General features: G+C 39.2%; 2 protein-coding genes across 5 annotated transcripts; both read right to left on the reverse strand.

Annotated features, from left to right (window-relative positions):
* Positions 1–46,416: 46,416 nt before the first annotated feature.
* TMEM171 (transmembrane protein 171) lies at positions 46,417–57,023 on the reverse strand. 4 transcript variants are annotated; one of them, XM_082620665.1, is made up of 4 exons: positions 56,829–57,023; positions 53,189–53,693; positions 48,905–49,046; positions 46,417–46,688 (listed from the first exon to the last, which is right to left on the reverse strand). In XM_082620665.1, exons 1-4 carry the CDS (start codon positions 56,841–56,843, stop codon positions 46,493–46,495), a joined length of 858 nt encoding a protein of 285 aa, XP_082476791.1. In that variant the 5' UTR covers positions 56,844–57,023; the 3' UTR covers positions 46,417–46,492. The 4 variants fall into 4 exon arrangements, with proteins under 4 accessions (XP_082476791.1, XP_082476790.1, XP_082476788.1 ...); XM_082620664.1 differs by having other exon boundaries at positions 53,189–53,895; positions 56,829–57,021; XM_082620662.1 differs by lacking the exon at positions 56,829–57,023 and adding an exon at positions 56,039–56,737 and having other exon boundaries at positions 53,189–53,895.
* A 28,843-nt stretch (positions 57,024–85,866) lies between these two features.
* Positions 85,867–201,024, reverse strand: FCHO2 (FCH and mu domain containing endocytic adaptor 2). Its single transcript, XM_082620477.1, has 26 exons — positions 200,908–201,024; positions 185,031–185,122; positions 172,018–172,092; positions 168,940–169,081; positions 168,702–168,854; positions 161,022–161,126; positions 155,918–156,016; positions 155,094–155,190; positions 140,777–140,821; positions 139,002–139,074; positions 135,888–135,912; positions 128,843–128,903; positions 128,384–128,556; positions 126,924–126,935; positions 126,566–126,590; positions 124,530–124,572; positions 122,210–122,304; positions 116,553–116,656; positions 113,672–113,798; positions 109,286–109,397; positions 105,621–105,776; positions 104,956–105,088; positions 93,154–93,353; positions 92,348–92,412; positions 88,550–88,714; positions 85,867–88,232 (listed from the first exon to the last, which is right to left on the reverse strand). Exons 1-26 carry the CDS (start codon positions 200,938–200,940, stop codon positions 88,210–88,212), a joined length of 2,433 nt encoding a protein of 810 aa, XP_082476603.1. The 5' UTR covers positions 200,941–201,024; the 3' UTR covers positions 85,867–88,209.
* Positions 201,025–239,039: the final 38,015 nt, after the last annotated feature.

Below are 239,039 nucleotides of genomic sequence, written 5' to 3' on the forward strand. Positions count from 1 at the left end.
TGTGAACTCCAGGAGGTCCCAGGGCTAGTTTTGGTTCACTGGTGGGCAGAGCCAGGTTCTGGGGTGGGTAATTGTGGTGCCAGGATTTCCAGATCTAGTGTCAGCCTGTTGGTGGGTGGGGTCAGTTCCTGACACAGCTGGCTGTGGGTTCCAGGGTGTCCCAAAGCTGATAATGACCCACTTGTGAGTGGGGCTAGATCTCAGGATGGCTGGATGAGGAGTCTAATGTATCTCAGAGCTGGTGTTGGCCTACTGGTGGGTGGGACAGGGACCTGAGTTGTCCTAGAGCTGGAATTGGCCTGCTGGTGGACAGAGCCAGGGCTGAAGGGGTGCTGGGGCTGGTGTTGGCCTGCTGATATGTTGGCTGAGTCCTGCAGCTGTCCTGAAGCTAGTGTCCACTTGCTGGTAGGTGGGGTTGGGGTCCAGGTGTTCCTGGGCCTGGTGCCTACCCACCAGTGGGTGAAGCCTGGGCTAGTGGCAGCCCACTGGCAGATTCAGACCCTAGAATCTCTGGTTGCTGGGCCCAGGAGTCTCAGAGATGGTGTCAGACCACTGGTGGGTGAGGCTGATTCCTGACACAGCTGGCTGTGGGGTCCATGGTGTCCTGAAGCTTGTGTCAACCCACTGGTGAGTGGGGCCAGATCCCAGGGCAGCTGGCTGAGGGGTCCAAGGTGTCTTGAGCTTGTGTAGGGTGGCTGATGGGCAGGGTTGGGGCTCAGAAGGTCCTGGTCCTGGTTCTGGCTTGCTGGTGGGTAGGCTGGGTCCTGCCATGGCAGGCTGCAGGGCTGTTGTTATCCTGGAGCTGGTTCCTGCCCACTGTTGGGTGAGGCTGATCCCAAGTTAGATCCAGCTCACAGATGGGCAGGACTGGGGCCCAAGGGGTCCTGGGATTGGTGCCTGCCCACTGGGTCCTGGGGTCACTGGGTGTAGGACCCTGGGGGTCCCGGGTCTAGTGCCTGTGCAGTGATATGTGAGGCCAAGCTGTGGGTCCTCCAGTAGACAGGGCTGTGTCCAGGGGTGGCTGTGTGTTCAGAGAGTCTTAAGGCTGCCTGCCTGCTGGCAGGTGGGGCTGTGCTTGGCCTGAGGCATCCCAGTACTGGTGCCTACAAGTTGGTAGGCAGTGGTGGGACTGGGTCCTGAGTCTAACAAGCTAGAGGGAGGATTACAAAATGGAACTTGCCAGTGTCCACAAGCTCCCCAAAATAGCTCCTCTCAGTGTCTATGTCCCCAGGGTGAGCTTCAGTTGCTTCCTGCCTCTCTAGGAGACTCTCCAAGGTCAGCAGGTGGATTTGACCTAGATTCATTTCAAAGTACTGCTTCTGCCCTGGGTCTCAGATTGTGTGAAATTTTGTGTGTGCCCTGTAAGAGTGGAGTCTCTACACAGCCCTCTGGGTCTCCCAATAGTAAAGCCCCCCTGGTCTTCAAAGCCAAATGTTCTGAGGACTTGTCTTCCCCAGGCAGGACTCCCAGGCTGAGGAGGCCAGTGTGGAGTTTAGACCCCTCACTCCTTGGGGAGAACCTCTGCAATCGTAATTATTCTCTCATTTGTGGATCACCAACCTGGGGGCATATGTCTTGACTATACCGCGACTCTGCCCCTCCACGTCTCGTTGTGGTTTTTTTGTTTGTTTGTTTTGCGGTACGCGGGCCTCTCACTGCTGTGGCCTCTCCCATTGCGGAGCGCAGGCTCCGGACATGCAGGCTCAGTGGCCATGGCTCACGGGCCCAGCCGCTCCGCGGCATGTGGGATCTTCCCGGACCAGGGCATGAACCCGTGTCCCCTGCATCGGCAAGCGGACTCTCAACCACTGCGCCACCAGGGAAGCCCTGTGGTTCTTTCTTTATACCTTTAGTTGTAGAAGATCTTTTCTGGTAGATTCCAGTCTTTCTCACCAATACTTGCTCTGTAAATAGCTGTGACTTTGGTGTGTAGGTAAGCTGAGTGTCTTCCTATTCTACCATCTTGTCTAAGCTCTCAATTCAGATCCCTCCACTTACACTTTCAAGGTCACCTTGACTCTGCCTCTCTCCCTAAAAACTCAAATTCTGTATATATATAGTAAATACCAATTTTTAAAAAAGCTAACAAGCTGAATTCAGTAACATATTAAAAGAATTATACACCATGACCAACTGGGATTTATTCCTGGAATGCAAAGATGGTTCAGCATATGAAAACCAATCAGTGTAATACACTACATTGAAGGGAAAAGACCCCATAGGCTCATCTCAGTGCACACCAGGAAAAAAAAAAGTGTTAAGATTTACTGAACACTTACAATGCATCAGGCAGAATTCTAGATATTTAATGTACATGGTTTCATTTCATCCTTTTAACAACCAGGTTACAATCGAGAGAGCTAGGCTGATTATTAAGCTGTTGTGACTCTGCTCCAAACCCACCCCTTGATACTTTGCTTTGGTTGAGACTCTGCCAAGGACAAATATTTCCCTTTGCCAGATGGTTCCATACTAGACTCTGCCAGTAGGAGGCACTAGAGGGAGACTGCAAGGTGGAAGGAAGGAGAAAGCAATTACAACTGATCCTTGAACCACAGGGGTTTGAACTGCATGGGTCTACTTATACTGGGGTTTTTTTCAATAGTAAATACTACAGTACTGCACAATCTGTGGTTGGTTGAATCTGCAGATGCAGAACCACAGATACAGGGAAACCACAGACACCACGGGCTGACTGTAAGTGATGCATGGGTTTTCAACTGCATGGAAGGTTGACATCCCTAACCACCCCACCACATGGTACAAGGTCAGCTGTACTATTTCATCTTTTGCTTGCTGCTACTGTCAGCGTCACTCCAGCAGCAGCTCTTCATCCTGGTAGGAACAGTTCCAATTTCCAGTTTCCCTCCACACATACACCCAGAGCCAGCCTCACTGTGCCCCTTCAAAAATACCACCACCTGCCAAACAATGCTCTCTCCTCAGAGGTTCTTTTTTTTTTTTTTTTTTAATAGATTAGTGGTTTATTTTAAAAGGATATGACTCAGGAACAGCCAGACAGAAGAGATGCACTGGGCAATGTATGAGGAAAGGTGCACAGAGCTCCCATCGTCTCTCAGAGTGCACCACTCTCCCCCAATCTCCACGTGTTCACCAACCTAGAAGCTCTCTGGACCCTGACCTTTTGGGCTTTTATGGCGGCTCCCCAGAGGTTCTTTATCCCAACTCCTGAGATGCCAGCACAAGCTGAATGGCATCCTTTATTCAGAAAGCAAGGTGCCAGCTCCATGGGGTCCCTTCTCTAAGCTTCTATATTCTAATGTAACTCCAGCTCCTTCCCTCTGTTCCCCCAACCTATTTTTACTATCTCTGAGTTACCTCGGTGTTCATTTTTTGCGTTTTCAGTCCTCCAATACCTGTTTAACTAGTTTCCTAAATTAAATCCTCTCTATTAAAATAACTAGTATGGTTTGTGTTTCCCTAACTGGATCCTGACTGATATGTAGTACCAACAGTGGGTTTAGGAAACATACCTACAAAGGTGGGATTCTGGAGTTGGTTTGGTCATATTCTTGGCCTCAAATACAGTGCTAAGCTCAATGAAAAATGGGACATTAGTAACCCAAGTCACGTAGTAACATCAAAATTAATCAAAATATCACCTGTGGTAGGCTGCAAAAAAAGTGCCTAGTGAAGGAGGAGCCTTAGGAACCAAGTGGCTGCTACAGTTAACTAGTATGATAGTTATGATAGGCTATGAGAATTGTGAGATGGAGATGGCCACTTCTGAGTGCCCTAGAGTACTTAATAAAAAGAAAAATAGCAATCTCAAGTCTTTAAAATATCAGCTCAAGTAATGGTCAGAAAACCAAAGAGCTTCTACAGGGGCCCTAAAAGAATCTCTTCTTTCTAGTATCTTCAGGGCTGACCTCAGTGAAAATCAAACACAAAATTTAAAATTTCAGATTACATAATTACAACAAAAGTTTAATTCACAGCCTTATCAAGTATCTAATATGAAAGTTAGGGGGTTGATTTTGAAGGATTGGGATCCTCAGACTTGGAATGAGGATACCCATGTAGGCTCAGATGAAGTTGAGAATCTTGAGCCCCTGAGTCATTCTGAGCCATCCTTGTTAGCAGAAGCAACTCTCCCCACTTATTTCACCTGAATATACTATAATAACCTCACCTTAAGCAGCAAAGGGTGCCTATTCTTAAAATTCACGCCAAGTACCTCTTGTCACCTCTAAACATAATTTATCAAATTTCAGCACACTCTATGGGTGTAGTACACTCTATTCTGACTCAGGAGAAAATGGATTACTCTCCAAAAGAATTATAAAATTTAAAAAATTTATATCAGCAGAAATGTGGAGAATATGGGTAGAAATTAATCCTAAGGATTAATAGAATATAATATTGGACTGGTAAATTTTTATATGGGTGCACTTAACAGATATTCTAGATTTAATGTTAGTGTTATTAATTTATTGTTGTTTAATTTAATGTTAATGTATTCTAGATTTAATGTTAATGTTAATGTGAATAGCTGGAAGTGACCTTACTAGTGGACTTGGTTGGTTGATTGATACTTGGACTCTACAGTGGCTTGTATTCAATGAGGTTGAGATACCAGAAATCCTCTGGTATAATGTAGAGGAATTCAAAGACTTTGAGAGATAGAGATGTTGGAGTAGACTTTTTATGACTGACCTTTACACTTATTTTCTACCCCTTGATCCCTTCACCAAAGTGTTGAGAAATACATTAGTGCAGAAAGCATCAATATCCTTGAAAAGTTTACTGATGGCTCTAGGCCAGGTATGATATCAACAAATGTTGCCAATAAGGTGGGCCAGCTGATTTTAACGGGGCTGATATGGGAATTTCAGACTAGTAGAGGCCAAGAGAAAGCACTTAATAGCCAAAGACAAGAGGAGTGCATTTATCATAATGGGTATCAAGGATGAAGGATAGTAGTCAGAATATTTTGACCCATCATAACCTTTGGTTATGGCTAATCGATCATCATGTCCCTAGGAATGAAATAGATGAGCATCCTACTAAAATGTTACTTGGTGTGCATAACAGGTAAAACTCCAGATCTGATGACCAAAAACCTGACTCGTATTATCACAATAGAAAGTCAAGGCTTCTTATTCAGTTTTTGAACCTAAGCCATTCACAGACCTGGAGCTCCGTGACTGGAGGAGAGGCTGGTTCCCCTTCAAAAAGAACCCTGCCACACTGCTACAAGTATATATACTTTAAATCTTCCTCTAAGTATTTTTCAAAGGACATAGAGCCATTTGCCCAAACCTCTGGGAACTGATACACCCTGACTCTGAACTGACACTATTTCTAGGGACCCAAAATGCCACTGTGGTCCATAAGTCAAAGTGGGGGGCTTAGGGTGGTTGGGTGCTAAATGGAATTTTGTCTTGTTGAATACAGTGGGGCCAGTAGTTCTGTGGAACTACCCTGTGCTTATTTCCCTAGTTCCTGAATGTAAAATTAGAATAGACATACGTGGCAACTGGCAAATCCCCACATTAATTCTCTAACCTGTGGAACATGGCTATTATGGTAGGAAGAGCCAAGTAGAAGTCCTTCCCTATCAGGATAGAAAAATAAAAGCAATGACACTTTCCTGGAGGAAATTGCAGAGATCAGTGTCGTCATGAAAGACTTGAAAGATATAGGGGTGGTGATACCTATCACATCCCTATTTAATTCACCCCTTTGGCTTAAGAAAATTATAAATTTATCAAGTCGTGATTCCAATTGTAGTTGATGTTCCAAATATAGATCTTAACTCAAGAAAATCATCATAGCCCCTGGCGCCTGATATGTAGTGATTGATCTGGCAAATGCTTTTTTTTCTATATCAGTTTATAAGAACGAATTCTTTCTCTATTCTCTCTTCAAAATTTTTATCAGTGTAAATAGGGCTTTTAGCACATCAATATATATCTTTTGTTATGAGCACCCTTTTGAGTTTGGCTCCCTCTTTCCACCTAAATTTTTTTTCAGCCATATCTAAAGAATAGAGCCTCTTCCTTCTGAAGCAATCATGACATTGACCTTGCAGGAAATTTCAGGCAGTTTTATTGCTAGTTTGATTGTGGTTTATAATTTGGATAGACTTTGCTTCTTGTTAACACACTTTGTACCTATACTTCCAGACTTATTTTTTCCTTACAACAAGTTTACACATTTCATAGAAATGGAATCACATGAAACTATGTCATTCATTAACTCTCTTTTTACCTAATAGCTCATGTCATCTTTCCCAATCCATACAATTTACTTTTTAATATTCTGACAAAAATAATTGTTTGATGCAATTATAGCTAGGAGTTTCTCAAACAAGATGTATCAAGATATCAAATAGAAATCAATGATTAAGTTCATTTTTTGCTACTATAATAAAATCTATCATCTGAATAGGAATCCAGGGTAAACAATTTTTAAACTTTGGTAATATACTGTTGGGGCAAGAGTATAGGAAAATAGTCATTTTTAAATCTAACTGGTGAGAGTAGAACTTGAAACAGCTTTTTTGGAAGGGAACAATTTGACAATATCTATTAAAATTTAAAATGCACGTACAATAGAATAGAATTGAATTATAGGAATGTAACCCAAGTATATCCTTTAGACACCTGCATAAAAGAGTATTTTAGCAGAATAAACAATGAATCACTGTCTTTGGGGGAAAAAAAAGACTAAATATCCGTCAATAGTGGACTGGATAAATAAGTTACAGTGATAAACAATGGGGTATCCTGCCACTGTTTAAGAGGGGATACAGCCTCAAGCCCTGCGTTTCCGTTTCTTTTTTCTTTTCTTTCTCTCTTTCTTTTTTTTTTTTTTTTTTACTTTGGAAGAGAGAAGAACAGAGTGTTCGATTCTGCCCTATTTATGTTTCTATTTGGGAACAAACAATTGGTTGTGTGAGTGTGTGTGTGTGTGTGTGTGTGTGTGTGTTTTCTGCCACTGTTTAAAAGCAAGCCATGTCTATGTGAACAAGTATGGGATAATCTCGAGGATGTGTTGTTGACTGAAAAAAAAGTAAAATGAATAGTGTATTTACTATGCTACCATTTGCAAGGGGAGTGAGGTATACTTGTTATTGAAAGTACGTGCATAAATATCACTGAAAGGATGCATAATCAATTGAGAAAGAGAATTGGGAGAAGTTCCAGTTATATAACAAAATACCCCCAAATTTTGTGGCTTAAAACATAATTCTGTAACTTGACTGAGTTTTGCTGGACAGTTGGCTAGGGTTACAGTCATCCATAAGCCCAACTGAATTGGACGTCCAAGATGCTTCACTCACACGGCTGAGAGTTATTCTGGCCATTGCTGGGAGTTGAATGGGTGTTGTCTACCAGAGCTCCTACCTGTGGCTTTTCCATGTGATTTCTCCAAGCATGGCAACTGGGTTTCAAGAGGGAATGTCCTAAGAGTGAGTGTTCCAAGAGTCCCAGGTGGCAGCTGCAAGGCGTCTTGTGACCTAGCTTTGGAAGTCCCAGAATATCACTTGCATTTCATTCTATTGCTCAAGGAAGTCACTAAATCAACCCAGATACAAAAGAAAGAGAATTAGATTCTTCCTCTCTAGGGGAAGACTGTCAAGGTCACAGTGCAGAAGAACATGTGGCATAGGAGATATTACTGCCACTCTCTGGAAAATACAGTCTTCCACAGAGGGATATTGGCTTTTCACTGTTTCGTCTGTGCTACTGCTTGAACGTTTGTCTATGTGGACATCCAAGTATGCCCCAAGATTTCAGATCAAGCATGTTTGTCTACTCATTCTCTTATCGGTGGTTAGTAACCTCATCCTTCTTTACCAGCAAATTCTGGATCGGACCTACTCAGGCAACTCTGTAGCAGTTGTCAGTAACGCCGAGTTCTGATTTGTCCTGAGTTTCTTGCATATTCCCACTGTTTTTCAGACTTAAACATCAAACTTCCAACTTTTAACCACCAATCCACACTCCTAGTTAACAACTGTAATTTTGAAATGATTACAGTACAAAGAGATGAATGAAAAGTGACGCTAAAACCACAAAAACAGAGTTTTCCGAGCTTATCAGAGAACTCTTGTGGGAAGTGAAACAAAACACAGTCACATATTTGTTAACAAAACATTTGACTGAACACATTGTGGTGGGAGTAAATTGCTTTGTGGAATTTTGTGTGTGTGTGTGTGTGTGTGTGTGTGTGTGTGTGTGTTATGTGTGTGATCAAATGGCTTTTTTTAAAAGTTTGGTAGGCCCGTCTGTGAGCCATGGCCCCTGGGCCTGCACGTCTGGAGCCTGTGCTCCGCAACGGGAGAGGCCACAACAGTGAGAGGCCCGCGTACAGCAAAAAAAAAAAAAAAGTTTGGTAAAGTGACCAATTCATCTTTCAACAGTCTAGCTGCTCAGGCCATGCTCCTGCAGCATAACCTGTGTCTGCTACAGTGCAGGCCATATTCACTTTGATTTGATTACAGATGAAATACCACCAGTTCTCTAATAGCAAAAAAAGTACCAAATATTTCAACCACTCAAAGCACATAAAAGGCAAAATAGAATAAAACAAAACCATGAGCTTGGACAACATGGGAAAATAGCAATCTACTAGTTTTGCTTTCAAATATGTGTCTCAAAACCCTTCAAGATTTCCAGAATTCAGAGAGAATTTATTCCCAAACATTTAGGTAGAAATGACACCATGTGGCTTCCCCTACCCCTAGCACACTGTCGGAGAGGGAGGGAGAGTCGAAGGGGGTGGGGGAAAACAGAGAAGCAGCAGGAAGGGGGCTGGATGCTCTGCTCTGCACAGTAGGCCAATGTCAAAATGGCCTGTCATCTGTCAATGGCCACCATCATCCCCAACGGTGAGAAGATCAACAAAATCAGAAGAGGTTTGGAGGGCATGATTGGGTTCTCAAGGAACCTGGTCCATGGGCTCAACTCTGCATTCAGCTGCTGTGAGAGGAAAAGAGGGTCAGAACGCACAGCTCCTGACCCTGCTCAGAAGTCCAGGGCCTAGACTGGTCCTGGTGTCCCACACAAGGCAGGTACTTCCACCAGGACATGCCTGTCATGAGGGCTAGAGCAGGGAAAACAGGCAGCTGTCATGGAGGGGGTGGCTAGGGTCCAAAAGCCATGCTCCGACCAGCTCTGTGCCTTCAGAGGGCCAAGGGTGCAGACTTCAGGGAACATGAGCAAGGCCGCATATGGTTCTCAGCAGCACCTGGACAAGCACTTGTAGCAGGAGGATCAATGCACAGTACAGGTGGAACAGATGTGGAACCTCAGCCCTGAGAAGTGAATCTGCACTTATACGAATGTCAGGTGTCTGTAAGTCAGTTGGAGGTATCTGGCAGTATCTCAATAACAGGAATTATCTGCTGCTAACCTGTTTTATTTACTTGAATTGCGTCTGACTGTGACATCAGAGAGCTACATTCACCTTTTACAATAAAAAGACACAGTGGGGCTTCCCTGGTGGCGCAGTGGTTGAGAGTCTGCCTGCCGACGCAGGGGATGCGGGTTTGTGCCCCGGTCCAGGAGGATCCCACATGCCACGGAGCGGCTGGGCCCGTGAGCCATGGCCGCTGAGCCTGCACGTCCGGAGCCTGTGCTCCGCAACGGGAGAGGCCACAACAGTGAGAGGCCCGTGTACTGCAAAAAAAAAAAAAAAAAAAAAGACACAGTGGTTGAATCCGAGCTGTACTATAGTCATGTTGAAAATCAAAACGGTCTCCATGAATTTTACTTTGTTACAAGAATAACAAGAATCTTGGGGAGGAGTGGGTGGGCAGGGATCACTGCTGTACAGATTCTGTGCATTTATCCCATCCTCTTGCTTGAGCTTCCTAATATCCTGGTGAGGGACATCTTTACAGATGATTAATCTCAGAAACAGGGAAGTATGTTATCTGACCAAGTAGCGACACAGGAGGACAATCTGTTTTCCTAAACTGTTTTTAAACTGCTCCTCTGTGAAGGACAGGCACATGCTGACAAGCTCTCTGCCGAGTTCTTGAGCCAGGCTGTCTGTGAGGGGCGCTGGGGCAGGCGGTCTTCAGGCTGTTCTCTCCGACAACCTTTTTTCAGACTGAACTGAATGCTACCTTGCTGGGACTGGAATTTAGGTCACAGCCCCTGACATTTTCGTCAGACCATAAGGTAAGCCTCCCAGAGGCTCAGCTCTTCTGAGGATCTTCTGATGGGGTAGGTCTGCACTGGGCAGTAGCTCCCTTCTGGACCCAGGAATCTGTGTACTTGTGTATTCGCTTTCTATTGTGGTCACAACCGCAAACTTAGAGGCTTACAAAGACCCTCATATTATATTGATAGTGAGTCGGGCATCGTCTTATCTGGAGGTTCTGGGAAGAATCTGTTCACACATTCCTTGAAGTTGTTGGCAAATTGGACCCTGTACAGATGTAGGAGTGAGGGCCTGGTTCCTTGCTGAAGGTCACTTTCTGCTTCCATGTCCCTCCTCTTGTGGCCCTCTCCATCGTCACAGCAGCTATGGCACTTTGCCTCATTCTCAGGCTTCAAATCTCTCTGACTTCTGTTTTACCTCCTCCTCCTGCCTTATTCTTCTGCTGCGACGGTTACAGAAAGTTCTCTGCTTCTCTGAAAGCCCTGTGTGATTAAATTATACCCACTCAGATAATTCCTCTTTAGATGGATTGTGCCGTATAACATAACACAGGCACAGGAATGCTATCACGTTCACAGGTTCGGGGAACAACGGGTATGGAATCCCTTGGTGGGGAAGGCTTTTTTAGAATACTTCCTACCACATTCTGCTTCTGTTGCTGAGAGGTGGAGAGTTATTTAGGAACAAGTGACTCAGCTAAGAGTGACCATGTGTAGGTTTTGTCGACATTGCTAAGAAAGTGTAAGTAACAACACTGCGGCAGGTCTTACGGTCCTTACCAGGTCCAATTCACTCTCACGCAGTTGTTCGCACAGTGCCGTCCCAGGACCAGTAGCATCAGCATCACCCGGGACCTTGTCAGAAATGCAAATTTGGGGCCTCACCCCAGACCTACTGAATTAGACGCTCTGGGGTTGGGGTCCAGAGCAACCAGGTGACTCTGATTCTTGCTCAATTAAGAACTATTTCTTTTAGGCAAGTCCCCACTTTGGTTTTTTGTGGAAATCAAAAGTCAGGGAGGGGCCAGATAGGTGATCTCTAAGGTGACTTCCAACAACCTATGATTCTGTGAATATTATTAAAATGATCACACTTCATAAACCAAAGTGCACATGTATACACCATCGCGCGTGTACATGTGTGTGTGTGTGTGTGTGAGCTTACACACGCATAATGGTTAAGAGTGAGCTTAGGCTCTGGAGTCTTTTCTGTGATCAAATCCTGGCTCCACCAATCACTAGATATGCAGCTGGATCAGCTGCTTAGATTCTCTGAGCCTCGGCTTCCACGCCTATAAAAGAGGCTAATAACAGTACCTACTTCATAAGGGTATGAGGAGCAAGTGAGATGACACAGAAAGAGAATGTAGCATAGTAAGCTCAGCGCCGATCAGGTGCCTTTACTTTATCTTGCTACATTTCTTTAAACTTCCCCCTTGGGTACTTGAGGAGCTGGGTCCCTGGTAGGGCTGGAGCACCCAGGCCCTTGCCAGGAGGCCCTGAAGCCATTCCCTGAGTATGAAGGATCAGCTGCTACTAGGTCTGAAGGCCAAGGTGAATCTTCTCTGATTCTAAGAGTCAGCTTAAGTCCTATTACTGCAAAGGAAGACATACAGGTGAAGTGTGTATGTACTCCTAGGACTGCACTTATCTCCTCCTCTGGGAAGCTGAAAAACACAAGGTGGAAACCGTGTATCTTAATGTGGAATCAGCCGAAATTTGGAGAGGGCTGGGAACAATAGGTCTTTGCTGTCTGTGTGTGTGCCTGTTAATACGTTTGTTTATTTTTGGTTTTGTATTTTGTTGTTTTTGTATCTTCAAAGGAGCAGTAATCGTTAAGCCTGGAATAGAGTCCAGATGTGCCTCTGTATGAAGTTTTGGTGATAAAGTGTGTCACTTGGGGGAACATAAGGCACCCTCCACCCCACGTCCCACCCTGACCTCCCGGCCCTCACCAGCCAAGCCTGGCGAGATCTTGCCAAGCTTGCTGAGGGGCCAGAGGGTGAAGGCCTTGTGGAGCCAGAAGCCTGGGAGAGAGGAGAGGCCCTCTTTCCTCCGAGGGGATCTCTGCTTTTGTCAGTCTTCTGGGTAGTTCTCCATGGCGCTGACGTAGAAGACAAGCCAGAGGCCACCCAGTGTGAATTGCTGCTGCCCGAAATGGAATCTGGCGTCCAGGCGTCGGCAGGCAGTGACACGAGGGGCTGATACCCACAGCTGCTCCCCACCTGCAGCCTCTTCCCAGGCAACACATGGCACCCGGAGCCTCACTGCCACCAAGAGAGAGGCTCAGCCTGCGAGTCACTGATCTGCTAATAGCCTCTAATAGCCACAGGAACTCTCCGGGCAGGACGCCATCCGGGTCCTAGCCCGGGAAGAAGGAGCGAGAGCTTGCAGGTATCTGCGCTCTTTGAGGTGGATCTCTGGCCGAGGTCTTTTTTTTTTTTTAATAATTTTTAAAACATTCCTTTAATGAGCTTGGAAGGGCTTGCTTTTTGCTTGTTACTTTACATTTTATTTATTTATTTATTTATTTATTTATTTATTTATTTATGGCTGTGTTGGGTCTTCGTTTCTGTGCAAGGGCTTTCTCTAATTGCAGCGAGCGGGGGCTACTCTTCATCGCGGTGCACGGCCTCTCTTGTTGCGGAGCACAGGCTCCAGGCGCACAGGCTCCAGGCGCACAGGCTCAGTAGTTGTGGCTCACAGGCCTAGTTGCTCTGTGGGATGTGGGATCTTCCCAGACCAGGGCTCGAACCCGTGTCCCCTGCATTGGCAGGCAGATTCTCAACCACTGCGCCACCAGGGAAGCCCCTGGCCGAGGTCTTAAGCAGCTGCCTTCCTTTTCTGCGCCTGGTGAAGCATGAGCCAGAGCCAGGGAACTCCTCCGCCACTTCCCCTAGGAAAATGCCCACCAGCCTCAGGGAGAGGTGAGCTCTCCCAGTGAGAGTTCAGAGGATCTGGGAGGTTTGGGGAAGCCCTCATAGTCCAGAGAGTCAGAAGCCCAGAGGTGCATTCATAACTGCTCTTGCCCTCTAACACTTCCTCTGTTCCCCAACAATGTTCTCTGCATATTCATCCATTTGGTTCCCTTCATGCAGACCAAGTGGTACAATTGTCAGGGGGTGGGGTTGGGGGGGATTAAAGATACTTTGTTCTCTTTTCTGTCACTCTAGAACGCTCGCTGATAATTTGGTTCCAGTTAGGTAGAATTCTGGATAACAGCATTCTGCGATATTAAACAAGGTTCATAAAATGTCACTGTGGAAGGAGCCTTAGAGACTAGCAAATGGTGCTGAGTACAAAAAATGTTAGGAATAAAATGAAGTCTACAGCACAATATAGCATATGAAAATTAAAAATCCATACATGAAACAATACTCATATGTTATAAAACTACATACCTACTCAAAGATAAATAGCTTTCATATTGATGTGGTTGCCTCTTGGGGGAAAAAGGATCAGTGCTGGAATGAAGAAAGCAGGAAGGGAAGAGGGGCGGGGCAGGGGGAGAGGGGAAGGGGAAAGGGGAGGAGAGGGGAAGGGGAAAGGGGAGGAGAGGGGAAGGGAGGGGAGGAGAGAAACTTGCTGGAACGATGATGGTACCAGACCATGTCTTGAAGAGAATGAGTAATTCTACCCTCTAGAATGAAGTTCTAGAACAAAAGTAAAAAAGAAAAAAAGGAAGCAAGCCTTAGTCTAATCTTTTCATTTTACAGATGGAGAAACTGAGGCTCATAAAGATGAATTCTTTGGCTCTGGAGTTTTATTGCCACTCAATGGCAGAAACCAGGTTTTTTGGGGTTTTTTTTGTGGTACGCAGGCCTCTCACTGCTGTGGCCTCTCCCGTCGCAGAGCACAGGCTCCAGAACCGCAGGCTCAGCGGCCATGGCTCACGGGCCCAGGCGCTCCGCGGCATGTGGGATCTTCCCGGACCGGAGCACGAACCCGTGTCCCCTGCATCGGCAGGCGGACTCTCAACCACTGTACCACCAGAGAAGCCCAGAAACCAGCTATTTTGATGCCTATTTCACTGCTCTCCCTACTACATTCAAACTACTGCACATGTACTTACAAAACCTCCATTCCTCCCCTTCTAATGAGTGATTCATGCAGTTACAGTTTTAACTAGAAATGTTGATCATTGCTGGCCCAAATCATACCCCCTCCTCAGAGAAGCTACCCCACACTGCTGAAAGACTGTGGCCCTGCTGGACACCAGATGACCCAGGTCTCCTTCTCTTAAGGTGAACATTTGATCCAAGGGCAACCCTTCCCTAGATAGAGGGAAGGGCGGCCAACCACCATGTTTTGCCTGGTCTGAAGGGGTTCCCAGGACACAAAACTTTCAGTGCTAAAACCAGAAAATTCCTAGGCCAACTAGGACAAGTTGGTCATCCTAGCAGGAAGGGACTTACAACCTGTGTAGCCAAGTTCAAAACAATAGCATGGGAAATCAGATTCTCAGTTAGAAACCGGGAAACTAAAACTTGATGCCAGTGGCTGAAATAGAAGCGCCATGACATAGAGAGAGGGCAAGGAGAGTCGGAGAGCTGCATATTGGTCACGTGTAAACAGAACTTAAGAGCAGAAACTGAGTAAGTAGAGGACACTGATTATATTTTAGGAAAACTGACTTTCAGTAGCTTTTTCCTTGAAAACCACCATGGCCAATTTCAGATCCTTGCAGAGTCTTTCCAGATGCTTCTGTTTGCTGCTGCTGCTGCTGCGTCTGCTTTCACTGCCAAGCAGAAGACTACAGCAGATGACTCTTCTGTATAAAAGCCAATCCTCTCCAGACCAGTGCTGCTTATCTTCCACATTAAAAGGAGACAAGCAGGGTTTCCCTGGTGGCGCAGTGGTTGAGAGTCCGCCTGCCGATGCAGGGGACACGGATTCATGCTCCGGTCTGGGAAGATCCCACGTGCCGCGGAGCGGCTAGGCCCGTGAGCCATGGCCGCTGAGCCTGCGCGTCCGGAGCCTGTGCTCCGCAACAGGAGAGGCCACAACAGTGAGAGGCCCACGTACCGCAAAAAAAAAAAAAAAGAGAGAGAGAGACAAGCAAAATCCAGCACACTTAGAAATGTCAACTTGGGAAACCCAAGTGACTTCCTGATTCCTGCCTCATATCTTATGGAGCTCACAAAGCTCTTAATTAGCCAAAGCTGGCGCAACAGATTGTTTTTCCCAAAGATAGCTACGATAGCATTTCCCATTTCTCGTTCTCTTCTTACATTGTTACTTGGACACTACTCTTATGAAGAGATGGAGTCTATGTCCCCTGCCCTTGACACTGATGGGCTTTTGTGACCGTCTTATAGCGTACAGTAGAAGCAACACCATGTGACCTCCAAGGCTAGGTCATCGGACACAACTTCCACCTTGTTCACTGGTGCTTTCGCTCTGGAAGCCTTTAGTCGCCATGGGAGCTGTCTGATTGCCCAGTGGCAGCAATGCCGTGAGGAAGCCTAAGTTGTTTCACGTAGAGAAACCACACACAGAGGTCCTGAGACTACATGAGGAGAGCGACCAATGCCCGGTCAGCCCCCAGCTGCTTCATCCCTTCTCTCTTCCAGCTCCAGCTAGCATGTAATTACAACATGAGACACCCTGAGCTGGAAGTGACAGGCCAACCCACTACTTCATTTCTGACCCAGAGACCCATAGTTTATAAGAGATAATAAAGTGACTGTTGTTACTTTAAGCCCCTAAGTTTGGGGATGATTTGTATACAGCAATAGATACCAGGATCAGCTGACCTTGAAGAAGTAATAAAACCTGTGGCCTGATCTCTCCTCAGAACCACACCTGCCACAGCAGGACCAGAAGAACCTAACTAAATGCAGTAGGTAGCCCCATACCAAGCTAGGAATCTGACTCCACATTTACATGAACGACAGAACAGGTAGTGGCCGATCTTTTAGAAATAATTATTCATTTTACCAAATGATTCACAAAAACATCCTTTATATGTGCAAGTATTTCAAATAAAGACCATTTTCTTTACAAAAATTGATCTAGACTCAACTTTTTGGGAACATGTCGGTATGTGCTGAATTCTCACACATGGCCCGCCACCAGCAGTTTAAAGCAGCTGTGTCTTCTAGGCACCAGACCCCAGGCAGCCAGCCCTGAGGCTGGCAGACACATAAAGAGCATACAGACAGGAGACAAAACCCAGGACTGTAAGAACAGGCAAAGGATCAGAGCCTCTTGGAGGATGAGATAGTGGGGTTGGTAGGGCTGCACATGTTTCCTTTAACCAAGGAAGTTTCAAGTTTCAGCTGAGCACATAATCGTCTGGTTAGAGAATACATTCAGTTCCCTCTCCCTCCCAGCAGGTGTAGCCATGTGACTAATTTCTGGCTAAAGGAGGTGAGTGGAAGTGATCTACGCCAAGTTAGGATCATGCCCGTGAAAGAAACAGGCAAAGTTCTGGAGCTGGATAGCGGTGATGGTTGCACAACAGTGTGAATGTACTTCATGCCACTGAACTGTGCACTTAATGCCACTGAACTGTGTACTCAATGCCACTGAGCTGTGCACTTAAAAATGATCATTTCTATGTTACGTGTATTTTACCACAATGAATAAATGAAGGAATGAACAAACAAATAAAAGCAAGGGACCCCTCTGGCCCTTTCCGCCTCCCCTGGCTGCAGTGCAGACATGACAGCAAGAGCTGGGGCAGCCACTGCAGACTGTGCAGTGAAGCTGCGTATCAGGGATGGCAATGCAACTCTCATTCCTGATCCCGGGTCCCTAGACAGCCTCACGGGGCAGAGCCACCTCTCCAGCCCTCAGCTTCCTCCAGGCTGTTTTGTGAGAGAAAAATACACATCTGTCTTGCTCAACAACCTTGGGGTCTGCTTATTATAGCAGCTTAGATTGAACCCTGACTTGGGTCGCAAAGTTGCAGGAACGATATCCCTTTTACCAAGTAGGGGAAATTCTAAGGTGGTGTCTTTACATGGGTGGCAGTAAGAGGTGGTTGATCTCCTGTGTCCCCTGCATTCCCCCTCCTCCTCACCACTAGTGGGAAGAGATCTTTCAGCTGAAGGACAGTTCAAGGTTAAACTTTGAAAGGTGAACGGTATTAGTGGATGAAATGTTTGTTTCTCTGTGGGCGTGCCTCTCCACAGAACTTGACCTGAGCCATAAGGGACCATCAGCTGCATGAATTCCCTGTTGCCCTTTCAGTGTCATCAGTCATGGTAGCAGCCAGTTGAAACCAGGACCCTGGAGGGCTAGTGAAGAAAGAGAAAAGGAAAGAGACAGGAAGACTGGGGGAGGGGAGCTCCTGGAGACCACCAGAGATTCACTGTAAATGGCTTGAAAATTCTGGCCCAGATTTCCTTAGCCGAGCCTGGGCACCCACCCTCTGGCTGCTGTGAATGTGGCTGCTGACAGCTCACAGCTGTTCCCAATCTAGAGAACTGCCCCCGGCCAATGGCAGCCTTCTCTCCCAGAGGATTACACCCACCCCCAAGGGAACCCCCAGCCAAAGTCAAGCTGACATGGGGGTACAAAAGGCCAGTCTCCTTACTTCATGGAAGGCCAGCTCAGTGGGACAGTTAATGCTCCTGTGCTTCGTGGGATCGGGCTGACGCTGGTCTCCAGCTGAGACTGCACCCTTGCTTAGTGTCCCCGCACCACCTCCCATCTCCTTCTTTCCTCACACCTTTTCTCCTGAGAGCACGTCCTCAACATATCACAAGGACGAGAATCCCCCTCTAAGGCTGTTTCTGGGTATCCCAACCTAGGACAGACCTTTCCTCGGGCAAGTAAGTAACAGTAGCATATTATGGATTGAAATCAATGTGTGATTTTTCTGTGATTGGCTAGTAGTAGGAATGCATTCTTTCTAGGAATGTGCAGTACTGGGACTGGCCTCCAGACCTTTCAATGCATAGTGAGGGGTCATCCCATATTCGCTCAGTTTCTCATTTAACAACGTTTATTGACCACCCATGATATGCAGAGTGTGGAGTAAGACCTGTTTCCTATGGTCAAGGAGTTTGTACTCTAGTAAGGAAGACGTACATGTAACCACAAACTCTACTCCAAGATAGAATAAAATAGGGACTACAACAAAGTCAAACACATACTTCTAGAGGGTAGAGAGTGCTACATGGGGTGGTAGTATTTTGGTAGCTAGAGATGCAGGGAAGGGCATTCCAGCAAAGGGAACAACATGTAAAAGGCACACACTCTTGGGATGCATGCAGTGTTCTCTGGCACACCTCCTCTGGTAAATGTGCTTCTCTCGGTTCCATCCTGTATGTGTTGAGTGGATTTGAGGGGGTTTTAACTCCAAGAGGGCAATATTATTTCCCTCATTTGTGTATTTCTGGAAGGAAGTGGATAATAACCCTAAATATGGATAACACAACCATTGTTACCTACGGCAGTCACCACAGGACCGCTAATGGTAAATGGCTGTAAGGATGACAAGAGCCCCTGCAGGCCTCTTTAGCCTTAAGTTGGCCCCATCTTTAGGCAGGAAAAGCTCAGTCCAGTGTGTACTATAAAGAACCTCCCTCCAGGTCATCACTACCTCTGAGCCCCAGACCTGCCTCCAAGCCTACCGGCCATGACCCTTCTGAGAGCAGGCTCACTGCTGCATCCCACTTCACAGCCTGAGGCCCGAACTGTTTTGCTGCAGGAACAGAGCCTCTTTTATTCATTTTTCTATCTGTATGGGCACTAAGATGATGCTTTGCAATCCATGTTTGTAAAATGAAATTTGACCTACCTGTTTTTCCAGTCTCTTTCCAGAGAGAATGGATTCAAGCCAAGTGAGAAACATTTTTAAAGCAGATGGACAGAATACCTGAGTCAACTGCAGGCCATGTGACTTCCCCCTAGAGATGCGAAAAAGCAACACCAATTCACTTAGAGGGACACTCCTAGTGGGCTTCCTTCAGAGGGGTCTGTGTGCCTGACCTGACTATCCACCTCTTGGTGCGTTTTTATGTGATGTTTCCTTGTATCGTTTTCTGCTTTGCTACTTTTTCCATGCCTTTCAATCACTTCCTGACTTGACTTTCCTCATTGTCTCAAACTCCCAATCATCTGTTTCTTTATTCCCCCCTCCCTTCTGACTTTCTTCCTGATTTAACTATAATTAACTAGATCTACATCTATACATAAAATATGTTTATAAAGTTCATGTTTTCTGTTCTTTTTTTTCTCTTTTTAAATTGAGGTGTAACTGACACAGAACATTATATTAGTTTCAGGTGTACAACATAATTTGATATTTGCATGTATTGCAAAATGATCACCACATTAAGTCTAGTTAACGTCTGTTGCCAGACATAGTTAAAATGTTTTTCTTGTGAATTTTAAGATCTACTCTCTTAGCAACTTCCAAATGTGCAGTACAGTATTAGTAACCATCGTCACTCTTCTTTCTTTCTTTTTCTTAGGCATCTTTATTGGAGTATAATTGCTTTACAATGGTGTGTTAGTTTCTGCTTTATAACAAAGTGAATCAGTTATACATATACATATGTTCCAATATCCCCTCCCTCTTGTGTCTCCCTCCCACCCTCCCTATCCCACCCCTCCAGGCAGTCACAAAGCACCGAGCTGATCTCCCTGTGCTATGTGGCTGCTTCCCACTAGCTAGCCATTTTACATTTGGTAGTGTATATATGTCCACGGCACTCTCTCACTTCGTCCCAGCTTACCCTTCCCCCTTCCTGTGTCCTCAAGTCCATTCTCTATGTCTGCATCTTTATTCCTGTCCTGCACCTAGGTTCTTCAGAACCTTTTTTTTTTTGATTCCATATATATGTGTTACCATACAGTATTTGTTTTTCTCTTTCTGACATACTTCACTCTGTATGACAGACTCTAGGTCCATCCACGTCACTACAAATAACTCAGTTTCATTTCTTTTTATGGCTGAGTAATATTCCATTGTATATATGTGCCACATCTTCTTTATCCATTCATCTGTTGATGGACACTTAGGTTGCTTCCATGTCCTGGCTATTGTAAATAGAGCTGCAATGAACATTGTGGTATATGTCTCTTTTTGAATTATGGTTTTCTCAGGGTATATGCCCAGTAGTGGGATTGCTGGGTCGTATGGTAGTTCTATTTTTAGTTTTTTAAGGAACCTCCATACTGTTCTCCATAGTGGCTGTATCAATTTACATTCCCACCAACAGTGCAAGAGGGTTCCCTTTTCTCCACACCCTCTCCAGCATTTATTGTTTGTAGATTTTTTAATGATGGCCATTCTGATTCGTGTGAGGTGATACCTCATTGTAGTTTTGATTTGCATGTCTCTAATGGTTAGTGATGTTGAGCATCCTTTCATGTGTTTGTTGGCAATCTGTATATCTTCTTTGGAGAAATGTCTATTTAGGTCTTCTGTCCATTTTTGGATTGGGTTGTTTGTTTTTTTGATATTGAGGTGCATGAGCTGCTTGTCAATTTTGGAGATTAATCCTTTGTCAGTTGCTTCATTTGCAAATATTCTCTCCCATTCTGAGGGTTGTCTTTTTGTCTTGTTTATGGTTTCCTTTGCTGTGCAAAAGCTTTTCAGTTTCATTAAGTCCCATTTGTTTATTTTTGTTTTTATTTCCATTTCTCTAGGAGGTGGGTCAAAAAGGATCTTGCTGTCATTTATATCATGTCACTCTTATTTCTAAAGATATGAAAGTAGAATGTGTAGTGGGTAAACTGGCTGGGTGGCCTTGGTATCTACCCAGGACTTCAAAACACCTGCATGTCTTTGCCCCCCTCTTTCTCTCCCTCCATCTCAGAGAAGTCTCTTCTTGCTAAACTGCCCTCCACGTGGGTTATGATCTCATCCCTAACTGTTCGCTCTCTTAACTATCCCACTTCCTCTGTCCCAGTCTCTCCACTCGGTCTCTGGGCAGACTCAGGTCTCCAGACACTGAAACCCTCTCCTCCTTTCCCCGACCTCACGCCCTCTACCACAACCAGCATGGTGTTGCACCCACCTTCTTGAAGAATCCTTTGCACCTTGTGCCCCCATTTCCCTCCTTCCTGGGCAATCTCTAAGCCCTTCTACTTACCCCTAGCCCTTATCTAAGGAAATTACTAAGGCCCTGAGCCCCAAGCCCACCCAGCAGCCCCAGTCCAGTGAACTATTTTCAGCCCTTAACCTCAGAAATGCTCATGTAACATTTCCCACGTTTATCACACGTTCCCCCCATCAGACTCCTCCCTTCCCTGGCTCCGCCTCCTACTTGCTGAAGGTGGACCTTCCTAAGGAAGAACTTCCAGATTTCATACCCTTCCCTCACCAGCTCCAAGACCTCACCTGCCCAAGGCTCTGGGCACTGTCTCAGGCTACTGGTGATTTTGAGGTCTGAAGAGAGACATTTTAATGCCAAAATGTAACCTTTTGTAAGGGGTGTGTAGCCTTTTGTACAGTGCCTGCATAAACCTGCTTTCCACTGTTTAGAAAACAGGGCCACCTGCGTCTTGTTTTCCCTGAGACTTGGTTTGGCTGGCAGGATTCAGCTGGGGAATGCCTGTGCAGGCTCAGAGAAGGGTTCAACAGTGCTGGGGTAAGGAGGGTAACTAGTTATCCATTCACCTCCCTTCTACCAAGGGCAGCAGAGAAGTGGCCCCTGCCTGGGTGTCCCTGACACAACATGTTTCGAGACCCTCCCTGCCCCAGCAAGCTACCAAGAGAGCCAGAAAGCCACCAGAGCTGCAATCAGGTATTTGTAATGCTCTTAGTTTCTGGGATTCTGTTCAAAAACAAGCACTTAGAAGAACTTGGAGAAAATTATGACTCTAGCCATGTCTTCATAAGTGTCCTCTAAAGAAGAATTTGTAGACTTTGGGGCAAGCCATAACACCTCAACATTAACTTTTCTTCCCACAGTAGTAATAATAGCTATTACTATTATTATTATTATTGAAACTTGGTGGGAAATGTAGAAAAGTCATAAAAGTTAAAAGTGCAATGAAACTCTATATGCCCTTTGTCTTTTCAACATGTATTAACATCTGCCAGATTTGTTTCCTCTCTCTGTGTGTATTTGTGTGCATATTTTTGTTCTTATTGAACCATTTGAAATAAGTTGCAGACATCATGACATTTCAATCCTAAATACTTCAGCATGCATCTCCTAAGAGTAAGGACATGCTTCTACCCAGCCAAACTAACATTATCACACCTGAGACTATCAACAATCGTTCTGTAGTATTATCTAATAGCCAGACCATATTCAAAATTTCCCAGTCATCTTAAAAATCTTTTATAGGTGTGTTTTCACCAAATCAGGATCCAGTTGGAATTCACACAGTGCATTTGGTTATTATTTCTCTTTAGTCTATTAGACTTTTTTTTTTTCTTTTTTTGTGGTATGTGGGCCTCTCACTGTTATGGCCTCTCCCGTTGCGGAGCACAGGCTCCAGACGTGCAGGCCCAGCAGTCATGGCTCACGGGCCCAGCCGCTCCGCGGCATGCGGGATCTTCCCGGACCGGGGCACGAACCCGTGTCCCCTGCATCGGCAGGCGGACTCTCAACCACTGCGCCACCAGGGAAGCCCTATTGGACATTTTTTTAACTGAAGTAAAATTAACATTCATTTTAATGCATGCATTTTAAAGGTACAGTTTCAGTTTAATATACATGTGTGTATATACATATATATATATATGTACTCTTATAACAAACACCACAATAAAAATATAGAAAATGTTCCCTCATGCCACCTTTGCAACCAATCACCCCTTCAACACCTGCCCCAGGCAACCACTGGTCTGATTTTTATCACAATGGATAGTTTTGTCTGGTCAAGAACATCATAAATCCAAGAATACGGATTATTACTTTGGGGTCTGGTTTCTTTTGATCAGTATATTTTTTTTATGAATGGATTTATTTTATTTATTCATTTTTGGCCGTGTTGGGTCTTCGTTGCTGTGCGCAGGCCCTCTCCAGTTATGTTGATCGGGGGCCACTCTTCACTGTGGTGTGCGGGCCTCTCACTGCAGTGGCCTCTCCTGCTGCAGAGAATGGGCTCCAGGCGCGCGGGCCTCAGTAGTGGTGGCACGTGCACTCAGTAGTTGTGGCTCGCGGGCTCCAGAGCGCAGGCTCAGCTGCTGCGGCACACCTGTCCAGTTGCTCCACGGCATGTGGGATCCTCCTGGACCAGGGCCCAAACCCGTTTCCCCCACACTGGCAGGCAGACTCCCAACCACTGGGCCACCAGGGAAGCCCTGACCAGCATTTTTTTTTTTAAACATCTTTATCGGAGTATAATTGCTTTACAATTGTGTGTTAGTTTCTGCTTTATAACAAAGTGAATCAGCTATGCATATACATATATCCCCATATCTCCTCCCTCTTGCGTCTCCCTCCCACCCCCCCATCCCACCCCTCTAGGTGGTCACAAAGCACTGAGCTGATCTCCCTGTGCTATGTGGCTGCTTCCCACTAGCTAGCTATTTTACATTTGGTAGTGTATATATGTCCACACCACTCTCTCACTTCATCCCAGCTTACCCTTCCCCCTTCCCATGTCCTCAAGTCCATTCTCTATGTCTGCATCTTTATTCCTGTCCTGCACCTAGGTTCTTCAGAACCTTTTTTTTTTTTTGATTCCATATATATGTGTTACCGTACGGTATTTGTTTTTCTCTTTCTGACTTACTTCACTCTGTATGACAGACTCTAGGTCCATCCACCATACTACAAATAACTCAGTTTCATTTCTTTTTATGGCTGAGTAATATTCCATTGTATATATGTGCCACATCTTCTTTATCCATTCATCTGTTGATGGACACTTAGGTTGCTTCCATGTCCTGGCTATTGTAAATAGAACTGCAATGAACATTGTGGTACATGACTTTTTTGAATTATGGTTTTCTTAGGGTATATGCCCAGTAGTGGGATTGCTGGGTCATATGGTAATTCTACTTTTAGTTTTTTAAGGAACCTCCATACTGTTCTCCATAGTGGTTGTATCAATTTACATTCCCACCAACAGTGCAAGAGGGTTCCCTTTTCTCCACACCCTCTCCAGCATTTATTGTTTCTAGATTTTTTGATGATGGCCATTCTGACTCGTGTGAGGTGATACCTCATTGTAGTTTTGATTTGCATGTCTCTAATGGTTAGTGATGTTGAGCATTCTTTCATGTGTTTGTTGGCAATCTGTATGTCTTCTTTCGAGAAATGTCAATTTAGGTCTTCTGCCCACTTTTGGATTGGGTTGTTTGTTTTTTGATATTGAGCTGCATGAGCTGCTTGTATATTTTGGAGACTAATCCTTTGTCAGTTGCTTCATTTGCAAATATTCTCTCCCATTCTGTGGGTTGTCTTTTCGTCTTGTTTATGGTTTCCTTTGCTGTGCAAAAGCTTTTCAGTTTCATTAGGTCCCATTTGTTTATTTTTATTTCCATTTCTCTAGGAGGTGGGTCAAAAAAGATATTGCTGTGATTTGTCAAAGAGTGTTCTGCCTATGTTTTCCTCTAAGAGTTTTATAGTGTCTGGTCTTACATTTAGATCTTTAATCCATTTTGAGTTTCTTTTTGTGTATGGTGTTAGAGAGTGTTCTAATTTCATTCTTTTACATGTAGCTGTCCAGTTTTCCCAGCACCACTTATTGAAGATGCTGTCTTTTCTTCATTGTTTATTCTTGCCTCCTTTATCAAAAATAAGGTGACCATATGTGCATGGGTTTATCTCTGGGCTTTCTATCCTGTTCCATTGATCTATGTTTCTGTTTTTGTGCCAGTACCATACTGTCTTGATTACTGTAGCTTTGTAATATAGTCTGAAGTCTGGGAGCCTGATTCCTCCAGCTCCGTTTTTCTTTCTCAAGTTTGCTTTGGCTATTCGGGTTCTTTTGTGTTTCTATACAAACTGTGGAGTTTTTTATTCTAGTTCTGTGAAAAATGCCATTGGTAGTTTGATAGGGATTGCACTGAATCTGTAGATTGCTTTGGGTCATATAGACATTTTCACAATGTTGATTCTTCCAATCCAAGAACATGGTATATCTCTCCATCTGTTTTTATCATCTTTAATTTCTTTCATCAGTGTCTTATAATTTTCTGCATACAGGTCTTTTGTCTCATGAGGTAGGTTTGTTCCTAGGTATTTTATTCTTTTTGTTGCAATGGTAAATGGGAGTGTTTCCTTAATTTCTCTTTCAGATTTTACATCATTAGTCATTAGGAATGCAAGAGATTTCTGTGCATTAATTCTGTATCCTGCTACTTTACCAAATTCATTGATTAGCTCTAGTAGTTTTCTCATAGAGTCTTTAGGATTCTCTACGTATAGTATCATGTCATCTTCAAACAGTGACAGCTTTACTTCTTTTCTGATTTGGATTCCTTTTATTTCTTTTTCTCCCCTGATTGCTGTGGCTAAAATTTCCAAAACTATGTTGAATAATAGTGGTGAGAGTGGGCAACTTTGTCTTGTTCCTGATCTTAGTGGAAATGGTTTCAGTTTTTCACCATTGAGAATGATGTTGGCTATGGGTTAATCATATATGGCCTTTATTATGTTGAGGTAAGTTACCTCTATGCCTACTTTCTGGAGAGTTTTTATCATAAATCGGTGTTGAATTTTGTTGAAAGCTTTTTCTGCATCTATTGAGATGATCATATGGTTTTTATTCTTCAATTTGTTAATTTGGTGTATCACATTGATTGCTTTGCATATATTGAAGAATCCTTGCATTCCTGGGATAAACCCCACTTGATCATGGTGTATAATCCTTTTAATGTGCTGTTGGATTCTATTTGCTGGTATTTTGTTGAGGATATTTGCATCTATGTTCATCAATGATATTGTCCTGTAGTTTTCTTTCTTTGTGAACATCTTTGGTTTTGGTATGAGGGTGATGGTGGCCTCGTAGAATGAGTTTGGGAATATTCCTCCCTCTGCTATATTTTGGAAGAGTTTGAGAAGGATAGGTGTTAGCTCTTCTCTAAATGTTTGACAGAATTCGCCTGTGGAGCCATCTGGTCTTGGGCTTTTATTTGTTGGAAAATTTTAAATCTCAGTCTGAATTTCAGTGCTTGTGATTGGTCTGTTTATATTTTCTATTTCTTCCTGGTTCAGTCTCAGAAGGCTGTGCTTTTCTAAGAATTGGTCCATTTCTTCCAGGTTGTCCATTTTATTGGCATAAAGTTGCTTGTAGCAATCTCTCATGATCCTTTGTATTTCTGCAGTGTCAGTTGTTACTTCCGCTTTTTCATTTCTAACTCTCTTGATTTGAGTCTTCTCCCTTTTTTTCTTGTTGAGTCTGGCTAATGGTTTATCAATTTTGTTTATCTTCTCAAAGAACCAGCTTTTAGTTTTATTGATCTTTGCTACTGTTTCCTTTATTTCTTTTTCATTTATTTCTGATCTGATCTTTATGATTTCTTTCCTTCTCCTAACTTTGGGGTTTTTTTGTTCTTCTTTCTCGAATTGCTTTAGGTGTAAGGTTAGGTTGTTTATTTGAGAAGTTTCTTGTTTCTTGAGGTAGGATTGTATTGCTATAAACTTCCATCTTAGTCCTGCTTTTGCTACATCCCATAGGCTTTGGGTCATTGTGTTTTCATTGTCATTTGTTTTTAGGTATTTTTTGATTTCCTCTTTGATTTCTTCAGTGATCTCTTGGTTATTAAGTAGTGTATTGTTTAGCCTCCATGTATTTGTATTTTTTACAGATTTTTCCTCTAATTGATATTTAGTCTCATAGCATTGTGGTTGGAAAAGATACTTGATATGATTTCAGTTTTCTTAAATTCACCAAGGCTTGATTTGTGACCCAAGATATGATCTATCCTGGACAACGTTCCATGAGCACTTGAGAAGAAAGTGTATTCTGTTGTTTTTGGATGGAATGTCCTATAAATATCAATTAAGGCCATCTTGTTTAATGCGTCATTTAAAGCTTGTGTTTCCTTATTTATTTTCATTTTGGATGATCTGTCCATTGATGAAAGTGGGATGTTAAAGTCCCTCACTATTATTGTGCTTCTGTCATTTTCCCCTTATGGCTGTCAGCATTTGCCTTAGGTATTGAGGTGCTCCTATGTTGGGTGCATAAATATTTACAATTGTTATATCTTCTTCTTGGATTGATCCCTTGATCATTATGTAGTGTCCTTCTTTGGCTCTTGTAATAGTCTTTATTTTAAAGTCTATTTTGTCTGATATGAGAATTGCTACTCCAGCTTTCTTTTGATTTCCGTTTGCATGGAATATCTTTTTCCATCCCCTCACTTTCAATCTGTATGTGTCCCTAGGTCTGAAGTGGGTCTCTTGTAGACAGCGTATATACGGTCTTGTTTTTGTATCCATTCAGCCAATCTATGTCTTTTGGTTGGAGCACTTAATCCATTTACATTTAAGGTAATTATCGATATGTATGTTCCTATTACCATTTTCTTAATTGTTTTGGGTTTGTTATTGTAGGTCTTTTCCTTCTCTTGTGTTTCTAGAGGAGTTCCTTTAGCATTTGTTGTACAGCTGGTTTGGTGGTGCTGAATTCTCTTAGCTTTTGCTTGTCTGTAAATGTTTTAATTTCTCTGTCGAATCTGAATGAGATTCTTGCTGGGTAGAGTAATCTTGGCTGTAGGTTCTTCCCTTTCATCACTTTAAATATGTCCTGCCACTCCCTTCTGGCTTGCAGAGTTTCTGCCGAAAGATCAGCTGTTAACCTTATGGGGATTCCCTTGTATGTTATTTGTTGTTTTTCCCTTGCTGCTTTTAATACTTTTTCTTTGTATTTAATTTTTGATAGTTTGATTAATATGTGTCTTGGTGTGTTTCTCCTTGGATTTATCCTGTATGGGACTCTCTGTGCTTCCTGGACTTGACTAACTATTTCCTTTCCCATATTAAGGAAGTTTCCAACTATAATCTCTTCAAATATTTTCTCAGTCCCTTTCTTTTTCTCTTCTTCTTCTGGAACCCCTATAATTCAAATGTTGGTGCGTTTAATGTGGCCCCAGAGGTCTCTGAGACTGTCCTCAATTCTTTTCATTCTTTTTTCTTATTGTGCTCTGCAGTAGTCATTTCCAGTATTTTATCTTCCATGTCACTTATCCGTTCTTCTGCCTCAGTTATTCTGCTATTGATTCCTTCTAGAGAAGTTTTAATTTCATTTACTGTGTTGTTCATCATTGCTTGTTGGCTCTTTTGTTCTTCTAGGTCCTTGTTAAATGTTTCATGAATTTTCTCCATTCAATTTCCAGGATTTGGGATCATCTTTATTATCATTACTCTGAATTCTTATTCAGGCCTATTTTCTCTTCATTTGCTTGGTCTGGTGGGTTTTTATCATGCTCCTTCATCTGCTGTGTGTTTCTCTGCCTTCTCATTTTGCTTAACTTACTGTGTTTGGGTTCTCCTTTTCACAGGCTACAGGTTTGTAGTTCCTGTTGTTTTTGATGTCTGCCCCCAGTGGCTAAGGTTGGTTCAGTGGGTTGTGTAGGCTTCCTCGTGGAGGGGACTAGTGCCTGTGTTTCGGTGGATGAGGCTGGATCTTGTCTTTCTGGTGGGCATGACCGTGTCCAGTGGTGTGTTTTGTGGTGTCTGTGACCTTATGATGATTTTAGGCAGCCTCTCTGCTAATGGGTGGGGTTGTGTTCCTGTCTTGCTAGTTGTTTGGCATAGGGTGTCCAGCACTGTAGCTTGCTGGTCATTGAGTGGAGCTGGGTCTTAGCGTTGAGATGGAGATGTCTGGGAGAGCTTTTGCCTTTTGATATTACATGGAGCTGGGAGGTCTCTGGTGGACCAATGTCCTGAACTCAGCTCTCCCTCCTCAGAGACACAGACCTGACATCCAGCTGGAGCACCAAGACCTTGTTAGCCACACGGCTTAGAAAAAAAGGGAGAAAGAAAGAAGAAAGAAAGAAAAAATAAAATAAAGTTATTAAAATAAAAAATAATTATTAAAAATATAAAGTTATAAAAAAAGAAAGAAGAGAGCAACCAAACCAAAAAGCAAATCCACCAATGATAACAAGTGCTAAAAAGTATACTAAAAAAAACCCCAAAAAAACAAACAAAAAAGGAAAGACAGAACACTAGGACAAATGGTAAAAGCAAAGGTATAAAGACAAAATCACACACAGGGGCTTCCCTGGAGGCACAGTGGTTAAGAATCCACCTGCCAACGCAGGAGACACGGGTGCGAACCCTGGTCCGGGAAGATCCCACATGCCATGGAGCAACTAAGCCTGTGTGCCACAACTACTGAGCCTGCACTCTAGATCCCGCAAGCCACAACTACTGAGCCCATGTGCCACAACTACTGAAGCCCATGTGCCTAGAGCCCACGCTCTGCAACAAGAGAAGCCACCGCAACGAGAAGCCCGCACACTGCAACGAAGAGTAGCCCTTGCTCACCGCAACTAGAAAAAAGCCCGTGCGCAGCAAAGAAGACCCAACGCAGCCAAAAATAAATTAAAAAAAAAATCACACGCAGAAGCATACACATACACAGTCACAAAAAGAGAAAAAGGAAAAATATATACATCATTGCTCCCAAAGTCCACCACCTCAATTTGGGATGATTAGTTGTCTATTCAGGTATTCCACAGATGCAGGGTACATGAAGTTGATTGTGCAGATTTAATCCGCTGCTCCTGAGGCTGCTGGGAGAGATTTCCCTTTCTCTTCTTTGTTCGCACAGCTCCCGGTGTTCAGCTTTGGATTTGGCCCCGCCTCCGCGTGTAGGTCGCCTGAGGGTGTCTGTTCCCGCTCAGACAGGACGGGGTTAAAGGAGCAGCTGATTCGGGGGCTCTGGCTCACTCAAGCCGGGGGGAGGGAGGGGTACGGATGTGGGGCGAGCCTGCAGCGGCAGAGGCCAGCGTGACGTTGCACCAGCCTGAGGCGCGCCGTGTGTTCTCCCGGGGAAGCTGTCCCTGGATCCCGGGACCCTGGCAGTGGCGGGCTGCACAGGCTCCTGGGAGGGGAGGTGTCAAGAGTGACCTGTGCTCACACACAGGCTTCTTGGTGGCTGCAGTAGCAGCCTTAGCGTCTCATGCCCGTCTCTGGGGTCCGCGCTGATAGCCGCAGCTCGCACCAGTCTCTGGAGCTCGTTTAGGCAGTGCTCTGAATCCCCTCAGCTCGTGCCCCCCGAAACAATGGTCTCTTGCCTCTTCGGCAGGTCCAGACTTTTTCCCAGACTCCCTCCCGGCCAGCTGTGGTGCACTAACCCCTTCAGGCTGTGTTCACGCCACCAACCCCAGTCCTCTCCCTGGGGTCCAACCTAAGCCCGAGCCTCAGCTCCCAGCCCCGCCCGCCCTGGCGGGTGAGCAGACAAGCCTCGGATTGGTGAGTGCTGGTCGGCACCGATCCTCTGTGCGGAAATCTCTCCGCTTTGCCCTCCACAGCCCTGTTGCTGTGCTCTCCTCCGCGGCTCCGAAGCTTTCCCCCTCTGCCACCTGCAGTCTCCGCCCATGAAGGGGCTTCCTAGTGTGTGGAGACCTTTCCTCCTTCACGACTCCCTCCCACTGGTGCGGGTCCTGTCCCTATTCTTTTGTCTCTGTTTTTTCTTTTTTCTTTTGCCCTACCCAGGTACGCGGGGAGTTTCTTGCCTTTTGGGAGGTCTGAGGTCTTCTGACTGTGTTCAGTAGGTGTTCTGTAGGAGTTGTTCCACGTGTAGATGTATTTCTGATGTATTTGTGGGAAGGAAGGTGATCTCCACATCTTACTCTTCCGACATCTTGAAGGTCTCCCCCTGATCAGCATATTTTTGATTCATTTGTCTTGTTGCATATATGAGTAATTTGTTCCTTTTTATCGATGAGTAATATTCCATTGTATGAATATACCAGTTTGTTTATCCATTCACCCACTGATGAACTGGATTGTTTCCAGTTTTAAGCTATTGTGATTCAAGCTACTATGAACATTCATATACAACTCTTTTTGTGGACATATGTTTTCATTTTTGTTGGGTAAAAATCTAGATGTAAAATTGCTGGGTCATACAGTAAGTATACATTTAACTTTGGAAAACAGTTTGGCAGTTTCTTATAAAGTGTTTGTAACATTTTACATTCTTACGAGGAATATATGAGTAGTTTCTCCATATCCTCACGAGTGCTTAATATTATCAATCTTTTTACTTTTTTCCATTTTACTGGGTGTGTAGTGATAGTAAAAATGGTGTTTACTGGGTGTATATCAGTGTGATTTTAATTTGCATGTCCCTCATAACTAGAGATGTTGTACATCTTTTCATGCGCTTATTGCTTTTATATATATATATATATATATATATATATACACATATATACTTTTTGTGATGTGTCTGTTCAAATATTTGCCCTTTTAAAAATTGGGTTATCTTTTTATTTATTTATTGCACTTATGAGTCCTTTGCCAGGTTTATGTATTACAAATATTTTCTTCTAGTCAGTGACTTGACTTTTCATTTTTTGATGGTCTTTTGAAGAGCAGAAGTTTTAAATTTTGGTGAAATCCAGTTTATCAGTATTTTCTTTTAAGATTGGTGCTTTTTTGTATCCTAACAAATCTTTGACTATCCCAAGGTTGTTCTGTGTTTTATTCTAGAAGTTTTATAGTTTTAGCTTTTATATGTAGGCCTAGAATCCATTTAGAGTTAATTTTTATATGTAGTGTGAGATAGGGGTTAAGTTTTTTTTTGGGGGGGGGTTAAGTTTTTTTAATACATATATTCAGTTGTTCTAGCACCATTTGTTGAAAAGACTGTTTTTTTCCCATTCTGTTACCTTGACACTTTTGCAAAAAGAAAAGAATCAATTGACCATGTATATACAGGTCTACTTCTAGATTCTATGCTAGTCCATTGTCTATCCTATGTCAATATCACAGTGTCTTCATTACTATAGCTTTATAGTAGGTCTTGAATTCAGTGTGTAAGTCTTTCAGATTTGTTCTTCTTTTCTGAAATTATTTTGAGTCTTCTGGTCCTTTATATTTTCATATAAATTTTATAATAAACTTCCCATTTTCTATTTTTAAAAATGCTTGTTGAGATTTTGATTGGGATTGTATTGAATCTATTAATCTGTTGGGGAGAACTGACATTTTAACAATACTGATTCTTCCAATCCATGAACATGGTAAATCTGTCCATTCATTTGAAGATAGTTTAGTTTCATGGAGATTGTTTAATTTTGTTAAACAATCTATTGTAGTTTTCAGTACACAGTTCATATATTCATATATAAGTTTATTTGAAAACAATTTTTTGATATTATAAATAGTATTTCATTTTCCAGTTGTTTTTGCTGAATATGGGTATACTTTTGATTTCTGTATATTGACCTTGTGTTCTGCATCCTTGCTAGATTCGCTTTTGGGTTTTACTAGTTTTTTTGTGGAATCCTTAGGATTTTCTATGGTCACAATCATGTTTTACTTCTTCAATATTTACCCTTTTTTTTTTTTTTGCCTTTTTGCTCTAACTAGGACCACAGCAAAATGTTGAATGGAAATTGTAAAAGAACACTTCCTTCCTTGTCTCTGATCTTAGGGGGAAATAGTCTTTTACCAAAATATATGATGCTAGCTAAAGGTTAATAGGAGAAAGCATTTTACAAATTTCAAAACCCATTCATGATTAAAACTCTCAGTAAAGTTGGAATCAAAAGTCAAAGGCATCTATGTGGTCTTCCTTTAAAGATTGTTGAGTTTTGTTTTCACAGGCAATTAATTTATATGTGGATTGACTTGATTCTTTGAAGACTTATTTTTAAACTTTGTTGAGGCAGCTTAGCTAGAGTAGGTTTGCCCTAATCCTGAGGCGTGGCCTTTCTGTCAGTCTACTCCTAAAACCCTCCATGCTCAGTGAGGCCTTTCCATTCTGGTTGGTCAAAACTCTAGCATCTCCCAACTCTGTGGGCTCTAGGAATTGTTATGTTTACAGCTCCCTCATAACCTTTCTTTCTGGATAGTTGTTTTTTTTTAACAAAACTTGTGGTGTCTCCCCTACACATGCACAACCTAGTATTTAGCCAAAGACTCAAAGAGAACCCCAGGGCCTAGAATTCCTTCTCTGTGTAGTTTTTTCCTCTAAAATGTTCTACCCTGCAAATTCCAGCTGCCTCAGCCTCCCTCCCTGCCGTTCAGTGTCTGTCTTGTCAGCTCAGTGAGAATGCTGTATACTGTTTGCATCCCCCTGCCTGGGTTGGGAATCCAGCAAATGCCTCTGGTAGAAAACCTAGATGATTGTAGGGTTCACCTTGTTTGTTTCCTTTCACTCTGTGCTGCCATTTACTTCATGTCTAAAAACAATTATTTCATAGATCCAGTGTTCTAGTGTATGGCAGAATGGCTGGCCAGTACTACTTATTCTGTCATCAGTGGAAGCAGAGGGGTCATTGGTCTCGTTTAATTTAGAACAGGGGTCTAAACTTTTTCTGAAGGGCAGGATAGAAAATATTTCAGATTGCTGGGCCACACTGTTTCTGTTGCAATCACTCAGCTGTGACACTGTAGCACAAAAACAGCCATAGACAATCCATAAGCTAATAAACGTGACTATGTTCCAATAAAATTATATTTACAAAAATAGGCAAGTGACCTGCTGGTCATAGTTTGGCAACCTTTGATCTAGAACAGTGCTTCTGCCCCCTTTCCCCCCATGACATAGACTTTTTCAAGAGTCCAAGCCAGTCATCTTATTGAATTCCCCAAATTCTAGATTCATCTAGTTATTTTCTCAAGGTACTGTGTAATGCATTCCTTCATCCTCTATATTTTCTCTAAACTGTTAATTAGGTCAAGGGGCTTCATGAGACTCAGGTTAAATTTTTTGGGGCAAGAATTATTTCATAGGTAATGTTGGGAATATTAACTTTTGAAAAAGCATCATCTAAGTTGGTGCAACTTCACTTCAGTCATTGATGAATTCCTTCACTCACCCATCCAACATCCATCCATCCTCCATCCATCAAGGAGGTTCTACAGTGCACTAACCCTCTGCCATGTGTGATGCTGAGTGCTATGAGGGATATAGTGATGCGGTCCAGTCTTCCCTCAATGATTAGGTGACAGAAAAGCACAGTGCTAGAAAAGCCAGTGCCTCACTCTGTCTTTCTGGGTCAGAGCCAAAGGGCTCACTTTCCTGAAATAGTTGTAAAAATACAGATTCACCAACCCCTAAGACCCAGTGAAATAAAATCTCTCAGCAAGGTCCAGAAATCTGCATGTTAATCAATTCCATTGTTAAAAGAGGTCAAAGGAAAGCAGGTTGTGATGAAAGTTAATTCCTAAGGGGAGAAGCCATCCACCTGGGACGAGGCTGCATTTTCCTCTGATTTACCAGAAAGGTAGACATACTGGAGAGCCCAGGGGTCTGGTAGTCCTTCAGTTACAAAAGGAAAAGCATCCAAGCCTTGGGGACTATGATGATTTTAAAATATGCCACAAATTCTATGGGGTACCTCTCTTCAAAAGGTAAAAATTAATTTCTCTCCCCTTGAGAGTGAGCCAGACTTAATGACTCGCTTCTAACAAATAGGTTATGGTGGAAATGATAATGTATGACTTCAAGACTAAATTCTGAAAAGCACTGCAGCTTCCCCCTTGCTTTCTCTTAAACCTCTTGCTCCAAGGGAAGCCAGCCATCATGTTGTGAAGACACTCCAGAAGCCCTATGGCTGTCCCCAAGGAGAGCAACTGAGCCAGCATCAACTTGCCAGCCCTGTGAGGGACCATCCTGGAAGCGGGCTGTCCAGCTCCCAAGTCAGGTCAGAGGACTGTGACCCTGGCTAACATTTTGACCACATCCTCCTAAGAGACTATAAGCCAGAACAATCCAGCTGAACTGCTCCTAAATTTCTGACTCACAGAAACATGTGAGATAGTATATGTTTGTTTATTTGGGGATAGTTTCTTATGCAGCAATAGGTAATTAATAATTTAGAGACATCACACATAGTTTTAGAACTACTGCTGGGATGGTGCTGGTGAGCCCCATCTGCCATTCCATTTGAGGCAGCCAGCTTGAGAACATCACCATGTGGGGCTCTGCATGCTTTCCTGTTAGACACATGTATCTTCTCAACTGGCTGCTGACATCACAGTGAAACTCCCAGGCAGAAACCTATACCTGACCTCCAAAGAATCAGGAGTTGGAGCATCCACCCCCTGGGTGAACTGTGTTTGGAGATGATGCCATTCCCCCTTCCTTACCCACAGAGTATTCATTTGAGACTTCTGTTTGAATGGAATGCAGCTGGGAAGCCCCACTCCTGACTGGGGAACAGCTTTTCTCAATGTAGAGCCAACAGCACATGTGGGGATCAAAACTGCCATCTTTGTTGCGTTAACACCGTGTTCTAACAAAACCAGCTGACTGGCCATGAGTTTGAAAAATAATGAAACATTGCTTTGGTGCCACAGTTCTCTAGTCAATTTGATAGGACCTATGAAGAAAGGTTAAATTTTAAGGGATCACCAACATTTTTTGGTTTAGAGTGAGTTTTGGGGTGAGGGAGCAAGGGACAGTATTGCGATGTTTCCTTGTTGGTTTGATTTTGTGTTTTATTGGGTTGGCCAGAGGTTTGTTTGTTTGTTTCCGTAAGATGGCTCTAGTAGCACTTAGTTGTCTTTAACTTCATTCAAAACAATTTTGTTAGATTGTATGTGACAGCTGTCATATCAGTGTGCATTTAAAAAATGACTTATCAAATTTGGTGAATTTTTGTGTAGCCATTTTAATAGTGAAGATGGAAGAAAAAAGCAACATTTTGGCATATTATGCATTATTATTTCAAGAAAGGTAAAAATGCAACTGAAATGCAAAAAAAGAGTTGTGCAGTGTATGGAAAAGGTTCTGTGAGTGATCGAATGTGTCAAAAGTGGGTTACGAAGTTTCGTGCTGGAGAATTCTTGCTGGACAATGCTCCACGGTCAGGTAGACCTGTTGAAGTTGATAGCGATCAACTCGAAACATTAATTGAGAATAAGCAACGTTATACCACACGGGAGATAGCCAACATACTCAAAATATCCTAATCAAGCGTTGAAAACCATTTGCTCCATCTTGGTTATGTTAATCGCTTTGATGTTTGGGATCCACATAAGTTAAGTGAAAAAAAACTTCTTGACCATATTTCTGCATACGATTCTCTACTTAAACGTAATTAAAACGTTCCATTTTTGAAGCAAATTGTGACAGGCAATGAAAAGTGGATGCTGTACAATAATGTGGAACGGAAGAGATGGTGGGGCAAGCGAAATGAATCACCAAAAGCCACACCAAAAGCCGGTCTTCATCCAAAGAAAATGATGTGTATATGGTGGGATTGGAAGGGAGTCCTCTATTATGAGCTCCTTCTGGAAAACCAAACGATTAATTCCAACAAGTACTGCTCCCAATTAGACTAACTGAAAGCAGCACTCGACGAGAAGCGTCCAGAATTAGTCAACAGAAGATGCATAATCTTCCATCAGGATAATGCAAAATCGCATGTTTCTTTGATGACCAGGCAAAAACTGTTACAGCTTGGCTGGGAAGTTTTGATTCATCTGCCATATTCACCAGACATTGCACCTTCGCATTTGCATTTATTTAGTTCTTTACAAAATTCTCTTAATGGAAAACATTTCAATTCCCTGGAAGACTGTAAGAGGCACCTGGAACTGTCCTTTGCTCAAAAAGAAAGTTTTGGGAAGATGGAATTATGAAGTTGCCTAAAAAATGGCAGAACGTAATGGAACAAAAGGGTGAGTACGTTCTTCAATAAAGTTCTTGGTGAAAATGAAAAATGTGTCTTTTATTTTTACTTAAAAACCTAAGGCACTTTTTGGCCAACCCAATATATCTCTCTAATAGGTACAAGTGAAAAGTTACTTTGCTTGCCTCAAGAAAGAATTGAGTTAAATTAAAAAAAAAAAAACCAAACTAGACTACAACTCAATAAATAATGAGCAAAGAATATAAACAGATCACAGAATAGTCAAAAAACTCTTTGAAAAGATTCTCAGTCTCACTCATAGGTAGAGAAATGTAAATTAAAACTGCCCTGAGGGCTTCCCTGGTGGCGCAGTGGTTGAGAGTCCGCCTGCCCATGCAGGGCACACGGGTTCGTGCCCTGGTCCGGGAGGATCCCACATGCCGTGGAGCGGCTGGGCCCGTGAGCCATGGCCCCTGAGCCTGCACGTCCGGAGCCTGTGCTCCGCAATGGGAGAGGCCACAACAGTGAGAGGCCCGCGTACCGCAAAAAAAAAAAAAAAAAAAAAAAAAAAAAAAAACTGCCCTGAAATATGATATCTTGCCTAGCAGATTGGCAAAAATCCAAAAGTTGGATTTGGGTAACACACTCTATTGATGAAGCTGTTAGGAAATAGGCACTTTTACGTATTGTTAATGAGACTGCAAAATGACAGACACCTTATGGAGGAAATTTTGGCAATATCTAACAAAATTACGTATGCATTTACCTCTCAAAATAGCTCATTTCTAGAAGTTTGCGCTGAAGATGCACCTACTCAAATAAAAAACAACATAAGCACAAGGTTATTTATTGTGACATTATTTGTAATATTAAAAGATTAGGGGACTTCCCTGGTGGCACAATGGATAAGAATCCGTCTGCCAATGCAAGGGACACGGGTTCGAGCCCTGGTCTGGGAAGATCCCACATGCCGCAAAGCAACGAAGTCCGTGCACCACAACTACTGAGCCTGAGCTCTAGAGCCGGTGAGCCACAACTACTGAGCCCAGGCGCCACAACTACTGCCGCCCACACATGTAGGACCCGTGCTCTGCAACAAGAGAAGCCACCGCAATGAGAAGCCAACGCACCGCAATGAAGAGTAGCCCCCGCTCATCACAACTAGAGAAAGCCCACGCACAGCAACAAAGACCCAACGTAGCCAAAAAAAATAAAATAAAATTTAGGAACAACCTAAATGTCCATAATAGTTGAACAAACTATGGTATAGTCACATAACAGGGTACTATGTAGTTAATACCAAAAAAAAAAATGAGGAAGACCTCTCTATATGGAATGATTGCTAGGAGGTATTTATTAGATGAAAAAAGCCAGATGTACAATGTAAAATGGATGGCTAGTGGGAAGCTGCTGCATAGCACAAGGAGATCAGCCCGATGCTTTGTGACCACCTAGAGGGGTGTGATAGGGAGGGTGGGAGGGAGGCTCAAGAGGGAGAGGATATGGGGATATATGTTATACATATAACTGATTCACTTTGTTGTACAGCAGAGACTAACACAACATTGTAAAGCAATTATACTCCAATAAAGATGTAAAAAAAAAAAAGCAAGGTGCTTAGCAGCATATATTAGTATATAAATAAATAAATATATATATAAAATACTATATATTACACACTATATATTAGTATAAATAATATATAATATGCTATATATTAGTATATATTGTAATATATTAGCATATTATATACTATATATTAGCACATATATTGCAATATGTATTATTATATGTAAATATAGATTGTATATATGTACATATATAGATATAGATATATATGTAGATATATATAGATATATATGTGTATATATGTATATATGTGTGTATATATATAGGTGTATGTATATATACATATACATATATACACACATATATACATATATATATATATATATATATATATACACATATATATCAACAAGGAAACACTGGAAGTATATACCTGAACCTAATCAAAATAATGATGACCTAGAAGAGGGGGATGGAACAAGGTAGATAAGAAAGGGCTAGAACCAAGACTTTTTTTTTTTTTTTTTATAAATTTATTTATTTATTTATTTATGTTTGGCTGTGTTGGGTCTTCGTTTCTGTGCGAGGGCTTTCTCCAGTTGTGACAAACGGGGGCCACTCTTCATCGTGGTGCGCGGGCCTCTCACTGTCGCGGCCTCTCTTGTTGCAGAGCACAGGCTCCAGTCGCGCAGGCTCAGTAGTTGTGGCTCACGGGCCTAGTTGCTCCGTGGCATGTGGGATCCTCCCAGACCAGGACTCGAACCCGTGTCCCCTGCATTGGCAGGCAGATTCTCAACCACTGCGCCACCAGGGAAGCCCCGAACCAAGACTTTTTTTAGCACATTGTTTCAAATAGTATATGTTTTATGTGTTCAAAAATTAAATTAAAATTAATCTTAATGATATTAACAGGAATAAATGACCCTAATTGTATATCAAATCAGTAATATAAAAGCAAAGAAAAATAATTATCTAAATGACTTTCAACACAGTACTCTAAGTTTACATATGTGCTTAAGTGAGATATATTTTAAGGATCTAAAAACTTCAAAAAATCTTTTACTTTACTTAGTAGTTTTAATGGTAGTAATATTGAATTGTAATTCAAACAGAGAAAGAATTCCAAAGCCAGCAACCTACTATGGAAAGAGGAGACCCTTATAGAAGCTGGACCACAATTCTGGCTTTTTTCCAGAGCAAAAGGGCACCCCAGAGATGGGCTAGGATGGGAGCAGTGCAGCGACCTGCCCAAAGCCACACACATCTAACCAGGTGTGAAGTTCCCGCCCCAGCACACAGCCATGAAGGACACAGACCCTTTGAAGGATATCAGGCTCTGCCAGATTCCACCCGCGGATTGCAAGCAACTGTTAGTGCTCATGGGGTGGCAGCGGGAAAGCAGCTCAGCCTGGTCTGGCACCTGCAGAGCTGTGCTCTGGCTCCCACCCTGCAGACTCCTATGGGAAAACTCCAGCTGGACAAAAGGGGCTGAGAGAGCAGAGCTTCAGGGCCTGAGGAAGGAAATCTTGGAGCAACTTAGCACCTAAAGGCCTGAAGGAAGGCAGGAGCACCAGAGAGTGTCTGGGGGTGCCTGGGAGACTTGACAGATGGGGAAGTGATTACTTCCTACATGGGGTCTGGGCCACCAGGAGGACCCTGAGCTTGAGGAAGAACCATAGCCCTTGTAGAGACCAGGACCTCCCCAAGCCTCTCCATCCTGTGGAAGAGACAGGCCTCTGCCTTTGTGAAAACTCCTAATAAATAAGCCATTTGGCCACCCAGCACCTGTAGGCAGGACTCACTCACTCATTCAGAGGCCTTTAAGGAACTGTCTTATGAGTGATTTGGCACATGACAGCAGTGGTGGCTCATCCACGCCTACCAAACTGCCGTGCCCAACTACCGCACCTTCAGGCCTGAGCAGGCTCCAGGAGAACACGCAGAGCAGTTAAATCACCACCTGACTAACTCCCTTCCTCATCAGGTTGCTGTCTGCCACTCTGCCCCATCTGGGAGTGAGGGCATGAAGTCACCCTGTACTCCCAGCATTGGCCACACCCAACCAGAGGGCTGCGCACCCTGCTGAGCGAAGCAAGACACAGATAGCCTATCCAAGCAGTCACATGCTTTGCTCAGCAGGAATCTCTGCCCACCCCCCCACCAAAGCATTCCTTACTAGCAAAAGCTGCATCCATATCCTCCCCTTTGTTCCTGTTGGGGTACTCAGATTGGTGGCAGCATGCATGATACTCCAGGAATTCCAGGTATGCAATACCCCAGGAGGGCTCATGGCATGAAGCAGCCCAACCATGCATGGTTGCCCACTAACAGTGAGAGGACATTTCACCCCTCCAGCCCACTCACCACCCCCTCAGTGTGCTTCCTGACCTCTCTTTCCTTTGGAGAAGCTTCTACACCACAGGCTCAGGAATCTGCGTTTCCTGTGTCCAGGGTGGCAGCTGGCAGAGCCCAGGCCACCACACTGACTGGTCCATCAGGGGCTGGAAGGCACTGAGAGGAAGGGGCCCTGCCTGAGGCAGTTTTCAAACTTCTGCCCATTTGGACAATCTCAAGCATTTTCCATTTCAACCCAGCTAGTGTTTTGCTCTACTCTGCCTTATCCTGATAAATGTCTTTGATGCTTCCAGTTGTAGACATGTAGCCATTGACCTCTTCCAACACAAAACCATGCCTTCCTTAAAAAATGAGTCCAAATTTCCCCAGTCTGGAAATAGAGGAGGAAAGGGCAGGTGACACGACCCTGCCTTTGTTTCTTCACTCCCTTGGGGCTCTCTCATGAATCACGTGCAGAGTTGCCTAGAAGGCTAGGACTGGGCAGCTGTGTGAAGCCCCCATTGGCACTGGGGTCTAACTGGGGACCCACATCCTACCCCTCAAAGACCTTTAGCACAGGCTGGGATGTGTAAACAGGACCCTCCCGAAGGCCTTGAAGTCACAAACAAGGAGCTCATAATCCCAGATAATCTAGCCCACAGGGTGCTGCCTCCACACTTTCCCTCTGTTGTCCTCACAGGAAGTGTTTCCCAGATTCCCAGTCAATAAACTTTACCCCCCTGGAGATTTGGATGCATTAGGCCAGTCTGAAATGGGACTCAGGAATTTAACTTTTTCAACAATCATCTTGATTCTTATCATCATGGATCCTTGCAGTTCCAACCAAACTACCATCTCTCTTCTGCCCACCTAAGGCTGCCTTCTGAGGTCTACTTCCTATCTCTGGATGCATTCCTTTCCTGTGACCTGCCCTGGAATAATGACCCCCTTCAGGAGAAACCCACCGCTCTCATGGCCTCAGTCCTCTACATATTAACCAGAAGGCCAACAGTCACATCACACAAGGTTGTCACAGAGCCCACCTTAAGTTTTTTTAAAATTTTTTAAAAATTGAAGTACAGTTGATTTATAATGTGTTAATGACTGCTGTATAGCAAAATGATTCAGTTATACATATGTGCACATTCTTTCTTTAATATTCTTTTCCATTATGGTTTATCATAGGATATTGAATATAGTTCTCTGCTATACAGTAGGACCTTGTTGTATATCCATTCTATACATAAAAGCTTACATCTGCTAACACCAACCTCCCACTTCATCCCTCCCCCAACCCCCTCCCCCTTGGCAACCACCAGTGTGTTCTCTACGTCCATGATTCTGTTTCTGTTGCATAGATAGGTTCATTTGTGTCATATTTTAGATTCCACATATAAGTGATATCATATGGTATTTGTCTTTCTCTTTCTGACTTATTTCACTTAGTATGATCTCTAGTTGCATCCATTTTGCTGCAAATGGCATTATTTCATTCTTTTTTATGGCTGAGTAGTATTCCATTGTATATATGTACCACATCTTCTTTATTCAGTCATCTGTTGATGGACATTTAGGTTGTTTCCATGTCTTGGCTATGGTGAATAGTGCTGCTGTGAACACAGGGGTGCGTGTATCTTTTTGAATTATAGTTTTGTCTGGATATATGCCCAGGAGTGGGATTGCTGGATCATATGGTAATTCTATTTTTAGTTTTCTGAGGAACCTCCATACTGTTTTCCACAGTGAGAGCACCAACTTACATTCCCACCAATAGTGTAGGAGAGTTCCCTTTTCTCCACACCCTCTCCAGCATTTGTTATTTGTAGACTTCTTGATGATGGCCATCCTGACTGGTGTGAAGAGGTACCTCATTGTAGTTTTGATTTGCATTTCTCTAATAATTAGCAATGTTGAGCATCTTTTCATGTGCCTACTGGCCATCTGTATTTCTTCTTTGGAGAAATGTCTATTTAGGTGTTCTGCCCATTTTGGGGTTGGGTTGTTTGTTTTTTTGTTGTTGAGTTGTATGAGCTGTTTGTATGTTTTGGAAATTAAGCCCTTGTCTGTCTCATTGTTTGTAAATATTTTCTCCCGTTCTGCAGGTCGTGTTTTCATTTTGTTTATGGTTTCCTTTGCTGTGTAAAAGCTTGTAAGTTTGATTAGGTCCCATTTGTTTATTTTTGTTTTTATTTCTGTTTCCTTGGGAGACTGACCTAAGAAAACATTGCTATGATTTATGTCAGATAATATTTTGCCTATGTTCTCTTCTAGGAGTTTTATGGTGTCATGTCTTATGTTTAAGTCTTTAAGCCATTTTGAGTTTATTTTTGTGTATGGCCTGAGGGAGTGTTCTAACTTCATTGATTTACAGGCAGCTGTCCAGCTTTCCCAACACCATTACTGAAGAGACTATCTTTTTTCCATTGTATAATCTTGTGTATGGGTTTATTTCTGGGCTCTCTATTCTGTTCCATTGATCCATATGTCTTTTTTTGTGCCAATACCATACTGTTTTGATTACTGTAGCTTCGTAGTATTGTCTGGAGCCTGGGAGGGTTATGCATCCTGCTTTGTTCTTTTTCTTCAGGATTGCTTTGGCAATTCTGGGTCTTTTATGGTTCCATATGAATTTTAGGATTATATGTTCTAGTTCTGTGAAAAATGTCATGGGTAATTTGATAGGGATAGTGTTAAAAAGACCAACTTTAAATGCCCTTCTCCTCACCCCACTCCAACTTTTCAGATGGAAATTGGATGAACACATACTTACTTTCCCCCTCAGCTTTCAACTGTTCATTGGCCTGCCCATTCCTCCATAGCTCATAGAAATACCAAAGGGACCTTACCTCGTTCCTTCAGTTTCTTTAGAATTTGTTGATTGAGTTAGTCCACTTAACTGATCTCCAGAGGAGGACAAAGACATCACAAGAAGGGGTTTTCATAGTGTAGAGGCAGCATGGTAGCACCTGGCGTGGGTAGTTCCACCTGAAGTTACTGACCTCATCACTATTTTCATACCTCCCAATGCCATAGGAGGAAAATCTGGAGTAAGATTTCTTATGCTCCTGATAATGTTTGGTGTTCAAAACAGTACTTGAAAAGATGCTCAACATTGTCAGTTATTAGGGAAATTGAAATCAAAACCATAATGAGATACCACTTTGTACTCAGATGACAATAATAATAACAGAAAATAAGTGGTGGTGAGGATGTGGAAGAATTGAACTTTTGTACAGGGCTGCTGGGGATATAAAAAGGTGGAGCCTCTGTGGAAAACAGTGTTCAGCTCCTCAAAAACTTAAAGTTCATGTACGATCCAGCAATTCCGTTTCTAGGTATGTACCCAAAAGAGTTGAAAACAGGTACTCCAACAAATACTTGTACATGAATGTTAATAGCTACACTATTCACTACAGCCAGAAGGCTGACACAACCCAAATGTCCCTCATGAATACACTGTGGCACATACATACATGGAATATTATTCAGCTCCAGAAAGGAATGAAGTACTGATACACATTACAACGTGGATGAATCTCTAAAACAGCATGCTAAATGAAAGAAGCAGACACAAAAATTCACATATTGTATGATACGACTTATATGAAATACCCAGAAAAGGGAAATCTACAGAGACAGAAGCAGATTGGTGGTTGCCAGGAGGTAGGGAGGAGGGAGGGAGTGGGGAGTGACTACTTACTAGGTATAGGCTTTTATTTGGGGTGATGAAAATATTTTGGAGTTTGATAGAGGTGGTGGCTGTACAACGTTGTGAATTTAACAAATGCCACTGAATTGTTCGCCTTAAAATGGTTTATCTTATACGATTAATTTCACATCAAAAAAAAAGTTAACACGTATAAAGAAAATGAGCAGCAGACCACCAGATGGGTTTTCAGAAGCTATCATCTTTTTTTTTGTTTTGTTTTGTTTTGTTTTTTGCGGTATGTGGGCCTCTCATTGTTGTGGCCTCTCCCGTTGCGAAGCACAGGCTCCGGACGCGCAGGCTCAGCAGCCATGGCTCACGGGCCCAGCCGCTCTGCGGCATGTGGGATCTTCCCAGACCAGGGAACGAACCCGTGTCCCCTGCATCGGCAAGCGGACTCTCAACCACTGCGCCACCAGGGAAGCCCCAGAAGCTATCATCTTTTGCCAGAACCTTGATAGGCAAAGAATGCATCTTCATATGACTAAATGATTCGTCCCAGCTCAGCTGCCCACGATTCAGTCCCGCAATAAACATCTCATGCTTGGGGACCCCTTTCATTGTTGTGGCTTCGTCTGTTCCCACTTGGCTGAATACTGCGGAGACTGATGGAGGTAAGGCAGACTACCCCAACCAGAAGGTCCAACTTACACCTAAGCATTGCTAACAACTGCCATTTAAGTTTACTAGCATATAAAAGTAAAATGCCCAGTTACAAACCCTAACTTTGAGCCATTAAAAATGCTCTTGATTTTATATGAGAATTTGTAAGTGTTTAATTCTACCTAGAAGTTTCAGCTTATTCACTTTAAGCAAATAACAGCAGAAGGAAGTGGTGATAATCTACCCTTTGTTCTAATTTTAAAATGTGAATAATTAACCTTCCAGGAAAAAAAAGCAGAATTTAAAGAGCAGTTCAGTCCAATAAACATCCAGTTTAGAAATAGATCAGTCCTGCTGGTACAGACTGTTACCCCTGATTTACTGCAGTGGCAATTCCCATGAAATCAGTCATTACTTCAGTTAAACTATTGGAGCATTAACGCCTTTAAATTCTGCTTTCAGGCACTTAAATGCTGGATAATACTGATTTTTATGGGGATGATGGCTTGTGGTAAAAGGCCTAAAAAGTTCATTTTTGCTACATCAAATTTCGTTAACAAAAATGCTAAGTTCCTACAGACTTTAGATTCTAAAAATCAGTTTTTCCTGGGTAGAACTGATAATACTTAGTGATTATTTTTTAAGGTTTATATCTAGAAGTAAATACATATTTATTATTGCACCCAACTATACAAATGCTTTTGTTCAGCAGTAGCTTTATAAGAATAAAAGTTGGTGGTCCAGACAGTCGGGCACCTTATAGTACAGAAAGACTCATCCCTCATGAAACTCTCCAGGGGAAATCTAGTTACCAAAGTGCCCCAAGAAATTTCTTCTCCAAAAATGTCACATCACTATAAGAAGGCTTTAGGATATCAGTATGCTGGTAAGTGTTCCAGTGAAAATTACCTAGTTACCCTAACTACCTTCTTTCAGAATGAAAAAAAAAAAAGGAATAGGGAAAGGAGAACGAGGGAGGAGAGGGAGAAGAAAGGGAAGAGGAGCAAGAAATAATAAAGAAATGAGGAAAGTAATCTGGTTTCTCTGCCCCAGAAGCAATGAACACTGGAAACCCAATGGGCCAAGCTAAACATTAACCAGTACTTTTGGTTGGCCTTTGACAGCACAGGGTAGAGATATGCACCTGGCTTTCGGAAACTAGCTAGATGGGTTCAAAGCCCAACCTCACCATTTAGAAGCAATGTGACCTTGAATAAGTTAATGAGCCTTTCTGAGCCGCTGCTTTTTCATCCACCAATACGAACGATCCCACCCACCTCCCAGAGTAGGAGGCCTCAATGAGAGAAGCATCTTAGATTTTCCCAGCCAGAGGCACGCTGCCTCTCCTGTGGTCTGAAGCGTTGACAGCTTAATCTGGAAGGTTTGTTATTGATGTTGATACTACACCAGGAAGTCAGGACATAGCCGATTCTATTGTATTTTTTTATTAGAAAAACAAATTAAATAGTGATTGATTCTATAAAACATTGAACTGGAGTCCATGGCTCATGGTGGGGAAGGCTCAGAAGATGGAGACAAGGATGTGGTAGCAGCAGTTTCTTTTTCTTCGTATCTGGGAGGCAATTCGGATGAGAGACAGGGAGTGTGTGAGGTCTCAGAGGATGAAGCGGTCCCAGAAATAGTATATATAGATTCACAATCTCTCTCAGAGGCTGCGCCTTGGCCCTCAGGAGTTGGGATCCTATGAAGAAGGAGAGAGAACATGAAAGGGAGGAGAGGGACTCAGTCACATGCCTTAACTCCCAGGTTCTTGTCACATGTTTAATTAGATGCCTTTGGAAACATCTGCAAGGGTCTCCAGAGTAATTTCTTCCATATTCTATTCTGCATAGATATGTTTTGATTTCTTACCCCTTCCTGTCCTTAGAGCTCATGGTTACTTTAAGACTGTCTCACTCCTGTTGTCATTTCCCTTGTCACTGAAAAGACGTAGAGTACAAACACATAGCTGCCTTCCGAAAAGAACATGCACACACACAGTTACTCTTGTCTGCTATTTCATCTTCTGAGACAGCTCATGGAAGGTAGACAAACTTATGCAAAGAGACAATTAAATCATTAAGCCAAAAACTTGAAGGAAGGAAGATGTACTGGTTAATGGAGTGGGGTCTAGCAAAGGGCAGACCTGCATCTGAATTTCCACTCTGCTGCTTTCTAGCTGTCTGATCTCAGGCAAGTTACTTAACCTCTCTAAGCCTCAGTTTCCTCATCTGTAAAATGGGTATGATGACAGTGCCTACCTTCTAAGTAACTATGAGAATGACCTGAGGTAATGTAAGAAAAGGCAGACTCTGGCATAGCAACAGCAGTAGGAGTAGTTTTTAGTAGCAGTAGAAACAGACATTTATTTTAGGGCTCTGGGAAGTTCATCATTGGAAAAAAGAATACAAAAATTCACTAAGAGAATTCTACAAATGTCCAGAACCTAACCTCCCTTTCACCCACACAGGGGAACTCCTGCATTCATCCCTGGTCAGATCTCCAGCTCATCACCTGGTTTGAAGTACAAGAACACGTGCCGTGAAACATGAATGACCAGGTATGGCAGCCCCTGTCCCTAACACACTCATGACATCTCTCAGGTCCTGCTTCTCACTGCTTTCAAAAATGCACGTGTCTCAGTGTCTCAAAAGCCACTTTTCACTGAGGCCTGCTTAGCCCTGTGAGATTTTCCAGTGATCCTGCCTTCACTTCCTTCACCCTGGTTTCCCACGTGGGAAGGTACGGAGCCTCCTCCAGCCCTGCTCGTTCCTGACGCTTCCCAGAACTCCTTCCTTTCATGCTTTCCCCGCCCGTGGATTCTCCACAGGTCTCTGTCGCCCTGCCCTCTTGGTTTCAGCAACCTCTTTGCCATTTCATCTCCAGTACCCCATCTCTCTCCCAAGACCTGGCCCATCCAGTCTGGCTCAAAGGCCCACACCTCGCTCTCCCTCTACTGCAAGCCAGCTCACCATCTTCTCCCACTTACACAGGCCCCGTCTCTGTCTTCCTCAGTCAGGGACATTCCCTGTCCCTGTCACTCACCCTTGACATCATGTCGTCCTCCACAGCAGACATCCTCACACACTCCTCCCTTTCTGACCACCCCAGTCCCAGGCTCCTGTTACCTTCAGCCTGTCCGTGAGAGAAGCCTTCCTCACCGGTCTGGTCACCCCCAGCCTTTCCCCATCACGAGCTGTGCTAACCACTGCTCGGATCCTGTTGCCATGACTCCACAACCTTCAATGGCATCCCTCTGCCTCAAGGAAAAACACTTATATTTACACTGTTTAATCTGACCCCAGGTACGCCTCCAAATTTGTGGCATGTGGAAAGCGTGGGAGATGGGGATGGGAATCTCATATTTCTCTTCGGTCAATCAGAGAAGACTCTGAGGCCCAGGGAACAACTTAATTTTGAGGGGAGAAGCCTGGCGTGGCCAAGTGAGGATGCAGGTTGATTTTAGCCGGCCACTCAAGTATCCATTAGATACTGAAATGCTCTGTACCTGCTGGAGGTCCCCTGGGACCCTCACCCCTCCCACAATCTAAAGCAGCAAAGCCTCACTTAGCAGGGGCCTCCTGAGTTCTGCTCCAGCGCTTGGGATGGCTGATGGGTTTGTGCAGCATTTTGAGGATCAACCCTGCTAGGACCACATAAAGATGCCTGGAGAAGGCTTCATAGTAACCCGGCATAACCACTTTTATAATTTTTAACTTATGATGTGCCGCCCAAAGTTTCCTGAAAAGTACTAGGAATATTAAGGCAATAATTCTGGCATAATGTCAGTCAAAAAGATACTCATACTTGGATGGCTACATCTCTACCATAGCCTTAAAGCTGATTTGGCCTGAATGTAGACATAGGCCTGAAAAGGTTAAACTTTCCTACTCTTGACGTTCAAATGGAAAGTCTTACCTATAGTTAAAAATACTGTAATATGAAGGTGGATTTTCACTTGGGAGCAAACTGTCAGCCCCAGGACTCCGAGTAGCTGCAGAAACTGAAGACTCAGGAAAGTAAGGTGGTGGAGGAGGTGGGAATATGATCACGGCATCACCTAAGGAAACACAACATTTCATTGACGACAGATGAGTACTAAATGCAAGCAAATGAGCAAGAGCCATAGAAATTAATAATATATTTGGCCCATCTATAGAAAAGGTCAAAACACCAGAATTTAAAAGTGAGCCTATCCAATTTACAGAGACTGAGAGCAGAGGCTGCCAGGGGCTGGAGGCTAGGGTGACTGGACTTAGTGTTTAATGCAGGCAGGGTTTCTGTTCAGGATAATGAAAAACTTCCGGGAATTGATCATGGTGGTGGCTGTACAACATGGTGACTGTACTTAATACCACTCTACACTTTAAAATGATTAAACTGGTAAATTGTATGTTATGTCTATTTTGCCACATTAAAAAAAAGAATAGTGGGCCTATATTTCATAGCAAGTCTGAGCTAAAGCATTTCTGTGAAGCATTTGTTAACAATGTTCCTTACCTCCCCTGGATGTCTGCTGCTACAAAGCTTTTCTCGTTTTCTACTTACAATTTTAATTCTTCAAAAGTTAGCTGTTGGATAAAGTGCCTCCATTCCTCAAATGCAGGTTCAACCTCTGAACAAATGATAGTACAGCCACGATACAGCCCACCATCCCTATTTCCATAGTTGTGGTTTATGCACTTGAAGAGTTTTTTTTAATCTACCAACGTTTCTTCCAAGCTTTACAAAAGAAAGTCAAACTCAAAGAAAAGCTAGGTTTTTTTTTTTTGCATTTCTGTTGGTACTGTTCACTCCAGAAGACATCCCTGTGTTTGGGTGAGGAGAACTGGGGACCAGATGCAAGCTCTAATTTGATTCCAACACAAAATGTACCAGATGAGTTGCCCAGAACCTTCTAGACATGTGGGCACCCCTACAAAGGGGTCTGAGGGTGGCCTCTGATAAGCTGGTAGCACCAAATGACAGCTCAGGAAGAATGAAAGAGGAAAGAGGACTTTACTTCCCTGCAGGGAGGAGACGGTTTGTACTGGTAGCAGAGCTGATGCTCACCTAGGGAGCTGCAGGGTTCTCTAGAGTTACCGGGGTTCCACTTGCCAGTTCCCACCAAGCGTGGCCCTGAACAAGTTATGTGCCCTCCCTAGGCCTCCCTCAGCCACCACATCTGTAAACGGCAGGCTGTAACTGTAGCTGCCTCAGAGGACAGGTAGGAGGACTGGATTTGTGTGCAGGGTTAAAACGGTGCTGGGCACGGAGCAAGCTCTCTCAACTGTAACGCATCCTCAAAGGGACTTTCTTCACAACCACCAGCAAGTGGCACCTATTTGCATGTCTGAAGAAACATTCCCAACTGGCAGTCTGGCCAGTGTTTCCACTCTCCACCTTGATGCCTCAGTCGCCTCCCCAGAGGTAACTTAGCCCTGCAGAAAATGCATTAACTCCATCTCTCCTTCTGCAAGGAGATGGCGGTTCAAGCTTCTAATATATGTCGCTAACCGAAGCTGGAAAAAGCATAGTGGTTGTCTTGGGATTCTCATTTAATTTTTTCAGAAGGTCTTGGTAGGTCAGAGGAAGGTAGGTTGAATGTTCACTTTAATTACACATTGTAGGACAAAGGATCTGGAAACAAGCCTCTAAAGCAGGCTGATCACCTATCAAACACAGACAAGGAAGTACTCAGAGTCTCCAGTTATCTCGGAGGCTCATCCACCCCTCTGCCAGGTCAGCTCCCAGCCCTCTTGCTCTCCCCGGAAAGTCCCATGCCCCTGGGGTTTCCCTTCCACTATGTCCTGAAAGACTTCATGTCCTCTGTGAGTTGACCACACACCTGCTTGTGCATCCAGGGTCCAGCACTCGGTGTGCCCACAATGCAGATATCATGCATCTTGGTTTATCTCTTCCGTCTTCCATTCTGGGAAGAGCTGCATCCTGGCACTTAGCCAAGAACTGCCTCTGATCACCCCAATTTCCCTCACAAGGCAGAACTGACCATTGACAGACAATGCCTGGAGTCTTAACAACTGTGCTAAAAGGCATGATTTCTAAAAACGTAAATCCTATTCCATAATACCAAAGGAGAGAAAGACAATGTGCCAGATTTTCACAAGTTTGATAGGACTTAAACGGTTATGTGGAAAAGATTTTAAACTATGCAGTGCCAACATCAGGACAGAACCACCCAGGAGTCACTCCAGCACAAGCCCTGCTCCCCGCCGCCCCCCATTCCAAGCACCAGGAACAAGGCTGGGCCCCAAAACTCCCGGATAGTAAACTCAAAGGGCACACCTTGAAATGCTCGCAACTAAGTGGAAGACCATGAGTGTCTCACGAGTGTATTTACTTGGACTCCACTGTGTCCCCTGAAAGAACTAAGAACATCTACAATATTGGGTGAGCCCTTTCGTCATGTAACAACAACCCAGGACACCTGGTGAAGGATGAAGCCTGCAGAAACAGAATTACAGCAAGTGCCTGGGGAGGGCGCTATGCAAGGGCCACAGCATACACATGCCCACCGCCTCGGTTAGGATCCTGGCTCTGCCACTTGCTAGTTCGTGACTTGGGATCCCTGACCCTTGGTTTCTTTAACATGGAGACACTAAGAGCATCTGCCTCAGTGGATTGTTGTAGGTGTGAATGAATTTCACACAACAGGCTCTTGACGAGTACATGCTAAAACACCTAGATGGGTGTTTGGCCCAAGAATAAGCCCTATATATTTGTTTGCTATTATTAACATATAACTAATATTGATGTTGTCACCGTAATTATATAAACGCACAAATAAGTAAGTTGGGAGCTTCAACCCTGGCTGAACACAAGGATCGTCTGTAAATCCATCTGTCCTTCCTTTCTGAGGCCAATACCTTGCAAGGCCCACAGCCCAGAGAATCCCCACAGTGAGTACCGCCAGCTCGACAGACAGCCCCACCCGCGGGAAACATCTCACTCGCCACCTTCCTTCCCTGTTCCTTCCACGGTTTCTGCTCTGTAATCCTCTTTGCCCACCCAGCCTTTTACATGTTAAGGCTGTGGCTTCAGAGTGGGAGACTGAAATAAAACAGTGATTTGCAAAAATGAGCAGCAATGGGGTGTTTTCTTTGTCTGTGTGAACGTGAGGCCAAAGCTACTTGTATGGTTCTGTGGGGACCTGACTCTAGGAAATGGTGATGCAGCGCTTCTGCAGATCCCTGGGGACCCAAAGGGACACTCTGTAGGCACTCCATGGAGGAAAGAAGCGACAGGTGCTGTTATATTTCATCCTTGTCTATGCCGCTGCTTCCAAACCTTGCTCTGACCCTGAAGCCAAGGATGAAATTACAGAAAATGAAGAAGAATGATGCAGAAAACAGTACAGAAGACTCCCTCAAAACATGGAAGACCAATGGACTTGTGACAGATTCAGAATCCTAGATATTAGTGCTGACAGGAATCTTAGAAATGCAGTGCTCATTTTATAAATTCATAAAGTAAGGCCAGGAGAGGTTAAGGACTTGCAATGACAGCCAGTCAGGGATGACCAGGGATGAGAAACCACATTTCCAACAACCAGAAGTGACATAAGTCTTTGGTGTGAGAATAACAGGGGAAACAGGGTCACTTGGCAGGTACCTTAGGTTTTAGAAGGCTCCCAGGCTTTCCTCAAGGATCCTCTCACTTTCGTCTTTATTTGCTCTGTGACCTTAGTTAAGGTCACAAGTTAATGTCCCAATGCTTTTGCTAGATAACAAGGAATTGCTGCAAGGAAATGATGTGCTCAAGGATTCTTATGGGGATAAGTACAGCAGCAGAACTGTGTCTGTGTGCATCTGTGTGCGTGTATGTGTGTGCGTGTGTGTGTGTGAGAGAGACACACACACAGGGACAGGGACAAAGAGAGAGAAGGAGAAAGAGAATCTAGGCCAGACCCGGCAGCAGCTCAGTGAAGCCTTGATGCTACAGCCATGGTGATATGAACAAGAACAGGAAGGAGAGGGGCTTCCCTGGTGGCGCAGTGGTTGAGAGTCCGCCTGCACGATGCAGGGGACACGGGTTCGTGCCCCGGTCCAGGAAGATCCCACATGCCGCGGAGCGGCTGGGCCCGTGAGCCATGGCCGTTGAGCCTGCGCCTCCGGAGCCTGTGCTCCGCAACGGGAGAGGCCACAACAGTGAGAGGCCCGCGTACCGCAAAAAAAAAAAAGAACAGGAAGGACAGCCACCCACCTACAGTGACCTGGACGGGCTCCATGTTCTGGGTCTGTCTCTCTTCACTTTCAGAAGCATCCTGGCCCACATTCAAGTTGTTTCTCTTCTTAACATGGGCAACCACGAAGAAACACAATCCCACAAGCACAATCAAGGGTCCCAAGATCTGCAGGGACAGGAATCCACAGATCTGGGGCTCTGAGTCATCAGTGTCTGTCTCATTCAGCGGTTCCTGCACCCAGTCTGAGTCACACCCGGGGACCCAAATGCCCAGTACACTGATGAGCATACCACTCGCCAGGAACAGAAACCCAAAGATGAGACACTGGACAAACTGGCGGCTCTCTCCACAGAGGAAGGCTCGGTCGGAGGCCCCCTGGTTGCCTCGCAGGCGCTCCTCACTTCGCTGATGTCGTGCCCGGAAGCGGGCCAGGATCACAGCCCCCAGCCCAATCACAGCACACGCGGGCCCGGAGATCTTCAGCACCATGCTGCAGTCTGGGAGGGTTTCGTATTGGCATGCCTGGAACCCAAAGATGGAGAGCAGGACTCCCACACACAGCAGGATGGCACCGATGACAAAAAGGAAGAAAATGAGCTTGGTGACATGCCTGTCTCCCTGGGCCCCATCTGGCTCGGCAGCAGCTGCAGGAGACATGGCCAGAAGAGGCCACTTCCCCGAGGTGGGTGGAATATGTTCCTTCCCTTCAATGGTTTCAACAACTCTGCAGACATAACCAAATACCAAATTAAAGTGCGCGCAGGTGTTTCTGACCCGCCCTGTTCTTTTTCCCAGATCACACTAGGATGAAATCATAGGGAATAGAACTTTGTGCAACGGATACACTGTAGCACAATGAACTGGTTCATGAGTCAGAGGAACTGGCATTCAGAAACTCCTGAACGTGTAATTTTATAAAGATATGCAAGAAGGGCAAATGCAATTACCATGCACCTAAGAGTATCTTGAAAAATCAAAACCCATGCAACAAAAGTAACTGGGTGTGGCTTTTCCTGTTATGAGTCTTAACAGACTCACTTCTCCAGGCCCCAAAAAACCAAAACCAAAAACATAAAAACAATGGTGAGTGAAGGAAGAACCACAGGGATTGTTTCTGATTTACAAACATCCCACATTTCATCACAGCTGCTATGAGTATTTCCAAGTCGGTAAATTTTCGTTCAGTAACTAACTTTCCATTTCCTATTTTAGGCTGCAGCAACTTTCCATTCTGTGCTTTATCCTAAGGCTACATCTACGGGAGATCCAAGTTTCAACTGAATGGGAAGGCGGTTCAGGAACACAGTGAGTTTGGTGGATTTTAAGTTAATTCTGTCAAAATGTGACTCTTGAGTTCTCAAACAGGCACACATTGGGGCTGCCCTGAAATCTGGTGGCCTGGCTACTTGGCTCTGGGATAACCCAGGGGGGTCTGGTAGCACCTTGTCCCTCAGGTGGGCAGGTGGCCTCTTGCTCACCCTCTTCCGTGGTGCCACCCACTTCCACAAAAAGGTTTAGACCCAGTTAAAAAAAAGCAGCCAATAAAATCACCAGTTACAAAACACTAAACAGCAATAGAACTTGACTTTGAAAGAAGAGTATACATGAAATCAAGTGGCAAAGCACCTTCCATAAGACCACCCAAGCCCGGTACTTCAAGGCTCTCATATATTAAATGTATCCCGAGCAGTGGGTAAAGAATTGTCTACCTTACACACCCTGACTTTATTATCCAGTTATCTTGTCTTACTCTAATGAATGGAATATTTTTCCAGGACCCTTCAAGTTGGGGCACTCAAAAAGACAACCCAAGTGTAAAGAACATTTTCACTTGCTCAAGGAAAGAAAACTTTAAAATACTTTGTGCCACTTGCATCCATGGTCACATGAAGGAGCTCAAGATTGAGTCACTAAAGCCAAGACCGTCTTGACAAACCCAAATCATGTCCAAGTAGGGTCAGGTTAGGTAAAGAAAGAAAACAACTGGTCTTATGCTAGGAAGTGCTTTTCCTGGAAAAAGTAAGATACAATCAGAAGGAAGTTGGAGAAAGAAGGAAATAGAGGTGGGAAACAAGCTTCCGCGTTAAGCTTGGACAAACTATACTTATGAAGATGTAATTAAGCTGAAACAAACATTTAAAGTATTGCACTAATTAAAAAAAATTCTGAGTCCTGTAATATCTTTTGCTGGTCTGAAGACATGAGTGAGGGGTGACTCTCTGCCACAAAGTCCTATCAATTCATTGTACCTTGGATTGATACCTTGACTTTGTCGTGAGTCACACGGCTTTAACTGCCTTAAGGCAAATTCCCCAATACTAGTAAAGCCTAAAACTGGATTTGTAGCTTCCTTTCCATGGACTAGTGGACTAAGCACCTGGCATAGGTGTTAATCCCCCATCCAAAATAGTACTTGGGTAGTTCGTTCTCTCTCCCCTCCCCACCCCCATAGATGCGCTCACAAACTGACTCAGAGACATCTGCACTAATAGGAGATTAAACCTTTTCCAAATACCAACCTACATTTCATTTCCCCAAAGCCAAATTCACCTCCCCAACGCTGTTTCCCAAAGGACATTTCCAAATCAGCAGCATGTCACCACGTCCAAAGCTCTCTGTGTTTGGGTACTGACGCGAAGAGAGGAAAAGTCCTTTACGGGAAAGAGCTTGGTGGGTTTCGAGAGCCGGAGCGCAACACCAGCCTGGAGAGCTTGGCGCGCGGCCCCCGCGGGCGCAGGTGCAGTGCGGCTCCTCCGCGCTGCGCCGCTCCTCGCTCCCAGCCTGGACCCCAAAGCTCAGCGCCCGCCCCGCGGCCACAGAGCGCGGGCTCCCGGAGTGCAGAGGAGCGCAGGGCCAGGAGCGCTTACCTGAGACTGCGTCCTGCGAGGGCGCTGTCTGCGCCCGCAGTCGGCGGGCAGCGCGGCGCCCGCCTCCACCCGCGGCCTCCCGGGCGGCGGGCCGCACCGCACACTCCCACCTGCGTGTCCCAGCGCAGAGGGCGGGCCGCGCGGTGTTTACGGAGGAGGTGGTGCCGGCGCGGGCAGGGCAGGGCGGACTGGCGGGAGCTGGCCGCCGCTGGGTGCTGCCCTATGGGGGCCAGAGGCGCGCCCGGCTCCGGGGTGGGGAGCGAGGGGCGGCGGACCGGGCGGCTTCCGCGTCCGTGACCGTGCGCGCGAGTAATCCGGGAAAACGCCCCCCTCTCCGCCTCCTCCTCCTCCTCCTTGGCCCGTGGCCCTGCGGGCACGGGACGGCAAGTTGGGGTTCTCCTGGCTGTCCCAACTCGCGAGGCGACGGTCGAGGTCCGGGCGGCGTGAAGGGAGCCGGTTCCCTTCCGGGCCGAGAGCCCAGAATTTGGGCCGGGGGTGGGGAAGAAAGGGTAGCGCCTGCCCCCCTCTTCGGTGTGATCGCCGCCCAGGCAGGGGTCCCCGCGTTCCCGCCGCCGCGCCCTCTGGGACGGGTGCACCCGGGGGCCTGTGGCTCTCCTGCCGCTCCGGAGACCTTGGCTGGGGTCACTGGGGCTAGACCCTCGCCGCGAGCTCCCCGACGAAGAGGTTATAGAGACACCAGGTCACAGAAAAGTGCGCTCCATTAGCGTGTGAGACAAGGGTCCTCCATGCCCGAAGCGTACAGGCATCCGGTCCTAGCTCCGAGACTCACACGTATGGTCGTCATGGTCGTCGCAGTCCCGCTTTGCCATCGAACCCCCTTCCTGGTTCTCAGTCGCTAATGATTTGCCGGACTTAAACTGCTCACTTTCTCTGCCCTTGAACCGGGCGTTTGGGGATGGGTTTGCTAATCCCTGTGCTATTTGTAACCTGCCCCGTGACACGTGACATGGAATCAGCTGTGCCAGTTGCCACACCAGAGGTCAGGGCGCTGTGAAAGGTGAGTCAAGAGCTCAGCCCAAAGAGGGGAGCGCCATGAGCCCTGCGGCCTTTCCCATCCCTGCCACTTCTCCCTGGAGTCCTATCCACTTTGCCTGAGATCAGCCCAGTCAAGAGTTAACGCCAACTGCCTTAACCTTTTGGAAGTGCGAACACCTTGCATACCTGATACAGCAAGTTGTTCCCAGTCGTTTTTCACTGCAGTAAAGAATGAGTCGGCTTAGCTGATTACAGAAGGGAGGAGACTCAGAAAAGGGCTCAGAGGGAGGCCAACAGGGAAGGGTGTCCACCTGGGTTCTGCAGGTTGGCAGGCTGGGTGGGTAAGACAGGGCTTCATAAGGGAAGCAGACTGGGCAGGGTCTAGCGGGAGGGATTTGCTGGGCCACTTGCCCCAGTGGCCAAAGATTATTACTATCTTGAATATCAACACCCCTTGCTCTGGGCCAGGTTCTGTGTTGCCTGCTTTACCTACATACAGCCTGTGGTTCTTCACTGTGCGTCTCCAGCTACTCAGAGAAGGTTGCAGGAAGAAGGCAATAGGGGAGCTAAAAAGGTCATTTTTCAGCTGAGGAAACCACAGCCCAAAGATGTAAAGCGACCTCCACAGATGGTTAATGTGGAGCAAGGGCCTGAACCCGGCTGACTGTTCCTCCCGGGTACATCTGTCACCCAAAGGACACACAATGCCACAAACTCAGAAAATGTCTTTTTATCATGTGGCATTTTTATCCCTACAACAGAACAGACGCTGTATCCCAAGGACATTGTGGCAGTCTGTGTCCGGGTGGAGCTATCCTGGTCAAAGTGTCAGGTTATACCACCTGCTGGAAGGGCCTCAGAGCACGCCCAGCTAACGAGCAAATAACCAGCAGTGGCGATCACACAACAGCAGCGGGCGCGCAGCTTTCCAAGAACGCAGCCCTGACTATAGGATTTGCCTCCCTACACAGGCCTGCTAGCAATTCCTTTCTGTACAAGGGGGTTTCCTTTTCCTTTTTTCCCTAATCATTCTTTCCTTCTCCCCTATTTGAAACTCCGTCTCTGGCCACGTCGTGTGTGGACCTGCAAGGGCCCTTGATACAGCTGCCCTGGACCTGTTGATACAGCTGCCCCTCTGGTGCCACATGACTGCAGGCTGGCCACACATGACAGATTTGAGTGTACTGGCACCAAGGACAATCAGATTAGCCTCCACTTGGGATGTCTGCCACTTGGACTGTTTGTGTCTTTTGGAGCCTGTTTGACTAAACTAAACTCCTTGGAAACCAATCATCGGTCATGTATGAAAGACATACCCACCAGCATTCAAGGTGCTTGTCTTTGTAGCAGACCTGTTCTTAAGAAAGAGACTGACTGACCTTGTCACTATCTAAAACCTGGTGGCCTCTTCCAGCCCATGTGGTAGTGAAAAAAGATCAGCCCAGGCCAAGTCCTTAGAAAAATAGCATCAGAACAAGCTTAAAAAATGGATGAATCTTGAATTCAGGAAGTGAATGTGGAGGGTAAAGCTGAGGAATGCAGCAAAAGCTTGAGAGGAATAAGAAAGCAAGCATATTGATTATCTATCATTGCATAAGAAATTATCCCAAAATGTAGAGCTTTTTAAAATTTTATTTATTTTATTTATTTATTTTTGGCTGCGTTGGGCCTTCGTTGCTGTGCGTGGACTTTCTCTAGTTGCGGCGAGCGGGGGCTACTCTTTGTTGTGGTGCACGGGCTTCTCACTGCGGTGGCTTCTCTAGTTGTGGAGCACGGGCTGTAGGCACACGGGCTGCAGTAGTTGTGGTGTGCAGGTTCAGTAGTTGTGGCTCGCGGGCTCTAGAGCACAGGCTTGGTAGTTGTGGCTCACGGGCTTAGTTGCTCTGCGGCATGTGGGATCTTCCCGGACCAGGGTCTGAACCCATGTCCCCTGCATTGGCAGGCAGATTCTTAACCACTGTGCCACCAGGAAAGCCCCCGAAATGTAGAGCTATAAACAACAAAGATTTATTCTCTCACAGCTTCTGAGGGTCAGGAGTCTGGGAACAGCTTAGTGGGGTTGTTCCGGCTTGGGATCTCTCATGAGGCTGCGGTCAAGCAGTTTGCTGGGGCTGCATCGTCTGAAGGCCTGACTGGGGCTGGAGGACCTGTTTCCAAGGTGGCTCTCTCCCATGGCTGTTGGCAGGAGGCCTCAGTTTTTCACAATGTGAACCTCTCCACAGAGCCGCTTGAGTGTTCTCATGACATGGCAGCTGGCTTCCTCTAGGGTGAGTAATCCAAGAGAGAGCAAATGAGGAGGAAGCTGTAGTGCTTTTTACAACAGCCTCTGAAGTCCCACACCATTGCTTCTGCTTTATTCTAGTCCTTAGAATTGAGTCACTAAGTCAAGGAGAGAGGGATTAGGCTCCACCTCTTGAAGGGGAGAGTAGCAAAGAATTTGTGAACATATTTTAGAACTGTCACAGAGAACTGTGGTGATATTTGGGGGAAGAGTGGAAGAGCACTTCAGGCAGAGAAAACAGCAAGTGCAAAGGCCCTGAGACAGGAGCAGGCATAGCATATTCAAGGAAGAACAAGAAGCCAGGGTTGCTGGAGTAGGTAAGCAAGGGAGAGTGGAATAGGAGGAGGTCAGTAGGGCTTGGTGGGCCACTGTAAGTCCTTTTTTTTTTTTTTTCTGGCTGTGCTGCGCCGCTTATAGGATCTTAGTTCCCCGACCAAGGATTGAACCTGGGCCCTCAGCAGTGAAAGTGCAGAGTCCTAACCACTGAACTGTCAGGGAGTTCCCTGTTGCAAGTACTTTGAGTAAGATGAGAAGCCTTTGGAGGGTTTTTTAGCTGAATGTGATGTGATCTGACTTATTTTAAAAAAGAAAACAGAGGCTTCTGGGTGAGCATAGCCAGAGGAGGAGGAAGTAGAGATGAAGAGACCATTTAGGAGGCTATTATAAATAACCTGGGAGAGAGATGACCGTGGCTTGTGTTTGGAGGTGATAAACACAGTTGGATTCTGTATATATCTCATATAACACATCTCGAAGATCGAGTCAACGGGGTTTTCCATGGACTGAATGTGGGTTTTGACTCCAAGGTTTTTGACCTGAAGAAATGGAAACATGGTTCTGGCATTGACCGAGACTAAAGGCAGGACAAGTTTGAGGGGGAAGCTTCACAGTTCGGTTTGGGACACGTTAACTTTGAGATGTCTACTAGACACCTGAGTGGAGAAGTTGAGTAGGCAATGGGACATATAGGCCTGGAGCTCAGGAATTCTGGAAGGAACAATTTCCTGTGGTCTGCCAGTGACGTTTATTACAAAATCAAGGGGGCTGGGCCCATCGTCTGGAAGAGTTTACACATGCATATGTGGCTACTGAGGGCTCCAAGCAGGCATAAAGCAAGGGGCAGACTGATGCCTGACACTCCCCAGGGCACCGCCAACCTGGAGAAGCAGCTCAGGACAAGTGATTGGCTCAGGGTTCTAGAATTCAGTGTGGCCATTTTTCAGGATTCACAAGATTGCAGAAAGACAGTTCACCAGTTGAGTCTGCCAGCTTCTGGTTTCTCGTTTCTCTTTTGGTTGTTCTCTGGTCCTGTCCCCAATTAACCTTGGCACCCAGAGGCATGCATTCCTCTCTTCCAATTCCTGACATTTCTTGAGCCTCCCCTGGGGCTGGTGTACAGGAACTTGCTCCCAAGTGCTTGGTCTTGGATCCACGTTTCAGCTAATATTCCCAGGACTCCCAGTGATGCCTTTGAACCGTGCTGGGCCCCCTCCAGCTGCCTAACCCTGCAGAGGGTGCTGCAGTCGGGGGAGGCCGAGGTTCCTGGGGCATTTTCATCTGCCCCACGCTGATGTTAGATGTAGACCTGGGGCCTGAGAGCTATGTCTGGGGTGGGATTGACTGATTTAGCAAGCTTGAGTTGAGAGTTTCGATTTGGCCCCTTAGCTGACCTCAAGTGCAAAGATGAATTTTTTGCAGTCATTTTATTGCCTGGATTGCTGCTGTTGACTTTGTGTGGCTGATAACAGCTCAGCTTGAGTGTGGCTAGTCAGAGCCAAGGGTGTGGAGCACAAGGAGTTGTTTGAGACAGATTGAAAGTGAGGAGTTGCCACTTGGTCTTATCAGCGGAGGCCTCCACACTGTTGAGGGAGGGAGGCCCCTTCAACAGAGGTGGCAGCATGTGGGCAGCAGACTAGAGGAGACCAGTGTGTTGACAGTACGAAGCCTATGGAAATGGAGTGCTCTCCTGTCTCCTGGCATCTACTGTTGGTTCCATCAAACACCTACAGCTCACTGGGTCCCAAAGAATGAAGCATTCCTCCTGGCGCTTATAAAAAGGGGATGAGTCGGACCTCAGTTTAGATCTTGGCTTTGCCATTTACTAGCTGTGTGACCTCAGGCAAGTAAACAACTTTCGTGTGACCTCAGGCAAGTAAACAACTTTTCTGTGCCTCAGTGTCCTCCTCTGTAATAAGGGAATAAACCGACCTACCTCAAAGGATGCCTGGAGGAGTAAGTTTCTGGCACATGGCGGGCCATCAGTGGACGTATTGCGGCTAGTCACCTCGTCTCCCATCTGCGGTTCCTCCCCCATAAGCTTCAGGAAGGTTGATCTGATGATGAATCCACAGAGGAGGTATAGAGATAGAAGAGGCGGGAGGTCAGCATGCCCAGGGAGAGCAAAGTGAGTTGTGTTGACTTCGAATGCTCAGTTTGCAATGGTTTGAGTCACTGCCAGCTCAGCTCACTTCTTCCTGAAGCCTGTCTCCTAGTTATTTCTCAGCCTCTTGCGGGTGTGTGTCACGTGATCTCAAAAACTAGCCGTCGGGGGGGTCACCCTGTGTTATCTGCCCTGTCGTTCTGCCTCTCCTCCACGGCTGTCTGCAGCCACCCAAGCTTCTGGAAGGCGTCTTTGGGGCTGCTGTCCCTGGAGGGATATGGGGACCCTGCCAGGTGCTCCCCCAGCCAGCCCGTGGCCGGAGTTTGGGGTTCTAACTGCCTAACCTCTCCCAGGTCCATCTGCACGTCTCAGCCCCATCACTGCGCCCTTGGTTCCGCCCTCCACTCCCTGGCTGCCACTTATGATTCCAAAAAGGATTCAAATCAGTTTACAGTGTTTTGAAAATATAACCAGATGGAATAAATATGAAAATTAATGAGAAAAAGAAGAGTGAAAGAAAAGGTTAAGTGTATTTCCTGCCTCGTTCAAACAGCTCGCTGCTAATGTGCAGGGCGGGCTGGAAGCCTTTCGATGTTATGCATTCGAGTCATTTACCCATTTTAGGATGAGATCTGGAAACTTGTCTGAGACACTTAGAGACGGCTCTCCAAATGGCCCAACCCAGACCCCTGGGAGCGGGCCATCTGACCACTGAGGGTCCAGCAGGCAGGGTGCAGCCTCCCTGGGTGGCACTGGTCATCGCCTCACAGTCACACACCTGAGCCCTGGCTTCTCCTGCAGCCACTGCTGGCCCAGAAAGTGAAGCAATAAGAATCTGGACACCTGAGAGCCAGGCATCTAAAAAATTCAAGGTGGTTTGGCAGGAAGCCACCCTCCTGAGTGCCCCGGTCCCTTGTCAGTCACAGCCACAGAGTGCAGGTAAAGCTACTGTTGATTCCAAAAGAAGGAAAAGAAAACTGCTCTTTGGGTTTTTTTCTTGTTAACCTACCTCACAGGGTTATTGAAGGGATTAAATGAATACAGAAAGACCTACTGTAATTTGTGCTTGGATGCAATTCGGGGAGAAATATTTCCTCCTGAACAGTGATAACAGCGAACCCCTCCATAAAACCTGCTCTGTATTTTCAGTGATGTCCATGTCTTACCCACTTGCCTTTCATGATAAGCCAATGAGGTAGGTATTGCCGTGCCCCATCTTACAGACTCACAAAGAGGTGAGCAGCTCCTGCCTTGCCAGGAAATGGTTGAGCTGGGCTTGACGCATCAAGCTTCTCCCCTCTCATGGATGAGCCTAGGAGCTGCCACAGCATCCTTCCTCGCTGTGCACGGGAGGTAAAATGGCTATTTTTCAATGTCAGTTTAGAGTCATTCAAGGGCAAGCTAACAAACTCCCATTCATTCTTTAAGTCTCCAATTAAAGGTCATTTCCCCAGAGAGACCTCCTCATCTGAAGCAGCGCTGGTTCCCCACACTGTCTGTTATTTTCCTAGTACCTGGTATTTTTCATTCAGGGCACTAATCACAAGCATAGTTATTTACTATCCCTTTGAAACCACTTCTCCCCCACCCTTTGCTGTTTAAACCACTGTGTCACCTTCCGTCCTTCCTGTCCCTGTCATCGCTAATCTCCCAAATCTCCTGTCATCTAGCTAGGGTCTTGGCACCTGGCACTCAGTTCCCCTCCATTTCAAATCCTGCCTTAATCCTGGATGCTTTTACCCTCGCATGGATGACACCTGGCCTTCTCCTCTCCAGTTCTTTCTGTCCATCCACCTCAGGGGATGCCTCCCGCCAGCTCACACTGGACCACGGTTGACCTGAAACAGCTCCTCCTGCAAATGCAGGCACTGGACCATTCCTGCTACTACCGTCCTGCACGCGCGCCCGGACCCTGCGCCTGCTCCAGCGGACCCCTCTCCTTTCTTCATGTCTTTCTTGTGTAGTTAGATTCCAAGGCCTGTGAGGTCAGTGGCGCTCTTTCTGTTGCCCAACATTTCCAGGCCTGCATCTTTTCATACACCGTCTGCCAGCACGGCCTTTGCTCACTTGTGTGCTTTGCTCAGAGCCTGCACCTCTGCAGATGAGTGCTGCTGGTGAAAGAATAGCTCTGGACTCGATTGCTATCGGTGTCCCCAAACCCAAGGGCCCTCAGCAGTGCCTGGCGACCCAACCGCATTTTGCTCCTAGACTCACTTTCCGACGACGGTTTCAGCAGGTGGCGCAAGACCCAGGGAGCCTTTTCCTCCCGTCCAGTGACGCCTCTGATGGTCCAAATCCCTGCCTGGCCAGCACGGTTCTTCAAGAGAAGACAACCACGGGTAAACCCTTGGCCAAACGGGCTCCACCTACGACACCCCTGGCGTGGGGTCCCAGGGTTATAGCTCTTGAATTTGTTCTCAAGTGCTTGGTTCCTAAAGTAGGATGGCTTCTAGGTCGAGTCAGGGGCTTCCAGCCCTAGCCTCCTGCTGTGCCAATGCCAGTTCTCCCTTCACAGTGACTTTGCCCTGATCCTGGACCCACGTCACCATTCTAGGCTCCCCTCACTTGGATGAGTTCTTCCTTGAGGGCTCTAGATATTTCCTGTCGAGGCCTAAGTCAGAAGCACCTCCATCCAACAGCAAGATGTAAGAGAGGAAAGATAATTTTCACTCTACTCTCCTGAGTTCTTGGCTGAAACCCTGTAATAAAAGAATATTAACAAGAGAAAAACAAACAGACGTTTACTATCATGGATACCTCACGGATACATGGGAGATACCCAGGGGAAAATGAGTAAGTCCCCAAGGTGGCCTAGAATTCAGGCTTAAATGCCATCTTAGTAGGGAAAAGGGAGGGGGAACGGTGGCTTCTTTGGGGAGAGTAAATGGTTTTTAGGGGGGGTGAATGGGCCCTTAGAGGAATAGATGGGAGGTGTGATAGTTTGTGACAAAGCTTGTTGGGTTGTGGTGTTGACTTCTGGAACTTCTCTTCTATGGTAAGAGTCAGTCTTCCCTGACTGATGAAACTCCTGGAAAGGGGATTTATGACAACTGAGTTCCGTTTGGAAGATCTGTCTTCAGGTAGACCAGGGAAGTTCAGAGAAAGCCTCTTTCTGCATTTGCTGTTTTTCAAGTGCCTACAGCACTAAGAATGCTTTTTACACTTTAAGTGGTTGAAAAAATGTTTGAAATGAGAATATTTTGTGATGTGGAAAAATATATACATATGGTGTATATTTTTGCAAAGCAAAATATATTTATTTCAAATAAATATAGTACGGTGATTAATAAGAAATGATCTTGTATAAAAATATTACATTAGGATAAAATTCTGTGGGGAGGAAGTATATGGAAATAAAAGTTTACAATAACAAAAAGCATGTAAAATGTATTACTATTAAAGAAAAACTGGGACTTCCCGGTGGTGCAGTGGTTAAAGAATCTGCCTGCCAAGGCAGGGGACATGGGTTCAATCCCTGGTCCGGGAAGATCTCACATGCCACGGAGCAATTAAGCCCGTGCGCCACAACTACTGAGCCCATGTGCTGCAACTACTGAAGCCCGCGTGCCTAGAGCCCACGCTCTGCAACAACAGAAGCCACCGCAATGAGAAGCCTGTGCACCGCAGCGAAGAGTAGCCCCCACTCGCCGCAACTAGAGAAAGCCCGCAAGCAGCAATGCAGGCCCAACACGGCCAAAAAAAATAAAAATTTAAGAAAAGAAACCTGGATAATTTTTACTAAGAGATTATGATCATGTCATGAACTAATAAGCTAAACCAACTTAATCATATACGCCTCTCAGGTTTAGCTACCAAAGATGTCTGAGGTACCCGAAGGCTAGCTACTCCCTCACAATCCCACTAACAGGTGAAAGCAAAGGTCTCAAACATGTCGGATCGAGTTCTATGAGACATACAGATGCTTATTAAACACTTAACAATCAGGCACAAAGCAGCTTATGCAGCTGCCCACCCATGAGCGTGAGGACACTGACCTCTGGAGGTGGCACCCCAGAGCCAGGATTTTCTGTGCTCAATGAGCATCAGGCCATCAGCCATCCTCGTCCATCGGCCGCTGGCTGACTTGTCAGGGGATGAGCCTCTGGTGCCTTCCCTCTGGGCACATCGACCTTGCCCGGGTTCACTCTAGGGTAAGGGGTACCTCTAAAATCATAGCCACCCACAGTCCTGCATACCTCTAATTCCCCAAAGAAAAAGCCCATCATCAACATTCATTGTGCCAGTTAACAGGCCACTACTTTCACCAATAAAACCACACTTCGGACCTTTATGCTAATTAGCTGAGTCCAGGTGTCGATTGAGATGAGGATGCAGATACACTCATGGAAGCCTCCTGGCCTGTGGCCTTTCTGATCTTAGCTGTCTTTCTGGTACTCTAGCTGACCTGTTGGAGTTTAACCTGAGTAGCACATACACAGTATCACACTTAACTGCAGAATTTTAAAATAAATCACAGACATTTATCAGTGAGTGTCAAACTACTGATATGTGTATCTTCTTAGGCATCTTTAAAAATGAGGTTTTTGTTTTTGTTTTTGCAGTACACGGGCCTCTCACTGTTGTGGCCTCTCCCGTTGTGGAGCACAGGCTCCAGACTCGCAGGCTCAGCGGCCATGGCTCACGGGCCCAGCTGCTCCGCGGCATGTGGGATCCCCCCGGACTGGGGCACGAACCCACATCCCCTGCATCGGCAGGCGGACCCTCAACCACTGTGCCACCAAGGAAGCCCAAAAATGAGGTATATTTTTATGTTTAAATGTCAATAATTTACAACATGACATAAGTAGAAATCCTGTCTATTTAAATTTATGATGAAAATTTTGCATGAGCCGGGGGTACATAGTTTTAAAAATGACTTCACGGTGACCCTAGGCAGGGCTCTCTTTGGTGGTGGCAAAGATGTCTCCTTGGCCTTCTTGTCCTTTGTTTACCCTCTTCCTGGAGTGCTCAGAGCTCTGCGCTCCAAAAATCAGGTGGAGCAGGCTTTACAACACAGCCAAGCTCCTGGGGCACCTTCTCCCAGCAGAGGGGGCCTTCTGGCCTTACAGTTCACACCTGAGAGAGGCTCCTTGGCAGATTCTTCCAGAGTGAAGATCTGTCCTATGTGGTGTGCTTCCTCCTCTTAAACTGAGTGGCACCAGTCACTTAAATAGCAGCTTTTCTCTTAAAGAAAAAAAAAAAGTTTTACTTTACCAGTGCCCCCTTCACAACGCAATTCTACATGTATTTGTTTTGTTTTAAAGATATGTGTGCCTTATTAGACTATAAGCACCGTGAGAGCAGGGATGTGTCCAAATTGCTTCCCACCATATTCCCAGGGTAGAACCATGGTAGGTGCTCAATGAATATTTGCTGAATGAAGAATGAGACGAGGTGAGATGAGATGATGAGATGAGATGGAAATGAAACAGAACCAGGAGATGCCCTGTGTCAAACCTGACAATGGAGGAGGAGCTAGGCCAGCAGTCAGCCAACCAGATCTGGTGGTTCTAAGGAAACTGGATAAGAAGCCTCTGAGGATGGAAGACAGAAGACAGGCCAGCCAGTCCTGGACCCAAGCAGAGCAGATCAAGAATCCTGGGAATTCATGAGGCTGAGTCTAGATATGAATTTACGTGAATGGCTGAATGGCTTGTGACATAAATAATAATTCCTTCTTACTGGTCCCTCATTGCCAGGCTTCCGTGTTCCTCCACTGCTGTCTTTAGCTGCGACAGTTCATCTTTCATTTCCTGCTTTCTTAGCCTTACCATGAGCTTCTGCTTGTCTTCATTTTGCTCTTGTTTTATGGAGGTCATAGCTTCATCAAATTTTTTAATTCATAATTTTATATTTGGTCTGATTTTTCATGTTTCTCAAATGTGCTTCATGGAAACCTATTTCAGGTGACTATACTTCACCTGCTATTTGTTTTTCCTGTCATGCTTCTCAATATTTTGTTCTCTCTCCTTTTTGTTTAACTATCACTACAGAGACATTTTATCTATTTTTATTTTTATTTTTTAAAATTAATTTATTTAATTTTAACTGCATTGGGTCTTCATTGCTGTGCACGGGCTTTCTCTAGTTGCGGTGAGAAGGGGCTACTCTTCCTTACGGTGCACAAGCTCTGATTGTGGTGTCTTCTCTTGTTGTGGAGCATGGGCTCTAGGCGCACGGACTTCAGTAGTTGTGGCACGTGGGCTCAGTAGTTGTGGCTCAAGGGCTGTAGAGCACAGGCTCAGTACTTGTGGCACACGGGCTTAGTTGCTCCACAGCATGTGGGATCTTCCTGGACCAGGGCTCAAACCCGTGTCCCCTGCATTGGCAGGTGGATTCTTAACCACTGTGCCACCAGGGAAGTCCCAACATAGACATTTTAAATCATTACTCTCATTTGGATAAGGTGAGTGTTTCATGGGCAAGATATTTTTAGGAGTTATGTATGGAGAGAGGACAGGCCTGCGCTCCAGACTGTAACAAGTATTCTCCTATGACGTGATGTGAGGGGTATGAGTTCATTCTTTTATACTTTACTCCCCCCAAACCAACCACATTGCAACTATAGAGCTCAGATGGAGCCTTCTGTGCAAATACGGCTTGTACATGTGATTCTACATATGACCCTTCTTGGAGACAAATCAGGTCAGAGAAACTCCTGCTGCCAAGGTACTGACTTGTTCTCATTGCTAAAGAGTTCTTTAGTTTTGTCCTCCGAATGGTCGTCACCTGCTTTTGGAGAAGCACGTGTGATCAATTTTATTTGGGAGTTGCCCTTACAATCCAAAAAGCACCCTTCCCACTTGAGATATTTGCTTTCACCTGCTAATGAGGTGATGGGGGAGGAGCTCGCCTTCCCTCACTTCAGAGGCAGGACTATCCAGGATATCCTCATTCTCTGTTTGGCTGTAATTGTACTGATAGCTCTTTATTATGTTTTGTGATTTTTGAGTTATACGTGTCCTCTAGCTTTGTCAAGGGCGTAATTTGCATTTCTGTTTCTCACTGTCATCACTGTCTGGGGACAGTTTTGAAAGGGAGAAGAGGGCAGCATTTGTTGTAAAGTAGGCATCTCCTTGGGTGGGTAGGGTTTTGAATGTCTGCGATGGAGGTGGGGAGGGAGGGGGGCAGGCATCACAGGTGGAGCAAGAGACCGTGATGGACAAAGTTCAGGGGTTTGAAGAGCGCTTTGGAGTCAATGACCAGATTGGTTTAGGCTAAAGTATTGCACGAGGTCAGGGGAAATGTGAGAGAAATTTGCTTGGAGAAAGTCAGAGGGATGATACTTTGGAAATCCTTCCCTGCCAGATGTGATTTTTTTTACTCAATTCTGTAGGCAAAGGAGAACAATTGAAAGTTTATAAATAGTGCGTTAGCAGGTGATAGCTTGTAAGACAGATTGAAAGTGGAGGGGGCACCTGGCAGCAGAGACCAGTGATGAGTTGTCACTGACACTTGGAAGAGAGGCGCTGCGGAACCAACCTCCTGTCCGCCACACACACACACACTCTTAAGAGTTTAACTGATTTATTCACACTATATAGTTCAACAAAGATTTAAGCTGGTTTACAAAAGACATATAATCCAACCATATAAAGTGAAATGACAGATGCCACGCTGTAGTATAGAATCCTGTCCACCCTATCCCCCTCCACCTGACTTGAGTTCTTGAAGACCAGACCAATGTGTCTTGTATGTCTTTCTCCTCCCTTGTGGGAGGAGGATGCGTAAGAATGAACCGAGGAAGGGGAGAGGCTAGCCTGACAGAAAGCTGCCTGCCGTCTCTCTCCTGCATGGACCTTAGCGGACTTAGCAGGTCAAACAAGGGCCACCGAAGGAGTCACTGAGGGAGGCAGTGGACTCCCTTTCCTGGGAGGGACTTAAAAATGGGGCAGTGGAGTCCTCACGGCATCTCCAGGTGCCGTTCCATGAGGATGTCTCTTGGACTCATGGAGGCTGCTCTCGGGTGTTTGAGTTTAGGGGGAGGTGGGCTTAGGGACACTGAAACTCATGCTCAGCCGGGAGTAGCACACACTGAAGGTGATGGGGTGGAAAACACCTCTCTTCTTGGCCCTGGCCTGCAGAAGGAGCCATTTCTGTGTCTTTTATGCAAACAGATAAATTTCATTTCAGACGTTATCTCTCCACCCCGGCTGGTAGATACTTATCCAGTGGGGCCTGCTTGCCTCAGCTGTATCTTAGCCTGCTTAGCTCTTTCTGGCCTTTTCAATTTAGGAGCCATTGTCTTTTCCCATGTGAAAACCCTTAGGGGAGATACCAGCTGGGGAGCATCAACCAAACTTGTAAAACTTGTTTCTCTTTGGAGCTAATAAAAGGAACATTGGCTGGGCCCCAGAAGCCCCAGGTCTCATCCTGGCTCTGAGCAGGAGCCAGGGAGTTTGTTTCATTTTTCTGTGCCTTACTTTCCTCGTCTGTAGAGTGCGGAGAGATGATCACTTTCCTTGTCGGCCTCTACCCTGAGGCTGTGGAAGAGAAGAACGCTTGCTGGCGTGGGAGGCCCACCCAGCAGAGAAACCCTCACTGGTCCGGAGACTTTGAAAGGTGGGCCAGGTATGATCCAGGCTTGGGCCTCAGTCCCGTCTGCTGACAATTTGAACTCGTATCAGGAAAGAAACAGACGGCACCAGTCATGCAGACAATGAACAGAAAGGCGCAGAGGCTCAGGAGGACTCCTAATCCCAACTCTGCTGCCGGCTCACAGGGCGGAGGGTTAGGAAGGGCCCTGGAGCTCAGGAGTGGAAAGTCTCTTTTCAGCCCCAAACCATTTACTCAAGCTCAATCTTGAGTATGGACTACCAGGAAGGCCCAATGTGTAAAACAGATCTTGGGCTGGACTCTGTTGGAACACAGCTTGGTCCTATCTGCCCTGCCCTTTATTCCTACACACAAGGACACTGGGACCCAGAGAAGGCAATGCTTCCCTAAGATCACACAGCTGGTTCATGACAAAGAACAAAAGAGAAACAGTCCAGAGGTCTCCATGTTGATGAAGACAGATCTCAGGACGAGCCAGGAGAAGTGGGAAGACGAACTGAAGAGGCAGCTAGAGGTGAGTAAGAAAGAGTGAGGGAAACCTTGCCCTGAGGGAGAGAGGTGACTTGACGGGTCCCTCAGGAAAAGGGGGCCCTGGTAATGGGGTCAAGTCCTTTGAAAGGGGGTGGTGGCAGGAAACAACTTTTGCCATCAAGGCAGCTCTGTACTGGGGAAAAAGCTCCAGGACTCTTCCAACTGAGGGTTCCTTTAAGTGCGGGGCTCTTGGAAATTGCAGGGACTGGAGTTTACTATACGATATGCATGAGTTTGGTGGGTCATTAAGTATTATCATGCAAGTAAAGGCTTCCTAGTAGTTAAATACATAAACTTGAATTAAAGCTATTGAGAATTCAAGAAAAGTAAACAAGATCAAAATAATAAATGTGATAAAAGCCGTAGTGGGGCTAACACTTATTGAGGCTTGCTCCTCCAATTAAATGAATTAAGAGGTGCCCAGCAGTAGTGCTGGCTGTTAGGTATACAGCTAAGGCTGTTGGTTGAATAAACAGCCTAATGGTTCAGATAGTTATATAGGACTGAGTGGGCTGGTTGTCCCTTGGGGCAGGAAATGGGCTATAAGGATGCTTCTGTTTTGTGGGGGGAGCCGGTAATTACTGTTCCTGCTCATAAGGGAATAGCGATTCCTAGATTTATTGAGAGCTGTGTAGCAGGTGTAAATGAATGTGGTAGAAGGCTTAGTAGATTTTTTGAGCCAATAAATAAAATATTGGTAAGTGATGTATTGGGGATCACCTTTACTTGCATGATAGTGCAGAGTGACCCACCAAACTCATGCTTATCGTGTAGTGAGTGAATCGCAGTCCCTGCCCACTTAGAGGAGCCCTGCGTTTACAAGAACCTTCATTTGGAAGGGTCCCGGCGCTTTTTTCCCAGTGGCAGAGCTGCCTCGATGGCGAAAGTTGTGCTGCTTCAGATGGCCATTATTTGTTTTGATGTAAGTTGAACTCGTCATTGTTGGATAGAAATTATGCGGTTATTAATTAGTTGGTGAGGTATGGGAAATAAAACACTTGGGAAACTATTGGAATAACAATAGGTAATCCTGTTATTGTTTGGGTAGTGAAAGAGGTGAATAAATCTTTATTCATTTTGTTTCTCAAGGCGTGTAATGTTTTGATGTTTTGTTTTCAATTCTGAGTTGAAAGATAAGAATGTTTTGAAAGTTTTAACTGAAATATAATAAATAGTACTATAATTATAATAGTGATGAATCATGTTAATGTATCTAGTTGTGGAATATCCTTAAGGGAAGGTTAAAATTCTCAGTCTTTAACTTAAAAGGTTTATGCTCTTTAGCTTCTTAATGATTTTATAATTTGATGCCGATCATTTTTGAAATATTTTAGTGGAATTAATTAGAGGTCAATAGGCATGAGGCTATGACATAACCCCCAAATTTCTGAATGTTGTTCACAGTATGAGCCTGGTCATGTAGAATTAGGGTTGTTTAAGGTGCCCTGCAATAGCATCTGTCTTGAGGCCTACGGAGGGAATAGCTCATGAGTGTAGGATGTTTTCGGGTGAAATTAGTATTTGGACTGTTATTTCTGTAGGTGAGACTGCTCCATTATATATTTGTAGTAGTTGTAGTTCTCCTGGTTTTAGATCTGTTGTAGGAATCAAACTTTAGAACTTCGTATTTTGGGTATTCACAGCTTCATTATCATTGGTCACCTAAAGTTTTTACAGTTAGGGAAGGATTATTAATTTCAACTATGATATAAAGAATTTGTACTGATGGTATAGCACTTAAAATTAGAATAATAGTAGCTAGAATAGTTCCAAACTGTTTCTACCTCTTGTGCGTCTATTGTACTTGTGTGAGTCAGTTTAGTTGTTAGTAGTGATGAAATGATGTAAATAACCAAAGAACTAACTGGGAAAGCAATTATAAGTGTATAATCATGAAAATGTACAAGTTCTTCTATAATAGGCAATGTTGAGTCTTGTAAGCTTAGTTGGAATGGATATGGCATAGAGATGTAAAAGGTTTGAATCCATAGTTTAATTTGACAAAGTTATGTAATTTTTACTAATATCTCACTTATTGAGAAAGACAGTGGTTATGAAGTTGGCTTGAAACCAGTTGGAGAAGTTTCGATTCCTTCCTTTCTTAAATTTATGTAAGTAGGTTCTTCAAATGTATGATACGGTGGGAAATATCCGTGCAATCATTTAAGATTGGAAGTTGTTAACTCCACTACTGATACTTCTTGTTTAGATGCGAAAGCTTTTGTCGTATTATAAAAATTACTAGTATTGCTGCTGTCAATGATGAGATGGTCTTAATGGATGAGATGGTATTTCATGTTGTGTATGCATCTGTATATTCAGAGTAACATCTCGGTAGTCCTGAAAGGCCAAGAAAATGTTGTGGAAAGAGATTTATATGAATGCTTACAAATTTAATTGTAAAATGAAGCTTTGCTCAGGTTGAGTTGAGTCTATAGCCTAAAAATAACGAAAATCAGTGGACAAAGCCTCTTATAATGGTGAATACTGCTTCTATTGATAAGATGTAGTGAAAGTGTCCTGCTGCATAGCATGTATCATGAAAAACACTGTCTAAGGATGAATTAGCTAGGACAATTTCTGTTAAACCTCCTACTGTAAATAAGAAAATAAAACCTAAGGCTCATAATATGGCTGGTGATCATTTTATTATCACCTCCATTAGTTGCTAATCAACTACATACTTTTACTCTTATGGGGATGGCAGTAATTAGAGTAGCTGATGTAATACATGCTCATATCAACATCTATTCCTACTCTGAACATGTGTTGAGCTCATACGAGAAAGCCTGGGGAGACATTATGGCTCAGACTATTCCTATATACCCCAAAGGTTGTTTTCTTCCCAAATAATATTTGATGGTATGTGATATTATCCTGAAGTCAGGTAAAAGAAGGATGTAAAAATCTGGGTGGCCAAAGAAATCAGAATAAATGTTGATATAAAATTGGATCACCTCCACCTTCAGGGTCAAAGAAAGATTGATAGATTGTGGTTATTAACAATAAAGTGATTCTGGATGCTAGAACTGGGAGTGACAATAGTAATAGTGTGGCCAGAAGTAGGCTGGATCAAACAAACAGTGGTGTTTGGTAATGAGATATAGCTGGAGTTTTCATACTAATAATTGAGGTAATAAAACTTATAGCACCTAGAATTGAGTATACACCTGCTAAATGTAGGGGAAAAAATGGTTAGGTCAACAGAAGCTCCCATGTAGGCTAGACTGCCAGCTAAACATAGATATACTGTTCAGCCTGTTAGCCTGTTCTAAAAATGGTGGTGGAAGAGGTAAAAAACTTATTTATTGGGAGAAATGCTATATCAGGTGCTCCAGTTATTCGTGGAACTAGTCAGTTTCTGAATCCTCCAATTATAGTAGGTATAACTATGAAATTAGGTATAACTATGAAATTATTACAAATGCATGGGTGGTACAGCTACATTGTAGATTTGATCATCTCCTAGTAAAGCTTCGGGCTTGGTTTGGCATGATTAAAAGGCTTAAGACTACTTCTATTCTGGCACAGGCACCAAGAAACAGATGCTCAGTGACTATAACTTTATGGTTTGTTGAGAATAATCAGCAGTTTATGAACATAGTGAAATGGCTGAGCAAGCGTTAGACTGTAAATCTAAAGACAGGTTGGGGCCTCTTTTTGCCAAGCCCTGTGGTGAATGACATATTGAATTGCAAATTCAAAGAAGCAGCTTTAATTCTGCCTGGCTTCTCCCCTATTTCTCCCCTGAATGGAGAGAGTAGATTGAAACCAACTGACTAAAGTATTTAGCTGTTAAATAAAATTCTGTGGGATGAAAGCTCATCAAATCCAGTAAGAATTTAGTTTAATAAAAGAGTGTGATTTGCATCCAGTTGATGTAAGATAAAGTCTTGCAATCCTTATTTTCAGGAATTCAGTAAATAATACTCGCTTAGGACTTTGAAGGCTCTTGGTCTGTGCTAACCTAAATTCCTAACCCAGTACTGATAATATTGATGATAAGGGAAGAAACACTGTTGATATTATGATTAGTGGTGGTAAAAGTATTATTCATTTCATGTTTTCGTATTGTCATTTTTTTTTTTTTTTTTTTGCGGTACGCGGGCCTCTCACTGTTGTGGCCTCTCCCGTTGCGGAGCGCAGGCTCCGGACGCGCAGGCTCCGGACGCGCAGGCTCAACGGCCATGGCTCACGGGCCCAGCCGCTCCGCGGCATGTGGGATCCTCCCGGACCGGGGCACAAACCCGCGTCCCCTGCATCGGCAGGCGGACTCTCAACCACTGCGCCACCAGGGAAGCCCCAGATTGTCATTTTGTTTCATGTTATTTATTGACGGGGATGTGGTTAGTGATGTAGAGCAGATTAATCATATATAGATTGAGTAGTGCTATGATAGCTGTTAATGTTGGTAAAATATTATTGTTTGTTATTTCTTGAGTAATCATTCATATAGGTAAAAACCCTGAAAAGTGGTGGGAGGCCTCCTAATGATAATATAATAGTGAGAATAATTGTAGCAATTAAGGGTGTTTAATAAATTAGGAGAAAGATAGCATTGTGTTGGATGAATTATATATAAATAATGTAATGAGTGTTATTATATAAGTATAGGATTGTTATAGTTGGATTATAAACTATAACAGCTGTTATTCAACCTATGTAACCAATTGATGAGTAGGCTATGATTTTTTGTAGTGGGGTTTGGTTAAGACTTCTTCATCCTCCTACTATGATTGATTAAAAAAATAGAGCTCTAAAGAAGATGTGGCACATGTATACAATGGAATATTACTCAGCCATAAAAAGAAATGAAATTGAGTTATTTGTAGTGAGGTGGATGGACCTAGAGTCTGTCATACAGAGTGAAGTAAGTCAGAAAGAGAAAAACAAATACTGTATGCTAACACATATATATGGAATCTAAGAAAAAAAATTCATGAAGAACCTAGGGGCAAGATGGGAATAAAGACACAGACCTACTAGAGAAGGGACTTGAGGATATGCGGAGGGGGAAGGGTAAGCTGTGACAAAGTGAGAGAGTGGCATGGACATATATATATACCCTACCAAACGTAAAATAGCTAGTGGGAAGCAGCCGCATAGCACAGGGAGATGAGCTCGGTGCTGTGTGACCACCTAGAGGGGTGGGATAGGGAGGGTGGGAGGGAGGGAGACACAAGAGGGAAGAGATATGGGAACATATGTATCTGTATAACTGATTCACTTTGTTATAAAACAGAAACTAACACACCATTGTAAAGCAATTATACTCCAATAAAGATGTTAAAAATATATATATAGCTCTAATTAGTAACATGTTTAGATTAATGGATATGAAACTCGATATAAAATTGATAGTGGTACAAGTTTCTGTAATGTTAATAAAATTAGGACAGATATTAGTGGAGCTTCGGGCATTCAAAAGTGGAATGGGGAAAAGTCCAAGTTTTATGACAAGGGCTGTTGTGATAAAGGATGCTGTTGGATTAAACACTTTTATAATTGTTCATTGGCCAGAATATATTAGATTAACAAGTATAGATGTGATGGCTTGTGTCAAAAAATATTTAGTGGATGCTTCTTTGACACGTGGGTTGAATTTTTTAATTAAAACTAGAATAATAGCTAATATGTTTATTTCAAAGCCAATTCAGATTATTAATCCATGTGAGCTTATCATAACAACTGTAGTTCCTGACATGATAGTGAAATGATAATAAAAATAGGGAATTTATTAGTATGGGAAGGATATAAACCAACATTTTCAGGGTATGGGCCTGATAGCTTACTTAACTGACCTTACTATAGAATATGGTGTAATACGGGTTCGATCCCTGGTGTGGGAAGATCCCACATGCCCTGGAGCAACTAAGCCCGTGCACCACAACTACTGAGCTTGCGTGCCACAACTACTGAAGCCTGCGCACCTAGAGCCCGTGCTCTTCAACAAGAGAAGCCACCGCGACGAGAAGCACGTGTACTGCATCAAAGAGTAGCCCCCGCTCAACGCAACTAGAGAAAGTCCGCGTGCAGCAACGAAGACCCAAAGCAGCCAAAAATAAAAATAAATAAATAAATTTATTAAAAAACGATAATATGGAGCTGAAATAGAGCTTTGAAAGAAATGGCACATTTTCTTTGATATCTCAGGTTGATTCCCCTGAAAATATATAAATATAAGAATTAGTTTTTCCCTTATTATATAAAGTACATTATATATATTGTACATATGAATACATATATACTTGTCCTTTATTATTCAAGTAATATTTATGAATTTATTGTTAGTCTCATTGTAGGAAAGTTAAGGAATGAGAGCAGAGTGTTTTGTTAGAAAATAATTGAAAAGAATAAAAGAATATATAGAAAACAAACAAACAAAAAAAAAAAAAAAAAAAGAATATGGTGTAATATGGTGGCATGGAAATTTTTGAATTCTTAGGAGTAGGTTCAATTCCTTAATACTAGAAATAAGAGGATTTAAACCTCTATGATTTACTCCATCAAAGTAACTGTTTTGTCAGACATATTATGTTCAGTGGGATGCTTGATATAACGATCAGTAATGATATATTTCATATTCAAAGAGCTAGCGTTAGTAGTAGGAAGTTTTTCATAGAAGATGTATAAGTTGGTCTATTGGAATCGTGGATAGGATGCTTGTATTCATAGGGAAAAAAGGATAGGAAGATGATTTTGATAATAAAATTGAGTATAGTTCTGGTACATAGGAATAGAATTGTTGTAAAAATATATTTATTATAATAATGTTGGCATATTCTCCTAGGAAGAATAGGGCAAATGTGCCTGCTGCATACTCAACATTGAAGCCAGAGACAAGTTCTGATTCTCTTTCTGTTAGGTCGAATGGAGCTTGGTTGGTTTCTGCTAGGATTGAGAGAAATCATATCATGGTCAGTGGCCAAGATGGAAAAATTAGACATAAGTATTCTTGAGTAGTGATTAACGTTGAGAGGGTAAATGATCCATTAATTAATACAACTGATGATAGAATGATTGCTAGTGTTACTTCATATGAAATTGTTTGCGCTATTGCTCATAGGGTCCCAATTACTGCATATTTTGAACTTGAGGTTCAACCTGATGAGAGACTATAATACAGCTAATATAAATAGTATGCCTAGGTTTCTATTGATTAATGGATATGGTGTGGGTAATGGAATTCATATTGTTAGGGCCAATGTAGAGGCTAGGACTGATGCAATAATATAGATATTGATGATGTTAATGGTTCTTTAATGAATAGCTGGCCAGCATTGGCAATGGGTTGGAGCAGGCCATCACATCCAACAATGTTTGGTCCTTCATAGATTTGTATATAGCCCAGTACTTTTCACTGGATTAGGATAAGGAATGCTGTAGCAAGTAGAATGGGAATAATTAATAAAAGAATGTTGATTATAACCAAATTGTTAAGGAAAGAAGTTAAATCTCTGGTTATAAAGGTTTAAGTTTTATGCAATTACCAGGCTCTGCCACCTAATAAACCCTGTTCTTGGGCAGGGCTGGTGTAAATTAATTAAGATTAAGATTATGTCATCCATTAGTTTTGTAAAGTAGGCCTGATTTCTCTTGTCCTTTCATACTGGGAGAAATATGAAATATATAGAAATTGATCTGAATTACTTCGGTCTGAACTCAGATCACATAGGACTTTAATCATTGAACAAATGACCCATTAATAGCGGTTACACCATTGGGATGTCCTGATTTAATGAGGTTGTAAACCCTACTGTTGATATGAACTCCAGAATAGGATTATGCTGTTATCCCTAGGGTAACTCGTTCCATCGATGAAGCTTTTGGACCAATAAATGATAAAATATTTTGATTAGTTGGTTTAGGTTTTAATCACTTGTTTTACTCTCCAAGGTCACCCCAACCAAAATTTTAGTCCATTTAAAGTTTTGTTATCCCTTGATTTCATTAATTTTGGGGGAGGGGGTGTTGGACTAAATTAGAGCTCCATAGGGTCTTATCGTCTTATTCTGTCATTACGCTTCTTCACAGGAAAGTCAATTTCTCTAATTAAAAAGTAAAATACATTGCAACTCCCGCTTTCTTTTCATTTCTGTTTGAATGGATAAACAAGGTCTTACTGTATAGCACAGGGAAATATCTCCAATCTCCTGGGATAAACCATAATGGAAAAGAATATTTAAAAAAATGTGTATATGTGAAAAACTTGAGTCCCTTTGTTCTACAGCAAAGATTGGCACAATATTGTAAATCAACTATACTTCAATTAAAAAAAAAAGTAAGAGACAGTAAAACCCTCGTGTGGCCGTTCATTCAAGTCCGTATTTAAAGAACAAATGATTAAGTTACCTTCGCGTGGTCTGGATACCATAGTGGCTATTAAACATTTGTCACAGAGCAGTCAGTGCCTCTCATACTAGAAATGCTAGAGGTGATAGTTTTGGTAAACAGGCAAGGTTTGTGTTTGCGAGTTCCTTTTACTTTTAAAAATCTTTCCTTAAGCGCATACCTGTGTTGGGTTAACAACCGATTTAATAAATAATTATTAGGTTAAATTTATATTTAACTATCAGTGATTATCCATTCTGATATAATCTTATGTGAGGAGAAATAATTCTTGTCATTCATATTAACAGTATTGCTTCTGTTGATACATTGATCCAGTATTACGTTAGGAGTTAGTTTTTATTAGTGGAATTAAGATAAGTAAACTGTTGGACTTGAATGCTTTCTTATTTGGTGGCTGCTTTTAGGCCAACTATGATATTATTATGACAATAACTATGATATTAGTAATGATAACAATATTATTAATATAATAGTAACTTCCTTCTGAGGAAGTCTATATCCTGTATGTAAAGGGCTCTACCTATTTAGATTAATATTTAAATTTATGTTAGAATTGTTTCTTAAGGAAACCTAAAGTTGAACCAAAATTCTGTACTGGATAACTAACTATCACCAGGCTCATTAGGCTCTTCGCCCCTGTCTACAAATCTCATAATTCTGCTACATAGATGAGTTTGTTCTTTAAAAACTGTTCATAGGTTTCATCTTACTTCGGGGCATTTGACTTCTTTTTCTTAAATTGTTCTAGTTAAATCATTATGCAAAAAGTAGAAGGTGTAAACTTTGCTATTTAATCATTTAAATGCTTCTTTCCCCATTCCCTTATGGTACTTTGTCTGTAGCACTAGTTAAAATCTCTATCGCTATACTTTTGTTCATAAATAAATGTTTAATTTATATACTATAATTGAACTTGATTAGTTTGGGCTAGTTTTGGTTCAAAGTGGTCATTTAAGATGAAAATCTAGTGGGTGTAAACTACATGATTTTAAGCTACACTTAGATCTGTCCAAGCACTTTCCAGTATGCTTACCTCTGACTGACCTGTCTCCTCTTAGATGTTAAATGGTTATAAATAAGTTGTATACATAGGTTTCGGTATTTGAGGAGGGTGACCATCTATGTGTGCATGCTTCATGGCCTAACTCAATTAAGCTTATTTTTAAATTTACTGCTAAATCCTCCTTTAGTTTTTAATTTTATAAACACTTTTGTGTAAAATTTAATGTTCTTAAAGTAGAAAATGTAGCCCATTTCTTTCTACCCCATAGGCTGCCTACACCTTGAACTAATAGTTTTATGTTGATGTTTGTGCTTACTATGCCTCCTTTTTAGGCATAGTTTGCTGAAGATGGCGATAGTCTGTATTAGCAAGGAATGGTGAGGTTTATCAGGATTTACATCGATAGATTATAGAAAAGGCTCCTCTAGAGGGATAAAAAACACCACCAAGTCCTTTGAGTTTTACGCTATTGCAAGTAGTACTCTGGCATATAATTTTGTTCTAATTGTTTGGGTTTAGGACTAAGCATAATGGAGTATTAGATCCCAGTATGAGTCTTAGCTATCGTGTAATCAGGAATATTAAAGTCATTTTTGTAGTTTATTTTAGCTGCAGCTTTTTACAGCCTAATTAAAATTTAACTTCATTATAAGAATATCTTTAACATACTTTATACTGAAAATTTTATTAATTTGAGTTAATCATATGACCTTGGTGGCTGGCATGAAATTTCCCAACTCTAGTGAGTTAGTATAAATTAGTCAAATTTTTGTTTCTGGCTTAATTTTTATCACTGCTGTTTCCTGCAGGGTGTGGTTAATCTAGGTGTCATGAGCTACCTTTTAATGTGCCTGATGCCCACTTCTTTTAATCATTGTTGATCCAGAGGGCTTTCTCACTTGGATGTGGAATACTTGCATGTGTAATTTTATTAAGAATTAATAGAAAGACTGGGACCAAACCCATGTGTTTATGGACTTAGTAAACTCATCTAGGCATTTTTAGTGCCTTGCTTTATTAAGTTACAGTAACAAGCTAGATGTAAGGGGATCCCTGTCCATCAAAATTTTGTGAACTTAAGTAGCATGCTAGTGTTTAGTGGAAGTATTTTAAACTACTGGAGAGGGAGTAAGTTTTTCTAGTCCATAGGTTTAAAGTCAGAATTTTTGGTGTTTGAAATTTTCATTTTGTTAAAAATCTTGGCTAAAATATGTCTTAATTTGTGATTTAGATATTTCTTATAGAATGAGGGAAAGTAGGCTTTTGTGTACTGTTATATTTTAATCTTGTTTTGGAAATGTCAAGATTGGTATTAAATATATACACTTTGAGGTCTACAGGGGCTAAGGGGAGTTTGCTAATTTTTATTTGGACATGTGAATGTACACGTGTTTTATCAATTTTCTTATGTATTTTAAGCACTAATACCTTAAGGTTGTTGATGCTGTAAAATAATATTCAGTATAGGCTCAGCTAGATGTTGACTGACTGTGCTAAGGCCTCAGATGGCCATAGCTGGGTCACAGCATGCCCCCAAATTTAAAAATATCAAATGGATGACACCACAGTTATGTGTGCACATGGGATGATTAGTCATTAGTCCATCAAGATGTCTTATTTAAGAGGAAACCTTGAGAGATTTTAGATGAGATGGTCCTGAAGTTAAGAACCAGATGCCACATACAGTTCAGTTCTAGAAACCCCCATGTTATGGGCCCAGAGCAGGAAGAGGGGCATGTTTGTGGGATAAGCTGCCTACTTCTCAAAGCTTGGGATTAAGGAAAGTCGTTGGTTGTGATAAGTATGGTGATTAGAGTTGATTTGACTTAATGGAATTTGTACAATATTTTATTCTACATAATCATATAATATTCATAGTTTGTACTCATACACATGGAGTAAACAGTGTATGATTATATATACAATGTATCATACAATCAAGTATGTATGTACTAATACATTGTAATGGGGCAGGTCATTTAATATACAAAGTACACAGCAATGGGATCCTCTAGAATTTGTTTTTCATACTGACATAGTACCTAACAATAATATTTTACTGTTTATGTGCAACTTTCAGGGAATAGTTTATGTAGAATTTCTGATGGCGGAGTTGGAGCTTCTTCCTTGATGTTGGAGGGAGGTTTTTCTCCTTTTCTGGTTTATAAGACCAGAGTGATAAACTACAAACACTCTTCATTTTAGAAGATTATTTCCAGTTAAGGTTGTGAGTAGCGTAAGTAAAGAATAAGGAAATAAAAGATTGATGCTAGTTGACCAATGATAAATGGGTGTTTAAATGGTTGTCCTCCAACTCATGCTAATGTTAGTAGGTCTGCTACTAGTAGTCAGAATAAGCATTGGCTGAGGGGTCAGAATACTATGCTTTGATATATGAACTACTGAGATAATTGCTAGAATTAGGATAGAAAATACTAGAGCTTATACGCCACCTTATTTATTGGGATGATATTGAGGCAATAACATCCAAGTTTCTGAAATTTAAAAGGCTCTTAATTTTGCCAAAAGCTACCCTGAAGACAGCCTTAACCACATCATACTTACATATTTCCTCTGTCCCTTTTCTGGATCATACTTTTTAAAAGAGATTAATTTGGGCAGAAAAAAGAATTGATACTATATTCACTTAGGAGAAAGAAATCAGGGCATTGAGCTTTGAGCCCCCCAAAAAAGGAAAAAAGTAGAGCAGAAATCTACTTCCATACATTAATAAGCAATACAAAACAAAGTAGTTACATTGGTAGAACAAAGTAGTTATATTGGTAGAACCAAGTGGAAGGCTAAGGCAGTGATCAAAATGGGAAGACCCTCATGTAAAGAGATCCTTGTACATTTTTTACATCAACATAAAGTTCATCTTGCACTCTATTTCTAAAACTACTTTTCAAAATAGAAAGTTTTTATTGTAAATGTAATACCTAGCCATTATAAAAAATAAAGTGAAATTTGGACATTAAACATCCTGTGGAAAGTAAAAACCCCATCACCCAGGAATTACAACTTGGTGCATATTTTTTCAAAGGTTTTTGCATTAGGTGTATGCACTTTAAAACAAAAAAGAATTACCTTTTATCATCTAACAATGTCATGGCAATATTCCGTATCAATGACTATAAACCTTCATGATTATTTTAATTAACTGAAGTTGACTTACAATGTTGTTAGTTTCTCATGTACAGCAAAGTGATTCAGTTATACATATACATATACTTTTTCATATTCTTTTCCATTATGGTTAATTACAGGTATTCCCTGTGCTGTACAGTAGGACCTTGTTGTTTATTCATGATTATTTTAAATACCTACATAGTATATCACTATATGGGAGCTATCAACTCATTTAATCCTTCCAATTTTTTCATATAATAAACACATCTTTGCTTTCTTATTATTTTCTTATGACAAATTCCCAACAGTGATGAATTATAGTTTAAATGATAAATAAGGTTTTTAAAGATTTTGAATTCAAATTGCTCTCTAGGAAAGTTACACTGATTCACTCTTCTAAAGATGGAGAAGATTTAGAATACTTTCTCAAGTTCACCCTGCTCATTGCTGGGTTAAAATTGTCAAATAAATTGATTGGGCTAAGTGCAGAGATTTAATTGGAAATATGCTATAAGGAAATACACCTGTACTAGTCAGAAATCTGGTGGCTGACCTGCTGGCCAATTCACCTTCAGCCATTCCCAGCCCCCTCTCCTTTACTCACTTAAAAATAAAGGCTACTTGCTTTCTCTGCCTCTTAACACAATTCTGGCCAATAGGAAGTAAGCAGAAATGTGCTGGAAAAGCTTTAAATCTCCTGACAAAAAGGACAGATATACCTGGAACTGCCCCCCTCCCAGCTTTGGATGTAAATATGTAGTTGGAAGCTGTGGCAGCCATATTGCAACCATAAGGAAAAAGCCAAATCACTTGTTCTGTCCAATACCAGCAACAGATAAACTTGCAGACTTCGTGATGTGGAAAAAAACTTGTTTTTATCTGTTTAAACCATTCTTAGTTTTGTTTTCTGTTACCTGCAGTTAAAAAATTACTGGCAGATGAAACACTGCATGCTAAAGATAAGCAGTGGTTTCTGAGTTATCATAAATAATCATAAATATCATATATGATTAGAAGAAATATGGAAATAATCAGATATATTTTTAAATAGGGGTAAAATATGTACATATAGCAAGAGAGGATGGAATGAACCTTTAGTACTGAAAGCCACAGACACCATTAAATGCACATTTAGGAGAAGGAATAACGAAAGATGACCAAATGGAGAAAGGGCAGGATGCATGCCAGAGGATTACTGTGTTTGTCAAAATATGCTTTCTTCTCCTCCTAGGCACACAAGTACACTATGTATTTCCCATCTTTCCTTGCAGTTAGTTAGTTGGAAGCACAGATCAAGTTCTGGCTAGAAGAATGTGAACAAAGGTCATGACGCCAGCTCTGCACCTGGCCCATAAACTCCCAGTTTCCTTCCTTCCCCATCCACCGGCCAAATGGAGAGGATTTTGAGCAGAGTCACAAAAATGGAGGGAGCCTGTGTCCTTGAATTACTGTATGGAGCAGGGCTCCTCCTCCAACCTCCTTAGAACCATGACGTGAGCAACATACTAGTTTACAGTGTTAAGTTCCCGGGATCTTATTTATCACAGCAGCTAGCATCATTCACTCTGAACAGGTGGGAGCAGTGCAAGTGGAAAAAGAGAATAATTAAGAAAAAAGATAAGCCTATGGTATGAATGGTAAGAGTGCTACCTGTTTGGTACACAGGTTCCCCAACCTGACCTAGATGAACTAAACTGCTCCTTTTCATGACATAGATTTAGCAAAATTTTCAATATTTAGGATGAAATTTTTTTCCAATTCCTTTTTTTTTTTTTTGCTGTACGTGGGTCCCTCACTGCCATGGCCTCTCCTGTTGTGGAGCACAGCCTCCGGACACGCAGGCTCAGCGGCCATGGCTCACGGGCCCAGCCGCTCCGCGGCATGCGGGATCCTCCCAGACCGGGGCACGAACTCGTGTCCCCCGCATCGGCAGGCGGACTCCCAACCACTGCGCCACCAGGGAAGCCCTCCAATTCCTTTTTTTTGCTCCTTTCTAAATGCGCTGGTTTCTGAGAGGCTTGATGTTCCTGATTACCTCCTTGAAAGAGTATGGTTTTAAAACTGAGTAACGCTGTGTTCCTAAGCAACTTGTCAGGAGGAAAGTCTTTGCTAAAGCTTAACATCAATTTAAGTATATTTAGAAACAAATAAAAATAATCCTTATTAAACAATTTCTATACTTTTGGGTTATAGTCCAAATGAAGTTTTCCTATATGATCAGTTAAAACTAAATAAGAGGGCCTCCCTGGTGGCGCAGTGGTTGAGAGTCCGCCTGCCGATGCAGGGGACGCGGGTTCGTGCCCCGGTCTGGGAGGATCCCATATGCCGCGGAGCGGCTGGGCCCGTGAGCCATGGCCGCTGGGCCTGCGCATCCGGAGCCTGTGCTCCGCAACGGGAGAGGCCACAACAGTGAGAGGCCCGCATACCGCAAAAAAAAAAACAAAAAAACTAAATAAGAGACCAATCTATATGCCTGTCTAAATGGTGATACAAAGTTCAACACCAATTATTCATTGCTTACCTAGCTTGCCTTGTCCTAAAGTCTATGATATAGCTATTATTACTATAAACAAGAGTACAAGAACACACAAACCAACTGATAAATTATATATTACATGTTTATTAAGGGCACAACTTTTATGTAAAATTTACATTTTTATGAAAAAATCAAAAATATTTACAAAATTTTGTAAGATTTGCCTTGTTCTAATTACAACTCAAAGTAGTAAATAACAATTCGTAAAAACTCACATTTGTTAGAGTTCTGTGTTTACAAGTTCTTGGTTAAAGAGGCAGCTACAAAGTTTATCCTATACATAAGCAAGAACCAGCTTGCTAAATACATTTCCGATTGAAAATCTATTGGTCTTTTTTACACCATTAGTGGATTTTTAAATGAAAAAATCAATATAAACTCATATGGCTTCAAAATTGTAACCTGCACCCAATACAAATTTATGTATCAGCACTTGGTATGAAGACTGTGGTAATTAGGAAAGTGCAGAAGTTTAACCATTTCACTAGTTTGTACATTGTAAGGTAATACTTGATTAAGAACAAACATGGTGAGTATAATGGTGTCTAAGTTCCAACAATAAAACATTAACTGCCCAATAAAAGCAGTTTGACTGCAAAGCAGTTACAGTTAAGATTCCAGTAAGGGACTGTAATTGGCATTTAAAAGAGTACAATATAAGTTAGAAATTCTAATTTTGTCCACTATTTAGTAAAGATGAAAATTTGAGCAAATTCTCTTATGTACTGCTTTAGTCAAATCTAAATTTAGAATTGGGCTAACATGGATATATTAAAAAGCACATATTGTGTTACATATATTACTAATGAGTAGATTTTCTGCTGTATTTAATATAGCAAGATGTTACATAAATGTCTAGTAGGAGGGGTTTTATTTTCTGTAAAGCTTAACAGAACAATTAGTGGTTTTATATAAATTATCATATATAACACATTTTATTACTTCTATGCAAAATGCAGGACACTGGTACTTACAAATAAATTTCCCATTTGTAAATTATGAAACTGTGTCCAAAATATTTAATTCCTTCAATTAATCAGGATTTGCTATAAAGTTAGGATTTTTACTATTTAATATTAGTAATATTAAGAAATGCTTAACCCAATCCATCATTTCAAATAATTTCCCTATTTTTAGCAGGTGGCAATTAAATAAGAACAAGAACATACAAATCGGTAATTTTTCCAATTGTTGAAAATGCCAAAACTAATCTTTTCTAAAGTGTTCCTCACAAACTACTACAAAATTCATGCTCACAACACATTCAGGAAATAAATGTACAGATTTCCAATAACAGAGTGAAGGGAAATGTTAAATGGAGAGTTAAAATACCAGTTACCAATTTATCATTACAGCTTTGCAGAACTTTCTGATGAGGTTAAGGTGGAATATCTGAAGGTAATTTTTTCCCCTGTAAACATATGCCATTAGTTATTTCTCTAGTGGCTACAGTGTATCACTAAAGAAGCGAGCCAGGGTTCTTAAGTATAAATTGTCCTTTAGTTATTCTGAACTCCCTTCCCAATTGCGGCCAAAGGTATTTATGAAAATTGCAATTATCTTGTAAAAATCCTTGACTACTTTAAGATTCCGAATAGAAGATCCAGACTGTTAGGAAAAAAGTGAGGCACATTAATGAACACAAACTAGATAGGCACATTTCTGGGTTTTGTTATTGTTTTACAAGGCACACATTATGCAATCCATATAAAAATAAATTAAATCTACAGCATTAATTCATCAAAACAATCACAACTTCTATAAAGTTAACTGCAGAAGTAAATTTCTCTGCTGTCTTTTGCAAGCTTATTTTAAAACACATTGCACTTGAGGATTAAAAAAAATCATATAAAACACCATTTACACTTTATTAATATGTTTATATGAGAATCAAATTATAGATTTTGCAAACACCTTGGACTCTGGTCTGATTATGGCACAAAACTCAATTTGATTGAGTGTTATAAATGAACATTATCCAAAACTTAGAATTCACGTTCTGTCTGTATCCATTCAATATCAAAACTTATAAAATTTCAAAATTATCTCTGACTCTAAAAACTTATGGAAAGCTAAATTATTTTGTGCTTGCTCTCCTGAAATTTCAGGCCTGGTATTACACTATAACCACAGACACTGAAGATAATTTAAAATTTCAGCCTATAAAAACTTCATTTTACTGACAATCTGAATAAATGTGTTTCCTGAATATTGCAGTTTATCATTTACAGCGTTGAAAATCATTTCAGTGCTATTTCTTTCGATGACTCACTTCAAAAGTGCAATTTAATGTTTGTCGTCAGCTCTTAAAGACATAATACAAGTTAGAATAGTGTTTGGAAAGAACAGATAATGCAGAATGGCAGGTTTGTACTACTCCCTTGAGCCAACCACCTTCCCAGGTCCATCAACAATCTGCCAAGTATCGTCCTGAAAAACACCAAGCAGACCTTTGCAATTATAATTTCAAATGAACTCGAAGGAGAATATTTTCACTGTGGTTACAGATACAAACCCCAGTTCCCATCTGCTGCTTACAATACGTTAGAATCAGATCACAGGTGTTCAGCTAAACTGACCGTGAGTACTCTCTCTCCCAGGTGTGTCTCTATCTGGCACCTTGTACCAAAGGTCAAAGAAAACATTTCCATGCCTTTAGACTATAAACTCCTTGACAGTCATTTAGTAAATGTTAGGGTACAAATGTTCCCCATGTACATTATAAAGCTTGAAATCTCCCAACTTACCAGTGGCAAACCGCTTCTTCACTAAGGAAAGCCTGTAGCCAGTGCCTGCAAGTTCAACATCTACTCCTGAGAGGGTACTTCCCTCGCTGAGGAACTGCATTGCAAGTGTCGTGGGTGTGCTGGGCCCTTCGGAAAGATCAAATTTCGCTCTGAGGGACCCAGAACCTACAAGGAAGAGAACAAAGAACTTATACAGGATAATATATTTCACACCGAAAAAGGCAAATGAGCAAGTAAGCTGAACTGTGTCTGTCCTGTGCCAGATTCGTGAAATGTGCACAGCAAACAAATCAATGTCCTGTTTCCAAATCAGACTTTATTCAGTGAATCTGAATTTTCGTTAAGTAATCTTCATCCGTGCTTCTCTTTGACTTAATTAATAATAATCTTCAGAGGCATTTACTATTGAGATTCCTATGCTATATGCATGTTGAAATGAGTCAAAAGACAAGTCTGAGGGCCGCTCAGAAGGAAGCCCTAGAAGGGATGAGTGGGAATAAAGTCAAAAGAAAAGGACTGCTGACTACCATATCATGGGCGGGAGAGGTAAAGAAGCTAAGACAGCTAAGACTGGGAAGAGCTGTATCAACATTACTATTTTGTATTCACCCTTCTTTTTTTTCCCCCGCATATATATATATATATATATATATGTTAACATCTTTATTGGAGTATAATTGCTTTACAGTGGTGTGTTAGTTTCTGCTTTATAACAAAGTGAATCAGCTATACATATACATATATCCCCATATCTCCTTCTTCTTGCGTCTCCCTCCCACCCTCCCTATCTCACCCCTCTAGGTGGACACAAAGCACGGAGCTGATCTCCCTGTTCTATGCAGCTGCTTCCCACTAGCTCTCTATTTTACGTTTGGTAGTGTATAAATGGATAAAGAAGATGTGGCACATATATACAATGGAATATTACTCAGTCATAAAAAGAAACGAAATTGAGTTATTTGTAGTGAGGTGGATGGACCTAGAGTCTGTCATACAGAGTGAAGTAAGTCAGAAAGAGAAAAACAAATACCATATGCTAACACCCTTTGTTTTAAAATTTAACTGGTCTAACATCATGCCAATTATGTCTGAGGGGCTTTCTTTTCAATATAACCATTTATTCAGCATAACTCAGTCTAACTGTGGCATAAATAGTAAATAATTATGAATATTATAAATGCTAAGAAAACGCTATTTTCTTAACATGCTAAATGTTAAGAAAAAAAAAAAGCTATGGGCACATAAAATGGTGTGGGGATGACCGGCCTGTATCTCAGGCAAAGGTGACTACAGGTAGAGATGGGAGACCTGACAGAGCATGACGCATTTAAGAGAGCTACACCTACATCAGAAGAGCTGGAGAAGAGGGTACAGGTGGAAGAGAGTGGCAGAAGAGGAGACTAGACTGGCAGCAAGGAACGAGCTCTAAATATCTTTACAAATCACCAGAATAAATAACCATAAGGAACCACCTAAGATATGGAAGACAAACATTTCAGGTAAGTCTCTTAGAAGGGCAGAAAGGTACAAGATGCAATGTAGGGAAACCACCTGAAGGTCAACAAAATAGTCTAGGATTCTAGGTGACAGGAAAAGGGGATCTGAACTAGGCTAAGGGAAAGGAAAGAAAGGAGTGAATTTGAACGATATTTAAGAGTTGAAATCAAGGGGTGAAAAGGAGGAGGAGCCTAGGAGGATTCCCGGGTTTCTGGCTGGGGAAAGAACTGCTGGACAGTAGGAGTGACATTCTGTGATTCCCCGCATAGAAGCTGAACACTACAGAGAGAAATCTGGAAGAAAATATAACTATGACCCATCCTATACTATTGTACCTGGTGGCACAGATCAATTGGGAAGATGAACTGCTGTATAATTCTTAACGCTTGCCCAAGCCCTCCTTAAACTTTTACAGTTCTTGATATGCAAAATTCAATTCTGTGAAAGTTCCACCACAGGCCAAGAGCAGCCACTTTGGCAATCCTTAAACTTTAGAATTATTTCCTGTCCCTCTTCTGGGCATAAAGGCAAAATAGAAATAGATTTCTGTTTTACAGTATTCTAATTTGGAGATTTTTATTTAAAGGCTGACTAACCAACTCAGAACCACATTTATAAGATGTTTCCATTTCCTCACATAGACACTCTGATACCTGAACAGCAGAGGGAAACTATTAATATATCTGGTTAGAAAATTTGTGTCTTATTTTTAAGAGAACAAACTCCCTTCTTGGTAAATATTTACAGTAATACTGTTTCATTAAATATGGGGAAAATATACCCTTTCTTCCTGGCTAACTGGTTGTAAACTCTCAATTCAAGTAGCATTTCTGGTTTACTTCCAGTTTCAACTAGGAATTTCAGTTTTGTCTCCCATAGCCATACAGTTAGAGTAAAAAATCAGTACAGTTTACCCTTGAAAATAGGCAACCTTTAAGTACCAAACAGGAACAAAGGAACTAGAGATTAGCTAGGTTATTTCATACAATGTGTTGTTCTCTAGTAGTAAAAGTCTGGTTCAGCACAGCAGGTCTGAATGAACAGACAATACGAGGTATGTTCCTGGACTTTTATGCAGAAATACCTATGAGAAAAACTACTGATGATATGTTTTACATTTTGATCACATTATGCTTAAAATGTTTAGAAGGAAAAAGCTGAGCAAAACTTGAAATGCCAAAAAACGCTACTGAATAGGAAAAGTAACTGGAGATTAATTAGGCATTCAAAAGAGGGCAGGAGAACTCTCCTTTGATTAAGAGAAACTACAAATAAAATGTTAAAGACTTGGGCTTCCCCGGTGGCACACTGGTTAAGAATCTGCCTGCCAATGCAGGGGACAAGCCCTGGTCCGGGGAGATCCCACATGCTGTGGAGCAACTAAGCCCGTGTGCCACAACTACTGAGCCTGTGCTCTAGAGCCCACAAGCCACAACTACTAAGCCCGCATGCTGCAACTACTGAAGCCTGCGCGCCTAGAGCCCGTGCTCCACAACAAGAGAAGCCACCGCAATGAGAAGCCCGCGCACCGCAATGAAGAGTAGCCCCCTCTCGCCACAACCAGAGAAAGCCCGTGCGCAGCAACAAAGACCCAACACAGCCAAAAATAAATAAATTTTTAAAAAAAAGTTAGTCTTGACTGTCCTGGGAATTGTATTCTAAATTGAGTTAGGGGATATACTAGGAGTGATCAACTAACTCGCAGAGACTTTTTCTTTGCATTGGGAACACAGATGCGGACATGGTGGGAGGAGGCAATTAACTTGCTTCTCCTTAAAATAATGGTCACAGAATTAAAGGCTGTTGATGGTTAGTTTTAATAAGGGGAAATGACCAAGGTAAGGTTCTCCCGACAGAGAAAAGACAGAGGGGCTTTTTAAGGCCGGGAAGCTTCTGCATGATTTCTGGGAGGCCAGGAGGACCCCAAGAATGAGCTAAAGAGTGTGTTAATTAGTATCAATTAGTTTTCAGTTTCAATTATCAGGTTACCTAGACTTCTATAAATTTACTTTATTAGGTATCTTCTATTAATGGTAGCATGTGAACATAAGCATTTATATAATATTTATAAAGCTATAGCAAAATATTATTTTTCTCAGAGAAAGCATATTCAATCTAGAAGAAAAAAATGTGTTCTGAATCTCAACTGGTCCACTCTTATTATAAGGTATTAACTTCCACCTAGTGGTCAGTTTTAGAATTGAAGGCATGAAATTCCAGGAGAAAATTTTCCATAAACATGCCGAAAAAATCCATGTGACATCACATTATAAACAACGAAAAAAACATGCACACACTTACCTCTATTTTCTGATTTTTCTGAAATACCAGAGAGTTTCCAAAAGGCTTTCATCTGTTCTGCATTCCTGTAAGAACAAACGTTTTCAGATAATGTGTCTAGAATAGTACCTTGTACGTAAGTTAACACTCAATAAATACATTTTAAATATTTCACTAGAACTATGGTGCTAGATTTACTTTGAATAGTATCACCTGGTGAAAATGTGTTTATGAGTAATATAAATATAATACTATTATCTTTATAAATGGATATTTACCAAATTATGTAAATTCTTTTCATTTCTACTGATCAGAGAAAGGAAAACAATGCATAGGTGACCCAGTATCTTCATTACTCAAGGAAAACACGGTTTTATTACTAAACGGTGAAGCAAATATAAACGAAGAGTGGTTAGAGTCTATACTAATATTAATGGAGGGAACAAGAGAGGTAGTTAAGAGATGTAAAAACTAATACTAAAGACTAACCAGATAGGTATTCCTATAGATATGCTAGATGCTATATTTAATCCTATAAAATAATATCTTTATTTTTAAAACGAAAAAAAAGAAAGTTTAGAGAAATGACATACTTTGCCTAAGGGTAAAGTTGTATTGAATCATTCGAGTCTGGGTGGGGACAGCAAGACTAGTTTATTTTGGGTTGCGGCTACTGTAGCTTGACTAGTAAAATGTACAGTACCTTTTATAGCATGGTTTCTTTGGGAAAATACACTACCTTGTAAGACAACTTTCAGAACTTAGGTTCTCAGACTCAGGGATTGCAACAGAAACTTAGTGGGAATTCAGAAATCTACTTAATTTACCATATTGCAGGGGGAAGGGACTGCATGTTTGTGACTCCTCCATCCACTGGTACGACCACCTGTACATTGGAAAGCACACTTGGTACCACCATAGCTTCTGGGTTGTACTTATAATCCACTCTAAGATCTGTGGTGCCGGCACTACATTTCCAGTATGTTGCAAGATTTAGAGGAGTGGACTGGATACCATTTGATGATACCTTTAAAGAGAGAAAAAAACAAACAATTGCCTTTGACCTAAAAAAGTAAACAAGTCATGTTAACGACATATACTTGAACACAAGAGCTCACACATTCAAAAATAATAATGAGGGAGCTGTCTTTTGCTAGGCGGAGTGAAGCAGGCTCATCTCAAAGGCGTAAGTGTGGACCTGGGACTATTTACATCAAAATTTCTGTGGTGCTTGTTTAAAATGCACATTCCACTGGCTCCAAATGCAGAAAATCTGGAGGCACTGGTGGTATAGGGATTAGTATAGCTGCCTTCCAAATGCAGAAGATCTGATTCAACTGCTTAGGTACAGGGCACAGAAATCAGCGTGTTACGTGATTCTTATTTATGCATGTAATGTTTGAGAACCTCTCAACATTCAACATAGAATTCTGAGATTCTTTTTAAGAATTCAGACTTAAAACAGTTAGAAAAACTGGATCGCCACGCAGTTCTGCAAGCCTGGAGTTAGAATACTTCCATCTTGAAATGTTTAATTTTAATCACATGAACTACAGTAAATGGTGCAATTCCTTCCAATTCTTCCGTTCCTTGCTCAAATGACTTACTCCTTTTCAATGAGATCTATTACATTGAAAACTGTATTTTCACTCTTCCTTACCTTACTCTACAGACTTTCCTTTCTCCATAGCACAACATACATTATTTACTTACTATGTTTACTGTCTATTTCCCTGTGCTACTCACAGCAATTAGCAAGCACTGAATAATAAATATTTGCTGAATGAATGATAAATACTTGGGATAAACTTTAAGCCAACGTTAAGTGGCAGCACTTTTTTATTCTTTAAAGTATTTATTTACTAGAAACATAAGCCATTTTAATACAATTATCCTATTAAAAATTCAAATAAGACACAAATATATGAAATAGGAAATTTATCTCTTGGCATTCTTACTCCCCACTTTTTTTAATTAAAAAAATTTTTTTTTATACAGCAGGTTCTTATTAGTCATCCATTTTATGCACATCAGTGTATACATGTCAATCCCAATCTCCCAATTCATCCCACCACCACCCACCACCACCACTTCTCCCCCTTGGTGTCCATACGTTTGTTCTCTACATCTGTGTCTCAATTTCTGCCCTGCAAACTGGTTCATCTGTACCATTTTTCTAGGTTCCACATATGTGTGTTAATATACGGTATTTTTCTCTTTCTGACTTACTTCACTCTGTATGACAGTCTCTAGATCCATCCATGTCTCAACAAATGACTCAATTTCGTTCCTTTTTATGGCTGACTAATATTCCATTGTATATATGTACCACATCTTCTTTATCCATTTGTCTGTTGATGGGCATTTAGGTTGCTTCCATGACCTGGCTATTGTAAATAGTGCTGCAATGAACATTGGGGTACATGTGTCTTTTTGAATTATGGTTTCTCTGGGTATACGCCCAGTAGTGGGATTGCTGGGTCATATGGTAATTCTATTTTTAGATTTTTAAGGAACCTCCATACTGTTCTCCATAGTGGCTGTATCAATTTACATTCCCACCAACAGTGCAAGAGGGTTCCCTTTTCTCCACACCCTCTCCAGCATTGGTTATTTGTAGATTTTCTGATGTTGCCCATTCTAACTGGTGTGAGGTGATATCTTATTGTACTTTTGGTTTGCATTTCTCTAATAATTAGTGATGTTGAGCAGCTTTTCATGTGCTTCTTGGCCAGCTGTATGTCTTCTTTGGAGAAATGTCTATTGAGGTCTTCTGCCCATTTTTGGATTGGGTTGTTTGTTTTTTTAATATTGAGCTGCATGAGCTATTTATATATTTTGGAGATTAATCCTTTGTCTGTTGATTCATTTGCAAATGTTTTCTCCCATTTTGAGCGTTGTCTTTTCACCTTGTTTATGGTTTCCTTTGCTGTGCAAAAGCTTTTAAGTTTCATTAGGTCCCATTTGTTTATTTTTGTTTTTATTTCCATTACTCTAGGAGGTGAATCAAAAAAGATCTTGCTGTGATTTATGTCAGAGTGTTCTTCCTATGTTTTCCTCTAAGAGTTTTATAGTGTCTGGTCTTACATTTAGGTCTCGAATCCATTTTGAGTTAATTTTTGTGTGTGGTGTTAGTTTTACTCCCCACTGTTAACATCATGGTACATATACTTCCAAATTTTCTAGGGATGCAAACGTAGATCTGTCTCATTCTTTTAAATGGCCACAATAATTAATTTAATCAATCTCTTCCTCTGTGGATGTGTACTTAGGTGGTTTCCAAGCAATGCTGCAGTGAATATCCTTTCTACCTTCCCCCCACCACCCCCACCCTCTAATTTGTGTGATTTCCAAAGAACAGATTTCTGGAACTGGAATTGTTAAGTTAAAGGTTACATATACTCAATGATCTAACAGAGTTACCTTCTAAGAGGTTCTATTAATTTGTACTCCTATCAACAAGTGGTCACGCCTCTCCTAATAGAGCAGTCTTTTTCATTTTTGTCAATCTAATGAGGACTAAAACTGGTATCTCACTGTTGTCTTAATATTCATTGTTCTGATTACTACTGAGATGGAGCATCTTTCCATAAGTTAGCTACTGAGTTATTCATCTTTTATTTCTAATTTATAAGGGCTCTTTGGAGTAAACCTTTTGGTCTGTCTTACAATATTACACATGCTTTTCCTTCAGATTAAATACTGATTCTGTTTAAGGGTTTGTGTGTTTTAACCAAACATCTTATAAACACACGTATTTCTTTTTGTCTCAAGTATCTCATTCTCTTATTGCATGACTTCTGGGTTTTGTATTGTATTCAGAAAGGTATTCCACACTTCAAGATTAAAATATGTAATAAACATTTACAACACATACACAACACACGTGCATACATACCCACATACATACATACATATTCATCCATGCTTTCATATCTTTATGGCTTCATTTATTATTAAACCTTTGATACATGCAGATTTTATTCTGGTTAAAGGTATGAGCTAGGGATTCAGCTGAATTTTTTTCCCCAAATCTCCAGCCTGCTGCCCCAGTATCATTTACTGAAAAATTCATCATTTCCACATTGTCTTGAAATGCTACTTTGTCATAGAAAGAATTTTCCATTTATTCTTAGATCTATTTCTGGATACTCTAATCTGTTTCATTCATCTGGCCATCTATTGTTGTGCCAGTTCCAAACTATTTTAAATACTGCTGGCTTACAAAGTTTTCCCATTAAAACTAAAACATTACTCCACATTGCTGTTTAAAACGTTTCTTAACTTAATTTTCTGAGCTTTATTCTTCTGAGAACTTGAAAATACTGTCAAGTCTCCAGACACAAATATATAAACACCTCCACTGAGTTTCTGATCAGGATCACATTAAATTTATAAGCTAAGTTAGAACAGCTAAGCTTTCTAGAATACGAGTCTTCCTTTAAGTAAAGTATACCATTCTAACTATATTCAAGGCAGCAGAGATGATGTTATGTTTCTTAACTAGTTAAAAAAATTTTTTGTCTTCATTGTAGCTACAGGAAAGGATGCTGTAACAGATCTTTAAAAAATTTTTTTAATTGAAGTATAATTGACATGTAACACTATATTAGTTTCAGGTGTACAGTGTAGTAATTTGATATTTATATACATTGTGAAATGATCACCACAGTAAGTCTAGTTACCCTCTGTCACCATACATACAAAGTATTTTTTTTTCCTGTGGTGAGAACTTTTAAAATATACTCTTAGCAACTTTGAAATATGCAATACAGTATTATTAACTTTGGACACCATGCTGTACATTACATCCCCATTACTTATTTATTTTATAACCAATAGTCTGTAACTTTTGACCCCCTTCATCCATTTCACCCACTCCTAACCCCCTGCGCCTCTAGCAACCACCAATCTGTTCTCTGTACCTATGAACTTGGTCTGGTTTGTTTGTTTTTTAGATTCCACACATAAGTGAGATCATACGATCTCTGTCTTCCCTTTCTGACTCATTTCATTTAGCATAATGCCCTCAAGGTCCATTCATGTGGTTGCAAATGGCAAGGTTTCCTTCGCTGAATAGTATTCCATTGTATATATGCAGCAAATCTTCTTTATCCATTCATTTATTGGTGAACATTTGGGTTTTTCCATATCTTGGCTACTGTAAATAACACTGCAATGAACACTGGGGTCCAAAAATCTTTTCAAGTTAGTATTTTCATTTTCCTCGGATAAATACCCAGAAGCGGAATTGCTGGATCATATGGTAGTTCTATTTTTAATTTTTTGAGGAACCTCCAAAGTGTCTTCCATAGTGGCTACATCAATTTACATTCCCACCAACAGTGCACAAGGGCTCCCTTTTCTCTACATCCTTGTCTTTTTGATGACAGCCATTCTCACAGGTGTGAGATGACAGCTTATTGTGGTTTTGGTTTGCATTTCCTGATCATCAGTGATGGTGAGCAACTTTTCATGTATCTTTTGGCCATCTGTATGTCTTCTTTGGAAAAATGTCTATAAAGATCCTCTGTCCACTTTTAAAATCAGATTGTTTGTTTTGCTATTGAGTTGTATGTTCTTTATATATTTTGGATATTAACCCCTTGTCAGATATATTGTTTGCAAATAATCTTCTCCCATTCAGTACATTGCCTTTCCATTTTGTTGATGTTCTTTGTCGTGCAGAAGCTTTTTAGTTTAATGTAGTCCTGCTTGTTTAATTTTGCTTTTGTTGCCTTTGCTTCTGAAGTCAAATCCAGAAAATGATCACCAAGGCTGATGTTAAGAACCTTACCACCTATGTTTTCTTCTATGAGTTTCAGGGTTTCAGGTCTTGCATTCAAGTCTTTAATCCACTTTGAGTCAATTTTTGTGTAATACAGTAGTCTAGTTTCATTCTTTTGCATGTGGCTATTTAGTTTTCCCAATACTATTTTTTTTAACATCTTCCCAATACTGTTTATTGAAGAGACTGTCCTTTCCCCAATGTTTATTTATTCTTGGCTCCTTTTGTCATAAATTAATTGAGCATGTATGTGTGGGTTTATTTCTGAACTCTCTATTCTGTTCCATTGATCTATGTGTCTATTTTTTTGCCAATACCATCTTTTGATTACTATACCTATGTCATATGGTTTGAAATCAGGGAGCGTGATGCCTCTAGCTTTTTGTTCTTTCTCAAGATTGCTTTGGCTATTTGGGGTCTTTTGTGATTCCATACAAATTTTAGGATAGTTTATTCTATTCCTGTGAAAAACTGCCAGTGGAATTTTAACAGTTTTTGCATTAAACCTGTGATTGCTTTGGGTGGTATGGATATCTTAACAATTTTAATTCTATCGATGAGCATGGAGTATCTTTTCATTTAGTTTTGTCTTTAATTTCTTTCATCACTGTCTTATAGTTTTCAGTGTACAGGTCTTTCACCTCTGTGGTTGAATTTATTCCTAAGTATTTTATTCTTTTTGATGCAATTGTAAATGGGATCATTTTCCTAATTTCCTCTGCTAGTTCATTATTAGTATATAGAAACACAACAGATTTTTATATATTTTGTATTTTGCAACATTACTGAATTCATTTATTATTCAGTTTATTCATTTATTATTCAGTATTCTGAGTTTTTTTTCTTATGGAGTCTAAAGGTATTCTACATATGTCATCTGCAAAGAGTGACAATTTTACTTCTTCCTTTCTAATTTGGATGTCTTTTCTTTTTCTTGCCTAACTTATCTGGCTAGAACTTTAATACTATGTTGAATAAAAGTGGTGAGAGTAGGCATCCTTGTCTTGTTCCTGATCTTAGAAGAAAATCTTTCAGATTTTCACCACTGAGCATATCAGCTATAGGCTTGTCATATATGGCATTTATTATGTGGAGGTATGTTCCCTCTATACCCACTGTGTTGGGAATTTTCATCATAAATGGATGTTTAAATTTTGTCAAATGTTTTTTCTGTAATCCACTGAGATGATCATACGATTTTCATCTTCATTTGTTAATGTGGTGTATCACATTGCTTGATTTCTGGATGTCAAACCATCCTTTCATCCCTGGACTAAATCCCACTTGATCATGGTGTATGACCCTTTTAATGTATTGTTGCAGTTTGTTTGCTAATATTTTGTTGAGGATTTTTGCATCTATGTTCATCAGGGATATCAGCCCGTAATTTTTTCTTGTAGTGTCCTTGTCTGGTTTTGGTATCAGGGTAATGCTGGCCTCATAAAACGAGTTTGGAAGTGTTCCCTCCTTTTCTATTTTTTGGGAAGAGTTTGAGAAGAATTGCTATAATTCTTTTAGTGTCTGGTAGCCTCTGGTAGTGAAACCATTTGATCCCGGACTTTTGTTTGTTGGAAGGTTTCTGATTACGGATTCATATCTCCTTACTAGTAATCTATTCATATTTTCTACTTCTTCATGATTCAGTATTGGAAAGCCGACTGTATGTTCCTAGAAATGTATCCATTTCTTGTAGGTTGTTGGCAATTTGTTGGCATATAATTGTTCATAGTAGTATCTTATGAATCTCTGTATTTCAGTGGTATCAGTTATAACAGCTCCTCCTTCATTTCTGGTTTTATTTGAGCCCTCCCCTTTTTTCTTGGTGAGTCTAGATAAAGGTTTGTCAATTTTGTTTACCTTTTCAAAGAACCAGCTCTTAGTTTCATTGATCTTTTTAGTCTCTATTTCTGCTCTGATCTTTGTTATTACTTTCCTTCAACTAACTTTGGGCTCCGTTTGCTCTTCTTTTTCTAGTTACTTGAGGTGTAAAGTTAAGTTGTTTGAGATTATTCTTGTTTCTTGAGGTAGGCATGTATCACTATGAACTTCCCTCTTAGAAATGCTTCTGCTGCATCCCATGAATTTTTGGTATGTTGTATTTCCATTTTCATTTTTTTCAAAGTATTTTTTGATTTCTCCTTTGATTTCTTCATTGACCCGTTGGTTACTCAGTAGCATACTGTTTAATCTATCCATATTTGTGATTTTTCCAGTCTTCTTCTTGTAACTGATATCTAGTTTCATACCACTGTGGTCCTAAAAGAGATGCTTGATATGACTCCAATGTTAAATTTATTATGACTTGTTTTTTAACCTAATATATGATCAGGGAAAATGTTCCATACGCAGTTGAGAAGAATGTGCACTCTGCTGCTTTTGAATGGAATGTTTTCTGTATATCTGTTAAGTCCATCTGGTCTAACATGTCATATAAGGTTGATGTTTCCTTATTGATTTCTGTTGGGATAACTTATCTATTAATAAAAGTGGGTATTAAGGTCCCCAACTATTACTGTATTGCTGTCTATTTCTCCCTTTAGGTAGGTCTCTTAATATTTGCTCTATGTATTTAGGTGCTCCTATGTTGGGTGCATAATTATTATTATTTTTTGGGTGCATAATTATTAACAAATGTTAAACATCTTCTTGTTGGATTGACACCTTTATCAATATGTAATGCCCTTCTTTGTCTCTTATTACAGTCTCTGTTTTAGTCTATGTTTTTCTTATATAAGTATAGCTACCCAAGCTTTCATTTAGTTTGTTTGCACAGAACATCTTTTTCCATCCCTTCAACTTTCATTCTGTGTGTGTCCTTACATCTGAAGGGAGCATCTTATAGGCAGCATATAAATAGGTCTTATTTTTTTAATCCATTTAGCCACTCTATTGATTGAAGAATTTGGTCCATTTACAATTAAAATAATTATTGACAGGTATGTATTCACTGCATATTGTTAATTATTTTCTGGCTGTTCTGTTCTCTTACTCTCTTTCTTTGTGGTTTGATAACTTTCTTTAGTGGAATGGTTAATTTCTTTGTCATTATCTTTTGTGTATCTGCTATAGGTTTTTGCTTGGTTGTTACCATGAGGCTTACATATAACAACCTACATAACAGTCCATTTTAAGCTGCAAACAACGTAAGTTTGAATGCATTCTAAAGGTCTGTATTTTTACTCCCCCTCTATTTTCTGTTTTTGATGTCACATTTTACACCTTTTTATCTTGTGTATCCCTTCACTAATTATTGGAGTTATTTTTACTATTTTTGTCTTTTATCCTTTTACTATTTTCACTCTGTGATTAATCCACTACCTCTACTATATATTTACCTTTACCAGTGAGATTTATACTTTCATACTTTTGTTACTAATTGGCACCCTTTTCAGCAAAGAAGTCCCTTTAACATTTCTTGTAAGGCTGGTTTATTGGTGATGAACTCCTTTAGGTTTTGCTTGCCTGGGAAACTCCTTATCTTTCTTTCAATTCTGAGCAATAACTCTGCCAGGTAGAGTATCCTTGGTTAGAAGTTTACTTTGAATATATCCCTTCTGGCTTGCAAAGTTTCTGCTGAAAAGTCTGCTGATGGTCTTATGAGAGCTCCCTTGGTTTTTCTCTTGCTGCTTTTAAGATTCTTTTTTTAAACGTTTGACATTTTAATTATAATGTGTCTTTGTGCGGGTCTCTCTGGGCTTCCTGGATCTGGATGTCTGTTTCCTTCCCCAGGTTAGGGAAGTTCTCAGCCATTATTTCTTCAAGTAAGTTTTCAGTCCCTTTACCTCTATTCTCCTTCTGGGACCATTATAATGTGTATGTTAGTTTGCTTGATGTTGTCCCATTAAGTCCTGTAAGCTATCTCCGCTTTTTAAAATTCTTTTTTCTTTTTGCTGTTCTGATTAGGTGAGTTCCACTGCCCTGTCTTTGAGTTCACTGATCCTTTCTTTGCTTCATCTAGTCTGCTGTTGAACCCCTCCAGTATATATTTCAGATCAGTTATTGTATTCTTCAGCCCAGTGACTTCTATTTGTTACTTTCTTATGTTTTCTATTTCTTTGTTGATGTTCTCACTGTGTTTATCCATCCTTCTCCCAAGTGAGGTGAGCATTTTATGACCATTACTTAGAACTCTTTATAAGGTAAATTACTTATCTCTGTTTCGTTAAGGTGCTTTTCTAAGGTTTTATCTTGTTCTTTTAGAATATATTCGTTTCCTCGTTTTACTTGATTTTCTGCGCTTCTTTGTATTAGATGAAATAGCCACCCCTTCCAGTCTTGAAAGAGTAACCTCGTGTAGGAGATGAACCTTATTGTTCAACCTCGCCTTAGCTCTTGGTTGCCTCTCAAACCTCTCTGATTGTCCAAGCAGCCTATTTTATATTTAATAGCTCCTAATTGTCAAGGGTGTGCCAAGACCTGTCAGTTTTTCAAAGCAGGAAATCTGCCAGCACATAGATTCAGACTGACTAGGAAGCTAGACCCTCAGGCAGCAGCTTTTTTTTCTTTTTTTTTTGCGGTATGCGGGCCTCTCACTGCTGTGGCCTCTTCCATTGCGGAGCACAGGCTCCGGACGCGCAGGCTCAGCGGCCATGGCTCACGGGCCCAGCCGCTCCGCAGCATGTGGGATCTTCCCGGACCGGGGCACGAGCCTGTGTCCCCTGCATCGGCAGGCGGACTGTCAACTACTGCGCCACCAGGGAAGCCCAGCAGCAGCTTTTAAAGTATGCAAATATATATAGTTCTGTGGGATTGAATACAAATGTTAGCCCTGCTGGCCACCAGATCAGATGATCTGGAGGTGTCCCCTGGGTGACAGTCATAAAAATCAGGGCTCTAGACGAGTGTATAAGTTCCTTTCTGGGAGATACTGGTGAGCTGTAGCAAGGCAGAGGGAGAGTGAATTGACTGCATTCCCCTAGCCTATGTTCCCTAAAGCATATCTGTAGACCCCTAGATGTGTGTCAGACCTGAAGCCTGCCCCTTAGGCTGCTGCTCCAGGCCAAGCACATGGGTCTCTTTCACAGAAACACTATGGGTGTTTTTCAGTCTGCTTTCTGTGCATTGCCCTGGGGGCAGGAGCCTGCCAAAAACTGTCTCACTGATTGTTATAGTCCTGTGGGACCCAGAAATACAAGCTCCCCTGGCCTCCAGAGCCAGGAGATCAAGGGTGTCCCCTGGGCTGCAGCTTCAAAAACTGGGGCACCAAACATCTACAAAAACTCCCTTCTTGGAGATACTGGTGTCACAGAAGAGAGTGCAAAGATGACACCCACTGAGGAAGGGGGAAAGAGGTCTTGAATAAAAAGCCAGCTTTAGCATGAGAGAGGGAGAGCCCACTGGTTGGAGTGTAAAGATGGCACCCACCAAGAGAAAAAGTCTATAGTAAAAAAAATAAATAAATAAAGTGGTGCCTGTTGGCTTTAGCAAAGTAGATGGAGCAAGTAAAAGAGGTGCCCTCCAGCACCTCATTCCCTGGAGAGTATCTCAACACGCCCTGGCCCCTCAAGCCAATGCTTTAAGATCAGCAAATGAATCTCTTTCACATATAGTCTGTGCACTTCTCAAATGGCCGCTTGAATGCTAGGACCTAGGGTGCTTGAGTTTGCATGCAAGCCCTTTAAAGCCGTTTCTCAGATCCCTACAGCCCTTTGGTTCTTGTGGATACGAGCTCCACTGGTTTTCAAAGCCAGATGTTTTAGGGACTCGTCTATCAAGTGTAGGTCTCAAAAGCTGGGGTGTCCATGCGGGTTACAAACTCTTTGTTCCTCAGGGAGAAGCTCCAGATTTGTGAGTTCCATCCAGATGGTGGGTTGCCATGATGGGGTTGAGGCTTATGGTGAGACCGTGTCTCAGCCTCCTACTCGCCTCAGTGTGGCCCTTTTCTCATTGGCTGATGTGAAGGAGCTGTTTAGCTATCTTTTTTTTTTTTTTTTTTTTTGCGGTATGCGGGCCTCTCACTGTTGTGGCCTCCCCCGTTGCGGAGCACAGGCTCCGGACGCGCAGGCCCAGCGGCCATGGCTCACGGGCCCAGCCGCTCCGCGGCATATGGGATCCTCCCAGACCGGGGCACGAACCCGTATCCCCTGCATCGGCAGGCGGACTCTCAACCACTGCGCCACCAGGGAGGCCCTGTTTAGCTATCTTTCAGGTCCCTTTCAGAGGGAATTGTTCCACATGTATCTGTATATACGCCATGTTGGTGTATCCATGGGAGAAGGTGAGATCAGGATCTTCCTATACCATCTTGGACTACCTCTCCAGCTCTAATTAGTTTTTTTATTGTGAATATCTTTCTCCATTAGTTTTCCTAACTGGTTGTTTTGAAAGCCATTAATTTTTGTATTAATTTTTTAAATGACCACTTTGCTAAATTCTCCTGCATCAGTTTTTCAGTTGATTCTCTTGAGTTTTCCAAAAATGTCACCTGTAATTAATATTATTTTTATATCTTCCTTTCCAATACTTATCACCACTTATTTTATTCTCCTGTCTAACTGTACTAACACATCCAGAAAAACCTTATACACTAACAGGAATAATGACTTTCCTGACTTTCGATGCTTTAGGTATTTCATTATTAAGACTGATATGCTGGTCTTTTCAGGTGAAGGACATTCATATATTTATATTTGCTCAGTATTTTAATTGGTAATAGATAGATGGTGGATTTGATCACATTGGCCAAAATCTCCATAGGCTTATTAACAGATTTTTTGATTCTGAAACATCCTTGCATTGCTCGAATGAACTTCATTTGGCCATGACATATTATTCATTTAATGATATGCAAGATTCTGTTTGTTAATATTTTAATTAAGGATTTTTATAATATGACACTCACCTGATACTTTAATACATCTACATTATAATAAGAAGCAGCTGGATTTTGCTCTGATAGCTTCTTGAGGTAGATAGTAAGAGCTTGCATGTTCATCCAAAAATCTTTTGTGTTAGAATCACATTGTGATGGATCACTGTATGTATAAGAAATATTTTCATTATTATTTATTATTTCATATTTATTTATTTATCTTTATCCTATGCCTCTCTGTAGTAATTTGGTGACCTGGCAAAGACCAGTAGAAATGAACCAAAAGATGGGATGAAGTAAAACTAAACTTAGGGGATAAAGAATGCAGCATAGCAGAAAGCTGCCTAAAAGATGAGAAGATGTACAGTAGAGAAGGATTTAACAATGGCTACTGCCACCGCTAGCACAAACCACAAAGACAGCGGAATCCTATTTAATCATAATAAACAATTGTGATGTTGTCTTCAAACTGAATTTCTGTTGCTTTGAAGAAGAAAGAAAGAATTTCTTAAAAAGAAATTTCACCTTCAAAACAAAAGTATACCAACCTGGGGATTTCCCTGGTGGTGCAACGGTTAAGACTGTGAACTTCCACCACAGGGGTACAGGTTCGATCCCTAGTCAGGGAACTACGACTCCATATTGCCCCCCAGTGTGGCCAAAAAATTTAAAAAAAAACTGAAAAGTACACAAACCTGAACACAAGTTGTGCATTTGGAAGAATTTGTTCTAGTCTGTTGATATTTTTCACCCTGAAGCAGAGCACAGCTGGGGATGGATTACTAGTGAAGACTTTAATAACTCCACTTGGAAATGATATTGTCATGTCACCAGTGATCTTCACAATACACCTGAAAGTAGGCATTTTGAAAAATTTAAATAGTTTAAATAAGGCATTTTAACCTCCACTTAAAGCATATTTAGTTTTAAAAGGGCTTTATTTATATATATAACCTTTTATCATAATTACCATGAATTATTTTTTCAATTATAAAAAATGATTCTATGTGAAATGATATATTCATCTAACACTAGTTTTCCCTAGAATTAAATTCCAAACACAAATGGAAGCACACTGATAATACTCCTTCACTTGTTTGCCAAAGCCATCCCTGGCTGTCTCATAAGGACATTGTTTCCCTGGTAACACTGACCCCAGCTGTAGCTATTTTTCCTCCAAACACCACAAAGCACTGGGCCTGATGGTGGCAGTGGTAGATGTCCTCCTTGCTTCTCATTGCCTCTTACAACTCTATATTCCTTCTTCCTTCTGAAAAACCACCAGCTTCATCTGAAACTCACACCATCAGATTATGCTACTCGCTATCCCAACCCTCCAAGTCATCTTCAACATTCCCTTTCATTTTCTGAAAATTAGAGCTCCTGGCCCACTGTCAGTTTGTCTCTGCCCAACTACTCCTATCATAAATTTGTAGTGATTTCAATATCCACACAGATAATCCTTTCAACACCTTGGTCACCTAGTTCTTCAGCCCCTTGCCTTCAATGATCCTGCCTTCCAGCCTACCTCAGCCATACTTCAGTCCCTCCATCATCTCAGATTCCCCACTCATCGGATAGTCTCTTCTTACTTCTCCAACTCATTCTGTCTAGTACTGCATCTCCAATCTCATCAAAAACCTCCATAATCCATTGTTCCTACCACCTTTTTCACTAATCTTCACTCTTCCTTCATATCCTCATTTCCCCCTATCTTGGGACTTCATGGTCCATCAATATACATACTCCTTTGCATAAACCCTCCCCTTGGTTCTCTCTCACTTGACTATGCTTCTTTGGCAAAACAAAGTCTTAGCTAAATCCAGCTCCTCACCTACATCTATATGGCTGAACATGACTAGAGAAAAACATATAATGATATAGCCAAAACTCTCAGTTGGGCCCCCTTAGTATTACCTGGAAATTCTACTACATTCCCTAGCTCTTTTCATACCTTCTCCTTTCTCCTCTAACTCTAACCTGCAAAATTCCCTCCCCCACCTGAAGTCAACGACTTTCCTTTAAATTTTACAGATGAAATGAAATCAGAAAAGAACTTCCTCATACTCTCACTACTAAAATCCTAATCTCCCTGACTCTAAAGGCATCCATACCTTCTGCCTTCCCTCCTGTTTCAACAGATAACCAGTCTATGCCCCTAAGGTTAACTGTACTGAAGCACATCTCCTCTTACATACTGAAGGACTTCACTCATGCAATTGTCCCCTTTCCTGCACATTCAGTTTTTTCCATAAATATTGTATTTTTCCCATTAGCGTATTGAAATGTATATCATCTTTAAAAAACCCAAAAACTAAAATTAATAAAGGCCTCCTCTGATTCTCCCATCTCTCTCCTGCTACCACCCTGTTTCTCTGCTTCTACTTAGAGCAAAATACCCTAAAAGAATTGCCTAACATTTGCGCTCTCCAAATACAGTTGTCTATATTTGCATCATCTCCTGCTCCTGAGCGCCCTCGAAGCAGTCTACTAGAGCTACTCTTGTGAAGGTCATTAATGACCTTCATGTGGTTAACGATCCATTTTTCTTGACCTGATGATAGCATCAGATACAGCTTCACACCTTCTTTCATGAAAGGGTTTATTCACTTAGTTTCTGGGACTCTGCTCTACTGGCTCTCTTCTCACCTCTCTTGTTGCTTGCTGTCCCAAACTCCATTGCTGGATGATTCTCATCCTCCTGTTTTTAAACACTGAAGGGGGCCAGGACTTAAGTTCTCATCAGATCTCTTCTCTACACCCTAATGCCCCAGGCTTTAAGTATCATGTACAAATTAATGACTACCAAATATTTTAGCCTGGACCTATCTATCTATCTCTGAACTCCAGAATCATGTATTCAACTATCATCAACTCAACATCCCCACTAAGTTGTCTTAATAAGTACTTCAAATTTAACAATCTACTCCCTCAACAAATCTTGACAACTCTGTTTTCAAAATACATTCAGAATCTCATTACTACTCACGATCTCTTCTGCTAATACCCTTATACAAGTCACCATCAGCTCTCACCTGGACTTCAGTGGTTAACCCTTTCTCTCTGCATCTACTCTGGCTCCTTCTAGTTTATTCTCCATATAGCAGGCAGAGTGCTACTTCAAAAACATAAGTAACCTCATCACTCCTCTACTCAAAAGCCTCTACTTGCTTCCCACCTCACCCACAATAAATTCCAAACTCCTTATCATGGTCCACAATGCCCAGACTGATCTGTTCCCTCTGTGGACTTATCTTTGACTACTTTCTTCCTTGTTTACTCCTACTCAGTGACATGGTTCTCTTTGCTGTTTCTTGACTATGCCAAGCATGCTTCTACCTCAGTCCCTTACACTTACTGGAATGCTCTTCACTCACCTATCTGCATGGCTTGCTCCTCCCACAATGTCTTTCAAAAACAACCTCAAAAAGGCTTTCACTGATCATTCTATCTAAAATAGTAGCCCTCTGTTGTAACTGTCTATCCCCTTACCCTGGTTTATTTTTCTTCATAGCATGTATCAATACCTCTCCTTTTCCTAAGTAACATTATTCATTCATCAAATATTTGAGCGCTTTTTACTATGTGTAAGACTCTGTTGTAAGTGCTGAAGGTACTTTAGTAAACAGAAGTTCTTCTCTACAGAGCTTGCATTACCTCAAGTGAAAACTAAGAAACTTTCACAACAATGCAAGCTTATAACAGTCTTACACATATTAAGCACTCAAATATTTAATGAATGAATAATGTTATACATGAAAAGTAAGGGTGGGGTGGTGGTGGTGGGATGAATTGGGAGATTGGGATTGACATATATACACTAATATGTATAAGATAAATAACTAATAAGAACCTGCTGTATGAAAAAATAAAATAAAATTCAAAAAAAAGTAAGAAAAATAAGGGTGGTCATTCACCCAAAGATCATCTTCTTAATAGAAGGAGGTTAAACCAACCCTTCAAGAGTCTCCTGTAATAGACATGCACTCTAGGTCTCTCTTGCAAACATCACACTTTCACCAAAGATAAACATTAGGCCAAGATTCAGAGTTCTATCCCCATCAGATCAGCTGCCACAATCCTGTTCTACGGACATGTCAAACAACAGATGTGTCATATTGGTCATAAAGCCTGGGCAAAAACGTACATAAACTTAGAAAAAAGCCATCACTACTGATAATAGTGACTTCTTAAAATTTGAAAGACAATATCTAAATGACTATAATTGATAGCAAAAAGCAGGTAAACAAGTAATAGAAAACTCTAATAGAGAATCAAAATGTAACTCTTAAAATTTACCACCAAGCCCCCTGCCTCTGAAACACACACACACATACACACGTATCTTTTAAAAACTAACTTGGTGGGATCTGCCCCTTTAAAGTAGGCATTAACAGATTCTGTAAGGGCGACTGCCACAGGTAAGGTGTCCTGATTTCCAAGGCTGACAGGACTGGGACCTCGTGACACACCTAGAATAAATACAATTCATTTGTTAAATCCTATAGAAAGATATTTATTAAATACCAAGACAGAGTAGACTCAAAATATTAGCTTGTCACAAGTGACTCTATTACTGGTTTCAAAGATGCCCCAAGTATAAATCTGGTTTAAAAATGGAGCATAAAACAAGTTGGACAAATAAAAACAAATCAGGAAAATATGTCACAGTGACTTCAATTTTAAACAGAATGACAAAGAAGGGTTGGGTTAAGGAATGTCAGAAGGAAAAAGCCCTTCACCTGAAGAGCTAAAATTACTAAAATATGGCTTCAAAACCATTCAGATATTAAATTCTTTCAGGTTCTGCTAATTCACATACGTAAGGTCATTAAACTGGATTTTTCTATTTAAGGTATTTCTATACATTAGCTATTTCTAAATGACCAGTGTAATGTAATCATGCACTACTCATTATTACTGTAATTCTCCTTTACCTCTTCTTTGTCTTATGCTTGTATTATATTCCCATATTACCCTTCCTAGATAAATATGACTAATAACATCATTTTGAGGTAACATTCCTGACATAAAGTTAACTCAGTATGATACCTTTAGAATTAAATCATAGAAAGAGCAGTGTTTTAAAAGCGTAATAAAATGTTAACAAATTTACTGTATATGTTCAGGTGTTTTTTAAAACCTAAAAGTATCTGGTTTATTTCATAACAGACAAATCCCTTAAAATAGTGCATTGCCTTTTTTTTCTTTACAAATGTACTCTCTCCATTTATGCCTTACCATTATTGTTATCGATTGGAAAGTGGAGCATTTCATTTAACATACAATATATGATGAAATTTTGTAAAAATAAATCAATTGGGTAGTTATGATTATTCATTCTTATTTAAAGAAAAATATGTTGACCTAGGTTATTCATTTATCTCTGAAATTTGAATGTATGTTTTTTGTTACATAAATGTTACACCATGTTCATAGCCATCAGATATTTTTATTTCAGATGTGAGTTACTTTTGAGATACCTAGAGTATTATTAATTCTAACAAAAATCAGTACTAGCTTTCTTTGCCTCACAACTAAACCTGGGCTCCTACAAATAGTGAGAAAGAGCCTTTGTTACATTTAGAGGCCAGGAGATTCTGTACTGTTCAAGATTTTGAAGAATTCTGATTTAGAAGGTTCTTCATAGTTAAAAAAAAAAATGACTCAGTGATTAAAAATACACGGAAACAGGAACTGCTGTTTCTAGGCCACTGGGAAAAGTAAACTCTCCCAAACAAGACAACTTAAAATTTCATATGAAAATAAACTCAATAATAAAATGTATTCACAAAATCACAACAGCTAGTATCTACTAACCACCAATATATGCCAGACACTTTGCCAAAGAGGCATGAAAGAAATGGTGCCTTTTTGAACCACAAGTAGTTTTTTCTGCAAAGCGGGAACATACTTTGTGGGTGATGGGCTGCAACAATGAAAGGACATGAAAATGTGTCTGGAGAAGTGTTTATAACCCAGATCAGGACACGGAAGACCTTTAATTTTATCCTATTGGCACTAAAAGCCACTGAAAATGTTTAAAAGAAACATGATTGTGTTTTTCATTTTGTAAGATCACTGAACACAGAGTGAATCCTGGATTGAAAAGAAAAATGACTTGGCAGGGATTCAAGTTTGGATCAGGTGAGAGATAATTAAATGAAAGCTAAGGGCTTGATCAAGAGGCAGTAGTTTCTAGGATATGTGATTACAACTATGCAAATACATGTTTGTGCAGTGGGAAATTTTCACTGTAAATCTAAATTAGTTCAATTTTTTAAAAAATATATTCTATACTAGGGTCACTAGAAATTCAGGAAAGCATATTTTCAGAGAAAGATGAAGGCTATAATAATCTTTTATTAGAGAAAATTCTATGCTCTTAAATCTGAAATTAATCTTTTCCCTTAGGTAACCTACACAAGTGGATATCTACACACAGTCATGGGTAACATTAATGTCTGCTAGTACTTTGACATTAAAAATCAAAAGAAACCTACAAAGTTATTCTTTTCAATTATCCAATTTGGGCATATAAAATGAGAATTCTTGTAATAGTTTCCCTGTAAATTGTTAAGCCTGTTACTGAAATATTGGCAAGAAGAAAAAAGTATTGGAGAGTTAGGAAAAAAACTCAAAATCCACTTAACATTTTGGCATATCCCCTTTTGTATATTCCATTTTTGTTTCCAAGATCATATTGTATATGCATCCTTCAAAAAAATGTTTGACACAGGAAATATGTGCTTAAGTCCCTAAAACAGTCTAAATGTATACTATATTATTCAGAATAACTCATTTTTTGGAAATAATAAATTCCTTGGATGTTCTTCTTTATAAGGATAGTATGCACTCTAATTTTGGTTTAATTGTTGCATATTTACAATTGTGTATGTTTTGAAAATGCAGAGACATAAAGCTGAAATAAAGGGTACCTACCTTTGTAACAATCAGTGAATATTTTTGTGGAATTCCTTTCAGCTCAGGAGTAAAAAACAGGGACTCACTCCCAGCTATTTCCTACCTCTTTGCTTCTAACTTCAGCTCACTGTATGAATGGTTTTCGTATGATTGACAGCCTTTGCTTTGTGGTTTTTATATTATAGTTTCTTTTTTTTTTAACTGACATATTCTTTCTGGTTCTTTCCTAATCACTTTTTCTCTGCTTCTAATAGCTTTAGACGTAAGATTTGTTGATATTTCTTAATGTTAAGGAGAGAAGAGCAGGAGGGAGATGGAAGATAATGCAAAAATAATGTATGTTTTTATAATTTATCCACTGCTATCAATGGATCCTGTATAGAAACTGGACATAATTAGTACAAAATTGAGATAGTTAAACCTTAGAGTTATTCTTGATTTCTGAGACACCATAAATTGCTGGAAAAGGAAAAATTAGATAACAGACTATTTTAGATACACTTTAGGGTCATTAGTTAACACATACATCTGCTTTCGATACAATACCTTGTGAAGTCTCACAGTGCTTTTCAATTTCAGAGAGTGTCCCAATCAAATTATCATCTTCTATCATATTTAAATAAAACAAAATATTGCAGGAAAAGAAAATACTTTCAAGAACAAGAAGAATCAAAAACTTAAATCTAAACAGGGAACTGAATAAACATCACAATAAAGAAAGAAATTTTTAGGAAGATTTAAAGAAACTTTGTCGTATAAAATCCACATTACATCACATCCTGCCTGCATCATCACTGTCACCTACTTGTCATTCTCCTATTGCCAGCACTGGCCCAAACTACAAACAAATATGTACTAACTTAATCAAAATTAAAGTTTCCATCACAAATAGAAAACGTTCTGAATAATCTGGAGATAATGGGAAACAACTAAAGCAATTTTGGTTACCCAGACCTGCCGGATTTCTAACAGGACCCATCTATGTTCTTTATGATTAAAATACAGATTCTGTGGAAACAAAAGGTAACAAAACCACATATACAAACAAAATGTAAGAATAAGGTGCTTGTTACAGCAAACAAAAAGACTTATTGAATATATTGTTTACATAAAGTCAGAAGATGGAAAAAACAGTATGTTCACAAAAGTATATAAAATAAGATGGTAACATCATGTTCAGACATTTAGAAATCAAATCATTTATCTCATTTTAGCCTATACCACTCATGCCGTTTTTACAATGGCTACATACAAAAGACCCATTTCTCCGTGAGTTTTGACAAATCAAATTTGGTATAATTAAATCAGCTTAATTAGGGCTGGGATTCTTAAACTCAACATGCATCAGAATTGCCTAGAAAGCCTGTTCAAAGATTGCTAGCCCCACTCCAGAGTTTCTGATTTAAAAGGTCTGCATTTCTAGTAAGTTCCCAGGTGATACAGACAGATGCTGCAGTTCCCAGGACCACACTGCAAGCACAAAACCCCTTCCTTTCACTGAATCAGTTGTTTTTAAAAGAAATTTTCTTAGGAATGTAAGTACCAATTCACAGTAGAAAGTACTGCATCATATTCTGCCTTCAACTATTTATATTGGTCAGTAGTTTATACATTTGATGCATTCTTAACAGTGCTAATCATGGTTAAAATTCTCTATTCAGATCATATAGAATGTGAAAGAGAAAAGGAAAATGTGGCTAGTTTGATAATGCCAGGTGTGTTTCCAGAAAACCAAAATGTCTAATGCTTAATTCTTCACTACCCTCAGCCTGATCATATTCTGGATGTTAAATTTTGCATGTAATTTATGATAATCACTTACCTACTGGAGTATTGGCAGCACTCAGTGACGCAGAAGATGAGATAGAGGAAGAACTTTCTGCCCGGGCTAACGGAGCAGCAGGAGGTGGGCTGGTATTTGAAGTTATAGGTGGGCTGAATGGCCTGGGCTTAAAAACAAAATGTCATTTACCAAAATGCTAAAACAATTCCCCAGTTATCAGAAAAGATTTTTAGGTATCAGGAACATTAATTTTAAAATACTAAACCAAATTTATTGTGTTTCTTAAAACTCACAGTTAGAGATGCCTAGGTCAAATCATTTTCAAGAATATATTAAAAGCTGAAAAGGCTATTTTAAAATAATGCCGTCAAGAGAATCTTTGTATATAAAACTTTTTCTGTATTTCAAAAAGTATGCTTAAGATAGATTCTCAGAAGTTAAACTGTTAAACATTATGAAGGCTTTTCATACATAGCGCCAAACTGCTTCCCATTTGGGTAATTCACTTTACCCTACTGCCTATAAATATATGAGAATATTTCTCTGCACTCTTGCCAGCAATGAATAGATGAGCCTTAGAAGAAGGAAAAATAATAAAATTTAAAAACTTTTAGCTAATTCCGTAGATAAAAATAAAATTGGCATTTCTCTTTTATGAGTTGTCTGTTAGCTTTGCCTGATTTAGTTTGGGGAGGTCTTAGTATTATCTGAGCTTTCCCTAACCCTTTTCTTTATTTGATGCAAATATTTTCTTCCTACATATTGCTTTACTTTTGGCATTTACAAATCTGTGCACATTTTCCTTATAATTCATTGTAATGCTTCCTCACTGAGAAAGTTTACCCCATTCAGAGGTTTGAGAAAATCTTAATTCTACTGTCTTCCCACTTTTCTGGTTAAAAATAAAAACAAATATGAAAAATATGATTCCAATTCATTTATCTTTTACTTTGGTGAATGGTTTTTTCCTTCCAAATTCCTAATTGTTCCAATAATACATTAGCAACATTTCCTGAGGTGTTTCATTTTTAAAATATGGAATATTGAGCCTAATTAAAGACAACCTTTTCCAAGAGTTATAAGTAAATGCAATATTTATTTAGTGCCTATACTGTGTCAGGTCATGGGTACTAGATACAAAGCAGTGAATTAGACACTGTTTCTGTCCCCATCTATTTGAGGAACATGAAAAACAGAAGGTGAAAAACAACCAACAAAACCCTATAAGCATTCATACACTAAAATTATTCAACTCTACATCGCATGAATATAAATTTATAGATATACACTTTTATAAAAAAGTTAGATTATACTGCCCCAAATATTTTACACTTAGTAAACCCTTGTGCCCCCAATTAATTATTTTTAAAGTATTAGTTCCAGAGAATGGCTTTTGGATGACTCATTATTATGGACAGCAGGTTGAAAAACACAGCAAGGTGTAAAATGTGGCTGTGGAAATATACAGATGGAGGTGGTAAAGGACATGAGGTGACAGGCATTATGTAAAGTATTAAGGCATTAGCAAAGTAGTAAGGATATGAAATTGGCTAAAGCATAGTCCAGTGAAGGAAGCACACACAAAAAAGGTACAGTCGTTAAAAAAAAAAAAAAAGTACAGTCATCCCTTACACTTTAAATCATCTCTAGATTACTTACAATACCTAATACAACGTAAATTCTATGTAAAAAGTTGTACATGCAATGCAAATGCTATGTAAACAGTTGCTAGTGTGTGGCAAATTCAAGTTTTGCTTTTTGGAACTTTCTGGATGTCACCTCCCCAATATTTTTAATCTGTGGATGTGGAACCCACAGATACGGAAAACTGACTGTGGGTCAACTTTATATACAATGTGATCGATGTACTAAAAGAAACATGAGCAAGTGTACGGGTAAAGGAAGAGAATGACAGAGGATGATTAAGTCCACTGTGGGGTGGAGAGGAGGAGTAACCATCACAGAGGGCTTCACCTAGGTGGTGATATGTAGCAGGGGCTTAAAGAGAGCAGTTTCCTACATAGAAAATTGAGGGGCATTTCAGACAAGAGGGAGTACGAAAGAGACATGGACACATAAAAGAGCATGATGTGTTTGGGGAACAGTGGAAAGTTTCAAGTGGCTGGAACCTAGGTTGCAAAGAGGAGAAAACTGGACAGTTAGTATGGTAATGCAGGTTGTTGAGTCAACTTTATGAAGAGTCTTGTAGATTCAGCTAAAACATTCAACCACGTGGATTATAGGTGTACCACTGTAGATGTATATCAGGGGAAAAAGATTAAGCTTGACATTTAGAATTTTAATTCTGGCAATTAAACTGGCAAGTGAAAGACAAAAGTAAACCAGAACAGATTGAAGGAAAGAAGACTGGTTTGGGAGAGCCTGACTCTGAATAGAACCCATATATTTTCTTTCATTATCTGACAACTTTCGAAGACCAATGCCTTTTTCTTTTTTTAAGCAATGTGTACTTTTACAAGTCAATTAAGTGATGTGAACTCCAGATTGCTTATGTATAAAATAAAGAAAGCTGGACTAGATGCCCACCAGGACTCCCCTGGCATTATACTTCTAGGTCTAAGAACAGGCCACCATTTTTTCCTTAATATTTGACTTTAAGCAAAATTATATGAAAATTGCTTCTTAATTATGAAACAATGGGTACTGAATTGTATTTTTATAATGTGCTAACTTTCTCAGGAAATCTCTTTCCTCCTGAACAACCGTCTTGCTCCACAGGTATGATCACTGAGATAATATGGGGAAGTGAAGGAAGTATCAGCAGGGAAAACTCTTCTGTACTTTGAAGACTTGAGTAGAAAATTCCAAGCATTTAGCAGTAAAGGGACATACAGAGAAATATCATTTGCATCTTAAATCAAAACAGTTATAATTTTAAAAAAAACACCTGAGTACATACTATTTCATTAATCCCACTGAGTTTTCCTGAAGTAAGCTTTGGTCTGGAAGCAGGCCTTGGAGGTGGGACAATGGTGCCTACAGAAAGAGGAGTTGTGGGCCTGGCTGGTGGGTGGAAAAAGAGAATTTGAAGAAAATCATTAGTATGTACCAATCCCTAGATAAAAACATTCTATTACAGAGAAACTATTAGGATTCAAAGCTCATTTTTCAGAAGTTCTTTTTCTTTAAAATGTAATTATAGCTATTTGTGAAATGCTATGAATGTATCAAGCATGCTTTTTTCGAAGCTACCAATAATATTCCTGAAAAAAATATTAACTTTTCAATAAAACTGACATAATATAAATTGTATTCCTGTTTCAATTATTTATACATATAAAAATTAAATCTAATAAGTAAGCTGGTGAAAATAAACCAGTTTAAGGCCTAAGGTCTTTAGTTTATTGCCAATACTTCTACTTTACAGTTATTTACAAGACCAAGCCTTTGAAGCAACATCTTCAAAATAATAACATGAACTCTAAATAAAAACATTTACCTTAATTAAACTTGTAATCTCACTGTTAAGTTGAAACACACTGTGCCATTTTTTAGTGACAATCAAACATATTTTTATAGCTTACAAAAAAAATTTCCACAAATCACTATAATTAATTTTTGGTAAATATAGAAAATCATATATTGACTTTGTAATTCCTACATAAATTTAGTGTTCAATGTTTTTTAACACTATTTGCAAATGTTGCAATTTTAAAAACCAGAAATACTAACCTCAGTATTCCTAATTAAAAATAACTCTCCAGGGACTTCCCTGGTGGTGCAGTGGTTAGGAATCCGCCTGCCAATACAGGGGACACAGGTTCAAGCCCTGGTCCAGGAAGAGCCCACATGCCACGGTGCAACAAGGCCTGCGAGCCACAACTACTGAGCCCGCATGCCACAACTACTGAAGCCCACGCGCCTAGGGCCCATGCTCCGCAACAAGAGAAGCCACTGCAATGAGAAGCCCGCACGCTGCAACGAAGAGTAGCCCCTGCCTGCCACAACTAGAGAAAGCCCACGCGCAGCAACAAATACCCAACGCCGCCAAAAATAAATAAAAACAAACAAAAAAAACCTCTCAGCATGGTAGAAATTAATGAGTGAAATTCAAGTGTATATCATGAAAAGTCACACATGTATTAACATAATCAAAGCAAGAGTGTAGAAGCAAATACATTTAAATGATCTTTAAATTAATTAAAATGATCCTCAAATTCTTTTGGTCCATTCTAAAAGATGTCTATAATTCAGATTGAAGAATATAATATGGGTGTGAAGAAATATGTTTCAGTAAGTTCTGTAAGTTTACAGATGTGCAAAGTTAAAAATATAAGAATGGGCCTAAGTATGTACATGGGGAAACAAACAGTAAAGCTGAGGATCCTTGGTCAGCAATGGAGGAGTGAAAGGAAGGAGCATGGAGGTGGTAGGAAGAGACCTAAAGTAAAAGGTAGTCACACCGGAGTGAAAGCAAATGCATGGGGGTATGGAATCATCTAGAAAGCAGATCATATGAAGAGATAAAAGATGCAAGCACCGTTCAGGTTGCTTGAAGAAAACAGTAAAAACCTGATAAGAAATCAGGTTTAGATTCTAAGGCTGCTGCCTTCTTCCAGTCAGCACCAGTTCTTTCATGCTGCACCCCTACTTTAAGCTGTACATTGGAAGAAATGCACACTAACCTGAAGACTGTTACACTTCCCTGTGCTATGACATATTTACTTTAACAATAGTTCATTATCAATGAAACCAGCACTGACCAATACTCAAGTTATTTCAAGCTTGTGAGGGGGCTTAACATGGTAGAGACTTACACCTGAAGCTTCATTACTAATCAAGTGGCCTGTCCAAATGGCATTTAGATTGACTCAATCCAAGCCTGGTAGAAGTGTTAAGTTCACCTTCTTCAAATAATCAGAATTTGCTTTTTGAGAAAAAGTAATAACAATGCTCATTAATATCACTGTTTATAAATGAATCCATTAATTACAGTAATAAATTTATAAATTATAAACAAATCTATCTCCACATGCCAATTAGATACTGCTTCTAGAAGCCTCTGAAGGAGATGACTACAACTGTTCACAGGTTTAAGTATCTTAATTGTGTTTTGTGGTGGTGGTGGTGCTCACTTCAAATAGATGTCCACTAGATGCAGTATTTCAAGACCATGAAGTGACCTGTAAAGTATAAAACACAGGCAAAAAGAGCTAACCTACATCTGCTCTCTGACACTACCTAAGGGGAACAGATAAAGCATGTTTCCCATACCACCCTTCATCTGAATAAAGGCACAGACTAATCTAGGATACAGTAGCAATGATGAGGATGCAGAAGAAAAACCAGCAGCATTGCTAGCTTCTTCTGTCAGTAGCTTTTCAGAACATTTAACATGGCAAAGGTCACGCTGATCCTCAGAGATGCAGCTGTTGGAAAAATCTCTCATCCAAAGCACCAGGGAACCCAAAGGTATTTTCAGCTTTATAATGCAATCTCTGGAATGCCGTCTGAGCTCCACTGGAGTCAGTAATTTTAACAAGTTCATCAGTAAAGGAAACCCACTGACTCTGCAACCATGAAGAAAAAGGAAACTTATTGTGCTCGCTGGTGGTGTCGTTACAGCAGGATAGCAGAGAGGGTTGGTGGAAAAGCCTGGTAATGGGTTTTCTAGACCCCAAATCTGACCTGGTTTCAAGTAAAGAACCAATTATCACACCCTCAGACAAATCAGTTTGGGAGAGAAAAGCAGAGTTCCTATTCTGTTCACTAAGGTCAGCGGAAGAAGGAGAAAGAAACTGAAAACTAGAAGCAACAGGAAAATTCTAAAACTAAAATATCAATCTGCAGAGCCAAATAGTTCTTATTTCAGGTTAATATTATTTTAATTACTCAAAACTAGAAAGATTTAATAATACATGGAACAAGAGCATGAGCTCAAACTTATATTAACTGAGGAAAATAATTATGAGAATAAGAAACTTAAAATATGTATGAGTAAAATTTAAGGTCCAAAAATATATAAAGCCAGAATTATTCCTGATTTTCAGAGTAGCAAAAGGTAATGCTAACAGTCAGTAAAAGTCTAAAGAGGTTTGACAAGGTGTCAAAGTGATGCCGCTGGGTACATGTGTTCCTCAACAAAGTGCCTGACTAGTGATAAAACTTAAAACTGTCATAGGAAGATAGACTAAATCAGTGTTGGAGTTAATATAAAAAACCAGCCTAATATTTTTCAACAGATAATTTTGAGCACAAGTGCTCAATTAACCCATGGGTAGAGAAGAAATGGTCTATACTAGCACTTCTCGAAGGGAAGGAAGATATGAGCTATTTACATTAAATTTTACATACACATACTTTATCATATATAATTTATGTATATGTAAATTGTACATATATGTTTATTTGAAGAAGCAACTGAAAATACTTCTGTACCAAACTTTAAGCATGCTTCTTAAACATATAACAACACTGAAAGGTTTAACATATTAGTTACTGATAGGAATTATTTTCTTAGACTGGTTTAGCTGAGATGGAGTGATTAATGAATTAAGATTCTGAAAGGGACAAAGGAGAGCAGGGAATAATCTGACAACCTGGCCATTTCTAAAATGTGAAAATGGTACCAGTGTAGATGATGTTAAGGGAGACATGCACTGTAAAAAGCGGTGAAAATTTAAGAAAATTAAAGAAAATTTAAGAGAAAATGACTATTTCACAATTTCACTTAGGGTCAGTCTTACAAAACAGGAGAATCATCTTAATGTATTCATCATTTTTATCAATAATTATATTCTGTCCAAGTGAAGACTTAATAATAATTACCACACAGCAGAATGTCTCTTTTCAACGTCACTAACATTCTTTGAAGGGCAAAATAATCTGACATTTTTTAGACTTAATAGGAAGTTTTTAAAAGGCATACCAAAATAAATTTTAAAGTAAGCAAAAAACAAAAAAGTTTTATCACTCCCTACCTACTAAACATCAAATGACAACTAAATGAAACTATCATTTTTTTACCTGAAGTTGAAAGTGATATGGGCAAAACATTCTTTAGATAGGTAGCAAGAGGAAAAGAGAGCACTTTTTTGAAAAGAAGGAGATTGTGCTGAAGAAAATAGAAACAAAGGGTGGAGTTATGAAGAAATTTCTATGTAACTAAAACCTCTGTGATAACAATGTGAAAATTTTTATTAAAGATTAATAAAACCAATTCATAAAATATTAACAAAATTAAAATTAGGACCTTCTCCATTCTAAAAACAGAACAAAACAGTATTCTGACATTTTTACTAAACAAAAAAAGAGACCTTAATATGACTTCAGTTTTTCCTATACAATTATTTTACTTATAAAATCTATTAGTAAGATTAGTTTCCTAAAACTAAATAGTAAACAAATGCCAACTGAAAAAGGCTATAATGCCACTTCAGAATACGTGCAATTACCTAATGACTGCTTCTTGCTGTTCAAAACTCCCAATTGTTTCAGTTTAAGGTTGCCTAAAATCCATTTATAATTTCTTTTTAAAACATTAGTTTCTAAACAGTCCAATTTTAAATACTAGTGTTTATTTTATTGTTAACAGTAAAATGTTTCAACATGGCTTATTGTTTTGTTAATCTGCCAGAGTATGATGAATTGAACAAAGATTTTGGAATTAGTAAGATCCAGGTTTGAATCCATGCTTCATTTCCTAGTTATGTGGTGTTAGAGAAGTTCCTGATCTCTCTCAGCTTTACTTTTTCCATTTATAAAACAGGGACAATAAAAAGGACTTCATGCAGCAGTTAATGAGATGAAATCAAACAGAACGTGCATAGATCCCAGCAAAGACACAGCAAGAACTCAATTCAAGTTCTCTCCCCACCATTCCAGCATTCCCTTAACCCCAAGTACTGCACGGCATTTCTGAAATCCCCAAGAAGGCTGAAGATCAACTTAAAGTGATTTTATTTTCCTTTTTTGAACAAGCAGTTTTATTAAACATGCTTTGATGGTTGACTAGTGGGATTTCATATTTTGAAGAAAAGAAAAATTTAATATATTCTTGCCAAAAGAACAACTAAAACAGATTCATAAAGTTCTTTCATGTTGGGAAGTGCTAAAGCCTTTCTGGAAAGCAGTTTGGCAAAAAGTAACAATGGGCATATCTTGTGACTCATAAATCTTGTATTAATAAATTATTATAAGGATATGAGATGTGCATAAAATCTGCTGTATTTATGGATGTCCATAATACTAAAAACTAGATGCAACCTGAATGTCCATCAAGAATGGACTGGTTGTATTAATGCACATCTATGAAGTTGAATAATAAAAGTTATTATTTGGGCATTGACATAGGAATGATGCCTAGAAATAAATATATTAAGGGAAAAAAAGTTGGTGTTTGATGAATTTTTATTGTTAAAGCCGTATGGTCTTTAAGGTAAGTTAACAACATCAGTATAAAATCACTTTTATATGGCAATATGATCAGAGGACAAGTTAAATTTTTGATCATTAAGTACAACATACAAGTAATGGATAAATCAATTAGAAAAAAGTAACTACTGCATTCCTTTACAGTTACAAAAAAAAATAATATATATCTATATATATGTTTACCTGATGATGATGATGAAGTTAGTGAAGTTGAAGAAGATGAATCAAGAGATGGTCCAAACAGGGGGTCCCAAGCAAGTAAATCACTGGTCCCTTTCCTACCATAACATTTTAAAAATAAGGATTTTAGCAAATGAGTATTTTATTAGTATAAAATATAGTAACTTATCTTTATTTCATAGAAAGCTCAATATATATGATTAAAGAGTTGGACATTGTGCTTCACATATGATTGAATATGTGAAGAACTTAATTAGCAGGTTTAATAAACTGATATTTGTCAACTGCTATAAGCAGAACCCACAATAACATTAAGTTTGCAAAGGAGAGTAGATTAATCCCCACTGATTAAATCTTGTTATATTCTAATAAACATAGGGGCTGTCAGAATAGAAATAATTTCAGTTTTACAAATGAAAAGCAGCATGGAGAGTCTATATGAGCTGCCTAAGGACACATAGCTAATTAGTTCTATGGCACCATCAGATGTGCTAATTCACATCTGGAGCCCAGTCTTGGACAGAAAATTTCTTAAGTGATATGAAATCAGACAGAATTTTTATAAGGCCATACTTATTATCAAAGATGAAGAAAAAGGGTAAAGGATTTTTTTCAAAGTACTTTTTAAGTACTTTGGATGGTGGCTTAAGCTCCATGTATATAAACGACTCTATACAAACTTTCAAAGGTCTGATCACTGCAGTAGATCATGCATAGGAGGAATTCTCCCTAGGTAATCCACTACCTGGGCCACTAAGGTGGTCTAGCAAAATGTATGGGTCATACATGTCTCTTTATGAGAGGTTACCAAGACTATGGACAATATCAAGAGCATGAACATTCTCATTTCAAAAAACTCAATGTGCTGCATAACCAAAGATTTTCTTCCACTGACCTCTTGGAATCCTTCAAACTAGTTACTCTCAGGATTCAACTCTTGGCTCTTTACTTTAATACAAACATAAATGTTTCTCTTTTTCATTTGAGTCATACCCTTTTAAGATGCTTAATCTCTAGGATCTTGAGCACCTGAACTTTGCCACCCCATCTTTTTTCAAATTAATTTCCCCAACTTTATTGAGGTATGTTTGACAAATAAAAATTGTATATATTTATGGTATAAAAAAAGAAAATCCCCATTTAAAAATAATCTAATGTATCAAACTACCATTATTTAAAATATTTTTTAGAAATCCTAGAAAACAGGCCCACTATAATGAAAATATTACAATTACCTATAAGCACATATCTAGTATCTCAACATGCACCCACATGGAAGCACACTTATGATAAAGTATAGAATCACAACTGTATAAATGATTCCTAAAAACAAAGTCTTAAAACACTAAGCTTATCTCTAAAAATGATAAATCAAATGAATACCTCCCCTCTGCTCAATTAGTGCTTAGCTTTGAAACTTTCCATTTTAAACTATTCATTTAGTTAAGCCTACTTTTACTCATACAAAAAACATTAAAAGAAGGTATTCTTGTTGATAAATACAGAAGTGAAAAAGGACCCATGCAACACTGGCTTAAAATATTTTTCTCTTTTTAAGAAGAACTGGCAACATGTCTTCTAGACCTCTCCTTTTTCAACTTAATTGAGACACTTCTTCATTTTGAGGTTCATAAAGTATACAGTCTATTTTACAAGGTCACAGACAAAATTGAAGGAAAACAGTGAGAGAATTTCTACGTGAATAACTAGTTGAAATATAGACATGTATGAATTTGGGATACTATCATTTATTTAGAAGCAGTGAGGACACCAAGGCCAAATACAGTTGAATGGATTTTTTACAAATTATCATAGAAAGAAATACTGTCAAATGAGAAAATAATTTAAAACTTCTAAAAACTCTATATGACGTTTCACAGCTTAGGAAACAGGATGATTAAAAACAGTCTACTGGAATTAAAACTACAGAGATAATAAAATGAAGGATACTTAAAATTTAAATGTAGTGGGGAGGGAATAATAAATAGGTGGAGGACACAGGATTTTTAGGGCAGTGAAATTATTCTGTATGATACTATAATGGTGAACACATATCAATATCTGTTTGTCAAAACTCATAGGATATACAACAACAATTAGGAGTTAATCCTAATGTAAACCATGGACTTTGGGTGACAATGATGTGTCAGTGTAGCAAATGTGCTACTCTGGTGGAGGATTCTGATTGTGGGGAAGGTTTGGCATATGTAGAGGCAAAATGTATATGTAAAAATCTCCATACCTTCCACTCAGTTTTGCTGTGAACTTAAATTTCTCTAAAAAATAAAGTCTATTTAAAAAAATTTTTTAACGTGGAACTTACTCATTGGATGCAGCAGATGGCTTTGATTTTGTTAACTCTTCACCTAATTAAAAAGTTGAAATATTATGAAAAAATTAAAAATCTGAGTAATAAAATATTTTAATGTAAAGAGAACTACTACACATACATCAATTTTGAAATTCTGGCATTAATAACATATATAAACAATTATGAAGAAAAGGAAAATAAGCCTTTAACAGGTTTTCTACCATGCTTAAAAATATAAAAATAATAGCTGAATTTCTGCTAAATATTCATTTCTTCTAATATCTTTGATAAGAAACAACTTAAGTCAACTAAACTAATGAATAGTCAACTATTCATTAAACTGCTGTTCATAAAAAAAAGGGCTACAACTTTAAAAATCAGAACAAATGTTTAAATACTTATGTATTTAAATAATGTATGTAATAACTCAAGAATTTTAACTGATGAACCATGAAAGCATTTTTCAAGTTCTGATGATATTATTAATGATTATTTTATTGACCAAAAGTAGTTATTATTAATTCTTGAAGAACACCCTATTTTGAAAAATAAAATTCTTATAAAACAATAGTCTCTTTATAAGGTAGTCTATTTTGCTACCTTCTGCATTTATAACATGAATCATTTCATAAGCAATTGGTACATGGAGGAACAGCATCAGTAGTACAGAAGTCCTGCTGGTTCGTAAGCAATTTTCATTGCACCTTAATGTTTTGCATCACCAAGCAATAGCTGATGAATGCAAAATACATCAACACGGGTAATTACAGCAAACTATGAGTAATACAACAGTGTACATAATGCCCATTCATACCACATTCTCCCATTTGGCTCATTTCAGCTGTTTGTTTTGCCTCATGGTGCTTACTGTGGTGTTTGTCATCTTTTTGCATTTTGTCCTCATCTTTTTTTTTTTTTTTTTTTTTAAATGGTACGCGGGCCTCTCACTGTTGTGGCCTCTCCCGTTGCGGAGCACAGACTCCGGACGCGCAGGCTCAGTGGCCATGGCTCACGGGCCCAGCCACTCCACAGCATGTGGGATCTTCCTGGACCAGGGCACGAACCCGTGTCCCCTGCATCGGCAGGCGGACTCTCAACCACTGCGCCACCAGGGAAGCCCTGCCCTCATCTTGATAACTCAGTAGCCCCCTTTTATACTCATTTTCCTCACATCCCCTTATCATCAAGCTACTTACCATTTATGTTTTGAAAGTAAAAGCCTACTTTTAGTTTGGTATTTATTATGAATTTAATAGGTCTTTTAAATTGTGCTAGAATTTTTAATTACAATTGATGTCATGGTTTTTATTAAGCACCGTGTTCACAATATTGCATAGCTTTTGTGTGGGCTGCCTCAACTCTATTTTCCCCACAACTCTTGTTATGTTTAATACATGATTCTGCAAATGGTGTTAACACCCCCAAAACATTTTTAGTGTAATTTGAGTTACTGTACTAAAAATCTTATGTTAGAAGTTGCAATTGTGATACGACTTAAAAATAGATCAAGCTAAAACTCATCTTTCTGGGGACTTCTCTGGTGGTCCAGTGGCTAAGACTCTGTGCTCCCAATGTGGGGGGCCCGGGGTCAATCCCTGGTCAGGGAACTATATCCCACATGCCGCAACTAAGGGTTTGTATGCCACAACTAAAGATCCCGCACAACACAACGAAGACACTGCATGCCGCAACTAAGACCTGGCGCAGCCAAATAAATAAATTTTTTTTTTAAAGTGCCTTCTGGCTCATGAGGATGAGTTATGCTAGTTAAACAGTTTTATATGCTTATACAGAAGGTGCTCTTTGGCTTTGTTGATTTCTGAAAAACGTTGTAGCCACGTATTCAAGTTTAAAGCATATCACAAAACTAAAAGAAATTGTATAGATAAGTTGCCTTCTGTTGCAAAACAAGTATCCTTCTAATCTGTAATTATGGCTCATGATGAAAAAGGACCATTTCTACAACTACATATGTTAGGCTACAAGCTTAGCAAATTCCCTGATAAATTTTAATAGACTTAAATAGCCAACTTAAATGTCAAACTTACTAGATGAATTCCGATTCATCTGCACCTAAAATAGAAATGCAAAAACTAAGTACCATTAAACAAATAATGTAATGCAGTAATAAAATATTTGATAAAATGTTAATACTGGGAACATAATTTTAAGTTGTTTTTAATACACCTGCTCAATTATAAACTGTATTTACAGAAAAAACTTTTTTGTAGTCAAAAAATAACACGTGTACCTTTAAATCATTCAATAAAATGCTTTAAAATACAAGTATCTTCAGCAACATACTATGACTTGCTAATTTAAAAACACAAATATTTTGAAAATCAACGTTCAAATATACACTTTCTTTTTAAGTCAATAGGTAAAAATATAAAATCTTGCACTTACTGGGCTGTGTCTCTAGTAGTACATGGAAGGAAAAAGAAAAACATAGTGTTTATAAAAAAGGAAAAAGAAAAACATAGTATTTGCTTTAGAATTTAAAATATATTTCCTTGCTCTAATAATCTGTCTATTCTCTTCTTAATCATGTGTACTGATAAAATCTATATACCTTAAAACACATACAATGTTGAAGGGAATAACAACTTAAGCTAGATAAGCAAACTGGGCAATAAAATATACTCTCAAGACCCCTCTTTTTAAATATTAACAATTAAAAATTTTCTGATTATTATTTATTTTCTGAGTATGAAGGTAACACGTTTACTTTTTTTAAAAAAATAGAAAAGAGCACAGAGCATCAATTACCTTACTACCCAAAGACAGATGCTTAACATTTTGATATATATATATCCTCTAGGCTTTTATTTATTTATATATATATTTAAAATTAGTTATGCTCTTACACAAAAATGTTTAATGGCTTCACAACTTCCTACTTCAAATATAAACCATAATTTAATGTTGGCATTAATGTTAAACAGTAAGGGTAGAATAAAACCTCACTTCAGAAATTTGGTGGAAAAAAGTTCTCAAATTCTAGAAGTGTATGACTGGGAGAAAAACACTTTTTCTAAACAAATATATAAAGTCTACTTAAAATATGTAATTAAATAAATAATGTAATTAATGTAATTAAATAAAATACAAAATGGTGAGAACTTTTATTCTCCATCAGCTACAATAAGTATGTGCAGATAAACTAAACTGACATTCTAAGACATGCTTTTTTCCCATAATTTAACATTTCTAAATTTAAGAGTATGACATCGATAGAAAGATTACGGTGATTTTTTTTCTCCCTCAAAAGCTATCAAGTTTAGTATCTCAGAATTGAGGAATTAACCACTATCACTAAGAATTCTTATTTGCCTTTTCCTGTATGAAAAGTATGGAAAAACAACCATTAATTACAGCGACAGAAGAAAAAAAAGCAAAGATATAATTTAATTTCATTTGAAATTGATTTTTATGGAATTCCTTTTACATAAAGTTCACCAAAAAAAATGGATGAAAAACTTTAATATTAGATGAGGAAAAGGTTAATACTGTAGTTCACAAAACTCTGCCTGAGACATATAGCACTATTTATAAAATACATCAAATGGCAGAAATAGTGCATTTTCCACATTTTTGTTTAAAATACATTCAAAAGAAAGCAAAACTAAACCAAACTCAAAAGTTCATTTGCCTGTATAAAAATTATAAACTGTATACCTCAATAAAGCTGAAAAAATTATAAATATTTCCTCATCCAACATGCTTAACTATTTACTATGTGATGTTTTAATTTTCGTTAGTCCTAAAACTAATCAGATGCAGGTAGATGAGCTTAAAAAAAACCAAAAAACCAACCCCAAAAGCTTCTGTATAATGAGTGCAAACTTGCTTATTTTCTTACTTACAGATATTGCTGGGGAGAGCGTTATATTTCCTATAGATACTTTTAATTCATCCAAGGAAGCCATTGTGTGATGTGAGTTATTCGGATGCATAGGTTTGATTTCTATCCGATACTTCTTTGGTTCTTCATCTTCAGAATCAGAATCACTAGATGAGTAGAAATGGTTCTCTTTGGTATGTGAGTATCAGTTAAAGAATTGAGTTTTTAAATTATCTTAATGCACAACCAGTTTTTCACACATTTATAAAAAGGAACAAAAAAACTGAGATAAGATGGACTTTATCAGAAATGTAACTACTAACTTTTATTCACAGCATGTCAAATAAAGATCATAGAGGCACATTTTATTACAATTAATTAAAAATTTGAAGAGTCTGTATTAAATAATAGATTATTTTGTTTTAACTGTCTACTTATATATGCCAACATAATCCATAAGAATATCCAGATGATGAAAGGATATCATTCTGATTTGCTTCTGGTTTTATACTATAGCCTTCTTCATCCACATCAGGAATGTTCTATGGGGAAAAGAAAAAGAAAAACTTTACTGTAACAATGCCTCCAACTGCAAAAACATTAAAGGTTAGCAAAACAGCCTTAACTATTACCGAGGAGCTTTATCATTTATCAAATATCACAGATTTACAAAATTATTAAGACTGGGAAATTATGTGTTTTTAGATAATTAGCTTCAAATGACACTCCACGCTTCAGACGTCTGAAAGAGAAAAGCACTGCAAAACAAACAGGATAAACACTGAAAGGAAGAGAATAGGTGTTTGGCTAGGCATGCCAGCAGTTTTGTGAATAACCAAATTTTCACCCAAATCTTCAAAGTGAAGAAATAAAAGCAAAAGATTGTATGCATCCATGGAAGAGAGGTGGTAAAATCAGGGGACTGACAGCTTAAGTAAATGGAAATACATATCAAAAATATAGAACAGGGACTTCCCTGGTGATGCAATGGTTAAGAATCCGCCTGCCAATGCAGGGGACATAGGTTCAAGCCCTGGTCCTGGAAGATCCCACATGCTGTGGAGCAACTAAGCTCGTGCGCCATAACTATTAAGCCTGCGCTCTAGAGCCTGCATGCCACAACTACTGAGCCCACATGCTGCAACTACTGAAGCCCACACGCCTAGAGCCTGTGCTCCGCAGCAAGAGAAGCCACCGCAGTGAGAAAGGGTAGCCCTGCTTGCCGCAACTAGAGAAAGCCCACATGCAGGAACAAAGACCCAACACAGCCAAAAATAAATAAATAAAATTAAAAATATACATATATAGGGAGAACAAAAAAAACAAAAAAAAGACTGCCAAGAAAATTTACACTAAAATACCACCTCTTTTCCATGAGACTGGCAAACACTCAAGTTAAAAAATAAACTCTGTTGGCAAAGCTGTGAGGAAATGTACTCTTATACTTTGTTGGCATACATACAAAATAGTACAATTCCTACAGAGAGAAATTTAGCAATATCTAACAAAAAATTTACGTGTTTACCCTTCTACCCAGTAAATTCCTGGAATTTACTCTGAAGATATACCCCCAAGAATTAAAAAATACATATTCAACAAGGTTATTCACCAGAGATTATTTGTAACTCAAAATTATTGGAAAGTACTAAATGTCCAAGCATAGCTGAATAAACTATGGTGCATAAACAAAGTGAAGTACTATGCAGCTATTTAAAGAAAAAAATGAGAAAAGTTTCCATGAACTGATATGGAGTGACTTCCAGGAAATACTGCTAACTGAAAAAAGCCAAGTACAAAAGAACATATATAGTATACTACCTTTTAAGTAAGAAAGAAGGGGAAATTTAAAAACCATATAGATATCTGCTATCTTTATGAAAAAAATTAAAAAACAAAAAAACACTGCAAAGATAAATCAGAACACAATAAAGCTGGATACCTAAGAAGGAAGGGTGGTGGAGCAGAAGGGATACAGAAGGGACACTTCTCTAAAAATGCTTTTGTGGTTAAGTAAGAGAATAAAAAATTTATGCTCAAATGGATCAGAAAAAAATATACACACATAAACACACACACATATGTAGGGAGATTGCTGTTAAAGCAAATGTAGTAAAAAGTGAAAGGTATACAAGTATCCTTTATACTATTTTATTCTTGTATTTGTTTGTAGGTTACAATATATTTCTAAATAAAAACTTTTTTTTAATGGGGGAAAAAAAGAACTGCCAAGAAATGCCAGGGTGTACCAGTTGGATATAACTGGGCAGCTGGTATCATTCTACTGGTAGAGTTTCCCATTCTTCCTACAATCACTTGCTAAAGCTCAGCAAGAGAAATATGAAGGATTGCTAACCTGACAGGCACAGCACAAGGTTTATATAGTTACAGTTTCCAAGCTGAATAAACAGTCTAACGTAGCTAGCAGTGAGTTAATAGACTGGGTTAAAGTTTAGAAGTGAAATATCTAATATAGGGTAAAGAGCAGATTCCATAGATAAAAAGATGACAAGTGATGTAGTTATGACCCTAGAAGTAGAGCACTTTCTTTGAGTTCTATATGCTGCTTACTAATATGCAAAGAACACTTTAAAATACTTAAAAAATAAAGAAACTGGGGACTTCCCTGGTGGTGCAGTGCTTAAGTATCTGCCTGCCAATGCTGGGGACACGGGTTTGAGCCCTGGTCTGGGAAGAGCCCACATGCTGCGGAGCAACCTAGCCCGTGTGCCACAACTACTGAGCCTGTGCTCTAGAGCCCGTGAGCCACAACTACTGAGCCCACGTGCCACAACTACTGAGCCCATGCTCCTAGAGCCCGTGCTGCACAACAAGAGAAGCCACCTCAGTGAGAAGCCCTCGCACCGCAACAAAGAGTAGCCCCTGCTCACCACAACTAGAGAAAGCCTGCGCACAGCAACGAAGACCCAATGCAGACAAAAATTAATTAATTAATTAATTATAAAATAAAATAAACCATTAGAAATCAGAATAAAAAAAGTTTTTTTCAAAATACTTTCTTCCTATTCCTGGTACCCTAGAACATACCAGATATTTAATCTCCTAGAGGTTCTTTTTATTTTGGCCACGCTGAGCAGCATGCAGGATATTAGTTCCCTGACCAGGGATCGAACCCATGCCCCGTGCAGTGGAAGCATGGTGTCTTAACCACTGGACCTCTAGGGAAGTCCCTCTCCTAGAGATTCTATCTGGGATCTGCTACTGACACTATTTTTAAATTTGTTTACAGTACACTATACTATATGATGTACTAATTTAAAATAATACTGAGCTGCTTTCTGTAAGACCAAATAAACTGCTTTTGAATCAACCTCCTGCAGATTACATCTATAAACTCTGGTCAAAATAAACAAACAACTATCTGAAGTTACTGGAGAATGACCCACAGCGACTATCTAAAAAGATATACAAAGTTATATCAAGTTATATCAAAATAACAAAAAAAAACCTATAAATAAATCAAATTCTAAAAAAGGTTCAAATAACCCACAGAAAGGCAGGAAAAATAAAACAATATTCTGAGACGGAAAGAGAAAGACGAACAAATAGAGAACAAAAAATTAAATGGCAGACAAACCCCAACATGTCAATAATTACATTAAATATAAATGGTCTATGTATAACAAAAGACAGATTGGCAGAATGAATTAAAAAAACATAACCTGGCCATATGCTACCCATGAGAAACTCATTTCAAACATAAAAACATAGGTAGGTTGAAAGGAAAATGATAGAAAAAATACACCATGCAAACATTAATTTAAAAAACAAAAAAGACAGTGACTACCTTACTATTAGATAAAACAGACTTCAGAAAGAAAGTGACCAGTGTTGAGAGTGACATTATGCCCACACAAAAACCTGTACACAACTGTTCAAAGTAACTTATTTCTAACAGCCAAAAATTGGAAACAACTAAACATCCCACAATAGGTGAACAAACTTTGGTATACCTACATCATGGAATACTATTCAGCAATAAAAAGGAATGAACTATTCATGGATGCAACAACCTGGAATAATCTCTAGAAAAGGGTGCTGAGCGAAAAAAGCCAATCTCAAAAGGTTACATACAGTATGATTCCACTTAAATAACATTCCTGAAATGACAAATATATAGAAATCGAGAAAAGATTAGTGGTTGCCAGAGGTGTGTGTGGGGGGGGGGGGACAGAACAAAATTGAAAAGGAGCAATCAAAATGAAAGATCCTTCCAGCAATCACAGTCCTAGGTATTTACCCAGTTGATCTGAAAACTTATTTTCGCACAAAAACCTGCACACAGATGTTATTAAGCTGCTTTATTCATAATCACCTAAAAGAAGAAGCAACCAACATCCTTCAATAAGTGAATGGATAAGTAAACTATGATACATCTATACAATGGGATACTCTTCAGTGATAAAAAAAGGAATGAACAATCAAGTCATGCAACAATATGAATAAATCTTAAATGCATATTTAATATTCTTGCTAAAGGAATCCAGTCTGAAAAGACTATATCCTGTATGATCCCATTCATATGACATTCTGGAAAGGGCAAAAATATAGAGGTGATAAACAGATCAGTGACTTCCAGGGATTTGAGCACTGGGAGAGGGTTAAATAGGTGAAAGGAAAAAAAAAAAGATCCTTGGTTAATGGAAATGTTCTATTTTGACTGTATGAGTATCAGTATTCTAGTTACAATACAGTACTAAAGTTTTAGTACAATACAGTACTAAAGTTTTGCAAGATGTTACCATCAAGAGAAACAAGATGAAAGGTATACGGGACTGCTCTGTACTATCTCTGCAATGTTCTGTAAATTGACAATTATTTCAAAATAAAACGCTTTTTTGTTGTGTGTGTTTAAAAAAAAGGGCAATGATTCTCACTGTACCAGGTTTTCAACGCTAGAACTATTCATGATATTAATAAAAACTTACACATTACCTGTTTACATCTTTGTCCATTCAATCCATGGTTTCTATATTAGGGCCCCATACTGCTGGAGCAAAGCATTAAGTCAAAAGCAGTACAAGAAGAAGAAAAGAGCAAGTAACTTCAGCCAACAATCTTAAAGGCAGTTTTGGTGGATAGTGGTGGTAGTAACTTTAACAAAATATTGGGATAGAGCTTGCAAACCAGTGGTATGTTTCTCAATCTCAGTTTGGAGAGAGGAAATTGGTTAAAACTAAGAGAGCGATTTACACTTCCTTGGTCAACTTTCAAAAGATGTAGTCACTCAAAATAAATTTTTTTAAATTACATACATAGACCTTTTAAAAAAGGAACAGAAAATGATGGATAATTTCCCTACCAAAGTAGCCTGTTGATGTTTAAGTAATAGTAAGACTAGCCATAAACAGGCCATAAATAAAAGGAAACAACAAAAAATGAAAGCCTCCTTTCCCTGTGGACCACCACTGTAATCCTTCTCCTCAAAGGTAACCACAATTCAGTGTCTTGTAACTCATTCTTTTAAAAAAAGAGAACACATATAAGACACACATTTATCTTAAAAAACAACTAATTAAAAGATCACACTTGCTTTTATTTAGTAAGTTCTTCCCATTTCAACAGACATGAACAACCTAGATCTATAACATCTGACTATTTCTTCATCAAGTGAATGTTTAATAATTTAACCAATTCCCATTTTAATGGATGCTTTAGTGTTTCCAATTTTTTGCTAACATAGACAATGTTGAAATGAACATCTATCCCTATCCACCTTTTCTCTCTCCCCCTCTATATAAGCATATATCTTGGTCAAGCATACACACACACACATAAAGTTTGTGAATATAGCAGTAACAGTAAAGCCCTAGCAGCAGGATTGCAGAATCAAAAAGAATATACATTTCTTGTTTGGGAGATACTGCCAACTATCCACAAGACAGATTATACCAACTTACATTCCTACCAACAGTATGAGTGTATCAAAACTTTTGCCAATATGATAGGTGAATATAGTAATTTCATTCTAATCTGCATCAGAATTAGGCTACTATTTTGAACAACATTTATGATTATTCACTACAACCTTTTATTTCTTCTTATGAAAATTGCCTGTTTTTGTCCTAATGCCCTTTTCCTACTGGGACGCTTGCTTACCTTTTAAACTAATTTGTATCAAAACTTTACAAAGGAAAATAATTAGCCCCTTGTTAAACATCTTGCAAATACACTCTGCCCAACTATCTTTAGTGATTCAACTCCTTCTATGCTGTATTTTTTCTAATTCTGTAAGTTTTTCATTTCTATACAGTCAAATTTATCAATCATTTCTTATATAGCAGTAGAATTTCATGTCCTCTTTAAAAGTCCTTTTCTAGTTCCAGATAAATACTGGCTGAAGTTCAAAACTGTTTAATATTGATCATTATAGAACAGTATCAATTAACAGAAAATTTTAAGTATTTTATTTAAAGGAGTGCATATAAAACATGAAGTATTAAAATTTTTATTCAATGTTGCAATCAAATGCTATAAATAATTCAGAAATAAAATGCATGATGAACACTAAAGTAAATGCCAAACACATCTGCTGACTTTTTCATTAATTAGTAAACCGAGGGTATCAAAACATGCAAGTGGTAAGGTAAACGTTACAACTACAAAAACACTGATGATTTTAAGCCTAGAACTCATCAGAAGTCTATTTCCTTATTTTCACTATAAATTTATTAATGAATAGTAATTTTCTTACTTTAAAGCTGAAATATGAAAGAAATACTAGTTTTATCTTAATTAACATAAAACATAATGTTTTACAAAATATGTAGTTCTTTATTTTGGTACACCAATATGCTGTAAAAGACCATAATGTTTTGGAGCCAAAAGAAACAACAGTTACACAAGCAAGAACAATAGAAGAGACAGCCTGACTCTACTACACTTACCAACATGATCAGTGTTTAATGACCAATCTGTAAAACCTATCTGTCTACACACTACTTCCATCATTTGGTAAATCTACTCTCCCACTGTAACCACAGGGAGCTCCATTTGATGTCTTCTTTAATTATATATGAAGAAATATATTTAAACAAGAAATATAAACAAACTTTCTTTAAAACAAAATAAAAAGCACAGAAAAGTACTAACCATGGTTGTTGCTACTTTTTCTAAAATGACAGACCCCTAAACAAACCTTAAACACATGAACAGTTACAGTAGTATTTTAATAGATCTAAGAATCAATTAGTAAGAGCACATTTTAAAATAAAGTAGGCAGGTTTGAAATCTGACATATTTCCCAAGAAAAAGCAATGGCTCCACTCCAATTTTAAAAGTAAAATGTCCACTTTTCAAAAGTAGTTAGAAATACCTTCTATTTAATAGGAAAGCATCTGGCAATGTAAAGCCAAAAATACATTTGTAAAATAATTTTAATAGGGAATTTCTAATAACATGGTTAGTATGTTTCTTGGAAACATTTGTAAACAAACTCAACCCAAATATGCTGGGTATTTCCTAATGAAAATAGCTAAATTGTTTATACCAAAGTAAAATCTACTTACAAGTGAATCTGCATCAGGGCATTCCCTATTAAAACAAACAAAATATCAGACATATTCAACTATTAGAACTACGTGATAAGTATACTATATCGAAAGTGTCTGCCTTGGTATTTAAACATAACTTTCACTTAAACTCTATAAAAATATTTAGAGAAATCAAATCATGAATATTAAAATATACCAAATGATTTAAAAATTCAAACAAAGACATTCCCCTATACTGATACTGCAAGACAAAATAAAACAGCTTATAAATATCTGTAAAACTACTTTCAAAAATAGTTCTTTTCCATGAATATACACGTGTCATGTCAAGGAAGCTGTCAGTCCTACAACGATTTCTAGTGGCTTTTAATCCTTCAGGTAGAGAAAGTTAAAAAAAATTTTTAACGTATTTCCTTTGAGGTACTCTCCATAAGCTAGTATATATAGAAGTGAAACCACTTTTTTCCAAATATGTTAGGTGAGTAGCTAGACTTCCAGCTGGAATAGTTTCTAGTCTAATGTAATATGCAGTTGAGCACTGATATTTTATCATTTAACTGATAAGCAAATATAAATTTGGACATAATCTATTGAAAACTATTATTTTAAATGTAAAACTAAAACATAAAGAAGACCAACCTTCTGAACTAACCAAATAAAGCACTAGATATATAAAATTAAAGGCATTGAAGCCATGAGGAACAAGCTTAGAAGAATATATATGTATACATTCTAAAACAAGTTCACAAACAAAAATGAGAGAGCATATTTAAAAGGCATTGGATTAGGTATACTCTTTGGCTTGAGACAGTTATTGCATATAGTATCAGATTCTGCCACTTTAATAACAGTCTGAAAACACATATTAGGTACACCTTAAGAGCCAAATGAACAAAATAAAAAATACTAAATTAATATATAAGATAAACAGGTAATCTGTATCAATCCAAAGACTAAGCACAAACCAGGGAAATCTATAAATTAAAGAACTTTGTTAAATATAGGATGGAATAGACTGAAAAAATGAAAAAAGAGGGAGATGACTATTCTGCCCTTAATTCAAATGGGAGCACCAGGGTAAATGCAAACCCCACATGTCTTTATATCTACTTAAAATTGCAAATTTTGAAAAAGAGCTTCCTTATAAGGAATATTATATCAAAAAACCTATGCATACTCTGAGGAAATGATCCAGAAAAGCTACTGTAATAATATTCAATCCCTGTACAGAATCAAATCAATTAAGATGTTTGAACATTTCTTTCTTCTTTTTTAAAAAGATAAAGTTTAAATATAAAAGTAAGTATAAGAGTTCCAAACCATTTATTCTCTGGCTTTAAGCCAGAACTCTCCAGTCTTTGTGGTAAAGCACTCATCTGTTTGCCTTCACAGTGCGCAGTATGAGACCTGCAGATGAAGCCCCAAGAAGACCAAGCTCTGAGCAGGACCCCTTGTCCACAACTGCTGGCATTTCAAAAACCTTCAGGCTATGAGAAGAAGCATGGCAAGAGCCTGGGACATTTCAAGCAAAGTGAACTCTAACATTTTTCCTGCCAGGGAGTGTTGAAAGAAGGCAATAATGATGCAGTGATTTAGGCATTAGTTTTCTGACCTAGTATTCTTATTGGTTAAAATATTCCAATATCCAAGTGCCCTAATGATCATACTGGGAAATTACTGATCATGAAAAACTATTTTAAAAACATGGAATATACAAAAATATTATAAGCTCCCTAAATGAACAGCTGTGAAAACCATCAATTATAAAAACATCTTAACTCTTTATAATGTAGCCACTAACAGATAAACTGGCTACATTTTAAAAATTTACTTACAAATCAATTGTTCAGACTTCAATTTCCAATGTTATAAAAGAGATTAGGTTCCATTCCCTTAGCAAAATACCTCCCTTCACAATGCTCAAAAAAGACATCTGCAGAAGAGACAGTAGCTATAGGCATAAATCACTTTGCAAATAGTCTTAATTTGTTAAACCAAGTATCAATACAAATAGGGAGGAGGAAAGAAACAGACATTCAGAATGGCAGAAACTCCAAGAAACTCAGATGATAAGCGTATAACCAGGGAGGAGGCAAGACCACCCAAAGCACAAATTGTTCTCTTATATTGAAAATATGAATGGCCATCAAAATATTAAACCTCATGAGAGTTCTGATGATTATGATAGAGAAGTAGGGATTTGAAACAAATTTTCAGTCAATGTTACTGGGTCAACAAATCACTCAAGACTTCTGATTAGTGTCTCTTCAGTCTAAATGGGTTGAATAATTAAGCAAAGAAAAGTTCCTTTATTTCCAATTTGTCTCCAGTTAATCAGAGTTCAGTGATTCTCAACCCCAGGTGTATATTAAGAATCACACAGGCTGCTTAGAACAAAACAAAAACTATGCTGGGGCCTCATGCCCCAAGAATCTGATTTAATGGGTCTGAAGCAGGGTCTGGCATAGATATATTTAATTTCTCAGGTAGTTCTAATGATAGCCAAGGCAGAAAACTTGACTTAGCTAATACTAGTTTAATTTCTTATATGCTAATTATATTTCTTTGTATACCAATTTATTTTTTAAAAAAGGTAAATGACATTTATACTCCATCTTCCATCTAAAAATGATGAATTAGTATAAATGTTTAAAATATGTTAGGACTTTTTTCTCCCCCATTTAACATTTTCCATTTATGTACACATATATCACTAATTTACTATATGGTTAGAGTTGTCTTGAAAGATTTTCATCAAATTGCTGACCATGGCATTTTTCTTAGGTTATTAAGACTTAGAACAATTTTTAGTTCTGTCTGTACTTTTGTTTGATTTTTTAAAATATGCATGTATCACTTTATAAAATAAGAATATCTTTAAAGTTTCAATTTCAAAACGCTAAAGCGTTCATCCTGAAATTTTAAAATAATAAGAAAAGTTAACACTTTTAACTAAAACTAGAGGAGCTGGCAAATGTTCTTAGAAAAGTTTGTGTTTTTCACATCTTAGCCATATGTGCTTTGGGTTATTTCCAAAATAATTTTTTTCTTTTCAAATTCATAACAATAGTCTTATTCTTAATTATTTATAAGCATAGAAAGGGTTTTGACAATATTTAATATACTTACACAGACTCTGCATCCTTTTCCTTTTTAATTATTCCTGGTAAACCGAAAGTCTTTCTTTTCCTTGGTCTTATACCTTAAAATAAATGTATATTGTTAGAGAAACATAACTGTTCCTGATAAATATATTAAACTTATGAATGCATCTTGTATCTTGACACACAATTTGCTCATAACTGTTGATACTAAATTTGGATTAAAGAAATGAAAGTATCAACTGCTAAACCCTAATATTTAAATCAGTCATAGTCTGTTTAAATTTTTCTTATGTTGATATAATATAGCATTTTATTCACCAAAAGGTTATACATAGAACATTCATTTGATCAGTGAAATTCTCTCTTCCCCTAAATCACCTCAGGCAAAATAAGCATTTGCAGATATCTTAAGACTTCAAAGAAAGTACATTATTCACTGTATTAGATTTTGTTATAAATGCAGGTCAAATCATGTTCCCAGTATAAAGGGTCACAAAATATAAATGTGTTGTTTTAAATGAAAAGTTGACAACAGATCCATTAACAGTACGACATGGGAAACTTATAATATGGCATTCTTTTGTCCATATATTATCTCTAATACAAATAATGTTATAAATGGATCCAACCATAAATGAGGAACAAATACCATCTCTATTTTGCCAAATATGGCAGTTCTTCCTCTTCTTCTTGCGTGACAAATTGTTTTTTAAATGTCAGTCATGCTATCAATCGTTAACAGAATTCAGCACTTAAAGCTTAGCTACTTAACTCTTTGAGAACTAGAGTACACCTAAGCTAACTTCTCACCTTATAGATGAGGAAACTCAGAGTATTATTTTTGTTTTTTTAACTCAGTGTTATACAACTAGTTAACACTACAGCCAGGATTATTATCCAGGTGTCTTAGAATAATGTACTTGCTTTCATGCAAAACTAACTCCCTGAACCATTTATTTGCATAGCGTGTTATAATATTTTAAAAATAAATACATATTTATTCTCACAGAGTAGGTATTATTTATTATAAACATTTTTAAAGAACTTTAAAAATTCTTTTAAACTTCTGAAGAACTTTTAAAGTTTAAGTACAGAGAACTTAAATAAGTACTGCTCTTAGTCAAACAGATGGTAACTATAAAAAGTCTAGGCCCCAGAGCTCATTGACTGCTCAGTTAATAACCTTACACACAACAGCAAACCATTTCTCCATATTCTCACACAGGTCTTGGAAAAAAAATAGAAGACTGCTTTCAAATTACTTCTAGCAGCTCACAAAGTGAGATTATAAAACATGACAAAAATTGCAGACATCTCTTGGGTTTCATACTATGAAAAACATCAATTTAAATAGGAAGGGTTGTGGATCCTTTCTCCAAGTCAAATCATCACCTATTTTGAATGACAGTAACATGAGCATTAATACATAACCTTAGTAATTACTGAAATGTTACCCATTGTAGAATAAGCAGTATACATCAATATGTAGTGATGAGTTTCATATTTATGACCTTAGAATGTTTAAAGATGGATATCAGTGGAGAAAACAATCTCAATGTATATCTGAAAACAAATACATGTTATCTTTAATCTTTTAAAAACTCTATATTCTAACACACTAATATTCCTTTGGGCAAACCTATTTTTATTAAGTAAACGTTAATATCCGCAGGCCTTCAAACCACATTCACATTTTTTACATCACTCCATAGACATGCTAACACCAATGGGGAGCAGCCCCTCTCGTCAGTAAACAGAAGCTATTAGCTAGCTGTCACACACTACAACTAGTCAACTTACCTTCAACTGCACTAGCAGGGTCACATTCTTCAAATTCAATAAGGCCTAAAAAGAAAAAAACATGAACAAGTACTGGTAAAAAAAAAAAAAAAAAAGCTGGTAGAAAACAATCACATCAGATCCCACTACATCTTTTTAATTGTTCTGAAACGTGTTCCAGTGTTACCTGATAGTGTTAATTAAAATATCAGCAATAACTTAAAAGTCGAATAAGCCTAACACTGAAAGAAACTGAGACTAGCCTATATCATGAACACAATTTACTGACAACCCTTTATATATGATACCACAGAACTGGAGACACAGAGATTTAACATGTAGTTTCTGTTTTCAATAAATATCAGACTAAAAATTTATGTTCCACTAAATGGTCACTTTAGCCCTGCCTTATTAATGGTAGCTGGTACAACCTGCTACATCAAGGAATTTTAAAATAGAGCCTGAAGTAACGAGTGGATAATAGGGACTTCCCTGGTGGTGCAGTGGTTAAGAATCCACCTGCCAACGCAGGGGACACGGGTTTGAGCCCTGGTCCGGGAAGATCCCACGTGCTGCGGAGCAACTAAGCCCGTGCGCCACAACTACTGCGCCTGCGCTCTAGAGCCCACGAGCCAAAACTACTGAAGCCTGCGTGCCTAGAGCCTGTGCTCCGCAGCAAGAGAAGCCACCGCGATGAGAAGACCGTTCACAGCAACAAAGAGTAGCCCCCGCTCGCCACAACTAGAGAAAATCTGCGCACAGCAACGAAGACCCAGTGCAGCCAAAAATAATAAATAAATAAATTTATTTAAAAAAAAAACCACCAAACAGTGGATAATAGAGGATTTCACTACTGGTCCTTCTGAGATGTTAAGCTTAACTATAACTATGTGCAAATTCATGATCAGAGTTCTCATTGATCATTCCATTATGAAAGAAAACCACTAATGAACATGAAAAATTTCTCTATAAGTAGGAGCATTTAAAGTATTGGCTAAAATGTCCTGCTTCTTACCCCCAAATCAAAGATTTACTTCCTCAGTTCCAGTTTTTATTGAAAAAGAGTAGATTAACATTTAGTGATAAACAGAATAAAACAGTCATAAATGTGAGTTGATAAACAAGGTCTTAATCAATTAAGTGGCAATACCTTCCCTACTGGGGCATTCTTATGACATATATCATATGACTAAAAAAAAAAAAAAAAACTCACTACTTCCATCCAAATAATTCTTAGAGTCAGAAAACAGCCAATTAAAATTTCAAGGACTTCAAGTCCACTCTGTAAATCTGCAAGCTAAGAATTCATTAAATGAAAGGGTAATGAGCTTGTTCTTAGAATCCTTTAAAGGCCTATATTAACAGTTTACAAAGAGATGAGAACTGAAAGATCAATAAAGATAAAGAATTTTAGTAGTATGTGCATCCGATAAACAGCAACTTTTTGCTTGGTGTAAGAATGATTAAGAATGAAAAATTTCTACCTAAATTACCAACAGCTTATTATGTGTTATTCGTTTTATCACTTACTAATAAAGCTTGAGAGACTATAACCTTACCCATCAAAAAAATATATAGTATATATGAAGATCTTTGGATGTCATCATATATATGAAAATAGTAAAGGCATCCATTAATTCTATAAACATCAGTCCCTTCAAACAAAATTCTACATTTTTTCTTCACAAAACATCTCTCCTATACCAGATATCTTGATCACTGTTCTCTTTATCTTTTAAAAACATCCTCTTAAAATCCATTTGAAATAGAAAAATATCCAATAAAAATAAGCTATTCAGGGCTTCCCTGGTGGCGCAGTGGTTGAGAGTCCGCCTGCAGATGCAGGGGACACGGGTTCGTGCCCTGGTTCGGGAAGATCCCACATGCTGCGGAGCGGCTGGGCCTGTGAGCCATAGCCGCTGAGCCTGCGCGTCCGGAGCCTGTGCTCCGCAATGGGAGAGGCCGCAACAGTGAGAGGCCCGCGTACCGCAAAAAAAAAAAAAAAAATAAATAAATAAAAATAAACATAAGCTATTCAAAATGACATTTTTGAAATATAAGATGCCAAATCCTTTCAAATTGTAAAATATATATTAAAAAATTTTAACTGAGTTCCATCCACACATAAGCTTTTCTATTAAAAACAGAAACACTAAGTTTCTAGAATAATATAAAACTAAATATATACTCTTAAAAAAACCATTAAATCATGCATGAAAAAGATTTTGTTTTTCAAATGGCATACACTCCACATGCTGCTTCACATGGCAAAGCTTTGCGTGCCTGGCTCAGTGCCAGTTGACAGCTCAGCTGGATATCAATGCACATTCTGACCCCCCTTGTAGCATGTCACTTCTGAACTGTTTCACAAGTAGAAAGTTTATTCACCATCTCCCCCAAATGCAGTCCACTGCCCATCATTCTGCTATTTAATCGTAAGACAAGTTACTTTTTTGACAGTACCAAAGCCAGAGTGAGAGTCAGAAAGAACAGTTTGCTACCACTGGAATTTCAACTGTTTTAGGCTCAATTAATCCTGTTGTCAAAATAAATAAGTGCTCTTAGTGCTTAGATTTTATGCTGGGCTGCAAGGGCAATTTAGTTTGTACAAAAGCAAATAAGACCATTTTGGCTCTGTCTCCTGATGCTCTTTTATACATTATCTAAAAATGTAGGGCTTCCCTGGTGGCGCAGTGGTTGAGGGTCCACCTGCTGATGCGGGGGACACGGGTTCGTGCCCCAGTCCGGGAAGATCCCACATGCCGCGGAGCAGCTGGGCCCGTGAGCCATGGCCGCTGAGCCTGCGCATCCGGAGCCTGTGCTCTGCGGCGGGAGAGGCCATGGCAGTGAGAGGCCCGCGTACCGCAAAACAACAACAACAAAAAAAGCCATGATGAGTTCAATTAGAAGCAGAAGAAATTAAAAGCAGACCTCAAAGAGGGCAACGATCCAAAGCAAGACAATTCTTACATATGATGCTTTAATCATATGTAGGAATAAAATATTGCTAGCAAAAGAAAAAGAGAAAGTCAATAACCTAAACAATTCATCCAAACCTAATTTGGATCAAAACTTTTAAGAAATGTTACAGAAGGAAAGAATTTATTTAACAGTAATCTTTAATCACTACATGTATTTTGTGGAATGAGGTAGAGTATTAAAAAATGTTAAATATTTAATTAATAGTTTCCATTGTTTTGGAATCAATTCCAAATCTCAGGTCATCAATAAAATCTGCAACTTTGTCTAGCTATAAACTGGCCTCAGAACTCAAATAAGAAGTCTGAGCTACCCAAATCAAGTATATTTCTGCATATACCTAACTAAAACCACAGAACACCGGTTCTAATTAAAAGCCAAAGTAAAACATACAAACATGGCCAGATCCCAAAGTCTAACAAAAAGTGATGATAATGGGGGAGGGGGGGGAGAGAGGAAGGGACAAAGAGAAAGAGGGTGGGGGGAGGGTGACTCAAACAATGAGAGTCAGTGACATTTTCAAGCTTGCTCCTGGGCCTATGGAGCACAACACAGGCACATTGCTAGGTACCTGGGATGATGAACCGGGCAAGCTAACACAAAAAAGAACATCAAAGTCTAACTTGTGGTGGTGTGCAAAGGGCACGGAAGCTCAAGTCCTGGTTTTGCCACTTGCTTTTTAGCTGATTACCTTGGACTAGTTACTTACCCTTTTGAACCTAGGTCTTATCATTTTTATGAATGATATGGGGGGTGATAATAATACCTTTTGTTATATTTGCTTTCTCTTTCTCCCTCTACACATACTCATACATGTAGTATTTTTTTTTTCCTTCACTTGTTAAATCATTTGAAAGTAAGCTGCAACATCAATGCTACTTCATTTCAGGAGTATTTATTTTAATAGCGGGCTTGTAACAACAATTTCCTCAATCCAGTGGTTCCAAATCCCAAGTCCTAGCTGAATCTTCTAGAGCAATGCTTCCTGTATCAGAAACACCAGGAGGGCTTGTTAAACCATGAATTGTTGGGCCCCACCTGCAGAGTGTCCTATACAGAAGGTCTAGGTTGGTGCTCAGGAATTTGCATTTTAAACAAACTCCCAGGTGATGCGGATGGTCCTAGGATCACACTTCGAGAACTACAGTCCTAGGGATTCCCTGGGTCCACTGCCAGATATTCAGTAAGTCTAGACAGTGCTTTTCCAATTTTACTGCACATACAAACTGCCTAGGGATCTCACTGAAGTGCAGCTTCTATTTCAGTAGGTCTGGGGTAGGGCTTGAGAGTCTACATTTATAACAAGCATCCAGTGATGTAATGCTGCAGGTTCTCAACAATGGCTGCATGTTAGAATCAGAGTTTTAAAATATAGTGATACCAAGGATCCACCCTACACTAATGACATCAAAATTTCTGGGATAGTGCACTGGCTGTTCGTTTTTTAATTTTTATTATTATTTTTTTATAAAGCATTTTAAATATTTATTTATTTATTTATTATATTGGCTGTGTTGGGTCTTCATTGCTGTGCGTGGGCTTTCTCTAGTTGCTGTAAGCGGGGGCTACTCTTCGTTGCGGTGCGCGGGCTTCTCACTGCGGTGGCTTCACTTGTTGCGGAGCACGGGCTCTAGGCACACGGGCTTCAGTAGTTGTGGCACACGGCCTCAGCAGTTGTGGCTCATGGGCTCTAGAGCGCAGGCTCAGTAGTTGTGGCACACAGGCTTAGTTGCTCCGTGGCATGTGGGATCTTCCCAGACCAGGGCTCGAACCCATGTCCCCTGCTTTGGCAGGAGGATTCTTAACCACTGCGCCACCAGGGAATTCCCTTTCCTTTTAATTTCTCTAAAAAAGAGAAATTAAAAGGAAAGGGAAAAAACATAGGTAGAACACTCTATGACATAAATCACAGCAAGATCCTTTTGGACCCACCTCCTAGAGAAATGGAAATAAAAACACAGATAAACAAATGGGACCTAATGAAACTTCAAAGCTTTTGCACAGCAAAGGAAACCATAAACAAGACCAAAAGACAACCCTCAGAATGGGAGAAAATATTTGCAAATGAAGCAACTGACAAAGGATTAATCTCCAAAATTTATAAGCAGCTCATGCAGCTCAATAGCAAAAAAACAAACAACCCAATCCAAAAATGGGCAGAAGACTTAAATAGGCATTTCTCCAAAGAAGATATACAGACTGCCAACAAACACATGAAAGAATGCTCAACATCATTAATCATTAGAGAAATGCAAATCAAAACTACAATGAGATATCATCTCACACCAGTCAGAATGGCCATCATCAAGAAATCTAGAAACAATAAATGCTGGAGAGGGTGTGGAGAAAAGGGAACACTCTTGCACTGCTGGTGGGAATGTGAATTGGTACAGCCGCTATGGAGAACAGTATGGAGGTTCCTTAAAAAACTACAAATAGAACTACCATATGACCCAGCAATCCCACTACTAGGCATATACTCTGAGAAAACCATAATTCAAAAAGAGACATGTACCAAAATGTTCATTGCAGCTCTATTCACAATAGCCCGGAGCTGGAAACAACCTAAGTGTCCATCAGCGGATGAATGGATAAAGAAGATGTGGCACATATATACAATGGAATATTACTCAGCCATAAAAAGAAACGAAACTGAGCTATTTGTAATGAGGTGGATAGACCTAGAGTCTGTCATACAGAGTGAAGTAAGTCAGAAAGAGAAAGACAAATACCGTATGCTAACACACATATACGGAATTTAAAAAAAAAAATGTCATGAAGAACCTAGGGGTAAAACGGGAATAAAGACACAGACCTACTTGAGAATGGACCTGAGGATATGGGGATGGGGAAGGGTAAGCTGTGACAAAGCGAAAGAGTGGCATGGACATATATACACTACCAAACGTAAGGTAGATAGATAGTGGGAAGCAGCCGCATAGCACAGGGAGATCAGCTCGGTGCTTTGTCAGCGCCTGGAGGGGTGGGATGGGGAGGGTGGGAGGGAGGGAGATGCATGAGGGAAGGGATGTGGGAACAGATGTATATGTATGACTGATTCACTTTGTTATAAAGCAGAAACTAATAAAATAAAATAAAATAAAATAATATAAATATCAAAAAAAAAAAAGAAAAAAAAAGGAAAGGGAAAATATTTTCAACGAATGATTCTCACAGGTACCCAAGGCTTGAGAAGCAGTGATGAGGCAAACTTAGGAACCATGGTCTTAAATCAAAGGAATGGGTTTTTAACCATGGAATTTCAGTCACTGTAAAACCTTCTAAATTTTCATCTAGTTCTCCAAACACAGCATCCTGGCAGTGAAATATAATCTCCTCCTACATCCAAAATCTGACACTGCCTCCATAACCCCAGACTGAGTCATGTTTTCACTTTCTGTGATCCTGATGAAACCTTTAAGGCTTATACTCTGCTCACTATAATCTCTTTTCTCTGGGAACTTCCCCCTTCTTCACGAGTGGTACAGAAGCCACGATCTAGTCAGAACTGACTGGACTAGAAAGAAGGTTACCCCAATCCAAGAATACCTAGACCAGATTCTTTCTGGTCTAGAAAAGGGATAAAAACCTGGGTTAATTCTGAGCCGTGGCTACAATTAAGGAACAAGTGAAAATACCTAGAAATTACTAGGAGATCACCTTACATCATGTACCTGGAGAAGCAAAGAAAGCTATTCTGCAAAGAAAAAAAATAAAGCAGTAAAATGCAGAGACTCAATAAAGGAAAAATGATACCTAGTCTTCCTACTGGTTTGGGTTTCCTTCTGCAGCCTGGCTATATCCCTGATTTTGAATCCTTGGCATACCTCAGTTTCTTTCCCATAAACTTCCTTTTAAGTTCAGATTGATTTAACTTCTTTTACATACTGCAAAAAACTAAAACTCTGTCCTAATTCTTATGCATATGTAAAAACTGTAATCAGCTTACTTTTTTACTTCTATTTTTTTGTCAGTGTTTATACTTCAAATTAATGAACTAAGCTTTCCTTAAGAACTAAGCTTTCCTTAAAGCCTGCTCAAAACAGTTTAATCTTTACTTCACAATTTAGGATTCTTATTATGATGATCAGTTACTGTGCTGTGACACAACTGCAGATGTAGTTAGTGCAGGATATCAGATTAAATGATTTCTGAATCCAAGAAGAACAGCAGAATCAACTTTTGAAAAAAGATTACATATTGTTATGAGCTACACAATTCTAATGTATTATGACATACCTGCTACTATACTACACAAGAAGTACATTCCCTAACAAAGAGTTAGGCAAAGGTCTTCTGTAAAAAGTCAAGATGGTAAATATTTTAGACATTGTAGGTCATCAAGTCTGTCACTAGTGACCTCTGCTGTTGTAGTGTGAAAGCAGTCACAGACAGTACATAAACAAGTGTGACTGTGTTCAAAAAAACTTTCATGGACACTGATATCTGAATTTTACCATTTTATGTATCACAAAATACTGTCCCGTCCCCGCCGCACCCCCCCCCCAACCCCGGCCAATCATTCTTTGCTGTAGGCCTCAAAAAAGAGGGAAAGCTCAATGTGGCTCAGTGGCCACAGTCTGCAGACTCCTGCTCTAAAAGATAATCGCTATCAGGAGGCATATGCGTCCCACAGGGCAGAGTCCTATGCCTCTGTCCTAGGTGGTTAGGACACAACAGGTGAAGGTGTACTCCTTCATAAAGTGAAGCTTCTCTGTGTTCTTTTCTTTGGGAGTTCTCCTCTTTTACTCTCCTATTTGTGCTAATCTACCTTATCCTCTTCACTAATCATCATCCATTCTTCTTTTCTCTTTCTCTAGTCATCCCCACTTGCTATCAAATAGAAAAACCAAGTAATCACAAAATATCTGGTGTGGTTTGTGCGTCTTTGGTCTTCTTGGCTATTTTTAATTTTGCTTTCTACGAAAGGGTTTCTACTTCTCTGAATTAAAAAAAAAAAACTTTCATGGAGGGAGTGGAAGGAGGTTCCATTTATAGGTTTGGCATTATTCTTAATCCTTGAGGGGTCTGGAAAGATCACTAGTTTTTTTTTTTTTTTTTTTAATCTATATACTTGTACCCTATACTTTATTGTTTTTCTTTTATTTCCCATTTTTATTGAGATGTAATTGACATACAGCTCTGTATAAGTCTGTTATATACCACATAATGACCTGACATACGTATACTGTGAAATGACTGCCACGATAAATTTAGTTAACATTCATCTCCTCATACAGTTAATCCCAATTGTTTCCCTTGTGGTGAGACCTTTTAGGGATTACTCCCTTAGCAACTTTCAGATACACCATGCTGCAGTGTTAGCCAGTCATCATCTTGTGCATTACATCCCCAAGACTTATTTATCTTATAACTGAAAGTTCGTACCTTTTGACCACTTTCATTCAGTTCCCCAGTCCCACACCCCGTATCCCCATGACACTGGTAACCACTGATCTAATCTCTTTTCACTTTTTTTGAATTTTATTTTTTTTATATAGCAGGTTCTTATTGGTTATCTATTTTATACATATTAGTGTATATATGCCAACCCCAATCTCCCAATTCATCCCACTGCCACCACCACCCCCATACTTTAAAATAATATACCTAATGTAGAAGCTAGAATATTCCAAATATCTAAACTAATAAATTAATTTCACATTTAGCCAGTCTGACCACAATAATCTCATTTTTCCCTTTCTCTTTGTGGCTTGCTGTTTCAATATTTTATGTCTACCTTTCTGGGGCTTTTTCTATTTGTATCTTTAAACACATTATAGTCCCTGGAAGTCCTCAAATGGAAGCTATAAACCTATATTATCATATAATGAAAATATAAATAAACTCTGCAAAAAAAATCTTTTATTTAAACATATTAGACAATGGCCTACCAACTTTTTAAGTTATCTATCCTTGTTTCTTATAAATGGAAACTTGCTTAACTTTTCTGAAAAGTATAGTGAAATTAGCAGAATGACTGTAAAACAGGAAATTTCAAAAATATGGATTTTAATCTCCTTTTACAACTAAAACATATGAGAATGGGTAGAAATCCTAGGATAATGTCGTTAGAACATAACAAGACATTCAAAATTAGAAAACACCTGTTTATTCATGACTCTTTCAGACCACAGGTGCTTTGATACTCAAAGCATACACTTAAAGTGACTCAAATTCCAGAAGGCAAGGCACTACAACACTGAAAAAGTAATGACAAAAACAGTCTGGAGGTTCCTCAAAAAATTAAAAATAGAGCTACCATATGTTCTAGCAACTCCACTTCTGCATATTTATCTGAAGAAAATTAAATCACCATCTCAAAAAAATATCTGCACTACCATGTTCAGTGTGGCATTATTTATAATAGCAAAGGCATGGAAACAACCTGTCTACTGACAGATGAATGGATAAAGAAAATATGGTGTGTGTGTATCTATATATACATATATATATGTGTGTGTGTATATATATACACACACAAATACAAACTAAATATTCAGCCATAAAAAGGAAGGAAATCCTGCCGTTTGTGACAACACATTATGCTAAGTGAAATAAGTCAGAGAAAGACAAATACTGTATGATCTCACTTACATGTGGAATCTAAAAAAAACCTGGACTTATAGATACAGAGAACAGATGGGGGTGTCCCCCCCTAGGCAAAATGGGTAAAGGTGGTCAAAACATACACACTTCCAGTTATAAGACAAAGTAAGTCCTGCAGATGTAATGCACAGCATGGTGACTTTAGTTAACAATACTATATTATGTATTTGAAAGCCGCTAAAAGAGTACAGTCATCCCTCAGTATCCAAAGGCAATTGGTTCTAGGATCCCTGCAGATACTAAGTTTCCAAGATGCTCAAGTCCCTTACATGGCATAATGCAGTTAGCCCTCCATATCCGTGGATGTGGAATCCTTGGACAGACAGGGCCAACTGTAGTCCTTAAAAGTTCTTATCACAAGAAAAAAAAATTTTTAACTATGTGTGGGAATAGATGTTAATAACTAAACTTACTTTGGCAATCATTTTGCATTACATACATATATCAAATCATTATGTTACATACCTTAAAGCTAATACAATGTTATACGTCACTTATATCTCAATAAAAAAAAGTAATGACAAAAATGACACTACACATAATTAGTATAAAATAGTCTCAATGAATAGGAAAAAAATTTAATGCTCTCAAAGTGTTTGATTTACATAGGAGAATTGGAGACATAAAGTTAGAGGTTATATAGCTCAACAGATAACTGACTGAAGAAATTTTTCAGTGCAAGAGAAATAGGTTAACTTTCAGTTATACAAAGTTTTTAAAGAACTGGGCCTCTTGTTTTCTTTTTAAAATGTGTATCCCGTAGGCCTAAAACCAGTTTACAGAGGAACTCATCCAGAAGAGGGAGCCCTTACAAAACAGGAGAAAAAAATGTTAACAGTAAAATAGTATATACAACTCAAGGTTAGAATACTTCTTACAAAACAAAATCCACAATCACGTGTTATTTTTCTGAGAAACACAAAATTTCCATCACTGTAATGGACTCCCTCTAGAGACATAAATAGAACAAATATGTACGAAAGAGCTGTAACTCTTCACCCACAGCAAGTCAACAGGAGAAGTAGTACTTACTCTTTCCATTCCACACCCACACCACTCCCTTTTTTCCCCTTAAATTAGTTCTAGGATCACTTATTTTGAAAATCAGTCACCTATATACACAATGTCAACAGTCAGCCTGAAACAGTCACGTAATTCTGGGTTCAGTAATTCTAGGAAAGCCCACATCACCACCAATCTTGGCTTCCCTCTTACCATTTAGTTACAGAAATTTTCTACATGCCATATATCTTGAGGCCATTAAAATTTTTTAATTTTTATTTATTTATTTATTTTTTGTGGTACGCGGGCCTCTCACTGTTGTGGCCTCTCCCGTTGCGGAGCACAGGCTCCGGATGTGCAGGCTCAGCAGCCATGGCTCACAGGCCCAGCCGCTCCGCGGCATGTGGGATCCTCCTGGACCGCGGCATGAACCCGTGTCCCCTGCATCGGCAGGCGGACTCTCAACCACTGTGCCACCAGGGAAGCCAGAGGCCATTAAATTTAAATTTATAAACAATAACCAATAGTAGTTAACTATTAATCAGGTATGTATTAATTTTTAGAAAATACCATTTATTAAGTACTCAATAAAAACCTCACAACCACCCCATGAAGTAGGTACTATTATTATCCTCACTTTATAGATGAGGGCACTGAGGCTTATAGGTCTCACTGGTAGTAAAGTATAGACCACAAACCACAGGACTAAGTAGTGTGCTATACCACAGATAAGAAAGTAACTGAACTTTTTCTTGAGATAATTGTAGATTCATGGTACAGTTCTAAAAAAAGAAAAAAGAAAAGAAATACAGCAAGATTGCTTGTATACTTTGCCCAGTTTCCTGCAATGATAACATTTTGCAAAACTACAATACAGTATCACAAACAGGATACTGATAATGATACAATCTATCAACCTTATTCAGTTCTGTCTAAGGCATTTTTAACCAGCCAATACACATTTGCTTTTATTCTATCAATACTTCTAAATGCTCTATATAAAAATTCTTCAATTGTTTTTACCTCTCTTAACTGGTTTTCACTTACATTTTAATCTTTACAATGAGTTTTAGGGTTTCACACTATTTTGTAGTTATGTATCTCAGCATCCTCATTCTCCTACATATGTAAACTTAGGTAGTTCTACTCTAATTTCTCCAAAGCATGGGCCTTGAGGTCAAGGATCCTGAAATTTAATCCCAGTATTCTGGCATGTACTTAGCTTTGGCAAGTAATTTAACCTCTCAATATTTCCATCATCTGTAAAATGGGAATAACAGTACCTACTTCAAAGAGTTCCTGAAGATCAAAGTTTGCCTGCAAAGCAGTTGACATAGTACATGGCACAAAGTAAGTATTCACTAAATTTAACCATAATTATTTACTATTCCTTCACCAAGACTTATCTAATAGCAAATCCATCCATTCCAACCTCTTTAACATCCTAACCTTACCATATATGCTCATCTGTTCATTCATTCAACACAAATGTACTGTTTACACATAATAAAGATAAACAGATGAATCAAAAACAGAACTTTTCTTCATAAAAGCACAATTACTAAAATTTAAGGTAGACAACAACAATGCAAAAAAAAAGTACAAAGTTCTCTGTTTGATGGTGGAAGTAACACATAACCCGGCTTTTTAAGAGTTTATTCATTTGAAAAATGAGTGGGATATAGCATTTTCTAGAGTAGACATAAGGGCAACTAAGGTACCAAGGGCAAAAGCGGGGTATGGATAGGAAACAGCAAGCAATTCAGGTTGGCTGCAATGGAGGGTGCCAGAAAAGAAAAATGGAAAGTAAGACTAAAGATTGGACAAGGGCAGGGGCTTCCCTGGTGGCGCAGTGGTTAAAAATCCGCCTGCCAATGCAGGAGACATGGGTTCGAGCCCTGGTCCAGGAAGATCCCACATGCCACAGAGCAACTAAGCCTGTGTGCCACAACTACTAAGGCTGCGCTCTAGAGCCTTTGAGCCACAGCAACTAAAGCATGCACGCCTAGAGTCCGTGCTCTGCAACAAGAGAAGCCACTGCAATGAGAAGCCCATGCACTGCAACCAGGAGTAGCCCCGGCTCGCCACAACTAGAGAAAGCCTGTGTGCAGCAATGAAGACCCAACACAGCCAAAAATAAATAGATAAATAAATAAATAAATCTATTAAAAAAAAAAAAAAAGATTGGGCAAGGGCAGATCCCGAAAAGCTTTGAATCTAAGTCCAGAATCTAAATTTCATTCTGTCTATAATGAAAAGTCAAAGATTTATGAGTAATGCAGTATGAGTTCATAATTATATACCCAAAACATTAATGTGCTACAACATGTAAAATAGACTAGAGAAATCTCTATTGTGCCAGTATTTAGAAACCTGCTGCTGTATTCAATGAGGTAGGTAAGAAGGAAGGTCTGAAGGGAAAAATACTAATGGAATTGAATCAATACAATTTGAAACTTGACGAAACATGGGAAAAAGGAAGTGCAGATGATTTAGGTTTCAAGCCTTAGCTGTGAACTGCGCTGAAGAAAAATGGCTCCCAGGCTTCTCTACAAATCACTTATTCATCTTCCTGAATTCTAAACTATACTTTAACTTCTTTACTGGACTGAATAGTTTTTACCTGTGGCGTGAAAACAAGTATCTTGCAAGAATATGGTAGAGTAACTAATAGATTCAAGAAATCTATAAGACTTGGGACTTCCCTGGTGGCACAGTGGTTGAGAACCCACCTGCTAATACAGAGAACCTGGGTTCGATCCCTGGTCTGGGAAAATCCCACATGCCGTGGAGTAACTAAGCCTGTGCGCCACAACTACTGAGCCCACGTACCACAACTACTGAAGCCTGCACACCCTAGAGCCTGCGCGCTGCAACTACTGAGCCCATGTGCCACAACTACTGAAGCCCGTGCGCTCTACGGCCCGTGTGTTGTAACTACTGAGCCCGCGTGCTGCAACTACTGAAGCCCACACGCCTAGAGTCCATGTTCAGCAACGAGAAGCCACCGCAGTGAGAAGCCCACGCACCACAAAGAGTAGACCTCACTCGCCGCAACTAGAGAAAAGCCTGTGCGCAGCAATGAAGACCCAGCACAGCCAGAAATAAATAAAACAAAACAAAACAAAACAAAAGAAATCTAGAAGACTGTAAGTATGCTGAGCAGGAGAAGAGAATGGTGCTTATTATATTTGATATAATATAACATGCTTATTAAAAGTAAGATTAAGGAAACCCGTAATCATTTGTTCATAAAATAGGAACCAGGATGCCTGTACTCACTGGTATATTCCCCAGTGTCTAAAACAGTACCCAGAATACTATTAGCACCCAATAAATAAATCTGTTGAATATATATGTGAATGAGGAAAGAAAAAAGTTATTAAATTTTAAGAAATGTTCTCCACTGGCCTCAATGCTCTGAGGGCTTAATATTCTCTCCCACTCTTTGTCTCATTAAAATGGCCTTCTGTTGCTAACTCTACTTTTGAAAATATAAATAAACTGTAATATATTAATTTAGTAAAGGTATGATAACCACTTTAAGTAGTACTAAATTATTAACTACTGAAGGTCAAAACAAAAACCTAACATACCATCAGACACAAAGTAAATGATATCTGAGATTTCACACAGATTTTTAGGTATCTCCCAAGCTCCATTTTGCAATTTTGGAATTTAAAGGCAAACACATTTGTTACTGGATGGGAAATGTGAATATGTTTCCTTGCAAAGTTTGTCATCTTACCAGGTCTTTCCTTCCCAGTGCCTTTTGACTCAGCAAATTTTTGTATCAAGCTTTCAACTGTAGTGTTAGCCATGTTATTTATAAATTCTTCATGGACCTATTAAAATGAAATAAAGATAAGTTTTTTTTCACTTTCCATAAATATTCTTACTGTATTTCAGACAAAACTTCCACAAAACAATTAAAATTCATTATACCAAAATATATATTTTTGGACCCAGAGCCTTTGAGAACTTTGATTTGCCTAACATGCTCTGTTACCTCACTAACACTGTTAGTAGATCTATGGATACAAACCACTTTTTACGTGAACCCCTTAACATATGGTCTCACAGCCTTAGAAGTCAAGGCAGTGTCCTGTTCCTATCTTTGAGTGTTTCAGGGACATAAATCCTACGATAAATAAAACTTATACAGCAATGAAAATAGTATTAGAACTTTAGTAACCAAGAATAATACTTCATCTTTCTCTACTATATTTCAATGCACCCCAAATGTCATCATTAAGGCACTTTTATATTTTTTGAAAATTTCTAAGCACAAGCTCTATAACTTACTGAAGTTGCTATTCTAAGTTTTAAAATAGTAAAACTTTGTAATAAAGAAATATTCAAAAATTGTTAACTTCAGAATTTTAACTCCATAATTAATTTAAATTATCATCCTTGAGAGGATGGTAAAATCCAGGTTATTTTGTATTTAATACATGTAAATACATATTCTTTACCTGAAATAATTCAGTATCATGTTATGAGTTATGATTTTTAGAGTCAGAAGTGAACATAAAATTCTCATGAATCAGTTCAATAAAAGTAAAAACGTACCTGGCCTATTTGTAAATGAATTTCCTTTATAGCATTTGACAAGGATCCTATAATTTCTTTTATATGAATGAGATGAGTTTCTTCAATATCTTGAAATTTCTGGGTAACGAATATAAAAAATTACACACACATAGATATATTCTGAAATCAAAACACTTTTTAGAAGTCATCTTAATACAGCTAACCAAATTTATCAAGTTATCATTATTATTTAATATTTAACAATGCATCAAAAAATACAGCATCGAAAAAAAGTTAACTTTTTGTTACATCATTTCTCGGGCAAATATGACTTTTTCAGAATTAGAAGATACCACAAATTAAAATCTATAATCATGGTCAGAAAATTAGAAGGAGACCCAGAAGAGAATAGTGTCAAAAAACCAAGGGAGAGGGCTTCCCTGGTGGCGCAATGGTTGAGAGTCCGCCTGCCGATGCAGGGGACACGGGTTCGTGCCCCGGTCCGGGAAGATCCCACATGCCACAGAGCGGCTAGGCCCGTGAGCCACGGCCGCTGAGCCTGCGCGTCTGGAGCCTGTGCTCCGCAACGGGAGAGGCCACAACAGTGAGAGGCCCACATACCGCAAAAACAAAAAAAAAAAAACAAGGGAGAAGTATTTCAAAAACTGAAAAACAATTAGTTTGCAGAGCTAAAACTACAGTTTACTTCTTAAGACTTTACAATCTAGCCCATAGACTTTCAAAAAGGTCTAACTCTTGAAATGTTAATACATAGTCTCCAAAAGAGACAGTCTATGGTCAAAGAAATCTGGGATATCCTGTATGTATATATACTCTGTCTCAGCAGTTCTCAACTGAAGGTAGAGATGATTCAGATGACCTGGAGAATGTTTTCAAACTATAAGGCAAATAGATCCTCCACGACTCCTTAGGCAATGGGCTGGAAAGAGGTAAGAATGTTGTTTGGAAAAAAAATCCCAGGTTATTCTGATATTTACTCCCTAGGAAGAAAACCACTGCTAGACTTGGCTTCACAATAAACGTATTAAAAACTGAAGTAACTGAGAAATACTAAAGTAACAAAACTTGTTTCACTCTGCTTAACCCGGTGTCTTCCAAATTTCTTTGACCATACAACCCTTTTTTTCTTCTTCTCTGAATATCTATTAATATCTCACAGAACAATAATATTCCTCATAATAGGATTTGGGAAATGCTGAACTAGTCATTTTCAAACAAAAATACATTTGTCATTTCCAGTGCACAAACCTGATTACCCACTTTCTTGACAAATTACATCAGTTCTAAGGAGCAGGCCTAAATGTTTGCTATTTTTCCCTAATTTATCAAATTAAATTCCCTCACCCCATATTTAATGTCCAATTTTCTTCAGCACTGAGTTACGTGATCAGAAATCACTAAGCCAAATAATCATGTCTATATTTGTGTAAAGGGTCTGAACTTCTAAAAAAATCAATTATGGTGAAATTAGTTTTGGCAGTAATGCAACGAAGTCCAAAAACTTAAATGCATTTTATTCATGAGAAATGACAAGAGTTAAAATAGAGTGCTTGTGTTGACTAATTTTGACCAAGTCCAATGAGAATACCAATACTGCGAGATCCTGAATTACTCTTAAGAACTGAGGAACATTCAGGAGGAGCATGATCCTATTTTACGTTCATGTTATAAGAATTCACCCTCTGCTTAAATTTCTGCAATTTAATGAACAAGATATTTTCTCATAGACAGGTAGTCCCAAATCCAGGAAAGCTTGGTCAAACAGGCACTAATTTCAAATGGATGATCCCTAATTCCAAGGAAACTTGTGCCTTCTTCTCATTCTCTTGAAACACCTACATTGAATAAGTCAGATCCTCAATAATTTAGAAGTATCTTGAAGCATGAAGCCAAACAGGAACTAAAAGCAGGATTCAGCTACAATCTTGAAACTGTTCTTTATTTTTGGTGGGAGGACTGCTAAATATCAGAATTCCTCAAAATTAGTGACTACGAAATAAGCTCAGAGTTTATTCAGCAATGGGAATATAGTATCAAGTGTGTGAATATAAATGAATAAATCTTCTTGAACAAATCAGAGTTTTTCCTCCTTGCAATTTCCTATTCACTGTGTTCACATGTATTGTTATATTAGTTTTTTTTTAAAGTACAATTTTGTCAGCCATGAGAGATATAGAAAAGCACTCTAATACTAAAACTCCTTAATCTGAGGGTGTTGCTCAAGCAAATCTCAAATTTCCTTGAACTAGTCATCTAACTGTTCAAAGTAAACAAAATCTCCCTACTGTTTCAAGTTTTTTAAGTGTCATTAACCGACAGTGGTGAAAAGCATAAGCACAGAGTCACAATTTTAATCATGCTTATTCTCAACTCAAATGCAAAAACTTACATCACAAGTACTCCAAGTAAATTCTAACTTCTTTCACCCCAGGTAAATATATGTCCTGCCACCCAAATTTCATTCTCACTAGATTGACAGGCCCCTTCCCACTAGGATTAAGTCAACCCGCTTGGCCTGGAACAAAAGGAAAGTAGAGAAGCAAAAGAATTCTTTTCCCTTCTAAATAACCCAAAATAAAGTCTACTGTCTATTAAGAAACAAAAGTTAACCTGTCCTGCAGTTGTGCGTGTGTGACAGAGACAGAGAGAGACAAAGAGGGAACACGAGAGAGAACACATATACACATCAGCACAGTATACCATCATCTTTATTTAAAAGAACCATGGTTAAACATCTGCTCAAACAAATTAATGTTTCCATCTTGGAATTGGCAAGATAAACAGTTAAAATGCAAGTTGAAAAAATGTAATGAGGAAGCAGAAAGAGATAAGGAGAGGGAAAGATGAGTGCTGAAGGTTCTTTATAAGGTAATATATACAAACAAAAAACACTGACTCTAGGCTTCCCTGGTGGCGCAGTGGTTGAGAGTCTGCCTGCCGATGCAGGGGACACAGGTTCAGGCCCTGGTCCGGGAAGATCCCACATGCCGCGGAGCGGCTGGGCCCGTGAGCCATGGCCGCTGAGCCTGCGCGTCTGGAGCCTGTGCTCCGCAACGGGAGAGGCCACAACAGTGAGAGGCCCGCGTACCACAGAAAGAAAGAAAAAAAACACTGACTCTAACAAATTCTAATTTGTTTTTTCAAATTAAATAACTGAAAGGCAAACATTTTCACTGATAGAAACTAATCATTTTGATAGGAAATTAACAAATCAAGAATAACTGCCTTATAAATGAGTGTTCCTAATGATTTAAAAGATAAAAGAGAACTTGATGAAGTCTACAATGACCTCAGTTGCTATAGAAGTTGAAACTTTTTATCTCACTAGAGATGGAGCCTCATTTAACACAAGTAAACCCTTCTTGAAACATTATCATTTCCCAGCTGCCATGACATTCCATTTCCCAGTTTTCTTCCTTCTCTGGCTTCTCCTACTTGGGTTTCAGCATCTCTTCCTCTCCCAAACTGACAATGATGAACCTCTCAGAGCTTGGCCATTATTTCCCCACACTCTATCCAAAGGTGATGTCATTATGGCTGTGTGTACTGTCCAGCCCCTATTTTATAAAGGCCCAATCCTTTATTCAAAACCTTTGGGACCAGTTGTTTTGGAATTTAAATATTTTGGATTTTTAAAAATAAAGATAACATGGTGTTACCATGTATCTCATAATACTACCAACAGGATCTGCAGTGGCATCTGTTTATCAAACACTAAAGGAAAACATGTATATTCAGTCTAAGTAGGATAAAGAGACTACAAATCAGCCTCACATTGGTTCAAGTTTTGCTGCCAAATGAGTTCCAGGAAAAAATTTTTGGTTTTCAGAGCTTTTGGAATTCAGAATTGTGGATAAGGGATGTGAATATTATGTCCAGGCAAGATTACTTACAGCCTCCAAAACTGCCCATTTGATGTCTCCACTTAGGTATATGCAGCTCAAAATTACATGTTCAAAACTGAGCATCTCATGCTCTTCCGACCCCTCAAACTAACCACTCTTCATCTAGCCTTTGTCATTCATCTCTATACACATAGGCTTACAAGCCAAAACCTGGAAGAGATCTTGAATCCCTTTAGAATTCTCCCATTCTCCCTACCCCTGTCATCTCCAAATGCATTCACTTGTCTCCTTCTCCAAGGCCACCACACTGACCCTCATCCTTCTCACTGGTCTATGATACTGCCTTCCAAATTGGACTGTTGTTTTTTTTTTGTTTTTTTTTTTGCGGTACGCGGGCCTCTCACTGCTGAGGCCTCTCCCGTTGCGGAGTACAGGCTCCGGACGCACAGGCTCAGCGGCCATGGCTCACGGGCCCAGCCGCTCCGCGGCATGTGGGATCTTCCCGGACCGGGGCACAAACCCGTGTCCCCTGCATCGGCAAGTGGACTCTCAACCACTGTGCCACCAGGGAAGCCCGAGACAGACTGTTTTTAACTGATTGTCTGTCTTCCCTTACTAAAATGGAAGTTCTATGAGAGCAGGGATTCTTTTTTTTTTTTTTTTTTTTTTTTGCTGTACGCGGGCCTCTCACTGTTGTGGCCTCTCCCGTTGCGGAGCACAGGCTCCGGACGCACAGGCTCAGCGGCCATGGCTCACGGGCCCAGCCGCTCCGCGGCATATGGGATCCTCCCAGACCGGGGCACGAACCCGTATCCCCTGCATCGGCAGGCGGACTCTCAACCACTGCGCCACCAGGGAGGCCCGAGAGCAGGGATTCTTGACGGTTTTGTTAACCACTATATCCTCAGCACTGAGTCATTTCCAGTTTTCTTCTTAAGTATAAGTCAATTTTAAAACCCATACATAATCATTACTGTCTTCATCATCTACCAATGTCCTCATTTTCTCCAATGCTCTTTAAACATTCTAGTCAATCTGAATAATCCCTTATGATATTGTAACTATTGATTCTTGGTCTTCAATCTCCAAAACAAGATGTATATTTTAAAAACAGCATTATTAAAACACTGAGATTGTGCATTTTAACATTTTCTAATACTAAAAAATTTTATGACAGAAAAATTGTATTATTTTTTATCACTAATATAATTTATTATAATTTATAAACAATAAACACAAATATCCTGTTTTAGATTTAAAGCCTTAAAAATACCAACCTGAGCTGTTTCTGTCATTTTCTGTTCAAAATCAGCTTTTGCTAATGCATATTTTTCCACATAGAGTTTATAGGTATCTGTAGCTTTCTTAGATTTAACAGCTGCCTGTAACAAAACAGAAACATTTTGAACTATACAAAATATTTTTTATTTCCTGATATAAGTTTATATGAAATAATAATTTAAGTGCATTTTAAGAAATGAGGCCTATGTTGAGTTCAAGATGACAAAAACTAATACCTTTTTTTCAAGCCCTCCTTAGTAGTATTTTTTGTTACAGTCACACAGTAATGCAGAAATTAAATGCTAATTCTCTTGTCTGATGGAACGTGCTTTAAAAAGTTAAAATACTCTCATTTTATAACCCAGAGTAAGATCACACAACCACAAAATAGTACAATGTTACTAAAAATTCAACAAACAAAACTGTGACAATACCCTCAGAATGTGCTTGACACTCCTTTACACACCTATGAGTCTTCCTTCCCTCCACAACAGATATTCCATTTAATGTCTGATCAGTGGCTATAAAGCTAGCTCAAAAGTTGAAAAAAAAAATCAATTTTCCTTGAGGTTTCTCAGTTTCCATTGTGCTCCGGAAAATCTATAAACTTGTTTTTAATCATTGCCTATTTTTCAAGTAATTGTTACTGCATTATTATAGTTCTAATTTTATCAAAGTTACTTATTCAATAAAAAATAATATACGTTAAATATTAGGCAGTGACGAAAATGAATACAAATTATATAGGGATCTTTTCTTCAGGGACTTCATAGAAGAAGTATAACCCATATACATAAACAGCTAGAAATTGGTGGAAAGTAACAAAGAAGTAAAAACAAATTTTAAGGAAGATGGACATTAAGGAAGAAGAAAAACTACGTGTCACCTGTAGGTTGGGGCAGACATGTGGCTATCAAGAAATTTGATTATTCTCAAAGGATTGATCAATTTGGATACAGGAAGTTTGAAGGGAAGGGGTGTTGAAGTAAATAAGAGTTTAAAGAAGATCAAAAAAAGAAAAGCTATAGGATTTCAAGATAAAAGATCTCCACTTTCTTGATGAGGTAAGAGGGGGTCTGCTACGAGTGAAGAAGAGTAGTGTAGGGTTGGGAACTTCAGGAGAATAAAGAGTTTCAAACCATGGTTGTAGAGGATGCAACTGGTAATAACTACAGGAGTAAAAGTCTTGCAAAGAGCCACTGAGGGCTAAGCTGCAAAACTTGGAATTTGTGCAGAGCCAATCAGAGCCAGTAGGTAATTATCTCCAGCTATGTTCAGGAGTCTAAGAATAAGTATTAGAAACAGAAAGTTGGGTTTATCTGGAGGTTTGGGGTTGGCAAGAGATGCATACAGTCTTATTCTCTAAAAAGGCAACTCTGTACTCTCTCTAAAATATAATTGCATATATTATATTAAACATATATGCTTTATGCTTGTGGGCCTTCTTAAATAAATACAGGATGCCACTTTATCTTGTAGTGTATCAGAACGGTATCTTGTATCAGAACTGGTTTCGGATCCAAAAGAAACTGGATTCAACTTCTAGCTCTACCATTTACTACCCAGTTGACTTTGAGTTTTATACAGTTCTCTCATTCCTAAAATGGAAATACCACATATTTTTTTTAGAGCTTTGGCACAGATGAAATGTAATTTATGTAAATGCTTGGGACAGGGACTACAAAATAAATAGTATCTACTATTAAACATCAACAGGAACATACATCATTATATTTTGGTGTTACATTTTGCTGTTATTATATCTAAGAGTTGTTCTAAGCTCTACCCCTAGAGTAAGTGTCTAAAACCTACAATGATTTTCTAGTTTGCTCCTATGGACCTTTTTTAAACTCTCTTCCCATTGTCTAGCCGTATGACATTATTTTATACTACCGTTAATATACTTCCTCTAACATCCTTGCCCTTTCAAACAGTTAACAATTAGATGAGATGGATATTTAGAGTTTACAAACTACCTTCATGGGAAGTCCAGATAACCAAGTTTGCTAGAATTTATTTTAAAAACAATTTTAATGCCATGGTTATCTGGGTTTCCTTTTGGATTTTGTTATGCCAAGAGTCTTGGAAGAAGAGAATTTCTTCCAGCTACCTAAATTTTCAGTCTATACAAGAGTAACAAGCAACCCACAGTCCATGGAGTGATTTTTAATGACACAGTCTAGCAAAATGATATATTCCCACTGGGAGCCCCTTCTTTGCTTCTTCTTCATCCTAACACTACTCTTTTTTCTCTGCTGCCTATTAAGTTATTGCCTTATAATTTATGTGTTGGCTACTGATAAATACATGAGCTGTGATCACTCTTAGAAGTATTTGAAATTTGAAAGGAAATTCATAAACAATGGAAAAGTCCCTCAAAATGTAACTATAATGATTGTGTCCATACTTTTTAAAGTAATTTATTCCATTACAGGTTCTACACAAAATAAGACACGTCCCTTTCTAAACTTACCATTAAAACCTTTCTCTAGTAGCCTCTTGTTCTGTACTATTCAATAAGTCTTAGCTCCTCAAAAAGAAGGAAGCTTCTTGAAGACAGAGGGGATAATATGTACTCAGCCTTTAAGAACCTTATAACATCTAGCATGATGACAGGCACATGGTAGAAACTAAAACACTTATTTACTATGGCATACAAATTCATAATCCAACAATCAGAAAATATGTGAATGAACCATTTAAAAGGGGAAGAATTGAGTCTATAGCCTATATTTAAAGTAAACTCTTAATTTTTATTATATTAATAAACAGGAAAAGTTCAAATAATATTTTGCTATAATGATTATTTTTCCTAGTAGACACATATGTTGCACTGTAGACAACATAATGGTTTCTCACTTACAAAAAAAGAAAGAAGATACCCTTTATAAGTTCTAATATATTTTTTACATCAGCTTTCACTCTTCAAAGGTAAACATCATATGTCAGAATAAGGAAATTACATACCAACTTAAAGAAGCATCTTAGAAAACTGGCAAAAGCAGTACTTAGTAATGAATACATTTTTTAAAAGAGTTTATTGATTAACAAGGTATTTTAAGTAATGACAAAAAAATTTAAAGAAAACTAAGGGTATCCTATAAAAGAATATAGAGGCCACTTTAGAATGCAATCGTATTCTGGACTTCCCTGGTGGCAGAGCAGTTAAGAATCCGCCTGCCAATGCAGGAGACATGGGTTCGAGCCCTGGTCCAGGAAGATCCCACATGCCGCGGAGCAACTAAGCCCGTGTGCCACAACTACTGAGCCTGTGCTCTAGAGTCCACGAGCCACAACTACTGAGCCTGCGTGCTGCAACTACTGAAGCTCACGAGCCTAGAGCCCGTGCTCCCCAACAAGAGAAGCCACTGCAATGAGAAGCCCACGCACCGCAACGAAGAGTAGACCCCGCTCGCTGCAAACAGAGAAAGCCCGTGCACGGCAACAAAGACCCAACGCAGCCAAAAATTAAATTAAAAATTTTATTTATTTATTTTTTAAAAGAATGTAATTGTGGGCTTCCCTGGTAGCGCAGTGGTTGAGGGTCCGCCTGCTGATGCAGGGGTGACGGGTTCGTGCCCCGGTCTGGGAGGATCCCACATGCCGCGGAGCAGCTGGACCCGTGAGCCATGGCCGCTGGGCCTGTGTGTCCGGAGCCTGTGCTCCGCAACGGGAGAGGCCACAACAGTGAGAGGCCCGTGTACCGGAAAAAAAAAAAAAAAAAAAAAAGAATGTAATCTTATTGGGAATATATATATTTTTTGAAAGCAAGAAACATCTCTCATAGGAAATGACTATACAGCAACACTCAGTTAAGTCAAAATGACTTTCTAAATAGTATCTTTGCTTAGTAAAACTGTAAATTCTTAGGGTAGACTCATTGAAACTAAATGTCCCAGTAGGAACAAACTTGACCACTTTTGTAAAGTGATTATTAAAAGGGATGTTGGAGCATAGCAACTTATGCTTTAAAAGCAATAGCTACATTTCTTCTCATAAACAAAAGATTGGCCTTAGTAGATTACCTACTGATAATGAAATAAATCCTATATTTTATTCATTTCCTTAGCATTATAAATAAATTTACTGATGTACTACCAGAAATATTTCTGTTTAAGTGTCTATAATCTTTATAGTAAACTCCTATGAATTAAATATATTCATATAAAATAAGTACTTTGTCATAGTCCACAAATATGAGTAACTTCTAAATGGTGCTTTATAAAAATAAAGGTTTGTGAATGAAGATGAGAAGCATACTATGTCATAATAGCCAATAAGTGTTTATGTTTTCAAGTTCACCAAAGGAAAAACAGTTCAAAGATCTATGTCTTAAAAAAATCTACATTCATGTTAATAAAGAGCTTATTTATTACAGGCCAAAATAAATTTACTTAGGCTTGGATTTGAATATATATAAATCAGAGACCCATTAACGCATCTAGTATCACAAGCAAAGATATCACCTCTGAGCAGAACAATTAAAAAAAAGCACCCCTTCCTCTTCTTTTCTTTTTGCTGATTTAGAAGATTTAGACTATACTTCTATTCTCTCAGTAGTTATGCTTAATGTTCATGCTTGACTACTACTAATTCTAATATACCATTAATTGTAACACACACCATTATCTTGTGTACCACTAAAACAGAAAAATACTGTCAAACCATGAAATAATGCTTTCTTATCACTTAAAATTTTTATTTTAGATTTATTAAAAGAGCTCTTCTAGACTTACTTAGAAGTAGATTTTTACTCTTGTGTGATACAGAATTAAAAAGAAAGCAAAATGAACTTTCGAGATATTCCTGAATCTTTTTTCACAGTCAGGTTCTGACCCTTCTCAGTTACTTCCAATTCAGGGACTGCTGAGGTCTGTTTTTTTCCCCACATAGTGTTATCTTCAATGTCACCAAAAGCATTACTGACAGAGCATTTCTTAAAAGTGTTCCACTATCATCTCCAGGTTTTCTTCCAAACATTGGTGCTCACATTTTCTTGATCTTACCAGGTCTCAACAAAAGGTTTTCAGACAACAGTCAGAACTAATCCTTCCTCAATGCTCTTAAAGTGGTGTGTTAACTGAAACATCAACGTGTTGCAGTTGTCCAATCATGCCACCAGGTATATAACAACCAAGTTCACAGAGGCAGTGAAACTACACCACAAATGCCACCATGCCAACAGTGATTATATGATACTATCATTTGACGATGCACTCTGATTTCAGAGATGTGAGGAAAAAGATATACCCGGTAGCTTTTAATATTCTCTTTTTCTCTGGTGGCTCGTTCTGAATTTATCTTTATTTAACCTGCTTAATACCAGAATGTACTTTTGATCTAAGAACTCTTGAGTTTTTTTAATTCTGAAATATTCTGATCTGTTAACTCTTCAAATATTACCTGTCTACCATCCTCTCCATTTTTTTTTCTTCTGAAATCCATATCAGATGAATGTTGGTAACCTTTATTCTCTGTACTATGTTATGGGTGAGTGCCCAAATTCAATCTTTCACTATATTAGCTCTAAAGTTTGTCTTCTCTGTTGCTTTTTTTAAAATTTCAATAACCACATATTTCATTGCCAAATTTTCTAGTTAGCTGTTTTCCCATCTACTAGATCTTATTTCATTATCTCTCTTAATTTCTTTAATATAAATTTATATTCATTTGCATATCTGAACATCCTCAACATACACGAACATTTCTGATCATCTATTTTATAAATCTAAATTTTATTTGGAGTGAATTCTTATTCTAATTGTTAAATTTATTGCCATCTGTCTTAGCAGAGGTATCCCCCGCTTTTCAAAAGTTTGTCTTACAAGTTTGTTTACTTTGCTTTTACAAAAGAATTATATTAGTTCCTGTTATCACGAACTGAAAAACATTCAAAGAGGATTTTCACTTTTACAAAAACAGGTGAAAAGAAAAATAGCATTCAGCGTTTGTTTTGCAGGAGTCATTACAGAGGCAGCGCACACCCTGAGAAGCAGTGAGAGTGGCACCACCAAGCTCCTTCCCACGATCTACACTCAGCATCGGTCTCCAAAGCTTTGAACTGTGTCTGTAAGCATCTGTGCTTTATCTCAATTTATTTTGTGCGTGCATTAGCAAGATGTGTTCTAAGGTACTTGCTTCTCTGCTTACGCCATTTTGGCTTATGAAAGGTTTCATAGGAACACTCTACTGTTGTATAGCAGGGAAAGCTATATTAGCTATATTAGATTTCTTAAGATGTTATTTTGTTCATTTCAGGTGGGAGGTTTCTTGTTTTTTCCCCTCTCTCTTCTCTCTCTCCCTCCACCAGTGATGCTGGAAAACTCTATGGAATACAAGGTAAACACCACCTCCTAGAATTGTGTTATATTTTATCATTTATGCTCACCCATCCCCATTTAGCAGTTTCAGGTTACCTCCTGCCAGCCCTCCAAGGCCCCAATTTAGTATCAGTCTTATAAAGGTAGCTTTTAATTAATTCCCTGGAAGAATATAGGGGATATGATCGAAACAGTCATGAACTGGTTCCTTGGCCTGACTGCCAGTCAGAACTGCATCCTTAAGCCCCAACTTCCAATAATGCTTTAGCCCTTCAGCAGCTCAACAGTCTTTTTTCACTACTTATAGTTTCACCAAGTGAGTGGGGTTCCTTGGGCTTCATCTCAAGTGGGGAATATTTAGTCCCCTTTACCACACAAGAGTTAAATTCCACTGCCTAACTTAGGACTTTGGGTCCAACAACCCTGCATAATCAATCTCTACATGCCCTTTTGAGTTTCTGTTCCATTTCTGGTTCATTATGAAGATAATATTCTTCTTTTTGGAGCATGTTATTTTGCTTTATTTTCCCTTTTTATATTTTATTCTTAACTGCTATGCCTGGAATGAAGAGCGTTTTAAAATCATGAACTTACTGTGCCTCATTTTTTACCCCCTCCCAATTTTTATTTATTGCACAAAACACTAAAGGAAACATATTACCCCAAATTCCATCGACTGTTTTGATTTTTCCAGATGCTCTTCTAGTTTTTGCCCATGTATATACACTTTTATAATTATTATAATTGCAACATAATTACAGTTTTTTTTTACTGGCTATTTCAAATATTCTACAAAGCTTTCAAAATTATCACTCCCTATGGCTGATTCCTAAATGATATATACCACATCAAACAAGTGGATGGTTAAACTGTTTTGAAAGGGGAAAAAAATCTACTTTCAATCAAAATGAGAGTGGGGGAAAGGGTTGTGGCTTACCACAATACTACATACATGGGCTCAAAGTCAGCAATAAATCACCCACAACATATATTTAAAGTTTATCTCAAGTAACTATTGCCTTGCTATATCTACCAAAGTCTTGCTTCAAAAAAATTTTTACCTCATTATTAAATCTTACACCAAGCAGCATCTCGTCAATTATCTTATAAAAATATCCTGCAAATGTGTCACCGATATAAAGAAATCATTCCTTTTTATGTATTTGCTAATCTATCTACCATATACAACATATTTTGTAAACCTACTTCTGTTTCACTTAGGTGAATCACTAACACTCAGAGGCACAGTGACTTCATCTTTAATATGAGATCATTCTTGAGTGTTTAAAGATTAAATGCAGTCTTGTATTTGAAAATGCTTTGAAACCACAGAGGTATTATTTTTATTGCAATTACCTTTTCTATTTCTCTTTGTGTAGCTCCTTCCTTTTTCAAACGTTCCTGTTCTACACATTTGGCATTGTAATTTTCCTTGGATTTCTGGAGGGCCTGAGTTATGCTCTGAATGGTTTGAACAGCTTCCAGAGTTCCTGCAACTTCTTCTTTAGTCTGTTTGGTATGAAATGATTCATCAAAATGCAGAACTACAAAGCATTCAATATGTGATCAATCAATCCTTTAACAAAACTGATACCTTTTTATGCGATTTTACTTGTTCTTCTCCATACTTCTGAACTTCTTTTATTAATTCTTGTAATTTTCTAACAAGATCCAAGTGACAATTTGCTAATTTCTCTGTAGATGTTTTGAACACATCCCACACTGGTGCAAATGTTCTAAAGCAAAGAAAACATGGGAATAATTTACTAACAGGAAAAAAAAGTTTAAGGCTCCAAAATAGAACCAATGGAAATAATGTTATATTCAGTAATTTTAATTAGTCAAAAGATGAGATTAAATTAAATCACAAATTAAACGACTGACAGCCTGACCTTGATTTTTTTTTAATCCTTGGTTAATTACTTAAAATATTTTTATACCTCAGATACAGAGAAATGAGTTAACTCATATCACAGGTCTGGCCATGACCCTCCCTTAATTATAACGTGTCATTTTCTGAGTTGATCTGGTTATTTAGATTTGTATCAGAAGCCTTTCTAATCACTGTCTACTGTTTAAAACTAACTTATTATCAAATCTAAATTTTAGACTCTTCAGTGCTCCATTTAAAATGCTTCATCAAAAATAAAAGCTCCTGCAAATTCCCTGGCAGTCCAGTGGTTAGGACTCCGTGCTTCCAATGCAGGGTCACAGGTTTGATCCCTGGTTGGGGAACTAAGATCCCTCGTGCCTGCAGTGAGGCCAAAAAAAAACAAATAAATAAAATTAAGAAAATAAAAGCTCCTCTGAATTTAAACATGCAGAAGTCAAATTTGCACATGATTTTTTAAGTGCCTTCATGATTAAAATTTATTTAAGAATTATTTTAAAACTGTTATCTGAAACTTTGTTTCAGATTTTACCCGTGTACTTCAACAAACACTAAGAGAGTCCCTTTTCTACTACACTTGGCATAGGACGTATGACATACTTTCCTACCACTTCTTCTCAACATTGAGAATTTAATATTTTCAACAGGTTCAAGTACTTCCAAGAGTTACTACATTATAATATTTTGAATAATACTTAGGATGTCAAAGGTTAGTTTAAACTAATTTGGTCAGTAGGGAATGATATAAGAAAAATTTTATCCTATGCTTTCCTCAGGTACTTCCTCAGAGATTTTCAACAGCACTTGCTTTGCTCTATGATAAAACAAAAACAAATAGCAACAATGATCACTAATGCAAGAGGGTAGGGAAAGAAATTACTTATCCTAATATGTACTCTGTGCCAATTACTGCATTTCCTACCCAGTAGGAAAGCTAACTGACAACAATCATTTTAAGCAATAACAAAAAGTTCAAAGAGAATAATTAAAATACTTAAATAGGACTGTTCTGATTAGATCTTTACCTCACACTTTTAAATCTAATCAGCACTAAATGTGGCAAGCAGTTAGATGGAAAATTTTGAGAGAAAAAAGGACACCTGAAAACTATCCACTCACTACAGCACCAAAATACATGTACATCACTTCAGGTAAACCTGATACATGATAGTCTAGACTTTACAAAACAGGTAAGATGAGAGTGTCCCTTTACTTTACCCAAGGATTATTTACACTGAAAGGAGGTTCAACGTAAGATTTCTTTAAATACAGGTTTCTTTAAGGAATTTCAAGTATCATTCCATTTTTTAAAGTTTGACATACACAACTTTTTTCTGGTCAGGTAATACAAGTTAATGTACAATGAGCACTAAGAAAGGAAATTGACCAATCCAAAATATGTTTAAACGCAACTAAATACAGAAAGATAAAATTTAATTCTTGCCTAAATATGCATCAGTAAACAAAAACATTAATATTTAAAATCTTTATAATCTTAAGTAACAACACTAACACAAAAAATAAAATATCACCTATTATTCATGAAAGGCACATATTCCAAAGACAGAAATGTTTTCAGTAACTTTATTAGAAAACACATGTTTTTTTCTACCTCCCACCTGGTAACTAAAAATAAGAATTTCCTATATTAAAACTATGGCCTCATACTGAGTGAAGTAAGTCAGACACAGAAAGACAAATATCATATGATATTGCTTATATGTGAAATCTAAAAAAAAAGGGGGGGTACAAATGAACTTATTTACAAAACAGAAATGGGGTCACAGATGTAGAAAACAAACTTACGGTTCCCAAGGGATGGGGGGGAGGGATAAATTGGGAGACTGGGACTGACATATACACTCGACTATATATAAAACAGATAACTAACAATAGCCTGCTGAATAGCACAGGGAACTCTACTCACTACTTTGTAACGGCCTACATGGGAAAAGAATCTTAAAAAAAACAAAAAAACAGAAGTAGAGTCACAGATGTAGAAAACAAACTTATGGTTACCAGGGGATGGGGTTAGAGGGGGAGAACTGGGAGACTGGGATCGACGTATACATACTAGTATATCTAAAATAGATAACTAATAAGAACCTATTGTATAGCACAGGGAACTCTACTCAATACTCTGTAATGGCATACTTGGGAAAAGAATCTAAAAAAAGAGTGGATATTTGTATATGTATAACTGACTCACTTTGCTGTACACTTGAAACTAATATAACATTGTAAATCAACTCTATTCCAATAAAAAGTTTTTAAAAATAATAAATATTTCTACAATATCATACTGGAAACCTAAAAGAATGAGTATATGGAAGAAAAATAAATTATTTGTTAAAAAAAAACAACCCATGGTCAATTGGTTAAAGCTAGCTTCTGTTATTCCAGTTACTTTCTGGCCCTTCTACTGTGGTCAATAAAGAAGAAATTATGTTTTCGAAGAGGCGCATCTACATGGAGGAGTTAGAAACAGGAGGCTGCCAGAAAAGTGAGGAGAGATATGGAAAAAAGAAGGAAGAATGAAGTTGTATTGTATAGTTTAATAAAGGGAAAAAAGTAAGTTTCATTTTCTTTGTGTTAACTGATTCAGCAAATTCAATTATACTTTCTATCAAGTCGAGAATATATTCACATACAGACGCATTTTGAATAAACACATTATATATTATTATATTTATGAACTATTTTATCCTTAACGGGAACCTACTATTCTCATAAACTTGCCTAAATCAACACTGAAAGAGTTCTTCAAAGAAATTAACTCACCCAAGTTGTGAATAATTGCTTGCAGATTTTGCTAGTTTTGTCATTGACCTGGAGTACGCCTCTTCTATTGTAGCTCTGTTAAATCAAATTTCCATATTATAATAGCTCTTGTTTAATGACCAAACACATAGCAAAATTATTAAAATACAGTCACAACTGTAGAAACAAAAAGATAACTCAAAATATATGTTAAAAATAAGTAGGTATGTGGTCATGAATTTCTGGCTTATCTTTAAATGTCCTTTGTGCACATCTACTTAAAGAACTAGTCTGGTATAGAACTAAAATAATGTATTGATATACCACCAAAAAACCTTTAGTGAAGTCACTCCTCTTCTTACCTTTAGTATCAATGGTTATCGGAACAGGATGTACAAAAGTACTGTTTCTTGCATTCTCTCTATATACAAACTGAGTCAGTATGAAAGTCATTTGTGTTTAATATTTCCTTGGTGTAGTTAATATAGTTTTATTATTCTTTAACATTGTGAATTCATTATTATGCACATTTAATGGAACAAGAGATTGAGGACAGTCATTTGCACAAAACTAAGTATGAAAAAAAAAACTAAGTATGAATTATTAGCAAGTCTGAGATCCTGAACTTCAGTACTTAATCTAGTCTGCGATTAGATCTAAAACACGAACAAGTATTTCACACTAGGATACTGTGCTTTATATAACTGCTATTCAGCATACAGAATTTTAGGCTAAAAAAATTAAACCATTAAATATAGAATAGAAAAAATTTTCCTAGAGGCACATAACTTACAAATGAAAAATATGACGTTGTCTTGGCCTTCACAACACTACAAAAATTAAGTTCTATCTTACCTCTCCCATAATTACCCTGTCCCTTCTCAATCTGTGCTACCCTTAACAAAGAAACAGTCTACAACCACCACTGCCTTCCAGTTACTTTGATAGCTTCAACTAACATTCTGAGATCAACAAATCCAGATCTCCACCCTGCTCTTGAAGCAAATCGTCTGTTTAATAACTAAATGCCTCAAGCATAACTCTAGCTAGACATCTTAATCATCTCAAGCTCAGAATATCCAAACTAAGCTTATCTCCAGACTCTTCCCCAGCCCCACAAAGGCTAGCGCTTTAACAAAAAGCAACTATTAACAGTAACTGCCTCTCACTGAGGGCACTGTGATTTTTTTCTGCTCCTTTAAACTCTCGTGTGTCTTTTTAATATACTATATTACAAGGGTAGTACTTTGACACTTTTTAGAAAGTTAATACAGAAATAGTATCTCAATGAATAACTTTAACAGCAAAGAAAAAATGGTTCATTTCCAGTACTAGTAAATTGATCCCAAAACCTTCCAATGAGAAAACGAGAAAAAGCTGGAGAGGTGGTGGGTGTGCCTAAAAGGCATCAGAGAACTAAAGAGGCAGTTAAGAATCAGCAGGCCAAGACCCAAGAGAAGGCTATCCAGAGAAGAGAGACAGAGAGGTAGGGCAGCTTTCCCCTTGGGGCATCTACAAGCAGCAGCTGACCCTGAGAAGCGGAGCAAAGCCTCACAAGGTAAGGGAGACAAAACTAGCTTCAGACTTGCCAGAGGTGGGAAGCATGGAAAATCCCATACCCTTTAAACTGAGACTCAAAGAGTAACGATATAAGGAGTTAAGGATGAACCGTAAGTAGGCAAGCTCTCAAAGGGACTGCAAATATTATATTTTCAAACTGATATTGGATCCTGCATGGTTGTCTTATATACATTCATACAACCACCAGGTACATAAGGAAACAAGACAAGATGAACCACCAGAGGAAGCAAATTTAACAATGTTCCACACGCTAAGATTATAAAGCTTAGACTTTATGAGTTTATGCATTATGTTCAAGGAGCCAGTCAATTAAATCAAGAATTTCACTAGAGAGCTAGAAATCATTTTTCAAAAGTGGGGGAAAGCACAGCAAATTTGAAAAAGATATAAATTCTATACCTGAAAAATACAATAACCAAAATTAGTATCTCAATGGATGCAGTTTAACTGTAGATTCAATACACTGTAGTGAGACATAAACTAGAGAGAGGTGAGAAGATCTACTCTGGATTAAAGCTCAGTGAAACATAAACTAACAGAACATGGTAAATCAACTATATTCCAATAAAAATTAATTAAAAAAAGAAAAAAAGCTCAGTGAAACAAAAGAATGGAAAACAGAGAAGAGAAATAAAAGACAAAGGACAGCAAAAAGGTCTAACATATGTGTAAAGAAAGTAAGAATGGGTCAGAAGAAATATATATTTGCAGAGATAATGACAAAGAATTTTCCAAAACTGACCACAGATATCAAACGACAGGTTCAAATAGCCCAACAAACCCTAAGAGGATAAATAAAAAGGTATGTACATCTAGTCACATCATAGTAAAACTGCTGAAAGTCAAAGACAAAAGGAAAATCTTAAAAGCAGCTAAACCTTTCCCACCATCAAACGTTACCTTCAAAGGAACAATAATTAGCCTGATAGCTAACGTCTCAACAGTAGATAATGCAATGGTCTTCAAAGAATTGTTTTTTAATCTAGTAAAATGCAAAACTATAAAACTCCTAGAAAATAACATAGGAGAAAACTTAGATGACCTTGGGTATGGTGATGTCTTTTTACATAGAACACTATAGACATGACCTATGAAAGAACTCATTGATAAGCTGGACTTCATTAAAATTAAAAACTTCTGCTCTGTGAAAGATGATGTCAAGAAAATAAGAGGACAAGCCACAGACTGGGAGAAATTATTTGCAAAAGACAAAAGAGAAAAAGAAATGTTATCCCAAATATACACAGAACTCTTAAAACTCAACAATAAGAAAACAAACAACCTGATTTTAAAATGGGCCAAAAACTCTTGACACCTCGCCAAAATCGATATACAGATGACAGATAAGCATATGAAAAGATGCTCCACATCATATGTCATCAGGGAAATGTAAATTAAAACCAGATACCACTACATACCTATTAGAATGGCCGAAGTCTGGAACACTGACAACACCAAATACCAGCAAGGAGTGGAGCAACAGAAATTCTCATTCATTGCTGGTGAGAATGCAAAGTGATACAGCCACTTTGGAAGACAGTTTGGCAGTTTCTTACAAAACTAAACTTATTCGTACCCTACAATCTAGGAATTGTGTTCTTTCCTATATACTCAGAGGAGTTGAAAACTTACGTTCACACAAAAACACGCACAAGTATGTTTATAGCTTTATTCATAACTGCCAAAACTCAAAAGCAACCAAGATGTCCTTCAGTAGATGAATGGATAGATGATGGATAAATAATTCATATCCAGACAATAGAATATTATTCAGCATATTACTAAGTGAAAGAAGCCAACCTGAAAATGCTATTACACACTGTATGATTCCAACTACGGCTGACCTTTGAATAACATGGGTTTGAACTGTGCGGGTCCACTTATACACAGATTTTTTTTCAACAAATACATACTATAGTACTAAATGGTCCACAGTTGGTTGAATCCACGGATATAGAACTGCAGATATGAAATGCCCACTGTAAAGTTATATACAGATATTCGACTGCACAGAGGGTTGGCACCCCTAACCCCTGTGCTATTTAAGAGTCAACTACATATGACATTCTGGAAAAGGCAAAACTATGGAGACATTAAAACAGAGCACAGGCGATTCCAGGGCAGTGAAAATACTCTGCAAAATATTATAATGATGGATATATGTCATCATACGTTTGACCAACCCATACAATGTATAACACCAAGAGTGAACCCCAAGGTAAACGATGGATTTGGGGTGATTAGGATGTATCAATGCAGGTTCATCCTTGGTTAAAAAAAAAAAGGTACCATTCTGGTGAGTAATGTTGATAATGGGGGAGGCTATGCATGTCTGGGGGCAGGGGACATATGGAAAATCTCTGTACCTTCCTCTCAATTTTGTTGTAAACCTAAAACTGCTCCAAAAAAATGACTTAAAAAAAACCCTACCAACTAGTATTCCATACCCAGCAAAAATATAAATGAAAGTAAACCCCTAATAAAATAACAGATCTAAGTGATGAGCATCAATAGCTAACATCACAAAGAGATATAACCAGATATTATACGCCTCTGATGGAAGTACACACCACCGCCGATGAAGTATTCTTGTCAGAATATTGAACTGAATTTGATCTAGTTGCTACATTCAAATATATAAGAAATATAGGAGTAAAGGAAAATGTTAAATAAAACAATGAATATGCAATTAGCATATTCCAGGATTTGGGACCCTCTATAGAACAAATAATTTGGTTTCTTAAACAAAAAAAAAAAATTAAGGAAGGAGTGAGGAGAACTACAGATTAAGAGACTCAAAAATCACATCAATCAAACATAGTGTATAACTCTTGCTGGGATCTTGATTACAGGAAATCAATTATGTGTATTGTTGTGTGTATATGGCAATCGAGAAAAAGAGAGCACTGACTGGATATCTGGTGATATTAGGAATTAATACTACATTTTTAGATAAGGTAACATACTGTAGTTATGTTTTTTAAACAGCCCTTATCTTTCACAGACACAAATGAAATGCTAATGGATGAAATGCAATGTTTCTGAATCTGAGATCCACTTTATAACAATTCAAGAGTAGTGGTATGGGACTTCCCTGGTGGCGCAGTGGTTAAGAATCCGCCTGCCAATGCAGGGGACACGGGTTTGAGCCCTGGTCCGGGAAGATCCCACAAGCCACGGAGAAACTAAGCCTGTGCGCCACAACTACCGAGCCTGCGCTCTAGAGCCTGCGAGCCACAACTACTGAGCCCACGCACTGCCAACTGCTGAAGCCTGCGCACCTAGAGCCCATGCTCCACAACAAGAGAAGCCACTGCAATGAGAAGCCTGCGCACTGCAATGAAGAGTAGCCCCCGCTTGCCGTAACTAGAGAAAGCCCGTGAGCGGCAACGAAGACCCAATGCAGCCAAAAATAAATAAATTTTTTAAAAAAATGATTTAAAAAAAAAAAAGTAGTGGTATGGAATAGACGAAACAAGCCTGGCCATGATTTGACAATGTTGAAGCTCAGTGATTGCAACGTGGAAGTTCATTATATTAAGTTCCTAACTTCTGAGTACATTTTATATATGTTTGAAAGTGTCCATAATAAAAAGTTTTAAAAATAAAGATAAAGATATGATCAAACTAACAAAAATTGAGAATTCATCACCAGAAAATCCACATTAAGGAATATTAAAAGATGTTTTTTAAAGAGAAGAAAAATGATCCAGGACAAAATATCAGAGAAAAAGTAAGTAATTTTAATAAATCTAAAAAATGACTATATACGGACTTGCCTGGTGGCACAGTGGTTAAGAATCCGCCTGCCAGTGCAGGGGACGTGGGTTTGATCCCTGCTCCGGGAAGATTCAACATGCTGCGGAGCAACTAAGCCCTTGCACCACAACTACTGAGCCTGTGCTCTAGAGCCCACAAGCCACAACCACTGAGCCTGTGTGCCACTGAAGCCCGTGTACCTAGAGCATGTGCTCCACAACAAGAGAAGCCACTGCAATGAGAAGGCTGCACACTGCAACAAAGAGTAGCCCCTGCTCACCACAACTAGAGAGAGCCCATGCAGAGCAATGAACATCCAACACAGCCAAAAAAAATTAATTAATTTTAAAAAGATCAACTAGGTTCTAGATATTAAAAATATTTTTTAATTACCATTAATTTTGTTAGATGGGTAATATTACTGTCTTCTAAGTCATTAGCTGTTAGAAATACATACATAGGGACTTCCCTGGTGGCACAGTGGTTAAGAATCCACCTGCCAATGCAGGGTACACAGGTTCGATCCCTGGTCCAGGAGGATCCCACAGGCCGCGGAGCAACGAAGCCCGTGCGCCACAACTACTGAGCCTGTGGTCTAGAGCCGAGCCACAACTACTGAGTCCACGCACTGCAACTACTGAAGCCCGTGCACCTAGAGTCCGTGCTCTGCAACAAGAGAAGCCCACGCACTGCAATGAAGAGTAGCTCCCACTTGCCGCAACTGGAGAAAGCCTGCGTGCAGCAACGAAGACCCAACACAGCCAAAAAAGAAAAAAAAAAAAAATTATCTGGCCTACAGACCTGTCCATAGGATCAAGCTGCACATTAAAAAAAAAAAAAAAAGAAACACATACATAAGTATCTATGGATGCAATAATTTGATGTCAGGGAACTGTTTCAAACAAGACTGTCAAAATACTAAAAACTGTTGAAACCATATTATAGTTCATTACTTAGTGGTTTGTAATACTTTCTCTATTTTTTTGGCTAAGTTTGAAATTTTTCAAATAAAAAGCTAAAGAAACACACAACAAAAATGGCATATAAGTGTATATTTCCACAATAAAAAGTGTTTTAAAAATAGAAAACTTTTAATTTCCAGAGTAAAAAGTTAAATACACACACACAAATGGCATATAAAGCATGTAAGTCAGGAGGTGGTAGTGTTCTCAGGTTCCTGCATCTTCAGGAAGATGATAAAAGTACCAATTATTATTAGAAATTAATACATCAAGGAAATATGTTATAATCTCTAGGATAACCACTAAAAGAATGAGGCTATTACTTCTAAGGTGATAGAAGAAAAAAAATTAATAGAATAAAAAAAACCTTTTTAAGGCCAAAAGGCAAGAAAGAGGAGGACAAAATATAAAACAAGTAGGATAAATAGAAAAAAAAATACTAAAGGGGTTAGCAAACTGCAGCACCATCAGCAAATCTAGCCAATTGTTTGTCTTCATAAATAAAGACTAGAATACATCCATGCTCATTTATTTACATGTTGGTTACAGCTGCTTTTGTACTAAAAGAACAGAGCTGAATAGTTGCAACAGAGACCAGACCACACACAAAGCCTTTACACAAAAAGTTTGACAACCTCTGACACAACAAAGTTGAAGCCAAATATATCTGCAAATATACTGTATGTAAAGGACTAAATGCTCCAATTAAAGAATAAAGATTGTGAAAATGGCTTTAAAAACAAGAGAGAAACATATCTACACCACAAGAACACAGCTAAGGAAAAAAATGCAAACACTATGCAAACACTAACCAAAAGCAAACAGATGACACTTTAATAACAACAAAGAAGACTTCAAGGCAAAAACACTGCTAGAGACATAAAAGGACACTGCATAATGAATGAAAAAAAAAAAGTTCAAATCACCTGAAGATGTCATAGTTCTAAATTTCTATCCATCTACTAACATGGCCCCAGATATATAAAGCAAAAATTAGCAGAACTACATGGATGAACATTCACAATCAATATGAAAGATTTTCAGAACAGCTCTTTCAGGAACTGATAAAATGAGCAGGATTAAAAAACAAAAACCAGTGAGGATATATTAGAATTAAACAACAGAATTCACAAACTTACCATAATAAATACATATAGAACTCAATACCCAACAAATACAAAATATTTTCAGGTACATAGAGATAGTTAGTAAACTGACTCTACCCTGGTTCATAAACAAAGTGTCAACAAATTTCAAAACACTGAAATCATACAGGTATGTTCTCTAATCACAATGCAATTAAGCTTGAAATTAACAGGAAGAATATACCTCTAAAAATCAACACATATTTGGAAATTAAGAAATGCACTTCTAAATAACCCACAGAGGCAAGAAAGAAAACACAATGAAACTTTAAAAATTTTAACAAAGTATAATGAAAATCCTATTTCTCAAAACTAGTGAAGTAGAACAAGAGCTATGCTTGAGAGAAATTTATAGACTTAAATGAATATGTCAGAAAAGAAAAAAAGTTGCAAATCATTAAGTTAAGCATCCATCCCCCAAAATTTAAAGAACAGAAAACTGAACATAAAGTGGAAGGAAATAAAGAAGTTAATGAAACAGAATATAAATATATAAAAAGAGACAAAGTCCATAATTGGTTCTTTGTACACACTATTAAAAACAACAAACATCAAATGAGACTGATCATGAAAAAAGGGAGAAGGCACAAATAACCAACATCAGGGGAAAAAAGTGGGATATCAGTACAGATCCTGTAGACATTTTTAAAAGTTCATTGAGGGGCTTCCCTGGTGGCACAGTGGTTGACAATCCGCCTGCCGATGCAGGGGACACAGGTTCGTGCCCCGGTCCGGGAAGATCCCACATGCCGCGGAGCGGCTGGGCCCGTGAGCCATGGCCGCTGAGCCTGCGCATCCGGAGCCTGTGCTCCGCAACGGGAGAGGCCACAACAGTGAGAGGCCCGCGTACCGCAAAAAACAAACAAACAAACAAAAAAAGTTCATTGAAGAATATTAAGAATAACTTTTTGCCAATAAATTTGAAAATTTACATGAGATAGGAAAACTCAGAAGAGCTGCAATATCTGAATAGTCCTGTAACTATTTAAAAAATTAAATATGTGATATAAAACCTTCCTACAAAGACAGTTTCAAGCCCAGATGGATTTACCAGCAAATTCTATAAAACACATAAGGAAGAAACTTTAATCTCCCACAAATTTTTCCAGAGAATACAAAAATAGGGTATACTCTCCAACCCCTTTTAATGAAGCCAACAAACCTTGATTAGTAAAATGTAAGAAGGATATTTAGAGAAAGGAAATTTTCAGGCCAATCTCACTGATAAATACAGATGCAAACATAAGAAATAAAATAGTAGCAAACTGTTCTACTAATGTATAAAATCAATAATACATCTCCACAAAGTTTGGTTTATACCAGGAAAGGGAAGTTAGTTTAACATTCAAAATTCAACGTAATTCAGACTAACAAAAAAGAAAGAAAACATCCATTCATGATTTTTTTAGAAAGGAAAATAAAAGCCTTACCAAAATAGTATGTAGAATTTCCATAATCTGATAAATAGCAGGGGAAAAACCAGAATAAATATTTAAGAGTGAAATGTGAGACTGGGAACAAGATAAGAATGCCTATCATCACCATTTCTATCCAGCATTACACTGGAGGTATTTGCCAGGGCAATAAGAAAAAGAAATAAAAGGTATAAAAAGGTATTAAAAAGAGAGAGATAAAACTGTCATTTTCACAAGATGATTGCACACACAGAAAATCCAAAAGAATGTACAGATAAATAAAATTACCAGAATAAACAAGAATCACCAGGCTGCTGTACGACATATAAAACTCAAATGCATTTACATAAATTTGTAACACATAACTGACAAACTGCTCTTATCTAGAATATATAAAGAATTCCTTCAATTTATTTTTTTAAAGGAAGAAAAAAACCAGAAAAATAGGCAAAAGATGAAGAGATACTTCATAAAAGAAAAGATGCAAATGGCCAATAAACATATGAAAGGATGTTCAATCTCATTATTCATCAGGGAAACACAAATTAAAACCACAATGAGAGGGCTTCCCTGGTGGCGCAGTGGTTGAGAGTCCGCCTGCCGATGCAGGGGACACGGGTTCGTGCCCCGGTCCGGGAGGATCCCACATGCCGCGGAGCGGCTGGGCCCGTGAGCCATGGCCGCTGAGCCTGCGCGTCCGGAGCCTGTGCTCCGCAGCGGGGGAGGCCACAGCAGTGAGAGGCCTGCGTACCGCAAATTTAAAAAAAAACCAAAAACAAAAACCCACAATGAGAGAGTACTACCTATCAGAATGGCTCAAATTAAAGGACAGACAAAACCAAGCGTTGCTGAGGACATGCAGCGACTGGAACTCTCCAACAGCTGTTGGTGTAAATTGGTACAACCACCTTGGAAAATTCTTTGGCATTAACTACTGGAGTTGAACATACACATGCTCTAAGACCTGGCAATTCTACTCCAGGGTAAATCACTAATCTAAATATGTGTATACTGAGACACGTGTGCAAGAATATTCAAAGTAGTATTACTTGTTAACAGTAAAAAAACTGGTAACATCCCAAATGTCTGTCAACACTAGTAGATAAATACATTTAGTAAATTTACATAATTTAATATTAAATAGCATTGTAAATAAATTATACTAAATTCAACACGAATCTCACAAAAGTGCTGAGTAACAGGAGTCAGAAAAAATATCTACTCTATGATTAAATTGATACACTCATTACAAAGTTCAAAAGATAGGTACAACTAACTTCCTTCAACAGATAAATAAATTAAAATATATCCATAAATGGAATATTACTCAATAACAAAAAAGAATGAATTACTGATACATGCAACAACATGGACCAATCTCAAAATAATTATACTGAGTGAAAGCACTGGACAACCAAGTATATCCTATATGATTCCATTTACATAAAATTCTAGAAAATGCAGACTAACCTAAGTGTCAAAAGCAGATAAGTAGTTGCTTATGGATGGGGGCGGACAGAAGGAAGGAATTACAAAGGAAAGATGAATATGTTCACTATCTTGATTGTGGTGATGGTCATGAGTGCATGCATATGTCAAAATGTATGAAATTGTATACTTTAAATATGTGCAGCATGTTGTGTGTCAATTACACCTCAATAAAGCTGTAGGGAGGGAAGAAAGAAAGGAGCAAAGGAGAAAGGGAGGAGAAATGAAGGGAGCATGGAAGTGGGGAGGAGAGGATGAGGATATGAGAGAAAGAAAGTCTGAATGACTAAGTTAAGAAGTTATTTAACCTTTCTGGGTCCCAATTTTCTTATCTATAAAACAGGACTTAAGAGTTTTGACAGTTTAATGAGATAATGTATGCAAAGTCCTTAGTGCATAGCATATGTTTATGTCTGTCTTTTCTTCCTTTCTTTATCATTCACTCCTTCAAGAAATATGAGTATCCAATTGTGCCAGGCTCTGTGCTAGGCACTGGATACAACAGAATATTGTATACTGTTCCCCTATAAGGAACAGAAACAATAACAAATAAAAATGAGTAATTACAACATTTTATAAATACTACAAAGAGATATATGATGTTGAGAGAGATTACAATAAGTGACTTTGACCTAGTCAGAGAGATTAGGAAAGGCATCCCTGGAGAAGTGAGCACACTGCTGACCTCTTAAGGTCAGCATGTACAAACAAGGACTAAGCATGTACAAAATCTGGACTGAAAAAAAGCCTGTCAATAAAATAGCCAATGTCTCTGGAGAGGAAAAAGGAGTCTGAATAAAGAGGAGTCTAGTGTGAGCTAAAGCTTGAAAGGCAATTTGGGGTCAGACCACACAGTTCTGTCTTAAGAGCAATAGGAAGCCTCTGAAATGGTTTAAACAAGGAGGAGTAACAAACTGATCTGTAGTTTGGGAAAAAAAAAAAAAAACACTCCAATTACAGTACAGAGAATAAGTTGCAGGAGAACAAGAATGAATGGAGATAGGCCAGTTAGGTGCTACTGCTGCAGTCCAGGCAACAATAATGATAGCTTGGATCAGGACAGTGATGTGAGAAATTCATTCTATCAAAAAGTCTTTACTGAGGGCCTACTAAGGGCCGAGCTCTATCCTAAGTGCAGGAGAATGAACAATAAGCAAAAAAGACAAAAAAAAGAAAATCCCTGACCTTGTGGGGTTTACAGTCTAGTGGAGAGAAACAGACAGACAAAAAAATAAGTAAAATATCACTTATATCTGGTGGTTGCTAAGTGCTATGAAGAAAAATAAAGTAGGGAAGGGGGAGTGAAAGGAGGTGTTGTCTCACTGCCCACAGAATCATTAAGGGGTCAGATTCTGAGCAAAGAAGGGATGACCCAGGAGTCCTGGACTTCTTAACTGACATAAATAGGGCGAAAAAGCATAATTACCACTGCTCTGTTGGTCTCAACGTAGATAATTATAGTAGTGATGTAAGTATTGGGGGAGAAGGAAGCTAGGGGATGTGCTGTGCCAGGAGATGCAGAGTTCTAGAGTCTCTCCTTTTACTCTTTCCAGTAATGAAAAATGAGCCAGTGAGGGACAACTTTATCCATAGCACTTAGGGCTTTATGGTCCCCCTTTTAACTCCAGTAGAAAGATGGAAGTCAAAGAGGATTTGTCTAACACGGAGTAGTTTGTTCCCCAATTCCTACCAGTTGACAAACTCCATGAAGCAGAAGCTGCCTCTTTATCCCCAAAATCCAGACAAGTGCCTAGCACAAAGCAGACATGGGATATATATTGCAAGAATAAATGAATGAAGTATTGTATCAAAAGGCAAAGTATCCCTATATTAGCAAGGTAAAGATTTTAAATGTGTTCACATAAAAATTACCAAGTGGGTCCAGCCACAAAATAGCCTTAATCAAATCAAATTATACTGATTTTATCATATATTAATGCATATATGTGGAATCTAGAAAAAACTGTACAGATGAACTGCTTTGCAAGGCAGAAATAGAGACATAGATGTAGAGAACAAACGTATGGACACCAAGGGGGGAAAGCAGGGTAGTGGTGGTGGGATGAATTGGGAGATTAGGACTGACATATATACACTAATATATATAAAATAATAACTAATAAGAACCTGCTGTATAAAAAAAAATAAAATGCAAAAAAAATTATACTGATTTTAATAGTTGTTAATTGACTATTATATTCTAAGAGTAATAAAAAATTATGTTTCTAAATTTGCACAATTTAAAAACATATACTTAGGACTTTTTAAAAATAAAAGTTATAATAATACATAATTAAACTACAAGTTCAGAAAAGTCTTTTCAAATTATTTTAATGTTTGTTTAGTGACATATTTGTTTAGAGAAATGGTAATATCTTATCCTACAAAATTCCTCAGTTTTTCTACTGTATCACCTTGCTAGCCTATTCAATGAAAAATATATAGATAATATTTTCAAGCAGTGATTTGCAAATCAGGAGTTTATCAATGCCACTGACAGCCACTATTTAGCCCTCAGTGTGTAGATGACAGAGAACCACTACTTTAAAGTATAACTATAGTGTACTTTTTAAAAGTGTAACTGATTACTTTTATCTAAATCCAACTAAAATTTTCTCAATTATTTATATTCTGAAATTTATCTTGATAATGAATTGTTAAATGACTTATTAAAAAATACATACCTTTCTCTTACAAAATCTGCTAGTTCTTTTGTCGATATCTGTCCATATTTCATATTATGGTAAAGGACATCAAAGCCACTATTTTTTTCCCCCTAAAATTTAAAAAGATTTTTAGTTTAACAAAGAGATCAAAATGACTTAAGAATAACTACCATGCAATTCTAATGCTCAAATGAGCTGTTTTTCCTTAATTTAACCATTGTTGCTCTAACTGTATAACTTTAAACTGTATCAAAGGAATACTATATGCTTTGATACAGTTTACAATATATTATATACACATATACACACATATACACACTCTATAATCACTCATAAAGATATATTAATGAAATTTTAATAAATAAATGCAACATAATTTAGGAAAGATAAACACGGACCTTTTAAAATACATTACCAAATCCCATGTCAATTCCTTTAACCTGCATTGAGGGATTCCTGATTATTTAACTCAGAGTCTGTACTTTAAAATAACCGAATCTTGACTTCTGAGTCAAGACAGAATTTACTAATAACATAAGCACTAAATACCACAAAACACTTTATAATCACTAATCTAAGTCTCTCAATAAACTTAAACAACTTGAGATGTGAGAAAGGAGATAAAATTTTAATAAAAGAGCAATAACAGTCATTGGCTAGTCCTCAACTAATGGGAAATTAACAGAACTAGACTACTACACAACCCTAGAAAATCCTAATGCCATTTAATCCAATATAAAGCTAAATTAGCAAGTCATAACAAAGAAAACATCAGAAATATCAATTTTATAGGTGAAATGAAAGACTATTTAGAAACTAAGCTCAATAACTCTTTTTGCAGTTAGCAGTTTTTATTTTTCTTCAATGACAATAATGAAGAATTGAATATATTTGTTGGAAATAGAAAGCAATGCCGTAAGCAAGTGTTATGCAAACTGAAACTTAATTTTCCACAGTCCACCAAAAACAGGAAACATATTATAGGAACTTCCCGCTAAGTTGAAGTGATCCCTAATAAACCTGTCAACTAATATAGCAAGTAATTAGACTGTTATACATACAATGAATTAAAACATCATATTTGTAATAAGATAATACAAATAATATCCCTAGCATTTTGAACATCCATTTCCATTTATCAAGAATATAAAATAGGGCTTCCCTGGCGGCGCAGTGGTTGAGAATCTGCCTGCCAATGCAAGGGACACGGGTTCGATCCCGGTTCCGGGAAGATCCCACATGCCATGGAGCAACTAAGCTCGTGTGCCACAACTACTGAGCCTGTGCTCTAGAGCCCGTGAGCCACAACTACTGAGCCTGCACACCACAGCTACTGAAGCCTGCGCGCCTAGAGCCCGTGCTCCACAAGGAGAGAAGCCACTGCAATGAGAAGCCCGTGCACCGCAACAAAGAGTAGCCCCCGCTCGCCGCAACTAGAGAAAGCCCACGTGCAGCAACGAAGACCCAACACAGCCAAAAATAAATAAATAAATAAATAAAATTTTTTAAAAAAGAATATAAAATAAAACTATAGTCTCCTATAAATCTAAACACATCCATTTGGCTTCTACAATTTTTCATGTTTAAAATAAAGAAAAAATCTGTGATCTAACTTTAGTTCTTTACTTTCTCTGGGTTTTTCATGCAAATTTATTCCAGTCAAAATAATATTCTCTGAAATAACCATTAACACTAGTCTATAGCAAGCAAAAATAACATCATCATGCAGATTAGTAAATTTATAGACAAAATAATCAAGGGCCTGAATCCTCCAAGGGATCTATTCCATTACTTGAATATAATAAAGAAACTACAAATAAACTATCCACCAACTCCCATAACATAGTCGTGAACCCTGAAAAAAACAAATCTGAAATCTAAAACTATAAAATCCAAAGTCTGGAGCTCTCAGTCCCCAAAGTTCTCCCCTGACAACTACCAGTTTTCATTTGCACATAACTCTAACAAGTCAGGTTACCTGGGTTCCCAATGTGTATTATGCATATTCATCATGCATATTCAAATTAGAAATGAGCTGGTACTGAAGGGCTATTCACACAAGCACACAGACTATTAGAAGAAATAATATTTACCATCTCTCTTTTTTTAAAGAAAACAAGAAAACTTGGAGATCATCTAGTAACTGGGGCAATAAGGTCCTGAGCATTTTGTTCCACTGTTACAGTACTGTAAACATTAACCAATCAAGGAAAGGTTAAAAAAAAAAAGTGGGGGGGGGGGGGAATTCCCTGGCGGTTCAGTGGTTAGGACTCCACGTTTCCACTGCAAGGGGCCCAGGCTGGATCCCTGGTTGGGGAACTAAGATCCCACAAGCCGTGCAACCACAGCCAAAAAACAAAGGTTAAATTACATTCAGAAATCTAGGTTCTTATTAAGAAGGTCTCAAAAAGTAAGCTCTTTATTTGGGAAGTTCAGATATGCAAATAGCATATTACGTGAAATTACCAATAGAGGAAATGAGATTTATTAATTTCTTTACCATTCAATATAATAATATTATTACAGTAACAGTAATATAATATATCCTAGGAAACAGTACTAGCTATTCCATCCCTCAGGTCTTCACTTGGAAAGAGAAGGAAAAATACCAATGAGGATGTGAAGCTGAAAAGGTCTGCTTCAAGAGGCACTAACGACTACACATAAACACGCTGCATGATTACAAATCCATGTGTCATTTCTTCTTATTTGGGTATTCATTCATTTACTGAGTTCTAAAAAATGTAATAAGCCTGATTGTAGGCAGTTTTCTTAATTTCATAAATCTATTAACACAAACATTTACTGATCATTAACTTTTTCTCTGGCACAAACTAAACAAAAATTGTAATACTTCAAATGGCTCTCTCTCTCTGCACATACATACACACACACACACACACACAGTCTCACACAAATATACATGTATCTTTAAAAAGAAAAAACTTCAAAGTCAAGTACCAACCAAGAACCCAGGCATATTGTCACCTTGTGAAAAACTTACTTTACAGCTTTTGATAAGAGATGACAGTGTATTAAATATACACATATCTATACATATGTGAAAAAATACAGTAGGAGACAAGAGCATTGGAGCTCAGATCTAGACCTATTTGGCTTCAGTGTCTTCACCTGAAAAAAAAACTGGAAATTCTGGGGAAATGGGGAAGACCACTCTTGAAACTGGCAATCGTAACTCATATTTCTGTCACCATTTGAGATTACCCAGTTTTTTTTAACTAAAAGTACCCCCATGTAGGTTCTATTAATTTTTTAATAGCCATCAATGTTTTTAGTCTAATTCAAAGACAAGTAAAATAACAGGAAATATTTCTGAATTACATACCCATTTTATCACGCTAGACCTTGAAGTGGATATGTTCCTATCATTTTTTTAAATTTAATTTTTATTTTATATTGGGGTATAGTTGATTTACAATGTTGTGTTCGTTTCAGGTGTAAAGAAAAGTCGTTCAGTTATACATATACCTATATCCATTCTTTTTCAGATTCTTTTCCCGTATAGATTATTAGAGAATACTGAGTAGAGTTCTCTGGGCTATACAGTAGGTCCCTGTTGATTATCTATTTTATATACAGTAGTGTGTGTATGTTAATCCCAACCTCCTAATTTATGCCCCCACACACACACCTTTCCCCTTTGGTAACCACAAGTTTATCATTTTCGACACAAAAATTTTTTTTTTCTTAACATATTCTGTTAACTCAAGCAAGTAGAACTTGCTTTTTCTTGGCTAACTAAAATACACAAATGTACAAGTAAGTTGACGACAGAGTTTTAATATCAAAAAGAATTACAGCTAAAGATGTTTTCTGGTCTTCAATATTTTACTAAAACTGTAAATGTGCACGCCCTTAAATCCAGCAATTCCACTTTTAGAAATCTATACCACAAAAACACACATACAAAGATAAATGTGGAAAAATATGCACTGCAGTACTGTTTATAACTGTGAGAAAACAGAACTCAAAAACATCCATTAGGGGCTTCCCTGGTGGCGCAGTGGTTGAGAGTCCGCCTGCCGATGCGGGGGACACGGGTTCGTGCCCCGATACGGGATGATTCCACATGCCGCGGAGCGGCTGGGCCCGTGAGCCATGGCCGCTGAGCCTGCGCGTGCGCAGCCTGTGCTCCGCAACGGAAGAGGCCACAACAGTGAGAGGCCCGCATACCGCAAAAACAAAAAAAAATCCATTAACATTACTGGTTAAACAAATGATAGTATACCCTACAATGAAATACATAAAGTGTTTTTTAATTGCAGTACATTTTAAAGTATTAATTTCTTAAATCTGCCCAGATATACATAATGTCAGTGAGAAAAAAAGGAAGTTGTAATTATTCATAAAAGCCAAAAATAACCTAATGTTGGGAGCAAACTAAATGTCCCAAACTGATGAATGGAGAAACAAAATGAGGTAGATCCACACAATGGAATACAAATCAGCAATAAACAGGAAAAAACACTGACACATATGACTTTATGGATTAACCTCATAAAAACTTTACTAAATGAAAGAAGCCAGACACAAGAGACCGTATATTGTATGATTCCATTTATATGAAATATTCAGAATAGGCACATCTATAGAGAAAGAAAGTGGATTAGTGGCCACCTAGAGCTGAGGGTAGAAAAGAGCATTAACTGTCAATGGGCATGAGGGATCTAATTATTGGGAGGATGATCATGTTCTAAAATTAATGATGGCTACACCACTCAGTAAAGTTACTAAAAATCAACGAATTGTACACTTAAATTGGGTAGATTTTATGATATGTAAAATGTGCTTCCATAAATTTTGTTTTAAAGCATGGTATGAAACAGTATACATAAAATTTCATTTCCATTGAAAAAATAACAGGTTGCATATATGCATACAAACAGAATCTGAAGGCATATACAGCAAACTATTAACAGCAAATTATTTCTGGAAAATGGAATAATGAGCATAGGTTAACTTTCTAATAAAAAAAATAATAAACAGGTCAAGTCCTCAATACAGGAGTAACAGAGCTAAAAGCTATACTGACAAGCAGCTGTAAAATGCGATTTTCTCCCAAGTACACTACAATTGATATAAAATCTTGATTATCAACGGCCAATATTTTTTCTTCTTCTGATCAAATTTTTATTCTTTTTAATAACAATTTTATTGAGATATAATTCACACACCACATAATTTGGCCATGTAAAGTGTACAATGCAAAAAATGTTAGTATATTTACAGACTGGTGCCACCATCACTGCAATCAATTTTAGAACACCAAAAAGAAATCTAAACCTGAATAGCTAGATTTTTAAGAGTAAGTATTTACTCATCAGTGATGAGCTTATTTTCAGCTAGCTTATTCATTAATCAACATGTAAGAAATTACGTATGTCCACAAAAATATCAGTACACTAATGTTTATAGCAGCATTACTCATAATAAAGGTGAAAACAACCCAAATGTCCATCAACTAACACATGGATAAGCAATGTGATATACCCATGCCCTGGAATTTATTCAGCCATAAAAGAAATGAAACATTTGGGTTCGAGCCTGGTCCAGGAAGATCTCACATGCCACGGAGCAACTAAGCCTATGCGCCACAACTACTGAGACTGCGCTCTAGAGCCCGCGTGCCACAACTACTGAAGCCCGCGTGCCTAGAGCCCGTGCTCCGCAACAAGAGAAACCACCGCAATGAGAAGCCAGCGCACCACAACGAAGAGTAGCCCCTGCTCACCGCAACTAGAGAAAGCCCGCGCGCAGCAATGAAGAACCAACGCAGCCAAAAATAAAATAAAATAAATTTATAAAAAAGAAAAAAAATGAAATATTGATACATGCTATAATATTGATGAACCCTGAAAACATTACGCTAAGAGAAAGAAGCCAGTCACAAAAGACCACATACTATATGATTCCCCTCCTATTCAAGTCCAGAATAGAGAAATCTATAGAAACAGAAAGTAGATTACTGTATTGCTTGAGGTGGGGTGAAGGTGAGACATGGGGTGATAAAAGGTACGGGATTTCTTTTTGAGGTAATGAAAATTTTTGAGGTAATTTAAGACTGTGATGATGGTTTGCACGTATCTGTGAACATTACCAAAACCACTAAACTATACACTTTAAATGATGAACTGTATGGTTCACAAAATATATTTCAATAAAGTTGTCAAAAAAGTTAAATAAATAATACTTTATCCTTTTTAATCAATAAATTCTAGCAGGGAAATTTTCAGTATTAACTGACAAAAACAGCTACTAACACCATTGCTGACCCAAGGAGGACAATTACAATGAAGGTTTACGCCAAGACAGGATCTTTTCTCTGCCAATCTCAATGCACTTTGCAAAGAGGTAGCATTTCCATAGAAAGTTTCCCGAATGTGACTTGAGCTAAATAAAATCTTGTTATAACCCAATATAAACAGGTGTAAAAGTCTTTTTAATAATTCCTAATATAAAGTGGAAAAAAAAAGCTTATCATCCTTTAAAGATGGAAATACAGAATCATACAGGTCCTTTAAGAGAACACAAACTTAGTACCTATTGTGTCCCCTAAATACTCTAATTGAAGTAAGATGACTGCAATTAACATTTTGATGTATATCAGTCTAGATTCCTTTTTGCATACATATAGAAATGTTACTGCTTAATATGAAAATGAGATCATGTTATGCATATTGTTTTGCATCTAAATTATCAATTAAAGTGAAATTTATCTGAAAAGATAACTAAGTTATAAGTAAGGTCACCAAGTCACTAATAATGTACAGATTTTTTTTCTGGTCTAATACAGAGTCTACAAGTGAGATACCCTTGAAATTTCAAGTTAAAAAGTTTAAGTCATCAAATCTATTTTGGTAACTCAAAACATCTTTTTCTGGTTGATCTTATAACTTTATACTTTAAAAAAATTTTAATAGACATAAAATACAATCAAAATACAAAATATTTCCACTTGAAGAAAAAAATGCACTCCTCTATTAACAATGCTATGAAATTCCTATTTTAATGAAAATGGAACTGTTAAACATATCTGGGTTTTAGAGATCCACGGAAAGTAATAGTGTAAAAGCACAAAGCTATAGATTTTAATTAAGGCTTTGAAACTTCTCCTTCAAAGAACTTTCAAGGGCAACAGTAAATCCAACACTAAAATTAAAAACATGGAAATTCTTCACTTTTGATAAGTCCGAGAACTAGAAAAATAGGCAAAAGATTAAGTGTGTACACTGTATAATCAGGCTATTCATTAAAACGTTAATTTTACCTCGTTTCCTTTTTAATCAAAAACAAATTTTTTTGGAAGGTGAAAAGAAGGGTCAGGAGGTACTATCATGTGAACAGCAGTAACATGCCTAAGCTTCCTCTCAACTCTAAACTGCCTCAAACATAAATAAATAAATATCATCATTTCCTACCTCTCTACATTTTCCTTTTACTCTAGCTCTTACTAACATTTATTAGGTAACCTTGGACAAGTCGCTGTAAAATATACCATTAATGTGTGTTTGATGTAATCTCACTTTATCCTGCCTTCTCTGAAAAACATGATGAAACATTTAACTAATTCTGGAGATATTTTTTTGCTTTGAAGAATGGCCCCTCTAGTGAAGAATCTTCTAGACATTTTTGATAGGAATTCAACAAATATGCAATGACAGCCCTCCAGGTCTATTTCTACCTTGAAAACTGCTAGGAAGAAAAGAATAAAATACATGCACACAGTTTTTCTACAGGCAAACAGGACATTCAACCACAAGTTATAATCTCTTCTAATCAATGTTCTATTTATGTATTAAAATTTTCACACAAGATCACTAAAACTATTCTTCAGAGCTCTTGGCAAGATATTGCTAAAGCAGAAAACAGTGATTAAAACATAGAATGAACATTGCTCACCAGTCAGAACAAAAGTTCCTCAAACACATCTGTTGACTGAGTGAAGGAAACAAATCTTATTACTTAAAAAAAATCATTTTCTCACCCCTCAAATACTCCTCCCTAATCTTTTAAATTACAACTCAGCTCTTCCAATTAGTTAAACCCTTCAAGCCATCTAAAAAGATACCATATAGGGCTTCCCTGGTGGTGCAGTGGTTGAGAGTCCGCCTGCCGATGCAGGGGACGCGGGTTCGTGCCCCGGTGCGGGAAGATCCCACATGCCGTGGAGCGGCTGGGCCCGTGGGCCATGGCCGCTGAGCCTGCGCGTCCGGAGCCTGTGCTCCGCAATGGGAGAGGCCACAGCGGTGAGAGGCCCACGTACCGCAAAAAAAAAAAAAAAAAGATACCATATAGACACAACAAAAATAGCAGAAGCAAATAGTTTTGAGCTAATTTTTTAATTCTTTTATCTTGCAAATTTTCTGTAATATTCTATAAATAAATGTAGTTTTCATTACTTTCAAAATGAAAAATAAAATAAAACAATTTCAGCTTTCTCAAAAACTTTTCAATCTATGCTTGGAAAGACACACAAGGCTACTTTCTTAGTCTGACATTCTGTTCATGTTAACACTTAAATCTCCAGTCCTCATAATTCATAAATGGAAAAAACCAAAAACTGCAAGTAACCTAAATGTCCAAAAGGGGAATGCTATAAAAAAATTACATCTTATCCATTCCATGAAACCTATACTGAAAATATTTTCAAAGAATACTTAATCACATGAAAAAAATGCTTTGATGTTAATATCATTTGAAATTACCAAGATACAGAACTATATAGTAGAACCTGTTTTGAATTTTATATTTCCAAAGAAAATCTTAGAGGACAGAGTAAAAGGCTTTAGGTAATTTTTATTTTCTTATGTGTTTTAACTATCACATAATAAGTTATAAATAAAAAAGAAAAACATCTTCACTGGCTGTTATTTCAACCAACTAAAAACTAACACTTCTTATTTACGGCCCCAGCACCACCAATTTGCTTTACTTACATTATACCTTCCTATCTTTTCCCTAAAGTCAAGCAAACATGCTTGTCATATCTTCCATAATTTTACTCCTGCAATTCCACTAAGGAGCATGTGCATGATGGAAATGAGGGAATTGTGTACCTCAACTTCAGCACACAGTTCACTAATCACTTCCCAATTTAATCCTCTCTGCCTCTGGCCATTCCAGCAACATTCTCTAGCCTCTTTACCAGTAGAAAGACAGCTAGCTGACCCTTGAGCAACATAGGTTTGAACTGCGCAGGTCCACTTACATGTGGATTTTTTTAAACAGTAAATACTACAGTACTACTTGAATCCGCGGATGTGGAATCGTGGTTACGGGGGAACCATGGATAGGAAGGGCCAACTATAATAACTATAAGTTATACTCTGATCTTCAACTGCACAGGGGTCAGCACCCCTAACCCTCACATTGTTCAAGGGTCAACTGTAATTACAGGTCTCCATTACTGTTTTGCTTTCGTTTTCCCTCACATCTGACCAATTTTTGCTTATCTCTCTGGACCAGATTCCTACTAAAATTCTTCCAATTCAAATATCTTTTCATTTTTCCACACTAGATAAATTGAAAGCCAAGCCTTTACTCCTTTTTTCTGTATGTCTCCATGCCATTATATTTATATACAGACTTCTTAGGGTGCTTCTGTTAATTGTTCGAGAATTATAAAATCAAGATGTGGATAATCTCAGGAGATATCCCAAGACTCAAAAAATTACTTCCAAAATATATGTGTGTATGTGTGTATAAAATATGTATTTCCAAAGGGCTTATGGTAATCAAAAGTGCAGGATGACACAAAGCATACTCTTCTCCCATGCGTTTGCCAAAATAATTTCAGTAGTTCTGAAAGGATTTGAACCTTTAGGATTTAGTCTGTAGGGCTGGAAAAGAACCCAGACAGCAAATTTTTATCACTCCATATCAGTCCTCTAAAATCCTTCCCCTAAATTAAACTTATGCACACTAAATCAGCACCAATTTCTCAATTTCAATGATTAAGGCAAAAACAAACAAACAAAAACACCCTTCCACCGCCCCCCCCCCCAAAAAAACCTAACGGCCTGACAATAATATTTAGTTCCATCTAAAATACTATAATTTGGGGCTTCCCTGGTGGCGCAGTGGTTAAGAATCCACCTGTCAATGCAGGGGACACAGGTTCAAGCCCTGGTCTGGGAAGATCCCATATGCCGCGGAGCAACTAAGCCCGTGTGCCACAACTACTGAGCCTGCGCTCTAGAGCTTGCGAGCCACAACTACTGAGCCCACGAGCCACAACTACTGAAGCCCGCGTGCCTGGAGCCCGTGCTCCGCAACAAGAGAAGCCACCGCAATGAGAAGCCTGCGCGCCGCAACGAATAGTAGCCCCCGCTCGCCACAACTAGAGAAAGCCTGCGCGCAGCAACGAAGACCCAACGCAGCCAAAAATAAAATTTTAAAATAATAAAAGTAAATTAAATAAAATACTATAGTTTTATAATATCTACCTGTCAAGTCTATTTGAACCAAGTTAGATGAATCTGTAGTTTGAATTTTCATAGCTTATTGCAGTTGAAAATAGTTTGGGCATGGCTAACTGGCTAACAGTTATACAATAACACATTTTAACATGTATGTTATTTGCTTGTACATACAGAGGTTATTTCTGGAAAGCTACATAAGAAATTGGTAACAGTGATTACCTTTTCAGAGATCTTGGTGGGTGGATAAAAGGGAGATTTTATACTACATTCCCTTTTGTACCTTTTAAATACTAAACCACGTAAATTTTGCAAATTTGTTAATTACTGTATATATGTAAATATACAAACCTACACACTTTAAAATCTTCAGTATATCATCTGATGGGATCAGATCCTAAGCAGGTACCCCAAACTACAATATTTGGAAATTTCAAGTAATAAAAAGTCTATATTCTGGGTTTCTATGGTCGCCTCAACTAATTTTTTAAAGATGTATATTTTAAAATTTTCATATGGATAAATAACCCCAAAGAATATGTGTGGGGGGGGCGCTGTTAGTCTCTCATGTAGGATACTAAATTTTGACTAAATAACCAAGCAAAAATATAATAACGTTTTGCATTCCAAAGTCCTATTAATAGCAACTCCAGATTTTTAAAAACATTTTAATCCTCCCAGTTTATCTATGTAATGACAGATCAAATTTTGGATATACAGTATTATGCCTCTTACATAAGGGACTTGGGCATCATGTAGATTTTGGTATTGGTCCTGGAACCAATCTCCCAAGGATACCAAGAGAGAACTGTATAACCTAGTGCTCTGAATTTATTTAGAAGTAAAGCATGACAATACCAGTGAAATCAATAGATAAATGGTATGAGACTTCTGTACTGGTTAATCAGGAAAAAAAAAATTTTTTTTAAGAAATAAGGAAAAATTCAGAACAAAAATACCGAAGATAATTGTTATTCATTCATTCTTGATGTGCTGAATGGAGATCTTTGGAAAAAGTCACCTAACTAAAAATGTCACTTCATTACAATGTGATGTATGCTAAAGAATACCTGGTGTCTTTGGGGAAATACTTTATATCTTATATAGATTGGGATTACTATGTAAAGTGAAGTTTATAAGGTGTTTAAATCAGGTATGCTGTGCTCTCTTGTTTTTTCCCCTTAAGTAATTATCGCTATGAAATCCATTCCTTAAAAAAAACTTTTTAACTCTTGAATTAAATAATTTGGACTTATATAAAAATATATAAGGCCATTTTAATCACTATACTGTAAGACTGACATATATAATCAAGAGTATTATAAACTAGTACTTGACTCTTTAAGAAGCAGCAGATGGAGAAACTTCTTCAGTGCAATATTTGTCAATACCTTTTTGAAGTTAAATAATCTTTTGAAGGACTGTTTTTATATATTAAAGGTAACTGTGGATTTCTGTCATCAACATTATTTTTGCTGTCCAATTTTAATAGAAAGAAAAACATTTTCAACTTGATTATCTTTGTGACACTATACTTTGTGGCAAAAACTGACTTATCAGCAACAAAACACCTGCTGTGTAGGAAGTTTGGGATATTTTTATTCTTCAAAGTATCATATTAGGTAAAGGAATTTGTAATGTAGCATATAGTTTTATTTTAAGAAAAACTATAAAGAAATAGGCAGGATGTGCTGCTTTCAAAAGAACTTGAAGAGAGTTTGAATGATTCAAATTTTCCTCTAACAAAATGCCACAACAAGAAAATCTGTCTTTTTATATGTAGGGAAAAAAACAATTAACAGCTTGTTTGGTTAGAAACCTAAAACTTTATGGTTCCCCTTACCTCACTTTGACAAGTTTTATTTTGTTTTGACAGTGCCACTTTAAACATTAGGGGAGAAAAGTGAAATTAATATTACAAATTCTCTATTTTAAGAAATTTTTTATAAATGATTCAGAAATAGGTAAATTTTTAAGTTGTCTTAAATAGATAGCTAACAAATTCTGATAAGTTATTTAGTTCCCAGGGTTTCCTAATTCATTTAGCCCTCCTTTGGAGCTTTTTAAGATCCAATTTAGAGCTTTCACCACCAACCAGGAAGTAAAATAAAATGCAGTATATTTTAACTATTTGTACTCAATATTGGAAGTGAAGGCAAACACTAAAACACAAACTAGACTTGGGATTCTCTCTAGATTTCAGATAACCAAATTTATTTCCATGCCTCTACTAAGAGGGAAAACAAAGGGCACACAAAAACCTGCAAAAAATGTTCATAAAGCATTATTCATAAAATAGCCAAAACATAAAAAAAGGCTATGTTCAAAACTCAATGAACACAAAAGATAACCTTAAAATGTTAATATGCAATTTTGAATTAAGTTAGCAAACTTCAAAAACACATTCATGCATCCAAAAATACAAAACAGGACTTCCCTGGTGGTGCAGTGGTTAAGAATCCACCTGCCAATGCAGGCGACATGGGTTCAAGCCCTGGTCCTGGAAGATCCCACGTGCCACGGAGCACCTAAGCTCGTGTGCCACAACTACTGAGCCTGCGCCCTAGAGCCTGTGAGCCACAACTACGGAGCCCACGTGCCACAACTACTGAAGCCTAGAGCCTGCGCACTGCAACAAAGAGTAGCCCCCACGCAACTAGAGAAAGCCCGCGTGCAGCAACCAAGACCTAACACAGCCATAAATTAATTAATTAAAAAAATACAAAACATTATAACAACGCCAAATTTTAAGTAATCCTTATAGAGGTTTTACAAATTGCCATTGTAAAACCTGAAGTCTAAAATCAATAGGCTAAATCTAAAATTCATATGGAAAATCAAGGGACCCAGGGGAGTCAAAATAATCTCTGAAAAAGAAGAACAAAGTTGGAGCACTTGCACTTCCCCACCCCAAACTTACTACAAAGCTACAGTAATCGAAAGTGTGGTATTAGCATAAGGACAGATGATGGGATACCAATGAAAATCCGGAAATAAACTCATACGTCTATCGTCAACTGATTTTTGAAAAGAGTGCCAAGACTATCCAATGGAAAAAGAAGAGCCTTTTCAACAAATAGTGCTGGGACAACTAGACCCACATGCAAAAAATGAAGCTGTACCTCTTCCAGCACCGTACACAAAAATTAACTTCAAATGGATCATAAGCCTAAATGTAAGAACTAAAACTACATATAAAATCCATAGAAGTAAACCTTTGTAATCCTGGGTTAGGAAAGACTTCTTAGACATGACAACAAAAGCATACGTGATAACAGAAAAATTAGACAAATTGGACTTCATCAAAATTAAAAACTTCTGTGCTTCAAAGAATACCATCAAAAGAGTGAAAAAGACAACCCACAGAATGGGAGAAAATACTTATAAAATCATGTATTGTAAATCAAAACCACAATGAGATATTACTTCACACCCAACCACTACAATAAAAAAGGTAACAATAAGTGTTGTCCAGCACGTGGAAAAACTGGAAACCTCAGACATTGCTAGTGGGATTGTAAAATGGTGCAACCACTTTGGAAAATGTTTGGCCCTTCCTCAAAATGTTCAACAGAGAGTTACCACATGACCCAGCAATTCCATTCCCAGAAGAAGTTAAGACATATATCCACAGAAAAACTTGTACGGAAATGTTCATAGCAGCATTATTCATAATAGCCAAAAAGCACAACCAACCAAATGTCTACCACTGATGTATGGATAAATACAATGTGAGATAGATAGATAGAGAGAGAGACACCCACACGCCCACACAATGCAATAGAACACTATTTGGCCATAAAATGGAAATAAGTACTGCATGCTACACCCTGGGTGAACCTTGGAAACATGCTAAGTGAAAGAAGCCAGTCACAAAGGACCACATGTATGAACCCATTTATATGATTATGTCCAGAACAGACAAATCTACACAGGCAGAAATCTATAGATTAGTTGCCTAGGACTGAGGCAAAAAGGAAATGTAGAGTGACTGCTAATGAACACTGGTATTCTTCCTGAGATGATGAAATTGTTCTAAAAGAGTAGTGACATTTGCAGAATTCTATGAACAGACGAAAAATCCTTGAATTGTTAACTTAAATGGGTCTATTATACGGCAGGTGAATTGTACCTCAATAAATCTGTTTTTTTTAAAAAGGAAAAAAAGGGCTTCCCTGGTGGCGCAGTGGTTGAGAGTCCGCCTGCCGATGCAGGGGACGCGGGTTCGTGCCCCGGTCCGGGAAGATCCCACATGCCGCAGAGCGGCTGGGCCCGTGCGCCATGGCCGCTGAGCCTGCGCGTCCGGAGCCTGTGCTCCGCAACGGGAGAGGCCACAACAGTGAGAGGCCCGCGTACCGCAAAAAAAAAAAAAAAAAAAAAAAAAAACACCCTAACGTCTAGTATTTATGTCGATTGTGGAAAACAAGGTACATTCAAAACAAATAACTATGAACTGATTTCATTACTAAGCAAGACCATGCTTGAAACACTCAGAAATTAAGAACTTAAGACATACCTTATTCACTTTAAGAGTACCACTTTAAATATTTCCACGTCTTAACTAAAATGGAATTGTGGCACTCGCAACTGTCAAGCCATAAAATGGGATTCCTGAGATACCTGAGTACACATACTACTTTCCTGTACATGGCTGAACTGTGCTTCCCATTACAGCAAACAATAACTGCAGAAAAACACTCCACAGGGAGACTGGGAACTCATTCTCAGAGAACCACCTAACGCTAATACCGAGTTAAAAGGAGGGTGTGGAAAGAATGAGGAAGGGGAAGGAGAACGGGGAAGAGAGAGACGTATCGGCGCATTTAAGCCCAAGGAATCCAGTTCCATTAAATTCAACTTTTATACGCTTTGTGAACAGGCCCAGAGGCAAAGTCCTGGGCGCAGACCAACGAGCCGAGCTGCGAGGCCGAGAGGAAGTGCTGATCCAGCCCAAGCCCGCCCGGGAATTTGTGGGGAAATGGTGGGGGGCCAAAGGGCTAAGATGGGGGCCTGCGAAGCGGGAATGAGGGGAGCCCCTCCGCCCGGCTCCAGCCCGCGCTCGCCGGCAGCACGCAGCTGGGGGCGGCCGCGCCGCGGGCCCGTCGTCCGCGTCCGAGCCGCGGAGCGCGCCCGGCGCCCGGAGTCTCCGGCGGGGCCGGGTGCCGTCTCCCGCCCCATCCGGCGCTTTGTCCCAGCGCGGGCGGCGGGCGGCCCCTCGGCGTCCCCACCGCGGGCTGAGGGGCCGAGCTGACAGCCCCCGCCCCCCGCTAGGGCGGCAAGCCAGCGAATCGCCCGACGGGTTTCATCCAGGCGGGACGCAGCAGGCGGCGGTCGGAGGACGCCGGCCCTGCCCGTGGAGCCGCCGCCGCCGCCGCCCGAAGCGCACGCAGGCCGAGGTCAGGCGCAGAAACCCTCGGACTCCGAAACCCACACAATGTCCAAAATCCTTCTCTTACCCAAAAATTCTCAACGAAATGCGCCATGACCATCCTGCCGCCGCCGCGCTGGGTTCCGCGTCCGCGCCCTCCCGCCGCTCCGTAAACACTGGCCCGGCCCCCACGGCGCCCCCGCCTTTCGCCGCCGCGGCTACCGCCGCTGCCGCCGCCGCCGCCGCCGCCGCCGCCTTCTTCCCGGAGGCCGGCCCGCACCCTCCAGGACGCATGCGCCACCTAGCGGCCGCCGCTGCGGAGCGAACACTCAAACGCCTAGGCTGGCTTGCGCATGCGCCTCGGGCCCCGTTGCCGGGTCTTAGTCCGCTCCTTCCCGCTCCAGCCCGGGCAAGTCTGAGAAAGAGTATTTTCTTGGGAACGGTGGAGAACCCGGTACCGGAGCAGGCACCCGGGAGACTGTTCGCGCCCTTCGCGGTGCGATGGGTACTGGCTCAGGGACGGAGCGAAGAGAGGGGCCGGCCAGGAACAGTGGAACCCACAGCCAGTCTGCCCTCTCTCTTCCTCCTCTCAGGACTCGCTTCCTAAGCTTTCGAGTATCTCGAAGGTTCCCAAGTCGGTGCAAGCTGGAATGGGGGAAACTTGGCCTCTGGCCAACAGGAGGAGACGCTGAGAAATGGTCAACAGGGTGCCTTTCCTTGATAGGGAATTAAGAACCAAAACAAAACTTTCCGAGGCCGGAAAAGGAGGAAACGCCCTGTCGCCTGAGAGCCCTGGGAGCTGCGCGAGACCCAAGCACCAAGTCCTCGGCCGAGGCCGCTGACCTCTAGCACGCCCGGAGCAAACCAGCCGGGACTGCCGACAGCAGGAACGTGACCCGAAACCAACGAATTTCCCTAACTCAGCCAGTTTTGCCTTTTTGTTGTTGTTGTAAAGTCTCTTGCAGGACTTGTTCATATAAATCCATGGTTCTCCTAGCAACTTGTACATTTTGGAAAAAGAAACAAGTTCAAACACGCCTCGGCATAACAGAGACACTAAATCCCCTTCCCACGCCTTACTTTCCAGAGGTTAAGGGGCAAAAATTAAACCAGATCAACTAGGTCCAAAATATGCAGTTCTTGAAGCCAAGCCCGACAAATAGATTTAGTGTAGCTTTAACTGTCCATGCACATCACACCTCCTCGGGTCTTGTGACTTCAAACACGGTGAACACTATACCACTGTTTCTTCATGGCAGATTATTTCCATCCTCAAAAGTAAAAACCAGACAGTGCCTTTCACATGGATGAAGCTGTAAAGTGTTTGTTTAATAGGAATCATGGGATAATGGTATTGTGATTATATCTTTTTAAGAATATCTTTTAGGAATATATAGGCTGTAATAATACGACATCTAGGATTTGCTTTAAAATGAGTCATTGAGGGAGGAGGAATGGGTAGGGGTAAAAATGAAACAAGATTGACCATGAGTTGGTCATTCTAGGAGCTAGGCAATGGAAACGTGGTTCACAGTATTACCCTCTTTTTGGTATATGTCTGCTTTTTCCTTTCTTTAAAAAGTCTTCATAATGCTATCATTTACACTAGTTTTGGGGTAAGTCAAACTTAGAAATTTTCTACAATTGTCTAAGCCATTAGTCTAGCATTGTCTTTTGGGTTTTTTTCTTTTTGTTTATTTTTGGCTGCGTTGGGTCTTCGTTGCTGCATGTGGGCTCTCTCTAGTTGTGGTGAGCGGGGGCTACTCTTCCTTGTGGTGCGCAGACTTCTCGTGGTGGCTTCTTTTTTTGCGGAGCACAGGCTCTAGGTGAGCCGGCTTCAGTAGTTGTGGCACATGGGCTCTAGAGCACAGGCTCAGTAGTTGTGGCGCACGGGCTTAGTTGTTCAGCAGCACGTGGGATCTTCCCCGACCAGAGCTCGAACCCATGTTCCCTGCATTGGCAGGCGGATTCTTAACCACTGCGCCACCAGGGAAGCCCCAGCATTATCTTTCTTGATGCTGTAGAAATTCTAAGAAAAATACAACCATCTAGATCACCCGGCCGATGAGCTTGGCATTAAATTCCCAGCATCACTAAGCACTACTGCACGTAGACCTGGGCAGGAGAGGCCCCTATCCTGCACCCCATGCTTTAAAGGACCTTACAGATCACCAATACACACATTAATTTATTAAAAAACTCATGAGTGCCTTGCTACAGATGCTGAACACTTGACGCATAACTTATCAATACCCTCTCCCATGACCAACACTATTCAGGCTCCGAGGAAACATTTATCTCTTGCCTATACCTTCAAAACAAAAGGTGGAATCCCAAATGCAGTGAAAATTTGTGGCTGCTATAGCTGTCCGTATTAGAAATAGACTGCTTTGGAGTTCAGGCAGAATCTGAGCAGAAGTGCTTAGATAAGAGAGAAGACAACTTAGTTAACTTATGAAGCCTTCCTCTCAGCTTGAGTGCAGTAAATTCTTGCATAACAAAGTATTTTTTTGCATAAGAAAATAGTGTCTAGCAGAGATTTTCCTTGCTTTAGTGCTCCAATTTGTGGTTCCAACACTGAAAGTTTTGCACAGTATTAAAATAGTTGCACAAGGTACACTGACTTCCATTTCGTACTCTTACCTCTGGTCCCATAAATATTAGACGCAGGCCTGCCATGAAGATAAATCTTCTGTATATTTCGGGTATTTACAAGGTTCGTCAGGGTCAAAACATCATATGCTGTAATTGCCTGGTATTTAAATTGTGGGACTTCATAGTAGTGATTAAGGTGACTAATCTTCAAACAAAATGGTGTAGTAGAAGAATGGGGATGGTATTAGCCACATTCTGACCTCTCAAGTGAGCTTTCCAAGGATGCAGAGTGCAGATAAGGCCCTAAGCCAGTAGTCTCATTCATATGCCTTAAAGTATTTGTGCCCCAGATGCTTAGGCCTTGCTTATCCAAACACATTCTGAAATTATTGAAAACGTACATAGGTAACAACAGTATTCCACTCACTCACTGTCTATAATACCTAGCGCTTAATAGTCACTCAGTAACTGTTCAGTGCAAGAATGGATGAATGACTGACCCTATCAGAATGTCAGGGTGGATGGACTTTGGCTATTCAATATTCCATTCTTCTCTTAATAACTCATATTTTTAATTGGTGCTAGATCTTATAAAAATGTCATTATTTAAGTTCTACTTGATTTAATTTTCTCACATTAAATATTTTCAAAAGAATTTGGGGAGGGCTTGAGTATACTTCTTAAAGGATAAGCTACCTTTTGTAATAAAAATAAAATAAAATTGAAATAATAATATTCAAGATTGTCTCTTGCAGGAAATCATCTGTTGGGAAGGGGCCCCTAAACAATTTGGCCTTCAATTTTTGGGTGACCCACACCTCCAAAGTCATCTTCCTCTTAGGAGCCCTCTCTAATTATACCTACTGTCCACATGCTGGCTTCCAGGGGATGCTCCTGGTGCCCGTCAAACTCTGGCTCAAGCAGTTATGTTACAGCCCCGTTAAAAAGAAACAACAGGCCCCCAATGGAGTCATGGTACATTTCGTTAAGAATTTTGAGGTAACAGAAGGATTTTGGAAATTATGTGAGTTTTAGAGTCCAAGGGTTTCTGTGCTTGACCTCAGCCTGCGTGGGCTTTGGGCAGTGGTGGCCTCGACTTGCAGGCTCACAGCCCTTGTGGGGCGTTGGGGGCTCTCAGTATGGGGCTCCTTTGCTAGTTTAATCCTTTTCCCCAGTCCAAAGATCCATGAGAATTGTTGTTGGTTACCAGCTGGGATCATACTGAGTTGATTTAAAAACTGGACTGGGTCCAGTAAGAGCTACTGCTAACGGGGATCTTGGAAGCCAGAAAACCTAAAACATTGGTGGGTATGGGTTGAGCATTTAAAAACTGTTACAGTACTTGCCACCTCAAGAAGACTTCCATGATAGGATAAGTTGGTTATGGAATAGGTTGCTTTGATGCTAAGTCTCCCACCAGCCTCAAGGAAATTTCTGTGCAACAAGTTACACTGTGAAACACCCCACAATTTCCAACGACAGGCATATCTCTCTTAGGTATAGTTTGGCTACACAAAACCCAAAGGCCTAGTTAAAAGAAATGGCATCATGTATACCCAGAATTTGTTACCAAACCAGGCTTACTTGCCCAACTTGTAGCAAGCCAAATGCTGAGATGCCAAGGTTTGTAGCAGAAAAAGGGTTTATTCAAAAGGCAGCCAAGAGAAGAGATAGGAGAACAAGTCTCAGATCCACCTCCCTGAAGGCAAGGGGCTTGAGATATTGATGGGATAAAGAAGCAAGGTGGTCTTAGGTGTGGGGAAAGGAGATTGGAGGTAGGGAAAATGTGAGGTAACAAGCATTCTGGGCAGGTGTATCTGCGTTACATGCTTCTTCATGGGATACATACTCAAAAATGGACGTGCTTAGCCTGATTTAAGGGTGGACTTTTCAGCCCTCTGACATCAAAAGGTCATTTATCAGATACCTGTGCAGACCCAGTTTTAGGATCAGTGGTCCCAACCAACTTTAGCCAGCTTGAACTGGACAGGAGCTGACTCCAAATTCCTAGAATTAAACCCCCATTATTATAGTGACCCATAGGTCAGAGGTGTTATCTAATGGTTAAAAAGTCTTGTAATGTATTATCTAAGCTATGTGAAGCTTGGAGGGTATGCAATTAAAGAAAGAAAGAAAAACAAGCAAGCAAGCAAGCTTAATCAGTAAAGGCAGGTTACAAGCAGCGGAGTTTTTAACAAGCTGTTCCCTTATCTGCTGTTCTATAAGACACACTTGGGGATTTCTGTTAAGACACCGGCTTCTGTTAACCCTATGGGGCATGGTTTCAAATTGAATGTGCTACCTTCTGGCACACCTACTTACTTTATGTCTGAAAACTGTAGTCCCAAAGCTATAAATACCTACAAAATTGGCAAAATCTTACTAAAGACAACCTAGAATTTTGTCTCCCAAAAATTTGACTTGGTAACCATAAAGTTGGGGGTCCCAAAATATGGCTGGACAGAGATGTGGATTGCACCCCACTTGCATCTAGATATGGCTGGACAAAAATGCGGGTTAAACTCTGTCTATGGCTGAGGTCTTACCAAACTGCTGCTAACTCTCAGGGGAATTACAATCTAGAATTACAATGGGTACTGTGAAGAATATTCCAATCGGATAAGATCATTTAAAAAGTGCACTTAAAAGTAAGAGTTCCACATATATATGGAATCTAAAAAGAAATGGTTCTGATAAACCTAGGGGCAGGAGAGGAATAAAGACACAAATGTAGAGAATGGACTTGAGGACACTGGGAGGGGGAAGGATAAACTGGGATGAAGTGAGAGAGTAGCATTGACATATACACACTACCAAACGTAAAATAGATAGCTAGTGGGAAGCAGCCGCATAGCACAGGGAGATCAGCTCGGTGCTTTGTGACCACCTAGAGGGGGGATAGGGAGGGTGGTAGGGAGACGCAAGAGGGAGGGGATATGGGGATATATGTGTATATATAGCTGATTCATTTTGTTATACAGCAGAAACTAACACAACACTGTAAAGCAATTATACTCCAATAAAGATGTTAAAAAAAAAGTAAGAGTTCCCATATCAAACAAACAGAATGGGATACCTATTTTAATTGGTATGCAGAAGCCTCCAAAAGACTTTAAAATTCCAAAAACAGCTTCATTAAAAGATTTGCTGTAAAAGACTAGTGAAATATTAAAGATATATGAGGTACCCAAAACAAAAGACTGTAGGATTGACATAACTCCTACTCTCCCCTCTATACTCCTTTGAGTACTCATTCTAGTAATCCTCTGTCTGAATTGTTTTTCCATTCTGAAAAGGCTACATGACCATACGCAAAAGTCTGCCAAGTTAATGACCTGACAAACACCCCTATATCTATTTTCAAAGGAGGGTCCTCATTTGAGAACTTCCCAAAGTTGTCTGGGACTCTGAGGGATTTTTCTGGTAAATTGCTATGTTATTTCCATAATCATCAAAGGGAAGACTGAAAATAAAATTAATGGAAAACCTTGCCAAATTCTGGTAAATACTGGAGCCTGCAGATGGAATCCTGGGAAAACTGACAAAAGTGGGCAAAGGATGAGAATTCTTCCCAGAGTCAGCTCTCCTTAGATCTCAGCCTGTGGTCCCAGTTGAGAAAAGAAAATAAAATATCACGTTATCCCCTCTTTTCCAAAACCAGACACAGTGGTTATTGATCCTTTCTCTCCCAATGACAACTGTTGCCTTCTTTTTTTTTGTTATCTAAGTCTTTCTTTCTCTTGGCCATCTTTGGGAGCAGCGCTAACATCTTGGGAAGGGAATATCTTCTGCGCCTTCTTTGGGAATGCCTCCTAAAACCAAGGGATTGTTCAATACTGCCAGAAATATTTACTGTTGTCCCAGCTGAAACCTGACAAGATATCTGAAAAAAACCTGAATTCTTCTAGTTTCCTCAAATTTCTGACTACAACTCTCCAAAGTAACATTTTCAATTTTCTTCCACCCTTCTAATTTGGCATTCCCAAGAGCAAAGACTGCCCTCGAATTTCTCTAGAAGGGACTATACCAGGCCTTCTTCACTACCCAAATGGCAGCCAAACATCAAGGATTTGAGCTTTGGATATACATCTCAAAGCTGAAAAAGGCTCCTCCTGCCATCTGCTCCTGTATAAATGCTGGAGAGCTTCAAATCAAATTGACTAAGGAAAGAAGTAGCTGACGTTGATCTAGACTGCTTCCACGCAAGATGCCAGATCAAGATTTCATATTTTAACTAAACATGAAACCTTCTCTCCTTTCCTTTACAATGGCATTGGCCTGGAAAGATAATGACATCACCCATATCTCCCAGGCCATTGCTAAGGGGGGAGATGACCTCTGGAATTTAGAACAACTTTTTATTTCAGGCTAGGAAAAAACCTAACTGACCCTTGGGTTGAACAGAAGAATGTAGCACTCCCTGCACATGAGTCCATTAACAGTACCACCTTAGTGGAAGTGGTTTGTGCACCCATAGGATTTATCTTTTTCTGTGGTGATTATCATTCTCCTTGAGCCTGTGAACACCTAGAAGGCTGGCACATAGCCAGGCCTCTTAGTTAGGTTATCTAACTGTGCCTCTAACTGTCTACAAACAAACTTAGACCTTATTGGTCAACTTCCCTGAATTTACATTATCAAGTTTGAAAGGACTTACCAGGAGGCATTCATGATTCAGGATTTACTTCTTTTGGTAGGGCTCTACTTCCCTAGTTAGGAGTGAATACAAATGAGGCTATAATCAGGAAACTCTCCTTAACTCTTGAAAATATTGCAGTCTGCTGAAAAAGCAATAGCTGTGCAAGACACACCCTTAGACAACCTGACCAAAGTTGTTCTTTTTTTAAAAATATTTATATGTTTATTTATTTATTTTTGGCTGCACTGGGTCTTAGTTGTGGCATGCAGACTTCTCAGTTGCAGCATACATGTGGGATCTAGTTCTCTGACCAGGGATCGAACCCTGGCCCCCTGCATTGGGAGCATGGAGTCTTATGCACTGGACCACCAGGGAAGTCCCCAAAGTTGTTCTTGATAAGAGAATAGCCCTTGATTATCCTTTAGGTGAACAAGGGGGTGTCTGTGCCACCACCACCTGCTGCATCTGGATTCACATTTCTGGGGAAGTTGAAACTCAGTTATACAAGATCACTGAACAAGCCATTTGGCTTTAAAAGGTGACTCCATCAAGGGGTCTTTCTTTGACTTACTTGATTTTGATTGGTTTGGGTCTTGGGGGCCATGGCTCCAAAGTATACTCTAGACATTGGGAATGATCTTGCCTATAATAATCATGACAATCTCTCTGGTGCATTGTATTCTATCAAGAGCTTTAAATGCATGTTCACAGCTGCTAACTACCAAGCAAATGATCTCCATGTGAATGATCTCCCTAAAGCTGGAACATGGAAAAAGAAATAAAGGGAGTGACCGACAAAAAATGTGAGCCTGAAATGCAACCTGTGAATACCACACAAGATTCAGCAAAAAGCAGGGTCAATGAAAGCTGCAAGAACTATAGAGTGGTGGCTGAGAGTGGCGCTAATGCCTTACATTTTGGTCACATCTCTCAGGTTGAGAGTTTGATCAAGGGGGGAATTTTTAAAAAGAAGCAACCGGCCCCAAAGTAGGGTCCCTTATGCTAAGCCCCACCAAGACTCAATACCTAACCTAACTGCAGTTTCAGCACCCACAGGAGTGGAATTTCAAACCAATCAGTCTGGAATTTCCTGATCAGCACTAGTGAGGTAATCTGCCTGAGACCCCATACCTTCCCCTAATGGAAAGTGACCTTGTGTGAAATCATCTAGTCTTTTAACTTCTTTGTCCCACCCTCCTTCTGCCTATAAAAGCCTTCCATTTGGTATAGCTCCTGAGAGCACTCCTGTTAGATGGGATGCTGAATTCATGAATCTTTGAATAAAGCCAATTAGATCTTTAAGTTTACTCAGTTGAATTTTCTTTTTTTAACAGTTCAAAGCATATTTAGACTGTTAAAACATAACTTGATAAGTGGTAGCAAGTAAGAGGAGAAATTAACACAAAATAACCTAAATCTCAATTCTCCGGTTTACAAAATATCTCTAAGATTTGAGGGCAAGGCACCCAGAGAACTTCCTCCTTTTCATTCCTTAGTTGGATCTCCTATTTCCAATCCTAGATTCACAGCTCACAGCATATTAATCAACATTTAATTACAAGAGCCATTTCTTCATTACACCATTTAAAACTAGCTCTATTCCAAAGTGTTGGCTATGAAGTAAACACATTTTTCTCATTTATTTTCAATATATTTTTGCAAATGCATTTCCACTTGCTTCCAAGATGAGAGTGGCAGAAGGAAAACTCCTATAAAAGAAAACCTCTCTTATTCCTGCTAATTTCTTCAAGGAGCAGCATCCTGTGTCCGATTCAGTAGCCTTTCTATGTACTGATCTTGTACTTGGTAATAAGTGGCAAAAAAGCTAAGCTCCATTAAAAGGCAGAAGAGAAACAGGCAGATCCCTGAAATCTGGTGTTCTCTCATTTTCCCCTACTCAATAGCAGCATATTGAAAGCAAAAGCTTTATGCAAAACAGAAAGAAAAGCAAAAGCTTGTCAGATGGTATCCAGACAGGCTGCTCTACGAGGGCCAGGAAGTAGAAACATGTTAATCAAACTGCAGAATGGGGCTAAATATCACCCTCCACACACTCTTCTCAGTTCAAGCAGCTTGTTAGTCACACCTTTACTCTCTCCTGAGTGCACCTGGGATTGACTGCCTGTTCCTTGATATGACATCATCTCTTCCTTCACAATGAGGTTTACTTTCCCAGGAACTCTCTTATCTGCTGTCTTGGCACAAAATACCTGATAGGCTTATAGAGCTGGTGACCACAGGGAACCCAACAGCGGTTTGAAAAATAAGGAAAGAGAAATTATTATCATACAGACAGGAAGGTGATGGATGGTAAGGTAAAAACATACAAAAATGTTTGTCATTAATATTAAGTGGAAATATAGAAGATAACATAGAAAATAGATTAAAGATATAAATATGTGAAAAATATGCATGTAAATGGACAAAAATCAAAAGAAAACATGGAAAATGTTTATGTGTTAAGATTATGACAATTATTAAACATTTAAAATTTATTTTAATGTAATAATATAATATGATTTAAGGAGTATCGCTCTTCTTTGTTTTTACCTGAGTATGAATGTAACTGGGGCAAATCTTCCTTAAGTCTTTGATTAACTATCTCCTCTCTTTCATTTATTCAGGCAATAGACAATTATTGAACATCTAAAACAATGAAAAGAGTATTTCTGCTCTTAAGAAATTCACAATGCAATATGGACTCATGATGAAGATAATAGATGATGACAATTACAAAATAATGTGCCCAGAAGAGTGCCTGGTATATCAATGGCAACCAATAAACATTTATTAAATGAATAAATAAGCAAATCACTTTGTTCAGAGGAATAGCCTCAAATTCAGTTAGTGCTTTTTCTTTTTTTCTTTTTTCCTTTTTCTCTCTTCTTTCTTCCTTTCTTTTTCTTTCCCCTTTCTTCCTTCCTTCCTTTCTTTTTCTTTCTTTCTTTCTTCTTTCTTTCTTTCTTTCTTTCTTTCTTTTTCAAAGAAACTGACAGGAAATTGTCTGGATTCATAGAGGTTTTTCTCCATTAGCTGGTTTGGCGTTTGTGGGGATAGTGGAGTCCAGAGCACATTCTGAAACTCAGTGCTTCCGGGACAAGCTAGCCCCCTAGGAGGTGGCTGTGTATGGCAACTGGAAGAATAGAGACTAGAATAGGAATTGTATGGCAACTGGAAGAATAGAGACTAGAATAGGAACTGTAGCCATAGGAACCCAAGAAAAGAGGCACCTTTGGTTGAGCTAAGAATGGAGGAGTGGGCTTGGTCTCCCTTGAAGACTCATTGAAGCCTGAACAGAGATCTCAGTCACCACTGGACCAGCACCTTCTGCACACTGGGTATCACCAGATTTCAGCAACAACATAGTATACCAGTAAGAAGCATGGTCCCTGAGTTTCTTGGTCAAACGAGGAGAAGGAGGGAGCCCTGTCCATCCATTTATGTAACAAACATTTATTGAACACCTATATTAAGATAGGCTCTCTTCTAAATACTGGGGATATAATAGTGAATGAAACAAATAACTTTGCTGCTCTTGCAGCACTTACTTAGTGTGGGAAGAGAGACAAGTATGTAAATAAGTGAGATCATTTTGGATGGTGATACGTCCTATGAAGTATAATTGGGATAGATTGTGGTGGGGAGAAGGGACTTCTTTACAGAGAGTAGCCACTCTGAGGAAGTGACATTTTAGCAGAGACCTGAATGAACCAAAGGACCAGCCAGGCAAACATCTGCAGAGAGGTCCACGTTGAAGGATCAGACAGTGCAGAGCCCCAGAGTTAGCAGTGAGCTTGTTTTGTTAAAATACACGGAAAGGAGACAGTGTAATTGGAAGGCAGTGATAAACTGGGAGGCGATCAGAGATGAGGTCAGAGAGGAAGGCAGAGTTGTGTCAAGGACAGAGAAGCTGGTTGTATTGGTTGCAGTCCAAGGAAGCCAATGGAGGGTTTTAAAGCAACAGAGATATGATCTGATTTATGTCTTAAAAGATCACACTGACTGCTCTGTGCAAAGGGCTTTGGGGGCGGGGCAGGAACTGGGCAGCCACTTAAAAAACAGATATTATAGCCCTGGCAAGAGAAGATAGCGGCAGGGACTAGGTGACAGCAGTGGCAGTGGTAAGAAGTGGTCAGGCTCAAGATCTATTTTGAATGTAAAGCTGACAGAATTTGCTAATGGATCAGATGTGGGGTATGAAAGGAAGAAAGAAATCAAGGATGGTCCTAGGAGTTGTGCTTGAGCAACTAGGTGTATAATGGTGCCTCAGAGATGGAAAAGGTATGGAGAACAGCTGGGTTGGAGAAAGGGAGGAGGATTCAGGGTTCTGCTTTGGACATGTTAGGTTTAAGATGCCTATTGGAAATCCAAGTGGAAATGGCTATCAGGCAATTGGATACATGATTTGGGAGCTAAAGACAGATGTTGGATTGAAGTCATAAATTTGAGGGTCATCACCATGTATAGATGAGACAATGAAATTCATAGAAGAGGGAGAGAGAGAGAGAGAGTGCACAGGAGAGAGAGAATTGAGTTGAACCAAAAATTCTGGGTCACTTCTACACTTATACGTCAGGAGAAGTGGATGAGCCAGCATTGGAGATTTAAAAAGAGTAGCAAAATAGAAGAAACACCAGGAAAAAAAGGACGGCATTGAAGCCAAGAGAATGTTTCAAGAACTGGTCAATGGACAAATATGAGAAATGCCGTTGCATTTAGCAGAATGGAGGCAGCCTTGGCAAGTGTTGATTCTTTGAAGTGGTGGAGAAAGAAACCTGATAGGAGTGGGTTGAAAAGAGAAGAGGAAGTAATGACAGCAAATACAGACAACTTGTTCAAGCAGCTTTGCTGTGAAAGGGATCAGTGAAATAGGCAGATATTGAAGGGAACAAGGAATGAAAGGGAAGAAGCATTAAAATGGGCAGTATTGTCATGCTTGAGTATCAGAGGGAATGAGCCAAAGAGAAGGGAGTGGGGAGATAATTATAGAAAAGTGGTCCTTGAGTAGAGGAAAGGACATGGGACCAGAGCAAAATCAGAACATCAAGAGAGTGTTTCTGGATTTCCAGTTAATAACTCTAATAGGATCTTGATCAGTTAGTGGAAAAAATAATTATAACTGCATGTGCAGTTTTAGTTCTGCATCATAAAAGCACCTTTCATGTATTATCTCACTGAATCCTCACATCAACCTTATGAGGTCACTACTATTATTATCCCGATTTTACAGATGAGAAGATACACTCGATGAGATTAAATAAGTTGCCAAGATCACAGAACTAGTAAGTGGTAAATGACTGTTAACTTGTGGTAAACTTATTAACATTGGTAAACTACAGTACTGTTAACAGCAGCATGAACAAGGTGTTATGCAGGAAGGTAAAGGAGGCCACAAGCAATAGAAGAGGTCAAAAGAAGATGAGTGGTCAAGGGTGAAAGTTAAACTCACCCACCCAGGGCTTTTATTTATGGGTTTTTTTTTTTTTTTCATTCATAGTCTGGTGTTCATCAGTTGCCATATTCATTCTATAAAGAAATCCCTTCTTTGGTTATCGTCGCTCTAACCCAGGTGCTCTAAATGAATATGAATGCTAACTAATAAGGATCCCATAAAAATTTCAAGCGAATTTATTTACATACATATTATTTAAAAATTTTTTTTCTCTTCTCCCCATCAGTTCTGAAACATGCAAGAAATATAATTGTTCAAAAACTCAGATTCTATCAAAATCTAGACCTGTCCCACCCTAAACAGGACATCTGGTCATTGTATTAAAACAGTCCCTTTTTACAGGCAGAAGGAAACAGACAACCAAATCATCCTGTAGGCATGACTGCAATGTTTTCTATCAAATCTTTAAGAAAGACCACTAGGGCTTCCCTGGTGGCACAATGGTTAAGAATCCGCCTGCCAATGCAGGGGACACGGGTTTGAGCCTTGGTCTGGGAAGATCCCACATGCCACGGAGCAACTAAGCCCGTGCACAACAACTACTGAAGCCCCCGCTCCTAGAGCCTGTGCTCTACAACAAGAGAAGCCACCGCAGTGAGAAGCCCACGCACCGCAATGAAGAGTAGCCCCCGCTCGCCACAACTAGAGAAAGCCCGCGTGCAGCAAGGAAGACCCAATGCAGCCAAAAATAAATAAATAAAATAAATCTATTTTTTAAAAAAAGAAAGACCACTAAATTCTGACAAACTATTTTCAGGGAGGCAACCCGACTAGGCCAAACTGACCAGATCCAAAGGTGATGAAATGAAATTTTGTTTCTAGCCTTGCAACTCCACTGGATTATCTGCCTTGATATACTTTTTAAAAGAGTGCTTCAAGAAAAAACTGTCATCAATTAGGGTTTTTAAAAAAATTTAGGTCCAGAAAAATATGTTATTTTTTTTCTTCTCACTTCCCACATGCCAGCTAAAACCACTTCTTTCCTTTATTCAAAGCTATCTTCAAATATATCCTCTCCAGAAAAGAAAGTTGCTAAACCATTACCTTCTGTATAATCTCACTTATATTTCTTTTTTCCTCCATATTCACTGATATGTCCTTTAGATGAATTAGTTTATATCTTGTCACAAAAAGCTATACACTGTTCTTCGTAGCATTTCTTTCTTTTCTTTTTTCAATAAATTTGTTTATTTATTTTTGGCTGCATCGGGTCTTCGTTGCTATGCGTGGGCTTTCTCTAGTTGTGGTGAAGGGGCTACTCGCTGTGGTGTGCAGCTTCTTATTCTGGTGGCTTCTCTTGTTGCAGAGCACGTGCTCTAGGCACGTGGGCTTCAGTAGTTGTGGCACTCGGGCTCAGTAGTTGTGGCACACAGGCTTAGTTGCTCCACAGCATGTGGGATCTTCCCGGACAAGGACTCGAACCTGTGTCCCCTGCGTTGGCAGGTGGATTCTTAACCACTGTGCCCCCAGGGAAGTCCCCTTTGTAGCACTTCTTGTTTTTCTTTTTTGTTTGTTTGTTTGCAGGTGTATGTGTTTGTGTTGGTGTTTGGGGGGTATTCATCCTTCTTTCTTCACTCTTAAAAATACATCCTCTCCTACTTTTCAGTTTATCTGTAGGTATATATACATATATGTGTATATATATATATATACACACACACATTCAGTCATTGAATAATTGTGTGTATGTATTGTGTGTAGACACTGTTTTGGATGTGTGACATATGTAAATAAGTAAAGTCTGCCCTCAGAAATCTTACAGCTCAGTAGGATTAATAGGCAAAAATAAAATATCATAAAGAAGTAGATATATAGTATAATGTCTAATATGCGTAATTAGATATACAGCATTGTGATAAGTGCTATATTAAAAAATAAATCTGGGTAAAGGCAGTGTAATATTGTATTTAAAAACAGCAGATAGGGCTTCCCTGGTGGCACAGTGGTTAAGAATCCGCCTGCTAATGCAGGGGGCACGGGTTCGAGCCCTGGTCTGGGAAGATCCCACATGCCGCAGAGCAGCTAAGCATGTGCATCACAACTACTGAGCCTGCACTCTAGAGGCCGCGAGCCACAACTACTGAAGCCCGTGCGCCTAGAACCTGTGCTCCCTAACAAGAGAAGCCACCACAATGAGAAGCCCGCACACCGCAACGAGGAGTAGCCTCCACTCACCGCAACTAGAGAAAGCCCACGTGCAGCAACAAAGACCTAACGCAGCCAAAAATAAATAAACTAAATAAATAAATTTATTTTAAAAAAACAGCAGATAAGAGACTATAGGACTATATAGAATATGACACTGGAATTAAACTGGGGTTTTTTTGTTTTGTTTTGTGGTACGCGGGCCTCTCACTGTTGTGGCCTCTCCCGTTGCGGAGCACAGGCTCCGGACGCGCAGGCTCAGCGGCCACGGCCCACGGGCCCAGCCGCTCCACGGCATGTGGGATCTTCCCGGACCGGGGCACGAACCCGTGTCCCCTGCATCGGCAGGTGGACTCCCAACCACTGCGCCACCAGGGAAGCCCTAAACGGGGTTTTAAACCTGGCTCTGATACTTATGAGCTCTGTGACCTTAGGGAAGTTACATAATCATTTGTGTGCTGCAATTTACACCTGTCCATCTGTAAAGAGGGAATGTACAATGTATACCTGTAAAGAGGGAATAAGAATAGCACCTACCTCAAAGGGTTGTTGTAAGGATTAAATGATTTAAAATATGGAAAACAGAGATATGTCTGGGATATAGTAAATACAATCAATGTAAGTTATTAATATTATTAAGAGGACTAGGGAGTAATGAGAGGTGCTATTTCAGGGAGAACGCTTTCAGAGAAGACCGATGTGAGGAGGTGAATGGAACGAGGGAGAATCTCCTGTGGTATCTGGAGAAAGAACCTATCAGGCAGAAGGAAAAGCAAGTGCAAAGAACAGCAAGGAGTTTGGTGCGGTTTGAGCAGAGCAAGTGGGTAAGAGTTGTAGGAAATGAGCAGGGAGTCAGGGGCCAGATGAGCTAGGGCCTTGTAGGCACAGAAGAACTTCAGTGTTGCTCTAATGGTGGTGAGAAGCCATCAGAGGACTTCCAGCAGACGGGGACCACAACCAAATGTTTAGAAGGACCATCCTAGCTGCTACGTGGAGATGAAGTTACAGAAGGGAAGACAGCTGGTGGTGAGACATTTACCAGCACGTCACTGCACAGCATTCAAGATATATTAGTAAGCAGAAAAAAGCAAGGTATAGGACAGAGTGCATGGTATATTTCTGTTTGCATAAAAAGAAGAAAACTATATATGTGTGTGTTTGTGTACAAACGTATTTATATATACACATGCATTTCACTTATATACGCAAACATTTTATACATATAAAATATATATAATCTAAGTAATTGTATGTGTATTTTTTGTGTGTACTTACCCTATCTTGGGAAGGCTATGTAAGAAACTGGTAACCATGATTGTCTTTGCACATGACCTTAGCCAAAAGGCCAAGAATCAATCATGGTTGCTTTTGAAGACGGGAGCTAGGTAACGTGAATAAAAAAGAGACTGACTTCTGCACTTTTTGAATTTTGTTCCATGTAAATATACTATTTAAAAATAGATATAGAAACTTAAACACTAAAAGGGAAGAAAAGAATCAGAATCATTTTACCCAGATGTTTAAAAATGGAACCAGAGGTGAGAGATAAGGCAGCAAACAAAGATACTGAAACGTATTGGATGCTTGGGGGTAAAAAACACAAATGTCACCACCAAGGATACTAGTATATGCATACTTGAAACAAGACAAAAATAAAATGATTTCCTGTTTCCTTTTTTGCTTCAATGACTATTTGACTAGTGTCTGTCCATCACACTTTATTTCCTTGATTTCATAGGATTTTTTTACTGTCTCCTAGCAGTAAATATCCCGTGGAGAAGTCTGAAGCTAGCCTCAATTGTTTTTCCCTTTTTTACATCATTTTTTTCAACCTGTCTGTTGAAAAGTTTATTTTTCTTTGAAGTCAAATAAATTTATTACAATGTATCTTGTTACAGATGCAGCACATTCATTTTTTTTCTGTCACCCTGTTAGGATAGGCTAAACTATTATGATAGATCCCAAATGAAATGGTTCTAACAAAATAGAAGTTTATTTCTTCCTAGGGTAACAGTCTACTACAGGTATTCCAGATCACAGGACAACTCTTCCCCACACGTATGGCTGATCCATATGCCCAGCTCTTTGAAAAAAGGGGAGAACAGATTTTGGTATTTGGCAAGCAGATATTGCCAATGATATGATGTGTTTCTTCAATCAGTTGGTATAAGTCTTTTATTTCTTTTTTTTTTTTAATTTTTTTAATTTATTTATTTATTTATTTATTTATGGCTGTGTTGGGTCTTCATTTCTATGCGAGGGCTTTCTCTAGTTGTGGCAAGTGGGGGTCACTCTTCATTGCAGTGCGCGGGGCCTCTCACTATCACGGCCTCTCTTGTTGCAGAGCACAGGCTCCAGACGCGCAGGCTCAGTAATTGTGGCTCACAGGCCTAGTTGCTCCGCGGCATGTGGGATCTTCCCAGACCAGGGCTCGAACCCGTGTCCCCTGCATTGGCAGGCAGATTCTCAACCTCTGCGCCACCAGGGAAGCCCCAAGTCTTTTATTTCTGGAATATTATTTTGAATTACATCCTAAATATTTCTTAATATTTACTTGAATGATATCTTAATTATCTTATTTCAGTGTTTAGACTGAAAGACACTAATCATGCAGAAATAGATTTTTCTTTCCTTGCCTTCCAAAATTATCTTTTTCTCTTTTTAAAACTTTTACAATTTTTCATATTGTTCTGTTTTTTGTTTTTAAATCCTGTCCTCTGTGTACCTACCTCACTGTGTTTCCAGCAATGCCTATTCTCCTTTGTGCTGCTTCCAGTGCCATGCTCACATCTGAACATTTTTAATAGTTATTATAAACTATTGGCTATATACCCTGTGATGTACAATATATCCTTGCAGCAACATCTGAACTTTTTATTTTCTTTTCACTTAAAAAAATATATTTATTTGGCTGCATCGGGTCTTACTTGTGGCACACGGGATCTTTTGTTGCAGCGTGTGGGTCCTCTAGCTGTGGTGTGCCAGCTCTAGAGTGCACGGGCATAGTTGCTCTGGGCACGTGCAAACTTAGTTCCCCAACCAGGGATCCAACCCATGTCCCCTGCATTGGAAGGTGGATTCTTAACCACTGCACCACCAGGAAAGTCGCTTCTTTTCACCTCTCCCTGGGCCCTGCTGACTCATGTTTCATCAACGTGAAGAAAAATGTGTCTTCATGTTTTTATCTTATCTTCCCTGAACTCACATATTTCTGCTTTGTGCTCTTGTTTTATGCATGTGAATTTTATAGCGATAACTTTTTAAAACTTAATTCATGGCAATTTGTTTGGTCTCAATTTTTTCCTGCTCCATGGTGAGACTTTTTCATCTGCCATTTGTTTTGCCTGGTTTCCGCCCCCCCATTCTTTCTTATCTCTTTTTATAGTTCCTATGGTAGTTTTTAAAATATATATATTTACTTATTCAACTTTAAATAAGTTAAGTTCCCCCCAGACTACTTATTTACTGGAGTTTTGTGGGAGAGAGGCCAGGACTGCATTCAAGATCAGTAGAAACTGTCCTCATAACACAGGGTTATGTGTGTGAGTCAGTCCCTTTAGGTTTTTCCTCTCTGCAGCCTACTGGAGGTCAGCACCAAAGGGATGTCACAATGCATCTTCCTCCCTTACTCTCCTCCCTCAACAATAGACTGCTTCCTGAAAAATATGATTAGTCTGTGATATTTCTTGCTCAAATCCACTTCCTCAGCTTTTTCTCAGTACTAAACTGAGTCAAGAGAAGTTCCCACCACAAGAACTTCATTTCATTGTTGCAGCAGAGGGATTTTTGATTTTTATCTTAAGCTATGCACTTTATTATTTTTTTCATAAATTTATTTATTTATTTATTATTTATATTTGGCTGAGTTGGGTCTTCATTGCTGTACACAGGCTTTCTCTAGTTGTGGCGAGAGGGGGCTACTCTTCGTTGTGGTGCACAGGCTTCTCATTGCGGTGGCTTCTCTTGCTGTGGAGCACGGGCTCTAGGTGCGCAGGCTCAGTAGTTGTGGTGCACGGGCTTAGTTGCTCCGCGGCATGTGGGATCTTCCTGCACCAGGGCTCAAACCCATGTCGCCTGCATTGGCAGGTGGATTCTTAACCACTGCACCACCAGGGAAGTCCTATGCACTTTACTTTAGAGTCATGGGTTCTGCTGTCTTTTTCTCAGATTTGCAGCTCTGGGCTCCATTCTTCTCTGTGTCTCTCTTCGACCCTTGCCACTTCTGGCAATCCTTCTTCCTGTTTTAGCTTCAGATGCCTTCTCATTTCATTAGATATGGAGTTGGCATTACTGTTTCTCACCCTCTGTTACTTATAGGTGGTTTCTAAAAGAAGAGGCAGAAAACCCCAACTTCTGTCATATTAATACCTGGATACCTTTAGAAGATAATTTTGCATTAACTCTGCCTGGCATTTAATAGACCCTTTCAGTCCAAGTTCCTCTTTAGTTCTGGGAAATGTTCTTTCCTTATTTCTTTGATAATTTCCTCCCTTTTATTCTCACAGTCCTATACCTACAGTTTTAGTTATATCTATCCTCTATGTCTCTTAATACTACTTTTCTTTCTCCTTCCTTCCTTCCCTACTTCCTTCCTTCCTTCCCTCCCTCCCTCCCTCCTTCCTTCCTTCTTTTCTTTCTTTTCTTTTCTTTCTTTCTTTCTTTCTTTCTTTCTGGAATACCATTTTCAAAGAATCTTTCAACTCAGTTTTCTAACTCAATGGCATATTCAGACCAACTTTTGGGTTTAGCAATTATATTTTTAAATTTCCATAAGTTCTGATTGTGTTTCATAGGAACTGTCTCTTCTTTGAATGTAATATGCTTTCAGGTAACTCTGAGCATATTAACTATTTTTAATCTGTTTCCATTAACTCTATATTTTTTAGCGTGAGCTAGTTCCGTATGTTGAATTTGGTGCTCTCTTTCATGCTGTTGATTCCCCCGAAAAGGTTTACTGGTTCTTGGTTTTCTACTCCTATTTGTAGGTGCACGTCTAGACTAAACTTTATTCATAGTTGGAATGCATTTCCTCTCTTCAAGTGAGAACTCTTGTTTACCTGTCAGTGAATGCATGTTTTAATTATAGGAATCTGCCTCATGGGATTGTGGAAGGACAGGGAGACTATGCAGGTAAACTTCTCTTCTTAGCATGGGTTCCCTGACCCTCCAGGCATTGTCCTTTCCCTCTAATCTTAGCTTACTCTGGAGCAGTGGTATGTTGGTAAATGTTTAACAACCAGCTCTGGGGTGGAGGGAGTGATAAAAAACTACTTCAGAAAACTGTACCCGTGACTGTCATCTGAGTCCATACCACAGAGCCAGCTGCTGTGGCAACAACTCCAGGAGTTGGCGAGTTGGTGGAGTTTTAGGGGTCTGGCTCAACTGTTTTTCTCTTTTGTTAAGTGCTCGAGTATGCTGTTACCTGTAAGTGTTTTAGTTTCTTCTGCTCTGCTAGACTTTTCTGTCAATCAATCTCATTTCTTTTATTCTTTTTGAAAATTTCTTGCTATATTGATCTGCTGGAAGCACACCTTTTGGTTTTGCTGTCCTTTGAATTTATTTTTCTATTTCTTTGCCATTTCAGTGAGAATTGGAGAAGGAAAGGAAAAGCAGAAGTCCTTCTATTTCATGGCTTCACTTGTTTTCATCAGAAGTCACTTCCTCTTTTTTTTTTTTTTTTTTTTTTTTTTTTGCGGTACGTGGGCTTCTCACCGTTGTGGCCTCTCCCGCTGCGGAGCACAGGCTCCGGACACGCAGGCTCAGTGGCCATGGCTCACGGGCCCAGCCGCTCTGCGGCATGTGGGATCTTCCCGGACCAGGACACGAACCCGTGTCCCCTGCATCGGCAGGCGGACTCTCAACCACTGCGCCACCAGGGAAGCCCTCTTTTTTTAAAAAAAATTAATTTATTTAATTATTTATTTATGGCTGCATTGGGTCTTCGTTGCTGCACGCGGGCTTTCTCTAGTCGTGGCGAGAGGGGGGCTACTCTTCGTTGCGGTACGCGGGCTTCTCATTACGGTGGCTTCTCGTTGCAGAACACAGGCTCTAGGCACGTGGGCTTCAGTAGTTGTGGCACGTGGGCTCAGTAGTTGTGGCTCACGGGTTCTAGAGCGCAGGCTCAGTAGTTGTGGCGCACGCACTTAGTTGCTCTGCGGCATGTGGGATCTTCATGGGCCAGGGCTCGAACCCATGTCCCCTGCTTTGGCAGGCGGATTCTTAACCACTGCACCATCAGGGAAGTCCCAGAAGTCGCTTCCTCTTATATCTCAGAGGTTGATTCTCCTCTTACGACCAGTGGTTTTCCTACAAGCTCACTGTCCCCAGTGATGGTTTGACTAACCAGGGCCACTGGCTCTCAGAGATCTCTGGAGAAACTTGGCTATCTGATTGAGGTTGTCTGCCTTTCCACCCGGGCTCCAACTGGGGAGCACACTGCTCTGTTCATGGAGGCCATTCATACTGGCCAGAGAGGAGCAGCCCAGCAGGTGCCCTGTCTCTGAAGTGGAGAACAGCTAGTGGCCTGGGGTGAAAGGTATCTTTCTCAAGTGGCCAGAAGCAGAAGGATCCAGGTCAAATGACAGGGCTGCCGAGATTTATTCAGAAAGTAGTTGAAAGTGCTCGGCCCTAGATCTCTTCCATGTGACTCTTTGGTTGATGACACTTAGACCTCAACACTTAGAAGTCCCTCTCTGGCCAGGAGCAACTTTTACTTCACCCTGGAAACATGGGCATGTGGGCACAGAGCAGAGTCCCTGGGGTAGAATCCTGTGTAGGTTAACTATGTGGCAGGTACATTTCTGAGCCTTTACATAAGTTAACTCCTTTAATCTTCATGACAATCTTCTAAAATATGTATTATTATTATCCTCAGTTTACAGATGAAGAAACTGAGACACAGAAAGTTCACACAGTCAGTAAGTGGTTGAGGCAGGATTTAAATCCAAGAAGTCTTATGACAGCTGTGATAAGTCAGCAGAGGTGGCAGCTTCCTGGTAGGTGTATAGATAGGTATTCAGTGGCTTCCTCTCTAATGAAAAACTCCCAAAGCACCGTAAAACAATCAGGTAGCAGCAGTTCCCAGGTCATTCCCAAGTGGGCAGGGTCATCTGTGGGTTCAGTTGACTATGTACCAGGTCACATCAAAGAAGCAGGTTTACAGCAAACTTACTTCCTTGTGATTGAATGCATGTTACAAAAATGGGCAAAAGAATATCTCCCATCTCACATGTTCTTCTTATAACTTTGACACGCTTCCCAATGAGAGGTGGTATCTGTTTCCTTCACCTGAATCTGGGCAAGATTGCGACTACAGTGAAAATAATGTTATGTGACTTTTGTGGTGAGGTCATAAAAAGCTATACAATGTCTATCTGATTCTCTTGGGACACTTGATCTTGAAACCCAACCACCATGCTGTGAAGAAGGCCATAGCCCATGGGAGAGGTCCAGATAGCCAGGAATGAGGCCCAAAGAACACATTCCCAGCTGGCTTCCAGTCAACAGCTAGAACCAACTCACCAGTCATTTGAATGACACATCTTGAAAGTGGATCCTTCAGTCCGCAGGAAGCCATCCTAGCCAATGAAATGCCGAGCAGAGATGTGCTTCCCTTCTAAGCTCTGCCCTAACTGCAGATTCATGTGCAAAATAAAGTATTGTTATTGTTTTAAGCCACTAAGTTTTGGAGTGATTGGTTTGTTATGGAGTAATAGATACATTCCTGGATAATACCTGCTTGTCTCCATAAAATCCAAAGCTTCAGTCTCATAGGTGGTACTTATACCAAAGGCTCTGGTGGTGATCAGATTTCTTCCACAACTTCTGCCAAATTGTTGAGTTATTTCAGGAGAAGGAGAACATAAAGAGTATATTTATAACCTTCCCCTGACTTCATTTTTTACTTTTAAATCTTTACTCTCTTTAGAATATATTTTATTTTAAGGCATGATACAGGGATCTAACAATTTTTACAAGTTATCACACAACTGCATATTACATTTTCCATCATTTTGTTATTGATTTAAAACATCACCTTTATCATAATTTGGAACCCCAAAGGCAATATTATCAAGGCAAAGGTGAGCAAGAAATAAACCTGCTGGAAAGAATGGGATAGCAAGGAACCTTGTGAATTTTGACCTACACAGTGGATGAAGATGGCAAATCTCTGCTCAAAATTCATAACCACAAGCTAGCACTTACATGAATTTGTAGCCATGCTACCTTAAAAAACAAACAAACAAACACCTGAAGCAGAGAACTTTTTTCAGTGGCCCTGGGTTACTTACATGCCAAATAAGTAACAGAGGCAAACAAAAATCTCTCCTGGGGACAATAATTTCAACCCATGCCTCAAGAATTTCCACAAATAAAATTCCAAAAAGAATAAATGCTGGATAGGGTATGGAAAAAAGGGAACCCTCCTACACTGTTGGTGGGAATGTAAATTGGTACAACCACTATGGAGAACAGTATGGAGGTTCCTTAAAAAGCTAAAAATAGAACTACTGTATGATCCAGCAATCTGAACCCTGGGCATATACCTGGAGAAAACCATAATGCAGAAAGATACATGCACCGCAATGTTCATTGCAACACTATTTAAAATAACCAGGACATGGAAGCAACTTAAATGTCCATCAACAGAGGAATAGATAAAGAAGATGTGATACATATATAAAATGGAATATTACTCAGCCATAACAAAGAACAAAATAATGCTATTTGCAGCAACATGGATGGACCTAGAGATTGTCATACTGATTGAAGTAAGTCAGACACAGAAAGACAAATATCATATAATATTGCTTATATGTGGTATCTTAAAAAAGGATACAAATGAACTTATTTACAAAACAGAAGTAGAGTCACAGATGTAGAAAACAAACTTACGGTTACCAGGGGATAAGCACGGGGAGGAGGAATAAATTGGGAGATTGGGACTGACAAGTACACACTACTATATATAAGATGAATAACTGATGAGGACCTGCTGTATAGCACAGGGAACTCTACTCAATGCTCTGTAATGGCGTATATGGGAAAAGAATCTAAAAGAGTGTATATATGTATATGTATAGCTGATTCACTTTTCTGTACACCTGAAACTAACACAACATTGTAAATCAACTATACTCCAATAAAAATTAAAAAAAAATTCCAAGGAATCTGAGAGTTAATTTAAAAATCACAAAACACAAGGAAACCAGGCACCATAAGTGAAAGAGATACCAGAGATACCAGAATCAGACACACAATGAATTCAGATATTGAAATTATCAGACACAGAGTATGAATAAGTTGAATGTATTTAAAGAAAAAAAAAAAGAGAGTAACGAGCAAGGAATTAGAGACTATAAAATGATGAGATCTGAAAAAGAATCAACTAGAACTTTTAGTTTACTTTAATAAAACAATTAAAACTTAAAACTCAATGGAGAGGGCTTCCCTGGTGGCGCAGTGGTTGAGAGTCCACCTGCCATTGCAGGGGACACGGGTTTGTGCCCCGGTCCAGGAGGATCCCACATGCCACGGAGCGGCCGTGCCCGTGAGCCATGGCTGCTGGGCCTGCGCGTCCGGAGCCTGTGCTCCACAGTGGGAGAGGCCACAGAGGTGAGAGGTCCACTTACCGCAAAAAAAAAAAACAAAAAAAAAAACCTCAGTGGAGAAATAAATGGCAGATTAGTCTGAACTAAAGACAGAATTAATGAGTTGGAAGGTAGCAAGAAAGAAAAGAGTCTCTGAGGACAGTGAGGAAGAGATAAAAATAGCTAAAGACTAAAAGATAACAGAGTGAATTCTAACAAACCGTTTAATGGTAGTTCCAGAAGTAGATAAGAGATTAGATAAGTAGATAAGTAAAGAAAAGATTCTCACACACACACACACACACACACAAAAGAATAAAAGAAAAGAAAAAGGAAAAGAGATGATTCACTATTTTAAAAGAGAATGGATAAAAATTATTAATGGACATAAGCCTTCAGACCTAGCAAGTCCATTGTATCCCAAGTAAGATAAATTTAAAATATTTCCACACTCAGATTCATCATGGTGAAATATGCACCAAAGACAAAAAAATTTTTTAACAAACACACACACAAACCAAAAAAGCAGCTAGACTAAACACTGACTTTTCAATAGCAACAATATAAAGCTCAAGAGAGGGGGATAGCATCTTCAATGTGCTGAGTGAAAATAAATGTCAACCTGAAATTATCTACCCAGCCAAAATAACTTTCAAGAAAGGAAGCAAAATTAGGAGATTTTTTTTGGACAAGCAAAAATAGATTTTATTACAACAGACCCTTCCTAAAGGAAATCCTAAAGTCTGTACTCATATAAAGAATGACTTTAGACAGAAAATTTGAGATACAAACTGAAATGATAAGGAAAGATAATATAAGGATAATATGATATATGGACAAATCTAAACAAAAGTCAAATATATAAAATAAATATAATGTGTATTTTATGGAGAAAAAAAGCTAAAATACTATTCAATAATGGGACATAAGTGGGAGAGGGTGGTGATCAGAGTTAAAACATTCTAGGGTCTAGGGATTGTTCTGAACAAACTGATTAAATATCGTTGAGTGGGGCTTCCCTGGTGGCGTAGTGGTTAAGAATCCGCCTGCCAAGGTGGGGGACATGGGTTCGAGACCTGGTCTGGGAAGATCCCACATGCCATGGAGCAACTAAGCCCGTGAGCCACAACTACTGAGCCTGTGCTCTAGAGCCCGTGAACCACAACTACTGAAGCCTGCGTGCCTAGAGCCTTTGCTCTGCAACAAGAGAAGCCACCACAATGAGAAGCCTGTGCACTGCAACAAAGAGTAGCCACCACTCACCGCAACTAGAGAAAGCCTGCGTGCAGCAACAAAGACCCAACGCAGCCAAAAAAAAAAAAAAAAATCTGTGAGTGACATGTTAGGTATGCATGTAAAATAGCTGAAGTCACCATAAAATACTAAAATTAAAGGATGTAACTGGGACTTCGCTGGTGGTCCAGTGGTAAAGAATCCACCTTCAAATGCAGGGGACCTGGGTTTGACACCTGGTCAGGGAACTAAGATCCCACATGCCGCAGGGCAACTAAGCCTGCATGCCACAACTACTGAGCTCTCATGCCTCAACTAGAGAGCCCATGTGCTACAAACTACAGAGCCCACGCGCTCTGGAGCCCACACGCCACAGCTAGAGAGAAGCCTGCATGCCGCAAGGGAAGATTCCACATGCCACAACCAAGATCCCGCGTGCTGCAACTAAGACCCGACGCAGCCAAAATAATAAAGAAAATTTTTAAAAAATAAAGGATATAACTTTCAAATTAATAGAGAAAAAGGGATTAAAGAAAGAAGAAAAAATGTTCAATCAATTTGAAAAAAAAAAGGTCAAGGAGAGAGAAAAAAGAGAAAAGAAAGAGAACACTATGGGGAAAGATAGAAAGTAGAGATGAATCTGTACATAACTCTTTGAGTTTAAAGACAAAAATTGTCAGACTGGATTTTAAAAGCAAATCCAATTATGCTTTCTAACTGCTATTTTTAAGTGACATACATAAAGGAAAAACAAAAAAAAAAAGATGGAAAATACATCAGACAATACAAACCAAAAGAAAGCTAGTGTAATGAATATATTTATTTTAATTTACTTAATAATTTATTGCAATGATAAAAATTTAATTCCCTGAGACATGATCATGACCTATACTTTATATGTACCTAACAACCTATCTTTAAAGTATATAAAGCAAATATTGACAGAGCTACAAAGTGAAATAGGAAAATCCACAATCATAGGGAGAGATTTTAACTTACCTCTCTCAAAAATTGAAAGATCAAGCAGTAGGTCCAATGGATCCATGAACCCACCTGGAGTTCCCTTCTAAGTCTCTACATTGGAATAAACATACTTGAGAGTAGTTAAAGAAGACCCAGTGGATCGTCTGAATGCCAAGACTATGGCTTCTTGCTTCCTTCCTTTAAGTTTAGTGAGATTCTTCCTGTGGACCCTATGGAAGCATCTCCCCTCTGGGAAACAAGAGCTCTAGATCCACAGAGCCTAAGACTGTGGGCAGCAGGAAGCACAGATTCCCAAGTGGGTCACTGGGAGTGATGGTGTGTGTGGCTCCTCCCATGGCTTCTGCTTTGTTGGGGCATCCGTCTCAGCAGTTGCTGGATGGGGCATTGACCATCAGCCAAGGGCAAGGCTCTAGAGAAGAATGCAGCTGTGGGCTGTTCTCAGCCTACCTTTCGTCAGCTGGGGGAGGGCTGATTGGCTTTGAAGAGAGGATCTGTGTGGGCACCAATAGAGTCTGCTATACTGACAGACTGCTGAGTAGAGCTTCAGGAAAGAAGGCTTAGTTCACTTCACCAGCTTAAGTACTCCAACATGCTGAGGTACTGGCTGGCTGAGAGTAAGGGAACATGGAATGAGCAGAGGAAAGATGTTATACATATCAACTAGTGCCCTAACAAGTTGAAGAAAAAAAAATTAGAGCAGCCACCCTTGTTCTCTTCCTTGCCTCGTTATTAGTATATTGTGTATAGTAACCGATTTTTTCCCCCACTCCCTTTCTGTTGCTAATCAGTACAAATTAGTGAAGATAATTTTAAAATTTATTTCTTAGGGTATAAGATATCAAAGGTACAGGCGATAGCAAAAATTTTTAAAAAATCTGTTCGGAAATCCAGTTGGGTTTTTTGTTTGCTCTAATTCTTTGAGCCCATCTCTGAAGCAAATAAATGCCTGCTGAGGCTTTAAACCCTCAGCTTTAAAGGGTGGGGGAGGGGAGGCAGGGAGGAAGGTGGCAGAAGAGAGGAGAAAAGAAAAACTTATGCTTAATATTACCAAATTTTAACTTGACACATATTATAAAATCAAAAAATTTTTAAATGCATTGATTCATATTGATGTAAAAGAATAAATAATGGGAAAGAGAAACTGTTCCTTGTAATACAATGCCAACTAAAAAAATGTTGAAAAACACATTTTGGCAATCCACATAGTAATAATTGACTTAGGCAAGAATAGTCAATAAATGCTAAAACTAGTGGGTGAAAGTTTAATGAGAAACATGATTTGCATAATTTCAAATATCAGTCCACAAGATACTTATTAACTGCAAAGGGGAAATTAGTAACTTTACATCTGAGAAATGTGGTAGATGGCACCTTAAGAGATCCAAGTTGACATCACTCATAACAGTACAAATTGGCATAATATGTCTCCTAATATTACAGTATTTCTGCCAAAAATGAATATTTCTGAATCTAACAGGAAGAAAAAAGATGAACCCAAATGGTGGGACATGATATAAAATAATGGGTTTATCATCTTCAAAAATGTCAGTGTTATGAAAGACATTAACTGGGGAATCTTACTAGATTAAAAAAGAAAAAGGGGGGGCTTCCCTGGTGGCGCAGTGGTTGAGAGTCCACCTGCCGATGCAGGGAACACGGGTTCGTGTCCCGGTCCAGGAGGATCCCACGTGCCGCGGAGCGGCTGGGCCCGTGAGCCATGGCCACTGGGCCTGCGCGTCCGGAGCCTGTGCTCCGCAGCGGGAGAGGCCGCGACAGTGAGAGGCCCACGTATGGCAAAAAAAAAAAAAAAAAAGAAAAGAAAAAGGGGGGCTTCCTTGGTGGCGCGGTGGTTAAGAATCTTCCTACCAGTGCAGGGGGCACAGGTTCGAGCCCTGGTATGGGAAGATCCCACATGCCGTGGAGCAACTAAGCCCGTGTGCCACAGCTACTAAGCCTGCGCTCTCAAGCCCACGAGCCACAACTACCGAAGCCCGTGTGCCTAGAGCCTGTGCTCCGCAACAAGAGAAGCCACCACAATGAGAAGCCCATGCACTGAAACAGAGTATCCCCCTCTCACCATAAATAGGGAAAGCCTGCGCGCAGCAACGAAGACCTGATGCAGCCAAAAATAAATAAATAAAATAAATAAATTTATTAAAAAAGAAAAAGGAATGTCACCTGAATATGATGAGTAATATGGGAATTTTCTTTTGTTATAAGTGACGTTATCGGGATAACTAGTAAAATTTGAATAAGGATGCAAATTAGATCGAAATTTTGATCATTTTCCTGTGGTCATGTAGAATACTTTAGGACATACATACTAAAGTATTTATGGATAAAAGGGCATCTGTTACTTATACTCAAATGGTTCAGGGGTAAAAAAAGGAGTATTAGTTACCTATTTCTTTGGCCAAATTACCCCAAAACTTAGAGACTTAACAATATTTAACCATTAATATTTATCCAGGTGAATACTTTATGTTCACACAAAAACCTGTATGTGAAGGTTTAGTCATAAAGTTTAGGAGTGTTAGTCATAATTTCCCCAAACTGGAAACAACCAAGATGTTCTTCAACAAGTGGAAAAATAAATATACTTCAGTATCCCCATACAATGGAATACTACTTAGCAATGAAAATTAGTAAGCCATTGATTTGTACAATATGGATGAATGTTAAAAGCATTTTGCTACATGAAAGAAGTCAGACTCAAAAGGCTATATACTCTATGATTCCATTCATATGGTATTATTGAAAAGGCAAAACTATAGGGATAGAAAACAGATCAGTGGTTGCCAAAGCTTGGAGGAAGGGAGAGTAGTTGACTACAAAGCAGCTGCATGGGGAAATTTTTTAGGGTGATGGAACTGTTGTGTGGTTTGGGGGCAGTGGAGAAATGATTTGTTACATTTATCAAAATCCATAGAACTTTCACTGTATGTAGATTTAAAAAACGAACCAGGATGCTGGGGAAGATGGGAATCAAAGTCTGAAATACAGGTTGAGACAAGTGACTCAAACTGTATTACAAGTGTATGACATAACCTCCCTGAACGGGTTGGAGGAAAAGGAGCTGACCTAAGTAACTTTGGAAAACAGTTTTATGATTGAATGCTGTACGTAAACATTGGACTGTAGTAAGTTGTTTCTCACAGTGGTACGGGCTAGTAATTCCAAAACCACTGTACATGTTTACTAAGGTTGAACAAATAAGTAAAGACATTGAAGATAATGGGAGCCAGGCTTATTATTTTCAGAGAAAGAAGTTATAAAGAATCAAGGCAGGGCTTCCCTGGTGGCACAGTGGTTGAGAGTCCGCCTGCTGATGCAGGGGACATGGGTTCGTGCCCCGGTCCGGGAAGATCCCACATGCCGCGGAGAGGCTGGGCCCATGAGCCATGGCCTCTGAGCCTGCGCGTCCGGAGCCTGTGCTCTGCAACAGGAGAGGCCACAACAGTGAGAGGCCCGCATACCGCAAAAAAAAAAAAAAAGAATCAAGGCAAGATCAGGAGGGAGGTCGAGAATGAATTCAAGTTGGAGATATCATCGTGATATCCTGACATTAACTTGATGTTAAGTTATGATGATGACATCTCCAACTCCACTATTTTTCTATACCGATATAGAAGTAAATACAGACGTGTGGTTATAGATGGGTTAGTATACATGCATTTATTTCTTTGCTCTGTCCACTGAGAGGATGTAGGAACCGTAATACGCCAGTAGCAGTTAGCACAACCAGCACCCAGCTCTTAGTTTTTAAATGCCGTTCTCCAGTAAAAGGAACCAGGTCTCCTTGGAGAAATAGCTGATTCTAGGGCTGGGGCAGGAAATAAACAAGATGAGCCCAGAGTATCACTTATTGACAGAAAGTAAGTGCTAAAGATAAAAATAAAAAAGGATCGGGGCATGTTAAAAGTACACAGAAACCAACTTGAAAGTGTTCCCAATGGTCAAAGCTAGAAGAACTTGAGCAACAAAACAGTGATAGTATTAGATTATAACCCAAAGAATAAAACAAATATCCACGAGTTCGTACTGATATAAATAATTAAATATATACATACATACATACATACATAGAGACGGGTCACATCTTCATTAGAGAGAAATTCCAAATAATACATGTAGATATGTCCCCTTCTGGGAGGTGAGGTTTAATTCCTTTCCTCTTGAGTGTGGGCTGGACTCAGTGACTCACTTCCAAAGAATGGAATATGGAAAGAGAAAAATAGTAACTTGACTACAGAGAAACTGGCTGATATCACCTTAACAAAGAGATCAAAGTTAACATCTCTATAGTGATGTCATGTTGATATCAAGTATTCCTTGATATGATGCAGTGAGAAGGATACTTCACCTTTGTAGAAGTCTTCAAAAAAAATCCACAACCCCAGTTCAATAATGAGAAAACATCGGACAATTCAAAATTGAGAAGTATTCTCCAAAGCGCCTGACCAATCTACTTTAAAATTTTCCATGTAGAGACAAACGAGGAAAGACTGAGAAACTGTCAAAGAGTGGAGGAGATTCAGGAGACATGATGACTAAACAAGTGTGATACAAAAAATGAAAATGCAGACAGGTCAGGAAACGATTTATCGGTTAGATTGGGGGGGTGAGGAGAGGCCCTAGTGGGGAAGGGATACCCACCCTAAAATATGAATGACCAAATGGCACCAGCCATGTGAACAAAAAGGGAAGAACAGTTCAAACTCAGAGAACAGAGTGTTCAAAGACCTTAAGGCTTTCCTCACTTCCTGTGTTTGGGGAACAAAGGGTCAGGGTGGCAGGAGCTTGGAGAGAAAGTTAAAGGTGATCTAGGAGGTGTAGGAAGGGGCAGACGACAACACAGAAACCTGTGAAAATTTGATTCGGCCCAAAAGAATTATAGGAAGAAAAAAGTTTTTAATATGGTAAATACTTCTTCAAAGTAGTGGGCCAGGCTAGTTATTCAGTGTGGGAGAGGACCTTGGGATCACAGGGAACAAAAACATCTAAAAGGTAGGGAAAGTTCTTATGTACATTTGAGTTTATGCAAGCTCTTTTATGTTTCCTAAGAAGATAAGTGCTTTCTGAGACGTCTGTGGGTCTTCCTAAACGACATAATAAAAATATTTTTACTGGGATACTAATTAGATGTTAAATACAAAGGCACAGGAATTTAAGTTTCAGCCAAATGGCATAAAAAATAGAATTTGTTGTAGGAAGTTTGTTCAAGTAATAGTAAATGGATTTTATTAATATAATCCACCTGCAACTATTTAAGTTATGAGTGACTTCTTGTAGATAGAAAAATTTCAAATGTCCATCTCCCTTTCACCAGATTTGCAAATGAGATCAAATAGTAGCTGTAGAAGATTAGAAAAAAATAAACAGTATCAAGTAACACTTTCTTCTGACAATATAACTGGAATAGCAATTCCCATGAAGAAGCCAGAGATGTCCCAGCACAGAACCCTGGCCCAGCAAAAGACCTGAGAGGTAGGGGATGTTAAAAGTGTCCAGGGGCACTTAAGGAGCTCCTGTCTTTATTGATCTTCTGTAATTTGGGGTCATGATGATCATTCCTTTGGTCGGGGAAATTACAAGACTTAACCAAATTAGATGATGGGGTAAGGACTGGTGGCACCTTGTTCCTTCATGAATCCTGAGTGGTGGGCTGGCTGTCCCTCATTTCTTTCCCACCTCCACTCTATAGGCCAGGTTAGGAAGTGGGGAGATGCTCTTCACACTGTGCAGTCATGGCTCCTGTCCTTGGGACTCTATGTTGTGACATAGCAAACCCTACAATGTGTCAGGAACAAGTGACCATAAACAGATATATTACAACAGGCCTTTGGACAATAAGTGCCTGAATCAGTGTGGGACTTTATCTCTTACCTAAAAATGAGTGTCAGCATAGTATTTTTGTTAAAAGCATGGGCTCTGGAGCCAGTGACATGTTCAACTATTTGAGTTTAAATCCTGGTTCCGCTACATATAACTTTAGTTTCCTTCTCTATGAACGGGAATAATAAAACAGCTGACTTCATAGACCGTCAAGAAAATGAAATGAGTTAATATACATAAAGCACTTAGACATTGTCCTCATTCATTGAGTCATTCATTCAACAAATATTGTTGATCATCTACTTTTGTTTCAGGGATTGCTCAGGGCACTGAAGACATTCGAGCAAAAAAAATATACAGAAGCCCCTGCTCTCTTGTGACGCTTACATGTTAACTATTGAGTTCTTAATGTCATAAGGGAACTTCAGGTTCCCAAGAACTCTCTAGGTCCTTGCTAACTCAGAGTAAGGTCCATAAACAAGCTGCAAAGCATCACCGGGGAAGCTGTCAGAAATACACAAACTTAGGCCCCATCTAGACTTACTGAATCAGGATCTTAATTTAATCAAGACTGGCAGGTGACATGCATGCACGTTAAAATTTGAGATGTCCTGCCTAGATCACAATCCCTGTCCTTGGACTCAGGGAAACATTTCTTGAAGATATTTTTGTGTTCAAAGGGAGAATGGCATTAACAATTTTCAAGATTATTTTCATGTAAAAATGTCATGTTAATTGAGGTGAGCTTAAGGGGTGGAAATTTTCTCCATATATATATATATATGTATGTATATATATATATTTATTTATGTTTTATGTTCTTACAAAATACTGTACTAATATTCCAGGATTAATATAGGTCAATGGCTCCATCTAGTGGAAATATTTTGAATTTATACATTGTTGGGTATCGTTTAAGGTAGTCCTAAAAGGATTTCAGGATAATTAAAATTTGTTTTAAGAAGCTTAAAGAAAATGTGCAGGCCTACAGTTGACAAAAAGGATGAGGTTTAACAAAACAGAAATGCTTGTAAAATTCTAGCAGACATGGAAGAAAGGCCTAGTAACGATCAATTCCTTCCTCTTCACATATAAAGAGTGGGCCTTTGGGGAATTCCCTGGTGCAGTGCTTAGGACTCTGCACTTTCACTGCCGAGGGCCTGGGTTCAATCCCTGGTCAAGGAACTAAGAGCCTGCAAGTCGTGCAGCATGGCCAAAAAAAAAAAAAAAAAAAAGTGGGCTTTTGAGCACAAGGTAAAAATTTCAAAGTCTAAGTTGTGATAAGGAAATAAGTGTTAAGAAGACACCTTATATATACTTTTCTATTTGGGAAAATGTGCCTTCAAAGTGAAAATGTAAAAACAAAGCACTTAGAGAAGTTTATCAATAAAATGCCAGAAGGTGAATATAGACATATATTACTTTGCCTTGTAGGAGCTATTGGATATCTCAGAAGTTGAACAAAAAAAGCTCTCATGGATTTTTAGTCCCTAAGTATGTTGGATTGAAATGAACTTGAGCTAACACATCTATAGTATTACCATAAAGTTGCCTGATTTGATTATAAAAGATGAACTTGCTGGAAAAATAAAAATAAAGGGAGGTCAGTATGCCAGTATATGGTTACCAGATTAAGTCTTCTCTGGTGCTATGAAATTATGTGTGAAATATACATGAGTATACATTTAAGGAATAAAATGTACCCACCACCCAAACTCTTCATCATTGCACCCTCAGCTTTCAAGTTGTAACCATCTTAATTTTATTTACACACTTATGTGTGCAGCTCTATGTATTTTTTAGTTTTGTCTGTTTTTGAATTTTATATAAATGGTTTCACTGTATTTTACTGTAACTGGCTTCTTTTGCTGAGAACTATTTAAAAAATTCATCCATCCTTGGGACATTTGGATTATTCCTTTTTATTCTTTGCTATTACAATGCTGATATGAAGATTCTTGTGTTTTCTGGCACACATAAGTTGTTCCAAGGAATATACCTAGTAGTATAATTGCTGACTCAGTGTATACAAGTGTTCAACTTTACTAGGTAATGGCAAACTAGTTTCCAAACTAGTTATACTAAATCAGAGTTGTAAGAGTTCCTGTTCCTCTATCATGCATCTTTAATAATATATTTTCAGTTTTTGTGAATTTAGTGACTGTGAAAAGATATGTAGTATCTTTTCATTTGTTTATGAGCTATCAGATTGGTTAAGTACTTAGGGGATGATTTATAGGTCAAAGAATGCATATAGTTATAATTTTGATGTTTCTAAATTGCCCTTCATATTGTACTAATTTACACTCCTGCTAGCAATGTATGAATTCTGGTTGCCATGTTCCCTAGGTGTGTCACGAAGCCTTTCTGACCTTTGTCAATGTGAAAGCAATCTAAGTGTAAATTTTCTGTGAACTCAATATTCTTTGCCTATTTTTCTATTAGGTTGTCTGACTGACTTACAGGAGCTCTTTATCATTTACAGAAATTAATCATTTTCTGTAAAAGGAGCTGCAAAATTTCCCCTAAGTTTTTACTTTGTCATGCAGAATTTTTAGGCTTTTTAAACCAATCTTTTCTTTCATGACTTTCAGGGTTTGTCATTCCTAGAAATGCCTTCCCCACGCTAAGATTATATATAAAAAAGAAACTTTAAGGTTTCATATTGTACTTTAATTTAGAGCCATCTAGAACTTTTGGTACACAGCATGAGGTTGAGATAGGAACCCATTTTTTTTTAAATTAAATGTCTACCCAGTTTTCCCAACACTTGTAAAATAATCTATCTTTTTCCACTTTTAAGTGCCATATACTAGTTTCATGTGAAGCATTTAGATGTTTCCGGACTCAGTTCTTTTGAGCTGCCTATGTATGAATCAGTAGTTTTCACTCCTGTAGCCAATAATTAAAAAACAAAAACAAATCCCAACAACCTGATTGGGACTGTCCCACCCTCATTACTACCTTCTTTCACAATTTTTCTGGCTTCTCTTTTTCATATGAACCCTACAATAATCTTGGAACAAACAAAAACCTGTTGCCAGTCTTTGGGGATGTTTTAAATTTTAAATTTAGACACTACACGCTGGTAATCATTTAGGGAAGTAATCTATCCACTCTCACCTGTTCACTCCTCACAAGCTTCCACATTTCCTGAACCCAGTTTTTAGAAAACAAGAGAGCTACGTAATGTGGTCTTGACGAAAAGGGTCTCTCAACCCTTCTGGAGGGATGGAGACGATAGCTCTCATTCTGATTCTACAGCCATAAAAAAAGTCTGCCAAAACAACCTCCAGGTTGCTAAATGCAAAGTAAATTCTGTTTTACTTGTTCTATACCTCAGAACACCACGCTTCTCTAGTTTTCTTTCCTCAAGCCTTAAGACTTCATTGTTGGAATTTCATGTTCAGTCCTTGCATCTTTCATTTTTCCTGTTCTCAGATGGTGTTCAGTTTCATGGTTTAAAGCACATTTACACACTTTCGGTTTTCCATCCGCGGACGATCTTCCCTGAACTCCAAGTGCCTACTCCACATTTCTTTACAGACAGCTCAACCCAAATGTCAGATTTTTCATATTCCAGTTAACATTTCCATTCTTCTGGCTGCTCAGACCAAAAACCTTAAGAGCCATCCTTGGTTTCTTTCCTCAAAACCATTTCTAGGATGTGAGCAAATCTAGATTCCTCCTTTAAAACATATCCAGGTAATCCTACAATGGTCCTTTAACTTTACTCAAGGGCAAAACTGACATTCCAAACATTTTACTGTCTCAGGACATTCGTCCTTATTGTTCCTTTTACCTGAAACAGTCACCCCCAGACGTCCATAGATTCGTTCCAAGTTTTCGCTCAAACGACACCCCCTCAGACCTTCCTCTATGTCCACTCACCCCATTTAAAATAACAAGTCTCTTCATCATCACCTCCCATCTCACTGGCACTTGCCACCATGTAACACACTGTTACTTATCTGCCATGCTATAATAGAATGTAAGCTCCGTAAGATTAAGGAATTGTGCCTGTGACGTAAGACTCGGATATCTATTAAATATGTAATGTGAAAGTATGATTCTTGTATATAAAATTTCCTAAATACAAAGTTAGAAAATCATGCTATTTGAATCACAATTTACAGCACACATGGTAATATCCATTGAAGTTACTGCTGGGTATGAAAATTAGTATAACTTTCTATGAAAGGAAATTGTACTATAACCATCTCCTTTTGATACGGCAATTCCAGAGAAATCACTGCAGATGTATGCAAACATTTAAGCATAGGGGCATTCATCATAACTTTATTTCTAGGGGTTAAAAAATGAGAAATAATTTCTGAATGTCCAACAGTAAGACGGTTGTGTAAGCTGTTCACAGAACGTGGCATAGCTATCATGTACATTAACAGGCAAATTTAGATACTAAAAACAATGCACAAATTTACTATTCATATGTGCACAGAAACAGCAACAGTTATTCTATCACTGGGCAGTTGTACTAAATCCATTTAAAACTGTTCACTTGTCTTTCTTAAATTGTTTAATGAAGCTCTTCAAAAGGTAACATAAAGCTAGAAAAGGAATACATAGTGTAAGATTTAAACTGTCAGAGCAAGATGGCTATAATATGCACAGAAATGAATTAGATCAGTAACTGGTTCTTAGTGTAAGAATTTTTCCGGTATCACTTTTGCCAATGATTTAGATTCTGTTGAATTTCTAAACTAACTTGCAAATTGTGTTGAACTGAACACTGGAGATCTATGCGGATGTTTCGGGAGTTTCTTTTACGCCAACACAAGACTGAGATTAAGGACAAGATGACAGTCGCAGCTTCTGTATTCACCATAGCAATGAGTAAGTCCAAGCTCAGAGCTGTGGAGTTCAACTGCTGTAATAGTTTTCCAATCATTCCTCAACAATCACAAGTAATGCTAATGATTGGAGTCAGGCTGATTATGAACTCACAAGATTAAAAACACCAGTCTGTTCAAAAATAGGTATAAAGTGAAAGCCTCTTAGAAGTCTATACTTTAATTTCATTAAAATGTTAAAGACTTACAAAAGATTTTTAGCTACAGGCACATTCTAAGATTGCTGCAGCAAATCAGAATCATGAATAACTAATGATTAGGCTGGTTTTGATTATCTTCTTCCACAACCTAAATCCTAAACCCTGGAATCTTAAACTATTTCTTGATGATGTGCTTCAGAACATGATACTCAGGTGTCATTTTCCCCCTCCCCTCCAACCCAAGTGAGGTATCTCAAATGTTCTCATGTGCAGGTAACGAAAGGGAAAAAAACCCCAAGTCTCATTTCCCTTAAAAGTTTTCTGGGTTGCACTAATCTAATCTCAGCCACTTTCCTTGTTGTAAATCCAAAAAAAAGAGTACTTACAGTTCTGCACACACTTCCTCTGAAATATATTAATACATTTAATTTTAATTAGTAACATGCAACTATAATAATGGATTACAACCTGAAGAGGAAACTACTACTTTTGTAAATATTAATTTCCAAAATTACAAGTCTTATTTTTTTGAAGGATGACCAGAAAGCCTTAATAGGCCACACGTTCATACACATTCATGCAATCTACCCTTTCAATGTTTTATTCATGACTTCACTTAGTTTTAATTCCTTTTTTTGCAGAGCAGTATCTTTTTCCTCTCTCACTGGAAGCTGAACCTAGAATCAACTGTTTAGAAATACATCAATAACAGGATTAAAATATGGGGAAAACAGGA

This window comes from Mesoplodon mirus, assembly GCF_964341445.2.
Source record: "Mesoplodon mirus genome assembly, chromosome: 5".
Lineage (NCBI taxonomy): Eukaryota > Metazoa > Chordata > Mammalia > Artiodactyla > Ziphiidae > Mesoplodon > Mesoplodon mirus.

Bases quoted from the DNA above. Each gene is read 5' to 3' on its own strand.
- TMEM171 (XM_082620664.1), bottom strand. From the start codon at position 53,828: ATGTCTCCTGCAGCTGCTGCCGAGCCAGATGGGGCCCAGGGAGACAGG. The intron at 49,047-53,188 runs GTGGGTGGCTGT...GTGTTTCCTTAG, and splicing joins GCCCGTCCAGGTCACTGTAG to GTGATGCCGTGATCATATTC. The intron at 46,689-48,904 runs GTAAGACTTTCC...CCTTCTTCATAG, and splicing joins TACAGTATTTTTAACTATAG to GATCCCAACTCCTGAGGGCC.
- FCHO2 (XM_082620477.1), bottom strand. From the start codon at position 200,940: ATGGTCATGGCGCATTTCGTTGAGAATTTTTGG. The intron at 139,075-140,776 runs GTAAGTTGACTA...ATTTATTTTAAG, and splicing joins CCCTGCTAGTGCAGTTGAAG to GTATAAGACCAAGGAAAAGA. The intron at 122,305-124,529 runs GTAAGTTCCACG...ATGTTATGGTAG, and splicing joins CCATCTGCTGCATCCAATGA to GAAAGGGACCAGTGATTTAC.